The sequence below is a fragment of the Haliotis rubra genome, unplaced genomic scaffold (assembly GCF_003918875.1).
Source record: "Haliotis rubra isolate DU_JTF1 unplaced genomic scaffold, ASM391887v1 Scf53, whole genome shotgun sequence".
NCBI classification, from domain to species: Eukaryota; Metazoa; Mollusca; class Gastropoda; order Lepetellida; family Haliotidae; genus Haliotis; species Haliotis rubra.
This window is the reverse complement of record NW_025767224.1, coordinates 1,366,433-1,654,790: the sequence shown is the minus strand read 5'-3', so window position 1 is coordinate 1,654,790 and position 288,358 is coordinate 1,366,433. Positions and strand designations below refer to the sequence as shown.

At 41.9% G+C, this 288,358-nt stretch overlaps 11 protein-coding genes and 1 long non-coding RNA gene across 20 annotated transcripts; 6 read left to right on the top strand and 6 right to left on the bottom strand.

Moving 5' to 3' along the window:
* Positions 1-22,890: 22,890 nt before the first annotated feature.
* LOC124252982 (beta-1 adrenergic receptor-like) lies at positions 22,891-45,265 on the bottom strand. The gene is made up of 3 exons (XM_046686695.1): positions 44,765-45,265; positions 25,158-25,259; positions 22,891-24,170 (listed from the first exon to the last, which is right to left on the bottom strand). Exons 2-3 carry the CDS (start codon positions 25,239-25,241, stop codon positions 23,217-23,219), a joined length of 1,038 nt encoding a protein of 345 aa, XP_046542651.1. The 5' UTR covers positions 25,242-25,259; positions 44,765-45,265; the 3' UTR covers positions 22,891-23,216.
* Positions 45,266-69,041: 23,776 nt separating this feature from the next.
* On the top strand, positions 69,042-83,363 carry LOC124252932 (5-hydroxytryptamine receptor 1B-like). 2 transcript variants are annotated; one of them, XM_046686611.1, is made up of 2 exons: positions 69,042-69,326; positions 79,751-83,363. In XM_046686611.1, the coding sequence occupies exon 2, from the start codon at positions 79,761-79,763 to the stop codon at positions 80,772-80,774; it is 1,014 nt and encodes a 337-aa protein (XP_046542567.1). In that variant the 5' UTR covers positions 69,042-69,326; positions 79,751-79,760; the 3' UTR covers positions 80,775-83,363. The 2 variants fall into 2 exon arrangements, with proteins under 2 accessions (XP_046542567.1, XP_046542568.1); XM_046686612.1 differs by lacking the exon at positions 69,042-69,326 and adding an exon at positions 75,922-76,225.
* Positions 83,364-85,546: 2,183 nt separating this feature from the next.
* LOC124252980 (beta-1 adrenergic receptor-like) lies at positions 85,547-87,926 on the top strand. The gene is made up of 2 exons (XM_046686693.1): positions 85,547-85,863; positions 86,668-87,926. Exon 2 carries the CDS (start codon positions 86,675-86,677, stop codon positions 87,563-87,565), a length of 891 nt encoding a protein of 296 aa, XP_046542649.1. The 5' UTR covers positions 85,547-85,863; positions 86,668-86,674; the 3' UTR covers positions 87,566-87,926.
* Positions 87,927-89,868: 1,942 nt separating this feature from the next.
* On the bottom strand, positions 89,869-115,033 carry LOC124253021. Its single transcript, XM_046686737.1, has 19 exons — positions 114,649-115,033; positions 113,895-114,054; positions 110,898-111,103; positions 109,491-109,602; positions 107,570-107,730; positions 106,422-106,572; positions 106,029-106,255; positions 104,942-105,094; positions 104,220-104,330; positions 103,708-103,832; positions 102,212-102,611; positions 100,154-100,313; positions 98,009-98,217; positions 96,744-96,855; positions 95,824-95,984; positions 93,949-94,075; positions 93,457-93,689; positions 92,867-93,019; positions 89,869-92,244 (listed from the first exon to the last, which is right to left on the bottom strand). Exons 1-19 carry the CDS (start codon positions 115,025-115,027, stop codon positions 92,030-92,032), a joined length of 3,555 nt encoding a protein of 1,184 aa, XP_046542693.1. The 5' UTR covers positions 115,028-115,033; the 3' UTR covers positions 89,869-92,029.
* Positions 115,034-122,298: 7,265 nt separating this feature from the next.
* LOC124252935 (polypeptide N-acetylgalactosaminyltransferase 1-like) lies at positions 122,299-137,410 on the bottom strand. 8 transcript variants are annotated; one of them, XM_046686618.1, is made up of 15 exons: positions 136,834-137,410; positions 135,342-135,495; positions 134,566-134,732; positions 134,100-134,264; positions 133,506-133,713; positions 132,773-132,890; positions 128,351-128,548; positions 127,415-127,540; positions 126,935-127,036; positions 126,067-126,195; positions 123,277-123,628; positions 123,065-123,220; positions 122,975-123,001; positions 122,468-122,789; positions 122,299-122,421 (listed from the first exon to the last, which is right to left on the bottom strand). In XM_046686618.1, the coding sequence occupies exons 1-11, from the start codon at positions 137,228-137,230 to the stop codon at positions 123,506-123,508; spliced, it is 1,887 nt and encodes a 628-aa protein (XP_046542574.1). In that variant the 5' UTR covers positions 137,231-137,410; the 3' UTR covers positions 122,299-122,421; positions 122,468-122,789; positions 122,975-123,001; positions 123,065-123,220; positions 123,277-123,505. The 8 variants fall into 8 exon arrangements, with proteins under 8 accessions (XP_046542574.1, XP_046542571.1, XP_046542573.1 ...); XM_046686615.1 differs by having other exon boundaries at positions 122,299-122,789; XM_046686617.1 differs by having other exon boundaries at positions 122,299-122,789; positions 123,065-123,174.
* A 1,800-nt stretch (positions 137,411-139,210) lies between these two features.
* On the top strand, positions 139,211-165,493 carry LOC124252934 (sodium/glucose cotransporter 4-like). Its single transcript, XM_046686614.1, has 16 exons — positions 139,211-139,358; positions 143,317-143,417; positions 143,764-143,835; positions 145,436-145,540; positions 146,199-146,258; positions 146,883-146,987; positions 147,656-147,761; positions 149,075-149,155; positions 149,692-149,906; positions 150,022-150,157; positions 155,418-155,525; positions 155,885-156,035; positions 160,513-160,681; positions 161,548-161,781; positions 161,982-162,198; positions 163,970-165,493. The coding sequence occupies exons 2-16, from the start codon at positions 143,328-143,330 to the stop codon at positions 164,272-164,274; spliced, it is 2,154 nt and encodes a 717-aa protein (XP_046542570.1). The 5' UTR covers positions 139,211-139,358; positions 143,317-143,327; the 3' UTR covers positions 164,275-165,493.
* Positions 165,494-176,800: 11,307 nt separating this feature from the next.
* On the top strand, positions 176,801-198,600 carry LOC124252948 (protein-serine O-palmitoleoyltransferase porcupine-like). The gene is given in 13 exon segments (XM_046686637.1): positions 176,801-177,044; positions 185,010-185,295; positions 186,888-187,101; positions 189,191-189,231; positions 189,391-189,578; positions 190,402-190,508; positions 191,179-191,304; positions 192,139-192,239; positions 192,829-192,903; positions 194,779-194,853; positions 195,071-195,156; positions 195,663-195,767; positions 195,957-198,600. Coding segments are annotated over 12 exon segments (1,491 nt in total). The 5' UTR covers positions 176,801-177,044; positions 185,010-185,021; the 3' UTR covers positions 196,056-198,600.
* A 33-nt stretch (positions 198,601-198,633) lies between these two features.
* LOC124252949 lies at positions 198,634-198,957 on the bottom strand. The gene is made up of 2 exons (XR_006892069.1): positions 198,813-198,957; positions 198,634-198,777 (listed from the first exon to the last, which is right to left on the bottom strand). It is a non-coding gene; the product is annotated as an uncharacterized LOC124252949 (long non-coding RNA).
* Positions 198,958-202,208: 3,251 nt separating this feature from the next.
* LOC124252926 (clotting factor C-like) lies at positions 202,209-226,019 on the bottom strand. The gene is made up of 16 exons (XM_046686600.1): positions 225,429-226,019; positions 221,422-221,575; positions 220,207-220,367; positions 219,208-219,297; positions 218,528-218,686; positions 212,761-212,832; positions 210,875-210,991; positions 210,264-210,453; positions 209,550-209,666; positions 208,877-208,986; positions 208,291-208,351; positions 207,473-207,669; positions 206,057-206,343; positions 205,104-205,401; positions 204,719-204,829; positions 202,209-202,765 (listed from the first exon to the last, which is right to left on the bottom strand). The coding sequence occupies exons 1-16, from the start codon at positions 225,565-225,567 to the stop codon at positions 202,620-202,622; spliced, it is 2,409 nt and encodes an 802-aa protein (XP_046542556.1). The 5' UTR covers positions 225,568-226,019; the 3' UTR covers positions 202,209-202,619.
* A 9,589-nt stretch (positions 226,020-235,608) lies between these two features.
* Positions 235,609-242,782, top strand: LOC124252961. Its single transcript, XM_046686664.1, has 4 exons — positions 235,609-235,795; positions 238,340-238,415; positions 239,495-239,524; positions 241,654-242,782. The coding sequence occupies exons 1-4, from the start codon at positions 235,763-235,765 to the stop codon at positions 242,277-242,279; spliced, it is 765 nt and encodes a 254-aa protein (XP_046542620.1). The 5' UTR covers positions 235,609-235,762; the 3' UTR covers positions 242,280-242,782.
* Positions 242,783-261,144: 18,362 nt separating this feature from the next.
* On the top strand, positions 261,145-279,065 carry LOC124253020 (scavenger receptor class F member 1-like). Its single transcript, XM_046686736.1, has 11 exons — positions 261,145-261,268; positions 266,050-266,505; positions 266,981-267,118; positions 267,411-267,542; positions 271,263-271,397; positions 272,897-273,031; positions 273,190-273,327; positions 274,044-274,181; positions 276,030-276,116; positions 277,099-277,171; positions 278,784-279,065. The coding sequence occupies exons 1-11, from the start codon at positions 261,145-261,147 to the stop codon at positions 278,944-278,946; spliced, it is 1,719 nt and encodes a 572-aa protein (XP_046542692.1). The 3' UTR covers positions 278,947-279,065.
* Positions 279,066-281,292: 2,227 nt separating this feature from the next.
* On the bottom strand, positions 281,293-287,720 carry LOC124253047 (isatin hydrolase-like). The gene is made up of 4 exons (XM_046686768.1): positions 287,621-287,720; positions 286,766-287,360; positions 283,466-283,650; positions 281,293-282,233 (listed from the first exon to the last, which is right to left on the bottom strand). Exons 3-4 carry the CDS (start codon positions 283,630-283,632, stop codon positions 281,570-281,572), a joined length of 831 nt encoding a protein of 276 aa, XP_046542724.1. The 5' UTR covers positions 283,633-283,650; positions 286,766-287,360; positions 287,621-287,720; the 3' UTR covers positions 281,293-281,569.
* Between the last annotated feature and the right edge of the window lie 638 nt (positions 287,721-288,358).

Sequence of the window (288,358 nt, the reverse complement as noted above, 5' to 3'; positions counted from 1 at the left end):
TTTGAATACTTGAGGGAGTTAAGGTAATCAGTTGTCTGAATGACATAATATGTACATGGTCGAAGAATGATATAATACATGGTCACACAAACTGGGCGGGTTGACTTGCCTTTGCATGTGTTTGTGAAGGACATCATCGATGGGGCAGGACGCCCCTAATTCTTTCACCAACACCTGGTACCATCACTGTTTCACAGTGATTCATAAATACAGGCTCATAATCTAGACTGAATCACACCATGGTCTGTCTTAAGTTGACATTTGTATTTATTCATGCAAACAGAAATCAGTGTTTATAATTTCTATTTAAGATCCGTGATACGTCTTCTGACAAAAGTAAGGTTGATACTTTAACCTGTTGATGTTATACGGCCGGCTCTCAGGATTCAAGTAATATCACTGAGTGTACAAATCCTTGTGACAGCTGGACTGGTGTTCGCAACCGAAGAATATTGAGAAAAACAGTTGTATAAGAAATGCAAAAGCAAAACGCCTGTTATTCAGGTACCTTAATGTTACATTGAGGCAGGGTTTGAGAAGTTCGATAATGCTTGAACAATTCTTCAACATCAAAGACATTTACTTTGTGCCAGAATGCATGGAAGGGAAAAACACATCCAAGGGCCACTTTCTTCCATGTGTTATCTCAACAAGGCAGTCATCATGCGCTGGTATTGATATCCCGCCACACGGAGCTACTCCGTAGTCTGTCTGTAAACACAGGATCTTTAATTGAAACGGCGTTTTCTGGAAATTGTGCAACGGTTATAAACATTCCGAAAACGTCGGTTAGGGAATTACAGCTTAACCGACGCACAATGAAGGTTATACTTTATGTTGATTCTAGAGGCGAACGTTTATGGCAAGTCTCAATAAAGTGCAGAGATTTGCTTCTGTCTTGGATCTCTTGGATTGTAACGCATGTCAAGGTGACGCTGGTTGTAGTTGTTTAAGGGTTTGGTGTAATCGGCAAGACCTTACACAGCAGCTTTCGTAATTGCTCTTCAAACAGAATAAACGTACGACCATATGAAAAACATATATCACAGTTTCATCAAAATCAGACAGTTTAATTGGAATCAATACCGCTCTGAGGACAGCTTCATAGGATGTTGCGTTTAGTGAACCTTTGGCAAGATTTAGACGACCAATCTAAATAAATGATGCATGGGTTATTGAGCCAATCATATTTTCGCTTCCTCCACACATTCAGCTTCATTTGTTTACCCCCTAAAATGTCAGTTCTAACCAATCAAAATCCCAGTTGTACTATATTGCTCCATATTGGGTGTAGATGCGTAGAGAATATCTACAATCATATAATGATGTGAATTGTATCATTTCAATTCGTAACATTTTCGACTGATTTCGTTTTCATTCCGAAATCGTATATGGTTGTCCGAACCTTTCGTTCATTCGTTTCAGATTTACAAGCCTCGACGTTGATTAGTTGATTAGTCAGATCAACACACGTGACCTATATGGAGGTAACTTCAGATTTTCACACAGAGAGGTCTTGTGTCGCTGTAAAATATCTCATTATAATGACTTTATATCTCTATTGAGTTTCCTTATATTGTAACACCAACACTATGTAACGGTTGTGTTGTATGTGAATGCACACGTGACTTGGGACAACAAGGGCATAAAACCTATATACATGACGTATATATGCACGTTCTATAAGTGTAAGAAGATCAAGAACAACTGATACTCTTTTAGGGGAATGTGGCAGATTTCTCATATATTTATACAGTTAAATTTTCTATTTTTTCTTATTGGTTAAACGTTTTATCCATGCAATCATGTCATCGCTACCTATTGAAAACACATCAAATGATAATATAATTTTGACCAAAATGCTGAAAATGGAAACCAAAATAATTAGGCTACTCTGTTAAAACTCACACTTTATAAATTAGGACTTGGTTCTGCATGGATTGAACAAAGAGCAGGAAACAAAGCCTTATTCCTGACACTTGTACTCCAGAGATGTAAAGACTGTTTGCAACAGTACTGAAGCGCACGGACTTCTTTTGTATAAACGTTAGGTCAGTAAGAACATCATTAGACCCGTTCCGTTGTTGTTATTATGATTTTAGGTTTTACAAAGGAACATTTCATGCAGTTGAACATGTATGTAAATACTGCAGTCGTAATACTGCTGGAGATGAATATCCTGATTTTTCCTCAGGGTTGAGACTGTACTACATACCACCAAACTTTACTAACTGTACATCCAAGCAAACCTTTTGTATGCGAAACAGGAACAGTTATGTAGCCTTGCATTGTTCGTTCACCATCATTGTAACCCTTGTAAAGCCGACGGCCAACAATTCAGAGAAATAAATCACTTGAATATGATTTTTAGACCAGGTAATGTTGCGGGCATTCATCCCGAGTGCGTCAAGGAGCTGGTGTTTACAGTCGCCATGTTCCCCCCTGAGTGTCAGATAAGGCATAACCCATGTCACCAGCGTCTGGTTGGGTGTTAATATTGAGCTGCGATGGCTGACTTTGAACACTACGGTTGCCTTGGCGCTGGTAGGTTGACGCTAATCTGAAAAGTGAGATGTATTCTGGAGCACTGTGATCCCAGAGCTGCTTTGTCTGCTGACACAGTGGAAGTAAGTGGACCAGGACTGTAGTATCCGAGTAAATGTAATTGACAATGTATTTTTTATATTTACACATATCACGGGTTTGAAATTTACATCATAACACGGAAGAACTCTCCTGTGTGTAAATACGTCCCCGTCCAATTTGACAAAAAGGGGAATCGGACATACATGATGTACATTTGATGTTTTTTTGTTCTCTGTGTCTATGTTGCATGAGTTATAAAACCATGTACTACCAGTTGATCACTTCAACAACAGACGTTTAACAAGCCATGGGAAATCGTTTCAGTGAACATGGTGGTGAACTGTTGGCCCTACACACAAGTGACATTATGGATTCTGATGTAGAGGGGACATTGAGAATAGATCTGGATCAATATGATTTTTGTTCCACACTAAGTTTTGTTGACAGATCAAACTCCAAAAGGACTCCATAATGAAGATGTATTCGAGACAAATACGTACCTGTTACCGATGGCGAGAGAGTAGTAAGAATATCATGCACTGCAAGACAGTATTATGACTCTTATGATATTGTGTGTGTCTCATGTAATTGTACTGCTGACTCCTCGACCCTTTTTGATAGCGACATTTCACCTCTTGTGAACTAATGCGCTTATTCTTGTACACCGAGCGCCGGTAGGTCTGTTTGTCTAAAGGGGTTGCTAATGAGTTTTCCAGGCATTAGTTGTTGTGTGGTCTCTCTGGACTCACATGCGGGATAACATCTTCCAAATGTTAATTAATCAGAGCATGACTTTATTAGGATGATTTTAATTTGCATTACAATTAAAATGGATCTCCATTATCATGACTAAATAATTTCAGTAATGCATTTTAAGCCCTGTGGGTTGTGATACTCCCTGAAGTGGAGTGCGTTTTACTATTGACATTCAGTACAGTTCCGCCGACACTGTCTGCATGACGTGTATATTCATCTCATGAACTCAAACATTTCTTGCTGCATCGTGCAGCTGTATCTTTATTGAATAGTGATATTTCAGACGGCTGAGTAGTTCGGGGGTCGAACCCTGGTCTTCGCGTGACGAGTAAAGGTTTTAACCACTAGGCTACTCTAGAGTACACTTGGATGATCCCCCTTAGTCATTTTCATGATCTAACAGCAAACCGTTAACCTTTGATGTCAGTTCTGATACATAATTTGTTATTTTTAGATTTTAATGAGATTTGTGAGGACGATATTTTCCCTCTCAAGGAAGATTTTAATGGCAGTTGTTAACTTTTCCCCAACAGAGCCAGTATATACTGATGTTGAATATGTTTTTTTGCACAGTTAACCAAGATGATTCCCGTGTTGTTGGCTGATTGCGCGTGACGTCCCAACTACGTGGTTCGACGTTGATGATGTCAACCACTGCATAGTTTGGTCGAGGATCCATCATGTACAGACCGGCATCTTATTGTGGAATAAACAGCTTATTACGGGGTTAAACAACAAACAAAACAACTGAAGTTGGTTCCAAGAAGGAAACACATGTTAGGATATGACTATCTGTACTTGACTGAACTGTGTACCTCCAGCCTCAACCAGCAGGGGACGGGCCAGAATAGTTGATATGAATGGAAAAATTTAAAGCACTGTTTGTCACTAATTGAGTGACTTTTTTTCTGAAATCTTAAAATCAATATCACTTTGTAATAGTCTATAAATCAATGTATGAATCGTGTAGGTGGGGTCGATTTGTTTCAAAAACATTTTTTAAATATATGTTGATGGAGACAGATCACGGTGACCTGTTTTGTCTCGTTTTCACTGTGCAAGGCCATAAGAATAGTTTCTACCACATAAAGTCATAAATTTCCACAGCGGCATCGAAAACAGACAAGTAAAACACCTATATTATTTCGTGTCGAAATGAAAATTCAGGGACGTCGGGAGAGGGCAAAAACAGAAAAAAGGACAGCCTAAGTTTGATTCCATTTTATGAATAAAAACAATGATCGAAAATTCTCCGAAATCAGGGTAGAAAGATGTACCGTTTGAAGACAAACTTTGTGAAGAAGATAAACCTTCTTCAACATATATATGTTTTACCAATGTTAAATTCAATAACAGATGATGAACGGAGCATGCTATTTGAAACCAAACCACAGATAATGTTTCTTTCATCATGCCTGCATAGTGTCACAACATTCGCCATGCATCATTCAAATGACAACCAGTAAAACTTCATGGATGATGAAAAATAACTGCTGCTGTGAGTATAGTGTCAAGTGAGGCCACAATATCAAACACATGTATAACTGCGCCGACAAAGAGTCTGCTTTTGGCAGAGATCTCTTATGAATGTGGAAAGGGTTTTGTCGTTTCTAGTTCCAGCATGCAGCAAATCAAACTTTCATACATGGGAACAAATGTCGAGATTCCAGTGGAAGAATTGTTGTCTTTGTGCTCATCATGCCCTGACTTATGTCGTGTTACATACACCAGCTGCTGAAGGCCTCGGTTCCAAACAAAAATATCCCAGCTACAGTTTGTCTTCCTCAAATCTTATAGAGGATTTGGTTTATCTTCTAATTTGGTTTATTGTGTGTCCCTTAATTCCTTTTGGGGAGTTTAGTATGGAACCATGTGAAGCCCGTACATGGATTGGTGATGCTATTTCCCATCACACTTCGGGTAGTGGATAAATCATTCGTTCGTCAGTCTGTAGGCCTTGGTTCAATTGCCTTCATAATATATATGTGTGAGGCCAATTTATTGCTTGTATAATGCTACAAGCGGCATAAAAAACATTTTAACTCTCTTTGTTCCACCTAACATTAGTCTTACAATCGGTGTGTGTTCTGCTGACTGTCAGGCATTCCATTGCAACGTTTGTAATTAGCCTACAATTCGTAATGTATCCACAGGAAGTGATTATTCTTGGTGTCGAACACTGTTTATTTTTTGTTTTGAGCTTCATCGCGGAAGTGACTTGGGAGGTCTCTGTTTTGGGAATGTCTTTAAACCATCATTTATTGGATCGGAGTCATTACGTTGTAACTGCATCTTTCACAATGACGTCACATCTGATATATTAGGTGATGTTTATTTTCCTGACGAAATAATCGAAAGTTAGAAATGAACATTTTAATGATTGTTTATTGTCGGATTAATTCAAATTGACCAGAGACGGCGACTCAGAATAACATAAATCACAGTACAATGGCCGCAGCTGGCTGGTTCTCGCCTCTGTTGCTTCGGCAGTCGACAAATCTGGGGGATTAACGACCAAATAAGGTTATTAATATCTTATGTTTCCACAAACCTTGTATAGGAAGGTCTTCCTGTTGTCATCTGGCATGAATCCAGGTTTTAATCCGATTCTCTCACAGCGGATGAATGTTTCATGACGTATGATGTGGTCCGAATATTAGACTTCCTAAATCTGATTTCCAGCTGATGCAATACCAGCAGGATGATTCAACATAGTTACAATACGTGATAAATACAGCGATTTACTAACTTGAATATGCCAACTTAGAACATAACACGTAACACCGAGCCGTCTTCACGTACACGCCATTGATTAATGATACTTGACAGGTTCCCTAGCCTACATGTAGACACGATTTAATCCATACTTCATTTCTACATGAAATTATAGTAGGATTGCGTGAATCATTATCTTGTTCAGTGTGTTGAAAAAATCGCGTAATGAAGACAAGCAATAATAAAGTGAGTGGTAAGGGAGACAGTCTGCCATATTGGAACCGGAAATGGGTTTTGGGGTATTGGTTATATCCTCTGATACCATTGCACTTCTAGAAGTAACCAATGAAAGTTCCGTCTGAGCCGTGTTATAACCTAGTGTTTAAGCATTCATTCCCCACCTTTCTGTCATTTTCCTAAATTGACTAAACTACCTATAACCATAATTTTCCCACAGGAAGCGATTATTCTTGGTGTCAAATACTGTTAATTTTTATGTTTTGAGCCTCATCGCGGAAGTCACTTGGGAGGTCTCTGTTTTGGGAATGTCTTTAAACCATCTTTTATTGGATCGGAGTCATTACGTTGTAACTGCATCTTTCACAATGACGTCACATCTGATATATTAAGTGATGTTTATTTTCCTGACGAAATAATCGAAAGTTAGAAATGAACATTTTAATGATTGTTTATTGTCGGATTAATTCAAATTGACCAGAGACGGCGGCTCAGAATAACATAAATCACAGTAAGAATACGTTTCATCCTTGTACCAGGTTTCCCTTCCTTAACGCCCTTACCTCTGGAATCCTTGTTTCTCTCTAACTCAGCAAACCATCTATATTTCCAAACAAGAACAACATCTTTATTTGCCTTTGGCATTCCAGGGTTCCACCTCACGATATTTCCTGATTTAACATCAGATTAACAGTTACGACCTTTCAGACATGTTTGCTTACATTGATGTTTGTTCTACTGATTGTCAGACTACACTCAATTGCATTCTTTCGCCATCAGCCCTCCAGGCTTCCAGGCGACACCGCACATGCATCAAGTACCAGACTCGCCGTCCAAGATTCTTAGATCCATTTAAACCAGCGGCCGGTGATATTAGGTGGTGTCGGGACATATAACTACATGCATGCTTGATGGCGATCGAAATGTCTGTACCATGGCCGCAGCTGGCTGGTTCTCGTCTCTGTTGCTGCGACAGTCGACAAATCCGGGGATTAACGACCAAATAAGGTTATTGATATCTTATGTTTCCACAAATCTTGTATGAGATGAAGGTCTTGAAGTTGTCATCTGGCATGAATCCAAGTTTTCATCCGATTCTCTCACAGCGGATGAATGTTTCATGACGTATGATGTGGTCCGAATAATATACTTCCTAAATCTGATTTCCAGCTGATGCAATACCATGTGGATGATTCAACATAGTTACAATACGTGATAAATACAGCGATTTACTAACTTGAATATGCCAACTTAGAACATAACACGTAACACCGAGCCGTCTTCACGTACATGCCATTGATTAATGATACTTGACAGGTTCCCTAGCCTACATGTAGACACGATTTAACCCATACTCCATTTCTACATGAAATTATAGTAGGATTGCGTGAATCATTATCTTGTTCAGTGTGTTGAAAAAATTCGCGTAATGAATACAAGCAATAAAAAAAGTGAGTGGTAAGGGAGACAGTCTACCATATTGAAACCGGAAATGGGTTTTGGGGTATTGGTTATATCCTCTGATAACATTGCACTTCAAGAAGTAACCAATGAAAGTTTCGTCTGGTCCGTGTTATAACCTAGTGTTTAAGCCTTCAGTCGAAACATTGACGACGTGGTTTAATTCCCCGCCTTTCATGTAACATGCACCCTGCTGTAAACGTACTTCAACACAGATTTGTAAAAAATCATAACACGTTTCTTTTGTGAAGGCAAGATTAACATATTCAGAAAGTTGTTTGACATCGATATGACTTTGGATGTCACAAGCTCTTTCAAGTCCTTCATATTGGGAAGGATGTGTATACATTGAAGTATTTCTACATATTCTTTCTTAGATTTGCAGAATGATAAATGCTCACATTTAAGTTCTTTCATCTGTTTGTAACATTGCACGTAACAATTTGAACGCCAAAAGCAAAATAGTACAACATATGCACGTTAATGATCTCTTTAAAACACACAATGTTATAGAATATAGAATAATGCATATGTTGCAAACACTTTGAAGTATTGGCATTTTGATGTGAAAACCATAAAGGATCCTAAATGTCCTATCTGAAAAGTCATCAATTGTCTTTGCTCTCCATAATTCATTTCAAACAACAACTTCTTCACAAATGATATCACCATTGTTTGCAATTACATTAGACGCCAAGCTTGATACAACGAAACAGTGCTCTCAACTGGATGTACATTCAGAGAAGTAACAAGAATGATATCAAATTGATCTTCCCTAGTTCCATGAATTACCAATCTGTTCCAGTAAAGACAGTTGATGGAACAACTAGCTGCTCGCAAAGACATCCTTGTATGTTCACCATGCACCATCGGAAAGAAAATATACTAGTATACAGATGGATGAAATATCAATAACTGTTTTGTACACTCAGCATATGATCAAGTAGTTTTGAGGTGAGGTGAGGTGAAATAGGGTTTAACGTCGCACTTAAAAATATTTCGCTCATATGAAGACGTACATGTGTGTGTATGTGTGGCTGCTTGTAGCCTAGACTTAAGCTGGTTTTATAGTTCTAGCTCTGAAATACCATGCCGCAGTTAGGCATGAATACCCCACTCATTATACTGAGTCCTTGTTGTACCCAGTTATGCCGTGCGCCAGACAGGGACCATATTTTAACGTCTTTTGGTATGACGCTGCCGGGGACCGAACCAGCGACCTTCCACTCTTCGATCGAACGCTCTAACGACATCACAGAGACGGTCCAACTAGTTTTGAAAAATAGGCCGGAAATATCTCAGATTGAGGATATAGTTCAACAGTTACAAATCTAAACAATCGTTGATGGTGCCTTGCAAAAACATACATGTTTGTTTACCCTGCACTTTCTAGCAGATTCATTGGGTTTCTTTATATCAACTTGGTGTGTAATATTCAAAGCAGTTGGGCAAATGTTCATAATGAAAATGAAAAACTTCGTGCATAGCATACAGTATTTCAATATCAAAGTGTTGAAATGAATATTGTAAAAGTCCAAGAGAAGATGTTTGAGTTACGAGCGCAAAAGAGCTCTGAATTTTAGCACTGTGACATACAAATAACAATTCAGAAGCGAAAAACTGGAATACAAGAGGAAGAGAATATTTGAGATTTTTATCTTCGAAACAAGATTGACAAGATTTAAAATGAGAGGGATGAGTTTGGCGGTAGGACGTAGAAGAGGCACACAACACTGTGGTCGTGTTGACGGTAACCTTATAATTAGTCACTCCATCTTGAAGATTAGGGAAATCGGTTGTCATAAATGACATGATACATGGTCACAGAAACTAAGAGGATTGACTTGCCTTTGCATGTGTTTGTGAAGGGCACCATCGATGGCACAGGACGCACTAATCCTTTCACCAACACCTGTTTCACAGTGATTCATAAACGCGGGCCAATGATATAGACTGAATCGTACATTGTACTGCCTTTTAAGTAGACATTTGTAAACTTTATTTATTCATGTCATCAGAAATCAATGCTAATATTTTCTATTCAAGATCCGTGATACGTCTCCTGACAAAAGTAAGGTTGATACTTTAACCTGTTGATGTTATACGGCTGGCTCTCAGGATTCAGGTGATATCACTGAGTGCACAAATCCTTGTGACAGCTGGACTGGTGTATGAAACCGAAAAATATTGAGAAAACCAGTTGTATAAGAAATGCAAAAGCAAAACGCCTGTTATTCAGGTACCTTACTGTTACATTGAGGTAGGGTTTGAGAAGTTCGATAATGTTTGAACAATTCTTCAACATCAAAGACATTTACTTTGTGCGAGAATGCATGGAAGGGAAAAACACATCCAAGGGCCACTTTCTTCCATGTGTTATCTCAACAAGGCAGTCATCATGCGCTGGTATTGATATCCCGCCACACGGAGCTACTCCGTAGTCTGTCTGTAAACACAGGATCTTTAATTGAAACGGCGTTTTCTGGAAATTGTGCAACGGTTATAAACATTCCGAAAACGTCGGTTAGGGAATTACAGCTTAACCAGCGCACAATGAAGGTTATATTTTATGTTGATTCTAGAAGCGAACGTTTATAGCAAGTCTCAATAAAGTGCAGTGATTTGCTTCTGTCTTGGATCTGTAGGACTGAACGCATGTCAAGGTGACGCTGGTTGTAGTTGTTTAAGGGTTTGGTGTAATCGACAAGACCTTTCACAAGAGTGTTCGTAATTGCTCTTCAAACAGAATAAACTCACGATCATATGAAAAACATATATCACAGTTTCATCAAAATCAGACAGTTTAATTGGAATCAATACCGCTCTGAGGACAGCTTCATAGGTTGTTGCGTTGAGTGAACCATTGGCGAGATTTAGACGACCAATCTAAGTAAATGATGTATGGGTTATTGAGGCCAATCATATTTTAGCTTCCTCCACACATTCAGCTTCATTTGTTTATCCCCTAAAATGTCAGTTCTAATTAACCAATCAAAATCCCAGTTGTACTATATTGCTCCTTATTGGGTGTAGATGCGTAGAGAATATCTACAATCATATAATGATGTGAATTGTATCATTTCAATTCGGAACTTTTCCGACTGATTTCGTTTTCATTTCGAAATCGTATATGTTTGTCCGAACGTTACTTTCATTCGTTCGGGATTTTACAAGCCTCGACGCTGATTGGCTGATTAATCAGATCAACACACGTGACCATATATGGAGGTAACTCCAGATTTTCACACAGAGAGGTCTTGTGTCGCTGTAAAATATCTCAGTATAATGAGTTTGTTTATGTCTCTATTGACTTTCCTTATATTGTAACACCGACACTATGTATCGGTTGTGTTGTATGTGAATACACAATCATATCACTACCCACTGAAAACATATATCATGCTATTTAACCTTGACCAAAATGCTAGTGATATTAGAAACAAAAATAATTTGACTTCTCTGTTAAAAATCACACTTTATGAATTAGGACTTGGTTCTGCATGGATTGAACAAGGGGTAGGAAAGCCAACAGAACTGGAGCGGCGACTTGAAACAAAATACATGTTTGTACACAATGTATTTGCGAAATGGACTTCTATTTATAAACATTAAGTCAGTGAGGGCATCATTAGCCCACTTCCGTTGTTGAAATTATGATTTCATTGTTTATAAAGGAACATTTCATGCAGTTGAAAATATACTGAGAGAAACAGTGCTGCGTACCACCTAACTTCAGAGGAATAATACACTTGAATATCATTCATAGACCAGGTAGTGTTGCGGGTATATTTACAAAGGAACATTTCACTCAGAGTTGAGACAGTGCTACATACCACTTAACTTTAATCCAAGCAAACCTTTTGTATTCTTATATCAACGCCAAACCGGAACCTATTATGTAACCTTGCATTGTTCGTTCATCGTAACCTTTGTAAAGCCGACGGCCAACAATTCAGAAAAGTAAATCACCTGAATATGATTTATAGACCAGGTAATGGTGCGGGCATTCATCCCGAGTGCGTCAAGGAGCTGGTGTTTTTACAGTCACCATGTTCCCCCCTGAGTGTCAGATAAGTTATAACCCATGTCACCAGCGTCTGGTTGGGTGTTAATATTGAGCTGCGATGGTTGACTTTGAACACTACGGTTGCCTTGGCGCTGGTAGGTTGACGCTAATCTAAAAAGTGAGATGTAACCTGAGGCACCGTGATCCCAGAGATACTTCTCTTCTGCTGACACAGTGGAAGTAAGTGGACCATCTCTGTATTATCCAGGAAAGTGTAATTGACAATATATTTTTCATGTTTACACATATGTTGGGTTAAGAATTTACATCATCACACGGAAGTACTTTCCTGTGTGTAAATACGTCCCCGTCCAATTTGACAAAAAGGGGAATCGGACATACATGATGTACATGTGTTGCTTTTTCGTTCTCTGTGTCATGTTGCCTTAGTTATAAATCCATGTGGGGCGGTGAGTTTAGTGGTTAAAGCGTTCGCTCGTCACGCCGAAGACCCGGGTTCGATTCCCCGCATGGGTACAATGTGTGAAGCCCATTTCTGGTGTCCCCCGCCGTGATATAGCTGGAATATTGTTAAAAGCGGCGTAAAACTGAACTCACTATAAAACCATGTACTACCAGTTGATCACTTCAACAGACGTTTAACAAGCCATGGAAAATCGTTTCAGTGAACATGGTGGTGAACTGTTGGCCCTACACACAAGTGACATTATGAATTCTGATGTAGAGGGGACATTGAGAATAGATCTGGATCAATATGATTTTTGTTCCACACCAACTTTGGTCGACAGATCAAACTCCAAAAGGACTCCATAACGAAGATGTATTCGAGACAAATACGTACCTTTTACCTTTCAATGGGGAGAGAACAGTAAGAATATCATGCACTGCAAGAGTGCTTCAGAGTGAGTGAGTGAGTTTAGTTTTACGCCGCACTCAGCAATATTCCAGCTATATGGCGGCGGTCTGTAAATAATCGAGCTTGGTCCAGACAATCCAGTGATCAACACAATGAGCATCGATCTGCGCAATTGCGAACCGATGACATGTGTCAACCAAGTCAGCGAGCCTGACCACCCGATCCCGTCAGTCGCATCTTACGACAAGCATGGGTTACTGAAGGTTCATTCTAATCCGGACCTTCACGGGTAAGAGTGGCTTCAGAAAGACAATATTATGATTCTTATGATATTGTGTCTCATGTAATTGTACTGCTGACTCCTCGACCCTTTTTGATAGCGACATTTCACCTCTTGTGAACTAATGTGCTTATTCTTGTACACCGAGCGCCGGTAGGTCTGTTTGTCTAAAGGGGTTTCTAATGAGTTTTCCAGGCATTAGTTGTTGTGTGGTCTCTCTGGACTCACATGCGGGATAACATCTTCCAAATGTTAATTAATCAGAGCATGACTTTATTAGGATGATTTTAATTTGCATTACGATTTACATGTCACCCCTTATCATGGCTATATATTTTCAGTCATGCATTCTCAGCCCTACATTCCATTTCAAAGTTTTGCAATTAGCATTCCGTACTCCTAGGAAACACCGTGCATGTATAAACTATCAGACACTCAGTCAAGCAGGTCCATTTAAACCACTTGCCGGTTGATATTAGTTGGTGTCAGGACATATAACCACATGCATGCTTGATGGCGATCGAAATGTCTGTACGATGGCCGCAGCTGGCTGGTTCTCGTCTCTGTTGCTGCGACAGTCGACAAATCCGGGGTAGTAAGGACCAAACAAGGTTATTGATATCTTATGTTTCCACAGATCTTGTATGAGAAGGCCTTGAAGTTGTCATCTGGCATGAATCCAAGTTTTCATCCGATTCTCTCACAGCGGATGAATGTTTCATGACGTATGATGTGGTCCGAATATTAGACTTCCTAAATCTGATTTGCAGCTGATGCAATACCAGCAGGATGATTCAACATAGCTACAATACGTGATAACTACAGCGATTTACTAACTTGAATATGCCAACTTAGAACATAACACGTAGCACCGAGCCGTCTTCACGTACACGCCTTTGATTAATGATACTTGACAGGTTCCCTAGCCTACATGTAGACACGATTTAATCCATACTTCATTTCTACATGAATCTTTTTAGGATTGCGTGAATCATTATCTTATTCACTGTTTTGAAAGAATTCGCGTAATGAAGACAAGCAATAATAAAGTGAGTGGTAAGGGAGACAGTCTGCCATATTGGAACCGGAAATAGGTTTTGGGGTATTGGCTATATCCTCTGATACCATTGCACTTCTAGAAGTAACCAATGAAAGTTCCGTCTGAGCCGTGTTATAACCTAGTGTTTAAGCATTAATTCTCCACCTTTCTGTCAATTTCCTAAATTGACTAAACTATCCATTACCATAATTTTCCCACAGGAAGTGATTATTCTTGGTGTCAAACACTGTTAATTTTTATGTTTTGAGCTTCATCGCGGAAGTCACTTGGGAGGTCTCTGTTTTGGGAATGTTTTTAAACCATCTTTTATTGGATCGAAGACGTTGTAACTGCATCTTTCACAATGACGTCACATCTGATATATTAGGGGATATTTATTTTCCTGACGAAATAATCAAAAGTTAGAAATGAACATTTTAATGATTGTCTATTCTTGGATTAATTGACCAGAGACGGCGGTTTTTGCAGTCGCCATGTTCCCCACTGAGTGTCAGATAAGGCATAACCCATGTCACCAGCGTCTGGTTGGGTGTTAATATTGAGCCGAGATAGTTCACCTTTTGCACTTGGTCTGCCTTGACACTGGTAGGTTGACGCTAATCTGAAAAGTGAGATGTATTCTGGAACACTGCGATCCAAGAGCTTCTTCTTGTCTGTTGACACAGTGAAAGTAAATGGACCAGCACTGTGTTATCCAGGGAAATGTAATTGAAAAGATCGCTTGTTTCTCTTACACGCATTCAGGCTTCACAATTCACATGACTACACGTGCATGTCAGGAACACTGTCCGACAGCTGCAAAGAACTGCAGTGCTATTAATTATATTCTTCACATTAACCTGAACATATGTGGACTGGTTAGGGCTTTTTGAACACCTTCATTTGAACAACATCATATCTTTGTTTCAGTTTTCAATAGCTACGACTCAAGGCTGATTTTGGTGGTGGCCGTTGAGGCATCATATAACTTTGTGCGGTGCCTTCTATCGCAATAAAATGGTAGCTAATAACCAGATACAGATACACTGTCCTTCGGCATAGACACAACAGTTCTCACGGTACACATGGACGTGTTTCAGGTTCCGCTTCCTAAACGCCCTTACCTCTGGAATCCTTGTTTCTCTCTAACTCAGCAAACCATCTATATTGCCATACAAGAACAACATCTTTATTTGCCTTTGGCATTCCAGGGTTCCACCTCACGATATTTCCTGATTTAACATCAGACTAACAGTTACGACCTTTCAGACATGTTTGCTTACATTGATGTTTGTTCTACTGATTGTCAGACTACACTTAATCGCATTCTTTCACCATCAGCCCTCCAGGCTTCCAGGAGACACCGCGCATGCGTCAAGTACCAGACACACCGTCCAAGACACTTAGATCCATGTGTACCACTGGCCGGTTGATATTAGTTGGTGGTCAGGACATATAACCACATGCATGCTTGATGGCGATCGAAATGTCTGTACGATGGCCGCAGCTGGCTGGTTCTCGTCTCTGTTTGCTGCGACAGTCGACAAATCCGGCCATTAACGACCAAACAAGGTTATTGATATCTTATGTTTCCACAGATCTTGTATGAGAAGGTCTTGAAGTTTTCATCTGGCATGAACCTAGGTTTTCTTCTGAATCCCTCACAGCGGATGAATGTTTCATGATGTATGATGTGGTCCGAATAATTGACTTAAAAAATGACATTTGCCTGGTTTCCTGTTCTATACATACTATTTTTATAGATACATTTGATAGGTAGAAGGCATTGACAGTGACAACATACCGTGAGAACCTTGTGTCACACTACAATGAGAACCTACAGTGAGAACATACCGTGAGAACCTTGTGTCGCACTACAATGAGAACCTACAGTGAGAACATACCGTGAGAACCTTGTGTCGCACTACAATGAGAACCTACAGTGAGAACATACCGTGAGAACCTTGTGTCGCACTACAATGAGAACCTACAGTGAGAACATACCGTGAGAACCTTGTGTCACACTACAATGAGAACCTACAGTGAGAACATACCGTGAGAACCTTGTGTCGCACTACAATGAGAACCTACAGTGAGAACATACCGTGAGAACCTTGTGTCGCACTACAACAAACATACTGTGAGAACCTTGAGAACCTACAGTGAGAACATACCGTGAGAACCTTGTGTCGCACTACAATGAGAACCTACAGTGAGAACATACCGTGAGAACCTTGTGTCGCACTACAATGAGAACCTACAGTGAGAACATACCGTGAGAACCTTGTGTCGCACTACAATGAGAACCTACAGTGGAGAACATACCGTGAGAACCTTGTGTCACACTACAATGAGAACCTACAGTGAGAACATACCGTGAGAACCTTGTGTCGCACTACAATGAGAACCTACAGTGAGAACATACCGTGAGAACCTTGTGTCACACTACAATGAGAACCTACAGTGAGGAACATACCGTGAGAACCTTGTGTCACACTACAATGAGAACCTACAGTGAGAACATACCGTGAGAACCTTGTGTCACACTACAATGAGAACCTACAGTGAGAACATACCGTGAGAACCTTGTGTCACTACAATGAGAACCTGAGAACCTACAGTGAGAACATACCGTGAGAACCTTGTGTCACACTACAATGAGAACCTACAGTGGGAACATACCGTGAGAACCTTGTGTCACACTACAATGAGAACCTACAGTGAGAACATACTGTGAGAACCTTGCGTCACACTACAATGAGAACCTACAGTGAGAACATACTGTGAGAACCTTGTGTCGCACTACAATGAGAACCTACAGTGAGAAACATACCGTGAGAACCTTGTGTCGCACTACAATGAGAACCTACAGTGAACCTTGGAACATACCGTGAGAACCTTGCGAACACTACAATGAGAACCTACAGTGGGAACATACCGTACCGTGAGAACCTTGTGTCACACTACAATGAGAACCTACAGTGAGAACATACCGTGAGAACCTTGTGTCACACTACAATGAGAACCTACAGTGAGAACATACCGTGAGAACCTTGTGTCACACTACAATGAGAACCTACAGTGAGAACATACCGTGAGAACCTTGTGTCGCACTACAATGAGAACCTACAGTGAGAACATACCGTGAGAACCTTGCGTCACACTAGAATGAGAACCTACAGTGTGAATGTTACTGGGGGTCTAAACCTTACTAGAAATACCAAGGGGCGCACAATACCTACCCAGAGCTACAAATACCGGGTCAGAAAGAAAAGTCTGAACAGGTTTTGTAATCCGAGAAGGAAAGAAACGTTTAACATTATGAGAGGCCGTATTGTGCCGAGTAATCGATGACCACCGTACCTCCTACAACAGTTATCAATTAGGTGTTTCATTGTAAAGACCTCTGTCCAGTTTAGATGCATTCATTATATTCAAAGTGGTTGTGCAATAAGGAGAGGTTAATAACACAATTACGGTACAATAAGAATTACATGACGAAAAGTAAAGATAGGATATCTATTAGGTATTTAGCATATAGTGACAAGGTATATATCGATGTTAGATTTTGCAGCAAAGTACTGAGAGGGTATTCATTTCCTAATATTGATATGCATCGTGCATGGGATTCTCACGTCAATACATAATATAAGAGATGTATAATGAAGTTGGACGAACATGAATACATTACACGTTTTAATGGATAACAAGAATAAAAAGAAGTTGTTATTCATAAAAGCGTATCATGTATTCATAAGAGATGCAATTGGCAAATGCAAACAAATTACCAAGAAACTACAAATACCCTAAGGCTTTAAGATAACCGATTGCATTTATTATAAGGTTGTCTTTGTTTCTTTCTATCTCTCGCTCCTTTCCCCATCTCGTATCTTCCCTGAATTTGTATTCCGACGTGAAATAATGAAATGTCTTCTTATCTCAATTTCCTACCGCCGGGGGAAATGCCCGGATGCGATAGAAAATAGTCCTTGGACACTCATGAAAGGTCCAGATCAGTGTTATCTTTCTTCATCTGCATTTATTAAACATATGTTTCCGAAGCAAAGCAATTAGATCTAAACAGTTTTACCAAGTGACGTAAATTTTGAAATTTCATGAAATAAGTGATTTATTGTTTTGCACTCTTGCTGGTCGAGGTTGAAGATAACATTCGCATAAGATGATACTGATGGGCAAGGAAAGTAGATGTCTATTCTTTTAGACCGATGTTTAACCAAATACAACAAGGAAGGTTTTGACACAGTGGAACCAAGAAACTAAGGCATAGTGGAATGAAGTATATGGACCATGGTGGGTGTTACGTGGACACTGGTCAGCAAGTATCTCTGATGATAATGAGAACTGGTTCCACAAACACTTCGCCAATAGGTCTTCAGTTGGTTGCCGTGAGTGTTGACATGGGCACCTGGGACCTTGTGTAGCGAACTCATCTCCATCCATCATTAGCGGTAATCCTGTCAAGTCGATTGGGACGAAGATCATGCCATTGATTTTGTATCAGCACCCTGTCCACCAGAGACACACAGATGGATTTAGCCGAGAGGCTAGCAGAATAGGAACGGAAACAATTGTCAGTATTTCGCATGTCAGTTGAAATACATACACTTTATTTATATCCACCTCTTGAAACCTTACATCTGTCTGCGGAAATTGTAAGGGAGTAGATCGGAAGAAAGTACATTTCAGCGGAACATCTGACCCTGGTTTATTTTCCTGTTCCTGTCAATGGCTCATTATGTTTGTACACATCAAGAGCAGGTTCTGGTTTTAAAATAATCATTATGACCATAATATCATACTTCGGGAATGTTTCTGATATCTATGTTCTGAATAGGTTCAGGTTTGTAATGTACATCCGCCTAAAACAGAGACGGCAATTTAACAGCTATGGTTAAACTGATACGCATAAGAAATATCGCTCTGGAGACACACACATTGGTGTCTGAGGACTTAAATCCAACTTGCAAGTACTACCCACATCCCTCAAATGTCGCCACACGTCCGTGAGGGGTTAACGTATAGGCTAAACTATGGGACATTTGCAGCCATAGCTGGCTTGCTCCAGGTCATTCGAACAACCACTGTCCTTATTGTCCGCTAACTCGAGTTTCCTGATCGAGATCAATCTAGCATATAAACCATTTCTTTTCCATTTTCACAGTAGGAATCAATTACAGTGTTTGAAACTAAGCAGAAAATGGGCCTGTATATCCCGTAAAACCTTTGGCGGTTTAACAATTCAGTTACTTGAACATTCCGATTGAAAATGAAACAAGAGTCAATGCTGACACTCAGAAAGCAAAGCGCCTGTTTGTGTTATCGCAGATTGTACGATATTATTTTTTTAACTTTTGTCCCGTGTGTATTAGTAGTGCTGGTAGAGCTGCGATGTATCGGATACAGTGTTTACCGAGAACGCTTTAACATGCGTTATTTTAAATCATTCAATACATCGACCAAAACGTGTACGATCCCGCGGATAGAGCCAGAACCTGAATTCGTGCTCACAATACACAGTGTTAAATTAGCGCACTGTAACCAGAGTGAGGAGTTCGGAAGCCAGTCATAGAGGTCGTGTTTCTTCTTCCTGGGTGTAACGTTGCCATGGTGAGCACGTGATCAGTCATATGTGTCAGCTCACTGCGGGATTAATGCAACTTCTCGGAAGATGAGTTTAAATTATTGAGTTAGCAGAACACGTCGTGTTTCCTGTATGCTAATAGATCGATCTGGAGAGTGATGATTATCACAGCAGCCGCTAGGACGATGGGAGAATGTCGTGAGGGACGCCCATTCATCCATAGATCAAATCGAAATACTTAGTGATCCGCTCCTCGTTGTTCAGCAGTAGTGCTACGCGAGCTGAAAAGGAAATTAATTTCATGTCTTTCATGGTATACGTCAAATGACAGGTTGGGATATTTATAAGAAGTATGTATTCGTAAATAGATCTGGTAATAGTGATTTGCGCTAGTGGCGCCATATGTTAGGGTTTCTATCACACCCCCAGCCATACGTACAAACCTCCAGTTGAATCAGAGGTAGTAAACCAGTGATTTCATGTAGACACGCGAGAACTGAGCGAGACAAGCGCCGCCATCTTATTACAATAGCAGTAAAAAAAAACAACTGCCGTGTAAACAAGTAATAATGAGACAGTGAGTTGTGGTTAACGCTGTTTAATCCTGATTTGAACGGTTTATAACGCTGCGTATCAGTCTGACGTCGGGGAACGCTGCAAATGTTACAGACGGTGACGTTAACAACATGGTGCTGGTAGACAGACGATGGTAATGTGGACGGATCCTGGGCCTAGATTTTCGAAGCTCTTTTAGCGCTAAGATAGTCGTAAGTTAATTTTAATGTATGGCACTTACGACTATCTTAGCGCTAAAAGAGCTTCGAAAATCTGGGCCCAGGAGTCGAACCTACAAAAGACTCGCCCTGAACAAGGGACGCAACTCTGCAGATTTAGATTCGGCCTCTTTGTAGCTGCACTACCTCAGATATGAACTAAACGTAGCAACAAAATGCCAGCGTCAATCTCACTCAGTTCTGTGTAGATAATATATAACATGTGTTGCTAATTTGTAATTCCCATGTGTCAGACTTTCCCCAGTCGATGGCCCAGCTATATGTATAGTCCATGTATAATTTGTACTTTATAAAGTATGTTAGCCATTAGATGCATACATCAGATGCATGTTAGCGGAAATATGTAGTGCATAAATTGAATAAATGTGCATCTTGCCTGTGGTCTCCTGGGTCGCAGTTCGCTATGCAGAGTTACGTTCCCTAGACGTGCGTTGTCCCTGTTTTATCAACACCTGCAGAGTTACGCCCCCTAGATGTGTAGTGTCCCTGCTCTATCATCATCACCTGTCTCGCAGATACCCCCAAAGTCACGTCCTGCGTAAACTGAGTGAGTCAGCAGTGGTCCAACAATATCACTGCGGTGTATCCATGTGGGGATTCGAACCCTGGTCTTGACAGCGACTTTAATCGCTAAACTACCCCACCTGACCTGCGTAAACTGAACCTTTGAAAACTGCCACCGATGACACAACAAGTATAAAGTTCAGTGTGGCGATTAACCCAGCTCACTCACTCTGGACGTTTATATAATGTATCTTCTTCCCCGTCTCATCCAGAACCCATGAAATTGGTATATAATTTATATACATGTATATGATTGCGGAGAGATGGGCACAAGTAAGTATCTTATGCAATAATTATCAGTTGAAATAGTATGCTTAGGTAATATAAATCATAAGAACAGGCTGCACCTATAGAAAAACACTTGCCTATTACAAGGACAGAATTACTATCCTTGGACGTATCATTTAGTGGAATTTCTGAGCAAGGTTATGTAATGCTACAGCTCGAGGAGGTGCAAAATTCTTCTTACAGTTATTGACTTGATCTCCTCAGCAGCGAGATTGTGTCTCTCTCCCCATGTGAACTGAGTAAGTCCTTTACATCCACTCTGCTCCACTCGGCTAGGTCCGTCATCAAAACAACACTTCGGGCAGCAATGGGGTACTGCCATTGCACGGGACGGGATCTTCCTAATTGTAGGGTCGAGTTCGAACAATCTCAAGCGCGATTATGTTGAAAGGATAATGCATTTTGGACAGAAATTATGCAGACACTGATTTCTGAATAAACAACTGAAATATATTATCAGGTTCTAAGGTCCCATTGGGCGTGAGTGCCGGTTATTGCAACGAAAAGTATTGTACAGAGTTGCGATCCTTTGGCTAATCAGGATCTTATAACCTGGGGTACGAATCCTTTATGATGATCGTTCGTGTTTCCGGTTTCACGTGCATCATCCCCACATGTATACATAACCGAAACACCACCTTACTGGCAGGTCCAGTTGTGTCATGTGACAGTCACGTGACCTGGCACCAGCATGGTGTCCACCATAGACCACAAAACTACTGAATATAGTAATCCACCATTTTACTAAAAAGCTAAATAACAACTTTAATGTAGTAATCGTGCACTGTCGTCGATGAATAAATAATATAAACGGCAAATGTACATGTCGCACTCATCGAACCCAGTAATAAGAGTCTCACTCAAATGCTGATATGATGTCTGTGCAGTGATGCTCGCCACAGACATCTGCACATACTGAGGTATAGACGGGCAGGGAGGAGCTCATTACGTTCGCAGGAGCAAGGGTACCGGCAGATGGTGGCCTGAAATCTATGATTTTATCTCTTTTGTTTGTTTGCTGTAAGTAATTGCGACTCTACAATCCAGTGATTGATGTTATGAGCCACGATCAATGGAATCCGGATACGACGACAAAGTCAACTAGCTTGACCATCCAATCCACGAAGTGCCTCATGTAAAAATATCGGAACTATTCTAACCCGCTAACCTGATGTGGTTCTTTCTGAGGGAAAAGTTCAACGGATTTGTTCTTTCACTACAAAGTAAAGCCTCGTTGTCCGGATGCTACCGATTGAGGTGAAACTGTCCGGATTGACAAAAGTCTGTGTGTTGAGACTAGGTAGAGTTTTTGTGTTTACACATGGTCGGAGTAACTAGGTGGCTTGATATATGTACTGACGTATGATCCTCATACCTTATAACATCCATCAAACCCTTGTGATTTACGATAGTCCGAAACGGGCTTCCCGCCGAGGTGCACATTAAATGGGTCGGACCAACTGTACCAACTGTATCGGTTAATATGACATGAGTCCCAGGTCCACAACACCACGGAGTCGACAGACCGGTTGGTCTGCTGTTGTCCACACCACCACGGAGTCGACAGACCGGTTGGTCTGCTGTTGTCCACACCACCACGGAGTCGACAGACCGGTTGGTCTGCTGTTGTCCACAACACCACGGAGTCGACAGACCGGTTGGTCTGCTGTTGTCCACAACACCACGGAGTCGACAGACCGGTTGGTCTGCTGTTGCATGTCCGCTCGTCTGTGTGTCGTTGTAGTTTTAGAAGTTACATGCATAATTGATCTAACACTCACACAACTCACAACACATCTTATTGTAATGCACGACAACAGTGACACATTCGAGGATACAAAACGTGACGAGCGATCGTCGTAGGGGTGTGTAGTCACATACACAACATGCCAGCCAATATAGTGTAAGATCCATCATAGAAGCTTCTCACAACACAGATTCACAATAGTCGGTATAGGTGTACAGCCCTGTACACGGGGTTCATGACCTTGCTGGACATGACCTTGAGGGGTCACACAAATGTCTGACTCTCATGTTCCTGGATATTGCTCAGTCTGCCCGACACAAAGTACTTGTTCTCTATCACTCTCATGCTGGACCCGTCCAGTCGCGGCATTGACTCTGGGTCACTTGATCTGCAGCAACAGTAACAGCAGCAGCAGCACATGTCTCGGAACCCGCGTCTCACGTCAGGGAGGATGAGCCACAGAAGAGGCGTAATGGCGGAGTTTGCGTAGGCGACCCATAGCATGAGGCTGAAGGAAGGATGACTACCCAGGTTCAGACTTGACAAGAACTGTGTGACGCCATACGGCGCCCACATAAGAACAAACACTACGGAGATCACACACGACGCTGTTGTCTGCTGTCGCACCGTCTTACGCCGTTCCTGAGAATGTATGATTGCCGCCGGGGGTCGCTGTAGGAACAACATGATTATTATAACAAGCGCGAGACACAGCACCACGGCGGCTGGAACTATGAACGTGACAAGTGGAATGACAAACTCCAGATCGGAAAACTGTGCCCTGCAGTCAGGTATGTTGCTGAAGTCAGCCCGCAACAGGAAGAATGGTATGATGAACGCTGCTCCAATGATCCATGGTCCGGCGATGAGTACAGCCCACAGAGGCAGTGTGGACCCTGGACTGAGGTCTGGGATAGCTAAGTCAACAGATCCTTCTGCAACCAACACCAACACAATGAGAATGGACACCGTCGTCAGGAGCTTGTCGATCATGAGCCAGAACTGGCAGATCTCCGCGCCAAAGTTCCACTCATCATTTACAAACATGTCCACCTTCACCGGAAGTACAGTGCAGCCAAACAGGAAGTCGGTCATGGCAAGGTTGATGATGTGGAAGTTGTAGGTGTTGTTGCGACGGTCCTTCCGTTTGAGCAGCCCCAGGACCAGGAGTCCGTTCATCAGGATGATCCAGATGGTGAAGGCGATGAGGAGGTTCACCTGCAACACAACATACTTTACTCGAAATATTCAGTCACTTCTGCTATATCGTGGGTGAGTTGATGAGTGAGTGCATGGGTGAGTGGGTGAGTGAGTGAGTGGATGGGTGGGTGAGTCGGTGAGTGAGTGGGTGAGTGGGTGAGTGAGTGAGTGAGTGAGTAGGTGAGTGGGTGAGTGGGTGAGTGAGTGGGTGAGTGAGTGGATGAGTGGGTGAGTGAGTGAGTGAGTGAGTGAGTGAGTGAGTGAGTGAGTGAGTGGGTGGAGTGAGTGAGTGAGTGAGTGAGTGAGTGAGTGAGTGAGTGAGTGGGTGAGTGAGTGGGTGAGTGAGTGGGTGAGTGAGTGAGTGAGTGAGTGAGTGAGTGGGTGGAGTGAGTGAGTGAGTGGATGAGTGAGTGGATGAATGGGTGGGTGGGTGAGTGAGGAGGCTTTCACTTTGCCTTTTGTGGTAGGCAACAGTCGAGCTACAGGCGACGAGGGCAAGCATTTTCCTCGTTATATACAGTCTTTAGTTTAACGAGCACACAATTAACAACTGGGCTAACCCCTCCTCCCAACGGAACGTCTAGAATATAAGCAAACGAACAGTACTCCTTATCCTTACTGTGATCCCAAATGAGAAAGGTCCCCAGTACCTCCTACACATACAGTGCAGGTGAGAGTTCGCTAGTTCTAAACCCGATATTCCATTCTATATTCTCATAGGTACTGTGGGGCTACAGACCCATGGTACAAATCAGTATTTGGAAACGATACGACGTGTTATTGAGGCGGTGTATTGCCATTTGAGCAGACGATGAGCGATCAGCTCCTATGGGGATAATTCCAGATATTAAGGCCACACTGTGTGACTACAATTACTACATACAGGCAGCATTATGTGACAAGTAAGAGTTACTGGGGACCTATTCTGCACTTTAACATCCATGGGGAAGATCAACCTTTCATCAACAGCGTCATAGAAACACAATCTCGGTGGTGTTGCCTCACCTTCCACACCACAGCCGCCGGGAACATGTTTCCAGACTCCGAGAGCACCACCTCCTCATGCGGGGGACTGTCAAGTGAGGACATCCTTGCTTACTGCATGCTCTGAAATATATATCATGTTAACACAGTAAGAAACGGATACTAATTGATGCAACACACTATCCCTGTAGTTTAGAGGCTGGATTTACACCATCATCATGGTTTTAGGTTCACGCACTGTACACATCACGGGATTCGAACCCAGGCCATGTGTGATCTGAATGCACCGGTTGCCAGAGCCCTACCCAAGAATAGACGTAATGAGTAATGGGATGTAACTAAGCGCTGCTTAGGGGAATTATGTAATGGTTATCGATTGAAATTACTAACAGACTTAAAACATCTCAAAGTGTAAACTCAGCTTAATTCGCACATATAATTAATAACATCGCACTGTTTATATATGTCTTGCAATTATTATTTTTTAAAAACTGGTCTTACCTTTTGAGTGACGTGGGAGACGTAATTGAGAAACGTTCTAACAGTTTCTGTTGAATGCTAAATACACGAGAGATAATATAGGACACTGAAACAACCTATCCTCTAGCAATCTATTACGTGAGGCGGAACTTCCGCTTCATTAACCTGTAACACCGCCTGCTGGGAGTAATTATATGAAGTATATATTCGCTGTTGGTGCGAACCAAAGTCATTTCACAAAACCGTCTCCTGTAAGCAGTTCCCTTACCAAAACTCTGTGACCACGGTTTATTTGTCTGATCACTATTCTCCAGTCTGAAACGTTGGTTGGTGTCCTGACAGTCTGCTTGTTAAAATCCTTCCTCAGTTATTATCTGTCAACATAAGCTGTTTGCATACGCCCTGCATGTATAGCTGTCAATACGCCCTGCATGTACTGCTGCCCAAACACCCTACATGTACATGTATTGCTGCCAATACGCCCTGCATCTATAGCTGTCAATACGCCCTGCATCTGTAGCTGCCAATACACCCTGCATCTGTAGCTGCCAATACGCCCTGCATCTGTAGCTGCGTATACGCTCTGCATCTATAGCTGTCAATACGCCCTGCATCTGTAGCTGCCAATACACCCTGCATCTATAGCTGCCAATACGCCCTGCATCTGTAGCTGCCAATACGCTCTGCATGTATTGCTGCCAATACGCCCTGCATCTGAAGCTGCCACCTGTATTGCTGCCAATACGCCCAGCACCTGTAGCTGCCAATACGCCCTGCATGTATTGCTGCCAATATGCCCGCACTGTAGCTGCCAATACGCCCTGCAATTATAGCTGCCAATATGCCCTGCACCTATAGCTGCCAATACGCCCTGCATCTGTAGCTGCCAATACGCCCTGCATCTATGATTGCCAATATGCCCTGCATCTATAGCTGCCAATATGCCTTGCATCTATATCTGCCAATACGCCCTGCATCTATGACTGCCAATACGCCCTGCATCTATAACTGCCAATACGCCCTGCATCTATAGCTGCCAATACGTCCTGCATCTTTGACTGCCAATACGCCCTGCATCTATGATTGCCAATACGCCCTGCATGTACTGCTGCCAATATGCCTTGCATCTATAGCTGCCAATATGCCCTGCATGTATTGCTGCCAATATGCTCTGCATGTATTGCTGCCAATATGCCCTGCATCTATAGCTGCCAATACGCCCTGCATGTATTGCTGCCAATATGCCCTGCATCTTTGACTGCCAATACGCCCTGCATCTATGATTGCCAATACGCCATGCATGTATTGCTGCCAATACGCCCTGCATGTATTGCTGCCAATATGCCCTGCATGTATTGCTGCCAATATTCCCTGCATGTATTGCTGCCAATATGCCCTGCATCTATGACTGCCAATACGCCCTGCATCTATGACTGCAAATACGCCCTGCATCTATAACTGCAAATACGCCCTGCATCTATAACTGCAAATACGCCCTGCGTGTATAGCTGCCAATACACCCACACTTGTCCATGTTATGGTGACCATGACCTTACTCAATATTTGAAGTTTGTTTGAAGATGTTATGGTTATGAGGTGGTCCTAAATATAAGTTGTGTTACAACAAGAGTGATTGATTATATATTTCAGGCACTCTGATGCCTTGCGTCTCTCAGCCATGTTGCTCAAGCGTAATCAGCAGGCCGCTCAACACTGCAAAACTCTCGCCACAATCCTCGGAGTGCCTCCTCTTGCAATAACTGCCTCAAGAAATAATTACTGCGTAAAGAGACAATAAAAAAAATCTGCCTGCCCTTTCAAGTGCATTTTAGAGGACAAAACGTGCACAACAAAAGCCAGAAATACCATATCCCATCGTTTACACGCTGTGCCGTTGCACAAAGACACTTCCGTCAACGTCGAACGTCGTCCTCAAACAGCTGCTGATTACCACTCCATCACTCTGTCTGAAACATGTCACCTGTGCCCAGTTCCCAGAATAACGGTAACCCACTAGTGCTGTTGGTCAACGCTCACTGGCCTGAGTACTGGAGTGAGTGAGTGAGTGAGTACGGTTTTACGTCATTTTTAGCAATATTCCAGCAAAATCACGGCGGGGGACACCACAAATGGGCTTCATACATTGTGCCCATTTTGGGAATCGAACCCGGGTCTTCGGCGAACGCTTTAACCACTAGGCTACCCAACCGCCCCGTGAGTACTGGAACTTACGTTTGACCGATTCGTATATCCGTGCGTTGGTTGTTAATCATCACGTAGATGGGCTACATGTTGGGCTGACTGATTCCCCGGGGTCAACACATGGCACCGCGGCAACCTGGTAATAACTTGTAATTTATCCCCTAGATAATGTTGGATTATTAGCGAAGGGTACAGATTGGAAGTTGCCAGTCAGCTGATTGTTTGTCGTTTAGTTACCTTAATAACAGTGTTGAACAAACGCCTCAGAATAAGGATCTTCGTGTCCTGACATGGCTAAGGGAGGTAACTCAGCAAAGGGAATAGCGGTGTAATAGACAATTGGGCAGCCAGGGATAATGAAAGTTCGGTTAACGGTTAAAAGTTGAAAGGAAGATTTAAGCTAACTGGTATCCAAATCAATCAAAAGTTTGCGTTTCTTCAGAAACTTTGGGAATATAATGAAATTCTAAAGCATAGCCCTTTTTTACGTTTTCTCTAATCCGAGCCAGTGAGTCATTACTCATTTCAAAGGACTTTCAGTAGAACAAAGAAATATCCTGAACATATTCAACCTTACACTAATAACTATTAATGACCGTCGTGAAAAAACCTCCAACCGGGATTGTCTGTAATCTGGAGGCAGTGGAGGAGGGTCGAACTCATCTCGAACCCTAGCCAGTTTACTCCTCCTCTTAACTGCGTATAGCCGGGGGCGCGGCCGACGCACGGAAGGGGGTCGAACTCATCAGGATTTTCACTGAAGGACTTTGATCCCTGTAAGTTTGCCAGCGGCGGTCTTCTGTAATCACCTCAGCCTCGTTCACATCAGCCGGTGTGTGAGGCACTATTAAAAATCAGCTGTTTTTACACACAGTTGAGTGGGTCATAGTTGGAGATAAATGGAAATGACGGCATTACGTTGGCACAACTCCATGAGGTTTTCTTTCCAGGAAAGCAAGGATCACGCAACACAATGCTGCCTCTGTGTAAACGTTAGCGGAGCCTTCTTGCAAAATGATCGTGCTTTAGACATAGATACAACGAAGACAGTGTTGTCTCTTGCTAGTTCCACGGGCAACGGGACATACGGTGCAGGACGTCCTCGTCTCACTGTTAACTCACTACATTACACAGTAAGCATGTAATTGTATACAATGACACGGCCGTACCCATAGGTCTAAAGATACCATTTCCTTACAGCTGAAAATTTCTTACAAATATATTGTAAGCAGGAAAATCGGATTAATTGTGGATAAATCTTGTTAAAGCTACTTTAAAATAGATTAATTAATTGTAATGGAACATTTTTTCGGAAATAGATGGGCTTTTATCAATTACATGAAATTATATGAAAGCTCCATAATCCGTAATTACCAGTTTACAGAAAGTGAACTTTGGTTAAAATAATTGTAATTTTAATTTCAAACGAAATAAAATAAAACGTATCTGGAAGTAGATAATCTTATTTTGGAGCTAATTTGAGAGGTAGAAAATGCTATGTGAATCTTTCAGCACTTTCAGCAATTCCCTTCCGAACGCACGATCTGTAGAGCCAGCTGGACTGATACTGACTCGAAGTACAGATAAAGAGATCGGTACCTGCAGTATCCGGACAAAATAATACATCGCACTATCCTCGGTATATCTCAGTATCAAGCACTGGCACCCAGCCTTTCAGCATAAAGTGGCGATATTACTGCAGGACAAAAGAAGGTATACACCTGAAAAAAAGGATTTGACCCCCAAATTATATAAATGTTCAAAACTTAACTTGGCTGAAATGTTACCGAAACACTGCTTAAGACCCAAAATACAGCTGTGATATCCGTAACAAATGCACCCCGAATAGCCATTTCGTGTCTGTATCATTTTGAGCCACCAGGAAACACCGACGTGTACCTTTCTTTTGTCCGTCAGTTTAGTTTTAGCGTAACAGAGCTTCAGAGTCAGCCACGAACGTCAACGCCGGACCGTTATTACTTTTTGTTGTAATCACTCGAGTTATTCGTCATAAAGAATTCCAAACATAATCATTAAGCATTCGGGGTAATAACGCCGCGTTTGATTTGCTGCACATTGACAGAATTCAATGAAACAAGTAAATATGCACAGGTTTGAAATCAAATACACGTGTATTGAATCGCCCTAGCATCTATTGCTCCACCGATTCAGATGTTTAACCGCGAAACGGCTTCAAAGAAAGACAAGCAATTACAGCCAGCTTTTGATTAAACCCCGGCATATCCAGAACGTCAAATATCACCGACTGATCTTGTGGGAGTGGGATATCATTATTTATCCCCTGACTTCAAGGTAGGAGTGTAAGATCGTTGTTAATCAATGTAGTCCCCAACCCTGATAAACCAATCCCGACTTACAGGACCGAATGTATTGATTATATGACATGGTATATCTTGTGTACTTCATGTAATCTCAGACACTATTTACATGGGGATGATAGGACTGGATTTTACGTCTCTCACCACAAGTTGATTTAGTTGTGTTTGGCCATGAGTGAGTGAGTGAGTTTGATTTCAAACCACACATGGTAACAGTCAAGCCATAAGACAAGAAACATGCATCACTCACAGTAGGTATACGTGGAATCGAACCTGGGAATCTTTGGCATTTTCGTAAGTGTTTCCCATATGTGAAGATGTTCGTCTGTACCCTCCAAAGATTATGACCATAAAAGCTTTTTTAAACTCAATATACTCACCGCCGTCATATTGCTGGAATATTGCTGAGTATGGCGTTAAACACCAACCAATATGCTCATGTATTTGTCCATTTCTGGTGTCCCCCGCCGTGATATTGCTGGAATATTGCTAAAAGCGGCGTAAACCCACACTCACTCCATGTCTTCGACAGTCCCTGTTAAGGTTACAATGAGTATTTGCACTCTAACGTATATTTAAGCCTTTAGTTTTACTTATATTTACTTAATTTTGCATGAAGGCCAAGGTATTGCCATGGACTGTGATATAACATTTCGCTGTGTGCTTATATGAGGTAAGAACGTGTTAGGGGTTTACACCGCATATTCAGTGAAGGATTTGTCTAACAGTTGTTTTGTATAGTATTGCAAGTTTCCGCATTGAATCTTTGGACGAATAACACCCGTACTGATGAATACGGACATAGATTCGATGTTCAATAACCCCCGTGTTATTCGTTATAAATGTTATTGAAAGCTTGAATTAGAGTAACACCTACTGACTTTTAATTAGTGACAGATATCAGCTTGCTACTACACGAAGAGGAGACAGCATCTGACACTGGAGCATCTACATACTTATTAGAGCTAGGTACAGTCACTATACAGTGAGTGAGTTTGGTTTTACGCCGCTTTAGCAATGATCCGGCAATATCACGTCAGGGGACACCAGAAATGGGCTTCACACATTGTACCCACGCAGGGAATAGAACCCGGGCCTTCGGCGTGACGAACGACAACACTTTAACCACAAGGCTACCCCACCAGTCACTATGCAGCTGAGAGAACTACTTCAGTACTAAAGTAGTGGAAGTGAGAACAACAGAACACATCAACAGTGAAACAGTACATGCAGTTGTTATGTGTCTGGTGACGGCTGGAACACAGTTCTTGAAGACAACGTATTACTGGATGAGCGTGGAGGACTATTTGTCTGTCACCAGTTTATAATACCCGGTAATCAGGGTGTTGAGGTGAGCAGCTTCAGACCCATTAACCAAGTGCATTAGGTGAACTGCTTCCGATCCATGAGCCAGGCTGTTGAGATTAAATACTTCGGATTACAATGGTGTAGTTTCACTGATGAACGAATGTCAAGGGGTCAGGGAGAATGGATAGCGCTGCTCAGTGCTATTCCCGCAGTGTCATGGCAGAGGACAATGAGACAGGGGGAATGTGGGGAATCGAACCCGGGTCCTCGCCATGTCGAGCGAACACTTTCACCACGTGTGCCAAGCTACCTAAACACCCCGAATGTTGTCTAAACCTCACATCTGAGATCTGACCATTAAAGACATTGGTTCATTTGTTATTGTCAGTCAGACATTGTTCTGCAGTTTGTCAGCACTGACACAATATCGGGGAAGACAAAGTAGTGTTTGATATGCACAAAGATATAGATCCTTTATGTCTGGAACGTATGTGTCCCGATCAGTGTCATTTGTCAGAGACAGTTTGTCTTCAGGGGAAGATCCTAACTGTCAGAGAACGTCTGTGTTTGGGAGATCCTTGGCGTTAGTGAACATATGTCTTCAGGAGGAGGTCCTTGGCGCTAGAGAACGTTTGTTTCAGAGAGGGACTTGGCATCAGAGAACGTTTGTCTTAATGGCGCTGGAGAACGTTTCTCTTAGGGAGGTACTTTGTGTTAGAGAACGTTTGTCTCGGGAGGAGGTCCTTGGCGCTAGAAAACGTTTGTCTCAGGGATGATAGTGGCGCGTCAGAACGTTTGTCTTGCGGAGGTACTTGGCGTCAGAGAACGTTTGTCTTTGGGAGGATGGTCCTTGGCGCTGGAGAACGTTTGTCCTTGGGAGGAAGTTGGCATCGTCGGTTACTGATCACCGATGTAACAGACGGACTGTCTCTAGCGAGAGGTTCCAGATCCAGTTGACGTCTGTCTTCATATCCAGATACATATAGTCACAAAAAGGTTTATACAAATTAGAGAACATTTTGGTCAAAGCTGGAGCATTTTCATGATGTCCTGGGGATCCTTTGCTACAGACTTGAGGTCCTAGGTGTTGTTGCACTACAACCATCTGCGACAGATCCTAGGTATTAGACAACTGTTCACTCAGCCAGTTCAGGGAGAGTTTTAAGATCAGTTCTTGCAAAGAATAAGAATACTCTGTAAATGAGTCTACAAACCCACGTAAGATTTCTAAAAACATAATAATATAACGACTTATTTATGTTTTAAATTATCATCAGTTTTGTGCTGAACATCACCTCGGTGTTATTTTAGTCCTAACGGACAATTATAAAATATTGTAGTAGTAGCAGCAACAGCAGCAGCAGCAGTAGTAGTAGTAGTAGTATAGTAGTAGTAGTAGTAGTAGTAGTAGTAGTAGTAGTAGTAGTAGTAGTAGTAGTAGTAGTAGTAGTAGTAGTAGTAGTAGTAGTAGTAGTAGTAGTAGTAGTAGCAGCAGCAATAACAGTAGCTATTGTTTAAAGTGACATTCTTTGTCTTGTCTCTCACCCCAACAACCTTTACTGAGATTCAATGCAGTGCTTGGCGTCGATTTAGGTGTTTGTTGCACACGGATCAAACATGGACTTGGTGCTAAAATACTTGAGGTTCATATAGTATGTAAATATCTTCTATGTTATAGAGGTGTTTGTAAAACACGTTGAACAAGACAAGTGACAGGCGGCCGATGTGGAGGTAGATGTAGGGGCGGTCGCCAATAGCGCAGTATAATACATCTCCTTGGACGGCTTCAACAAATTACAGAACTCATTATCTGCAAAACAGGTGATCAATAGGTTGCAGTGTTTCTCTCGTTTCTATGGATGCAAATACCGATATTTCCTTTGAATTCAATACTCTACAAGAAAATTTAATGTATAAAATTTAATGAAACAATATCATAAAAGAGAATTGTTCTTTCAACATTAAAGACAACAGTGTAGCGACGAGGCAAGACTTTAAGAAATCCATTATCCTATCTTCGGTCACAAATGCGGGAAGAAAAAATTCCGATATTCGCACAAAAAACGTAACTGTACAATTTAGCAATATTGATTATATTGTTAAGATGGAAACCCCTTTTAAGACATTTTCTATTTCGGATCTCATCTGAGGTGCATTTAGTGCTTCCGTCCTCGAAGGAAGCATTCCTTCATTATTTATTTAATGCTGGTAATAAAGTCGAAACTCACGGTCTGTCAACTTTGTTCAAATAACGGCCTTGATGTGGACGTGTATGTATTTCAACCTGGCAAGGCTACCTCCCATCATCCGGTTGGAGGGAAACATATACAGACCACTGTAAGTGTTTTACGTCTTTGTCAGTGTACCAGGTGACGATTATCTCCCTTCGGTGCACATCCTTATTTCATTGATGAGTGAGGGAGGGAGTGGGTGAGTTTAGGTTTACGCCGCATTCAGCAATATTCCAGCTATATGGCGGCTATATATATCAAGTCTGGACCAGACAATCCAGTGATCAGCAGCATGAACATCGATCTACACAATTGCGATACGATGACATGTGTCAACCAAGTCAGCTAGCCTGACCACCCGATCCTGTTAATCGCCTCTAAGCATGGATTACTGAAGATCACGCGTCTTCACGGGTCCCATAATGAAGAGTGAACATAAAATGCGACATGAAATGTGCATGAACACCTGAAGTCGTGCTGGCAATATCACACTTCGCTAATGAGACGTCCACATCATAATCAGATCCATTCAAGAATATTCAGTGGCTGAAAGCATGAACAGGTCACTGGAACGGTGACACAAGAACAGCATAGTGACATTGTGTGACTAATCCCATCCCACTTACTGACAGACGGTTACAGTTGATACGATGCATTATCTCCCACTTACTGACAGACAGTTACATGCAGTGGATATGGTGTATAATCTCCCACGTACTGACAGAGAGTTACATGCAGTGGATATCATGCATTATCTCCCATTTACTGACAGACAGTTACATGCAGTGGATATGATGCATAATCCCCACGTACTGACAGACAGTTATATACAGTGGATACGATGCATTATCTCCCACTTACTGACAGACAGTTACAGTGGATATGATGCATAATCCCCCACGTACTGACAGACAGTTATATACAGTGGATACGATGCATTATCTCCCATTTACTGACAGACAGTTACAGTGGATATGATGCATAATCCCCCACGTACTGACAGACAGTTATATACAGTTGATACGATGTATTATCTCCCACTTACTGACAGACAGTTACAGTGGATATGATGCATAATCCCCCACGTACTGACAGACAGTTATATACAGTTGATACGATGCATTATCTCCCACTTACTGACAGACAGTTACAGTGGATATGATGCATAATCCCCCACGTACTGACAGACAGTTATATACAGTGGATACGATGCATTATCTCCCATTTACTGACAGACAGTTACAGTGGATATGATGCATAATCCCCCACGTACTGACAGACAGTTATATACAGTTGATACGATGCATTATCTCCCACTTACTGACAGACAGTTACAGTGGATATGATGCATAATCCCCACGTACTGACAGACAGTTATATACAGTTGATACGATGCATTATCTCCCACTTACTGACAGACAGTTACAGTGGATATGATGCATAATCCCCCACGTACTGACAGACAGTTATATACAGTGGATACGATGCATTATCTCCCATTTACTGACAGACAGTTATAGTGGATATGATGCATAATCCCCCACGTACTGACAGACAGTTATATACAGTTGATACGATGCATTATCTCCCACTTACTGACAGACAGTTACAGTGGATATGATGCATAATCCCCCACGTACTGACAGACAGTTATATACAGTTGATACGATGCATTATCTCCCACTTACTGACAGACAGTTACAGTGGATATGATGCATAATCCCCCACGTACTGACAGACAGTTATATACAGTGGATACGATGCATTATCTCCCACTTACTGACAGACAGTTACAGTGGATATGATGCATAATCCCCATGACAGACAGTTATATACAGTTGATACGATATTATCTCCCACTTACTGACAGACAGTTACAGTGGATATGATGCATAATCTCGACGTGACAGACAGTTATATACAGTGGATACGATGCATTATCTTCACTTACTGACAGACAGTTACAGTGGATATGATGCATAATCTTCCACGTACTGACAGACAGTTATATACAGTGGATACGATGTAACTGTCTGTCAGTACGTGGGAGATAATGCATCGTATCAACTGTAACTGTCTGTCAGTAAGTGGGAGATAATGCATCGTATCAACTGTATATAACTGTCTGTCAGTACGTGGGGATTATGCATCGTATCCACTGTAACTGTCTGTCAGTGAGTGGGAGATAATGCATCGTATCAACTGTATATAACTGTCTGTCAGTAAATGGGAGATAATGCATCGTATCCACTGTAACTGTCTGTCAGTGAGTGGGAGATAATGCATCGTATCAACTGTATATAACTGTATGTCAGTACGTAGGAGATTACACATCATATCCACTGTAACTGTCTGTCAGTGAGTGGGAGATAATGCATCGTATCAACTGTATATAACTGTATGTCAGTGAGTGGGAGATAATGCATCGTATCAACTGTATATGACTGTAGGTCAGTAAGTGGAAGATAATGCATCGTATCAACTATAACTGTCTGTCAGTAAGTGGAGATAACGCATAGTATCAACTGTAACTGTCTGTCAGTAAGTGGGAGATTATGCATCATATCCGCTGTAACTGTCTGTCAGTGAGTGGGAGATAATGCATCGTATCGACTGTATATAACTGTCTGTCAGTAAGTGGGGACAATGCATAGTATCAACTGTAACTGTCTGTCAGTAAGTGGAGACAACGCATCGTATCAACTGCATGTAACTGTCTGTCAGTACGTGTTGGTTATCTTCATATCAACTGTGTATACATGGCAGGGCTCGATTTAAGAGATGATAACCTACTTGCACCAGGTGCAACCTGAGATAAAAACCTAGTTGCACCAGTCAAATTCCAGTTGCACTGCTTTTATGGTAATATGTAATGAATGGAATATGCTATTGAATTATTTAGATGTTTTATTCAGAAGTTTACCCACTCACAAATTGACCTGCACCTGGTGCAAGTTAGACTAATAACTACGTTGCACTTTGTAATATTGGCTAGCATCAGTGCAAGTAACAAAGCACTAAATCGAGCCCTGCATGGTAATCAACAAATCTCAATAAAACTTGTCATGACTATATATATATGGATTTTGAAGAAAATGCTGTTGAAATATATATATTTTTCATATTGAACCATGTATTATAGTCTTGGTGATAAATAATAATTGAGAAAAACTAATATTTTAGGAAATTTAAACATTTGGTGAAAGAGGGAACTTTGAATAATTATACTTAGGCTTTTCGAAAATCTTTTTAGAAAATTCCAACTGAAAAAGATGCAAATGGAAGTTCAAAGGGAATAAGAAAGCAATAATAGAAAACTGAATTGAATTGAAAGAATTAGAAATACAAGAGGTGAGAGAAAGCTAAAATTCAGATCGGGGGAAATGGTATTTCGAAACTAAAATAATTCAGCACCAAATTATAAAAATTTCTTTGATCTGAATAAAAATCTCAGATTAGGCCTTTTTATTTTCAGGGAGGAAGTTGACAACAAATTTGAAATGGCCAAAAAAGCATTGGACATTGATGTTGTAGAGTGTATTTAAAGGAAGAGGAGTACATGTGTTTCATTTCGTTAGATCTTGTTCCGCTTAAAGATAATATTTACCCGAATATATATTGGGAGGGCATTGGGTCACTCCATTATTTAGTGTAATAAGTCGTCCACTGCCTTGGCTGCTTTAATGCTGCGTTTTGGTGGAGATACTAGATCGCCTCTCCGTTTTGTGATTTGCAGTCAGATTTGGTAAAGGGTTTGGTGAAGTTGGTTTCAAGGCGCTGCTTGTTGGTAATGACTGAGCAAGTCCAGGGTATTGCCTGATCCATACCTTATCATTGAACCAAATACTTCTGAGAGCACTGAATCACTTCAGAAACAGAAGTATTCTGACTTGATCTGAGACAACACGACCTCCCTGGAGAATTCCAACAACACATTTATGGATCATGCTATTCAGGATACCTTTTTCTCCCATTGAGATTACCCGTATTTTGTTCCGAGTTTGTTTAGCCAGATGCTTGTGGCTCCCCAGTGAATCCGTCAACAAGGGATGAGTTCGACCCATGAACTTCAGTGGCTGGTCATTTGGGTGTTGAGGAAGTAACTTGTGTTGAGATTAGAGTTATTTTTCTCCTGCCTAATTCGCATTAGGATGTGTCACGCGTTTGTAAGATTTGCAATGCATGTCTGGTGATAAACAAACCTAGCCAGGAAATTGCACCTGCCCCTATGAAGTACATACCAGCGTTTGAGGAGCATTCAGTTTGGTAACTATTTTTTATGATGATCCCTTGTCTGAAACTAAGTCTGGTAATCAGTATTTGTTGACAACCATGTACAAGATTACAAGTCATGTCATAGAGGAAAGGTATTGTAAAGGACTTGTTCCAGATTTTTTAGCGTGCTTGGCCGACCCAAGTTCTTCAGTCTGACCAAAGGTCGACTTTAGACAGATCAAAAACATATGCGTATCATCATCATACGTCACAAAGGGCATTGAAAGATTCCATTACACTTTAAAAATAGTATTAGGAAACCGAGAAGTGGAAGGAAGGCATGGGTTGTTTGTAGCTGGAAACAAAGTTCAGGAATTTGTAGGGGATTACTAGGTCCCACTCACTGAAAGTTCAAACAAGATTTCTACTTTTGATACTCCAGACGGATGCTATCGGTACAAAGTTATACAATTTGGTTGTAAAATGCGCCAGCCACCTTTCAGTATTTCACCAATGACATCACAGCAGGCCATCAAGGTATATACAAGACACTTCAAGTCATTCATTGCAGTTTGAAGACGTTCATTTGGATAACAATCCCTGGCAAACTTGACTGTAAATCGAGCAAAACGTGAACTTGCTCGGGCACAAGTTGGTCGGTCAGCGTCTGGTATAACCGATCAAATTATAAGCAGATGCTGTTGTAAATTTCCAACTTCCAGCAAACAAAACTAAATCTGATGCTGAGGTTCCTCTTACCAGAAACAAATTCTCTTTGGAAGAACTACTGACATGCAGCTTTAGAAAAACAAAAACTAAACCACACACATCCAGTCTTAAAATCAACAGATTTGAGAAAACATTTAAGCTCGCAGTTGATGCAAATGACATTGGTGATGCTGATGTTTGGTTACTGCAAGATGCAAGCGACATCGATCACCCGATGCGTTACTTTTCAAAGACATTTGCTAAGCACCGGAAAAAATACTCCACATTCGAGACAAAAACAGGTCTCCATATTGACAGTGCAACCTTTTGAGGTGTATTCGGGCACTACAAAGTATCCCATTGAAGTGTTCACTGATCACAATCCGCTGCCTGAACGAAATCAGTGACTGATGAGGGAGAGCTTGTCATTGCAAGAGATTAATCATGAGATCAAGCATATCAGGGGTAAAGACGGATGTTCTTTTCAGAGTCGGTTGATTGGATCAGTACACAAATGCTGTTTTGCTAATCATTCAGATAGCATGTTCTTTAATTGAGGGTGTTATGTACATTTTCGTCCTTGAAGTTATCCATTCAAAAGAAAGCTTTTTACTGCATTCACGATTACGTGGCCTGACTGTGTAAGTAACGTTAGTTATGGTTAAAACAGTTGATGGTATATTTGGTTATTGTACTGGCAGCTGATCATGAATTGGACTTATTACGGAAAGGTGCCAGGTGGTGTTGTGGCTGGATTTGAGCAGTTGTCAGAAGAAGCGAGTAGAATGTTCCAAAATTGTTTTGTATTGGTAGAATTGGAGTAGTCTGCCCTTGCTGTACACATGAGTATAACAGGTATGATCGTTCGAGAAGTTTCTGAATGGGCAGTTTCTAACTAGACGGCCAGCTGTGCCTATCTAAAAGTGACAATTTTTTCTACCTGACTTGGCGCAATGTTTTTAAAAGACGCACCAAATATGGTTTGGAACCCATTTGGAAACACCGAATTAGTGCCAGCTTCCGAGTCTATTCTGGATCCAAGGTTGAAGACAGGCTTCAAGACGTTCAACAGTGACCCTATTCAGAAGTCCATAGTATAATAACCTGCGACAGTTATTTGACCTATTGTCTTGCCTATTGTAAACAGAGATCGTGTATTTAAATATGACTTATTGATTAGATGTAGCTGTCAGTCAGTCAGTGGGGACACAACAGCGGCTTTATATACCTGACAGGCTTGGGATACTCGATAGAGAGCAGAGCATGAAATGAGCACACACTGATCCATCGATCGGGATAATAGGAGCAGAGCTTGGGAATGCCCGTGTGGTGTGGTGCGCAATGTAAAATGGCGTATTGTTAAATGTAAATTGGCGTATATAGAAGTTAGTAGCAGCAGTAGTAATAGCATTGAAGTAGTAGTATAGAAGTCGTAGTAGCAGTAGTAGTAATAGCAGTAGTAGTAGTAATAGCAGTAGTAGTAGTAGTAGTCGTAGTAGCTGTAGTAGTAATAACAGTAGAAGTAGTAGTCCTAGCACCAGCAAACACACACTTATACAATATTGTAGTAGTAGAAGTAGTAGCAGTAGTAGTGATACTACTACTACTACTACTAGTAGTAGTAGTAGTAGTACTAGTGGTACCAGTAGTAGCAGTAGCAGCAATAGTAGCAGCAGCAACAGCAGCAGCAGTAGTTGTAGATACTTAAATCTACATTGTCTCAGTTCACCCAGCTATAAAAAGGGTACCCGTGAGGATGTTCTGGCAATGTGAGTATTTAGTTCATTGCGCCTAACAGGCAGCATGGCTGTAGGCTTCCTGGGGAGTTGAAAAAGTATCGGAAAGTTCGATAGTGTCCTATGACACCGTGAGCAGGCAATGTGCCTGGATATGAGCGCCATATAAGCGGACTATTACTACTACTACTACTACTACTACTACTAGTAGGATTTATTATGTACAGGTCGTATATAATATACGTTGTAAGGCGCAACTTAATGGCATTTTTGAACAGGCAACTTAATGGTATTTTTGAACTGGCATCGAAATGACATTTTCGAACAGGCATTTCCTCGACCATTTCAGCGTTAAAGATACACGCCTTACTTGTGTAAAGGTATCAGGTGCCGTGCCATTATGTCCCGCACCCATGCCAGTACGTGTGGTGCCGATATGTGCTCGATTTGGAACCTGTCTTGGCGAGGAACGCTGGTGGCTGAGTAGATATCTATGACAATACACTAAACCACACACATCCAGTCTTAAAATCAACAGATTTGAGAAAACATTTAAGCTCGCAGTTGATGCAAATGACATTGGTGATGCTGGTGTTTGGTTACTGCAAGATGCAAGCGACATCGATCACCCAATGCGTTACTTTTCAAAGACATTTGCTAAGCACCGGAAAAAATACTCCACATTCGAGACAAAAACAGGTCTCCATATTGACAGTGCAACCTTTTTAGGTGTATTCGGGCACTACAAAGTATCCCATTGAAGTGTTCACTGATCACAATCCGCTGCCTGAACGAAATCAGTGACTGATGAGGGAGAGCTTGTCATTGCAAGAGATTAATCATGAGATCAAGCACATCAGGGGTAAAGACGGATGTTCTTTTCAGAGTCGGTTGATGGATCAGTACACAAATGCTGTTTTGCTAATCATTCAGATAGCATGTTCTTTAATTGAGGGTGTTATGTACATTTTCGTCCTTGAAGTTATCCATTCAAAAGAAAGCTTTTCACTGCATTCACGATTACGTGGCTTGACTGTGTAAGTAACGTTAGTTATGGTTAAAACAGTTGATGGTATATTTGGTTATTGTACTGGCAGCTGATCATGAATTGGACTTATTACAGAAAGGTGCCAGGTGCTGTAGTGGCTGGATTTGAGCAGTTGTCAGAAGAAGCGAGTAGAACGTTCCAAAATTGTTTTGTATTGGTAGAATTGGAGTAGTCTGCCCTTGCTGTACACATGAGTATAACAGGTATGATCGTTCGAGAAGTTTCTGAATGGGCAGTTTCTAACTAGACGGCCAGCTGTGCCTATCTAAAAGTGACAATTTTTTCTACCTGACTTGGCGCAATGTTTTTAAAAGACGCACCAAATATGGTTTGGAACCCATTTGGAAACACCGAATTAGTGCCAGCTTCCGAGTCTATTCTGGATCCAAGGTTGAAGACAGGCTTCAAGACGTTCAACAGTGACCCTATTCAGAGGTCCATAGTATAATAACCTGCGACAGTTATTTGACCTATTGTCTTGCCTATTGTAAACAGAGATCGTGTATTTAAATATGACTTATTGATTAGATGTAGCTGTCAGTCAGTCAGTGGGGACACAACAGCGGCTTTATATACCTGACAGGCTTGGGATACTCGATAGAGAGCAGAGCATGAAATGAGCACACACTGATCCATCGATCGGGATAATAGGAGCAGAGCTTGGGAATGCCCGTGTGGTAATAAAGCGCAATGTAAATGGCGTATTGTTAATAGCAGCTGTAATATTGGTAGTATATAGAAGTCGTAGTAGCAGTAGTAGTAATAGCAGTAGAAGTAGTAGTAGTAGTAGTCGTAGTAGCTGTAGTAGTAATAACAGTAGAAGTAGTAGTCCTAGCAGCAGCAAACACACACTTATACAATATTGTAGTAGTAGAAGTAGTAGCAGTAGTAGTAGTGATACTACTACTACTACTAGTAGTAGTAGTAGTAGTAGTAGTAGTAGTACTAGTGGTACCAGTAGTAGCAGTAGTAGCAGCAGCAACAGCAGCAGCAGTAGTTGTAGATACTTAAATCTACATTGTCTCAGTTCACCCAGCTATAAAAAGGGTACCCGTGAGGATGTTCTGGCAATGTGAGTATTTAGTTCATTGCGCCTAACAGGCAGCATGGCTGTAGGCTTCCTGGGGAGTTGAAAAAGTATCGGAAAGTTCGATAGTGTCCTATGACACCGTGAGCAGGCAATGTGCCTGGATATGAGCGCCAAATAAGCGGACTATTACTACTACTACTACTACTTAGTAGTAGTAGTAGTAGTAGTAGTAGATAACCATACACTTACACTCTGGTATCTTTACTTCAGAACATTAGTACTAGTCGTAGTAACAACAGACGTAGTAGTAGTAGTAGTAGTAGTAGTAGTAGTAGTAGTAGTAGCAGTAGCAGTAGCAGTAGTAGTAGTAGTAGTAGTAGTAGTAGTAGTAGTAGTAGTAGTAGTAGTAGTAGTAGTAGTAGTAGTAGTAGTAGTAGTAGTAGTAGTAGTAGTCGTAGCAGCAGAGTAGTAGTAGTCGTCGTAGCAGCAGCAACAGCAGCAGTAGTAGTCAGTCGGAAATTCAGCAGCATATAAACTGACAATACCTGTCGGTCCTTCAGCGTGTTTATGCTTCACATTAACTATAAACAGCTGCACTAATTCTTTGTTTATTAAAGAGTATGACATTATAAAGCTATTTTCATTTGGAAATAAAATCTATATTTTCCAACATTCATAGAACGTGACTTTGCAAAAGGCAACAATTTGAGCTAAAAAAAGTCCTGCACAAGTGCCTTGTTACAGCGCGCATTGGAGGCAGAGTATTTCGTGACGTGATTATTTTCTTCGAGACGTTTTATTGGTTGTGTGAGCGAGGTAAAGCGGTTGCCGCATGCTGCTTACGGGCACGTGTAAACTGCAGCGTCAGCAGCGGTAATTCCACCACCCTCCCTAGCTTACAGCGGCGGAGGCAGATCTCAACAATTGCACTCTCTGTCCCGTCTTACTATAACTGCTGCATACTGGAGGTCAAGGTCAGAATGTGCGCTCATGAATGTGCAGGATAGTTAAAGTCCGTTCCTTACAAGTGCATCTCTTTCACGTAATGATTATCAACGATTATTGATAATTTTCAGTTATCGGGAGACACCTATGAACTCTGATACCTTGAGTTGAGACAAGTGTAGAGCTGTCATGTATATATTCAAAGCGATGTTATTGTACGCCATATCTAATATATATCACAACCAAATATGTGTACACATGAAAACCTTTGAGAATTTCTCTCGTTGAAAAGTCAATTAATAGGCACGAGAAGTATTTGTACCGCCGACCATCTGTCAGGACAAAATACCTGAGCCCCCTTTCACACACCTGGAAGGATGGGGGAGCAGGGGGGTGGGGGGTCCACACACCTGGGAGGATGAGGCATTCCATGCTCAGGGTTTTGCAGCGAAGCCAAACTTCCCTCGTTAGACAGTATCTCGTCCATGTCGCTCTCCCGATGATAGGGAACACTTTACGAAACTATTAACTGGGCGAGGAGGATTTTAGATTTGAGCTTAACGAGCTTGCTATAATGGAGTATTTATGTTTACTTTAACGGCACATGTAGATCCATTTATTATGTACAGGTCGTATATAATATACGTTGTAAGGCGCAACTTAATGGCATTTTTGAACAGGCAACTTAATGGTATTTTTGAACTGGCATCGAAATGACATTTTCGAACAGGCATTTCCTCGACCATTTCAGCGTTAAAGATACACGCCTTACTTGTGTAAAGGTATCAGGTGCCGTGCCATTATGTCCTGCACCCATGCCAGTACGTGTGGTGCCGATATGTGCTCGATTTGGAACCTGTCTTGGCGAGGAACGCTGGTGGATGAGTTGATATCTATGACAATACACTAAATAAACCATGATAACGTTGACACCGCGGCGACGCTTTTTATAGGTAGTGACGGCGATCTGTAAAACACGTTGGAGCAGATGTTCGTGCGGCGGGGTTATTTCGCTCCGGTTATAATGATTTGCTACTTGATACACTATTTACATTACACGAAGGTCAAATCTTTGGTAGCTACGCAATAGCTGCCATACTTAAAAAACTACATCAAAAACGGGTTGGAATAAAATTTTGAAGTTTGATGACATTTTCGCAAACACAAACAATGTCTTCGTAATATTATTTCACAAAGTAGTTAGCATGCACTCAAACCGCTAACCTTGAACCATATATAGGTATCCACACATGGAAATCACTACACAAACGGTCTGAATGAAACATGTTTTTTTCATAGAAAACTCATGCCAAGAAACTGACACGTGATCATGCACGCCCATGCACCCCGAGATGTAGGGCGTGGTTGCCTCGTCACACTACTCACCTCCGAGACGTTGTAAAGTATCCACGTGTAGCCTGGAGCAGCACCGGACGCTGTTTACCTGTGCATGTGCATTGTTGGTCTAGGTATAAGTTGGCATCGCTGCAGGCACCGACCAAGGTAACTTATTCCGTTGCTGCCACTGACACAGCACACGCTAGGTTTGCAAGAAGTGTAATCTGTCTATTTTAAAACACCACAGGCATTCCAGTATAGCAGCGCGGAGAGGACCAGTGTAGATTTCCTGGCGTGTTTTCTTGCTGGCTCGAGCATCTCTTAGCTTCTTTTAACAGTAGTGTTGGTGAGATCGCGCGGCGGCTCATCTCTCCTACTTCCGTGTAACGTGCAAGCGGCGTCCATTGATCGACACTAGCAGGAGGTACCGCGAGATGCGGACACTATACCACTAACTTGTAATTACGTGCAAAGTGGCGACTCGAGGGACAACCAACTTCGTCCTTCCTCAATTTTCTGAAGCAATTTGAACATGAATTGGCGGGTTGAGTTAGCTTTGTGTTTAGACGACTGAGCCGCCGAGGCTCAATTACTGCTCATTAATAATCTACTACTGGAAGCGCATGGGCTGGATTCAGGCATGTGACTCAGTAGCAAGGTTGTACTGTGTACAGTGTCCGAGTGAGTGAGTGAGTGACTTTAGCTTCAGCAATATTCCAGCTATGTGGCGGCGGTCTGTAAATAATCGAGTCTGGACCAAGCAATCCAGTGATCAACACACAGTGTCCGAGAATAAATTCAGCCCAAGGGGTAAACGATTAAATTTCATCTACCTGTCTTCGGATATATTAAGACCTATTGAGGATATCGTAACAAAAAAGCACCGAACATAGGCCCCAGGAGGATCTGTTACACTTACTGGGATATCCCTGACTACGGCGGAAAGCATCATGCACTCAGTGCTCAGTCACTCACTTGAACGAGCTTGTAACGCGCAGCTGATTAACGAAATAGTATAATGTGTTTGAAGTGAGTGAGTGAGTTGGTTTGATTAACGTATAAGTAGGTCAGACGTTAGTTATATCAATAAGTTATATTGAGACATGGTGCGACATGGAAACTCGTAGTGATGCAGGTATATGTTGTGTAATACACTGGTAAAACCCTCGAGAACAGACTGGTACTGACAAACGTAGGCACATACTCAGGGCCAGTCTGAGATTGTCGTCGACCCCCCGGCCTCCCCTGGCCCAGACTAGTGTGCATGATGAGTATGGTAGTGATTGACTGGGCGAGTGAATGTGGGACAAAATACCTTTGCACGCTGAAAAAAACCAACAAAAATAAAAACAGCAACAAACAGATCAGCTTGATCCTTGTTCATCTACACGAAGTTAAAAATCATTTTCGAAGGAAATCAATTCAACCTTCGTCAGAAAGTGGCTATTACCAAGTGATCTGAATGTTAAAAATTTCTTAAATTAAGTTACACAATTTGTGAAAAAAACCAACACTTTTTCCATAAATATCTCTCTATTCTTTTCGCACTTTCTCTCTCTTGCTCGTTTTGGCTGGAGATGAAAAACAGATAAAAAGACAGGGGTGGCCTATACACCTCTCCAAAACTACAACAGAATAGCGGTCGTCTCGATAACTATCTTATCCATCTACCCTCGCTCTATCACCTGTCGACTATCCACTTCCATCAGCCACGAGTCACACAATCCCTACAAGACAAGATGAGAACTCGTCCCACGGGGACCTTTCAGCCTCTTTTGGTGAAATCCAATGGGGAAATAACTGTCAGTAAGCGATTCCTAATTGATTTTGTATATAAAAGGCTTTTTCGAAGTATCGAGGTCGATATGAGTCGGTTGCAGCGTTGACAACTACCGTCTATGCGAGTACACGAAAGACACACTACGTCAATCCCCAAAGTGACCAAATGACCAGATCTGAATTGACTAAAGAGGCATTGATTAGGGTATTAAAGGCCCCAGGCCTATAGTTCCCCAGCAAACGAAAATCTCCGATAATACTAGTGTTTACTCCCGTGTGAATACGCTAACATCATCAGGACGAACTGATCTCTGAAATGGGTGATGTTTAATTCTTTACCACAGAACGTTACTCTGGAAACGTCCGAGCTTATGAGAGAGTTATTTGTGTAAATATATGTTCAGACACTTCTCAGCACAACACTATTGTAATTGACCTTAACCCTGTCTGCCATTGCCATTGTACAGCAATCAATACAACATTGACAGTAAAGGAACAACAATTCCAATTTTGAACCGAATCATGAAATTATAACGTTTATGAATTATTGTTTGTTTGTTTCTGTAATACGGACTTGTTTGATCACCACAGATTATATGTTGTTCTCCCTTATCTAATATCTATGTTTTCTGTTTTAAATGACGTTATCAAGGCCCTAGTATGACGTGACATGCATGCAGCACCAAGGCTATAACGACAATCTGTAAGATGACGTCCTTGTTTTTGTCAGTTCTACTCGATGTCCTTGGGATATAAGGGCAGTGTTCTACCTGTACGTACCCCAAGGACCGTGTACTTATAACGTGATGCGCGAAGTTGCACCCCATGGCGATCCAGGTTACAATCGTTCCTCACCCGTTGCCTGCGTAAGAAGCCATAAACAGGATCTGGTGGTCTGTTCTCTGAATTGATTGATCATGTTATCATATTCCAGCTAGATTTATGCTCATGATGTCAATCACTCGATTGTCCAAACTCGTACATTTTCTGACCAATAATATAACTGGAATATTGCTGAGTTCGGCGTGAAACAACGACCACAGCAAAGTGGTTCATCATACTCGTTTGTCGGGCCAGATTATTTCAATACTGTTGCGTGAACAACATTCACTCAGTCTGTCACTCCCTCAGTCCGTCTGTCACTCCCTCAGTCCGTCTGTCACTCCCTCAGTCCGTCTGTCACTCCGTCATACAGTCTGTCACTGCCCCTTAGTCCGTCTGTCACTCCCCTCAGTCCGTCTGTCACTCCGTCATACAGTCTGTCACTCCCTCAGTCCGTCTGTCAGTCCGTCTGTCACTCCGTCTAGTCTGTCCTTAGTCTGTCACTCATACAGTCTGTCACTCCTTAGTGTCACTCCCTCAGTCCGTCTGTCAGTCCGTCTGTCACTCCCTCAGTCCGTCTGTCACTCCCTCATACAGTCTGTCACTCCCTCAGTCGCAGTGCTCCATCATTCCCAAGTACCAAGGAGACTGTACCATCTGTGCCATCTTACTCTATTTACGTACAATACAGCTGTTATAAAATGATCATGTTCTTTCCGTCTGGTTGACGGAGCATTCGTTGACGACCTTTTCTCAAACTGGATCAGTTTCAGTTTTATCAAAACATAAATATCAACACTGAAATATACATTATACGTGCCATTTAGGGTTTCAGCACAATTCTTTCTAAAATGTTCTGAAGCTCCAATATCTTTTCCCGCATAAACATGTGCTCGATTATTTCTATATCAAAAACAATAACAATGATGAACTGTAATACCTTGAAACATTTATGTGGTCAGCTAAACGATTTCAACAAGAAGACACAGTCATCAATATCCCCCACAATGGTTTAAAAATACTCTTCAAGAATATACCAACTAGAGTTCTGCTCTGGAAAAGAGCACTACCACCAATTTCAGTCGAAGTCAAACTTGTTGCTATGGAAACACAAATATTATTTTATTCAGAAATCCAAAACTACCAAAAGGCACCAGTTTACCACTGGACCTATCTATGTGTCAAGTCTGGTGAAGAAATATTTAACGGCTGTTATGTTCTGCTCCGGAAAAGACGCATTTGCACGGACGGACGGAGTCTAAAATAATATCCCGCAAAACGCGTTGCGGGGGATGATTAAAATGGGCTAATATTTTTGGAAAGAATGGGCCCCGAAAATCAGATGTTTGCAGATGTGTACTTCCCTTCCTGATTCACATCTGAATAAAGACAGCTGCAGATCGATGGCAACATAAAATAGCCTACGTTTTTTCTAAAAGCTGTAAATATTGCCTCCGTAATGTCATTGTACAAAACACACAAATCATGTAGTGATAAGAGTTTTCACAAGTGTCGTCAGTTAATGTGGATTAGCGTGCTGCGCGCGGCCTCTCCCCGGCGTCTGACGTCAACAGCCTCGACAGCGATGCCAGGTCGGCGGATCAGCGGGTTCACCGAGCAAGCTCAAACGGATATAGAAATCCAGGAAGGTTCCATCGTCTGTATGAATAATATAAGCATTGGGAAATAAGACATCAGACATGGATTCTGTGCATAGTACTGTTGACATTTTATCGGTAATCTATGTCACGTGATCTTCGATCGTTCTAAAACCGGCATGGCACCAGACACATTTAAAGAGCAATCCTCATTATGAAACATCTGCTGGTGTTGAAACATCATCGTAGTCGTCACCATCATTATTGTTAGTATTTACAGATAAAATAGATGCAGCAAAGAGGGTTTGGGCACAGTCAATCTAGTCAGGGTCATCATCATCTCAGGGCCCACGCCCCCCTCTACACGCAACCAAGACAGCAAATGGGACTTCTCCCAGGAACCAAGTTGAACCGGTTAAGAACGTTTCAGAGAATGCGTAGACTCCCCGACTCTGCAGCCGTCTGCATTACCTAGAGTGTCAGAAAGAGTGTGCAAACCCAGGCACTCTCCCAATGTCAGTCTGAAAATTGGGAGGTTTCAAGCCTTAGGCACCGAGAACAATGAGGAGGCAGACACCTTGTTAATTGGAATGCAAACGTTTCATTTCGTAATCGAGGTGCGCATTTTTGTCATGTTTTTCTTGTCAATTACATTTTTGTCAAAAGGGACAGGAAATACAATTATATAAATTCTTTATTGGTTTTATCCAAAACGAAAAGGTTATGTTTGATGGCTTGGATACGTCTCAAGCTGTTATGTGGGCCTATTCCAGAGAATTAATACAACTGTCATTTTCCATGACTACCCCTACATATTTTGGTTCCTACCATGGATGGAACTGAGTGAAAACCACAAACATGGCCAAGACGGTAATACATGAGTACGATCATGTCGCTACAGATATTGTGTCTGTGCCAACGCCAGGCATCCACTGACATGGTACTGGACAGTCTCGTTAAATTCAGCACATACTGTACATTTCGTCTATTTTCTTAACCAAAATCACACATCAATTGAGAGTTACAAGTGCGAAGTGACTGAGTAGCAAAGATAAAGGTTCCTGTTTCACATTTAAGACCAGCCGACTTCATCCACGTAACGAACTCGGCAGGGTGGCTCTTTTTCCCAACACTCTGCATATAGACTTGGTCGTTCAGTGAGTTTACCGTTCAAACACTGAGCCTGTGCTGATCTAATATGACACTTCACTTCTTTGACACTCGTTCCTGTAGTGTCTAGCAGGACTGAACCATCAACAAAATCAACATGGACATTGAGATTGTGTATCACATCCTTGGCTCGTTTATAAAAACTGTGGAATACCTCGTTTTGACATGGCACACAAGAGGATCATCCTGAAAATGGATTAACACTTTGTCATGAAAAGTCTCCACGTTTATCAAATCACGCTGAATTTCTTGTTTCGCACAATCCACAACACCAAAATAATGTGATAGGACGGGCACAACATACGTAACTATTCATGGCTTTGACCTAATTGATCTGAACTCCAAGTTCTACATTTGTAGTCTACCATTTGTTTCTGTATGTGGGCTTTCTGGATTTGTCTCTAACCTGAATCTCTAAGTATGTTTTGGCCTGACCTTCCACGAGATGGTCAATAGAAGTACCCCGAAGTAATTTGAGGATACCCCTTCTTTTAAGATCAAGATAGTTGCATGTTATGAGCCATGACATGGATAAGGAATCCACAAAAGAATATTTGTTTCAGTGTGGGATCTCCATGTGAAGGAGGCGAGTAAGAGGTGTCTGGTATCTGTGCTGAGGAGGTCCAGGAGGATAACCTTCCTCTTTGTTCGGCGCAAAACGTAAAGGATTGATTGACAAAGAGAAACCGAAATAACTAAGAGAATAGCACCTGAAATACTGTCGTTAACAGAAATGGGCTCTGAAGTTAGCACCTGCCCATGCAAATTCTTCTCAGGTCTACCAACAATTCATAAAAGACTTAAGTGAAACAATATTCACTCAGGCAGGTCAATACATTCCAGGGACCTCCATCATCCATTCTGAGGTACAGAATCATTAGCTTTTCTGTTGTCTATCCAACACTTTGAAAGCTGACTTTTTGCCTCGATAATTTTTGTAGCCAACCAGTGATCTTTGCAACCCCATCGTCCCTATCTGCTCCATAGAAATGATGTCACTGATGATACAAGATGCGTTAGTCAGCTTGTAATGTTCTCGTAATGTGTATTCAGACACGAGATAGGGCAGAAGCTTTCAGAATCACCTTTCTTTTGAAGAAGTGCACAACCAAGACGGAAACTGCCGTGTATCCACGAGAGAATCTAGACAGGGAAGAAATGGCATTTTTGGGTTGTCGGATTCGGAAGGAAACTCAAAATCGTGGCCATTGATGCTTCAGTGATTTGCCTTTAAGCTGTGGAATTTCTGTCTATCTTGCTGCTTTTTATCTATTACCTATAACAAAAACAATAATTTTCTTTAAATGACAGGTAATGCTATGTTTCTGAATATTCGGATAGCTTTATCTATGCTGATGGGCCCCATGTCTGAGGCGCAGTTGCGTCCCTTAGTTGTGCCGGAAACTTGTGATCGTTGGTCCGCATCCCGGTTATGGTTGGGTCTTTTTCTGCACCATACCAGTGATAGTGTATTTCACTAACGAACTGTGCACATACAATCTGTCAGTTGTCCACTCATGGTCTCTGGTCGGGATGGTCTGGTATCATCACTGACATGCAGTTACATCTTTCTGATTCTTTCATTGCTACGCGATGCTGAGATCCAAGCTGCTTCACCTCCTTACATTTACCCAAGATGGGAACTTATTCAGCTCTTATCACTTATTTCGCATCAATATTTCACATCCGGGTCAATATGCGGCTAAGGTCAGCTGGTCGGCTAAGTGGCTACATTAAACCATGATTTGACAACTGAATGCTGTAGATAGGGAGAATTAGTACGAGTATGTATACCTCGCTCGTCTTAGCGGCCTCGCCACGAAAGGTAGACCCAGTATAGGGGCAATAAAGGTCGTACAAGGAGCCATCGATCTGTGTGTCGCCGACCGACCAACACTGCGCTCCCGCAAGTTTAATGATTTTCATAAAACACCAATAAAGGGGATTTCTTTGAATGAATAGCTTCCATGATCACATTTTAAGGATCATTAAAGGAAGAGTGATTTTTAAAAAAATAAAATCTTTAATGAAAGCAACAAAGCTAACTGATACAAAATTTTATTTAATTGCCAAGCGCAGCCATGGTGACGTGACAGTTACCGCCCAGGAATAACTCACTTGCCAGTTGCAACCTTCAGTTCTGAGCATTTCTTCTTATTTATTGATTCGTTCACTAGCTAGCAGACATTGTTGTTTTTGTCTTCGACTTCTTCTAGTAAAACCAATTATTCTACAGGATATAGCAGCAAAATTGGACTAATATTCCCCCATAAAATATTCAAACCGATTGACTTTTTCTCGCGGGTTCAGCATGCGGTACAAACTAAATGTCGGAGAATAATTACACTCCGGACGAATGTCATGTTCTGCTTCGAATATCTCCGCTTCTCATGAGTCGTATTGACTTCGATAAGCTTTCTGCAAATGTGGTATTACTGTGGCGACAAGTGTTAACTTCAGTCTAAGTGCCTGTTGAAAACGTGTCTGTTACATTTAGCTCCTCTTAACCCCAACTCAAGACACTAAGGCAACGGGTGCCCGGTATATGTAGCTCCCATTATTTATTAAGACGTCGGTGCCCGTTACCTATAGCTCCCCTCAATACTAAGACGTCGGTGTCCGTTACCTATTGCACCCCTCAATACTACGACGTCGGTGTCCGTTACCTATTGCACCCCTCAATACTAAGACGTCGGTGTCCGTTACCTATTGTACCCCTCAATACTAAGACGTCGGTGTCCGTTACCTATTGCACCCCTCAATACTAAGACGTCGGTGTCCGTTACCTATTGCACCCCTCAATACTAAGACGTCGGTGTCCGTTACCTATTGCACCCCTCAATACTAAGACGTCGGTGTCCGTTACCTATTGCATCCCTCAATACTAAGACGTCGGTGTCCGTTACCTATTGCACCCCTCAATACTAAGACGTCGGTGTCCGTTACCTATTGCACCCCTCAATACTAGGACGTCGATGTCCGTTACCTATTGCATCCCTCAATACTAGGACGTCGATGTCCGTTACCTATTGCACCCCTCAATACTAAGACGTCGGTGTCCGTTACCTATTGCACCCCTCAATAACGTCGGTGTCCGTTACCTATTGCACCCCTCAATAACACTCCTCTTCTATGTCTCTCCCATTGACTGGATTCCATCTATCGTACTACTTACATGTACTAAAAACCAAAAGCGACACCTGATCAACTCTAGGCGGCATCAAGATGATAGGTCGGGCGGACTGTGCCATCCCCTTACGATTCCTATACTCTAACGTCTCAGCAACACACAGTATTCTGACTAGTCCCGGAACCCAGGAAAAGTAACAAAATGTACCGTCTATTAACGTCACTTTATGTGACGCGGTTGGGAATCGATCCACCGACCTAAAGACTCTCCTGGCCACCACTATATCCACTACACCACGGGGACGGTCTCTTACTTTGTTGCGTCAATGGCATCTTGTTTGATTTCTGTGTAGTTGGAGGGACTTTCAGCTCATACAGTTTGTAATATGCTCGTAAAACCATCCAGCTCCAAGCTCTGCGTTGCTGTTGCTAGGACCCGGCCATGGCGGCGAAGGTAGAAGGACGGTAGTAACAACAAATCTCCCCCAGCGACCACTGACCACAGCCCATCTCCGACACAGACATGTCTACAGACACCTAGGAGATTGTATTGACATGCAGTCACAGAGCATGCATTCTATAATTAAAGATGCGATATAGTGAAGATTCATTACAGGCGGATAACGATTCCATGTCTACTGGGGCTGATCGATACGTTCTGAGCTTTACATATGAGAAACAGCAGTAATATATGACATAGAGGCATATCACAAACATGAGACAGTTGTGCAACATGTGTCGCTGTGACAAGACAGTGAATTGAGAAGGTGTTTGTAAACTTTTGAAACCGTACACACAAAAGGAACGTACAGTGATCATGATGACATAATTCCTGAAAAAAGGACTATACATCAAAAACCACCCCCTGGGAAATGAGTATATCACTAAACGTGGTACAGAAGGCCTGAAGACGACCCTGTTCTTGAAGACTTGTGGCGTCATCAACACCAAGCAGGTCATGGCTGACCGGCGTATCGCTCAGTGCAATATATACTGAACCACAAAAGAAACGTCGCTTTGCAAAACCAATTTTGTTCTTGCAAGGTGGTGTTTTTATTATGTTTGTAAAGTTTTCTTAACATGTTTTTCAATCCAAATTGACAGTTATTACCAACATTAGTGTGTTTTCTGATGAAAACGCATATCGACCAAACGCACCGAAAAAGGCAGACATGGTAAAGGTTCCGTATGACATTCATGAAAATGAAAATGACAACCCTACCAATGAAATCGGGTTCCAAGCTCGCCTGAAATCATTTTTGTTTTGACACTACCACCATGCCACGTCTTACGACTGCACGGAGGGTAGCCAGTCATTTTAATGTTCACGTTAGGACAGCAGGAGTGGTATCAGGTCACTTAGAGCATTCAAGACCGTCAACGCAGTGGGCGACCTTCAGTAACATCACAACGTCAAGAATGACAGGCTGTGCGCAACCATCTGCAGGATCGCTTCCCCAGAGCGACGGAAACAGCACGCCAGACAATTTCTTACTCAAAACAGACCCATCAGTGCCGATACAGAGGTCGACGTTTGCGCGGAAGAAACCTCTGCTGTTACAGATCATATCGTAGTCCTGTCCTCACCGCTCATCACCGCCAAAACCAACCAAAATGGGCAACTCAGCATCGAAATTGGCGTTATCGACATTGGAGAACTGTGCTGTTATCTCATGAAAGCCGATATTGTGTTTCAACAGTCGATGGCAGAGTGAGAGTATGGCGAGGGCGTGGTGAAATGTTTTCCAGGATGAGGAAATGACATGACAGCTGCTCTCTATATTGATTAAATCATAAGACCCCACGTTGTACCACATTTTGGACGTTACAGAAATCACATCTTCCAGCAAGACAATGGTCGTGCCCACACTGCCACAGCAACATTGGACTTCCTAAGACAACATGGCATCCAAACCCTACAATACCCTGCACTCAGTCCGAATTTAAGTCGAGTAGAACACCTTTGGGACGAGATTCAAAGAAGACTGAATGACCTCCAACCAAGGCCGACAACTGCGGCTGGACTCGATCAGGCATTTCGCATAGTATGGACCTGCCTATGTCCTCCTTCGACCGGCTAATTTCATTCCATGTACAGACGATGCAACGATTTCATCGATGCCCATAGAGGCCACACACGATGCTCACTTTGGGGTATCTTAATGGTACCATTTTTGGTGATTTGTTCGTGTGAACTCTAAATGTGATTCCCGAAAATGTGTTAACCATAATTGTCAAGTTTGTTTGAACATTTAGAAGTCCCTATCAGTGCGACATTTCTTTCTGGTTCAGTCCCCCTCATTGATTGTTAATTAGAGTGAATTAAAGTGTGTGCTTTTAGAAATCCCTATCAGTGCGACATTTCTTTTCTGGTTCAGTATATGTAATTCAGTTGATATTTCTCAGTACATTCTATTACCACATAAACGTTGGTGGTGAGCAGGTCATCTCCTAGATGTTTGGTTGGTGGTGAGCAGGTCATCTCCTAGATGTTTGGTTGGTGGTGAGCAGGTCATCTCCTAGATGTTTGGTTGGTGGTGAGCAGGTCATCTCCTAGATGTTTGGTTGGTGGTGAGCAGGTCATCTCCTAGATGTTTGATGTTTGGTGGTGAGCAGGTCATCTCCTAGATGTTTGGTTGGTGGTGAGCAGGTCATCTCCTAGATGTTTGGTTGGTGGTGAGCAGGTCATCTCCTAGATGTTTGGTTGGTGGTGAGCAGGTCATCTCCTAGATGTTTGGCACTACCACTATAACTTCTACTACCAATGAGGCAAACACCGCAAACCTTCCCATTAGCTGGACTATTCGTGTTCTCCATGCAGAGGGTGGCATCAGAGTGGGCTTTCTTGGAAAAGACTAGACGACAGACTGAACATGTTTAATTTTATTTTTGGGTAATTATGGTGCGAAATTCAGGCTTAGAGACACGGGAAACTCAAGCACTGTGTCCTATAAAACAGGACAATACACAAATCAGTCGTTTCCATGGCTTCAGTCCACGAGGATGGCTTTACGCTCCTTCAGATTCCACCTTATTCCCCTGAACTAGCTGCGTCAGGCCCATCTCTTGCCAGCTCCGGCTGGAACCGTTTAGAACCAAACGATGACCTCATGGCAACTGTGGTCATATTTGGACAGCCTAATGAATGAACCAGAAATAAACTCCGGCTAACATCACGTCAACAAATAGGTTTTAATGAAGGGTCTGTGTAGAAATAAATATCTCTAGGTCAAGCTGTTCCAGGTGTGGCTCAGAATATATCGGTCACCCATGTAATTTTATACACCGTGTAATGACAGCTGAAATAATTGACATTTTTTGTGTCAGAGAATAAGTGACTAATTGATCTTTCATGTAAACATAGGTTAATACACAAAGGAATACCAACAATCGGTCTTCGCTAAATGTAACATTAACATTTCTACAGTCGCCATTAGGCTACAGGTCATGGATGTGAAAATCAGTTGCTCGTAATATCTAAAACCGGCTCTTGAAAGCAACCAGAGTTACCTACTTTTCTGCCTTTTCTAAATTAGCTAAAATCTGGAAAATATCTTCATGTAACATTTTAAACGAATTTAGTCTCATATATTTCTTCGGTTTGCGTTGTAGTGAATCTTTTTTCAAATCCTTGACTGTTGTAAGTTTTTTAAGTACCGCGTTTAAAAGCGGCTGCAATACATGGTGAATGGCATGTGGGTTTGCACACATCTGTCAAACCCATGCCAACAACGGAGTCCCTCTGAAACGATGGCAACGATGCTGTCTCCCAGGGGTAAAATGTGAGTGGTGCAACCCCCGGGGCTGTGTCCCCACCGTGGACATTTCTGTGTTAATCTGTACAGAGTGCGACTCAAGCGTTTACGAAAGGCAATGAGCTGGATATTTATTTAATTTCAATATTCTGTGGACGCAGAGAGAAAAGTTAAATAGATTAGGAAAGTCAAGTTTATAAGTAACTGTTGTACCATTTTGTCGGATAAAAACGCATATGTAACACTTAGGCAAGAGAGATTTAACCGACTGTTATTATTGAGTTTTACTGTATTTTTGTCGGAGTAATCCCACAGATGGGACATTTGCCAGAAGACTTCTCCAACAACGTGTCACTACTCCTTGAAAACCGCATGTGACGTTATGCGGCCAAGTTCTGCAGGGATATTCCTAGTGTGCTGATGAGAACTGAACCAGACTGTCTGGGCAAAGTTGTCGTGTAAAGACACGTCCGTGCTGACATCGAATCGATGCAATTTCTGCATAAATCTATTGTGAGTACAGGCTCCGGATTGCGACCAAATATCCTAACATTATGACGTGGTCCAGGTGCCGAAACCTTCGCAATATGCAATACAGATCTAGAGTTGCACCCCTTCCCTAACTCAGGATCCGCTGCTGGTGGAATACAGTACTGGATCTTATCATCCTCAGTCAGTCAGCGCCATACTCATGCTCGCTGGTTCCCCGAGTTAGTGTTCAACCTGCATTACTTTGGGCTCTCCTCCAATTTAAAGTTTAAACGCCATGATGTAACTGGCACACATTTGAAAGCGAAGTAAAACCAGCTTCTTTCATTTACTGTGCTACACTTGGGTCCGATAAATGAGGATTTAATCCAGCTTCACTGATTACTGGAGCATCGTTTGGCCTTTTCTTGGGGTAACGTCTTCATTCAGAGGGATAGTGAGTTTGTATTATCACCGTCCATTGATCAGATCTATTTCTTGAGAAACGTTAGCGAGTGAGTGAATGGTGCTCAACGCCGCACTCAGTTAGACTCCAGATTGCTGACACATGTCATCGTATCCCAATTGTGTAGATCGATGCTCATGATGTTGATCACTGGATTATCTGGTCTAGACTCGATTATATACAGACCGCCAACATATAGCTGGAATATTGCTGAGTGCGGCGTTAAACAACAACCAACTCCAAGCCCAAATCCATTCTGGTATATACATGTATTGCTATCACTGCCCTGGTATTATATTACCTTTGAATTTGTACACCCATTCTATTTCGTGGGGCGGTGGGGTAGCCTAGTGGTTAAAGCGTTGGCTCGTCACGCCGAAGACCCGGGTTCGAATCCCCACATGGGTAAAATGTGTGAAGCCCATTTCTGGTGTCCCCCGCCGTGGTGTTGCTGGAATATTGCTAAAAGCGGCGTAAAACCAAACTCAGTCAGTCGTTCTGCCATAATGATACCTGTGTACTGATTTGTGAGCATAATTGATGTTAGATAACTATTAACTGTTAACAGCATCACATAGCTTTGTGGTTTGCTTGTTTCACATCTGTATATATTACGGACTGATTCCTGGTTGACATTTCAGTATCAACTTTGGAATCAACATGCAACAACGCAGAATTTAGTTTTCAAAGCATACACAGCAACATGTAGTGTTTTCGTACTGATAATGTCAAGAAGAGTGTGTGGTGCTTGATTAATACCGTGGCTGTAACGTCAGTGTTGAAACAAGTAGGTCTAGAGCAAACAAATAAAAATCAACAACGGCCCATGTCAACGAACTCTGTTGACACTCAATCCGCCAAGTAGCAGAGCCTGGTCTAATGATCCCCATTGTAGTCAGGAATAACGCCAAACATGAGGCAATGCGGATTATGCCGTTCCTGACATCCTCCCTTCTCCCAACTCTCCACAAGAACATCATTCCTGGCTTTTATCGAATTTAACTTGCGGAAACACAAGCCCGTCCATTATCGCATTCAAACAACGTATCGTGGTCAGGTGGGAAGTTGCACTGTTTTTCACGTGGTTTAGAGATGCGTTGATATTAAACGCTAATACACGTTTTTACGCACTAACGGAACATGTTTGAACTCCAATTTCGGTAATAGAGTGAATAATCATTCAACCTAAATTGTAAATCCCACTTGGGTAACCATTATCGTGTTAAAAAATATAAATTGACGGAAAATAGATCCCTACAGTGATTGTCAGAGATTGTGTCACACGGGATGAAGTCGTGCAGCAATCAAGCTGTGATCTCTACTGAAATTGTCTTTTAAAGAGAGGATCTTCGACAACAGTGCCAAGCTGCTGTGTAAGTGGTGAGACATTTTCATATCTCACACCATCTAAAAACGATTGAAATACAGAAGTAACCGTTTGATGCTATAAAGAAAAGTGACACTATCAGTATAAATGATTAATCCACGTGGGAAAGAAGAGAGAAACTCGTGGCGGTGTTGTGGTTTGATGAGCGCTGTAGGGAGATCGACCCTTGTTTTACGTGTAGCGGGCAAGCGTACATTGTGGTAATGGATTGAGTGACAGTCCTATCATTTCGACCGCCGCACTAATACCCTGCAGCGATGTCATCAGGGAGTGTGGCCCTCATCTGGGTGTATTCATGATTGAGTTGGAATGGATAACAGATTCTGATCGTAGACAAATGGCCTGTCACTTTACCGGGACTTAGATGATGGCCGTTATTAGTCGTGTCTCAGCAGTGATGGCGGCTGGGTTGGAAGTGGTGTGTGTGTGCGTTCGTGTTTGCGTGCGTGTGTATGTGTGGGTGATAGGCTCTATGCTGTGAGTGAGTGGATAGAGTTGTATACGCCGCGCTTTAGCAATATTAGCAGTAATATCACTACGGGGACACCAGAAATCTGCTTCACACATTGTGCTCATATGGGGAATTGAACTCGGGTCATCGGCGTGATGAGCGAGCTCTTTAACCACTAGGCTATCCCACCGCCCCTTAAGTTGTTAAGGTAGCCTGTGTGTGTGGTAGCCTGGGCTGTTCCCTGAGCCCGAAGTAATGGTGTAGTGTACATGATATATAAGCTGTTCCTAAATAAAATGTTACTCGCTTGTAGAGCCAATCAGAAAACGACATTTATGTAAGATAAGTGTTTATGTTTTGGTTGTATACATGTTACGTTGGTGTAGTATCTGTATTTTCAGCATGTTTGAGTGGGTAAGTTGGTGACATGGCACTGGTTTGGTGCCTAAAAGAACATGATCGGGGTGCGCCGTGATTCGAACCTTCACTCATTGGTTTCTGGTCTGTCGGTTAATTTCATAGTGTCTGGACACGATAGGGACCGACGGTTAATTTCATATAGTGTCTGGACACGATAGGAACCGACGGTTAATGTCATAGTGTCTGAACACGATAGGGACCGACGGTTAATGTCATAGTGTCTGGACACGATAGGGACCGACGGTTAATGTCATAGTGTCTGGACAAGATAGGGACCGACGGTTAATTTCATATAGTGTCTGGACACGATAGGGACCGACGGTTAATTTCATATAGTGTCTGGACACGATAGGGACCGACGGTTAATTTCATATAGTGTCTGGACACGATAGGGACCGACGGTTAATGTCATAGTGTCTGGACACGATAGGGACCGACGGTTAATTTCATATAGTGTCTGGACACGATAGGGACCGACAGTTAATGTCATAGTGTCTGGACAAGATAGGGACCGACGGTTAATGTCATAGTGTCTGGACACGATATGGACCGACGGTTAATTTCATATAGTGTCTGGACACGATAGGGACCGACGGTTAATTTCATATAGTGTCTGGACACGATAGGGACCGACGGTTAATGTCATAGTGTCTGGACACGATAGGGACCGACGGTTAATTTCATATAGTGTCTGGACACGATAGGGACCGACGGTTAATTTCATATAGTGTCTGGACACGATAGGGACCGACGGTTAATGTCATAGTGTCGCTGGACACGATAGGGACCGACGGTTAATTTCATAGTGTCTGGACACGATAGGGACCGACGGTTAATTTCATATAGTGTCTGGACACGATAGGGACCGACGGTTAATTTCATAGTGTCTGGACACGATAGGGACCGACGGTTAATTTCATATAGTGTCTGGACACGATAGGGACCGACGGTTAATTTCATATAGTGTCTGGACACGATAGGGACCGACGGTTAATTTCATATAGTGTCTGGACACGATAGGGACCGACGGTTAATTTCATATAGTGTCTGGACACGATAGGGACCGACGGTTAAATTCATAGTGTCTGGACACGATAGGGACCGACGGTTAATTTCATAGTGTCTGGACACGATAGGGACCGACGGTTAATTTCTGCTGCATTTTCTAAATTATTTCCTACCATATCGTGCATATTTTTTATCCGTACATACGCCGATACGGCCCTTATCTGGAGCCCTGTTAGTTACGTTACAATAGGACGTAACACTCACACGTTACAATAGGACGTAACACTTACACGTTACAATAGGACGTAACACTTACACGTTACAATAGGACGTAACACTTACATGATTCAAAGACCGCACATTATTGCCGTGGTTACAGTTACCAGGGCTGTTACACGTTACAATAGGACGTAACACTTACACGTTACAATAGGACGTAACACTTACACGTTACAATAGGACGTAACACTCACACGTTACAATAGGACGTAACACTCACACGTTACAATAGGACGTAACACTTACACGTTACAATAGGACGTAACACTCACACGTTACAATAGGACGTAACACTTACACGTTACAATAGGACGTAACACTTACACGTTACAATAGGACGTAACACTTACGACCGCTTTTTGGATCGGGACCCGGGAGCTTGTAACTAAAACAACTCGACAAAACACTAACACCGGTCCCCCGTCAGGGACAATAGATACCTTAATGATCTTTTTTTCGTTACCAGTCCGGTGGATTTCGTTTTCGATCCGACGTATTTTCAGAAAATCTCATCTCCAACGTATGGATTATTGGACGTAGCATGACTCAGGCAAGCCATGAGCAGTGTCGTCACATATATAATTAGCAAACAAATACAAAAAAACAACCAAAAAGTGTGCTCTAATGTTTGTTGGTGGTTAAAACTGAAACAAACAGATGGTTATTGGGTGTTGATGTATTTCATAATGGTATCGTGGTTGTGTGTGGACTTGAAAACTGATGTGTTTCGGCAACTGATAAAAACAGAGAATCGTTTAACGCTTGTCAATTTGCTGGTCAAATCGAATTTTCAAGTGATCACTTTCTTTGGATACATATTTTTTCTGTCTAATGATGATTAGTTACCAGGTGAAACGAGACAGCAGCCAAAACACTCTTTCTGTACTAAAGCTGAATACACAAGAGATTTCAAATAAGCGACTCATTTCAGAAGTCAGATTCCTTGACAGCGGTTGACGTGTGACAAGGGAGGTAACTCCTTCAAAATATGTGGTTTAGAGTTGAAGATGCGTGCATAAAATCAAATCAGCGTGCACAAATTATTGAGTTGACACGTATTACGTTTATGACGAACATGCTTATGGCGAGCTGACGGATATAACGAACTGATATTAGTTCGTTATAAACGTAGTCTACTGTATTTCAAAGTAAATACACTGTACGTACGTCCACAGTTCACATGTACAGTCACGTCTTCTAGCAAATATTTGACAATCACACCGATGCCTTTTTCTGCATAGATTGGTGGTATACTTTATCACTGACCGCACTGGTTGGAGCACTTGAGTATTTTTTGATTGATCGAGTGAGTTAATTAATGAAAATTGCTTTACGCCGCTTTTAGCAATATTCCATCAATATCACAGTGGGGAACACCAGAAATGGGCTTTACACATTGTACCCATGTGTGGAATCGAACCCTGGTCATCGGCGTGACGAGCGAAAGGTTTCACCACTCTGCTGCCCCCACCGCCACGAGTATCATTGGAAGAGAGAACGACGTGTGATGAAAGTGATGCTGTTCTGTGACATTTACCACCCTCGTACAGAGACTGATGCTGACAAATACAAGAAACATAATCGGGGAGAGTATGTCACGTACGTCACCTGGTCACAGGTTTCTGTCACCCTGCAGAGATGCAACTCCGCACAGCAAACTGCGGTACCATGGAGAACTTCGGAAACACTGACGTTCTAGTCTGTCTCACAGTCCCTGAACCACATTATTTTCCCTACTGCCAAGCCCTCTCTGCAGTGCTAAAGCCCTAAATAAAGCAAGTCTAGATTTTCTCAGGTTCAGGATTCTGAATCTCTGGTCTCCCTAAGGCTCCTTTTCAATATAAATGGGCTTGTTTGTTACTATCAAAATTATATATATTCAGAGACTAAGCCTTAGTCTACTGACGTTCCTGTGATTCAGTTCACGTAGTTCCACGGCTGTAGTGTGTCACCTTCATGCATGACACTGATTACAATGTCTAGACACAGATTGTGGAGTTTGTCTTAAATCGTCACAGGTGTCCTTTTAGCTCTGGTCATATCTCACCACCAGTCTTACACAGAACGTACGTCAGCATAGAGACGTATTTGAAAGATTGATATATTCACTGTGTCAGTGATTATCATCATTCCAATTCCATCGCTTCGACTCCTTTGTTGCATTCATTTCAGGCCGTCTCATCTTACCCCATTGACTGACATTAATAATCTCCTCATTTATTACTTCTATTTCTGGTTCTATTGCTAAATAAATAATATATTGGTTAGTCAGTCTGATATTACTGTACGTAGAAATCTATATGTCCTCTGTGATGTCCATAGCGAATGTAAAAGATGACGAAGTTACTGGAATTTGTGGCAGATAACTAACAGCCCGCGAATATTGCGTCTGATATTAGAGAATGTCAAGTTATGAGCACGCCATTTCACGTGAAGGGTACAAAATACTGCTTGCTTGTTTGGTGTTTAAAGCCACACTCAGCAATATTCCAGCTATATGACGGTGGACTGTAAATAATCGAGTCTGGACTAGACAATCCAGTGATCAACAGCATGAGCATCGATCTACGTAATTGGGATACGATGGCCAGCTGATCCTGTCAGTCGATTCTTACGACAAACATGGGTTGCTGAAGACCAATTCTAACCCGGATCTTCACGGGTCACAGAATACTGCCTGATCAGATTTACAAAACAGTCTAAAAAATAATAAACAACAAATAATTGAAAAGAATACACAACACACAAACGCGCGGAAATTCCATGCGTACATTCGAAATAAATGAGAATCTGTCACTGCGTGGTTCGATGCCACTGCTGGATCTGAATTGCTGCATGTGCATTTTGTACAATCTGGTCGTTGTAGTCAGTACATGTCAGTCGAATGTCCCCACAGAGACAAATGAATCAAGGCCAAATGCTTCACCCAAACCGAGCTGTTAAAACTGGAAGAAGACAGCCCGTGAAGATCCCAGTTAGACTTGATCTTCATCAGCATATGGTTAAGGCGACGAAGAGGCGACTGACGGGTCAGGTCAGGCTCGCTGACACATGTTATCGTATCCCAATTACGCAGATCGATAATCATGATGTTGATCACTGGATTGTCTGGTCCAGTGCGGCGTTAGACCACACGCACAATGTGTCCTTGGTGACCTACACTTGTAAAATGCTTCAGTTAAGTCTCTGGCTATGATTTGGATAAATATAACAATCCACATTTAATATAATATAAACTCCAGTAACTATCAACGCGACTTCGGGCTGCAACTGTATATACTGGCATGTATGCATTGTATCCCCGTACCTATATATTGGTACATCTATCAGTACATCTAGGAGATCAAGCCACTGTGTTTTGAAGTTAGAGATAGTATAAAAGATTTACAATACCTCTAAGTTTAATGTAAAATTTTTATAGCTATAACGTGTGTTTATAGATGTCTTATGTGTATTTCATGTACATTTAAAATGTGCAAGTGCAAATGACAATTGTATAAACTATGCACAATATGCAATTTACTATTTCTACTACGTACCCTACTACTGCCACTGCTGCTACTATTACCACTACTACTACAGCTACTACTACTCCGCCATATAACTGCGGCGGTTCCTTAAAAATGTATTTCTATTGAGATGTAAATGGAAATAGAAATATTGCTGTATTGTTCACCACGTGACATGTGTTCTATCAAATACAATTGTATTCTAGGCTATGAGGCCGAAATACTGAATAAATATATATCATATCGTTAAACAACAGATAATACAAACTACTACTACTACTACTACTACTACCACCACTACTACTACTACTATTACTACCACTACTACTACTACTAACACTGACACTACTATTACTACTACTACTATTACTAGACTACTACCACCACTACTACTACTACTACTACTACTACTACTACTACTACTATTACTACTACTACTATTACTACTACCACCACCACTACTACTACTACTACCACTACTATTACTAACAGGAAGTTTAATATACTACTACTACTACCACTACTACTACTACTACTATTACTACTACCACCACCACTACTACTACTACTACTACTACTACTATTACTACTACCACTACAACTACTACTACCACCACCCACCACTACTCAATTACACTGTATTACTACGGACTACCAACTATATATCATTGTTATAATATACTACCACTACCACTACTTACTTCACTACTTACTTACACCACCACCACTACCACTCACTACTACTACTACCACCACTACCACCACCACTACTAACACCACCACCACTACTACTACTAATACTACTACTACTACCACCACAACTACTACCACTACTACCACTACTGCAACCCACTACTACTACCACTACTACTACTACCACTACCACCACTACTACTACCCACTATCACTACTATACCATTACACTCCACCACTGCTACTACTACTACCACCACCACCACCACTACTACTACTACCACTACTACCACTACCACTACTACTACTACTACTACCACTGCACTTACTACACTACCACTACTACCACCACCACCACTACTACCACTACTACTACTACCACACCACCACTACCACCACTACCACTACCTACTACTACCACCACTACTACTACTACTACTACTACTACTACTACTACACTACCTCAATACTACTACACCACTCACTACTACTACCTCACCTCAGTACCACTACACTACCACCACCAGAGACCACTCACTACTATTGACTACCACCCCACTACCACCCACCACTATTACTACACCACCACTACCACTACTGACTGACCACTACTACCACTACCACTGCTTACTACTACACTACCACCACCACTACCACCACTACTACTACCACTACTACTACCACCACCACTACTACACCACCACACCACCACCATATATGACCACTCACTAGATGCTACCACTACCACCACCACCACCACCACCACTACCACTACTTCCACCACTACCACCACTACCACCACACCACCACTACCACCACACCACTCACCACCAACCAGACTGAGACAACTACTACTGATAATTACTAATGACTACTACTACCACCACTACTCTACCACTACTTCCACTACTACTACTAGCACCAACTAACACCAATTACCACCTCCACTACTACTACTACTACTACTACTACTACTACTACTACTACTACTACAGCTTTTAACACCAATTAAGAGCTGTAACTAACATGTACCGTAACCATGTGCCTCAATCCGGTCTGTATTGACACTGGCAATATAGTTCCCATGGGAACCTGTTAAAGTCTGTAGATGGAGCGTGTGTCGATAAACGCTTAGATTACAATGTTGATCGATGTACTTAATGGTATAACCTGATAGCAATCAAGCATGTTTAAGGCAGATTTCGATCTCGATGTGTTGATCCAGTCATCATGATTACAGACAAAGCACTGAATATCAACACAAAAGTTAATCTGGTAGATTGTTAAACAACACTATAATGAGACATCGCCTCTAAGATCGGATACCGCACACACGTGTAAACGTGATAGGGTGTTGGGTGAGGGGGTATTAGGGTGGGGGTTGGTACTTGAGATACATAAAGTTGACAACGGTCAGGTCACAGAATCGTCGAAACAAAAAAAGAATAGCGTACCCCAGTATAGACTTGGGAAGGCAAAGGCTTGTATTAACCGACTAATAAATATCGGGTGGATATAACGTGTAACCATAGTTTCTGTGTCTCATCGTATCCTGGCGGTATAGGTAGATTAACGTGCTGAAATATCGCCGAATGAGAACTTCGCACAAATCGCCCACTCCTCACTCAATAGTGTGGAGATGGATCTTCCTTTATGGTATTTAAGGTGTTGCCATCTTTCTCGGGGAATTGGGTGCGGACCTCGATGGTGCACGCGGTGTAGAGATAGGCCGCTGACCTACTGCTTGACAAGTGCCCAGTAGAGGTACAACAAGGAGGAAGCCAGATCACATGTGAGATATCGATATGAGGAACTGAGGACCGACATTAAAACTTCCTGCTTTTAAAGAATACAGAATGCCGTTCCTGCTCCACTGCAGGCCCGGACTGTGACGCACGGCGTTGTCAGTGCAGGTGCATAACATATAAATCCTGACTGTACACTAATCAGATAACATGTACAAGGGAGAGGGACATATTTGCACTGCCTTTGTCAGTTTTATCACCACAGGAAAAAACCGGACCAATGTCTGCCGGTAAATCAGAAAACTATGTGTCGGTCTTAGTAAACAAACAATGGACCCCCGAGTGACCTTTGTCTGTCCTATGGCACAGGTAATATCAGGTGCGTGATGACCCCGAGCCAGCTACCTATCTATGCGTCTACAGTCCTCCCCTTACTCCCCCCTTCCAGTCCCCCGTCACTCTCCCTCCCACCTACTGTTTATGCTGAGGACACAGCAACTCCGGGTCAGACACGGCTGTGTTTGGGAGATACGTTATGCACTCTTGTTTTGTTATGGGAAACATGGTACTTTTCCGATGGTGTTGGTTATATATGCTCTGTTTCGTTGACAGATTTTGATTGTTTCACTTTAGTAATGACGTCAGTTGTAGTGATGCTGTCGACCGTCGGGGAATCATCCCTTTTGGCGTGAGTCACTCAATGCTTGATTCTCTCAGACGTCGACATGACCTCAGTTGATCAGCAACATAGCCCTGAGCGTCGGGTTCACCAAAGTGGAAAATGTCTGAGATGAAGCCACATACAGCATGAAATATTTAAGAAACAAATAGCCAACGTTGCAACTAATGTAACACGATATTGGAATAATAGTTTCAGATAAAATATATTTCGATCGTTGCATCAGAATACCCTCAAGTTATATATATGAAACTTTCTTGACCGAAACACCGGTAGACCCGGGTGAGAATTGCTTACGAGACAACGGAAGTGGTCAGAGGCGAGCATCTGCGCATGTGTCGTGCATCGTTACTGCTGCCACAGGGCGTCTCGATGTATCAGTCGCCCTTATACCAGGGAGGACAGAAGACGTAGATTATCCCTGCTTATACCGACAGTGATCGTCAGTGATAATCTACTGCTGAGGTCAGGCCGTCGATATATCTATGGTCTCTGGTCTGAGACCTCCTCCAACAATGAACTTTTTCATATATATATATATGAAACAGGGAATTTCGTCAGTCTGAAAGAAGACAATTTCTCAGGGGGTTCATTTTTAAAAAACAAAACCAAAACAGCCATTCTGGGGAGAGTTGATTTTGTTGAAGTTCGCATGTTCTATTGTCCTGAAAACAAACTAACATAACATCTGAGCGTCACAAGGTCACGGGTGACACTTTTGATGCATAGTAGCACAATTCATCTCAGGTCCCGATATTTAGTGCATTTTTAGATGAAAAAGAGCTGATAGCATCAAGATTACTTATACTAAATGGAGTATCGTTTGTGAATTGACCGTCTTTATTTCGGTATGAAGATTGTTATCTATATGTCCTTTTGGCAGGATCGCATGCTAGTTTTACACACAAGTTATTCTACGTGGTCCAGTTTGCATCACGTTTCTGGTTTCGGATGCATTCGACAAAACGCAACATTGCATTCAACAGGTTGCGAAGCTCGCTTCGTCGTGGGATGAACATGTATTCGCAGGAAGGTGCAACGTATTCACACGTCGATGTAACCTTAGACCAGCGTCGGTATTACTGACATCTATAACACCACTGTAACACGGTTCCGCTTCAGTGACCGGGTCAGTCAACCGGGAACACTTCAACACAACCCCTTCCTGGGCAACATCTGTCTGCCACTCGACGCGGCCTGGCTCGCTGTGACACACACTCTCGTACCTGTATCTTCACTACAGGTAACACAGGTGAGGAGATATTTGATACATTATTATCAGGTTTGGGTTATCTATATACAGGTGTGTATGTCTAAGGGAGACGACGTGAAGCTAGATCGATGTGATGTCCAACTCTGCTATGGACGTGCGGAGTGTCATGTATTGAGGCCGTCTACAGCTGGTACATATGTGTATATATAAGTCTTACAATGTATAGAGTTGTATTGTATAGGTACGTAGTTACATACACAAAAGCTCTGCGGCGCTTTATATATAATCGTTGAATCATTTAAGCGTAAGATGTGTTTAGTTGATACCTGGAATTTCTTTGGTGTACAAATCACTGCAGTGCGGGTATGGCCTGTTGCGTTACACTAGGTATATTATGTAAATACACACTCTCACGCGCTCATATATATGGATTATATTATTTACCTGTGCAGATAAGTTTTTAGTACTATTATTGAATGCGTACGTTCGTTTATTTTGTGGTACATATTTCTGTACATGGGTGTATCTCTTTGCCGTTGCATGTGTTTATGACGCGGTGTATATGTCAGGTAAATACTAACAGGTGGGTCGATTGCGTGTGTCAGTCTAGGTTCTTCAGTGTTTGTACATTGGGTTAAGGTCTAAATAAGTACGATCAATGTTTTATAACAATCATTTAAAATTTCGTATTAACAAGATCCAATTATCTGACATAATAATGATTCATGAAATCCGTTTCTTGATTGGAAAGAACGCTGGAACAGGTATTCCAGCCAACTGCCTGTATATCCAGGGACAACGTACAACCGCGAACTGACTGAATGGTTTTGAACGCTGCTTTGTACTCTGTCAAATGATGCGTGGCGTTTCCTAAAATCGTGATCCCTATGCTCACAAAGTTCCCGTTATTGTTTGTGCCTTTTAACAAAAGGTCTACAGAGGATTACCATTGTTGTCGTAACGTGTGGTGTCAGAACGTACTGTGAAACCTCTTTAATCAGGAGAGTACATTTCCAGTCCGGATTATCATTTCTTCGGATTAACAAAGGATACGGAGTAGTTTTCCCATAGAATATACAAAGATGTTAAGAATAGGATGGTCCATATAAACAGTAGACAAAGTTATACGTGTAATTGGAACCAAGTGTGGTTGCCCTGTACAGACCCAGGACTAACCCGACGGCCAGATAGAACTGATCAGACATTATAGGTTGATTGAAACATATTTTATTCAATTAAGAAACGGATTGGGCACAAGTTATCCAACTTAAATAAGCCCTCTCCACATAGTTACAAGTGTATATTACAACAAGAGGCGGACAAAGGGTATAGATATGTACAGACAGAGTTATTTAAATCGTTTAGTGTTATGGATGTAGATATGTACACTTTTAAAAACATTTTGATTTTCGCTTAGCGAGAGACCTGCATTGCCATTTAAGATGAGATTAATATCAATACATGCTCTATTATTCACTATATTTTCTAAAGAGGTTAACATTTGTTCTCTTTGAATTATATATAATGGACATTCAAGAAAATAATGAAAAGCATTTTCACAATTATGGCCACACTGACAAAGTGCATCATTTCTAACATTAATTCTGAATAAATCATAATTAAGTGTACTTGTCATATATCTTAATCTTGTATGCAAAACATTTAGTTTCCTTTTCCCATATGAGAAATATACGGGTGCACATTTTGTTTAACTTGAACTGCAGTTTTAAAAGACACAACAGATTTACAGTTTCTGATAGCTAAGGTGATGTTATTCCACAGTTTAATTGTTGATGGAAAAAGGATAGAGTCGAATATCGTAGTCTTGTACAGGGTTGAGTGTAATTACTGGAGTTTCTTAATTCATAATTTGTTCGACTACCTACTACAGGAGGGAGTAAATCATAAAGAAAACTTGAGCAAGGCCTGTATGTATCTTATAAAATAACGATAATTTTTCACCCTTCTTCTCTCAGATAGTAAATCCCATCCCGTTTCAAAGTATAATGATGTCCAAGTTATGGAATGTGTCACGGTGAGATATAGGCGCTGTGGGGCGTTAGAGAAGAAGCATATCTCTGCAGACCAGTAACTATACGAGCCGCTTCAAGTTGTAACTTTTCTAATCTATTAGATTCTTCAATAGAACACCTGTCCCATACTTCAGATGCGTAATACTCGATAAATGTGGTCTGTTTATGAATACAGTATATATCATACTTGACAATGTTGTTCAATATTCAGGAGAAACTTTAACTTTCGAAATGCTCCAATCATTTTCAGAAGTTCATTTTTATCCTTATTTCAGTCAGAGAACTTCATTCAATAGAGATGGTGCCTACCACAGTACTCTCCTCCGTAATTTTACAGGCGCATTTCGTGTAAGCCCGATTTTTTAAAAATACTTTCAATATGATGGTGCCAACCCCATTACATGAAAATGTTAGTCCTTATGATGGTAGCCATATGTTTATGTCAACCGACATTTACATGACACCATGTTACGACAGGTCGTAACGTTAACGCTTTGGTGGATCGGGACTCAGGTCTTTCAGATTAAAGTCAACCGGTTTTACATGACAATTGTCAAATTTCAGATTAATGTCTGTTTGGCCATCGTCGTAAATAGCATAGCTTCCGTTTTGTCCGGATTGTAAGAAATTAGCCAGTCCTTTGCCCAATTACATAATATTTGTAGATTTTCTTTCATTATTCTTTCCATCAAATGCTTTTCTTTTGACAAGGCTCCCAGTGACGTGTCGTCAGCGAAAAGCCGAGTTATACAATGTAGTTTATCTGCTATCTCATTTACATACACAATGAAAAGAAAGGGACCTAAAACTGATCCCTGTGGAACTCCTGCTTTTAAAACCAAAGGCTTAGATAACGAGCCATGAACAGAAACTGATTGATTGCGACCTCTTACATAACTATCAAACCAATCAAGTAACTTTCCACTTACTCCGTACCTCTCCAATTTAAGCATAAGCCCTCTGTGCCAAACTCTATCAAAGGCCTTAGATACATCGCAAAAGACCACACAACAGTGTATACATTATAGGTATAGCGTAGGGGTGAGATTGATTTAGCTAGAACGCTAATATATTTTGCCCCCCGCGCCCCCTCCCAACACACCCTGACCCCATTTTAAGAATTATCTAGTCCCTAATTATTGTTGAAGTTTATAATTAAAACAACTATAAACAGAAATTCCAGCCCGCCCCTTGGCTATATCAATCGAAAAGTCGGTGTATGACTTGTGATTGACTGAGACACATGTTTACTATTGCAGCGTTTGTTTGCGCATGCTCTGTTCCGACTGGGTTGTTTGATATACCGCTCACACCGTTATGCATTGCAGTCATACTGATGGTATTTCGAGCATCCCAGCCTAGCGCCAAATGTCCGAATTGATCGTCAAATATTTCAAGTGTTTGGAATAAGGCCAGGTGTGGGTGATGTAATGTCCCTGATTGATGTAATGTATCCCGGTGATGTCCAAGTTATGTAATGTGTCACGGTGAGATATAGGCGCTGTGGGGTTGCTGTTCGAGGATGGCTGATGTATGTAGAGTTAAGGAGCAGCTGATACAAGCTTCACTACACCGCCACAGACAGAATAGGTCAATCCTGGCGGTGTTGGAAGTTTGAATGGATGTTATTTCCATGACAACTGTTTTCCGGCAGGTGGTGCAGTCGAGTGTTTACCGTAGTCACAGCTGCAACAAAGGGGATAAATGGGCCACTTTAGTTCTGTTTATGAATTAATCCGGAAGAATAAGCCAATTCACTTCAACGGTGGAACAGTGGCAATCTGTCGTCGATCAGCAGTGATGAACAGTATTTATGAACAGCATAAATATATGGTATTTCCGCCAGATCAGGATTTCAAAGAACGCATGTGGGTGTATCTAATTTTCGGTGTACATGTTAAACCATGGCGAAATGTATCACGGGTGTTTTCTGTTCATTTGAATCCTTATTTGTGTCAGTATTGATTCATTCGTTAGGGAGATTCACTGTGTGAGTGTCAAAACTGTAGCCTACACAGTACTTCCGTAATTTTACAGGCGCGTAGCAAGCCAGTTTGTTCGTGTAAGCCCGATAGGTTGCAAAACTTTATATTTAGACAGTATTGAGGGCTTGCCCTACCTTTTTAGGAACAATCATGTGTTAGCCCGGGCTTTGTTTATGATGGTAGCTACGCCCCTGCGTAAAGATATTATGTTCGTGACGTAAATTGGGTCCCGATCCACAAAGCGTTCATAGCGCTACGACATTCGTAAGCCTATGTTAAACCATAGAGTTACGACAGGTCGTAACGTTACGAACGCTTTGTGGATCGGGACTCAGGTCTTTCGGATATATGTTAGAGAGTTACCACTTTTGGTGAAAGCCACGGACCGGGGTATGGTGCTGAAAATCAAGAAACATAAGTTTGGCGGATCGGGATTCGAACTCGAGATCATAGCTTTCTGGCATTCCTAGGAGAGCTAACTCGGCGATTTGCAGTGCCCTAGACGGCTGAGACGCTCGTCCTGATGAAAGATTTGTACATTTGATATGTGTGAATTTTTGATGTTGCAAAAACGATTGTGTCATTTCAGTGACATGAAGTGAGAAAGTGTAAATGCCACTTCAGCACTATTTTCGCTCCAAAGAGACGAGTCGCTGAGGCGTATAGCGGCGTAAAGGAATACCCACCCACTCATACCAACTGGAATATACTGGGGAGGGTCAAGTGGTGGAATCAAGGGTTGGGTTTGCCATAGTTACGAAAAGAGCTATTCCACACGTGTTTCCGTTCACATTTATCAGCGAGGGTTTCTTCAACGTGGTAAACGTCTGTCACCTGTGTTACTTCGGGTTTTCCTCCCCCATCCAGGTGACTCATTGTGATACAATTGGAATACTGTGTAAAGCAGTTCTCGCCCACAATAACTCTAATTTCAGTATTGCTGCACGTTAATTTATTTATTACGGCACATTTTCACGAAGTCGAAAAATATGACGACCATACCTGTAAACCCACCGTCTCTCTATTAGCATAAATAAGACAGGTATTGACTATGTGTAACACATCTGAAATAACGTGTACCTTTTATGATGGGAAATGGTATTGGTTTTCCGAATCCGGCGCCATATGTTATTACGAATGTATTATAATCGATTTTTCAGAATTATCTCAACGGAACCTTTATCATAATGGACAATGCACGAGAAACCAAAAATAGTGAACATAACGGTTTCCGAATACATCACCAAAATGTAGCCCTGATGTTGGACATAAAACTATTTTTAAAGCAGAAATTCTTTTCCGAAATCTCTTGAATGTTGTCTTGCTTCTATTTGGATTTTGTTAAAATCGTTCGTGAATCGATTCATTCTTTGTCATACGGGACTGTGTCGCTTTCATTTCAACTATGTAGTCCCCATTTCTTCGTTACCTCAGGTCCAAATGATGGGTTTGCGTGACCTGAATCACGTTGCCGTGCCGTAATATACCTTATGCGTTCTGGAAGTGGTGTGTTTGTAAACACCAACATGTTTACCAGGTCGCGCTGACCCGTCCTCTCCGCTGTAAACACGACCAACTCAAGGCCAGAGCAGCGCAGCGCGATCTTGTCTCGTTGCGCAGTACTGGGGGAGTTATTTTAGGATATTTACAGGAAATGCTAAATGTGTTTATGGATGACATGATTCAGATGTATGTTTCTAAATGGCAGTGTGCTGTTTATGTCTGTTGTGAAGACACCTGCCAGCTTGAAGTCAAGAAAAAGAAATGTTTATTTAAATATAACGTTAGTTTTAGACGGAGCGTGGCTGCACCCTACACACGCTCATTTCTCAGTCTTGTCATCTGTTTTAGACGGCGTTGGGTACGCCACTTCGCAAAAGAAAACCCCGTTCAAAACGTGCACACACCACTCAACAGGATTTTCCTATATCAGATGAACATCATCCGATAGGTGTTACGTATCACCATGAAACTGGCACATTGCCAGCATTTTTTTAATTTAGAACATGTACATGTTTCTATTGTTGACAAACAGTTTCAGTTTACAAACAGAATCTAATACATCGTTTCTTTGTCAAATGTTGAGAAATAACGGGGCCATGACACATATGTGCCAATGTGTCCCTGGCAGATCCGGCATTAATTATTATTGATTATAGGATATACAGAATAATAATGGATGTTTAATCAGAACATTAAAACATCTGCAAGGAAGAGGGTCAAGTTTTAAAACGTAATCATCGAGTCACGCTCGATGGCTGGCAGACCTGACACAACGCCTGACCTAGATGGGTTATCCCCTTTCTGTATAACTCATCACTAAACATCCAGAACACACATATCTTGTATACAAAGTGTAGTTACATAAACATTATATTGTATCCGGTGTTGTTATCACACAAAGTCGATACCCACACAGGTAGTGAAATATCCGCTGTAAGTGATTTGGAAAGAAGCTGTTTGTAATGGATTATAATGTACGTAGACACTGACCGTCAGGCTACTTAGTGTAGTCGCTGTTTATAGAGTTGGGAGAAATGGTAGTGACGTGGCCGGGAGATCTAGCTAGAGTGGAGATTGATGTGCGCAGATGTCGCAATACATACTGTGTCTGATAAATGGAACATCGCTGGAAGAGATGGTCATTGCTTGAGATAAATAACGGCGGTGTTTGTGTCAAGTTTCGGGGCTGTGATGTTATTGGTGTTGCCGTACATTGCGGTCATGAGGTGTTCTTAGTACGGATGTACAAAAAAGCAACCTCTTAAGACACTAAGGCATAGTATAACGGCAGGTGGTGGTGGGTTTTTACACTACGTTCTGAGCACTTGTGTGACCAGCTCCTCTCCATCATAAAAGCGACATTGTCGACCTCAGGGAGATGTCGTGCACGATGGAGGCTCTGCTGCCAAACCTCAAGGTAACCTTTTTACATCAAAATCCCTTTCCACGTATCTACGTAATGATGGATAAGATATCGGGCATGGCGCGGGGGCGATGACAACGCCTACATCTTGGTGACGGGTTCAAGGCCGGTTTCTGTTTGGCCACACACAGTGGTGTGGGTGGTAAGTGGGTGTAAGTGACCGCCTGTGTCGTATATGACCGCCTGTGTCGGTCATGTGGATAGGTGAAGGTAGGTTTTACATAGTGAAGTGGTTGGTACATAGGTAAAGGTATGTTTTATACTGTGTAATGTTTGGTAGATAGATGAAGGTAGGTTTTATACATATATAGTGAATTCAGTGGTTGGTATATAGGTGAAGGTACTAGGTTTTATATAGTGAAGTGGTTGGTAGATATCATAGGTGAAGGTAGGTGTTACATAGTGAAGTGGTTGGTAGATAGCTGAAGGTAGGTGTTATATAGTGAAGTGGTTGGTAGATAGATGAAGGTATGTTTTTACATAGTGTAGTGTTTGGTAGATATGTGAGGGAAGGTTATATATAATGAAGTGGTTGGTAGATTCGTGAAGTTAGTTTTATAGGGTACATTTACCGGTACCACTAAATGTATTTTCTGCGCATGATCGGAGGGAAGCTTAAGGTTAGGGTTAGCAGGGTTGGAGTTAGCAGGGTTGGAGTTAGCAAGGTTGGAGTTAGCAGGGTTAGAGTTAGCAGGGTTAGAGTGAGCAGGTAAGGGTTAGCAGGGTTAGAGTTAGCAGGGTAATGGTTAGCTGGGTAATGGTTAGCAGGGTTAGAGTTAGCAGGGTTAGAGTGAGCAGGGTAAGGGTTAGCAGGGTTAGAGTTAGCAGGGTAAGGGTTAGCAGGGGAGTAAGGGTTAGCAGGGTTAGAGTTAGCAGGGTTAGAGTTAGCAGGGTTAGAGGGTTAGAGTTAGCAGGGTAAGGTTAGTTAGCAGGGTTAGAGTTAGCAGGGAGTTAGCAGGGTTAGAGTTAGCAGGGTTAGAGTTAGCTGGGTAAGGGTTAGCAGGGTTAGCAGGGTTAGAGTTAGCAGGGTTAGAGTTAGCAGGGTAAGGAGTTAGCAGGGTTAGAGTTAGCAGGGTTAGAGTTAGCAGGGTTAGAGTTAGCAGGTTAGAGTTAGCTGGGTAAGGGTTAGCAGGGTTAGAGTTAGCAGGTTAGAGTTAGCTGGGTAAGGGTTAGCAGGGTTAGAGTTAGCTGGGTTAGAGTTAGCAGGGTTAGAGTTAGCAGGTTAGAGTTAGAGGGTTAAGGGTTAGCAGGGTTAGAGTTATCGGGTTAAGGGTTAGCAGGGTTAGAGTTAGGGTTAAATTAGGGTTAGACTTCTATATACAACAACCGGAAGAAGCTAAAACAATGGTACGGGTATAAGTGAAGTGCTCCGTTTTATATGACCACGTATGTGGGTGTTGTAGGTGGTAGATAGGTGAAGGTAGGTTGGTTTTATCGTCTCTCTATGAGTGGGCATGTAAAACTGGGCACGTGGTTGTGTAGGCTTGGTTTATGGGTCCTTGGAGTTTGTTATATCCATGATGTACATTAGTTGCAAGACACACCAGACCTTGGTCAGTCGATGTTCCGCTTGGCTCTGTGCTCTGTGGTGTGTGTTTCTAGCACCCGTTACACGAGCTTGAGTTGTGCCATGTCAGTGGATTATTTCACCACGGTTTCACCATGTTTACTGCAGGATGTCTCCCGTTGCTATTTACACGTATAGCCAAGGGAGCCTGGGACTCTTCCTGTTGCACTTTAGTTAAGGAAGCCATTGTCTAGTTCTGAAGCACTTTAGATAAGGGAGACTTGGACTAGTTCTGTAACACTTTGGTTAAGGGAGCCTTGGTCTTGGCCTTTAGCATTTTAGTTAAGGGAGCCTTAGACTAGTTTGGAGCAATCTAGTGTTTAGCAACTAGTGTAAAGGGAGTTAGACTAGTTCTGGAGCAATCTAGTGTAAAGGAGCCTTAGACTAGTTCTGGAGCAATCTAGTGTAAAGGAGCCTTAGACTAGTTCTGGAGCAATCTAGTGTAAAGGAGCCCTGGAGCCTAGTTCTACAGGACTTAGTGTATGGGAGACTCAGACTCGTGTTGTAGCAATGGTATACAACGGAAACGGCATGCTTCAGTCCAACAAGCCGATGCGTTTAGAAGGAAACACAACAATAACATTCCTGCAATGTTGACATATGCTGTTATCACAGTACTCCAGTGTACCGCAATGTAGGTTACACACCGCGGTATATAACTAGTATTGATGAGGTCACCCTGGTAGCTGCCAATGGTGTCACACTGCCCGTACTGCCCCCCTTTACCATCAGCGTTACAACCTGATAACATCTCCCTAGAAGGCTAGGTCATCCTGGTAGCTGCCAATGGTGTCACACTGCCCGTACTGCCTCCCTTTACCATCAGCGTTACAACCTGATAACATCTCCCTAGAAGGCTAGGTCATCCTGGTAGCTGCCAATGGTGTCACACTGCCCGTACTGCCCCTTTACCATCAGCGTTACAACCTGAGAACATCTCCCTAGAAGGCTAGGTCATCCTGGTAGCTGCCAATGGTGTCACACTGCCCGTACTGCCTCCCTTTACCATCAGCGTTACAACCTGAGAACATCTCCCTAGAAGGCTAGGTCATCCTGGTAGCTGCCAATGGTGTCACACTGCCCGTACTGCCTCCCTTTACCATCAGCGTTACAACCTGAGAACATCTCCCTAGAAGGCAGGTCATCCTGGTAGCTGCCAATGGTGTCACACTGCCCGTACTGCCCCCTTTACCATCAGCGTTACAACCTGAGAACATCTCCCTAGAAGGCTAGGTCATCCTGGTAGCTGCCAATGGTGTCACACTGCCCGTACTGCCTCCCTTTACCATCAGCGTTACAACCTGAGAACATCTCCCTAGAAGGCTAGGTCATCCTGGTAGCTGCCAATGGTGTCACACTGCCCGTACTGCCTCCCTTTACCATCAGCGTTACAACCTGATAACATCTCCCTAGAAGGCTAGGTCATCCTGGTAGCTGCCAATGGTGTCACACTGCCCGTACTGCCTCCCTTTACCATCAGCGTTACAACCTGAGAACATCTCCCTTGAAGGCCCTGACAGACCCGTTTCACGAAGAGCGCATGAACCAATCCGCTGTCTGCTTTCTAATCTGGTTCGGCTTCAGTTTTCGTAATTTTACTGTATATTCGGAAGTATTGTATTTGTACAGACAGGAACATTGCATTTTGAGTGAAAGTATTTGACTGCAAGAGAAATTAAATATCTGAAACAATTTCTGATGGCGCCGCTATACGATTGCCTTGCGTAATTTGTCGTTTTAGTTGGAGCCTCGACGCTGATTGGCTGATCGGTCGGTTTTCTATGATGAATGGGTTTTAACATGAATGGGAATATACCATATTATTAGTTATGATGTTAAACTGTTTACTGTGTGTTGATAATAGCCTATCGTTTTTGTTTTGATAGTAGAATAAGCTGGAAGTGTCTTAAGAGTCTTATATATATATATATATATATATCATATTGTTTCAGGTGAGGCAAGATGGTTGCAGTGGGCACGTTGCCTGACAACGGCACAATGGCGGACGACTCAAGCAGCTTGGGCGTGGGGGTGTTCGGCGTCCTTCTCACCATATGGATCATCGTCTGCAACTCCGCCCTCATCATCAGCATCCTCATGGACGACATCAGACGTCGCAGCATCTTCTGCCTCCACATCGTCAACCTGGCAGTTGCTGACCTTCTTGTGGGTGTAGTGGTGGTCCCCATCATGGCGGACTACCTACTGGGAGGCTCGTGGGACCTAGGTGAAGACGTGTGCCAGTTCTGGCTCATCTCCGACGTACTGCTCTGCACTGTGTCTATAATCGCTCTGGTTATGATCAGCTGTGACCGCTTCATGTATCTCACCTGTCCTCGGATGTTCCTGGAAAACAGTCGATACATCCTGTGTTGCCTCATGATCATGTTGCCATGGATTATCGGCATGGCGCTCGTCCTGCCGCTATGGATCATGGGTAAAAGGGAAATAATCAACCCAGAGAACGATTGCATGCTGCTTCTGAGACAAGATTATAAAATATCGTCGTTGTTTGTCAGTTTCTTTGTGCCGGCGTTTTTGGCAATTGGAGTCAACATTGCCATTCTCCTGATGCTGTTTGTGTTGAGGCACAGACTAGATGATCTCCCCCTCAAGAGGAAGAACGAGAACCCGAAAAGACAGATCTTCTGTGTGTGTATCGTCAGCGTGGTCTTCACAGTAATGTGGGCTCCATTCTTTGTGGTCTCTCTTCTAATGGCGGTAGCGGAGTATCACCCCCCTCGGGCCATCATCACATTCACTATCTGGATGGGGTACTGTAACTCGGGGATCAACCCCCTTCTGTGGCTGGTGTTTCCCCCAATACGGGAGGGGTACAAGGCGTTGCTGTGCTGTTGCAGACAGAAGGAAGAGGAGGAGGAGGACGATTCAGACGAGGCTGATGAGGATGAGGCGAGAAGGTCCATGATGGATGATAACGATGAGGTGTTTGAGCTGAAGGATACAGAGACATGATCATCTAGTCAGGGGCGATAGTAGCGCCCTCTACGCGTCCCAGAGTATATGGCCAGGGCTTCTTCGTCCGTATTGTGTTTCTAGGTTTGTCAGATGAATTTCTTGGTCGTGGATTTCACCAAAGATGAACGTGTTAGACGTGTGTCACTTCGGACTTCCATCGAGCTTCGAGCCTCAATGCCTGGATATAACAGTCGGAAGCGGCGTCAAGCCAAAGTCACTCGCTCTCTCGAACATTCTGTGGGTAAAGGATGACATGTTCCTGTTTCTTCGAAACTAGAGTCTCCGGAACTGTTGACTGATACTCATTTAGTTATGATGTGTGAACGAAGCAGGATGGCAACAGGATACAGCCAGGTCCGTTGCTGAAGTACAAGAGTGCCAAAGCACTCGCAAACGGTTCAAACACGTTGAAGTGCGGCAGTCGTTCGGAACTTAGAATATCATTTGGTGACAGGAAAGTGTTGATAATGCCCTGCTTGTACGTTACTAGGAACCTTGAACTCTCTTGGCTCCAATCAACCTTGAATCGGTGTGGGAAAGGGAGTGTAGTGGAGGAGACAGTGTGGAATACACAGTTTATTGTGTCCGGCAACCAGTCCTTGTATTTGACTAGGAACCTTGAATTCCCTTGGCTCCAAATCAACCTTGAATCTGTGTATAAAGACAGTGTAACTTTATTTGTTGGATGACGTGTCGTATATCACCCGACTAGAAACCACTGGTTTGGCAGTATTGCTCCTGAACGTGTGTGTGTGGATAGAGATTATGGAGAAGCCAAGATGGTTCTACCAGTATGGATATGCCCAGTACAATGGCGGATCCGGGAAAGTGTGAGTTCGGCTCCCTAGGAACCATATAAAGGTCCGAATGATATAAACACGAGTATTTTTATATGATTGAAATACACATGTGCGTTCCAAAATTGTGTTACTCCTTGCAGTTTAGAAATAGAGAATCTCACCTGAGTGGCTGTTTATGTCAACATTTGTTTGTTTAACACTGAACAGTTACTGTTCGGCAATCATCAGTGATATCTATCTTTGTCATTTATAAATTTGACTTGTTCTTCACACATTTATCGACGAGTGATATGTTGCAAAAGATACGAAGGGACGATTCTGTAAATATGTCCAATCCAATGCCTTGCGTGTAAAGAGAACAGTTGTTCAGCTTTAGTGGCAGAGAGATTTTGTCATTTGATTGTGCCAGCATAGTAACCAATGACGTCACAATGATAAGTAAAGCATTATCACGTCCATCAAGATCCCTGTTCTGTTCTGTTATTGTTTTGTGTCTTATTGTTATATATACTTGTGTTTTTCTATGTTCCAACTGTAACATACCCCAGCCGACCCCCTATCTCCCAGGACCCTCTTCCCCTACCCATAGTAAAATATATCAATAAACACACACACATAAAATACAATTACCACACTCCCCTTATCATACATATTGTTGATTCATCATGGCAATTCATGAGCAAATCAATAGAGTTACCTCCCCTCAACAGAACAGCAACGTTTCAATATTGGACTTCCGCGCCCGTCCCTCGGTTTCATAAACGAGATTAGAATGTTGGTATTGCAAGTCTGAATGTAATTAACGCCGAGATAGTAACGTACTCCGTTGTGTGGCACTAGTGCATAATTTGACAACATGAAACTACGTGATTTAATACTGGAAACAGGAGCTTATTTAGCCCAGACATACATAGTTGAGACGGAGGCGCGTGATGACACTCTTGGTGGACCAACAAACAGATTTAGAGTGTACACGAGTACACTTGCATTCAGTTCGGCTCAGAGCAGCCGTATCCACAACGACAGACATAAAGGAAACAGTTCCATATAAAAAACATTCGGGAATCTCGGCTCTGTAATAGTAATGCATATGCATAGAAACTTAAACTTTCAGGTATTTTTGTGATATTTTTATAATCAGTTCTTAGTTAAATTTGCCGTGTATGTATTCTCATGACTTAATTAAAACCGTTTGTGTTCTGCTTGGTGTTAAGACGCCCTTTTGTAGTAAGGAAACACTTTGAATACAATGTAAGTTATTTCTTAACGAAACTGGCATACGGTGACAGTTTTAGCTAATGCCCAATTAGATCGTGGGTAAAATCTGAGGGTACCACAGGTCTGGCGACCAATCCTCTACGTATGGTGGCAACCACACCTCGACAGACTGATACATCTGTGTCTTCACATAGTATGTACGTTTGTCTATCTCTACTCTCGCGCATAGTTACCCCTACACCCACTACCGCAGAACAACCCCTAGTAGCCCCTCCAACGCGCATACAGTCCTCTAGCAGCATCTCTCACGTGCATTCAATCCCCTGGTAGCCCGTCACTTGTCCCTCGCCTACCCTGGTAGCCTCCCTTCAGCCTCAGGCAAACCAACCTCGTGTACCCTATTCTCGTGCATTCAGCTCTCTCTCAGCCCCTTCATCGTACATCGCATGCCCAGGGAGCCCACCCTCCAGTTTGTTTCCTGTCACGAAAGACATCGGACAGCTGAACAAGTACTCTCTGTCTTTATCGCCAGTATTTACCTGATTTTGATAATAAAGTCTTGAATATCTATGTGTGTTGTGTTCATATAGGTATCACTCGTTCTGACCAAAATACAGTAAATGGTTAAATACCTTTACGTCGAACCCAGACGTATCTTGACAGATGATGTGTTCAAATGGCAACACTGAAAAAAGTGTGTAAGTTGGATTTCACGTATATTTGAAACCAGTGACATTTTGTTTGAGGGTGGGTAAATCGTGGGAGGAAAATTCAAGGCAGCTTATTGATTGGCGCCACAGTTTAAAATGTCAAACATAGTGATACGTCAAATGGCAACACTGAAAAAAGTGTGTAAGTTGGATTTCACGTATATTTGAAACCAGTGACATTTTGTTTGACGGTGGGTAAATCGTGGGAGGAAAATTCAAGGCAGCTTATTGATTGGCGCCACAGTTTAAAATGTCAAACACAGTGATACGTCAAAGACTGATATAAATTACAGTCATGTTCGTTTTTTGAAAATGGTACAGCTAATTGTAGAACTTTAATGTATTAAGACAAGAATGACTACAGTATTCTTGGATTTCTCGTTTACTCCAACTCAAATGATCCCTAAAAATATGTCAAGTCCGCCACGAGATCGGATGACATTAACCCCAGGGTAACTGGCAGGTGGAAAATGTATCAAGTCCGCCATGTCGAACACGGGATCAGATGACATTAACCCCATTTAAAGTATTCGTTTGTCATGGGTACATATGCATCATATCAACTTTGTACAGCTGACAAAAATGGTGGAGATCATATTTATAACATGGAAATGCGTCGTGCACCGAGCTCACGATCATTAACATAATACCTGATTTCACGACTTGCTGAACACAATGTTCAGCACGTTTCAATGTAACAGAATTCATGATTCGGTCTGTTGTGTACGGTGTTTTACCGTAATGAGCGATTCAACACATTCCTGTGATTACTCTGACGGTAACCGTGTAATGTCTCATATTAAAATTATGACTCACTATAATTGTAGCTACCGGAGGTTTTCACTTGTTAAAACTGCGCGTAGAGAACTGCCAGTAACCGCCCTACTCAACCGCAATAACAACAGCGTGACGTTGGTCATAATAGTTTAGATTGTGCAATAGGTCGACCAGCTGCAGCCAGTAGTTACATCCGGGCGTTTCGTCATACGTGAGAGTTGAGAGGCAGTGGTTAGGTCGGGGTGGTCGTTCATGATCTATCTTACTGAATATAATCAGTGACAGATAAATATTGTAAAATTCTAACCAATAAAAGATGCTGCAGCAGTTCACACAGGGGTTTTCTCTGTGTGGAGCTGGTGAATGGGATTTACTGCCACAGCTAACATGTCCGCGCGATCTAGTGGATTGAGTGTCTGCGCGGATGGCCTGAGGTCGATGACTCGATCCGGTGTTCGCTCCATCAACATGAAAAAGGATGGTACTTGGTGTTACCTTAGCTTTCGTTCGGGATTAAGGGGATGTTACAAGTTCTGGTGGGCACGGAGTCAGAAAAAAGGTGTGAGCCGTTTTATATTGTGTCATGCTATCAGTGGCTGGCAGAGTAAAATCGGAGTCAGACCTGAATAGTATAAGCCCACAAGCACACACGCACACATGCATGTACGTCACTCGTTATGAGCAATAATCTTTCGCATGACGTCAGAGCCCATTTGACCCCATTCTCTTTCAGCCTGTTTCTTACGAAGAATGGTCAATCCTCGTGGAACCGCTCATGTTGTTAGAGCCGACCATTGAAGGTACGCGGTTACATATGAATACACAAAATGGCGCTTAGAAAGTGGTCAACTGGAAACACGTTACGCTGGGGATAACACTATCTTAGTACAGTACGAATTCTGGAATTTCTTGGACTGAATTTCATTCGGGATTCGAACCCACACTTTCAGTATGGTCACTCTCTGAGTGTGTGTACGAATGACAAGTATAAACTATTTGCTATGGTGACGTATTACTGACTTCGGTGATAACAATTGTTGTTCGAAATGTTATTTGTTGGATGTGCTCAATACTCCGGGTCACACTAGAATTGATCTTTAGTTACCCATGCTTGTCGTAAAAGACGACTAGCGGGATCGGGTGGTCAGGCTCGCCGACTTAGTTGACACGTGTCATCGTATCACAATTGCATAGATCGATGCTCATGCTGTTGATCACTGGATTGTCTGGTCAAAACTCGTTTATTTACAGACCGCCGCCATAGCTGAAATATTGCTGAGCTCGGCGTAAAAATAAACTAAACTCACTCACTTTTGGAGGGGAGCTGGGTCTGGATAGTGCAGATCTGAATGTCAGCGAAGCATTTGACACCATTATTACACGAAGTAAAGATAAGTGCTCTCATTAAAGTAAACTGCCCTAATTAACCCACAATCAGCGTTGTCGGCCATAGCCCGCGCTGGTCGGAGAGAATTTGGACGACTATGTGGTCAGTTAGCATTGCCAGCAGCTGGGTGTATCAACTCTGTTCGGCGGAGAGGTAGTGTTTGGCCGCTTCTACAGCCACCAACTTCCCTACAGGTACGTTTAAACTCTCCATTTCTGATAACCCTAATGTAATCATTAATGAATCAGGATCAACGGAACGTATCCATCCAAATGGCAAAAGTTACTTTTGACTTGAAGATAATTGTACAATAACTGACTTTGTCTTTTCTGTGTGAATTAGCTGACAAGACTGATCCATTTTTCGTAGTACATTAAAGTTTCTCAGCTTCCACCCAAAGGTCCGAAGTAACTGAAACGACACTAGACTAAGTTAAAAACAGCATCTTTTGAAGAGAACACGGGAGTTTACAATACCAACGGCAGTACAATTACACTGCAACGACCCTAATTTGGCAACAATGCAACCTTTTCATACAAGTTAAAGCCACGTAATTAGCGTTCCTCTGTTTGCTATTTATATAGCCGTCCTACATCGTGTGGTGTAAATGAATGGAGTGTCAAGCATTCTGTTGTTGTTAGCTCTTTTCCGTCTTAGAAGGGAATACTTAAGTTTGTATTTAGCAGAAATTTGTTCCTTCATTCCTGAGGGAGTGACTGAGTTTTTACAACGCATTTAGCAATATTACATTTTCATGACGGCGGGAGACTACAGAAAATACATTATACCTAAAGCTCGGGTCTTCGGCTTGACGTTCGCAAGCTTTAACCACTAGGCTACCCCGGCCCTTCTTCCTGACAGTTCCTGTAACGAGTATATTGCCATCATGTGATGACAGGGGTTTATACTTATACACTCAACAAGATGTAACAGGGGGTAAACGGTAACAATCAACAGAATTGATATTTCAAGCTGTTTTAATGTTCTCTGTTTTGCAGCTTCGTCATGGAATCATTGGATTGGAACCAGACCGACAGTTACGTCTCAAATACGGTCGACTTCAGTGACAGAATTATTGGTATATTTGGCGTCATCCTCGCCATATGGATCACTGTCTCCAATGTCACCTTCATCATCAGCATACTCAGGGACGGCGTCAGACGCCGCAACCTCTTCTGGCTTCTCATCATCAACCTTGCGGTCGCTGACGTACTGGTAGGTGTGGGGGTTGTGCCATATGCCGCGCTCTACTACTACAAAGGATTCTGGATATTTGGAGAACGTTTTTGTCACGTTTGGGTCACGTCCGACTGGATGCTGGGTATTGTTTCTATCGTCACTCTGGTAGTCATCAGTTCTGAACGCTTGGTGAACATCAAACATGGCAGCCGGACGACGACTGGGACGACCAAGTGCGGCATCGTTTGTCTGCTGATGGCGCTGCCGTGGGCGATAGGTGCGGCTATCTCCATATTCTTAACTGTCGTTATAAATGAAGTTGAGAAGTACCAGGACCAATGCTATTTCATCGTGGAACCGCCTCAAAAAATATTATCTCCAGTGATAAGTTTCTTTATCCCGATATTTGTATGTATCGGCGTCGATATCGGTATCCTAATGAAATGGCGTGAGTTGAGACAAGAGCAGGGCGAATACCCAAGGAAACAGACTGTGGGAGTTCTCTTGGTGTGTACTGCCTATATATTGATGCGAGCACCTTTCTATGTAATATTCCCTCTAAGCGCGATGGGTGTATATGCCCCGCTCAAGGCAGTTTCGATATCGAACTGGCTGGCATATGCCAACTCGGGAGTGAACCCCCTTCTATGGCTGGTGTCCCCCAAAGTAAGGGAGGGGTACTGGGCGTTACTGTGCTGTCGAGGAAGAGGGCAGTAGAGGAGGGCAGAGAAAAGTGATGAGGTTATCAGGTCGCCTGTGAGTTGAAATGGTCTTCAGAGAGTCATAGAATCAATGCCTCAATGTTAACGAAAGTCTTGAAAATGTGTACTACGCACGGTCCGTTTGTAACCAGATGAGAATGATAAAATGCAAAATACCTCAAAGTAGGGAATCACCTATCAAGCGTCAGTGCGGTACATGACAATGAATACCCTGTACCCAACAATGTCTGCTGTTTGGTATTTGAAAACTCATCACTGGTAAAAGTTGTTAAGAAACTGCCATGTAGTCTGTCTCACTGTCCCTGAACCACATTATTTTCCCTACTGCCAAGCCCTCTCTGCAGTGCTTAAGCTCTCTGGTCTCCCTGGGGCTCCTTTTCAATTAAAATGGGGCTTGTTTGTTACCATCAAAAGTATATATATTCAGAGACTAAGCATTAGTCTAACTGCAATGCTGTCCAAGTTGACACCTTTAGCGGAGGGTGGAAACACGTTCTGTTCGTGCTGCATAGTATATATACATATGTGATCGTCATTTGGTAACAAACGGACAGTATGTCTTTGAGACACGTACTTCAACACAAAATCGATGAGAACTTTTCAGGTCCTTGCCCTTCATTCACTCACAGAGAAGCAAACTGTTTCCATGAGACAGTAAATAGAGTCAGTGACGTTTAGAAAAATAGTTGACGTATATGCATTGTTCAGAAATTTGCAGAAAAGGGACTTAACACCTAAAGCCACCCATGAGCATATGAATACAAAGGTGACGAAATGTGCTCCTTCGTATACCACTACAAAGAGATGGACAACAGAGCTTTCTAAATATGAGAGATAGCTTTGCAGGTGGCCCCGCTAGAGCAGGAACACCAGAAATTATGCAGAAGTCCACAGTATGACGACGGCGTATAGATAGTTCTGTTGTCATTCTCAGGTTAAAGTACTTCCATTTTCACATACCCTTTGCAGTTAAGAAAGTGTCATGTCCTTGGGGTCCAAAGATTCTAATATCAGACCAAAAACTCCCCAAGCACATCTTATGATAATCTAGCTCTGTTTGAAGCTGATCCAGAGGGGTTCTTGCGACGACATGTAACTGTGGATAAAACCTTGGTTCGTCACTATCAGGACGAGTACAAAACAACAATAAAATATGGAACATGTAACATCACTACGGAAGAAGGCAGCGGCTCTTCAATCAGCTGGAACGTTCATGACCTGCTGCGGTGTCGTCTTGGCAGACTATCTTCCAAACGTGCAAATTGGCTGCACCTTTGCTGCAAATGCGGTATGAAATTAGGAGACGTAAGAAGAAAAGATGTCATCTTCCATTAAGACAATGCGCACGTGTACAAATTAGATATTGCCATGGCTTCAGTCCACGAGTCTTGCTTCGAATGTCTGCTCTGGCTCCAAGTGTTCAGATACCTGAAGAAATCTCCAGCCGAAACTCATATCGATGTAAACGATTACTTCCCAGCATCTGTGGAGACCTCTTTGGACAGCCGGGAGAAAAGAATTTTTATCTTATAATTATAATGTCTTAGGGTCGTCTTTTTGACTGAAGTACAGATAATAAATGGTATACCTTATGCTCAGATAGAATCGTTCCTCGTATCTTGTGTCTATGTTTCTTACATAACCCTTTGCATTACAATTTATACCTTTTGCATTGTAATTAAATCTCGTGTACTTCTGTTAAATCCGAAGATCATTTTGACATTCATGTGACACCTGTAACCTGCTTGCCTTGAACTATCAATTACCCTAAATAAACACTTTCTGGCGCATAAGACTTTGGACTTTTTCAATCTTGAAAGATGTTCGCCTTTCTTATACCTGCATGCCAAGACTGCATGTTTTGCCTTACTGGATTATCGATTTTAAAACGTAATAACATGTCATATTGGTGGATAGACTGTATGAGGAAGACCAATGGTATTTTAGCCGATTTTGATATGTCATTATACTTTACTTATTGGAGGAAGAATCTACCTTTGAAAGACATTGAAGTGAAGTTTGCCGTAGATGCCATGAAGTGAAGTTCGCTAAATTCAATATGTGAAACATACCGAAAACAACAGCATTGACAATCCATCCATCATCCACGTGCTATCATTAACCCGAAATACTGGACTTTTCTGTATATTTTAAAAGCTAGTTTTCTTCTTTCTCATACCGAGTTAGCATCTTGTGGCGGTTTACCCCGAATGTTATAGGATGCCAGCGTTGGGCCTCGGGAGGAGGAAGGTGTGAGTGAAGGAATCATTTGTCAAACTGAATACAACACGGCACACGTTGATGTTTTCATACACTTTATTCAAGGTTTGACCAAGTGACAATGTCAATGATTCCGCTGGTTGTGAGTCTCTTAGAGTTAGTGAGTGTTCAACAGTATGCTGCAGTGTCAGTTTAAACTAAGCAAAGGTCAAGTTAGTACCACCATGAGTACGTCCGTAGTGTGACAATCCAATGGTACAGATCAAGCTGAACCCAGGACCAATGAAACCTTGCAGGTAACGAGAACATATAAGAGTTCCGCTTCCTTAAAGTTGGGGATCAGCAGTTGTCGTGTCCAAATGGATGATCAAGAATGCTGCTTTAGTGGATGATATGGGCTTGCTGGATAGGTTCAACCGTGTTGTATTTAACAAGGTTATTAAAGTTGTACTTGAAGGTTAAAGTGTAATGATGACAATTCACAGCAGCAGCAACCAGGACCACCTTTGACAGACATACACATTTATATGATACTTGATATTTGCTATTACCCCATGGCCAAACATGATATATGTCAAAACATGAGATGGACAACGTGAGCGTATCAGCATCGACAATATCTACCCGATTCTAGCGACGGGATGACGTGGTACCCTGATAAAAACAATATACATGAATACATAAGTGACCTGTTCAATGAGTGAGTGAGGTGCCCACCAAGACCTGTGTAGGGGAAGAGAACCAATGGGAGACGAGGTGAGTGACGTGACCACCGTGAACACTGTCGGGAATAGAGGCATGGTTGACGCGGTTTGTGAGTGTGGTGTGACTTCTACGGGAAACAGAATCGTGGTGGGTGAGGGGAGAGTGGTGTGTCCACCGTGAAGGCTGTGGGGATAGAACCGTGGTGGACGAGATGAGAGTGGAGAGTCTACCGTGAAGGCTGTGGGGATAGAACCGCGGTGGGAGAGATGAGAGTGGGGTGTCCACCGTGAAGGCTGTGGGGATAGAACCGTGGTGGACGAGGTGAGAGTGGGGTGTCTACAGTGAAGGCTGTGGGGATAGAACCGTGGTGGACGAGGTGAGAGTGGGGTGTCTACCGTGAAGGCTGTGGGGATAGAACCGTGGTGGGTGAGGTGAGAGTGGAGAGTCTACCGTGAAGGCGGTGGGGATAGAACCGTGGTGGACGAGGTGAGAGTGGGGTGTCTACCGTGAATGCTGTGGGGATAGAACCGTGGTGGGTGAGGTGAGAGTGGGGTGTCCACCGTGAAGGCTGTGGGGATAAAATGTCTCAATGACGAACGGCTGAGACGTTTGTATCAAAACGATTTTAGCCTAACATAATTTACATACAGTGAAATATTGTCACAAGCATTAACTATCGCAACATTCTCTAGCAATAATCATGATTTGACATCAGCTTTTGATATCAGCTCGAACATTCAACATCACTGTACATAAACATGGATTCTTTCAAACAGTAATTAGCCAAGTGATTGGCCAGAGCGTCGGCTTGCAGTGCCAACATGTGAATGGAATTTTCCATGACACCCAGCTATACTGTTTACCGTTAGGATTGTAAGCACTGATATACATAGCTGTATCAGTCTGCTCCAGCTGTTGTCGAAGTTATGGTAACTATGCGAGAGAGAGCTTTAACAAACACATACCACTTTCAATGTTGTCTACATTACTGAAAGTAATTTGTCAAATGGAGGCTGATTTAGAAAACGTGTGGACACGAGGATCACTAGGACTGGAATTAGTGATTACTCAAAGAAGTTAGTCATTATAATCATTATAATTATAATAAATGTTATGTTTAATTGTCAACATACGTTACCTATTAACATCCTATAAGAAATTACTTCAAAAAAATATCTGTTCAGACATGTGTTTTGTTTTCAACCAATTATTCGCTAAACTCTAATTGGAGTTGATTCGACTCCGGAACGCACTGGTTTCGTCACGATGATGGTCCCGGTATCAAATATTGCATTCGTTTCTGAGCCAGGGATGCTCAAGGTGTGACCCCTTCATAAAACAGGGATCACAGTGGGAGCACAGCCTTTCTCCATCGATACCCTGAAACAGTTCTCTTTGGCATTGTAAATGCAACAACAATGCTATATACATATATACACTGATATAGAAATAGACATCTGTAAAATATATGGTCACACCATTTCCTATCACAGACATATACGTAATGAGTTGGGCACTAAAGTTAACAGTTGTGTCAAGCATCTGACCCTAACGCTGTTTCCTTGTCTCCTGTCATGTATTGCTTGCTCAGTTGGTCTGCGTGCAAAAAGTGAATCCTCTCCTCACGGGACCCGGAAGTCATAAACAGCTGTTCCACTTCTTCAAGACTTTTGTCTTTAGTCTCTGGGAGGAATATGACCACGAAGATAAAGCCTACCACGCACATGCCTCCATACAGCCAGAACGTTCCTGTAAGACATGAAATCAAGTCTCATTGATAAGATAAACTAATCAATCCATGATTATATACTATCAATGAATCAACAGTTCGATCTTCAGTTACCCTCATGACGTGTTTACATTGATATACAGTTTACTGATATTGTTTTCAATGTCATGATCTGTTAACTGTATGGCAAGAATACCTAACCATTCATGACCGAGTTATTCTTAACGACCAGTATTTATGTTCTGAAAGCACTTAACCATAAGGTAATCATACTGCCCCTACTGGGACGAGAGTGAGAGCAGTTGCGAGTACCCTTACTAATTTAAACAATATTTCACTCCGTCATACAAAAGTAGGATACACCATTAGTAGTGACGCCACACATCCCTAGGGAGTAATCAGGCGATATTACATCCGTGTCCTACGATGCCATGATACCACAAAATGGCGATCACAATGGGGACAAACCTTAAACTCAAAACCTTTATGACCGCCATTTCGTGACGTCATCATCTGAACAAATGTCAGTCAGAACTTTCCGAGGTGTTGCATGGGCGGATCCTGGAATTTTGAAAGGGGTTGGGGGGTGGGGGTTTCGACAGACGGTGACACACTACATGGCAATGCAGGCCTTCAACTCACCATACTTTGTAATGGCCTCTGTGAGGGTCAAGAACGTGAGGGAGATGAGCAGATTGAATGACCAGTTTGTGGCTCCTGCAATGGCCGTGCACGTGCCACGTGCCCACAGGGGATATATCTCCGCGTTCACGGTCCATGGTATTGGTCCAAGACCTTGAAAACATGACCAGAACATGGTCAGTATCGTTGTCTGATATACGATGTATAGTCTAGGACAAAATATCAGATCATACTAGCGGTAAGATTTCCTGATTTTAACAAATAGAAATCAAAATGTTTATATAAATTGAAATAATATGATAATGTAAGAAGAATGCAAAACATCTGGCTCCTTGAATTTATGTAATATTGTGTATTCCACGTGGAGCTGAGACTACGACTGATATTCAGGCAGAATAGTAACGACATGCTTCGATCACACGCAACACAGAATCTGATTTGTTTGTTTAACGCCGCACTCGGCGATATTCCAGCCAAAGGGTGGCAGCAGCATGGAGTCTTTTTCTTTATCATATCAGTATATGGAATACTTAACATATGAAACATTACACCTGAAATTATTACGTTAGAAAATACACTTTGGTTCTTACCTGGTGCAAATGAGAACACAAAGAGCACCATCCCAAGGACAGGCATCCATGAATAGTTGTTAGGACAATATCCGTAGGCGAACGTGAAGCTGGACACTGATTGGTCACTTGCATTACACCGACCAACCAATGAGCGACCATTGTCGTTAGAATCAACAGGAAGACAGGAACCATCTGTAGAGACGTCATAGCAGAAGCCGCAGTCGGTGTTCGTGGTGCACTGATCGCAGTTGCTGACGACATGAAACAAACGCTGTTAACTGTGGCTGACTCATGTCTCGGTCACAGGGACATTCACTAAATATGTGCTGTCAGCCTGTTACACACTGAGGAGGATTTTAGCAATATTCCAGCAATATCACGACGGGGGACGCCAGAAATCGGATTCACACATTGTACCCATTTGGGAAATCGAACCCGGGCCTTCGGCGTGACGAGCGAACGCTTTAACCACTATGCTACCCCAACACCCCTAAACTATGTAGAGGTTACCTGTACAGTTTGTTACAAGCGCCGGTATAGGTCTCATTGTTGAATGTCTCCGTGACGTTGATTGATGGAGAATTAATGGCGGCGAGTTGAAAGCCGGTAGCCAGGACACCAAGAGAGATGAACACACCTGAAGCATGTTTTTTAAAATAAATTGGATCCTTATTAATTAGAAATTTTATATTTTATAATATGTTATGTGAAAGGATTATTTTTTTCGCCCAACTAAATTTATTACATCGCTGCTTGCTGATTACAGCAATTACTGTATAGTATGACCAGAATTTATTGAGAATTTTAGGAATATGTTTAATTGGATTTCTAGTATAAACAACCTTGACCAGCTATCAAGTGCCTGGTTTCATTCAAGAGAGACAACTCCGTTAATCCTTTTTCATTAGTTTGTGAAGAGTTATCCCCCTTTGTTTACTTGCTAGCAGACGACATTTTCAGTGATCCTCAGTATGATGATTAAGAGAAGAGGAAGTTGATTTTAGAGTATTATATCAAGGACATCAGATCAGCTAAAGTGATTTCAAGTAGGACAGGCATCCCTTTGTCCACTGTTTATCGTGTTTTGAAAAATATTGCAAATGGATATGGCACTGAGCACCAGGGAGGCGCAGGTAGGCCCTGAAAATTGACTGTCGGTGACAAGAGGCGGCTTGGTATTCTTGTTTCTAAAAGCAAACGAAGGAGTTTAAAAAACGTAAGGCTGGATATGATTGATAGAGGGACTGTGGCTGTCTGTAAGGAGACAATTAGAACTGAGCTGCATGCAATGGGTTGGCAGAAAAGTCGAGGAATTCCATCACCGATCATGAAACATGAACAAAAGGAGCGAAGGTTGAACTGGTGTTTACAGCAAAGAAATTTCAACTGGGACAATGTGATTTTCTTAGATGAAAGTTCTGTGTGGCTGTTTCCTAATCCACTGAAATTCTGAACCAAATAAACTGAAAAACCTTTGTATCAGCGCCCAAAGTACAGTCCGAAATTTAACGTGTGGTGTAGTCTGTCTCAGTCCCTGAACCACATTAATTTCCCTACTGCCAAGCCCTCTCTGCAGTGCTAAAGCCATAAATAAAGCAAGTCTAGATTTCCTCAGGTTCTGAATCTCTGGTCTCCCTAGGGCTCCTTTTCAATATAAATGGGCTTGTTTGTTACTATCAAAATTATATATATTCAGAGACTAAGCCTTAGTCTACGTGTGGTGTGGCATATCTGTGTTAGGGGCAACGCCCCTCTGTGTATTTGAAGGGAATATGAACAGTGAGCGGTACACAGATATTCTCGAGGGACATTTACTTCCATCTGCTCACGTGTTCTATGGAAAGTTTTGGATTTTCCAGCAGGACAACGACCCAAAACATCGTTCAAAGCATTCACAGGCCTGGTTTCGGACCCAAAATATGACATTATTAGATTGGCCAAGCTATAGCCCTGACCTAAATCCAATAGAAAATGTTTGGGGACATATGAAGGAAAGTGTCAATAAGAAAAATCTGACAAATATTGCTGACATGAAAGAAGAGGTGGTCCGATATTGGGACAGCATGGACCACGACTTTCTAACTTCTTTCATCAGTAGTATGCTCCGCCGCATTGAAGCCTGCATTGCTGCCCATGTTGACTTGACAAAATACTAACTGTTCACCTGTCTTTGAATCTGGAGTTATGTTCTGCTAATATTCACATTTAATACGTGAGTAATGAGTGAAATTTCTTTGAATAATTGCTCAACACCTTCTGTGCCCAAAGTCACCTGTGTTCAATCTCATCACTGTTTCACTGTTCAATGCAATGTTTTCTTCACCCCCTCTTTCCCCCAGTCACACATCCCCTCAATAACCACCTCCAAACTACTCCTCTACCTACCCACGAAGCTGCATAGAAGCAACACCTTCCTGCCCAGCTTGTCGATGAGGTACATGCCGATGAAGGTGGCGAGGAAGTTGACAGCGTTGGGTGCCACAACTAGCCAGATGGCATATCGCACAGGAAACCCCGCCATCACCATGATGGTCGCACTGTAGTATCTGGAATATTGGACAACCAGTGATGAGTATACACCTTGTATCAAATCTCCCTCTGTGTTGATATATGCGTTACATAACCGACATAAAACGAATTTCTCTCAATTTATCAATCATCAAATAATTTTGTGAGGTGAGGTGAAATTGGGTTTAACGTCGTGCTTGAGAATATTTCGCTCATATGACGACGTGCATGCGTGTGTATGTGTATGTGCGGCTGCTTGTACTAGCCCAGACTTAAGCTGGTTTTATAGTGCTAGCCCACTGAGATACCATGCGGCAGTGAAGCATGAATACCCCACACAGACACATTATACTGACTCCGAGCCGACCAGTCCTTGTTGTACCCATTAATGCCGAGCGCCAGGCAGGGACCAACAAGTGCGCCATAGTTTAACGTCTTTTGGTATGACGCGGTCGGGGATCGAACCCGCGACCTTCCGCTCTCCGGGCGGACGCTCTAACCACTACATCACGTAGGCGGTAAATAATTTTGTAAAAACAAAATTTTCAGATAAAAGTTTAAAACGTTTGCGACCGAAATTTTTTATTACACTTTGAAGCAATTGGAATACAAAATGTTCAAACATTTCAAATCTTTCTGAGCGACGTTCTGTTACAAAAGGCGTTCCTTTTAACAATTTTTGGGGACATCCGGCATGTCAAATGATCCCCATCCCCAATACACCCAGAAGCATTGTACATGTATTCTGAAGCAGACTGCCCCTGATGGAGGGTGAAGCTACTGACGTCTGAACTTACATAACGGTATTGATGCCGCAGACTTGCTGGAAGAACTGGAGCCCGGCACCGACAAACAGACTCCGCCTGACGTGGGGGGTGGTGAGCACCTGGCTCAGGGTACACCCGTTGTCTGAAACATGGGTATAAGGTCAATATCTCGTGTATGGTGGTACAGTCAGACCACTACAAAGCCTATACACAGTCACGGCCTATAACTTATCATAGGCCTGCGATTAGCGTAGCTACGAACGCTTACTGACCGAAGCTGCTACCTTGCTGTCTTTGCAGGTGTTTTGGGGACTGAATCCGTTCATAAAAGCTCCAATTTTCACATATATTCTTTCCTCAACCCGGCTGTTAACACAAAACCTTTGACGACTTTACATTTGCAAAAATTGAAGTTACGTGCTGTACATGAAACATCTACAGTTGTGTGTTCTAAGTTTTTTCAATAATAAGCGCAATAACTAACCAGCTCGGGCGCTGTGGTACACCCGTAAAAGGAACTTTGGTCTTTGTTTAGTTTCAGTGTGTATGACCACACCACTTTAAATGTTTCATTTCCGCCTTTGAATAACGAACCCGCTGCTAGCATGTTTTGCGTTATTTGTAAAACGAATAACGAAAAACGACCCGCTGCTAACATCAGCCTGCCAACAGCTAATGCTGTGTGTCAGACAGACATATTGGGTGACGTCGCCAAGAAAGAGAGAACTGTTTAACTACTACAGTAATGTTCGCAAGGACAGATGTGTCGCTGTTTTATCAAACTTTGATAAAACCAGAGGAATTATAGAGTATGCATGCGTGTCCCGATTGATTGCCTATTTGAAAGCATTTGGCAACACTGATACAAGAGCGTACAGTTAGCTGTTATCCAATATTCAGGGTTAGTCAACGTATTTATAATCCAGGTGAGTCATATGAAGTCACCTTTCGTAAAACAGATTTGGTTAAATGATATAACAGTGAGTGAGTGAGTGAGTTGGGTTTTACGCCGCTTTTAGCAATATTCCAGCAATATCACGGCGGGAAATGATATAACAAGAAGAACAATTGAATTAGCGCTGACAGCGTCTGACGCTCCATAACGAACCACAAACGTCATGAACATTCATAACATATATGTAATGTGATGCCAAATTTGTAGAAATTACTTTGCTTTTGAAATTTTGGTATTTCTTTGACATTGAACTTCTGTTTTGAGTCATTGCTTTCCATCTCTTTCATTAACATGGCGTGTTATGATTTGTCCTTTGAATGAACGATGTTTGAGATCTCACTGATTGAAGAGGCTTTCCTGGATTCCTCCAGTTTCTGTTTAATGGCCGTCATTTCCTCCTCGACATCCAACGTTCCGCGAATCTGCACGAGGATTTCACGAGCCTTTCCCTCGTTCCCTGAATCGAGCATCCATCGGGGACTCTCGGGGAGGAAGAGGAACCCCACAAACTGTACAATACCGGGGACAGCAGCCAGCCCCAGCATGTACCTAGTGAAACACAGAAACACACCTCGTTATAAAGCCTAGTTCCAGCACATGTTATACAACATCAGTATATCACCTTGTTATAACATCTGGTTATAGAGGATGAACGTGACTTACAGAAGGGTATCTACTGTGTACGAACAATATGAGAGTTAGAAAGTTTGCATGGGGTGTTTTGGCGACCAGCGCATGTTCTTATCGCTCAGAAAGGCAATGTCAACCTCGACCTCGATCAGAGGCTATAGCTAACACTGGATCACAGGGTCGCAAATGCATTATACTACATACTAGGACCTTTTCTTCATAATTCCACTCTGCATGTTGCATGAATTATGCATTATGATACATAACAATTTCACATTACAACACTCGAAACCTGAAGCCCTACAGAAACAGTGATATACATGGCACAAACTAGTGCACTCAGCTCCAAAAGAAACGCGATGTTTCCCTCTGATTATTTGAAGTGGTAACATTAATTTGCTATAAACAGTATAGAAACCTTTCTTCAGTGCTTGGTCTGCCAAAGTTACGACGACACTGTGATCTGACACTAGATCTGATGTTAATATAGATAGCCATGAAAGTAGCCATTGTAGTAATTTGGGGGTTGAATCATATTCGGGATTCGAACCCACAATCTCAAAGTGAGACACCTGATCTCTAGCACGTAAAACGACATCGCCAAAAAGGATTCGCGTTTCTTTCAGAGTTGAGTGTACTACTGCCTTTGATAAGAAATCTAATTCCAGCCTGCTTGCCTCACTTCACTTGTATCAGAGCTACAGTAGTTAATGCTACGCATTCCCTGGTTCATTCTGCATGCACGTTTAACGCGGAATTTAACTGTATAGCACATCGCTTTGACGCGTGAACTGCTACAGGGCATGACAACCTTTACAGCTATGCAGGGGCGCCCAAACGTGAACGATATGTTACAGGACGTTACTGGTTCAACACCATTGGTACAATGCGCCATTGTCAACACCATTGGTACAATGTACCATTGTCAACACCATTGTAAACACCATTGGTACAATGTACCATTGTCAACACCATTGGTACAATGTACCATTGTCAACACCATTGGTACAATGCACCATTGTAAACACCATTGGTACAATGTACCATTGTCAACACCATTGGTACAATGCACCATTGTCAACACCATTGGTACAATGCACCATTGTCAACACCATTGGTACAATGTACCATTGTCAACATCATTGCTACAGATTGTCAAATGCGTAAACACCATTGTCACGGTAAGCCACCATCAACATATTTGATGCAGGGCGTTAGGACAATATTGTTACATAGCGTCACAGATGAAAAAGACATTGACAGTGGCAACAGCAGTCCAACAGGGCGTTACAATATTCACGGCATTGATCGCCACAGCGTCCAAAGCAGCATTGCTGCTCCACGTCATAGGATAAACGTCCTAGCTACAGGGTGTCACAGCGTCAACAGCTGTGCTTCCACCATCATGATTCCAGCAACACCATTGCTACATGGCGTCACAGCGTCAACAGCAGTGCTTCCACCATCATGATTCCAGCAACACCATTGCTACATGGCGTCACGGTGTTAAGAGCTTGGCTGCAATACGATTCATCGTCAACAACATTGCTGCACGACGTCATAACGTCTGTCCGCATTGGCTCAGGGCGTCACAACGTCAACAGAATTGCTACAGGGCGTCAGGTGTTCCGTTAACAGTGCTACAGGACCTCAGAGCACCGGTAACGACATTGTTACTGCGACAACTGCATTGTACTTTGGTGCGACAACCGCATCACAATGATTAACTGATGACGGGGGAAATTGAGAGTCTGTGTCCAGCAAAGATATCAAAAGTTACAATGTTGAAAGTGACAACGGGATACTGAAAAGGTGATTCAACTTTTAATATTGAAATTTCTATAATTCTAATCACCTCCACCCCGTGTCAGGAAGGTGGCTGAAGGCGCCGGCGATGATGGAGGAGATGAGGATGCCGATGGTGATGAAGAGCTGGTTCAAGGTCACCAGCATCCCCCGGGTGTTCCTGGGGGCCACTTCCGCCACGTACACGGGGACTGTCACCGATGCAAACCCTGACAAGCAGACATGGTGTATATTCTGTCATATCTCAGCCGAACTGGAGAACATGGGGCGACCAGCTAATTGACCGCAACAAGCTGTCAAGAGTTGTGCCCCTTGCTAAATGGTTTGTGCAAATATCCGCAATTCATGGATCCTTTATTCACCCCGAATATAATCCTACCTAAATATATATTGTAAAAAGCAATACTGTTAAAAGATGTAGTGAATGTGGCAGCGGGTTTCTGAAACTCTTTTTTTAACAAAACGCTCATGGTCTTGTGGATGGAATGGCTGATCAGATAGCTGTAGAACAGCCAGGTAATCAACAAGTGTGTGCAGGGAAATTTCAATTTCACACATATAACTCGCACACCTGGCTGTTTTACCAGCAAGTGGTCCCCCCTCGTAAGAAATAGCGAAAAGTGACAACAAAATATTGATCGTTTGTAAAACAACTTTTTATTCGGGTGTCCAAAATTATGAGACAAATCATCAGAGTTGGTCTGACGATTTCATGTGACTGTGCAAAATTTGGTTTTGTTGTAATTATTAGATTTTGTGTTAGTGAGCAATTCAACGGTCTCAAATGAAATCAAACGGACTATAACATACAACCCAACATAAAGTGGTGTCTGGGAACCGTGCTCGTTGCAATACCTGCAGGATTCCCTCACTTAAACAGTGTTATATGTACGTTCATATTTTAAGGTGGGAAAATTTCAAGAAAAGAACACGTGAAATGTCAGCTACATTGGTCTTGTCGAGATATTTACAGTGAGAGAAAATGCATTTTGGAAGAATTAAGAAGCACGTGACAGTGACAGGTAAATAATGGTAAATATAGAATGTGAAGGAAACATAAATTAATCCCGAACATGTGATAGATCCCATTTTCTACAACTCATGTAAGAAATTTCATTCCATTTCATAAGCAAATGCCTCGGCAAACCTAGAATAAATCACACATTTCACTTTGGTCGAAGTTGCTAAGGTCAAATAGAGAACTGACTGAATGCAAAACAATGTCCCACTGCTAACATAATAAATACCATCTCATTTCAAATGTCATGTGAGACGAAAATGGCCGAGCCATCATGGCAATAGATTGAGTGTTCATTATGAGTAGATATTGTAGTTAGTTTTGGTAGTTATGGCGACGAACTGTATACAGAGTCCCTGATTAAATATTTAATCTATATAACAACATCATGCATTTTTAATTTGATAATCACACAAACTTTATGTCAACAGGCGAAAGTGACGTCAAATGGCACATGCCGGGGGGACGGGGGTGTTATTTGGTATTGAGGGTTGGGAAGTGACAAGGGGATGACAATGGGTATTCTGTCTCTCAGTCCCTGAACTGCATAATTATTTTCCTTTCCTTTCCTAACCCTTTCTGCAGTGTTCAAGCACTATTTGAAGCAAGTCTAGATTTCCTCATGTTCAGGATCTCGCTTCTCACTGGGGCTCCTTTTCAATTTAAACTGAATTGTTTGTTTCTACCTAAATTATATATATTCAGAGACATGGGGATAGATCTGAGAAAGGTCGGCGTAGGGTGTTTTGAGAATGAGTTAAATGTTAGATGATGTCGCTCAGAGAAACTTCTAAATGTAGAATGAATATTATTGAAAAGTATTTGCAGACACTTTCTTTGGACCAAGTAACTAACTGATAAACTTGTAGAACCCTAGTCGCGAGCAGAATTTCTGGAGATTTCATGTCATCTGCCTGTGATAATGTATAGCTTGCAATGTGTAATCTCTATACGTATTTTCATAAACGGTACTGTTGTATGTACATAAATATGCATTATACAAATAGTATTTAAAAAATACACACAAAATTAAAAACGCCCAGAATTTCTAATTATGTTATATATGTAAAGGTGAGCTACACAACATACCTATCCCGATTCCTATGATGATTCTCCCAACCAGAAGTAGCTCCTTATCAGGAGCAACACCCATGACCACAGCGCCGACAGTGAACACGACACTGGCCGCCATGATAGCTCGCCTTCTTCCAATATAATCTGCCAGGTATCCTCCACATAACGAAAAGACGGCCGCCGAGGCAACCGTCCCACTTACTATCACCTCCGTCCATATTGTATCCAACTTGAAATATGGCCTAATTAGGAGCATAGACCCGGAAACGATCCCTGTGTCATAGCCGAAAAGAAAGCCGCCGAGCGTAGCGAATAGCGATACCACGTAAACAAACTTGGAGTTAGCAACCCGCCCTGCCTCACTCCCCTCTCGTCCATGATCGTCTCCGACAGCGTTATCACTTTCTTCCCTCATCACGACATGTTACTGCTTGATTACTTGGTCCCGTGATCGACTGACAGGACAAGTCAGACCCTGGAGGTTAAAGGTTGTGTGTTCACGTTTCACCAGGAGAAGTATGTTATAACGCCGTGTATTGATTTCCGCGTAGAAATATTCCGCTCTTTAGGCGTGTAACAGATGTGCGAGTTCAACCATGCAGCTGTACGTTTTGATATTCTGTTCATAAATGCCCCGTGGTATATTGACGTGATTACATCAATTGTTTTTGCGCGTTTATTTGTTCGTTATAACTGCATTTCGTTAAACGCAAGGCAACTAAAGTATACGGTGGCCGGGACCATAACTCAGTTCGTTATAAGCGTGTTGGTATAAGAGTGTTATAAGCGTAGCTTACTGTGACTGTGTCTGGCGTCACTGAAATGTACGCAAAATATAAAAGGAAAGGCACAAAAACGTTATCTGTATTGAAACATGCACTGAAGGAAATATAACTAGGTTATCTGTATGTATCTGAGCTTATCAAGCTACAAGTGCATACATATTCATGGAATTACATTATTTCCGTATTATCTCATACATTGTCAGTAACGGCAATCATAATGCATGAACATTGCCTTCAAACGAGCTATTTATACTGGATGACACTGGCTCATAATAATGCCCGGCTTCAATATTCGAGCAATGTCACTGCAAGACAAGCAAAGAAAACTCTTCGAAAACGTTACCGGTGTTTACAACCGAAATCGGATCTTTGACGTGAACACAATGTCATTTCAGCTGTAGACTGGAAATGTCTTAGTTGTTGACTCAGATAATGTTCCATTATTACAAGTATTGTTCATGTTATCGTTATATGAAGTTGTTCTAAAGCTACGCAGGCCATGCACGGGGTATGGTATTAACAACCCAAGGATAATAATCCTAGTGTATCTAGGAATTCGAACTCACGATCAAACGAGGGAACCTCTGCACTGCAAATTTCGACCCCACTGACATTTGTATATAGATGCTTACGATTAGTACTGTAGTTATAACAATTTAGTCTGTTCTGAAATCACAAGGCAGCACATTAGTCATCCTCCTCTCCTTGTGACAGCCTTCTATGGACTTTCTTTTGCGGCGACATGAACAGCTCCTCCACCTCCTCCAGGGTCTTGTCCTTCGTCTCTGGGAGGAAGATGTAGATAAAGATGAGGCCAAGCACAGAGACACCGCTGAACATCCAGAATGTGCCTGAGGGCAACAGACAATATATCGGAAATATGATCCTCTACATAATGTGGGTTAAAATGGAGAGTGAATTAAACCACAGACGCTTGAAAACGTATTTGTAAGCTTTAAATTAATCATATAATTGTTGTTATCTGTTATAAAATGTCACCGATTGATTCAGTTGTATCTCTCATACTTTAAGACGATTCGTATGCATAGTGAATAATTTAAGATACTTTGTAGTGCAAGCATGAGCGCGCGCGTGTGTGTGTATGTGAGTGAGTGTGTGTGAGTGCCCATCTGACTGCCCAGGGTTACAGGGATGAAGCATTGAGACGTTTTGTGGTTCCCTCTATTCGACAACAGCCAAGAGGGGCCATTCTGCAGCATGACATCGCAATGACTCACACCGCCAGAATTGTTCGAGAATACCCCGAACAGCGTTAACGTGAACGTTCTGCCTTGGCCAGCGCTTCGCCAGAACCTCCTTGAACATGTCTGGGATCATCCGAGGCATCTCTAGAGAACCGACAGGAACTTGAACAGATGGAACAGGATTCCTGCAGACGTCATCCGTCGACTGACGACGTAAATGGGGAGATGTGTGTTGGATGCTCAGGGTGGTCAGACTCGCTATTGATGACGTGTCTCCTGCCTTCTATCTCATTATGCACTTTTTGAATGAACTCTGATTTGTGTTATTTATAATCCCCCCCCCCCCCCTTTAATTGCGGCAAATGCAAGACCAGCATCACAATGAATTTTCAGTCGTTTTACTGGAAAATGATTTATGTTTGTTAAATAATCATCATAAATTTCACATACATTTTTTAGTTTCTTCATTTTTGGGGGCCAAGTGTAGTCGGTAAACTTTCTTCTGTCCGATAGTTTATAAATATCAAATAATCGTCAACTTCTCACAATATAAGTTGAAAGAATTCACGTGGGCGAGCACTTTACACACATGCAAGACACCTGTTTATGAATATATAAAGCGTAATATTAAAAATATATTGGTTAATATGAAATATGAACGTAACACACTCCAACTGGCGCCAACTGTTCACTTATGCCAGTTGCGCAATGCTGTTTCTGCGTGTGCAGCTAATGGTGTGATGAGCGTAACTAACCATGCTTGGTGATGAGTTCTGTGAAGGTGAGGAATGTCATAGACACGATGAAATTACATATCCACACAGTGGCTGTGGTGACCGAGTTGCACGTGCTTCTCGCCCACAGTGGGTATATCTCCGAGTTGACAGTCCAAGGCATTGGTCCCAGGCCTGTACATGAACATATACATCATCTGGTTGATATATGCAAGACCAAACATGTGTTATATGACAGTTAATGCGGCATGAAGTTAATGGTCTGTGTGGAGAACTCAACGAAACGTGCGATAATATAGCGTGTCATCAAACCAAGAAAATTTTTGAGAATAGCTCATCTGTATTTTCTGTATATATTCCAAGTGCAATAAATAGAAGGATTAAATTTTGTCGCTATAGTTCCAGCAATATATCCCTTCTTGGGGTGGGGTGGGCGGACACCAGAGATGGCCCCCATGGGCTTCACACGATATACCCATGCGGGTAGCCTTCCCCGGGATACCCGGAACAGAAAATGATTATTGCTATTGCATTTTATATTATTATTATTATATTTTACAGATTAAAGATAGTATGCAGCAGAGAGGGTTCGGGTGATCCTGGCACAGTCAGGCTGGCAAGGCTCATCATCAGCTCAGGGCCCTTGCCCCCTCTACACGCAGCCCAGACAGCGAATGGGACTTCTCCCAGGAAACGCTGCCTAGTCGAACCCACCAAGAACTTTCCGGAGAATATGAAGGCTCCCCAACACTGCAGCCTTCTGCATTACCCAGAGTGTCAGAAGGGCTGTGCCTGTGATTCATGCCTCAATGCCTGTGCCTGCGTGTATGCTTGGGGTTTGTGACTACTCCACCGGGGCAGTTTTTAATGAATCATTGCGAAAAAGGTTTTGTACTACCAGAGATCGCGTTATATTTGCACACAAAAACGTAAACCTTGTTGGATTCTTTTCAGGTCAAATATATACTTTTTTGACCACACAACTCTACAAAAGGACTTGCTGCGTCTTTGACGACTGGCCCCCAATAGAGAGAAGAAGAAGAGGGATAGTATAATATTATCCCCTGAGTGTCTGGGGTGAATGAAAAATAAAAAGCAGAAAAATTACCCGGTGCAAATGCAAGGACAAACATGGTCATGCCGACAACCGATATCCACGTGTAGTCATTTGGACAGTAGCCATAAGCCCACGTGAATTCTGACACCCCTGCGCTGGTTGAATTACACGGACCAATCAGTGAGGCTGTTTCATCTCTGGCCGGGAGACAGGTCGCTTCCTTGGTGCCGCTCTGGCAGAAGCCACACTCCATGTGATGGATGCACTCTTCACATGTCCTGTGTGTCAGAAAACATTGTGCATGCCATATTTACGTCTGTCACGTGTGACACACACCGTTTAGGTGTGAAAAAACACTGTTTATGAAATTATGACATACTTCAGGTGACAGGTGACATCAATTAGTCTTATGCAGATGTCGTGGTACAGGATACGAACACTTACCTGAACGGTTGCAGGCAGAGGTGCTGTGTGGTAATGTTGGTGTCGCTGAATGTTGTCAATGTAGAGTTTGTAGCCCCATGGTTGAGTCGAGGCGAGTAAACGTACGCCAGTTGGAAGCCGATCGCAAGCGTCGCCAACGATACAATCACACCTGTTGAAGAGAGTGGTTCATATTTACAATACTGCGTGGGAGCTTGATGGGGAGGAAAACCCGAAGTAATGCATGTCTTACCTAGCCACTTCACTATAATAGACTGGTACAGTGATGACAAGCCTCGATCAGGGGGAATTTAGGATTGGAACCCACGAGAATAAGCTAACGTAAAAGGGAGACAACACATTGCGAATAGCGGCGCCTTAGACGACTGGAACCCTCGACCACACCAACCCCACCTACACCATCCCAACACACACAGGCACGCTCATATACGCACGCACGTACGAAAGTACATATATTGCTTGCCATATGTAAGGGATACACAGGAATGAACGAGGCGGCAGAGTGTGAGAACTTCAGTATGGCGTTCCATGTTAGATAGATTTACCCTACGTCAATAATATTCATGATCCATCGTATCATATCATTTCTGGTGTCCCCCGCTGTGATATTGCTGGAATATTGCTAAAACGGCGTAAAACCCAACACACTCACTCTCTCACTCTTATCATATATCATATCACTTGCAGTCTGTTTGAAGAAGTTTTTAATCCTTCAGACCCATATGGTTGTCGATCTGATGTTTTATACGAAGATGTCGAAGGGCATGATGCAACTGTTACCCAGGAGTGATAACAACATTCGTCAGTTAATCATTCAAACAGTGTTGTGGCAGACAAGTGAAGCCTATTTACAAATTAGACTTATTTGTTCTTTTTTGACTTCCTTGCTTTTAAAGGGGAATAATTGGCTTGCCTGTACATGTGTTTGTGACTGGTGACTTCGATACGCTTACCTTATTACGTAATTGGTGTTATCCTATTTGATAGTAATTCATGAATCGTACTGTGAACTTTTTGTAGTTTGGAAATGGTTTTGTCACAAATACAAACATCTGAACTTCACTTAACTATGACGTAAAGCAATAGAAACAATGGATGACGAACAATGATCAACTGTGATCAGCTAAGTTTGTGATCAATCCTCTTACCGAACACACTGATGAGTAGAAGTCGTCGCCTGCCCAGCCTCTCCACCAGCCACAAGCCAATGAACGTAGCCAGGAAGTTGACGACGTTGGGCACAACAACCAACCAGATAGCGTGCTTCACCGGAAACCCCGCCATCTTGAGAATCGTACCACTGTAGTATCTGCAGGGGAACATAAGTTTTCTTGTGCAAGGCTGTCGTGGAAACAGAAACCCTGGTATGTTTGGTTCATTGTACCTTTACGATAACAACTCCACAGAATTCTGGTCCCCATTTCTGTCCAGTTTTAAACAACTAAACACAGACTCGAAATTCCCCAGCCAAGGCCCAAGTTCAGCAATAACTGATCAATTATTTTGTGAATACCCGAACAACTTCAACATATACTGCCAAAGACACCTGATCAGCGACAAGAAATACTCCATCCTTTATTGATGTTGGCGGTGCATAAATCAGACAACAACGTGTATCTGATGGTGAGGTATCTGATACGGGTCCCACTATTGTTTTATTGACCTTTTAGTTTGCAGTGTTGTGGTGACTGTTTTCAAACAAGTAACGTTTTGATCATTCGTCTGTCCAATCACATTTCAAGTGAATACTTCTGTTGCCTGACTGTTTTCAAACAAGTAACGTTTTGATCATTCGTCTGTCCAATCACATTTCAAGTGAATACTTCTGTTGCCTGACTGTTTTCAAACAAGTAACGTTTTGATCATTCGTCTGTCCAATCACATTTCAAGTGAATACTTCTGTTTGCCTGACTGTTTTCTAACAAGTAACGTTTTGATCATTCGTCTGTCCAATCACATTTCAAGTGAATACTTCTGTTGCCTGACTGTTTTCAAACAAGTAACGTTTTGATCATTCGTCTGTCCAATCACATTTCAAGTGAATACTTCTGTTGCCTGACAATTTACATAATAAAGACATAACAGGCCAGAACATGTTATACGACTACATAGTATTTGTAGCTGGGGTAAATGCAGTCAAGCTGGAAACAAAATGTTAATGCATTTTAAGATGCAGAATTAACAAGTATATGGACATTAATGTGCGTTTGGTAACAATCTTGTTACATTGAGCCACTTGTCGACATTTTACGATTTCTCACCGATACCCTTCAAAAGCATTTTATGCCTCAAAAGACAACGGACATTTCAGGTGAAATTGCTTTCAAAGTATCTTGTTATTTTGTTACAATCTTTGTAAACTGCGATCTGAGATGTTCTTCGTGTACCTGACCTTTCCACCTGATATCTATGTATAATAAAACCACCATTACTATTACTGATTGTCGTAGACAATGTAAAATATATGTCCCTTAAAGGTCTCACAAATAGCCATTATACACTAAATGATCATCAATGAAAACAGTTAAACTTCCTTAAATGTTGAAACGCACCGAAATAGGATAATACTAGAGGCTGCTTCTGTCTAAAATGCCCTTTACTTGACGTGGGCTTGAGACAATTCTTCATGATAATTGTTGTAAGCTTGAAGTTATGAAGAATATATAACAGCCTAAAATAACCAACCAAACAGCCACAAAACTGTACTTTGAAACACTGCTTTCAAAATTTACAAATGTGACTATGACACTCCATTGACTAGAAGCCAAGATCGCGGCCCAAGGTCTCACCTTGGACAAATATTCTGTCAGTGCTGCCGGACATTCAATCATCTGGTGTTATCCTTGCGGACGTATTATTGGAAAGATTAAATGCAAAATGATCCTAGGTATGTGTTCACATATATCTGGCGATGTTTAGTGTCGTGACATTGTTTGTATTTCCTAAGTTCAAACGATCTTGTTCAGTTTTCGAAACAAACTTTTATCGAAATAAAAGGAAAGGTGATGGCACCAAATGATATTCAAGCATATTTCTAAGATGATAAATGTATGGATGAGCAGAACGCACATTACGGTGTTTATACCACACAGTTGCTGGAAGACTGACAGACCCCCGCCAATCATCAGAGCCTTCCGCACGTGAGGGGTTGACAGCACTCGGAGAATCACCGGTCGACCACCTGTAAGGTAGATAGTACAATGCATTGGAACACTGTTGATGCAGAAGCCCGAGTCGCCTTCTGGCACAGTGGTGTGTACATACGTAAAACAAAGGTGTATTACTCTAACCGGAACCCAAACAGTGTTAATTCTGATGACGTGGCTTTGAAAGCAGTTCCTCCTGGATTATCATATGGTCCCAGCCTCCAGAGTTAGATCCTTGTCGTGCACATTTAGGTGCCCGCATCCATATTGTGCTAACAGCATGCACTGCGGTATTAACATTTTTCTTCATTTAGAAAACTGAAATGTGAGAACATTTAGAAAACATATTATTCCTAGCTAGTGGTTTTAGTCAAGTAAACTGACTGAGGGATACCTGCATTAAATTCATCAATGGTGACATAGGCACGTTTTTCTATGCTTGTGCCCAGGAGCGTCCTTCGTTGGGGTTACTCTCGGATGGTAGTTCAGGATGGTGGACAAGAGACGGAAGACAAGTCAGGTGTGAAGTTGAAGACAGCAGCAGCCATGTTTATTATGGTTGGGGAATAATGGTAGAAATGGAACATAAGATGGAAATCACGTGACAGAACGCACATCAGGACCGAGTGGCCAATGTTCCCGATGAGGAGACCCGCTCTGTCACTTACACACATTCAGAAGTCGGACAGCGGTTCTTCATCGTCGACGTAGTCGTTGGTGAGCCGACGGCCTTGGCCGACGCCCCTCCTGCCGCACAATCCGTCCGCTCCTGTTGATGATCTGGGCCCGTCTCGTCGCCTCGTCTCGGACTGGTTTCCCTACTTGAATTGGTCTCCATGAGTCAGGTTTATACACAGGGACATTACGCCACGATATGCAAGGTCACTGACCTATGCACATGTACATACGTAAGATCCGCTGACGTAGTGAGGTGTTGATTGGCAATTACTGATAGCATTAAGAATCAAGGGACCTCCCCGGAGGGGGGGTTTATGATAAGAGGGCTACACCGCTCGGAATGATTGCTGAACACATTAAACAGACAAAGGGGATAGAATTTTGGTGCACTGTGGATATATATTGAAACACTTGCGTTGTTTGAATATATGAAATTTTACAGAAACTTATTGAAATGGTATCCTCTATGACACTTGTATTATTGGAAAAAAGCATAACAAAACTGGTCCCTGTTAACTGAACTGTAATGTGTAATAATTTATTCCACAGGTTATGGCTTATCTCCTCGTGGTCATCTAGGTTACATTAGCCCTTTGCTGCTAAAGAAACCTACACGGGATTATTTTGACATAATCAGGTAGAGTCACCTTACCTTTTGTGGTACTGCTTGCGTCAGTCACTGATGAACGGATGTCTGCTAGTTCTACCGATATGTCTTCCCCACCTCGGATACGTGTGAGAACTGCACGTGCTAAATCACCACGCCCTTTGTTCATCAGCCATCTTGGACTCTCCGGAAGAAAGAAGAATCCAGTAAACTGGAAGATGGCGAAGATCCCCGCCAGAGCAAGCATGTACCTGTTGATCAACAACAACAATACAGGTGATGGAGAAGGTGAACACCCTGCCAGTGCTAACATGTACCTGTTCATAAACAAAAATACAGGTGATGGAGAAGGTGAACACCCTGCCAGTGCTAACATGTATGTGTTGATAAACAACAACAAAACAAGTGATGGAGAAGGTGAACACCCCGCCAGTGCTAACATGCACCTGTTGATAAACAACAACAAAACAAGTGATGGAGAAGGTGAACACCCCGCCAGTGCTAACATGCACCTGTTGATAAACAACAACAAAACAAGTGATGGAGAAGATGAACACCCCGCCAGTGCTAACATGCACCTGTTGATAAACAACAACAAAACAAGTGATGGAGAAGGTGAACACCCCGCCAGTGCTAACATGTACCTGTTGATAAACAACAACAAAACGGGTGATGGAGAAGATGAACACCCCGCCAGTGCTAACATGTACCTGTTGATAAACAACAACAAACAAGTGATGGAGAAGGTGAACAGGCCCGCCAGTGCTAACATGCACCTGTTGATAAACAACAACAAAACAGGTGATGGAGAAGATGAACACCCCGCCAGTGCTAACATGCACCTGTTGATAAATAACAAGAAAACAAGTGATGGAGAAGGTGAACACCCCGCCAGTGCTAACATGCACCTGTTGATAAACAACAAGAAAACAAGTGATGGAGAGAAGATGAACACCCCGCCAGTGCTAACATGCACCTGTTGATAAACAACAACAAAACAAGTGATGGAGAAGGTGAACACCCCGCCAGTGCTAACATGCACCTGTTGATAAACAACAACAAAACAGGTGATGGAGAAGATGAACACCCCGCCAGTGCTAACATGCACCTGTTGATAAATAACAAGAAAACAAGTGATGGAGAAGGTGAACACCCCGCCAGTGCTAACATGTACCTGTTGATAAACAACAACAAAACAAGTGATGGAGAAGGTGAACACCCGCCAGTGCTAACATGTACCTGTTGATAAATAACAAGAAAACAGAAGTGATGGAGAAGGTGAACACCCCGCCAGTGCTAACATGCACCTGTTGATAAAACAACAACAAAACAAGTGATGGAGAAGGTGAACACCCCGCCAGTGCTAACATGCACCTGTTGATAAACAACAACAAAACAAGTGATGGAGAAGATGAACACCCCGCCAGTGCTAACATGCACCTGTTGATAAACAACAAGAAAACAAGTGATGGAGAAGGTGAACACCCCCGCCAGTGCTAACATGCACCTGTTGATAAACAACAACAAAACAAGTGATGGAGAAGGTGAACACCCCCGCCAGTGCTAACATGCACCTGTTGATAAATAAACAAAAAACAAGTGATGGAGAAGGTGAACACCCCGCCAGTGCTAACATGCACCTGTTGATAAACAACAACAAAACAAGTGATGGAGAAGGTGAACACCCCGCCAGTGCTAACATGCACCTGTTGATAAACAACAACAAAACAAGTGATGGAGAAGGTGAACACCCCGCCAGTGCTAACATGCACCTGTTGATAAACAACAACAAAACAGGTGATGGAGAAGATGAACACCCCGCCAGTGCTAACATGCACCTGTTGATAAACAACAACAAAACAAGTGATGGAGAAGGTGAACACCCCGCCAGTGCTAACATGTACCTGTTGATAAACAACAACAAAACAAGTGATGGAGAAGGTGAACACCCCGCCAGTGCTAACATGCACCTGTTGATAAACAACAACAAAACAAGTGATGGAGAAGGTGAACACCCCGCCAGTGCTAACATGCACCTGTTGATACAACAACAAAACAAGTGATGGAGAAGGTGAACACCCCGCCAGTGCTAACATGTACCTGTTGATAAATAACAACAAAACACAAGTGATGGAGAAGGTGAACACCCCCGCCAGTGCTAACATGCACCTGTTGATAAATAACAACAAAACAAGTGATGGAGAAGGTGAACACCCCCGCCAGTGCTAACATGTACCTGTTGATAAATAACAAGAAAACAAGTGATGGAGAAGGTGAACACCCCCGCCAGTGCTAACATGTACCTGTTGATAAATAACAACAAAACAAGTGATGGAGAAGGTGAACACCCCGCCAGTGCTAACATGCACCTGTTGATAAATAACAAGAAAACAAGTGATGGAGAAGGTGAACACCCCCGCCAGTGCTAACATGTACCTGTTGATAAACAACAACAAAACAAGTGATGGAGAAGGTGAACACCCCGCTAGTGAGTGAGTTTACGTCGCTTTTAGCAATTTTCCACCAAAATCACAGCGGGGGACACCAGAAATGGGCTTCACACATTGTACCCATGTAGGGAGTCGAACCCGGGTCGTCGGTGTGACGAGCGAATGCGTTAACAACTAGACTACCCAACCGCCCCCAGACAGTGATGAAAAAGGTGAACACCTCTCCAGTGCCAACACCCTCACTGACACAGACAATATAGGTTCAGGCATTGTGCACGTCTGTCCAGATTAATGAGCTTCAGGAACACTGTGGACTGTGTCTGCCAACCCTCTTGTTGCTTCAGTTCTGGTAAACAACTGAAATAGGTGATAAAGATGACAAAACTCTCCATTATATAAACTGACAATCATGGTGTGGGATGCCTAATTGACACTAAAGACAGCGTTTTTCAAGATCGTCTTCCTGTTCCCACCCATCCCACCTAAATTAGTTCATGTCGGCCCAAGATGGGTAGTACACCATCCACCCATCCCTCCACACAATCCCCAAGCATGGCTCCCAGCCAACCTAATGCTCTCCTTCAGTCCCCACCTCCACCCCGTCTCCTGGAGTTCGCTGAAGGCGCCGGCGATGATGGAGGAGATGAGGATCCCGATGGTGATGAAGAGCTGGTTCAAGGTCACCAGACGTCCCCGGATGTGTTTCGGGGCAGCTTCCGCCACGTACACCGGCACAGCCACAGAGGCCAGACCTGACACGGGGTAAATGTGGAGGATTCAAAATTGTGGACCCAAATACTGACACCACTTTCTCATCATTGTCCACCTGCAGTGCTACAGCCATTGCTTTACAGGGAACCGGAAACCCAACAGGCCCATATTACCTTCAATTTGTATGTGTATTGTTTAACGCCGCACTCATCAGTATTCCAGCTATATGGCAGCGGTCTGGACATCATTGAGTCTGGACCAGACAACGTAGTGATAGACAGCATGAGCATCGATCAACGCAACTGGGATACGATGACATGTGTCAACCTGACTTCAGCCCGTTAGTCGCCTGTTATGACAAACATGGGTTGCTGAAGATCGATTCTCGTGAGTGATTGAGTTTAGTTTTACGCCGCTTTAAGCAATATTCCAACAATATCACGCCGTGGACACCAGAAATGGGTTTCACAGAGGATAACCACTGATTAGATCGAATTTGATAAAGTGCAAAGCTAGTTGTCTAAATAGTAACCAAATTTAAATAATTTTCACACAAACCCTGTTTTCAAGTAACGAACACATATGCTTTCATTAACCTCGATGACATAAAAGCATTTTGAAATATACCGACATACCGACTCCAACCCCTACGACAATCCTTCCTGCCAGCAACATCTCCTTCGACGACGCCGCACCCATCACCACGGACCCCAACACGAAGACAACGCTAGCAGACATTATCGTCTTTTTACGCCCAACCCAGTCAGCCATGACGCCGGCCACCAGAGCAAACACCACCGCCGCAATGATTGTACCGCTGACAACCAGCTCCTGCCACAGTGTCGACAGTTGGAAATACGGTTGAATCAGCAACATCGACCCCGACACGATCCCGATGTCATATCCGAACAGAAGACCACCAAGTGTTGCAAATGACGTCAGAATGTAGACGAAACATGTATTTGGCTGTGGTCGACTCCCTTCAACGAACGGCGATACTGCGTCCCCATCCATTTTGGCTGGAGGCTCATGGGAGAATGCGTGTTGTGATGAAGGTTTTTTTTTGTTAGGAACCTGATATCTTAAAGGGAACAGGTTTACTAGAGTTACTCGTATGTTCAGTGTACTCGTCATTCATTCCGTGTGAAAACAGTGTGCTGGTTTCGTTAAGGCAGAAGATCTGGTGTAATCTGTGACAATCACTCACCCACCCTTTCACAAATCTAAATTGTGATGGATTAATCTTTAGGCTAGTGTGTCGGGTATTAGGAATATATGCGGAATGATGTGCTACAATAGGCGGAAATATTCTACACAACCATTTGCTTCATCTTCAGCCCCTTGCTGGTCATATGTAGCCAGTGACGGGGTCACTGATTGGATCACTGACGAGGTTGAGGTATGCCATGTTCACGATGTCAGTCACATGGCGGTAGGACAGCCTAATAGTTAAATACGAGGTCACTCATCACGCCGAAGATCCGAGTTCGATTCCAGATATGGATAAAAGTTTTGAAGCGTATAATGATGTCTCCCGGCGTGAAATAAATGCAACTTAGCTAAAAGCGTCGAAAAACCCTACAACTATACGCCTTGATTTCAATTACTGTTGTTGGCTGCTCAAAACTCGTCAAAATACGTCATTTAGATGTTACATATTGAGTGGCGACATAAACTCTGTCAAAAGAAACGCAACCCTGTATTTTAGAGATTTTGATCTGAAGTTTTAGGACGACACGGCATTTTATTATTTAAGACAGAAGTCTGAAATTTGGCAGAATAATAACCCAGATGGGCATGTTTAAAATTGTCATTTCAAAAGTCATCTCACAGACACCAGTTTGTCACCAGGGGCGTCTTTCTCAGTATCTCGTATGAGCACCACGCGCTGCAATCACTGCACGGCATCTCCTTGGACAAGAACGGATAAGACGCCGGATTCTTTCCTGGGGAATGGCTCTCCACTCCTCCTGCAGTGCAACGGCGAGCTGTTGCAGCGTCTGTGGCGGCGGCTGACGTTGACGTACGCGTCGATCCAGAGTATCCCACAGGTGTTCAATAGGGTTGAGGTCTGGTGATTTAGAGGGTCATGGCAAGACATTGACGTTGGAATTCTGCAGAAAGTTCATTGTTGCACGTGCAGTATGAGGCCGGGCGTTGTCCCATTGAAAATCTGTGTCTGTTGGTCAATAATCGGGAGAAGGTGAAGCTCTAACACGTGGTTGATGTAACGTTGGGCTGTCAGGTTCCCTGGAACGATCACCAAGTCTGATTTCTGGTTGTATGAGATGGTTCCCCAAACCATGACGCTTCTCCGCCAAATCTGTCCACCTGTCGGACGCAGATGGGCGCAAAACGTTTATGACGTCTCCTATACAGACGCTGTCTTCCGTCGTGACGTTGCAAAGAAAACGTGATTCATCAGAAAACCAGATTCGCCTCCAGTTTTGTAAAGTCCGTATCCTTACGTTGTTGCACCACCTGAGTCGTCGGCGTCGATGTAGGGGCGTAGTACAGGTCCAACAACTGGTCTACAGGCACGTAAACCCGCTTCTTTCAGACGGTTCCTAATCGTTTGAGCTGACACTCTCCTCAAACCTGGTATTTGTGTGGCAGTCACGGTTGGTAGGGCATGCCGATTACGCAGGTGATGGACCCGGATGTACCGATCTTGAAGGGGGGTCGTGATTCTTGGCCTTCCACTTCTCGGGCGATCGTTGGTCAAATTGCAGTTGTTGTAGCGGCTCCAAAGTCGGGATATCGTTGTTTTGTGAACATTTAGGTGCCGTGCAACAGTTCCAAAACTTTCTCCGGCTTGAACACGACCAATGGCGATATTTCGGTCGGCAGCACTCAATCGTGGCATTTTAACACAGCTTTTCGGCGACAAATGAATGAATATAATACGGAAGCACATGGGCTTTTATACACCCCTACATTAACTGCCATTTTCATGATTTGCATGTGTTTTTTGTGCAGAAGTCACCATGAGGGTCATTTCATGCGTTGTGACGGAATAAGCAATAAAATACACTTATGCGTACAAATGCAGTTGTTTGGATGGTAATCTTCATTAATTACGTGTATCATTTCAATACATTCGAATAAAATTTAGTTTGGAAGCAATAACTTCATTCAAAACGAATTTTTCATATCTGAGGACAGGGGTTGCGTTTCTTTTTTGACAGAGTTTACATGCAAAACTCTCCTCAGGTCAGCACGTGTGCTCAGTTTGGTTTCACTTCTCATTCTCTATACATACTGATGACGAAATGATATAATACCAGAACCCTTTAAAGTCAGGATATATAACATATTATATATATACTCTCCCAAAAAAGAAACGCATTATGAAAATAGCAATTTCATGTAGAAATGAATTAATACATGATTCATTTTACAAAAGGTTTTGCTCTGTTTATGAGTCCTATGGTGTTTATGTTTTGAAACATCACAACAAAACGCACCATCCGTAAAATACCCGTATTTAACAGCATGATTTTCAAGTTCGGCGTGTAGTGTCACAGAATACACAATTCACATGCAATGCACGTGAAAGTTGGGGATCAGATAGTCTCAATGATGGGTATAAAAGGTTGATCGCTGTCTGTCGATTATTCACTGTATTTGGAATATTGTTGACGAACGCAAAATTGGTTTGCTTGAAGCTGGCCAGTCTCAACGTGCAGTTGCCCGACGCATGAATGTTCACCAAAGAACCATTTCACGGCTCTGGGAGAGATATCGCCGGCAGAATGCGGTAGCAGATGCCCCTCGTAGTGGGCGACCTCGAGCGACCACTGCGGCGCAGGATTGCTACATCTGGGTACATCACCTGCGTCATCGAACAGCTACGGCGACCAGTACCACTCGACAAATACCCGGATTGAGGAGGCTTTCTGCACAGACCGTCAGGAACAGGTTGAGAGAGGCTGGTTTACGTGCCAGAAGACCTTATTTTGGCCCTGTGCTTCAACAACATCGTCGACATCGAGTTCAATGGTGCACCAACGTTCAGGCCTGGAACCTACCGAATTGGCGTAGAATCTGGTTCAGTGATGAATCACGATTTCTATTGGAACGACGCGATGGAAGAATGCGGGTGTACAGACGTCGACGTGAACGTTTCGCCGACGCTTGCGTTCCCCAGGTGGACAGATTCGGCCGGGACAGTGTTATGATGTGGGGGGAGATCACCTGCAGTAGGAGAAGTGATTTGGTGATGATCCAGGGCAACCTGACAGCTCAACGGTACTGTGACGAAATCCTACGCCCACACCTCCTTCCAATCATTGATCGCCAGAGGGAGTTGTTTCAACAGGACAATGCCAGGCCCCACACAGCACGTCACACTAGAGACTTCCTCCAGAACCACAACATCAATGTGCTCCCCTGGCCCTCAAGATCACCGGACTTAAACCCGATTGAACATCTGTGGGATGCCCTGGACAGACGGGTGCGACGCCGTAACCCTCAGCCCCAGACATTTCAGCAACTCGCACAGGCACTACAGGCACAGTGGGCTGCGATTGGGCAACACGAGATTCTGAGACTTATTCGTTCGATGCCGAGGCGATGCCGTGCAGTTCTGGATGCCCACGGTGGTCACACGAGGTATCGCCACCACACGTCTCCATGTGACACTCAAACTGACTTTCCTCGAGTTGGTGCCAAAGACGGATAAGTTTGCATTCCCAGTGTGCAATTTCGCTATATTCCATTGACTCATAAAGCCCACAAAATGATTCAAAATAAACATAAAAATACAGTTGAAATTCCTATATGCGTTTCTTTTTTGGGAGAGTATATATACCATGTTAGTTGATACATGACATTGACACGGCGATGTCTCATACTTTATCCTCTTTATATTAGTTTGAGTATTTACGTCAAGTGAGCTACAGTGCCTACCACTCTATATATTTCAAATGGAAAGAACAAAGCGATTTCAAACATCTGTTTATAATGCAGGAATCCATGTATGCATCAATGTAATATACCTATACTTGTTCAGCTGGAACGGCTGATACCAATCTGAATGAAACACATTGTTCCATCTGGAATTGGAAAGAAAATAAATACAACTAATTAAGCTGGATTGGAGTATTGGTTTAAATAACTTGAAATAACTATGTGTATGTATGTGTGTTTCTATGTATGAGAATATATTTCAGATGGAAGTACTTGTCTGTATAGACGGAGAGAGGGGGGTGAGGGAGAGAGAGAGAGAGAAATGTACTCCCATCTGAATTATATTCTCATTTCACTTACAAATATTGATAACACAGAAATATTAGTTTATCTTTTTCTGCAATAATCTATTTCCTAAACCTATTAGCTACCATCCTTTGTGACACTACAAGCCCCATCTCACCTTTCACTGGCCTGACGGGGTGGTGGGGTAGCCTAATGGTTAAAGCGTTGGCTCGTCACGCCGAAGACCCGGGTTCGAATCCCCACATGGGTACAATGTGTGAAGCCCATTTCTGGTGTCCCCCCGCCGTGATGTTGCTGGAATATTGCTAAAAGCGGCGTAAAACCAAACTCAGTCAGTCAGTTCACTGGCCTGACGCAGAATGTCTCGTTCATGTGTTTGGAATATACAACCAGCCCAAATGTCGCCAGTTCGGCACAGATCTACATCGAGCACCTGAGCAAACCTTCTATGTATTTAAATCACAGTGACTGTAAACTTGAAAATAATGCTGGTAAAGATGCCTTCATGAGTAATTACACGGGGAAAGGCAAGTCGTGTTAAAACAACTTCCGGTTGTATTTGCGACGTCACGCAAACGTTCAGTCGATGTCTGGTGATTACCGAGACTTATTGAAATCAAGAACAGTGTAATTTGACTGGATATGTGTTTCTAGTGTGCTGGCTATTGTACTGGCCCCGAACTGCCCGAAGCAAACTTCATGTGGTGAATAGGTCAAGGTAAGCATCATACCGGAGTTGAAGTGTGACACACTTGATAGTCGAAGATGTTCCCACTGTGACGTCATATCATAATGATGGTACTATATATTACTATATTTTGATTGGTCAATCAAAGGTTTCAAAAAGCTCATCTGACGGAAACAACTAAATTATCGGCAACATCACTGCGAACACATAGGTGATATATATCTATTAATTTGAAGATATTTACGAATTATCATTAAGTGAGTGAGTGAGTTTAGAGTTACGCCGCACTCAGCTATATTCCAGCTATATGGCGGAGGTCTGTAAATGATCGAGCCTGGACCAGACAATCCAGTGATCAACAGCAAGAGCACCGATCTGCGCATAGGGAACCGATGACATGTGTCAACCAAGCCAGCGAGCCTGTCCACCCGATCCCGTTAGTCGCCTCTTACGACAAGTATGGGTTACTGAAGGTTCATTCTAACCCGGATCTTCACGGATATCTTAAAATGAAAACCTGTGTAAATCTATGCATTAGGCTGCATAAACACACGTGAAGAATGAACTTGATGCTACAAAACTGATAATGACATTGGTGGAATCATCAAGGATCAAATGTATACTACCCATCAAAAGTTTAGACTCACTTAAAGCACTCACTATATGTTATGCATATATGTGTGGTTACATCGAAGATGAATTTCTCCACTAACTTTGGGGAACCAACTGCAAACTTTATACAGATGATTTGCACGAGGATCATGCATTAAATTGCTAAAAAGCATGTGCAAATATCGTGCATGTGAACAGCTGTGTTGTGGTGTAAAATTTTCACTCATCATTTTTTTAACTCATGACAATCATTTTTTCAACGTTACGAATTTGTTTTACAATACATCAGTTCAAGTGTAAACAGTACCTTTTAGAAGTTTAGAAGAGTTGACTTAAGTAAGTGGCTACATTTACACTAGTGAGTCTAAACTTTTGATGGGGAGTATATAACCACACGCAAGTCACCCTAACAATAGAGAGAAGGAATTGGCGGGGGGGTTGCCGAATACCGGAACGGTGACTGTCAGTCTTTGTCCAGCTGCCATCACAGCGCGATTACTTCTCCTGAAGACTGTTGAACCCAGGGTTTCTGATGTGTGACTGGGCACCAAGTCTAGGATTTCGTAGCAACACCATGATATGTCCCGCTACCTGACTATCCCAGGAGTACGCCATATAGGCTCCGACAACTGACAATTCAAATCTCCAGGCGACCATATCTCTTCATTTAAAACACACTATTTCAGCCAATCATATATCAGTTTGCTAAAATAATACGGCTTCATGTATTTGCCTCCTTAATGAGAAAATCTCGTACTGTGCCGTAGAAAATCGCCAGCGAATACTAACATACCCTGTACAGGAATCATTTAGAGGTGACTCTATAAAATACCTGAAACATTCGATATCTAAACTATTCGATTGTATTGAATTCTCACATAGGGAAATGAGATACGACTCTCTGAATTTAGAATCCTAGACGCTGATGTTGCTTTGACGCGACATGCAATGAACGCAGAGAGGTATGGTTTTGCACTAAACTGTCTGGTGTTTTAGCTATGCTTTATTCATGTACACTTACCATATTCATACCTTACCAATACATTGGTCATGCTGCACTATACAAGTTAACTGTGTCTATGGCGACAGTATACTCGACGAAAAGACCAGTGAAGACAGGCATAGTTTATAACAACTAGTCACCAGATGTGGGTCATGATGAGTTGGAATGTGCCAGCAGGCGTGACGCCATGAAACCACTTTTAACATATGACACCTGGAGCCAAATGTACGCCGTTAACGACATATAATCATTGTGATTATTGCTATAATAACTCCTCTTGTATTTTGTACTGCCATACAATGTTATACTACCAAAGTGATAACTTCATATTGGTTTGTATGGATTTGTGAACTTTTTTATATTAATGTACATTTGTTAGTTAAATCGCATTGCAGTATTTGTTAGCTGTTCCTAGTTCTCATACGGGCTGGTTCCTGGCTCACCTTTTAGTTTCAACAATGAAATCACCACCTGACAATTGCATAATACTATGAATTTATGCGTTTTACAAGCGAAGTGATATCATTTTGAACAGTATTTCATCATTTCATTGATGTGCACCAATAACCGCATCTCATTGATTTCCAAGCAGCTGTTGGATATACTCAAACAGAACCGTCGATAACATGTGCGCGCTTATACATTGACAACTGCAACTGCGGCTGATATCTCTATTCATGTTCCAGGGACGTTCTTGATTATGGACTCACAGTCGGGCCAAGCGGAACCATCCTAGCTCCATGTCAAATACAAGTTTGTCCTTAATAAAACAAAACGTATTTATTCAAACGTTCATTTACATGATTGACATCTCACGATACAGCGTTCCATGAAACACGCAGAAATATTTCACGTACTATTGACGCCGTTCAGACATCTATGAAACACCTTCATCACACAGGGTGGTAGACTGTTCTGGTGTCCTGTGAAACACCTTCATCACACAGGGTGGTAGACTGTTCTGGTGTCCTGTGAAACACCTTCATCACACAGGGTGGTAGACTGTTCTGGTGTCCTGTGAAACACCTTCATCACACAGGGTGGTAGACTGTTCTGGTGTCCTGTGAAACACCTTCATCACACAGGGTGGTAGACTGTTCTGGTGTCCTGTGAAACACCTTCATCACACAGGGTGGTAGACTGTTCTGGTGTCCTGTGAAACACCTTCATCACACAGGGTGGTAGACTGTTCTGGTGTCCTGTGAAACACCTTCATCACACAGGGTGGTAGACTGTTCTGGTGTCCTGTGAAACACCTTCATCACACAGGTGGTAGTAGACTGTTCTGGTGTCCTGTGAAACACCTTCATCACACAAGGTGATAGACTGTTCTGGTGTCCTCTGAAACACCTTCATCACACAGGGTGTTAGACTGATCTGTGTCCTGTGAAACACCTTCATCACACAGGGTGGTAGACTGTTCTGATTTCCTATGAAACACCTTCATCACACAGGGTGGTAGACTGTTCTGGTGTCCTGAAACACTTTCATCACACAAGGTAGACTGTTCTATGAAACACCTTCATCACACTGGTGTCCTGTGAAACACCTTCATCACACAGGGTGGTAGACTGTTCTGGTGTCCTGTGAAACACCTTCATCACACAGGGTGGTAGACTGTTCTGGTGTCCTGTGAAACACCTTCATCATACAAGGTGGTAGACTGTTCTGGTGTCCTGTGAAACACCTTCATCACACAGGGTGGTAGACTGTTCAGTGTCCAGTGAAACACCTGTGAAACACCTTCATCACACAGGACGATAGACTGTGCTAACGTCTTGTAAAACACCTTCAACACACAAGCATCTACCACCTGTTTCCTAATCAGCAATAACCGCCAAGTTACCCCATCGCCCTGCTATTGTACAGCTAAAGATGATCACTGTCATCGCACTCTGTAAATTATATACACACGTCAGGTTACATTCACCCTGAACATAAATAATATATTCCTATTTCTGTTCCACATTCATCACAAAAGACTGGTCCATGTCCATTTTTGGTTGACACTGTCCTGGCAGTCTTCAGAGTTGAGCGAGATCTTGTCCGCTCCAACAGCTAGACACTTGTTCCTATGCCAACGGAGATGCTGGTCCTGCCAACATGGAAACACGCAACATTCATTCATCTCAATATGCGGGCAAGAAGTGGAGGGGTGTACGTTAATTCAAATAATGAGGCCCAACAATTTCAATTTTCAGGTTGTCATTTTATGTGCGCTTCTCGATAAGAGGAAATGCCCCCTAAAATGTTACACATAACAAAATCTAGCTATATTGAAAAAAACCCAACCCATCATGGCCTATTCTGCTTTGTACGTCATAATTGTCCCTTTTTACAATTTGTGTTACCAGATCGAACCACTGAACGTTTAGCACATCTAATATTGTAACATATTTATCCCTCGTTATGTAAGACACGTGTTGGGTAGGTATATGGCCTTCCAGTTCATGAAGCCTTGGACGCCCCCTAGTGACTCACGTAGGCCACAATAATGTGCAGTCCTGGGAGAACAGGTCACCGTGCATTGCCCTACAACATACGCCCAGCGTGACGGCATACAAAACTGCTGCAGCACTCTGCAATCTGTTGTTTCACGATTTGAGATATATAGCAAGAGAGTTGATTGTTCGATGTTTACAGGCATATTCAGCAATATTCCATCTATCTGGCGGTGACCTGTTTATACAATAGGATGGAATATAGATACTGATATTATGAAAAACGCCTGCAAAGGCATTTACCAAGATGTGTACGATCTATGTCTCTGCCTGTACTGTTCTGTTTCAATGTATAGCCCATGTAACCACTGTTTAGTACTGTCTAGTACTGTGTTGTGTCCCAGTGTATAACATATGTATTCACTGCCTAAATCTATGTTTTGCCCCAGTGTTTTACATGTGTTCACTATCTAAATCTATGTTTTGCCCCGGAGTATAAGTGTATTTGTTCACTATCTAAATCTATGTTTGCCCTGGAGTATAAGTGTATGTATTCACTGTCTAAATCCATATGTTTTGTCCCGGAGTATAAGTATATGTGTTCACTATCTAATCTATGTTTGCCCCGGAGTATAAGTATATGTGTTCACTCTCTAAATCTATGTTTTGCCCCGGAGTATAAGTATATGTGTTCACTATCTAAATCTATGTTTTGCCCCAGAGTATAAGTATAGTTCACTATCTAGTATAAGTATATGTGTTCACTATCTAAATCTAATCTATGTGTTCACTATCTAAATCGCCTTGCCCCGGAGTATAAGTATATGTGTTCACTATCTAAATCTATGTTTCTATAAGTATATTGTTAACTATCTAAATCTATGTTTGGTAGTATAAGTATATGTGTTCACTATCTAAATCTATGTTTGCCCGGAGTATAAGTATATGTGTTCACTATCTAAATCTATGTTTTGCCCAGGAGTATAAGTATATGTGTGTTCACTATCTAAATCTATGTTTTAACTATCTAAATCTATAAATCTATGTTTGCCCAGGAGTATAAGTATATGTGTTCACTATCTAAATCTATGTTTTTCCCCGGAGTATAAGTATATGTGTTCACTATCTAAATCTATGTTTCCCCGGGTATAAGGAGTGTTCAAGTAAATATATGTTTGCCCCGGAGTATCATATGTGTTTACTATCTAACTCTAATATATGTTTGTTCCTATCTAAATCTATGTTTGCCCCGGAGTATAAGTATATGTGTTCACTATCTAAATCTATGTTTGCCCCGGAGTATAAGTATATGTGTTCACTATCTAAATCTATGTTTGCCATGGAGTATAAGTATATGTGTTCACTATCTTAATCTATGTTTTGCCCCGGAGTATAAGTATATGTGTTCACTATCTAAATCTATGTTTTCCCCGGAGTATAAGCATATGTGTACTCTAACTAAATCTATGTTTGCCCCGGAGTATAAGCATATGTGTTTACTATCTAACTCTATGTTTTCCCCAGAGTATAAGTATATGTGTTTACTATCTAAATCTATGTTTTCCCCGGAGTATAAGTATATGTGTTCACTATCTAAATCTATGTTTGCCCCGGAGTATAAGTATATGTGTTCACTATCTAAATCTATGTTTTGCCCCGGAGTATAAGTATATGTGTTCACTATCTTAATCTATGTTTTGCCCCGGAGTATAAGTATATGTGTTCACTATCTAAATCTATGTTTTGCCCGGAGTATAAGTATATGTGTTCACTATCTAAATCTCTATGTTTTCCCCAGAGTATAAGTATATGTGTTCACTATCTAAATCTATGTTTGCCCCGGAGTATAAGTATATGTGTTCATTATCTAAATCTATGTTTTGCCCCGACACATGTATGCACATATAGCGTGTTGTGTCCCTTCCTTGTAGTCTTTTGTATTTCCTGGCATATCGTATCTGTGTCCTTCCACAGTACCGTGCTGCTTCCCGGTGTAAACAGCATGGAAACACTTTTCAGTAGTGCGCAGTGCACCAGTGTTTGTCACAACCGTCACGCTAAGCCTGAGTTGGGGTTTTGATCAGTGACGTACCTTGTAGAGAAATTCCTGCCTGCCACGCCCTCCCCTGCCTGTACACTGCTGAAGGGTGATATGGTCATTGCCGTGGTCAATACAGTATACACCTGTCATCACCTCGTGCAGATCGGTGTAGTTCCACACCTGTTAAAACAGATCAAGCATGGATAAATGGATAGTCTCTATATCTAAGCATGGATAATGTTTCTATCTATGCATGGATGATATATTTCCTGCGGTCCCCGCGGTGATTTTCCTGGCTGAGCACGCAAGACAGCATAACAACATGAATGAATTATATACAAATGTATATGGAAATTGCATTTTATGACTTTCAGGTTTCATTCGTGCTTTGATTGGCAAACTGATTCGATAGCTCCACAATGATAGGCATCACTGTCAGCTCGTCAACAAATCATGATAACAAACTAGGTCAAGATTTCACGAATGAGTATGGTTTTACGCCGCCTTTAGCAATATTTCAGCGATATCACGGCTAGGGACACCAGAAATAGGCTTCACACATTGTACTCATGTCGGGAATTGAACCCGGGTTTTCGGCGAGACGTGAGAACGCTGTAACCAATATGCGACTCTAAAGAGGGTTGATGACACCGCAAAATCTAACAACATTTTCTCATACTCAACGACATTCCACGCTGCTGTACTCACTGGAACAATATAATGATATTCATTGTCTGTTCATATTTTTGCTATATTCCGTGAGAACACCTTAAACCGGAGGGTTTGAAGACTCGCTTCCTGGTCACTGATACGGATCATTGATCTGAGCAATGTATCTTTATACACGTCTCGCCAGAATTGTTCGCATAGCACAGTTTCCAGTATATCGAAGGCCGAGATATTGCTAATACAGACTGACCTGTTGGTACACCTTGTCGTCACATGGCTGTATGTATAGCCGGGGGGTGTCGTCTTTGGTAGATGAGGCCAGACAGGCATTAGGAGTACCAACACTTTGCAGCTGAAAATATTTGGATAAAATACAACACAGCGTACACCCTATCCCGAACAACTGATTGTAATCACCAGTACATAAAGATTCACAACCACGGAATATCTTGGGGGCATGGATACAATTGGGTCGATTTTATTTCATTTCGCCGTGACTCTTCTGAATGGTGTTAAAACATAAAGGGGATAACATGAGACAGACTGAAGTACGGCTACTACTTTCATAGACGCCCCTTAAATCGCCGTTACATATTCTTGATCAGTCAATGGAAGACGCCAGTGCGTTAAGTGGAGGAGAATGTAGGCTTATGTGTAGTATATGTTAATGCATCCTCTTGATAGAAACAAGCAGCAGCCAGAGCTCACATGCCGGTGGTGTTAGAGTTACCTGTCCAGTTAATAGAGGCTTGATGCTGATGTTGTACTCGGGGTAGATGTTTTCTATGTACCAGCTGAACGGATGACACTGGAGACTCTCCCTGAGCCGCCGCCGTTCCGAGACGTCGCCGGGATCCTTCGTTGTCAAAGAGGAGAGGCGAACAATTAAACAGTACTGATTAAATCAGTTGAAGTTAAACAATGTCATCCCGAAAATGCGTGAAAACATATTGGCAATGAATACACATGTCAATGTCACTTGGAAAGTGGTCAAATGCAACATATGTTATATTTGGGATTACACTTTCTTAGTAGAGTACAAATTCTAGTACTTTTGTTGGAATGGGTCCCATCCGGGATTCGAACCCACACCCTCAGAGCCAGGCACCTAATCGCCAGCACACAAGGTCAGCCGCCTAACCTGCTCAGCGGGTTACTACGTGGAAGCCGCGGTAAGATTATTATGTATAAATAAGTTGAGTATATAGATTATTACAGTGATAGTTATACAAATGAGTGTTTCTTCTATTCAGGCAGTAAACAACCCTCAGTATATTGAACGGGAAAACCTATACTGCTTACTAAGCCATACTGCTTGTGTAGTTCAAAGTATACATTGATGGTTATGATGTTACCCTGTGCTCTGCAATATTCCATCTCCGGATGGCCTTGATGTATCCGAGTGGGGACCATGTCAACAAAACTGTAAATACACCTATCATGAGAGGCATCTAACGATATCGGGTGGGTGGAATCGCTGACATGGTTGACACATGTCATCGTATCCCATTTGGGTAGATCATTCATTCATTCATTCACAAATCAATACAAGTCCAATAATTTTGACCGTGACGATTCACCTCACCTCACCTCACCTCACCTCACCTCACCTCACCTCACCTCACCTCACCTCACCTCACCTCACCTCACCTCACCTCATACTTACATATATTCTTGGGTTATGCTTTATTCTGAATTTTTCGTAATATCGCCGGAAGTCATCCATCCAGACCTCGGCCACACGAGCGTAGTTCCGGATGGAGGCTCTGACGCCGTTGCTGACGGGGTAGTTGCTGTGGGAGTGGAAGACGTGACCAATATGGGAACATGGAGCTACCTCAATCCTCCCCCCGCACATCCACACCTGGAACACAAATACAGGGTCATGACGGTCGGGAACGGTGGGTTAGAACTGATCTTCAGTAACCCATGATTGTCGTAAGAGACGACTGACAAGTCTGAACCAGACAATCCAGTGATCAACAGCATGAGCACCGATTTACGCAGTTGGGATACGATGACATGTGTCAACCAAGCCAGCGAGTCTGACCACCCGATCTTGTTAGATTATTTTTTTCAGGGTGCAAATATAGTTGTGTCTTTTAGCAGAAAGTATTGTATGACAAAGTAGTGGGTTAGTACTTACAGTACCAAACAAAACGTGAAATTTAACAACTGCAATTCCTGTATGTTTTGATTGATCCAAATTTGAAGTTCATTCCAAAAGTCTCTTGTTTCCTCACATTCCCAATATATATGACATATGTTATGTCATCTTGAAAACAACTGTGATGAATCTATATGGGTTCAAGTATTTATCCCACAAAAGCCGCTTGTGTTATGTGTCACCTACAGACCACAATACCAAGGTTTAGAATACTGGAGTGCTTGTGTTATGTGTCACCTACAGACCACAATACCAAGGTTTAGAATACTGGAGTGCTTGTGTTATGTGTCACCTACAGACCACAATACCAAGGTTTAGAATACTGGAGTGCTTGTGTTATGTGTCATCTCAGACCCTACAGACCTACAGACCACAATACCAAGGTTTAGAATACTGGAGTGCTTGTGTTATGTGTCACCTACAGACCACAATACCAAGGTTTAGAATACTGGAGTGCTTGTGTTATGTGTCACCTACAGACCACAATACCAAGGTTTAGAATACTGGAGTGCTTGTGTTATGTGTCACCTACAGACCACAATACCAAGGTTTAGAATACTGGAGTGCTTGTGTTATGTGTCACCTACAGACCACAATACCAGGGGTTAGAATACTGGAGTGCTTGTGTTATGTGTCACCTACAGACCACAATACCAGGGTTTAGAATACTGGAGTGCTTGTGTTATGTGTCACCTACAGACCACAATACCAAGGTTTAGAATACTGGAGGAGTGTTATGTGTCACCTACAGACCACAATTGTGGAGTGCTTATGTGTCACCTACAGACCACAATACCAAGGTTGTAGACCAATACTGGAGGCTTGTGTTATGTGTCACCTACAGACCACAATACCAAGGTTTAGAATACTGGAGTGCTTGTGTTATGTGTCACCTACAGACCACAATACCAAGGTTTAGAATACTGGAGTGCTTGTGTTATGTGTCACCTACAGACCACAATACCAAGGTTTAGAATACTGGAGTGCTTGTGTTATGTGTCACCTACAGACCACAATACCAGGGTTTAGAATACTGGAGTGCTTGTGTTATGTGTCACCTACAGACCACAATACCTGGAGTGCTTGTGTTATGTGTCACCTACAGACCACAATACCAAGGTTTAGAATACTGGAGTGCTTGTGTTATGTGTCACCTACAGACCACAATACCAAGGTTTACAATACTGGACCCGGCTTGATAGTAGCATTGAGACTGCATTAGATATCTCGGGTAAAGTTACCGTTGTTGGCGATCTTAATGCAAACCTTTTGTCGAATAATAACACGTATCTACATGATTTAATAGCCAGGAAACATCTGAAAAATGTTATTAAAGAACCAACGAGAGTAACAAAAACAACGAACACACTGCTTGATCCCATCATTATATCTGAAGATGTTGATGTTTTAGACAGTGGTGTTGTAGATTTATGTAAAAGTATAAGTGATCACAACGATACACATATCACCGTTAATGCTCATGTAAATACCAGGTTAGCCTACAAAAGAAGCGCATTATGTTATGAAAGAGGTGACTATGAGAAACTCAATGCTATGATGAATGAGCCATATGGATTGGGATAAGATTTCATTTATATTATCATATTCAATAGTGTTTTAGTATAATATAATTTCCATGCCTTCAAGACATCCCTCCAAAAAGGATTAATTTTCAATTTCAACAATATTCTGAAAATTTGCGCCATACTTTACTATATATTTGGATGGAAAATAGCATGGATTACTTACATTTGCTTTTCTGACATACAGTCTGAGTATGGATAGTTTCATGGCATTAACAAAGGTTTTGATATCAATCATGCGTCTGATTATGTCAATTTTATTATCCCAAATAAATCTGAAAAATATTATCTCTAGGGAAGTAATAAATTCATCTGGTGGTTTACGGAAAGTATTAAAGATATGCACCAGTATTGAAAGAGCCAGTGTTTTAATAACAGTAATTTTGCCAAGCAATGTTAATTTTCTCTTTTTCTCTACGTCGCTAGTAATCTATTAATGTCTTCTAGTCTTTTTCTTGTGTTGAGACAGAGACAGAGACAGAGTTTATTTGCAGTAAAAGGCCACTTGTGTTGATGACCCACAGACCATTTAAGTCAGGAGTAAATTTAATTCCTAAGACTTCGAATTCATTTCTTTGCCATTCTATATTCAAGTCTTGACAAAGTATGTCTCTGCCTCCAGCTTTAGAGCCAATCCAGATTGCCTTAGTCTTATCTATATTTATTTTTAGACATTTTGTAGAAAGTATTAATTGTATCAATCGCAGCATATAAACTATCCTCTGAGCCATTCAAAAATAATTCTGTATCATCAGCATATTGGCCTAACTTATATTCTTGCTCATCGATTACAATACAATGCCTTATCATACATCCAAGGATTTCAGCCACAAATAGAAACAAATATGGTGATAATGGATCACCTTGCCTGCAACCCCGCTTGTAAGGGAAGAACTCAGAGAGATGTTCATGCTGAATAACACATGAGGTTGTATCATAAGTTAACAAATTAATCCAGCGTATACTTTCTGGACCGAAAACAAATTTTAATAAGACAGAATTAATAAAATCTTTAGAAACTGTGTCGAAAGCTTTTTCAAAATCAGTCAAAACCAATAAACCCGGTATATCTCGTTTCTTAGTTTCAAACATAATATCATACAGTAATCTTGTATTTTCACTTAGTATTCTGCCTGGTATAAATCCAGCCTGGTTATCATGTATTAGAGAATTTAAGGTTATTTTTAATCGGTTAGAGATACAGGCATTTATTATTTTATACAGAGCATTTAATAAAGTAACTGGTCTCCAGTTCTTTAATTGGTTTCTGTTTTTATTACCTTTTGGTATACAGGTGATAACGCCTCTATTCATGGTAAGAGACATCTTATTTCTTACAGAAACATCTTTAATAAATCTGAAAATCCAAACTTTAAGATCTTCCCAAGACATTTCATATTTAATTTAAAATAATAACAGACCAAACGATTACATAATAATGAACCCGAGAGTGACTGAGTGATCCAACGCACAACAACAGGGGAACATGAGCCAGAGTCATCGACAATTTCCTCATGCAATTCGGTACAACAGAGACGGTAATGCTATTTAATCAATAAAGTCGTTCAGGTCCATATATCATGTATACAATTTCATCACAATAGCAATAGCTGGCTGAAACGAAACATTTACAGCTGTTGGACATTGGCTTTGTGTCGCTGTTTAGATTTCAGTTTTGTGACCTTCGTGTCTAGAAACAGCTATCATAGTGTTTCTCTCACTAAAAGTAACATTTGGTATCATTCTCGTGACGTATGCTATGTTATAGTATTGATGAAACTGCTAAAAACCCGAACTACCCGTTAATGGGTTTTCTATTATATTGAAACTATGTCTGCCAAGTTTGTTTGCTTTGCAGAAACTCCTTGGCGTTTAGAAGTTCTACACATAGAGAGGAACATTGATGGACGTCAAGTATTGCATAATCGGTATGAAGGCCATCATGTTGAAGGAGGAACAGTATACTCCTCATAACACAGACATGATTACGTCTTCCACCCTGCAGCAAAGAAGAAGCTGAAATTGTGTGGACATTCTGTTGGTCATTGAAATCCCATCACAGTATATCCTGGGAACCAGGCTGTATGTCTGGACAAAGGCATGTGTGTGTGCGTGTGTGTGTGTGTGCGTGCGTGCGTGCGTGCGTGCGTGTGTGCGTGTGTGTGTATGTGCGTGTGTGCGTGCACAGTTCAGAAAGAGGGGTGGGTAGTACACAGTTTATTTTCACCCACCATTTTCACCGGTTTCATGATCATTTAATAAACTAACAGAACAAAAGGGGGTGGGGTTGCGCACCCCTGCATGGATCCGCTGACAGATATTGGCATGTGATGCTTACCTTGAAGGACATCTCAATGTTTTCTCCTCCCCAGTGCGACATTCCAGGATCGAAGGCTCCCAGTCGGATGAAGAAGTCTTTGGAGATGGAGAAGAGACCGCCTGCCATGCCGGGGCTCCTGAGAGAGATATATAGAACACTGATACAGGTTACACACAGGGACACACAACCAGGACGGGCAACCATTGAGGAGATAAACCAACTACGTTTGAAAACCGAATTGATAGTTTCTAAAATTAAAAGCGTGGCGTAGTTTGACAGACATGGTATGCTTATCTCCATCTCCGATATATTATGGGCGAGTGGACAGTCACTGTGAGTAATCTTGAAATTAAAATGCCAAGAAAGGCGCTCCTAGTATTCTCCCTGTAATGTGTGGTCATTGCGTTCTTCTTGATAACATATGGTGTTTTGTGTTTTGTGACGTTTAGAGTGACGTCATATAACTGTTTCAACAGGAACGTAATAAACATATTGGAGTGACGCTTTAAAAGTATTATTAATGGCCATTTGTTATGCGCTATTAATCTAAACACCAGTGCATGCTCAAAGCGAAGGGGGAATGGGAGAGACGTATGAAAGTAAATAAGTGACGAAATAAACGTATTTTAGCTTCGTAATAAAAATATTGGAGTGACGTAATAAAAATAGTAGAGTGACGTACTAAAGGTATTTTAGAGACGTATATAAATTTTAGAATGACGTAAAGTAACTGTTGGTTCAGTGTTACAACCTGATGGTGTCGGTCGCCCGCTTCCTTCTCCTCCGTTCCCTGTCCGGAATGTAAGAAGCCCCGGCCGTTAGGCTGCCGAGATGGAAGAAATACAGCTGGATCTCACCTACAGACAAGCTGAAATCCTCCTTGTTGATGTAGTCGATGGCCGGTGCTATCACGACGTTGCCGTCAGCTACAATCGGAGCCAGAAGGGGCTCCAACCATCCTGTAGAAGACAACGTCAAGCAAGTGACCATTTCTCCAGGGATCGATGGCTCGTCCTTCAGTCATCATCAGTGTATGACCCTTGGACAGTTATCTAGACAACCAGTATATATGGCGGCGGTCTGTAAATAATCGAGTCTGGACCAGACAATCCAGTGATAAGCAGCATAATCATCGATCTGCGCAACTGGGATAGGATGACATGTGTCAACCAAGTCAGCGAGCCTGATCACCCGATCCCGTTAGTCGCCTCTTACGACAAGCATGGGTTGCTGAAGACCAATTCTAACCCGGATCTTCACGGGTAAGATAATGTTTACCTCAACAGAGTAACCGGCACTCTGGTTTCATTAAAGAGCTGGCATGCAAAGTATGATGGCGAGATACCTGGCGTACACTCGGTGTGGGAGTCGAGGAAGGTGACGATGGGTGCAGTGGCATTGTAGAAGCCTGTCATCCGGGCGTGCATCAGACCCTTCCTGACGTCGGAACGTAAGATGCGTATTTTGGAGTTTGTCTTGAAATAATCCTCGAGAGGCTTTCCTAAAAATTCTGTAAAAAGAGACACAAAATAATGCTCCTGCTGTAGTTATATCGCATCCTTCATAAGAACACAAACTGGTTGGCAGATAATGGTTTTAACCCACATCAACCAGGACTGAGGTATTATAATGTTATTATAATCTTCTCAACATATTCTGATATAATACCAGTATCAAATATTATTAAGGGAGCCGAGGATCGTATTTTTTTTTTTCCTTGATACAACTCAAATATGACTCATGAGTTACGACAAAGTTGCAAAGCCAACAACTTTTTTCTTTCCACTTTATCTAAACTCATTCATACTCACCCCATTCTGAGTGGTCGTCAACCAGGATGACCTCTTTCACCAGATGGGGCGGGGCGTTGTCAAGCGCACTATGGATTGTCCTTAGCAACGTAGACCACGCCTCATTCAGGAAGCAAATAACGATGCTGGTCTGAGGTAGATTTTGGTCCGTATAACGCTCGCTGCAGCTGAAGGAGATATACCTCGCCTGCTCAAAGTCTGGATTGTATGGATGGGTATGTTAAGGCATGTCATCCCAACGATATGCATCGATGCTCATGATGTCAATCACTTCATTGTCTGGTATGATATTGTTAGCGTCCATACTGTCACACTCACATCACGAGGTTGATATATTGAACGTATGTAATTATATTGATTCATATTTGTGTATTGGACAAACACAGAATCAACAAAATGTTTTACACGTCATGGACGAATACCACCATCACATCAGATTTAGGTGAATATTATTCGTTATTACACATTGAGGAGAATTAATGTTGAATAATATCTGCTGTGAACATTTTTATCATCATCTTTAAACATTACAGTCAAATGCTTTGCAAAAGATTGTGACTTCATCGTTATCATAATAGCCACATTTGAACATATAAACCCTCTATTTCGCATACCACCCTGTTAAAAATAACATACACAATCACTATTTCTTGGATGGTATTAATTGAACCCATATCATAAAATTTCTGAAATTACCTCCTGGTGATATATATTTACTTGCAGTGGTCCATGGAGGGTACATATTTATAATTACCTTTTGATGTATATATAATTACCCGTTGGGCCTGACGTCAGGCAGCTGTCTGTGTACCGGAATCAGGTTACTGACGTACTCGTTCATGGAATGTCTCTTGTGGGCATTGTGGAATTTAGCCTTCTCCTCCTTTGGCAACAGGCTGGCATTGATAGTCAGGGGTCGACCCATCCGTCCTGATCCAGAAAAAGCTTATATTTGCTGCTGCTGTGTGTGTGTATGTGTCTGTGTGTATGTGTGTGTCTGTGTTTCTGTGTCTGTGTGTATGTGTGTGTCTGTTGGTTTTGCCATGAATGCGTGTATATAATTGTGTGGTGTGTGTATGTTGGTGTGACTGCGTATATACGATAGTGTGGTGTGGTGTGGTGTGTATGTTGGTGTGACTGCGTGTATATGATAGCATGGTGTGGTGTGTGTGTTGGTGTGACTGCGTGTATATGCTTGTGTGTGGTGTGTGTGTGCGTGTATTGGTGTTGTGTGTGTTGGCGTGATATGTATATGATTGTGTGGTGTGTATGTTGGTGTTGGTGTGACTGCGTGTATATGATTGTGTGGTGTGTGTATGTTGGTGTTGGTGTGACTGCGTGTATATGATTGTGTGGTGTGTGTGTTGGTGTTGGTGTGACTGCGTGTATATGATGTGTGTGTGTTGGTGTTGTGTGTCTATTGGCGTTGGTGTGACTGCGTGTATATGATTGTGTTGTGTGTGTCTATTGGTGTTGGTGTGACTGCGTGTATATGATTGTGTGGTGTGTGTCTATTGGTGTTGGTGTGACTGCGTGATTATATGATTGTGGTGTGTGTGTTGGTGTTGGTGTGCATTTGGTGTTGGTGTTGGTGTGACTGCGTGTATATGATTGTGTGTGTGTGTGTATTGGTGTTGGTGTGACTGCGTGTATATGATTGTGTGGTGTGTGTCTATTGGTGTTGGTGTGACTGCGTGTATATGATTGTGTGTGTGTGTGTGCGTGTGACTGCGTGTATATATGATTGTGATTGTATTGGTGTTGGTGTGACTGCGTGTATATGATTGTGTGGTGTGTGTATGTTGGTGTTGGTGTGACTGCGTGTATATAATTGTGTGTGTGTGTGTTGGTGTTGGTGTGACTGCGTGTATATGATTGTGTGGTGTGTATGTTGGTGTTGGTGTGACTGCGTGTATATGCTTGTGTGGTGTGTATGTTGGTGTTGGTGTGACTGCGTGTATATGGTTGTGTGGTGTGTGTCTGGCCACAGAACTATTGGAACCTCTGTCTTTGTCAGGTAGATATATACATGCAGCTAAAACTACGCATATATTGCTCTATGTGTACAGCTGAAACATTTATCCTAGATTTAAACTGTTTATGGACAATAGTTTAAATGAATACGTAAGTGACTGGTATCTATCAGCATATTTGCAAGAAGTCCGCTGTTTTGTGAAGATCGACAGCTCAGGCACACACCACTGGGCTACCTCACTACCAACAGCTTATTGAAATTATCTCGGAGTAGAGTAAATCGAAAGAACAAACCTGCGTCACTGATGTCAAACAATCGGGACACAATGGACATATTGGGCAGAAATAGGCTTGATGGATGAGGCCATGTCGTCAGGAGCCGTTTAACGGCAGCCTCGTTCCTGTGCGGGAGATCTTTACCTTGACCTTGTTTCTCAGTCTGACTGTGGTGGGGATGTGGAAATGTAGGGATGACTCCGTGACTCAGGGAATCTGAGGGTTTAGAGGTGGTGTCTTTGTGAGGTAGGCGGTGCGGTGCTGAATGGTTGTCGTCCCTGAGAGGAAGAGAATGGGTGGGTCTGGGGTTGGCCTTTCTGGGATGGAAGGGGTCAAGGATAGAGGAAGCATCTCTCACAGGCAGATGCGCGTAGTGCATTAAAGGATCGTGAAATGAGTAGACGAAAAAGTCCATGAAACGATAGCCCACACGAAAAGAAATCCAATGCACACGTTTGAACTAAACCACAGTTGTACTCTTCTCGAAGTACACATCACGTATATTTCCAAGTTCCAATCTACGGGAAATCCAGATACCCACTCACCCCGTGTTTACTATCCTGTGAAGTAGACGTGCCACATGCACCGTGCCATATATTTCAGTGACTTGTACCACGCTGCTGGCGACGCTAGCAGTCTAAATACGTCTACCGCCAGCTGTTGGTGGAGCCCATCGATTTACATGTTGTAGTTTCATTGTTCACGACATGATCGAATATTTCCTTGATATGTACCAGTCTTTACTGGCATTTGCTTGAGTATATAATCTGTTTTAAACCCACACTTGCTTTTGTCAGTCACTGGTAACGTCATTCCACCAGTCCTTAGGGCAGATTCTGCCTTTCAAGAAAGAAACATTTATGTGTTATGTGAATAAGATCAGTGACTTGGTATGCAAAGGAATAGGAACATTCCTTAGTTATCTCCCTTTACCACTTCGCGTCATTAGCTATGAGGATAGAAAACGAAAGAACGAAAACTGAAGCACTTCATGTTGTCCGCGTAATCAGGTCAAGGCTAACGGTATTTGTTGAACGCTGATTGCAGTGTAAACTAAACCTATGTTCTATCAACTATTACGACACAAATACTGCGACTGTGTCATGTGACATAAAGGGGAGTACTCAGTTGGACGAATTTACAAAGCAACTGCTCAGTAAGACATTCCGAGAAACGGCAATATTACAAATACCGTTCTATTAGCATTATTTTTCGTCCAAACACGCTAGTTCTTCGAGCTTTCAGCACAGTCTTCAGGTCTACAGTCAGGGCAACTTCCAGTTTCTGTACATGTAATTCGTAATATAAGAATTACAGAGAAAAAAAGAAGGTTTTATGTCGATTGAAGTTTAGGCTTGGTCGATAGGCCAATATTCCAGTATCATAGTGACGGCGACTGTTGTTGGACCGTAACTACCGGCGGGCACGCGGGCAAGGGGGCGCAACTCCAGAAATTATATACAGTCAGACCTCGTTAATACGAACACTTTGGTTCCGGTACCGAGCATATATTTCTGGATTGAAGTCTTTCCCAAAACAGCGTGGTCGTCGAAATTTCCCTATCACTTATGATAAAGGGACCAAAGGGATGAGTCGCTAAACAAACAACGTGTCAGCAGCGCGGTCAACTTCAATCGTTCGGATTAACGCAGCTATTTACAACTTAATTAGTCCAATCCGTTCCGACTGACCAGCGTTCGGAGGCGGAAACTGAATCATCGGACTAACGAGGTGTCAATTATATACAATATACAATATATAGGGAGATGATTTGGTGCCCAGTGAGTAGCGTTCGGAAGTCGGTGGATTCGGATTAACGAGGACCGGATTACCGCGGCCTGACTGTATATATATATATATATGGATTAGGCAAGGCTGCATTTTAAGTCCTTATCTGTTTACCTTCTTCATAATGAATTATCCCCGCAAATCCATATTCGGTTACAAACTGATTAATCTATTACTATTTGCAGATGGTATGCTTCTATTTTTTGTCCTCTGTAAATGATTTACATAAACAAATACATGAGCTTGAAACTTAACATATTTATATATACATGTATTTGGAATTACACTTTCTTAGTAAAGTACAGATTCTAGTACTTTTGTAGGGTTGAGTCCCATCCGGTATTCGAACCCACACCCTCAGAGTCATGCACCTAATCGCCAGCACACAAAGTCAGAAGCCTACCCCACAGGCCCTCGTGTCTTTGCGAGGATTAAAGATTAAAAAAAGATTGTTTTTGAGATGACTCCCGACTCGAAATGCATCACAGTACAATACATCATGATGTTTTTCCTGTCGGGGGGTCATCTCAAATTTTAATATATTTTAAAAAAATCTTTAATCCTCGCAAAGACACGAGGGCCTTAGGCCTACCCCGCTCAGCCACCGCGGGTCGAACTGACGTACGCAGATCTACTTGCCGCTCCCTTTGACAGGGGCTGCTGGTCGTCCTGCACCGCCCCTCTCGTTCATACCTGTGTGACAAGACACCGGGGGGAGATCCCGACAACAGATCAGCGAACAGGTCACGGAGCAGGTATGTAGTTAACGCAAACTTTATCATGCAGTCTTAGGTGATTGTCATCCTGTAAATATAACAAGTTTCTACACATTGTCGTCAACGAGTCCTGATCGGTCTGCACTGATGGCGATGGGCGGGGCTTAAAAGCAGATATAATAGCTCAACTTGTTCTAGGTTGATTAGTTTGAGCATTGAGGTATCAGGATTAATATTCCATTATGCACAGATAATCACGTTGTTTATACTACAGTTTCAGAAGCGCGTTTTTACCGTTTGTTTACATATAGTTTGATGCCTTGTATTAGTGTTGCCTACACATTTGTATGGCTGAAATACATTGTTTCGCTAAGTCGTACTCACATTTCTCTATCTCCCAAAACTGCCTTAGTATCCCTTAGGTTTCTTTGCCTAAGTCTCTATTGCTACAGCTCTTTATGAACAAGTTGCACTTTGCAAATATTCCATTGCCATATTTCTGTCAGGTCAAATTCAGTCATTTCATTGTGCAACACCCGTAAACATTCACAAACTGGGTCAAGTTCGACACAGCGACATGCAGCCGTATGCCGTGCCTGTAGCAGTGTAGACACGCTACATACACTACTTTAACGGCATGTCTGCATGGAGAGTATTCAAGGGGAACGAGAGTTGGGGTGTTGAGCCTGTCACTGTACCAGCCACACTATTACTGGGTGATTTACATGCTGGGAGTTTCACGGTCGTGGACGGGGGTATGCCAATATAAAGGAGGGAGGGAGTATTGACGTGATTTTTAAAATATATATATTTTTTTTATCTGTAATAGACACTATGCATATTTCATATTTATGCGCTAATGAACTCACGATGGACCGACATATTTCGTGCACAAATTCAGGCAGATCAGTCACTTTCATAATTTCCTATATATCACGGTAGCACTAAGCTATCATGGACAGTAGCATATGTACAGTCGCACATAGTGAAGACAATCCAGCAATTATTACTCTCCATGTTTTATGTTCAAAGATCTTTATTATGCATGAAGGCCACCGGCCCATATACATATAACATATGTACAATCAAAATATATTGGAAACATGATGTAAACCAATTAAGAGTTTAACAAAGTCTGTCTCTTTTTATAAGCAGTATATATGAATTTGCATAGATTTAATAATGCTTCATTTGAAGAAGAAGTTAGCAGGTTTTTGAATATAAATATATTTCGAATCCGGTTGTAAATATGTGGAAAATAATAGAATCTTTCTTCAGAATAATATTTGCATACTAAATGAAAATGGAATTCATCCTCTATGCCGAGTTTACAGACAGGACATGTGCGTAGAGATACATCAATATTTAACCATCTTCCTTCATTTATTTTTAATCGTAATATGCCTGCTCGGAATTTTATAAGAATATTATGTTCATTGTGTGTAAATACTGTATGTAATGATATACTGAAGTAGACTTGGTGTACCAGTGTTCTGGATGCATCTTTACTGTTGCCTGGCACATCTGTTGTGGTACCTTGGTTCTGAAAGTGTTATACACTCGCCACCCTTGTACTATACCCGTGGGGAGTTTCCATTGTAACGCATATGCTTGCTTGTATGGGGAATGTATTCCTCTCTGTGCGGAAACTGGGTAATGTAAACAATTGGAAATATGTAGATTTGGTCAATATTTATAAAGCCGATATAGACCAAACATTATAGCTTTTATACTACCCTAAGACCTACAACGCCGAAATATAACATATCAAATATCACATTAGCTTGAAAACATACCAAGGGGTATTTCAAAACTGACACAATTTTTTCTAATATTTATGTATTACCCGTCCACCTCCGGTACATTAAATTCATACACCTGTTCTTACATTAGACGGAGACATATTACCGTGACCTTTCACTGTCAACATTGCCTCAACGACAAGCACAGTCAAGGGGTCACAGTGAGGATAGTGTCTCCTTCAGAGGTGTTATAGTTGTAGTATCGAACAGGTAGGAGATTTGTTTGGATAGGTGTTTGATATTAACCCATTTCAGTGGGTTCAGCATATTTTGCATTTGACCCCAATACATTAATTATCGCTGGCAGCAAAATATACCTCCTAGAAATACAATATCTACTGTAGAGGTGGCCGGATTAAACAGCAGCAAGTGGAGTTTTCAGAATACATTAATTGTACTATATAGAGAGTACAGTAGAGGTATTTCGCCGTGGTTGTTTACTTGAGCCACAGGTTTGATCGTTCGAGAAACTTCTGAACGCGTTTACAAACAAACAAAACTCGTTCAAGGGAAACCTTTGAGTATCCCTTGGAATTAGCTTATACCAACATGCATTCCTAAAGCTTGTTTAATGGTCCCGTTTGTGAATTGTACATCACTACAATAATTCACCACTCATGGTATTCAGTGATATATGACATTAATATGAAACCTGTACAAAGCTGCATTGTATGTATTCGTAATGTCTCATCACACATACAGCTGCATTGTTTCGCTTTCATCACCCATACAGTGATACATAGATAATCTCACCCAAGTGTCTACTGATATCAATTATATCAACACAAGTTGATAAAGTTACAAATATCCGAGGCTTGCCGAGGATATTTTATTTTTATAAACAAGTGTTGATATAATTGATATCGGAAGACACGAGGGTGAATTCTATTTATCATCCAAAATCACTCTTCATTAGTTTTCAATGAAACATGTACATTTCTTAACACTGTACTGCCATTAGACTTGCAGAGCAGCGATGTCATAGCATTGTGACGTCATCAAGTTCATGACGTCATAGCATTGTCAGGGCATTGTACAAAATCTACTGTCAAAACGATATCTCCTAGGAGATATCGTTTGACCTCACACAAGCGATATCTCCTGTGGAACACAGTTTTGGATGATAAACTGAATATCGCATCAATAATGCATCACCTGTATATATGTAGTAAAATATCGTATATCTAAACATCTATCGTGTAAACATCTCATCACAAACACAGTTAACCACTGTAATGCATACATACTAACATTTGTATAGCGCCGATATCCAGCTCAGCTGCTCAAAGGTCTAATGTCTAACGTCCTAACGTCAAAGGCCTAACGTCTCATCATCAAAGAGTAACGTATAGTCTTGGTATACATCATGGTATATCTTCTTAACATCCCATCATCTGTATAGTGCCTCATTGTATATATAATATCTCGCACTAGGCTGTTGTGTTTGGGCGTTTGCATCAAACATGCTGCTGGTGTGTTTCAGCGCCCTTGTTTTTCGCTGTTATTATAATGTTTCATTTCACTCAAACACAACGAATATTGAATCAGTTGCTTCACTGCATGTTCCAACATGTCGTTTAAAGTGTCCATTAAGCACACACAAAGTTGCATTTACCTTAGAGTATGCATGACCTCACCACGTGTAAGTCTATATATGACTATCAAATTTTAGAGTGTTCCTATACTTTTTGTTTGTAGTATATATTCATCAGTAACCCCAATATCCCCTGTACGCTAATATATTGTATATCGTCTTAATGTCTCATAACCTAGGTAGTTTTGCCGCAATGTCATCCCCTCTACAGCCAAACTATTTATTTGGTGTAGCATTCCATCACCTATGTACTTGTCAATTGTATGTCAATACAAAATGTCATCATTTGTACGTTTCAACATGTAGATGGTATACCACTGTAATATCTCACCATCTATACACGTAAGACAACATACATCACTGACTAATCATGCTTTATTGCATAATATATCGTTCTAATATCTCACCATTCATACAACTAATACAATATACAATATGTACTAATAATGCAATCATACATTATATATTGCTGTATTATCTTAATAGTCACACAGTGCGATAACAAACTATATATCACAGGACACATCTGTCATACTATATAGCATATCTCATCATGAGTGTTATTACATATATCTTGACGTTTTCTGTTTGTTATTTGCAGATACATCAACAATGGCATACAACAGTGAGTCGAGACTGACGTCGGCCGACGTCGGCGTCGTCATTGGTTACTTCGTCCTTGTTATCGGTGTGGGCATCTTTGTAAGTTCCAATTATCATAAATGATCATTCCATGTCTGAACTGACCGTTCCTGCATGTGCCTGTGAAAAGACACGCGTCTCAGTAACACGTCAAATAATCAAGCAATTATAAAGCATAGTTAGTAAATGGAAGATAGTATAGTGCAGTACAGATGCAACATAGTACACTACCGTGCATTACGACCCAGTACAGTACAGTATGTTATAGTAGGATACACTATATTGAAGTACATAATTGTATAGTAAAGTATAAGTTAAGTACAGTATAATATAGTGCAATCTAACATAGCATATGATCATTCCTCGTAACATCAGCCATATGGCTTTAGATTCTGATTCCTTCCAGGCGATGTACCGTGCCAAGAGGAACACAGTCAGTGGCTACTTTCTGGCAGGGAGGTCAATGTCTTTTCTACCGGTAAGCTGGTATAGCGTTGTTGGTCCATATTGTTTGTACCTTTTAAGTTGTGTATAGCGTTGTTGGTCCATATTGTTTGTACCTTTTAAGTTGTGTATAGCGTTGTTGGTCCATATTGTTTTTACCTTTTAAGTTGTGTATAGCATGGTTGGTCCATATTGTTTGTACCTTGTAAGTTGTGTATAGCATGGTTGGTCAATATTGTTTTTACTTTTTACTTTTTAAGTTGTGTATAGCATGGTTGGTCAATATTGTTTGTACCTTTTAAGTTGTGTATAGCATGGTTGGTCCATATTGTTTGTACCTTTTAAGTTGTGTATAGCGTTGTTGGTCCATATTGTTTGTACCTTTTAAGTTGTGTATAGCGTTGTTGGTCCGATATTGTTTGTACCTTTTAAGTTGTGTATAGCATGGTTGGTCAATATTGTTTTTACTTTTTAAGTTGTGCATAGCATGGTTGGTCCATATTGTTTCTGCCGGTAAGCTGGTATAGCGTTGTTGGTCCATATTGTTTGTACCTTTTAAGTTGTGTATAGCGTTGTTGGTCCATATTGTTTCTGCCGGTAAGCTGGTATAGCGTTCTTGGTCCATATTGTTTGTACCTTTTAAGTTGTGTATAGCATGGTTGTGTATAGCGTTGTTGGTCCATATTGTTTGTACCTTTTAAGTTGTGTATAGCGTTGTTGGTATTGTTTCTGCCGGTAAGCTGGTATAGCGTTGTTGGTCCATATTGTTTGTACCTTTTAAGTTGTGTATAGCATGGTTTCTCCATATTGTTTCTGCCGGTAAGCTGGTATAGCGTTGTTGGTCCATATTGTTTTTACCTTTTAAGTTGTGTATAGCGTTGTTGGTCCATATTGTTTGTACCTTTTAAGTTGTGTATAGCATGGTTGGTCAATATTGTTTTTACTTTTTAAGTTGTGTATAGCATGGTTGGTCCATATTGTTTCTGCCGGTAAGCTGGTATAGTTGGTCCCATATTGTATACCTGGTTTAAGTTTTGCCGGTAAGCTGGTATGCGTTTTTGGTCCATATTGTTTGTACCTTTTAAGTTGTGTATAGCGTTGTTGGTCCATATTGTTTTGCCGGTAGCTGGTATAGCGTTTTTTTAAGTTGTGTATAGCATGGTTGGTCCATTGTTTGTAAGCGTTGTTAAGTTGTGTATAGCGTTGTTGGTCCATATTGTTTGTACCTTTTAAGTTGTGTATAGCGTTGTTGGTCCATATTGTTTTGTATAGCGCTGTTGTCCATATTGTTTGTACCTTGTAATTTGTGTATAGCATGGTTGGTCAATATTGTTTTTACTTTTTAAGTTGTGTATAGCATGGTTGGTCCATGTGGATTGTACATTTTAAGTTGTGTATAGCGTTTTTGATCCATATTGTTTGTACCTTCTATGTTGTGTATAGCGTTGTTGGTCCTTATTCGGCTGTGGTTGTTGTCACGACTTGTGATTCGTCAATGGAACATCAGTCCATCTATTCATATAATTGTTTGCACTATTTGGTCCTTTATGTCAAATTGAATCTTTATCAGCAGATAATGGAGACTGGTTACTGCCTGACGTTGACGACTTCTATACATAGTGCTATGGTTTCAGATCGGAGCCTCCCTGTTTGTCAGCAACATTGGCACCGAGCACTTCATCGGCCTCGCAGGCTCTGGAGCCGGAAATGGTATCAGTGTTGGGGCGTGGGAGCTTAACGTGAGTACCCAGAGACACAGAGGCTGCATCTTCTGGACTGTGTGGTACATACACCATTGAACAGCAAGTCATTGACATATTAATATGCTTTTCTGTAATAATTATTGTAGATTACACTATATTTATAATGAAAAGCTAATCGTATAAAACAATTGCAGTGCTACAATTGTTGTAAATCCCTGAAATTAAGCTTCGGCTCCAATCGCCATTCTCTTGCACAATGTGATTGTGGGCTAAGATAGTTTGTAACTAGAAATGCGCTATGCTAGTGGGCCCTGCTGTCCACGGTATTTTGTCTGCTCTGGTACTGACTTCATATCAGAGTTAGTGAGTGAGTGAGTGAGTATGTTCCATCTGTGAGTGAATGAGAGACCAATATTACGGCGGGGGAGACCAGAAATGAGCACGATTTTGCACAAGGTACAATTTTTGTGAAGCTCATTTCTGGTCTCCACAAAAAAATTTACCTTTGTGCAAAATCGAACCCAAGTCCTCATCGTGACGACCGAATGCTTTAACCGGTGGCTACACCGAAGCCTCCATTTCACCTTGAGATACACACGGGATAGGAATCACGATGCTTTTTCAGTAAGTTACTGCCTTTATGTACAGTAGACCACACTCACTCACTCATTCCCTCACTCACTCTTCCACACAGGCCCTGATGCTTCTACAGCTCCTTGGGTGGATCTTCGTACCCGTGTATATTGCATGTGGGGTAAGTGGAGGTGCTAGTCACAGACCAAGAACGAAGGTTCTATTAGTTGTAAGGAGATCATTATAACCTATTGATTTATAGAATTACCAGAGAATGTATCTGCATCACGTGCAACGTATGTAAGGCTTTCTGTATTTGTTCTTTTCCAACATCCTGCTTTCCCTGAATTTTCCAGTGTGAAATGATATAAAGTTGTGTAAGCTCAATTATCCAGCTGATGTGGATATACTCTGACTTGATAACAAATACTGTTATCACACAAATACTGTTATCACACTAATACTGTTATCATTGCAAACTCGCAAAAAACAGGCCAAGGTGGCCCTTCTCCATGTCCATTAAATCATAAAAAGTGACCGAAGCAAAATTAATCATAATCTAATTTACACACAATTAGTCAAAACACTCGTACTCAAAAATTTTTTTAATTTTAAGAGTTATTTATTTCGCCCGCCAGCTAGCGGGTGTTGGAGATGAGAAACACATAAAACTTACTGATGGTCTTACCACCTTTTCTATTTCCAGTTTGCAATGAAACTTAATTAATATACCCTGTCCAATCTAGATTTTTGGCTTGCAAAATGTCTACAACGTCCACTAAACCCCTCTGTCTCTTCTGTACAGACCTACACCATGCCCGAGTATCTCTCCAAGAGATTTGGGGGAACCAGGATGAGAGTGTACTTCGCCTTTCTCTCCCTCATCCTCTACATCTTCACGAAATGCTCTGTAAGTACCGTGTTCAAGGTTATTAACATACAGACTACTGTGCAGCATTGGCTTAATAAGCTTGCCTCTATCATTAGGCTGCTGGTACATCTTCACAAGGTTCCATGCTGAGCGAAAAGCGGTTAGAGAAAATGCATTGAGTTAAGAGAGTGAGTGAAGAAAATATAGAATGAATCAAGAGAATATGTTTAATGCTGCAATATTCCACAATGTATATAATGAGGTCTGGATCAGACAATCCAGTGATTGACATCATGAGCATCCATCCACGCAACTGGGATACGATAACATGCATCGACCAAGTCAGTGCGGTTTGACCTCCCAATGCCGTTAGTTGCCTCTTATCAGAAGCATGGGTTTCTGAAGACCAGGGCCTCCTTTCACAAAGCACCAAGGTGATCGTAAGTCACTAAGGTAACCTTAGTGCAATGTTAAAGAATGGGAGTTAAGGTTAACCTTAGTAAAGGTTGCTTCCTGAAAAGAGCCCCAGATCCTCACGGGTCAAAAGATGAAATAAAGTGAAGAGAAAGTGGAGTAAGTTTATGGAGTGAGTACAGAGGCCATCTATTTACTACAGAATACATAAGTCGAAGGTTTGAACCAAGGCAGTAATGTACATACAGGCACACACAGCTTTAGCGTCTCAATCCGTTACGTGTGTGTTGCAGGGGGACCTGTTCACCGGTGCCCTCTTCATACAGCAGTCTCTCAAGTGGGACCTGTACCTGAGTATCGTGCTTCTGGTTCTCATCACAGCTGTCCTCACAATTACAGGTAACTACACCGTGTGTTGTCAGCATACACAGAAGACCTACGTGCATGGGTCTCTGGGTCATGACGTCTTTGAGCGGCATTTTTAGAAGTTTGAGAGTTGAACAACTTCTCTATTCAGGTGATGCGACGTTTCGATACAAGAATCTGTTTCGAAACTACACCTGTTTGACAACGATACAAGAATCTGTATCGAAACTATATCTGTTTGACAACGATACAAGAATCTGTATCGAAACTATATCTGCTTGACAACGATACAAGAATCTGTATCGAAACTATATCTGCTTGACAATGATACAAGAACGTAACATATGTTATATTTGGGATTGCACTTTCTTAGTAAAGTACAGATTGTAGTACTTTTGTTGGGTTGAGTCCCATCTGGGATTCGAACCCACACCCTCAGAGTGGATGGCGATGGGACTCAACCCCACAAAAGTACTAGAATCTGTACTTTACTAAGAATGTGCAATCCCAAATATAACATATGTTACATTTGTCCACTTTCTAAATGGCATTGTGTATTTCAACGATACAAGAATCTGTATCGAAACGTCTCATCACCTGAATAAAGAAGTTGTTCATCCATAAAGTGGATCGTGTTTACCACTGTGGGTATGGTGACACATGGTCAAGTATTGACCAGGACATCCCCAGTGTGTACTGTTATATAACAGTCAGTACCTGCAGTGGACAGTCTTGACCACCTTAGTGTTTTTATAGTTATTACCATCGGCAAACTGAAGGTAAACTGTACTTAACATGCTTCTCTTCCCATCTTCTCGAAGTGGCACTTCAGAACCTGGTATGACGAAGACGAACACGTATTATGATAAGACAACTTCTTTATTGCAATGGATGCAAAATTTCGGTGTAGCTATAGATGCTAACACCGTTATCAAGATAAAACATGTTCATCTTCTTTCCGTCATGTGTGAACACGTGAACATGTACATGTATTGACTCAGTGATTTGACTCAGCATTCTCCTGCTAAAAGGGTACATTTTGTAGCCTTAACGTTACTACAAACAATAAGGAAATTGAAGTCTTGAAATAGAAGTGATACAAATATTGGGGAATTTATAGATGTCAGTTGGTAAAAAGGGAAACACGACTTACGGAGTATGTCCTTACAATTTTGATCAGGCGATATGGGGTGAGAATGTATTCTGAAACGTCGTGTTCCTCGCATTGCATGATTTGACATCCCTACATTGACACTTTAATTAGGACGTTGTCAGTAACAGCTTCATGTCTACATGATACATGATGTTGCGACAATATGCGATGATAATCATGTACTTGTCAACAGGTGGTCTGACGGCTGTAATCTACACAGACACGCTGCAGGCGATTCTCATGCTGACGGGAGCAGTGTATCTCACTGGAGTAGGTAAGACTCGGGTGCCAGTGAATGTTGGATATTGTACGAGCGCTTCACCTATATCTGAGCAACAGCAAGACGTCTTGACGAGAGAGTGTGTTTGTGTATTGACTTTCATGCATCTTCAAATAATATTTCAGCTATATCACAACGTATCACCAGATTGGTATATTGGTGGAAAGGCCTTATGGAAGGAGGTGTTACACATCTCCGAGTATATGATATGAATGTTAGACAACAACGCCAGTCGAACATTGGGCGTAAAGGACAACAAAGAGACGAAAAATACTCGAATCGAGCACATGAGCAATGACAAAGATATCGCAAAACACAAGATAAACCGTAAGCGAACTTACTAATGATGTTAATCGAATGATTCTAGGATTCCAATCTAGGACTTGGGCACAGCTTCTGGTCACCTGTTATACAGTTGGTGTACGTTAACTTCTTTTGAAGTCCAGTGTCATCTATCATCAAGTAGTCGTATCTGTCTCTCAGTCTGTTTTAAACGTGAAACATACAAAAGTAATTGTTATATATTGCAGGGTTTAATGAGATCGGTGGCTTTAGTGGACTATTGGAAAAGTACCCCCAGGCCGTGCCAAGGAACGCCAGCTCCATCGTCCCCGGGACGACGTGTCACCACCCCGACAAGCAGGCGTTCAGGATGCTGCGGGAGGTGGACGACGACTACATGCCGTGGCTCGGATTCCTGCTCGGACAGACCCCGGGTTCCATCTGGTACTGGTGCACTGACCAGGTGGGTCACAGGACACTGAAATGATCATCCATTGATTATGTTGGTATAGTGACAACGTTAAGTTTCCAACCATACACGGTGTGTTCAATTCTTTCTTCATGTCGTGTTTTCTCAGGTCATCGTGCAACGTGCACTGGCCGCGAAGAGTGTCTCCCATGCCCAAGGGGCTACCCTGATGGCCGGCTTCATCAAAATCCTCCCCATGTTCATCATGGTCATGCCAGGCATGGTTAGCAGGATCCTGTATCCAGGTACGTGAAATACAGGTGTACCAAGTATACAACTATGTGGAATACAGGTGTAAAATGCTATGTAGATTACAGGTGTACCAAGTGCGCACACCTATGTGGCATACAGGTGTACCAGGTGTAAACTTCTATGTAGATTACAGGGCCTTTATTCTCGAAACGTTCGTAGCTCTAAGAATTCTTAACTTTGATCGTAGCCAATATGTTAAGAATGGGCTTAAGAAGTTCGTAGGGCTATGAACGTTTTGAGAATAGCTAGCCAGGTGTACGAAGTGCGCACACCTATGTGGACCAGGTTACCAGGCAGGTGTACACAGCTATATGGAATACAAGTGTCCAAACAGACACAGCTGTGCTGAATACATGTTTACCAAGTGTAGTCAGCTATGTAGAATAAGGTGTACACTGCAAAGTGGAATATAGGTGTGAGGGGTGTACCTAGGAACGCTGGATAGATGTTTCTGTTTCTTTGTTGTTTGAGGCGTCACCCAGCAATATTCTGGTTTGATATAAAACAAGTCATAATATGTTACCTCCATGTGTTACTCGCGTCTGAACGGCTTAAATACTGTGAAGCCATTCGATACTGTGATGCTTGAAAAGGGCAAGTTTACACGAAAATTAACCTTTTTGTCTTGCACATTTTCATCATAAAACGTGTTTGTCAAGTAGTTTTATAGACAAAACAGTACAAATATCAGAAGTAACTAATTTATTTTTTGCGTTATATCGATTCAAATTTTCCACATTTACCGAGTGTTCTATGTCCACAGTAAACACACCATGGCTTATGTCCCTTGGAAATGACGTCATTGGTGCCAAACCGATAAACGAATGACGTTGTTAGACACATTTCACGTGATGCAGGTATAGGTGTGGTTCTAGTGTCTCGATGCGCAGGCTACTGTTTTAATCCAGCTGTTGCCTGGCCGTCAGCTGGCTATGTGGTCAGTTCCACACTGTGATGACGTTGCAGTTGTATACAAAAACGTATACATTGTACAAACAGTGTTACCACGTAACCAAATACTACAACATTCAACCTGAGTCGGTCGTCATTCAACAGTATCGTTTTTCACAAAAACTAAAACGTTTATGCACTACACCTAGCTTGCCATCAGTGAATGTTTGTTACTTAATTCCTACATAAATCCACTCTTCCTACCTATCGATACCATAATTATCCAAATACATCACGAAGATAAATGAAGTGGCAGTTTTTAATTCTGTTTGAAATTCGTTTTTCTATGACACCATTTCTATGACGCCCATTGTAAGGCAAATATACTGAAAATTACATGCATCGTAAATCTGGCCAGTTTGGACAGATTACGAAATCCCCATTCACTGTGTTTTGCGTAATTTATAGTATTGACCAGATGTCTTAATTCAAATGTCAAATTTTGCTGGGAGAATTGAATTTAAGAGACAAAAAACAACAACACCAAAAACCCGTATCATTGTGATCATCGGTATTTGTTGTTGTTTGATCGAATCACCAATGCTCGTTCTGAAACATTGTCGATTCAACAGAGAATCGCTGAGAATGTTTTTAAAATACGCACAGTTAACGTCAAAGTGAATTTTCAGCCATATTGCAGAGTGTTTATAAAATCACGTCATACGTACACTTACACGAATCCCGGAATTCCTCATACAGTTCAAAATAATATGACAAATGGCCTTCCACTACCAAGTGTTTCAGTAAAAACTAACGAAATATATCAGATGCCGCGCTGGGAAAGGACCACTTGTTTGTAATGTAAACAAAGTCAATCTCAGATTTCACTCTGTGTATCTGTTCGCCTACTTTTGTTGCATACACTTGCTCATTAGTTTTATACCATGCACGGGAATGGTATAGTAGCAAGCGGTAGTTAAATAAAATAGGTGTATTCCAATGATTTCCGAGATTCATCACAACATATTATAGTTTCTGAAAGCGTGACGCCATGATTGACGCAAACTCACGAACACCCAAGATGGAAATTCTCCTCCCTTGGTCACAATGAAAACAAAAGGAAAATAACAACCAGCAGATTGTCAGAATGTTTCGGACTACTTACATGTCACATTTATGTATATACGTTGCTTGAAACAACGAAATTTTCCCTCGAAAAATCCGGTGTACTCGTGTCAGTGAACACGCCATTTTTTGCTTAAGAAATGAGCTCTGTCCTCGTGCTTTAACTATAATAGTTCAGGGCAAAAAGTGTGTTTTATTACACTATACATGGTGGTAGGGCGAAGTGTATTTCTTTTCTAAGATGCCAAATTTAATACTTTCTAAAGATAATTAAGAGATTAACCTACTGTGTGGGAAAATCAGAGGTATATAACGAAATTATAATAGCTCTAAATTTCATTTAAAACCGAACGCGTAGCGTGAGGTTTTAAATGAGTAATTAGAGCTATTATAATTTCGTTATATACTCTCTGATTTTCCCACACAGGGTTTTATCTCCATTCTACCATGACTATTTTATGAACAATTTCAGGTGGAATTCTTTCTTTGGTTATGAGTCAATACTCGCATTCCAATCTCAAGTGGCATCGCCCGAAACGGGTGATTGGTGGCAGACCGTCAATAACTAACAAACTCCAGATTCAGTAATAACAAATCACGGTTTGTTTTTTCAATGCATTAATCATCGATCATTAACTGATAAGTTGGAAAACATATATCAAATAAGTTTAAAAAGCTTGGTTCACATTTGAAAATTCGACCGTAGACCCTTTCCCCACCAGAATAATGGCAGCAAATGTTTACATTTACGTGCAAATTTGAAAAGATGCGACAGGAGAGCCTCTGACAGTTTGCGCAGGGTTAACCTGATTGTATGACTGAGATAGTCTTTGATATCTAATTACTGGTACTGGTACAAAATTTAAGAGTAGAGGCGCTTTTGCTGTAACGAGAAGTCCGTGTTGTACCGAATTTAGATACTGTTGAATTTTGCGCCCTGTCAACTTGACGATTTCACGCACCTCTACGTCTGCGTGCGACAGCTGTGGTGACCCTTACACACTCATGTGTGTACTTTGTGCTCAAATTCGATTCTACGGATATTATTTTTTACATTTTGGAAAGTGTTTTGTGACCTAGTGGCTTCAAAGTGTAGTGAATTCAAATTGAATCGGATTCGCTGGCATGTTCGCGAGGCTGTTGACAAAGAGCCAGATTTGTGGTGATATTTCCGAAAGGATGGAACAGGACATGAGGGTGTACCTCTGGCATAAACACGGTAAGGTAATTAATTATACTTTAATAGACTACTTTAGATCAAGCAGTGTAATGGATAAGAGGGATCAAGCTAAATAACCTTTTCAACGATATTATACTTTTAGAAAAATATGTTGGGCTAAGCAGAACGGTTTGCAGATTCTGTAATTACTACCGCTAAATTTGAAACAAGTACAAATTTCAAAATATCATTTTGTTTGAACTGATAACCCAACTGTTTATTTATGTGGACGGAAGGGATTCAAATTTCTTCGGCGTTCGATGTTAATGCATCCTCCGTTACCGGATCAAGATCAGTAGCGATATCGTTGACGAAAGCTGATAATAAATTTAACACGGAAATTATGTAGCAGTCTATTGCTGGATCTATTCTGACATAACATAGAATCAACGTAAACATATTTGTTCTTGCTGATTTTTATTCGGAAAGCAGACGATGTTTTGATCTTGTTCGACTGAGTATTTGTTTCCATGCTTTCGAAGTACTTTTGTATGTATAAACACCTATTGCTGTGATTTACGCAAGTATTGAGTCGAGCCCGTCATCGCTAAATCCATCTTTAAAGACATATGTGTAATTTCAGGACAGCAAGATCGCCGTAATTTATCGATGCATCGGTAGGTTGTTTGGTGTCCGCCATGTTGGGTGGGCAGACAAAAATAGTGCATTACCGTAAACCATGTATAATTGCGCACGGAAAATCAGAGACCAAGTATAACGTGATTATAAACCTCTGAATGACTTTAATTAACCAATCACAATCCAGTGTTTACTGAAGTCATGGTAGAATTACGATTAATTTAAGGCAGAAAACAAACGACGGTGTCGGTGACCTAAAGTAAGAATTCTCGCACAGGGCTAACTGGCGCGCTGTTCTATTGATGTGTCTGCCACCTACGTTAAGAGGTGAAAGAACGTTACCAGAAAAAACAAATGATAACAGTTTGATGACGGTTTACGTTCGGATTAAATATCTTCTCTGAATTATTTTAATTACATCTGTCATTAACGTAAACCATATGGGGCAATATGAACGTTGCATTTCTACTACCAGCGTAAGTTTAGATCAGTACATCCAGAGGAAGTTGAGTGGTAAAGCTTACATTCCACAATTGCATTGTGGAATGTAAACATTACGAACGTTACCGTGTCGCTTCTGAAAACTTGTGAGTCGAAATGACACATTTTAACCGTCGTAAAACATAAACGTATTGTTTCCACCAGTGATGTTAGCTGCGTGAAGCAACAGCAAACCAAGAAACTGGATGCAATGGTGTAGCTTACTGTAGGAGGCCGTACGAGGCGATGACAACTGACATGCATCGTGACGTCGCTTACATTGTGACGTAATGTAAAATGGTTCGATTACGAGGGGGCACACTAGAGAATGGCGCAGTGACGGGAAAACGTCATTCAATTGTTACGTCATCAAAAACTATACCTTAATTGTCTGATAATGTATTTTTTTTCGATTGTTCTAACCGCTAGGGATCTTAGAATTCTCAATAGTGATGCCATACGTAGTTACACATTGTTACACATATTTGGTATTTTCATCGAGGTGAGGTTATGAATGAAAATACACACGATCAATCTGTCCTGCTGATTACATTTTCAGTTCTTATGCTTCTTTCGTATTTTCACAAACTTTTCTCACGTGATAAATTTCAGTATTATTATCTTTTGATTTGGGACTAGACAGGAGACCAGTCTAAAATCAAGTGGCACCAAAATTACGTCATAATCAAAGGGCGGTAACTCTGACCTGTTTAGCTCGGCATTTAGGGCCGCATAAACATAATGGCATAACATTTCAGCACTTATTTTGAGGGTTATACTGTCATTGTAAGAAAAATGAGTGTATAATTTCAAACAGTGATATTAAATAATTAAAATATTTCAGTTTGGTTCACATAAGAATAAATGTGATTTTATCGTGTACACTTCCCCTTTAATGTACTAAATTGATCGTTCATAGATACTAGTGCACTGACATGAATTTACCCATGTGTCCACAGACGAGGTAGCCTGCACCAATCCCGACTTCTGTATGGAGGTGTGTCAGAGCAAGGCTGGGTGTACAAACATCGCCTTCCCTCGACTCGTCCTGGGTCTCATGCCAGACGGTAAGTTGGAGTGCTGTAAAGTAATATTTGTTAAACTCTCAGGTGTCAAAATCCTGTTGAGTTATTTCCTCGTGTTACACCCGGAGTTCAAGAGTAACTGAAAGAAAAAATGATGTCATAACCGGTTATGTTGTGCATCATTCAGGATATAACATAAATGTGTGACAATGTGTCTATGATTGCCCTGATTCCTCCTGAGTTTGATTCGTGCTTGTTAATGTCCAAAGCTGTTAATGCCCAAGAACTTCATGACTTCAAACACACATCCCACCCCCAACCCCATAAATCTGACACAGCTTGATAAAAGGAAATACTGTCCGAAGAGCGGGTAAACCTCCTACATGTTGTCCTACATGCAGGTGCCCGCGGCCTCATGATGGCGGTGATGGTGGCAGCTTTAATGAGTGACCTTGACTCCATCTTCAACAGCGCTAGTACTCTCTTCACCATCGACATATGGAAGAGGTTCCGACAGAGGGCGTCAGTTACGGAACTCATGATAGTCGGGCGGTATGTTGGTTCTTATACTCGTCAAGCTTAGAACTATTGGGATAAAGTATCCAATAACTACACATACCGTCCTGTCTTATGGCTCATTGGTGTGGACTGTGCAACGTGGAGCAAGGAGTAATAGTAGTGTATGGTGAGACATGTAGGTGTATAGTGATGTAGGGGGTTGATAGTGATGCATGGGGTTGATAGTGATGTATGGGTGTTGATAGTGATGCATGGGGTTGATAGTGATGTATGGGGTTGATCGTGATGCATGGGGTTGATAGTGATGTATGGGGTTGATAGTGATGCCTGGGTGTTGATCGTCATGTATGGGTGTTGATCGCGATGCATGTGGTTGATAGTGATGCATGGGGTTGATCGTGATGTATGGGTGTTGATAGTGATGTATGAGTGTTGATAGTGATGCATGGGGTTGATAGTGATGTATGGGGTTGATAGTGATGCATGGGGTTGATAGTGATGTATGGGGTTGATAGTGATGCATGGGGTTGATAGTGATGCATGGGGTTGATAGTGATGAATGGGGTTGATAGTGATGCATGGGGTTGATAGTGATGTATGGGGTTGATAGTGATGCATGGGCTTTGACCGTGATGTATGGGTGTTGATAGTGATGCCTGGGCGTTGACCGTGATGTATGGGTGTTGATAGTGATGCATGTGGTTGATAGTGATGCATGGGGTTGATAGTGATGTATGGGGTTGATAGTGATGCATGGGTGTTGATAGTGATGAATGGGATTGATGGTGATGCATGGGGTTGATAGTGATGCATGGGCTTGACCGTGATGTATGGGTGTTAATAGTGATGCATGGGGTTGATAGTGATACATGAGGTTGATAGTGATGTATGGGGTTGATAGTGATGCATGGGGTTGATAGTGATGTTTGGTGTCGATAGTGATGCGTAAGAGGGAGTTGATGGTGACATATATGGGGTTGATAGTGATGCATGGGGTTCATAGTGATGTATATAGGGTTCATAGTGATGAATGGGGTTGATAATAGTGATGCATGGGGTTGATAGTGATGTATAGGGTTGATAGTGATGCATGGGGTTGATAGTGATGTATGGTGTCGATAGTGATGCGTGGGAGTTGATAGTGATGTATGGGGTTGATAGTGATGCATGGGGTTGATAGTGATGCATAGGGTTGATAGTGATGCATGTGGTTGAAAGTGATGCATGGGGTTGTTAGTGATGCATTAGGGTTGATAGTGATGCATGTGGTTGATCGTGATGCATGGGGTTGATTGTGATGTATGGTGTTGATAGTGATGCGTAGGAGTTGATAGTGGTGCATGGGGTTGATAGTGATGCATGGGGTTGATCCTGATGTATTAAAAATTGTTGATGGTGATGCATGGGTGTTGATAGTGATGCATGGGGTTGATAGTGATATATAGGGTTGATAGTGATGCATGGGGTTGATAGTGATGCATGGGGTTGATAGTGGTGCATAGGGTTGATAATGATGCATGGGGTTGATCCTGATGTATAGGTGTTCATGGTGATGCATGGGTGTTGATAGGGACATATGGAAGAGGTTCCGACAGAAGGGCGTCACTTACGGAACTCATGATAGTCGGGCGGTATGTTGGTTCTTATACTCGTCAAGCTTAGAACTATTGGGATAAAGTATCAAATAACTACACATACCGTCCTGTCTTATGGCTCATTGGTGAGGACTGTGGAGCAAGGAGTAATAGTAGTGTATGGTGAGACATGTAGGTGTATAGTGATGTATGGGGTTGATAGTGATGTATGGGGTTGATAGTGATGCATGGGGTTGATAGTGATGCCTGGGTGTTGATCGTGATGCATGTGGTTGATAGTGATGCATGGGGTTGATCGTGATGTATGGGTGTTGATAGTGATGCCTGGGTGTTGATCGTGATGTATGGGTGTTGATCGTGATGCATGTGGTTGATAGTGATGCATGGGGTTGATCGTGATGTATGGGTGTTGATAGTGATGTTTGGGGTTGATAGTGATGCCTGGGCGTTGACCGTGATGTATGGAGTGTTGATAGTGATGCATGTGGTTGATAGTGATGCATAGGGGTTGATAGTGATGCATGGGGTTGACCGTGATGTATGGGTGTTAATAGTGATGCATTGGTTTGATAGTGATACATGAGGTTGATAGTGATGTATGGGGTTGATAGTGATGCATAGGGTTGATAGTGATGTATGGTGTTGATAGTGATGCATGGGATTAATAGTGATGTATGGTGTTGATAGTGATGCATTAGGAGTTGATAGTGATGTATTGGGTTCATAGTGATGCATGGGGTTGATAGTGATGTATAGGGTTGATAGTGATATATGGGGTTGATAGTGCTGCATGGGGTTGATAGTGATGCATGGGGTTTATCGTGATGTATGGGTGTTGATAGTGATGCCTGGGTGTTGATCGTGATGTATGGGTGTTGATCGTGATGCATGTGGTTGATAGTGATGCATGTGGTTGATAGTGATGTATGGGTGTTGATAGTGATGTATGGGGTTGATAGTGATGCCTGGGCGTTGACCATGATGTATGGGTGTTGATAGTGATGCATGTGGTTGATAGTGATGCATGGGGTTGATAGTGATACATGGGGTTGATAGTGATGTATGGGGTTGATAGTGATGCATGGGGTTGATAGTGATGTATGGGTGTTGATGGTGATGCATGGGGTTGATAGTGATGCATGGGGTTGATAGTGATGCATGAGGTTGATAGTGATGTATGGGGTTGATAGTGATGCATGGGGTTGATAGTGATGTATGGGGTTGATAGTGATGAATGGGGTTGATAGTGATGTATGGGGTTGATAGTGATGCGTGGGAGTTGATAGTGATGTATGGGGTTGATAGTGATGCATGGGGTTGATAGTGATGTATGGGGTTGATAGTGATGAATGGGGTTGATAGTGATGCATGGGGTTGATAGTGATGCATGGGGTTGTTAGTGATGCATGGGGTTGATAGTGATGCATGGGGTTGATAGTGATGCCTGGGTGTTGATCGTGATGTATGGGTGTTGATAGTGATGCATGTGGTTGATAGTGATGCATGGGGTTGATAGTGATGTATGGTGTTGATAGTGATGTATGGGGTTGATAGTGATGTATGGGGTTGATAGTGATGCATGGGGTTGATAGTGATGCATGGGGTTGATCGTGATGTATGGGTGTTGATGGTGATGCATGGGTGTTGATAGTGATGTATGGTGTTGATAGTGATGCGTGGGAGTTGATAGTGATGTATGGGGTTGATAGTGATGTATGGTGTTGATAGTGATGCGTAAGGAGTTGATAGTGGTGCATGGGGTTGATAGTAATGCATGGGGTTGATCCTGATGTATGGGTGTTGATAGTGATGCATGGGTGTTGATAGTGATGCATGGGGTTGATAGTGATATATGGGGTTGATAGTGATGCATGGGGTTGATAGTGATGCAAGGGGTTGATAGTGGTGCATGGGGTTGATAGTGATGCATGGGGTTGATCCTGATGTATGGGTGTTCATGGTGATGCATGGGTGTTGATAGGGACATATGGAAGAGGTTCCGACAGAGGGCGTCACTTACGGAACTCATGATAGTCGGGCGGTATGTTGGTTCTTATACTCGTCAAGCTTAGAATTATTGGGATAAAGTATCCGATAACACATACCGTCCTGTCTTATGGCTCATTGGTGAGGACTGTCGAGCAAGGAGTAATAGTAGTGTATGGTGAGACATGTAGGTGTATAGTGATGTATGGGGTTGATAGTGATGTATGGGGTTGATAGTGATGCATGGGGTTGATAGTGATGCCTGGGTGTTGATCGTGATGCATGTGGTTGATAGTGATGCATGGGTTGATCGTGATGTATGGGTGTTGATAGTGATGTATGGGTGTTGATAGTGATGCATGTGGTTGATCGTGATGTATGGGTGTTGATAGTGATGTATGGGGTTGATAGTGATGCATGGGGTTGATAGTGATGCATGGGGTTGATAGTGATGCATGGGGTTGATCGTGATGTATGGGTGTTGATAGTGATGTATGGGTGTTGATAGTGATGCATGGGGTTGATAGTGATGCATGGGTGTTGATAGTGATGCATGGGGTTGATAGTGATGCATGGGGTTGATGGTGATGCATGGGGTTGATAGTGATGCATGGGGTTGATAGTGATGCATGGGGTTTAATGTAACGCATGGGGTTTATTGTGACGCATGGTGAGCCGTTGTGGTTTATGGTGGTACCTAGTTGTGCATGGGATCGGATAGTGCCGCAAGAGCACATGGAGTGCATGTTGGGTTATAGGTTCTAAGAGTGCCCATAAATACGATTTTGAGTATTGGCTATTTTCGTGGTCTTCATACAGTTGTTTCCTTAAGTCTTGATTTGAAAAAGAAACATAATATCTCTCTGTAGTGTATGTTGTATTACATGGATGTGAATAATGTCCCAATTATTGGCCTATGGTGACGCTAGGGTGTTTATCGTGGTGATGGTGGGCGTGTCTATCGCGTGGGTCCCTGTCATCAAAGAGAGCCAGGGTGGCCAGGTGTTCATCTACATCCAGGAGATCACCAACTACATCGCCCCACCGTTTACAGCAGTCTTCCTGCTTGCCATCCTCGTACCCAGGGTCAACGAGAAGGTTTGTCCGAGCTCATAAAGTCATACAAGCGAATCTTAATACAAGCTTTTATGATTAACACATTGTGACCGCGCTTCTTTCAAACAAAACCCCATGCTGTTTGTCCTCCCAATGCTTTGTCCTACATGCTGCTATAATGTCATACCCACCTGGAGAACCTGCTATAATGTCATACCCACCTGGAGAACCTGCTATAATGTCATACCCACCTGGAGAACCTGCTAATGTTGTATTGCCCATCGTATAATCATGCCGTGTGCTTCCACCCTGTAACACTGACGAGCTTCTGATATGCCTGTGTGGAACGAGGTCCGGACATCCTCAGTGTTAGGTCTTGAGATTGTGTGACCTGATCTTAGGGGTGGTACTTGTCCCAGTCGTATAACCCGAAGTTGTATTTACAGTAATCTACGTTTGTTACCAACACGCTTAATACGAACTGACGGATATAACGAACTGCATTTTGCGTCACTCGCTATTATGTTTAGCCAGAATGCGTATATTAGTGGTCCCTTCGAGTTCGAGATAACCGTAGTTTACTGCATTGACCTCAGATCCATGTGTGTCTTCCTGGTTGTTATTTCCGTGGTGTTTATAGCTCTGTTTTCACATCTCCACTGGTCACACTTTACTGTTTCGTGTTGCATTTCCTGAACGATGAACGTGGGCTGCCGGTTTCAACAATAGGGTCCATTACAGAATGTCATTTGGTACCCGCCTTTTCTAATTTAATTATATTAGGTGTTTCGGGAGCTGTAACACTCATTGTATTTGTCAAATCTTATATACTTTTAGACACCTGTTTTTCAGTTTGAATATATACTGTATATATTTGAAGAAGCTCTGATGTTACTGTTTTATTTTAGGGCGCCTTCTGGTCTCTAATGGTGGCTTTTGTAATTGGCATGGTGCGTCTGTTCGTGGTGATGGTGTACCAGTTTGAAGGGGAGACCTACTGCGGGGCCAAGAACACTGGCTATCAGCTGCCTGGCATCGTGAAGAACTTCCACTACATGTACTTCTCACTCTTCATCACACTCGTCACCGCAGCCCTCGCCATCGTCATCAGCCTCTGCACCGAAAAACCAGACGATAAATATGTACGTTTGTTTTCAAATTCATGCTCGAGTGGGTATATTTGCAGAAGAAGATTGTCAGAAGATTTAAATCTTCATTTTCTGAAAACTGTAGTGCAATTTGTTAGTTTTGCATTTTCAAAGTAATAAGACAAAGAGTACCACGTTATCTTTTGACCGATATTTATAAATGCACATCACATATCATATTTTTTTGCCTGCAGTTAATTCGAACCACATACTGGACACGTCATGATCCACGGAAACCGGATGTCCTTGACATTGAGCTGAGCAGAGGTCAAGGTAAAAAGGCAGAGCAAGTTGAAAAGGCAGGGGTAGACAATCCGGCTGTAGAGATGAACGATGTAGAGGTCAAGGTCGCCGATGGAGACGAGAAAAAAGTGTTCAGATCACCGGATTTGACCGAAACACCGACAGAACGTGAGTGACTTTAGCCTCTCCACCACACCCATATCGCGACAGGCCATAACAACATTGGGTTGACTCTGATGGCATATCAAACCCGGGTTGTTTATGTGATGAGCGAATGCTTTCATCATTATCTCTGCACATCTCGTCTTCGTATAGGTTCGTCCGATCAGGTGACAACATCCAGGCCATCCTCAGTGTGAGATGATTTAACCTCTTTGTAGAATGACCAAAGTTGAATCACAGAACAAAATGCGTTCATAACGTAAACTTATTATCAAAATGTGTATTTATATGAACTTAGGTTTAAAAATGAGGCAAGTAACTCTAAACAACGCATTTTCACAGAGGATCTGCATGACCATTCTACACCATTTGTCTAAGTATTGTCTGATCACGTGATGTCTGATCTTCTTGTCGATGTGTAAAATGAAACATTTTTATCAACACTGATGCTACTACACCGAGAAATTTAATTACTTTAGTATCTACCTATGTGATCCACGTAATTTAATCTAATCACGAATAATAAAGATCAAAGGTAAAAATGTAGATTAGGATCGATTCCGTGGAATATGGATTGTTACAGTGAAGTATTTGAAATATCCATTTCGTAGCATTTTTAATATTTTCGTTGACTGAAGTATTATCAGATATCGGTGTGAAACGATTCACAGCGGTTTCCAAACTAGGCAGGTCTTCAGCGGCTCTCGGACACGGGTCAATTAATGACCCGACTACATGTATAAAGCGACACGAAGCCATTGAGATCAAGTCCTTGCTACAGTGTCCTTGACATATTACAAAGTTCTTAATTTGTCCATCAGGTGACTGCTGTAACTGTTTCAGGTTTTGGTGTACCTGACAAGGGTTTGGTGTATTACAGACCAACAAAAATGATCTTTACATCTTAGATTCAACGTTGTTCTGTCACACATTTCCTCCATCTTGAATCGAAATAGGCATTCTTGTTGTTGTGTATACAAATAAACTGAAGTGTGGTTTTGGCATATTGAAGTCGAAGACGAAATGACTATTTCGTGTCCTGTCATATTAATTATATATACACAGTGGTCGGTAAGGTAGCCCTATTGGTCAAAGCGTTCACCATTCACGTGGAAGGTCCAGGTTCGATTCTCATCAAGTGTTCAGACGAGTTCTGGCGTACCCTGTCGCATAAGTTGCTGGAATTAAACCATACACCTGGAGTAAAACCATGCATACACATTGACTATCGATAGACACCTTCAATAGTCCGTTAGTCCGAGACAAGTGACAATCCAAACGGACTAAATATTCCTCCAAAATCTAGTTTGACGTAACCACTAACCTCCAGATTAGGACCGCCTCCGTGGTGTAGTGGTTAGAGCGTCCGCCCGGAGTGCGGAAGGTCACGGGTTCGATCCCCGACCGCGTCATACCAAAAGACGTTAAAATATGGGACTTGTTGGTCCCTGCCTGGCGCTCGGCATTAACGGGTACAACAAGGACTGGTCGGCTCGGAGTCAGTATAATGTGTCTGAGTGGGGTATTCATGCTTCACTGCGGCATGGTATCTCAGTGGGCTAGCACTATAAAACCAGCTTCAGTCTGGGCTAGTACAAGCAGCCTCACACACACATACACACGCATGCACGTCGTCATATGAGCGAAATATTCTCAAGCACGACGTTAAACCCAATTCCACCACCTCCAGATTTGACCGTTGGTGTGTATCCTGTTACCCATCAAGCCAACTTATGACGTTTACTGTGTTCATTGTTTCCTATTTTACGATATCTAGAATCTCCTGGCGTCGGGCGTCGCATTTTCAACTACCTGTGCGGGGTCGGCAGCATCGACGAAGATGAATCAAAAACCCAAGCAATGATGGACCATCTGGAGGACATGGCCAGTTTGAAGCAGAACAAGTGGGTTAAAATCGGGCTGACCGTTGGCCTCTGTACTATCATGGGGATAGGGATTGCCTTGTACATATTCTGGTCACTGTACCAGTTTGACACGCCCCCGTTTTATCCAGAGGGCGCTGCTTCTCTTCTTCCTGGAGACTATAATTCGTCTATGACAACAATGAATGTTACAGTGTAATATACACTCGGTTTGACGACAGATTTCATATGTATATCTTCGAGTATCCAGAGATTTGGGGCACCTGAGGTATAGATGCTTCGGCGCCGTCATTCGCTGTGCACAGTTGCCTCCCCTGGGCCCACCAGAATACTGTGATCGTTGGTTTCTTGGTTTGTTGTAATCGTCTAAGGCCTGCATCACTTTGGGATTTCTCCGAATTCAGCTGACACAGGAATATATAACAGGAAAACTGTTTAAAAAGCGGCGTTTAACGTAACCCTTGTACTCACTCATTCACTCTCTCGAAACTGACGTCGCCATTTTTATTTCTCTCATTACTCTCGTTCGCTTCCCTTATGATTGCAATTTGATTCGACTTCTTTTTTTACTTTAATTAGAATGTCAATCCGACTCAGAAACGAAGCTATTATAGTCTCAAATAGGATCCTTTATCAAAATAGAATGGAAATAAAATATACTGGAGGATCGAGGGTGTCGTATTCATGTTTCAAATAGTTATGTGGAAGACCGTTCATACGGAGAGTTTATATTGATTTTATTACTGTCGTATGTGGTGATGATTTGGTTGTCGTGGCATGTATTTCATCATGTACATTTGTTAACATCTGGACATTTGATGATTAGTTCTCTTATCTCAACACGTGGGTACAATGTTGCCATGACAACAGCAAAGGTGGCAATAACCTTCATGACATGTAATATCACAAAAGATGTGACACTTGATGAACTCCCGCACCTGCCATTGAGCCCTTTATGAGGTAACATTTGAGACAAGCAACCATAGCATTTCAAAACATAATAAGCAGTAAACTTACAATCATTAAGCCTATTACCTTTTCTACATGGTATTATGAATCCAATATAGAATATTAATCCTGAAAACATTTCTTCTACCCTCTATCGTTTAACTGTGTTTTGGGGTATGAATGAACTACAAGCGATCGCTTCCTGGCGTCCAGTTTGTTTATCAACAAGGCGATTCAATTCATCATCGGAATATATATAAAACAGCACTACCAATTAGTCAAAAGAGAACTGAAGAATGTAAATAGAAAACTGAAAAGTAATTTGTTGTTTCAGTGGTTTAACAAATTTAGGATTTCGTATCAATGTAGTATAATAAACTTTTTTAGGTTGAGGATATTCTTTCTTGTGCAACTTTTGTATCAATACCAAATGCCCTCCTGAAGAAGGTCACTGAAATAAAGAGGAAACTGTTTCAAATTACATCGTTTCGTTTTTCTTACGGCTGGACGTGTTTACACCTACATGTACACACCTCACCGTAGACACCTACACGTACACACCTCGCCGTAGACACCTACACGTACACACCTCACCGTAGACAACTACACGTACACACCTCACCGTAGACACCTACACGTACACACCTCACCGTAGACACCTACATGTACACACCTCACCGTAGACACCTACATGTACACACCTCACCGTAGACACCTACACGTACACACCTCACCGTAGACACCTACACGTACACACCTCACCGTAGACACCTACACGTACACACCTCACCGTAGACACCTGCATGTAAACCTCACTCACACTCACCGTAGACACCTGTGCGCGCGCGCACGCGCACTCACACACACACACACACACACACTTCACCTGAAACACCTACACAGACATTCGACGACAGTCTTTTGCTACGTCTTCCAACACACTGAGCAACCGCTTCAGATCAGTAGGAATGGCGTCGAGTAAAGTTATCAAAAAGCCCCTACTGACAGATCACCTCAAGAGGTTCTTGTCCCCATGTCGACAGGTACCCAGAACTAGGTCATGGGTCATAGCGCCAGACGACATCGTCCCCAGGCAGTGGCAGCCTACCTACAGCCCGGTTGAAGCACTTTTGGGCCCTTCTTGGCCGTCACAAACAGTCACTGGATCCTCCTGTAAAGAATCTGTCTGAACTCGACAAAGGTCTGCATCGATCAGACTAGCTGCAGTTGCTCCTTCATGACATCCAGGGCAGGATGGTGGTTGTCATACGGGCACTATAGGGTAGACTCGCTACTGATCTTTGGGTGCCATGTGCGGACGTTTGTGTTGAGAATTAGCCACCTCCGCTAGTTTGAAATCTGCAGCTCCATATGCCAAAGGGATATTGTTATAGTGTGTTATAAACTTTTTTTATGAGTGAGCGTCACTGTTGAAAGTCGAACCTACAAACCCATGGTACAACCATCAGCAGTGGTCCACGTCATGTTGACAAATAATTACTCCGAGCCTGAACACGAAAAGCTTCGTTTCGGTTGTTCAAGGTCCACATACAGGATCGTATACTTGGAGTACCATATAACAATATATCTTAACAATTTTTTCAGCTCTTTCAAGCCTTTGAGAAAAACACTTTTTGCTAACATTTTCATACATATTCGTGTATTTGGCCCAACTTTAAAATCATGTTCACTCTGGGGGTGTGAACTCTACAGATGCTATTTCTATTTCAAAGACCGTCCCACCGGCTTGTCGCGATTCACTGGTAGCTAGTTCGAATCCCAGATTTGCTTCTATTATGATCGTCGGTTTCATCAAGAAAGTGATCTGCTACCTTTGTCCCAGCAACAAACAACAGCTGTCGCGTTGTAATATAGCAAACATTTCAGCGTTCAAAATTAACCTTTTAATTTCAAGCAACGGATTCTTTCAAGCAAATTCGATATAAATTACAATAATTCTGAATCTACTGTAAGTGAACGGAAAACTGGAAGAATGACTTTGAAAGTTTAAAACTCAATTTTTACGTTGTGTCTTTCCAATGTAACAACAGCGTCCACGAAAGTTTAAATGTCTTCGACAGTTTCATCGATTCATGGTAACAGTTTTTATGTAAAACATAGTTCCGATGAAATCCTCCATTTGTTCCTTTCAGTTCTGTTAAATATGAGACGAGTATGATCAGTGTCTGAATATATCCTAGATATCTGAGTAGGTATATGGTTACAACATACCGCGATACTTTATCAAATGGAAATATATACAATGGTGTCATTTCATCGCGAATGATTGATTTCATTTGTGTAATGGCACACAAGTATGGCATCTATCCGATCCACGTGTCATATGTCGCATCGTTATCTGTACGGCAGATCCCTGCTTCATGACAGAACATGCGTGTGTTTTGCAGAGTTCTACCGTTCCCTGGAGCAACAACTGAAAGGGTAGTTCTGAAACGAACCCATGCATCTAGCTATTTTCACCATCCCACGTAAAGATTCCTGATCACTGGCTGGACTCTCATATCATCTGTCGCTGTAGATAACATATTTGTGATGGCTCGATGCATGAAATGAGATACTGGACATGCCATTAAGCAGCATATGAAAGAGACAACGCTGTTAAGTAGCTTACAACGAAGTCAGCAGCTTAGCACTATGATAGGAACTGCTCATGACGATCTATTTTTGATATATTTCTCAGTTCGAATCAAAGAAATGTCTAGAACGTTTCATCTTGCACACATGTCACTACTCGCCCATACCGCCCTGTGGTAGAATAATGTGACGCTGATGTCCAGTAGTCGCTTACTCTTGCAAGAAGCTATCCATGGTGTGATAGGTAACCGGAGTTAACTGTACTGATCATGAACATAATATCTGAAGTAGCGCGCGCGTCATGGTTCTGTTGACAAGACATCCTACTCCGTCAGCCAGCCTAATTGTCTTTAGAACATTCAAGCAGTAAACAGATCGAGCCAGAGTGCGGGCTTCACACGGTGCCTTTGGGGTTTCGTCTCGGTAGAGATAAGCGTCAGTCTTGTCCCCTTGATCGTCTGTGTGTCCCTTTTAGTCTTCCTTCATATCGGTGTAATAGAACATGTGTTTTCATCCCCTAGAGATTGTGCCTTCATCACCAAGAGTGTCTTCACCCGCGTGTTCTTTCTTTGAGCGCCAGCATTCATCTCAGTGCGTAACAGCAATCTTCAATGTAGTTATTCACATCCTTCTTCATCACATATACTTGCAGAATGGCATGATCATTTAACGTCCGTTTTCATAGAGTAGAAGCGTTGTGTTAAAAAGAAAAACCTGCTATCTCATGACCAGCGGGGAGGACGCAGAGCGTGTCTTCACCTCAATGATGTAGAACGCAGTGCACGTCTTCATCCCAATCGGTTGGAAGCAATTCGCGTCTTCATCTCAGAAGGTAGAGCGCAGTGTCCGCATCATTTCAGTGTCCTACCGTACATGTCATAGTAGTTAGATGCAGGGGCGTTGTCAGACGAGTGAGTAGAACGCATTGCGCGTCTTTATCACTGTGCGGGCCCAGTGCGCTGTGGTGGGTAGAGCGTCTTCATCCCACAGACACGGAGTGTTTGTGCATCTGTCTCCACGAGAGCTTGTCCTCGTCCCAGAGCGGTGGATTTAGTTTTGTCCGGTCTAAGATTCAATATGTCACTAGCTGAGGTGATGAAGTCAACCTGGATCAATGGACTCGAATACATGAAGGTGAGAACGTGTGGTTTACTTGCTTCATATTTTCTTTATGTTTCACCTGCAAGCACATTTAATTCCATTTTTGTTCTATTCGCAAACTCTTGGTGTCATCACTGATTGCCAGTTATCCATTCATATAATTCTCACAACCGTTTTGCCGCCGTTTACGTCAAATAGAAGCCGGTAGTATGCGGATTTGACGTGTTATGCTTGCCGTTGTTGTAATTTCAGCGGATGGATGTACTTGTATAGTAAGGATTTTACTGTCCCTACTCATTTAAGTTAGCTATCAGTTGGTTCTTATGACTCACAAGAAGTGTATCTTTTCAATTTCTCACAAAAAGTGTAACTCTCTGAAAGAAGAACACTGACCCTTCATAACCCGACACCCAAGATCATACACTCTGGGAATCACGCGGGGGACATTGTTTTACGCAGCTTTTAGCAATATTCCCGCAACATCAGGGCGGAGAACACCAGAAATGGGCTTCTTACAATTTACCCATTGTGGGGAATGGAACCCGGCGTGGCCAACGAAAGCTTAAACCAAGATGTTGCTGCCCCACAAGAGGAGAGAACACGTTAAACACGTGCAACACGTGTATTACACACAGTCGATGTTCACTGACATGGAACTGTAGTGCTATAAGCCATGCACACTCTTCAAACAAAGTAGGGCAAATTCGCAAAATCTTAGAACTCCAAACTTGTAAAAGATATTGGTTGTATGATGAAAGTGAAAGAATTGGCAACGCATTACCTGGGGTAGTCAACTAGGACGGTACAAGTCATGACCGCCAATGATCTTGAAAGACGATACAGGGAAAGACGTGAAGTTTCAAATTTCTAAATACCAGTTGTCAACATTACATTTCATGATCTTCGACTTCTCCTGACGAGTATAGAATAACAAAGGTAGTATGTGTCATAGAAAGCTATTTAATACTCTGGGTGTGCTAAAGAATAACTGATTTATGAAAAAGAATAATTTTATATATGTTTGCCTTGAAACGCTGAACACTAGGGTGTGTGCTAAAATACTGTTGGCATCACAGTTACTCATTCTTTCACAATTTTCTTTTCTGGTCCGAATCTTGAAATCGGTTCCAGTGTCTCCAGAACACAACCTCTTGACTATGATGTACGTACCAACAGTTGTCAGGCAGACCACGGTCGCGTCATTTGGCTACGGCAAAGATTAACAACAGCATTATCTTCAACGGCACAAGTCCAGAGTGCTAAGGATATCTGACCAGGCATGGTGAGGGCAAGTGCCCAAGGTGACGGCAAGTGCCCAAGGTGAGGCAAGTGCCCAAGGTGAGGGCAAGTGCCCAAGGTGAGGCAAGTGTCCAAGGTGAGACAAGTGCCCAAGGTGAGACAAGTGCCCAAGGTGAGGCAGGTGTCCAAGTTGAGGCAAGTGCCCAAGGTGAGGCAAGTGCCCAAGGTGAGGGCAAGTGCCCAAGGTGATGCAAGATCCTAGCCACCCACCACGCCAGTAGGGTTGGGGGGCCTGGGTAGCATGCTGGTTGAACCGTTCACTGGTCACGTCGAAGGCTACAGTCCGATTCTCCACATGGGTGCAATGTCTGATGCCCATTTCAGCCGTGATAATGGCGCAATAGTTCTAAATGAAGAGTACAAACGTTCTCACTCAGTTGTGTCAAGCGCATGGCCCAACCTGTAATGGAGAACTGTTAGGTTCGGCGATAAGTCAAGGTGTATAGTGCACTGAGCTGATGAGTGAACCAGGGAGTTCACGTCACAATAAACGTTTTACGTCGAATGTAGAAACGGGAAGTCGACATATGTGATGATGAATGTGTAATGATGTGAGCGACACTCAAACACTCAATAAAACAATCTTATCGCAAATGTGTTGAAGTCTCACAGCTGCACGTTGCACCGATAATGAACCATCGCAAAATTGCTTATACCACCTTTTAACTCAAGGTATGACGTCATCATCTGTACGGAGCCAAAGGCGTCTTGGATGTGACGTCTTGTCCATACACGACCTTAGCTAGTTTACCCTTGACCACAAAGTTTAGAATCAAGATTAAATTTTATCTGAGAAACCGTTTTAGAACGGTGACGTCAAGGGCAGCGAAAACACTAGGAAACCGTATCAGTCGACATACGGTATACCGGCGACTAAGAGAATATGGTATTTTAAACCAAAAGTCACTGCGTTCTTTAATCTGATTGGTTGAAAAACATGATCGAACAGTATTCGATTCCCTGAAATAGCGAGACTATTTGCTGCGTATTAATGAATTCAGCAGTAAAAAAAAGTCAATACGAATGTAACATTAGTTAGGTACTGGAATCAAATCATTACAGAAATGGACATAATAAGCAGACCAAAAACGTTTTTTGTGTACAATATCCTGACACATCAATGAATAACTCAGCACAATTGCAAGACATTACATTAACGTTTGCAGTCCATTCAGACCCTTGACTTCAGTATCTAGTGTGACCACCACGAGCGGCAATAACTGCAGCACGGCATCTATGCATGGAGTGCACCAATCGATTGATGAAGGCCATTAGCACCTGGAACCACACTCTGAGAAAGGCCTGGCGCAATAAAACGGCTGTGTTCGGCCTTGGTATGACATTATTCAGTCTCTCTGAATTTCATCCCAAAGATGTTCAATTGGGTTTAAATCAGGACTAAGGGCTGGCCACAGCATAATGTTGACACCGTTCTGCTGTAGGAAGTCCCGTGTAGCTCTGGCAGTATGGGCCCGGGCGTTATCATGCTGGAAAATGTTGTTTCGGTGACGTGTGAAATGTGGTATGACGTGGGGTCTGAGAGCTTGGTCGATGTAGCGCACCGCTGTGATGCCGCCTCCTCTCCCTGGACCAAAGTTCTGGAACACCACAGGACCCACTCTCTGGTTCAGGCCTATTCCACCCCATACCATGATGCTTGCACCTCCCCATGAGCCTCTTTCCATAACACATTAGTCTGAGTAACGATGGCCACGTCGTCGCCTTATTCTTGTTCTGCCATCTGCAGTTGATACGCAGTACCGATCTGTGAACAGAACAGTTCTCCATTGCTTGCATCGCCAGTTTTGTTGTTGTAGAGCAAACTGTAGACGTTCACGCCGATGACGAGGGGTGAGGATAGGTCCACGGTAAGGTCTACGGCAATGGAGGTTCGCGCTGTTAAGACGTCGGCGTACTGTATCAGTACTGATTGGTCTTCCGTGTGTTCCCACTGTCTGGCGTGCTGTTTCGGATGCCTGCATGAAGGGATTCTGTACATGCTGTCGCACAACATGGCGGTCTTGTCGTCTTGTGGTCACCCTTGGTCTGCCAGTACGGGGCTGATCATTCGTGGTGTCGGTGGCCCGGAAACGTTGCTGCAGCCTGTAGATGGTCCGAACGTTGACCTGGAAGTGATTGGCAACGGCTTGTGCAGTGTGGCCAGCTTCAAGTCTTCCTAGCGCCTGGTTCCTCCTGCTGACGTTGTAATGTGAATGTTGCAGTCAGGTTTGGGGATGCATTTTATAGGGCTGGTCCTTGTGAACAGCACGTGCAGCATGAGTAGCATGAAAAACATGGAGAACACCGTACCATCTCCGAGATCAGGTGGCGTTTTTGACACCATTTCCTGGGTTCAATTCTGAGTTTGGGAAAGAATGACTTTGCTCGGGTAAAGTTGGAGATGTTGTCAAATATATATATCAAAACATGAAAGGAGTTTAAAGTTATCCGTTTCTGCGAAGGAAAATTCCAAACTGACGTTTCTTTTGCTGCCTAGTATACGTACAGTTATCTTATCTTCATGTAAGACACTTTAATTTCATTGTTCAATGATGCTTTAACGAGTTTCCGTGTCAACCCTCCCAGGAGGGTGACAAGTGGAAATAATATTACCCGCTACTACGGCAAATGCCAAACTATCCGCCGAGAAGCTGCATCGCTAACAACCGCATGACGTCATAATATTACGCATGCAGTGCACGGAGTTCGAAAACCGTTCGATTAACTGTTTTTGAGTTCACTATGTACACATTTATATTACCGACTTTCACTGCTTTATTTATACATTGAATCGTTTGCACACTCATCTTAAACATAATTAAGCATTTTTAAAGCAGTTTTAAGCCTGTCAGAATATGTTTCACTGATTTTAAAACTCAAGTCGAGAGGCAGACGCCATTTTCTTTACATGTCATGTAGTCGTTAGCGAGCTTAGATCTATCGATCTTTAAAATAAAATAAAATGATATTTTGTATAGTTAACATGGCGGTAAGATAAATACGTTGTATGCTTCTCGGGTAATGCGGTACAATCATACAATTTATAATATCGCACACGCAGTGGTGACGTCATTCAAATCATATTGTGACGTAAAGTCAGAATGACGTTACAAATGAGCAGTTCCAGATGCTATCATAGGATACAGCCGAAGCGGCCGGCAGATGACACTTCACTGCTGTACCCGTACTCGATGTCAATGAGTGCAGACAGGAAAAACACGTATAGCCTTTTGGTTTACTTTTGTGTTTACAATGTTGATAAACATCATGTGTTGGCCAATTTCTAGTTTTTTTCTGACTCTTCAAAACCGTCGTCGACCATTGACATGGACCAGGCGAGCTCGACGTTGGCAGATCTATGCGTGACTGGTGACGTGTAATGTTCACCGAAGAGGGTATGTTTTTTCAGTACAGTAATGACGGTCGGGCTCGTGATTACAGACGAGTAGGTGAATTCAGCAACTCCGACCGTTTGGAGCCGGTAGTGTGATGCTGTAAGGGGGATCTGCGGCGATCTGCGGCGATCTCAAAACGAGACTTGTGATTATTCAGGGCAACCTGAATGCTCGAAGATACAGGGATGAAGTCTTGCGACCAGTTGTTTTGCCATTTATCCAGCAACAACCACGTGGCATTGTATACCAATACGATCACGCAAGGTCTCACACAGCAAGACTGACAAACGTTTTGCCGCCGCCAGCATGTTCTCCCGTCATGAATCCGATAGAAGCACACTTATGGGACTCCCTGGATCGACAAACCGGAAGACTACCAGCGCCACCTGTCACCGCTCAACATCTGGAACAATGTCTCCTACAGCAATGGCAGCAGATCACGCACTCTCCTACCCAGAGTTCCATGATAAGTCATCACTGCGCCGGAGTGTGCAGATCACGCCAAACGCCATTCGTCGTCGTACGTCACCAATGCGCCGACATGTTTTGGCGTGTATTGAAGCAAATGGTGTCACACTCACTATTAATTCAACATTTTATAACATTTTGCAGAGAAAACCGCCTTGTTGATTTGTGTAAAAGTTCAGACTATGATACTACGTGTCTTTCAGTGTCAGCCACCGTGGTGTAGTGGTTAGAGCGTCCGCCCGGACTGCGGAAGGTCGCGGGTTCGATCCCCGACCGCGTCATACCAAAAGACGTTAAAATATGGTACTTGTTGGTCCCTGCCTGGCGCTCGGCATTAATGGGTACAACAAGGACTGGTCGGCTCGGAGTCAGTATAATGTGTCTGAGTGGGGTATTCATGCTTCACTGCGGCATGGTATCTCAGTGGGCTAGCACTATAAAACCAGCTTCAGTCTGGGCTAGTACAAGCAGCCGCACATACACATACACACGCATGCACGTCGTCATATGAGCGAAATATTCTCAAGCACGACGTTAATTCAATTTCACCTCACGTCAGCCAAACGGTGATTTTAACTTTGTATGAAATGAATACTTTTTTTGAGTACTAGTATATGTTCGACATTGATTTCGTACGTTTAATTGCGAGTTGGTTTTCATTCAGGTAACGTGAGACAAATTGGAAAAAAGGATACGAGCAGTTATTATCTGACTTCCATTTCTTCAATAATTCATTTTGCCACGGCTTCCTGTTACACGTTGTTTTTATCCATTTAAGAATAGGAAGGTAGCTCTAAGCTGCTTTAACATTTTATCTGCGGTATGACATTTACAGTTTACACACCGGCGTTTCCAGTGATGTCCTAATTTCTTGCTCGCTATCTTAGACTTGAAAGGATCTGGTATACGTTGGCGCATCGTGTTACTTACAGAACTCAGTGAGGATTTCTATTTGACTGGAAATAATTAGAAATATATCGCCAGGAATATATGTAGATGATTTTATAACAATATAGACTGAAGATATAAAGATGTTAATATTGAAATATAATACCGAAATGATGTAGAGATTTACGATAAATGTCCATAGTAATAACTGACGCAGCCGAGGTTATTTTTCTCATCAACATCTATACACCTTAAGAAGTAAAAGTAATAATTTCAGAAAAGAAATCTCAGTACGTTATCCCCGGTTATTTATAATTTGTTACGGTTGTAAACACAATTATCCTTAATCAGTGCAGCAAGGTGATTGTTGGAAAAGTAGGAAAGGCTAAAAATACATCTTTGGCGTTCACCAATGTTACATGTGAAAATACATTTAAATATATTCCACTGCTTCTGGCTTATGGTTTACATATTGCATTATTTACCCAGTTTATTATATATCCTTTATTCGCCGAACTATATATTTGGTAATAAAGCTTCCAAACAATTAATTGTTAGGTGTTGAATGTGTGGTACCTGCATCACTTCACTGGATTTCCACTCACATTAAACTCACAGGCGGTGATGCAACTGGAATATTAAGAAGTGAAACACTCAACTCACTCACTCATTAACCTCTCAACATATCAACATTCGTATTTACTGAACGTGACGTAGAACAATATTGTAGCGAGAAATATCATTATCTTACCTTCATGTAAAATACTTTAATTTCATTGGTCAATGACGCTTTAACAAATTTCCGTGTCACCCCTCCCACACTTACATTTTAATGCAGATTGCTTGTTATATTTTTTTTAGAAAATTCTGTTTGTGTATACCCATGAAGGTCCGGGTTAGAATTGATCTTCAGTAACCCATGTTTGTCGTAAGAGGCGACTAACGGGGTCGGGTGGTCACTCGCTCACTGACTTGGCTGACACATGTCATCGGTTCCCAATTGCGCAGATCGATGCTCATGCTGTTGATCACTAGATTATCGGGTCCAGACTCGATTATTTACAGACCGCCGCCATATAGCTGGAATATTGCTGAGTGCGGCGTAAAACTGAACTCACAAACTCACTCTGTTTATGTATTGCTTCACGCCGTACTCAATGTACCAACTTCAAGAAGGCGGTTTGTAAATTTGTCGAGTCTAACCAGACAACGATGTGATTGATCTACGCACTGCCTGGATACGATGGCAGGAAATTGCGTTAGTGGTGGGTGCAACTGGCAAGGCAGGACACGCTGTCCTTTCGCGAACACCTGGTGTCATCACTGATTTTCAGTGGTATTGGGATTGTGTTAATGTGCGCGCAACAGAATCTGCGTCGCCAGATAATCAAGACTAGTAGTTCCCTGGCGTAGACTTTGTATTTTCACAAAATCCCAACTATTCTTACCAATGTACCGTTACGGAAACGGTTTTAGCAGTTCATCAAACCAGGGATAATCTAGTCTTCTATTCTCCCTGATCAAACATGTATAACAATCTTGAAACAAAAGCCAATATAAGTATCTCTGAAAACTGTAACCAAATAACATCTGACATTTGATGGCAATAAAAGTGTGAAGCTGTATGATATTATTATTCATAACTTGATTGTAAATTGTAAAACCGGCGTGTTAAAACGAAAAAAGACATTTCTTCTCAAATTTGTCCTTATTTCAGATTTATAACACAATGGCCTCCCTTGAGAACGTTTTCCGTGTTCATGGCGTCACAGAAATACAGCTTCGACAATAGATATTCCGCCAAGCTTGGCAACATCCCGTTATCAAGATCTAAACCATTGATCAGACACATGGACCGTTTCATTTATAACCAATGTTGCTGTTTCCTCTGGTGGTTTATTACCCACGCCGAAAGTTAATGTACTGATAATTAGTTTCTCATGGTTGGAATGACTTTTCCTCTGCATAGTAACGCATATATTCGGAATGAAACCGGAGGAGTTAAAATCCGGCAACCATCACCCCTATCAGCTGAAAATAGACTCGCCCTCTACGACATGGCGGCTTACTTGAAGTAATCGGGCCGGGCTGAAAATATGTCCGAATATGAACTCCGTAAACTCGAGCAGATGCAAAGCACGACCGAGTGCAAGTGTAATGGCACGCCAACCTATGAACACATTTAATCAACAAACAGCTTCTAGAAGAGTCGTCCCACTCCTCAACTGGTAACTGCCAGTAGACTTATCTTGGAACGGGGATCTTGCGGTGAACAGTAAGTGATTGAAGTGTTGAATTTCAACACGTCATCGATACAAGTTTTGTTTTATTCGTTTTGTTGGCAGTACATGTAAATACGTTGTTACAAATGTGGGGAGATTAGTACAACACGTATTAACTGTTGTACACCAACGAGACTTTTCAATGAGTCCCCATGCTTCTGAATATTTTTATTTAGAGGGTAAGGGTGAATTACCTCCCTTACTTCCTAAATCACTCAGCTGCTCATTTGATATCATTTGAGGCACAAGTTTTACTCGCAGAGTTTTAGCTTAAAAAGGGTCAAATATGTGTGAGATTAACTTTTAATTTAGATGTCAATTAACAGATCTTGAAAACAGAAACAATGCTTTTGTGGATCTAGCTTGTTTTTTAACAACTTTTAAAGAAAAGTTTTGTAAACAATCACTAGTCAGTCAGGTACATACAAGCATTTGCAACTTTGAAGAAAGAGGTGAAGTGAGGTGAAATGGGGAGTAATGTCGTAAGAATATTTTCCTCACATGACGAAGTGCATACGTGTGTATGTGTGGCTGCTTGTACTAGATTTGAGCTGGTCTTAAAGTGCTAGCTCACTGAGATACCATGCCTCAGTTAAGCTAATGCTTAGTCTCTGAATAAATAATTTTCATAGTAACAGACAAGCCCATTTATATTGAAAAGGAGCCCAAGAGAGACCAGAGATTCAGAACCTGAGGAAATCTAGACTTGCTTTATTTAGTGCTTTAGCACTGCAGAGAGGGCTTGGCAGTAGGGAAAATAATGTGGTTCAGGGACTGTGAGACAGACTACAATTCAGCATTAATAGCCCACTCGGTAAGAGTTCCTTACGTACCCCCCACCTAATTTTTAACTATAAACTATTAAACTATAGACTAAACCATAGTGTTTGCTCATCACAAAAATAGGCGGGGATTACGTAAGGAACTCTTTCCGCCCACTCAGACACATTATACTGACTCCGAGCCGACTAGTCCTTGTTGTACCCATAAATGCTGTGTGCCAGGCAGGCACCAACAAGTACCATATTTTAATGTCGTGGCTGGGGATCAAACCAGTGGCCTAGCTTCTACTCTAACCACTACACCACAAAGGCGGTCCCATTGAAGAAAGAGTAATTAATCATGATATTTACTAGTTAGAATGAAATATTGTTTTCTCAGTTTCTAGTCAATAATGTGTTCGTCAATGTCATGTCAGTATTTAACAGCTGTTGTTGTATTGTTTGCAGCATCGGTGTTGTCATTCAGAAACAGTGAAATATGAAATTGCACTTGCTTTCAGATTAGATTTGGGTTGGTTGTACTCCGTAAAGGTCTGCAAGGTTTCCATCAAACAAAGTTTTTCATTCAATATTTTTCAAGTCAAGTTAATATGTAAGAGGTCTAATGATGTTTGTACAGAATCACCACAGCAGGTAAAACAAGGTGAAATATTTAAAACCTACCCCCACCCCAAATTGATCATGACGTCACCATTTTACATAGCCACTACTATTGTAACAGGGTGTGGAGTCATCCCATAGATGAAATCCTTACCTTGTCAGCTTACTGACAGGGTTAACCTCTTTTATCATGTGGACAAGGTGCCCGACCTCAGATCAGAAGACCCGTGGTTCGAATCCCAGCATGGGACTCAGAAATGTTATTTCCATTACTGTAAAGATATGTTGGATATACCTCTACCTTTATGCAATGTGCAGGAACTGATTGTTCTGTCTTGTCAGCTATTTACAATAATCTGAAGATTAAATTTAAAAGGAACAACACTCATATTTATAGTGTTGTCGTCTATGTCAGGAATATTTCGTGCAGATATCTTGAGCATGAGTTGAACAATGTACTACACTGAACTAGAGGGTCATCTCATGTTTCTGCATCAAAACAGAAGATATGTTTACACATAATAAAGTCATTCAGCCATACATGTTCTGTGTAAGCGATGCTGATTTTGCATCTGTGATCAACCACTCTGATAATAAATTCATTTCCATCATCAAAAAGGTTATTTTTAGCTATTGATGATAGTAAATTGTCCTTAAAAAATGATTCATAATATTTGTGGTCTATACTTGGTTCCAGTGTGTTCAAGATGTTGTTACAACTGTTTCTGTAGTTTCGACAATCATCATGACACAAAACTCAACACAGAGCAAGCCTGAACAGATAAAGGGCACTCTCTTAACACACATCAATAATATATTTATCATTTTAATTTTAGTACTTTTAGTCAGAAAATACATTTTCAAGCCACTCTCATTTTGTATCCATGATATGTTTTTTCCCATATCTGTTTATCTCCAAGATCACAGAGACATTATTACCTTGAAAAATCAATTGAACTGAAGCAGGTTCTGGTAAATGAAAACATTGTGATATTAGTCTATTAGAAACACCAGTTAAGACAGAGTACAATTTGATTAACAATGTGTCACGTGTCAGTAACTTTGTTCATTTCAACTAGACATGAACATATTTCACTATACAGTGTCCTCAATACCTAACGAGCAGTATTCATCATCAATGGATCAAATATTCATCAGGTTTTTTTACCTGCAGCATATGGATCTAGTGAAGAGAAAACATTGCATTAATGATTAAGGGGTAACTCGACACCCAGATCTATGTCCTGCCTGCCAGTGGCTATATTATTTATTGTGAGACGAGGGAGTATTTGACGCCACCCTCACTTGGAACAGATGTGGGAACAGCACAGGTAGAACGGTAACGGCATCTTGAATACCTGGTTTGTTTGATTTGAATATTGGATAGAATGTTGTGTTTTGTGATATGACATGTGGAATATATCCAACCTTTCAAGATATTGTTTACATAAAGCTTTAACTATATACATGTTTACACCTAGCCTGTGATTATGTTCAGTGATGTGTATTGCTGTTTTTGACGTTTGCCTGCCATATTGTAGGATTTGTTTTATCAGGGATACTCTACAACAGGGATAGGTGACTCGCTTGCTTTCTTTACCATTTGTACTAATTAGCGTGTGCCTCGTCATGCTCCAACGCACACAGTGACTTGGTTCGGTCCCAGCGCAACTTCGGCTGCGTTTAACAGTACTTCAGCCAGTGTATTGTATAGGTCGGAATTTTACAATGAATGAATGAATGAATTAAGAGCAAGAATTTTATGTGAATGAATGAAAGAAATTAAGAAAAAGAACAAAAGAAAAAGAACATATGTGAATGAATGAAAGAATAAATGATACACCACGGCCATCCCTCCCCAAACATGTTAAAGAACATAAAACTATCGGTAGAACACATGTTAACATCAGCTGTCCTTTTTATAAAAATCTACTTTGAGACATTTTTTTACATTAGTAACTAATTCAGATATCTTATTGCATGTGTGGAATGACATGGGCATTGACAGAATGTTAACTGACACTGTCACAGACCCCTCAAGAACAGAAAGTTTAGAACTATCACAAAGCCTTGCAAACACCTTTCCAGTTTTGTCAAATACTAAGATCAACAAGAAAGAAAGAAGTTTTAGAACTATAACACTCAAGCATCACAAGCACCAATGCATGATCAGAACAGATCGGTGATATGTCATATTTTTCACACACCTCAAATACACACTAACAAAAAAAATAAATAAAACTATCACTATTACTTGCAAAAAACTTTCACCTGATGGTATATTCCCCTCATAAAAATTAAAGGTGTATGTGAAAGATGTTTTAGAACAATAACTAGAAACACTCAAACAACGCCCTGTAGTATTTCAATGGCAGATCGTGATATGTCATATTTTTCACACACCTCAAATACACACTAACATTTTTTTTTTTTAAATTATAAAACTATTACTATTACTTGCAAACACCTTTCACCTGATGGTATATTCCCCTCATAAAAATTAAAGGTGTATGTGAAAGATGTTTTTGAACACTAACTAGAAACACTCAAACAACGCCCTGTAGTATTTCAATGGCAGATCGTGATATGTCATATTTTGTACACACCTCAAATACACACTAACAATTTTTTTTTAAATTATAAAACTATTACTATTACTTGCAAACACCTTTCACCTGATGGTATATTCCCTCATAAAAATTGAAGGTGTATGTGAAGATGTTTTGAACACTAACTAGAAACACTCAAACAACGCCCTGTAGTATTTCAATGGCAGATTCGGTGATATGTCATATTTTTCACACACCTCAAATACACCCTAACAAATTTTTTTAGTTATAAAAATATCACTATTACTTGCAAACACCTTTTAACAAAAGGTATATTTCCCTTCTAAAAATTAAACGAATATGTGAAAGAAGTTTTTAGCGATATAAGTTAGTCTTTCTTCGCTGTGTACTGAGAATTGAAGCCAGTGAGCTACAACATGCCCACTTGAAACTTTACTACAAAGCTACTGTACTTATACTGACACTAATAACAAGTATTTGACTTAAAATGAAGTGACAGAATAGGTAACTTATCTTCTACATGTAGGTTTTCAGTTGTCACAACACTCAGCGTATGTAATCAGCTGTTGAAAATAAACCGGGCTCAATCTTAAAAACTACGCTGCCGCCATATTGGCTGCACTGGTCACGTGACGAGCCGAGGCATAGCTTAGGAGCTTTCCGAGGAGTGACCACTCCCCCTTATAGAGTCTCCCTGGTTTTATTAATGAGTTTACTGATGGGAATGTTCCCCACTTATATGTCTCTCCACGAAAGATTAACTGATATTTGTTAGTTTTTGATGGCGTCAATCTTCTCTTAGTGATAAACAAGATGGGCGGCACAGGTGTCTAAGGTGCAGTAGTTTGTTGTGTGGAGTTGTGTTCTTTGAACAAAAGACCTTTGTTTTTGATTTCCCCCGATTATGTTTGTTAGAGTGTGACCACACACTAGAGCTCATGGGTTTCACTAAAGTAGTAAACATCACTGAAGGCTTCCCCACAGTAACACACCATGGTATAACTGGAAGCACTCACCCACCCAGGTGGATACACCTAGCCTGTGATTATATTCAGTGATATGTATTGCACTCACTCACTCACCCACCCAACCACCCACTCACTCACTCACTTATCCACCCACTCACTCACTCATTCATCCACCTACCCACTCACTCATTCACCCACTAACCTACTCACTCACCCACTCACCAACTCACTTACTCCATGATCCAAGTTTTCTGTGTGAGTCACTTCACAACATCTGTTTGATTGACATTTTACTTTATGACAGTTTGTTTCTCTCAATCCAGTTTGTGTGACTGGTTTCAGACTTGTTCAACTGGTATTTTCTTTTCTGGCAAGTCATATAGAGGGTATCCATCTGTCCAGGCTTTTGCTGGTGAGAAATGTTAGATTATTGTTATGTTATGTTTCCAACATAAGTCTGACTTTTCCCAAATGATGTTGGGATTCATTTCTGTAAGAAACCCATGTATGGTGTTTTAGGCAAGGGACTTTGTTGGAAATATGTCCCTGTTCACCAAGCTGATAAGATGTTTATAACGCGCATACAATGGAATATCAAACTGTTTCAATTGTTTTGATAGCAAGATATTGATAAATATTGATGACAACATCATCCCAGGAAATAGCTGCAATAGTGATTGCTGACAGCTATGTGACTGTTAACCCTCCAGCACCTCACAGGCAACTGGAGCTGTACACTGCCAGGGTGCTCAGACAGAACGTCTGCCCAGGTTATTAATCATAATGCATGACCACCTTTCTCTTGGTGTATGGAATGTAGCACATGATTAATGGACTGAAGCCATTCAGTTGTTCGTTGAATGCATTGTGAGCTGTGTGTGGATCGGTCAAGTGTTCCACTGTTATAATGACAGGGAATCTTAGCAATTTTAAGTACTCTTGATTTGAGGAAATAAGGACTTAAAAATCCACATATTTAACAATATTTTGTGTATCAATCCCAAGTTCTCTGCTAAGGGCACTCCTTGATAAATCCTTGTTAACTCATAAACAACATTATTCTTCTATCTTTCTACTTTATATGCAGAGCCAGGATACCGTTATATATTTTTCACTACCTGCACCAGGTGCAAGAGAATAAATTACTGAGTCTGCACCATGTTCTCAACAATCCGTTTGTAGACGCTGACAGCAGATGATTGGTGAGCAGACTGAGATTGATATTCATGGCTGACTTCAATATCATCAGAACTAAGGGACCGTTCATAATTTATGGCTAGGGGCGTTTTTGTGTGAGTCACTCGGAACTGTAATATGTCTTGAAAAAGAATGTTTTTAACATTCTCTTAAATGTACAGATTTCCTCTGCACATTTAATGCCCAATGGGATGATGTTGCAAAGATAGGACCTGCTTTTGCAAAACATCTGTCTCCAAATGTCTTCGTCCTCGTACGCGGCACAACTAGTAACTGGGCACTACTAGAACGTAGGGAACGGGACGGTTGATGGCACTGGATCAGTTCGTTGATGTACGATTGGCAAATACCGTGAACAGCTTTGTATACAAGCACAATAATCTTAAATTCTTAAATTCTATCCGGTTGACTATTTATCTCTGCTTGACCATAGTTTACAAAATTTACTTTACATTACAAGTAACAGATTTTACAGTGACCTCAGAACTTCCATGAAATGTCATAAGATTGCGTACACAGTGGGTGTTCCATTTAGTAACGCTGGTCAATACAAGAAACTTATATATCAGTAAAACTGCTGCAATAAACTTGTCAAAAATGTTGTCTGATCTGGGTGCAACCTGTCAATACAAGTTCCCTGCACCAGCAATATTTTACCTGCACTGGTGATGATTGGATACGTTGAAATCAATCGCTGAGATCATACCTTATTTTTGCCTTGATGGTCAAACATTTGTTTTTCTAATGACCTCTACATTAACACTTATGCTTGAATGAACTTTGTCCAGATGACTTGTTTTGGCACATTTATTGTGATGTGTAGTATTTCAACTTGATGCCTCTCTGTGTTAGATCACCTTTGTAGATGCGCACTGCAGGAGAACCCTTCCTGAACCTTGAACACACAATCTTACTTCCATCCTCGATGCAGATTCAAATTTATCCCAAATAAATGCATACAGTTCCCTCATATAATAAAGTACAAAAAATTGTTGAGTAGTAGAAATGTAAAAGAAATCAAGAACATTGCACAATTCATCTGTATAATAGATAAGTGCCTTCGACATGAGTACAGAATTTCTGATGCGGATTTTATATTTATCTGTCTAGATTTATACATTCATCATTGTTTTCAGTCACAATATCTTAATGTCGCCAATTATCTGTACAACATAACCGCCATCATGTAAAGTACAAATTATTGTTATTTTTGGAAAACTTTTCTCCTGTACCACCGTGGGTGGTTCTTTTTGAGAATAAAATGAATTGAATTGATAACCTCCAGGGTATTCATTCCGATAAACATCCACTTTCAGGATATGTGGGTTCTTTAGCCAATAAGTTGTCAGCTTTCTGTGGTGATGTGTCTTCGTATCGTTATCACCTGGATACAGATATTTCCCTTCCAACAAAAGCGAACTCGACTCAGAACACAAATATTGCCTTGCTGGTCATTAGGTGTCGATACCAGTGTGATCAGAAACAACAGGGTGTGTAAGATATGGCATGGTGATATTTATCTACATTTGTAAGCTGTCATTTCAGTGCTACAGAAATAGTACTTCAATTGAGTACTTCACTCTATTGTACCAAGGATTCAGAAGCCTTGGCACTCAGCATTGATTAGAAATGTTGACTTTGTATGACCTCTTGTTGAGATGGCTTCAGATCCTCGTGCGAAGAATAAGTTATGTCAGTTGTCAAGGTCACCTCATAGGTAATTGTCGAAAGTAGTTGCCTATATTTTCCTTTCAATAATGAAGAAATATTATCAGTTTTAAAGGGTCTCCAACAAAGAACTATTGGAATAGAAAGTGATTTTCAAACTGTTCTGTTTTCAGCCAGACCTCAGGATGGAGATGGACTTTGATCCCGAGTTTTACGAGGATTATGACGAGGCAGACTTGATGCGGTACTTAGAAGATGAGGAATATGGCCCTGAGTTGGCGGAACTGTTGGCTTCATATAAACAAGAGATGGGATCTGATCCAGAATACACCCGTGTGCCTTTCATGGACCTGTACGAGAACTGCCTCCACCCAACCATAACCCAGGCCGTCCAGAACTTGCTGACTCTCCTCATCATGTGCTTGTCTTTCAGAATTGTGTGCCTTCTGGGTGCCAGGGGTAAGTAGCAGAGGGTCACGTGATTTTATAGAGAGTTCTGTGGACTCAAGGTCACTTGTCTGGGATTGCTTGTCAATTCTATGTCTGTTTTCATTTTAAAAGCCACACAGGGATACATCTTGGCAGCAGGATTGTGGGATACACGCAGTTGTGTCATTACTTTTAAAAGTGGAGTTTTTGTTTGTTGAGAAGACATGTCTTCAGATTTTAGTTTCAATTTGCTGGTGCTAATATCTTGCTAAGTACCTCCTTAAAAATATTTCTGAAGTGTAACCGAAGATGCTAGATTACAAAGTTAGCCTTTATCTGTGTCCCTTCTGTCTGTTTACCAGTATGTGGTGGCTCCTCCAAAGTAATCTGTCAAACAGGTCTAGCTGTCGATACAGATCTTAGAGATCAATAAATATACAAATATCAGTGGTAAATGATAAATATCAGAGACGTATCAGGGTGTGGAGTCATCCTTACCATGTCAGCTTGCTTTGGTCATGTGGACAAGGTGTCCGACTTAGGATCAGGGGGTATGTGGTTCCAATCCCAGCGCATGACTCAACAATTTTATGGGAGCTATAAATGCAAAGTAGTGCATTCAAACAGGAAACACGGGACTGGCAGATTCTGTTCTGTCTAAGGCACAAGTCTGTTATGGTAAATTAATACTTTCATCACAATAGTTTATGTAAGATATTGATATACGATTGATGACACATTTTTCTTATTGATATTCTTTTACAATGCTTCCCATCAAGGAGAGTAATACCCATCACTGTAAGGCTAAACCTTACATTTGACATTAACAGTGATTGTACCCAGGGGTTGAAAAATACCATTGCCCGACGCCTGGAGCGAGTGGAATTCTCTGGTCGGTCAAGTAAACATCCACATTCAACTTTACTGTGGTACAGTATGGCCAAACTACTGAAATATTTTGATATATGTATTTTGATGATGAAACAAAAATGCAATTGCTACCAATTGAAAAGGATTATTTGCAAAAGAAACCAATAATTAATTGTGGTCAAGTGTCCAGTGGAGTTTTGAAAAAAATTTCACAGGGTACCAGGGTACATTGAGACATTCTATGCTGTGTACTGCCCACCTCTTTACAGTGACACTGGAAGGGGCGCCCAATCCTTGTGTTGTACCATTTCTTCGTAGATGAAATGGGGCGGTTGGGTAGCCTAGTGGTTGAAGCGTTTGCTCGTCATGCCGAAGACCCGGGTTCGATTCCCCACATGGATAAACTGTGTGAAGCCCATTTCTGGTGTCCCCCCACCATGATATTGCTGGAATACTGCTAAAAGTGGCGTAAACCCATACTCACTCACTCGTAGATGAAATTGGCATCTGGTGTTAACCCCTTTTTTGTACTATAGCATACATACATATCTCCTCAGGACATGTTGTGTGGTGTCCAGTGAGTTAATAGAAAAGTATTGGTAGTTTCATTGACCAATGTTTTGTTGGTCTTTTCAATAAAATATGTGTTGAATTGCAAGCAATATGACCTGACCATGTTAGGACCAGGTATATATGTTATTTAGTATATCGCTATACACATGTTATTTCCCAGTTGGTGTGTATATCTCCAGGCTCTGGTGAACTTGGTGCTCCCCCTTGGTTCCTGCATCTGTCCAGTGCCATGTTTGGTATCATCGTCCTGCACAACTTCTTCAACATCTCCCTCTTGTACCTCCTTGCTGGCTGCGCTGTTGCCTACATCGCTCTGGTAGTCACCAGTGTCTATTGGCGCCATCTCTGTGGCGCCACTGTCTCCATAGTGATTGTTGTATATATCATAGTATGGTACGTGGATTAATCTATGAATGAAAACAATATCAATGTATGGAGTTCAACTTTATTATTCTTTCATTGTGATATTTCAGTGTATTTGCTGGTACATTTTTCATTTGTTTGATACAGGCATCAACATCTTTACTGAAATTTCACCTTCAAAGGTTAATAAAGTTGAATCCCACACACTGATCCTGATTTCACATCTATATTAAAGATACAGCTCTGTGATCGCTGCCTACGGAGAAGATTATTAATAAGATATGAAGTTACTTTACTGATTAATGTCATGTTGCATGTTGATTCCCAAGTTGAAACTATAGTTAACCAAGAATCAGTCCATACGAGAACTATGTGTGAAACCAACAGACAAGGAAATTTGTAATTTCCAATTGTATTCTAAACTTCACCAAATCAATACAAAGGTATCCCTATGGGAGTACAAATCAATACAAAGGTGTCCCTATGGAAGTACAAATCAATACAAAGGTGTCCCTATGGGAGTAAAAATCAATACAAAGGTGTCCTATGGGAGTACAAATCAATACAAAGGTGTCCCTATGGGAGTACAAATCAATACAAAGGTGTCCCTATGGGAGTACAAATCAATACAAAGGTGTCCCTATGGGAGTACAAATCAATACAAAGGTGTCCCTATGGGAGTACAAATCAATACAAAGGTGTCCCTATGGGAGTACAAATCAATACAAAGGTGTCCCTATGGGAGTACAAATCAATACAAAGGTGTCCCTATGGGAGTACAAATCAATACAAAGGTGTCCCTATGGGAGTACAAATCAATACAAAGGTCTATGGGAGTACAAATCAATACAAAGGTCCCTATGGGATACAAATCAATACAAATCAATCCCAAAGGTGTACAAATCAATACAAAGGTGTCCCTATGGGGAGGTACAAATCAATACAAAGGGGGAGTACAAATCAATACAAAGGTGTCCCTATGGGAGTACAAATCAATACAAAGGTGTCCCTATGGGAGTACAAATCAATACAAAGGTGTCCCTATGGGAGTACAAATCAATACAAAGGTGTCCCTATGGAAGGTATCCCATGGGAGTACAATACAATACAAAGGTGTCCCTATGGGAGTACAAATCAATACAAAGGTGTCCCTATACAAAGGTGTCCCTATTGCAAATCAATACAAAGGTGTCCCTATGGGAGTACAAATCAATACAAAGGTGTCCCTATGGAGTACAAATCAATACAAAGGTGTCCCTATGGGAGTACAAATCAATACAAAGGTGTCCCTATGGGAGTACTAATCAATACAAAGGTGTGTCCTATGGAATCAATACAAATCCCTAATACAAAGGTAGGTGTCCTATGGGAGTACAAATCAAAATACAAAGGTGTCCTATGGGAGTACAAATCAATACAAAGGTGTCCCTATGGGAGTACAAATCAATACAAAGGTGTCCCTATGGGTACAAATCAATAATCAAATGGAATACACAAATGGGAATACAAATCCAATCCCTATGGAGTACAAATCCTATGGGAATACAAAGGTGTCCCTAAAGTACAAATCAATACAAAGGTGTCCTATGGGAGTACAAATCAATACAAAGGTGTCCCTATGGGAGTACAAATCAATACAAAGGTGTCCCTATGGGAGTACAAATCAATACAAAGGTATCCCTATGGGAGTACAAATCAATACAAAGGTATCCCTATGGGAGTATTGTGTAGCAGTACACATTCAGAGGTAATCTGATACAAGAGCAGTGATTCTACCAGAAAAGACAATGATGGTGATACTCATCTCTCAGCAACAATAATCCAACTTCGCAGATAGGGTTCGGCAGGGAATATAAATGGGTATGATGCTCACTCACATACAATACTAGTCTTCTTGTGGCTTGAGATGTAATGTGGCAGGGTACAGGGGCAGTGAGGTAGCCTAGTTGTTGAAGTGTTTGCTCGTCACGCTGAAGACCCGGGTTTGATCCCCACCTGGGTACAATGTGTAAAGCCCATTTTTGGTGATCCCTGCTGTGATATTGCTGGAATATTTCCAAAAGCATTTGAAACTCTCACTCACTCACTCACTCATATGCTACATATATTTTCTTTGCAGTGAATTCTTGATAGATAATACCACCTGGCATATGATACGAGGTTAGTATGTTTACTTCATCAGAACTTGGAGCTTAAACAAATATTGAATAACTCTTTTGTATGCTGAATAGAATAAATACATGTAATACAATTTTGTGACAAATTGACACTTTGTCTAAGTTCTTGAATGCTGATTGTATTTGCACTTCAACATTCCAGGTGCTCAGATGATTCTGTCCATGAAGATTATATCGGTGTCGTTTGACCTTGGTAACGGTGCTGTTATGTCTCTTCCAACTATATTTGAATTCCTTGGCTACTGTCTGAATGTTGGAACTGTGGTGTTTGGACCGTGGGTCAGCTACCAGGATTATGTGACAACATTAGAACAGAGCACACAAACAATAGTGAGTACAGATCTTCAGCATCGGTTATTAGAGGTGCACTTTTCAAAAACAGAATTGATCTTCACATGCATCAAGTCCCTCATCAGGATATTTCTCAACAATGCAGCATACTTAAACTAAAGTTTTGAAGCATGTTATAATTGTATTAATATCTGTTCTAAAGCATTACCCTCGGTGAGAAGAAATTGAAATAGTGGCTTCGATTTCATAATGACTCATGATGACGTGTCCAATTTTCAGCCTCAATCTAGATGTATTGTAAATGACACGCATGAAACAGAGATGTTCTATTTATGTAATTATTGCAATTATTATCTGCTACACAGAAGCATCACGTGTTTAGAGTTTACTTTACTGGGTTTGCTTGTCCACTACGCCTCGTCTGACTTTCATGTTGAGTCAGTGCTGATGAATCTTTGGAAATGTCTTTTGATTTAAAATATTTGAACTTTTATCAACTAGTGTTGATATGTCTGATATCAAAACAGACTTTGTTGAGATTCTTTCAACTCTTTCAGTTTGTACATAACCAAGACCTTGACAGTAAATGCTACAGGTGGCCATCTTCAGTTTTAGAGAGATTAGTGATGGCATTTCATTGTGATGTCATAAGAAGTGATGACATCACAGCTAGTTGAAAAAGCATTGTGATGCAAATTCATCAATTCTCCTTGGAGATTGCTCTGAGATAATGTACCAAGGATTGTAATCACGAAGTGTTTCTTGATTTTAGGAATATGGCAGTATACTGACATGTCTAGTAGTTTCTAGGTCTGTGTCAATGGAGAGCCATGTTGTGTGACCTGCCTGTATCTTCCTGCAGTCTCTCTCATGGATGTGGAAGGTGGTGTCCAGCGCAGTGCTCTCCCTTGTCTGTCTCATCTACTCAACCTGTTTCACCCAGTGGTTCATCCTCGACAGTGCTAACAAGTCAGTAGCCATGTAGCTGCGTTACAATGTAGCCATGTAGCTGTGTTACAATGTAGCCATGTAGCTGCGTTACAATGTAGCCATGTAGCTGTGTTACAATGTAGCCATGTAGCTGCGTTACAGTGTAGCCATGTAGCTGTGTTACAATGTAGCCATGTAGCTGCGTTACAATGTAGCCATGTAGCTGTGTTACAGTGTAGCCATGTAGCTGTTACAATGTAGCCATGTAGCTGCGTTACAATGTAGCCATGTAGCTGTGTTACAATGTAGCCATGTAGCTGCGTTACAATGTAGCCATGTAGCTGTGTTACAATGTAGCCATGTAGCTGCGTTACAATGTAGCCATGTAGTGATATATCCAGTCAGAAATATAGCAGTACAATAATAGGGCCATGTAGTAAGTTAGTAAAATGGCAATGTAATGATATATTCATGTTGTAATACTGGCTTGTAGTAGTATCGCTCTGTTGCACCATGCAGCAGTAAACCCAGTGTGATTTGTTAGCATTATATTGCACTGTAGAGATATTGGAATATGGTCCTGAATATGCATGAATCAGTGAGATATGAGCTATCTAAGGTTTCTTGTTTGTAGATCAGAAGGAAAACAATTACATTATTTAAAGAAACTAATGTGTTCAGTTGTCATTAGAGGGTGTGTGTGTTTCAGGTGGATGATAGCCTATCGGGATGCACAGTCCTTCCGCTTCAGCCACTACTTCGTCAGCTACATCTCCGAGACAACGTCGACGCTGTCTGGTCTGGGTTCGACTGTTGTGGAGGACCAGGTTCTATGGTGAGAGCTAGGTCCCAGTATATACAATCTACCACTACATGAATAGATGCAATGATCTGTAAAGTTGGTTGATGTAATGGTAGCCTTGTGTACCTCCCTTAGTTGTGTCAGGATGTGCTGATTGTTGGTTTGAATCCCACATTTTTCCTGATCATCGTTCTTGGTTTGCCAGCACCAATGCCATACTTGGTGGTTTCACTGAAGCGGTAAACATCGGCATCACTTCAGCCTTCCATCACACATTAATCTGACATCTGTACCCTAAAACCTGTAGAGATGTTACTTCTTGTTATCATGTTAACTGGCACTCTGTATTAAGGGAATGAAACATGAACTGGTCGACTTCAGAGTCGTCAACTGTGTCTGAGTGGGGTACTAGTACTGTTCCAGTATTACATGTTCCAGAGGATTCTGAAATAACTGTCTGTAAAAGTCCCCCTCCTCCCTACCTGAACTAAGCTGGTCTTTGTTGGTTGATTGTAGCGCCAGAACAAATCGTCGGCACACAGTCAAGATTTTCTCAACAATACTCCAGGTGTTCCTCACAAAGTGCATCAAATCACTTCAACACCATGGTTAATGGCATGAAAAGATTTATTAAAGTATCTGCGTATGAGCGGTTGTAACCATCCAATATCTACACTGCAATCACCATTCTGTTTATGAACAAACTTGCTGTTAATATTGATTTCGTGATTTTGATAAGACTATGTGTAGAATCTGGCCAAGATACTGAATAACTAAAGCCAAATTTGTCCGGGTCTGAAACTGGACCCTTCATTCTGAGTAAACTTCTTTCCTTGGTTATATGTACATCCCCACATCTTTTCCTAGGGAGAAGTCTGTGGCTCGGCCGTTGAGCATGGAGCTGCCCAGATCGCTGGTAGACGTAGTGCGGAACTGGAACCTCCCAATGCATTACTGGCTGAAAACATGTGAGTAGCCTTCGAGGGGGTCTTTTACATGATCATGTTGACAAGTGCGATGATATATTTCTTGGTCTAACAAGCTGTTCTCCTTTTTTTTCTGAGTTGAAAGTAAGTAGTGATAAATGTCTATAAGGTCTCTGTTAATATGGTCTGTTATAAATATCTAGGAAACTACCTTGAGATCAACATAATATACAGTCAACCATGGAAGCTGATGTTTAAATCTGAAATTGTTCAGAAACTTGTATATGTGCAGTAGAACAGTGTGTACAACAATAATGTGTGTACTTACATTGTGCTGACATAAACACAATAGGTATATGTTTAAAGCGCTAACAATATTACCTCGCTCAATGTGCTCTGCAACCCAAGCTGCCTGTGAGGCGCTAGAAGGTTCGATGGTCTTATGACCATGTATCCCATTGTACCATTGGGAGAACAGAGGTAAGTTTTTACAAGTTCACCTTCCCAAGGTAAGACTACATGTGTCACCACCCTCCAACACCCGCTGTAAACATGTAATTTTGTTGTTCTCCTATGTTTCAGATGTAAAACATGCCCCTGGGTAATTTTTTGTTGTTCTCCTATGTTTCAGATGTATTTAAATCAGCGAGGTTATACTATGTGGGGTAAGGTTTTATTGCTGTCCTGTTATACTATGTGATAAGCAGAGGTTATACCATGCCAGTAGGGAGGTTATATGTGGATAAGTAGGGCTCCATCTTACATGTAAGTAGGGAGGTTATACTATGTGGATAAGTGGATAAGTAGGGAGGTTATACTATGTGGATAAGTAGGGAGGTTATACTATGTGGATAAGTAGGGAGGTTATACTATGTGGATAAGTAGGGAGGTTATACTATGTGGATAAGTAGGGAGGTTATACTATGTGGATAAGTAGGGAGGTTATACTATGTGGATAAGTAGGGAGGTAGGAGGTTAGACAGTAGGAAAGATACACCATGTGGATAAGTAGGAAGGAATTATTACATTTCTTAGCTTGTAGAACTGACATGACATGAAATTTGCCCTGGATGTCTGACCCCAAATGCGTTATACCCAATAGTTGTCAGGAAGACAAGACATCTATTTGTTGTGTACGGCTCTGGGTGTGCCATGGCTCACTAAGGAAAAGTGTCTGACTGACTCATTTCATGCTATGATTAATTTGTATGATGTTGGTTGAATCAGACTGGCTCAAGATTGCAGGCTTACAGAAAAAAAACCTTTCCCCTCATATCATTTCGTTACCAATGATACATAAAAATAAAATAAATATTCCAGCTGACAAAGAATATAATATAACTTCATTCAGTTGTTTGCGATATAATTCAACTCCAAGCACAGTTGTGGTCCTGGGCCTAGATTTTCGAAGCTCTCTTAGAGCTAAGATAGTCGTAAGTGCCATACATTAACATTAACTTACGACTGTCTTAGCGTTAAGAGAGCTTCGGAAATCTAGGCCCTGGCATCAAGTCAAAGATGTCATGTTGCAGACAGAGCTATTGACACACACACCGTGACCCACATCTGGTCTCTAATCTGCTGAACCGCATTTATCAGTTGGAGCATCTCAGCTGAAGTAGTGAAAATAGGTTGTAAAGTCAGCCTATATTGGAATGAAGTTTCTTCATAATAACGGCTATTCTAGCAATATGTCCATGTTCTCTATATATATGCACTTGACAGCACTGTCACTTTGAACTACAACAAAGTAGAAGGATAACAAAAAAACATGATTGTTGTATTTGCTACTTGTATACTGGCGTCAGTGATGATCCAGGGAGGTAAATGAAGGTGTCAGCTGCAGGGAAAGGAGCTTGAGCTACCACAGAACAAGGGAAATAACTCTGCATTGTTCCACTGAGTCTAGTCTGTTCTTGAAGTGTGGTGGCGTAGCTCAGTGGTTACAAATGTTTTCTTGTCACCCTACTCACCCTGAAGTATCAATCCTGCATGCTGTGGAACAGTTATCAACACAAATATGTTTAACCTTTAAACCAGCAATATATTTTTTTTCAAGTTTGTAAAAGCTGTTATTTCTTTCATATCTGGATGTAGACTCAAAGTGACTTTGTTGTACCTTACCAAAATACTGATCCACAGGATCTCCCCTTCATATCCTCAAACTATTAAAGCAGTGTATCAACCTTCCAAAAATGTTTGTTCAGCTGATAAATTCCTGCTTTTTGTACCTCCCTACTAATAGAAGACATTTGGTGCCAGGTCCACCACTTCAATTCCGATTCAAACACTCTCCTACCGTGCTATGGAACTCTCTTCACCTTAGATGTGCTCCTTCCTTAACTACCTCAAAATCTGGCCTAAAGAACCATCTGTTCCTTACTGACCATTGTTCATGTTTTTCATTTTGTGTGCTTGGAACATGCCCGTGTGGCGTGGACTTCAGTGCCATATAAGTGGTCAGATTATTATTGGAGCATTGTAAGACATTGTTTTTACTTGATACATCAGTCAACTATGTTTAAATGGTTTGATCATTCATCATGAAGAGTGTTGCTGTAAAGTCAGTTACACATGTGTTGTTTGTTGCAGGGCCTGAACTTCCAGTTAGCAGCAGTTTTACTTTCATTAGGATTTTATACCTACACAGAATATGGTGAGCTATGGATATATTCATTACTCTCACTTTGCTTTGACGATTTGAATAATGATGCTTGCACTTCTTGATTGGAAGAGGTAGAACATTAACGAAGCTGCAATATTCACTCATTCACTTTCTTCCTGTTTCACTATTTTAACATAGATTAGAGACATCATTACAGTATGTCAAATGTTTATCGCAAATTGAAATAATGTGTTTTTCTCTGTTTCAGTTCTTAGAAATAAATTGTCCCGAATATTTAGTGCTTGCGTTCAGGCAAGACACTGCAAAGAAAACTGTGAGCATACATACAAACAAGTAAGTTGATGAATGTTGAGGACAGAAACAATATGTCCTGGAGCAGACAATGCTCTATGATATAAACATAGTTATGTATAAATGAAGGTCCATGTAAAGTGCACTGTATTTTGGTCCGTGTATTAGGACTTCAGTTTTGAACTTTTGTTTTTGCCTTTGGCTTTTTTTGCCAGCAGTAAATTCAAATGAAGGTTTTTAGGTTAACTGTCCTAGTCTTGTCAGTTTCAGATCTGTGCTGAAACTGTTAGCGAATCAGCCTTACCACCAGGCTTGTCACCAACGTGGGTCTGTGTGTGTCTGTTACAGGACCACCCTCTAGTGCTACTCACCAGTGTGTGTCTGTTACAGAGCCACCCTCTAGTGCTACTCATCAACGTGTGTCTATGTGTGTCTGTTACAGGACCACCCTCTAGTGCTACTGACCAATGTGTGTCTATGTGTGTCTGTTACAGGACCACTCTCTAGTGCTACTCACCAACGTGTGTGTCTATGTTTGTCTGTTTCAGGACCACCCTCTAGTGCTACTCACCAACGTGTGTCTGGGTCTCGTCTCTGTCTTTCACCTTGCATACCTGGGACTTATGTTTGATAGTAGTCCAGAAGAGGAAAAGGTAAGTCTTTGATACGATTCCTCCAGGTGAGAATTTGTTGAAAGCCTTATGGAAGCTTTGACCTTCATTGAGTTTGCTATGTTGCCAATTGCATGCTTTGTCTAACATTAGCATCTAAAGACTAGAAATTGCTTAGGTCTTTATGCTGATGACTCAGGCACCCTGTAGACACTGCTTGTTTGTTGGCAGGGAGACACAATGACTCACACCCTACGGAAGTGGTCAGCCTTGGACTATGCCAGCCACTGGACAGCGCTGGGGACCTTCGTCTTCTTCTGGATGATCTAACTCAGCATCACAAATCCTCCACAAGTCTGCTGGTTCTCTCAAGGACAGTCTGCCTCTGATAGGTCAGGGCTGTGGCATACTGGCTGTGCAGGTGTATAAATGTGTTATTGCAGAGAATGTTTCATGTGTTACAAGCTATAGCTGACCCTGAGGTACAATTCAGTCTGGGACAGTGTACCAATCAAAACACTCCCCTGATAGGGGTAGTCAGGCTGTGCAGGTGTATAAATGTGTTATTGCAGAGAATGTTTCATGTGTTACAAGCTATAGCAGAGATACAGTTCAGTCTGGGACAGTGTACCAATCAATACACTTCCCTGACAGGGGTAGTCAGGCTGTACAAGGTGTATAAATAACAAACTGCTGAGAATGTTCAGTGAGTAATTGGCTTGTGTAATTGTGTAAATTGTATTTCTGTTCCAGCCAACTTATCCTGGTAGAACTAAATGTTGCTGAGAGAATATGATCAGAACACCATTATTAGGTCTATGCATTGATAATGATAGATCACTGATAACTGATACTTGGCTGATAACTGATACTAGTTCAATAACTGATACTTGGCTGGTAACTGATACTTGGCTGATAACTGATATATGGATAGGTACTTCATGGAAAGCATTGTGGATGTCTAGTATGAAATTCAGAGATGCCAACCCATACAATTTTATCGTATTCGTAATGAAAAAATAACACAAAACACGTGACTATGATAGCACAAAAAATATACATTGAATCAAATTATCAAATAGCATACGTAACATACACAATAAATTTCAACCACATTTTATTCAGTATCAAGCCGTGCGTGGATACTTAGTACTGATTTAGGTGAGTACACTGTTATTAACAATCTCTTAGACTATCAGTGTATTTTTCATTTAAAAGTTAATACTAATTTTTTATCAGGCCTGTGGCCTCTTCAGTACTGAATAAACGGACTGATCAGTTTTTCGCCAAAAATACTAATTGGGCTAAATTAGGGTTGGCATATCTGGGAATCTGGCCATGGAGTGTTGTGTGATTTAGCAGTCCCGAGTTCCTAATCAACTTGTATAACAACATGTACTGGGATGTGATAAAAGCATCGATGTATTCTTACATGTCTTTAGGTTTTGTCAGAAGTACAGAAATGAATTTCTGCCAAAAACAGTTTCCATGTAGGACAATATTTTCAAAGTAGGAAAATGCCACTGTGGATAAAAAGCCCAAAGAATGCAGAATTGGTGCTGTTGTTTTCTCATATTGTCATAATACAGTGATACTTGTTGTAAAAACTGGTTGACTTGTCCACCAAACAACAAAAACCCTCTCTCATGAGGACAACAATGCTGATCTTTAACGACCAGGTTTGACAAATAGCACAGGTAACAGATAGGGTAAATCATAACGTATATTATAAATTCTGATTATACTCATTTAGTAAGTACAGATTCTGGTACATTTTGGGTATATTGGGGGTTCTCTTTGTGTTATCAGTGGTGAATCTGTAAAGAAATTATGTGCTCAATTTGAAGCTATACATTGATGTCACAGATCCTGAAAAGGTGCTATCTTTTACACATATCGGACACCATTGAATCAAATTATTTTGACAAGAGTTCATGTATCTCACTGACCAACAAGGCGAGCGATTTGGGACACAACAAATACTTTGTACCAGTTGTCCAACATGACACATTTAGTCATGCAGAGTTATCTCCCATGTGGCTTTTCCTCCCTGATCAAACTGCTGTCGTTTCATGTGTGTGCTTGTTTGTGTGGGGTCACTGTGATGGTGCGTCTTCAGGAGTTGATGTGTCTGATCAGATATATGTGTGGGGTTGATGTGAAGTGTGTCTGAGTTGATTTAGACAATCAGATGTTTATTTATGTCTGGCGTGGAGGATGCTGTCAAGGGGCTGATGTAACTTATGTCCTATACAGACACACTTTCATGCCCTATCGAATCAAAGTATCTGTGAAGTTGTTAGGGAATCAGATTCAATTATTGAAAAAGATAACCTATATTTGAAGAGTTGTGTGAGGGACATTTGCTAATGATTAGTGTTGGTGAAATCAAACTGAAGAAATATGTGGTTGATCAAAAGATACAACTAGAACGTTTTTGAGAAACATATTTCCTGCTTTTGCAGTCTTTACATTCAGAATATCCTGTTTACATGTGTTGATGGAAACATGCTCTGAATGCTTCAGTTGGTCGTACGAGGAATTGAGAAGCTTCACCTGAGTGGTTGGATCAGATTTAATAAACAAGGAACCTTAAAAAACTCTATCATTTATACTGTGAACACATTTTCTTAATTGTCTCCCTGTTTGGTATTATAGTAGCAGCTGCAACAGCTGCATGTGATATATTGGTCTTCAGCCTTTTGGGAGCAATTTTGTATTGTGTAGTTTCAGAAGTGATTTGTGTGTTATAACCGCTGATCAGTGGCCTCAAGATACTCATTTCTGTTGTGTATTACTTGTGATCTTCAAGAACAATATGGATGACTTCTGTAAGTAGATGTGTAATATCTTGAATAAATATATGTGAATGATAGCTCCTCTTTTTCGGAATGTGTAGGGATTTAAACTTACTGGGTAACCCTTCTGATAGTACTAGTATCTAGCTACCTGATGAAGATAATGATAGTGTGAAAATTGTCAAGCAATGTTTTACATGTTCAAAGCATTATTAAAATTGGACCTGTGTGATACAGCTGTAAATATCACTAACCTGGACCTGTGTCATATATATGTAATATCACTAACTTGGACCCGTGTGATACAGCTGTAAATCTCACTAACTTGGACCCGTGTGATACAGCTGTAAATATCACTAACGTGGACCCATGTGATACAGCTGTAAATATCACTAAACGTGGACCCGTGTGATAAGCTGTAAACATCACTAACGTGGACCCGTGTGATACAGCTGTAAATATCACTAACGTGGACGTGGACCCGTGTGATCAGCTGTAAACATCACTAACGTGGACCCGTGTGATACAGCTGTAAATATCACTAACGTGGACCCGTGTGATAAGCTGTAAACATCACTAACGTGGACCCGTGTGATACAGCTGTAAATATCACTAACGTGGACCTGTGTGATACAGCTGTAAATATCACTAACGTGGACCTGTGTGATACAGCTGTAAATATCACTAACGTGGACCTGTGTGATACAGCTGTAAATCTCACTAACTGGGACCTGTGTGATACAGCTGTAATGTCACTAAATCACTCCAGTTTGATGTAATTGTCATATTACTAATATAGACCATTGTTAAATAATCATCTCTTGGACCATTGTACCCGTGAGGGTCCGGGTTAGAATATTGATCTTCAGTAACCCATGCTTGTCGTATGAGGCGACTAACGGGATCGGATGGTCAGGCTCACTGACTGGGTTGACACATGTCATCGGTTCCCAATTGCGCAGATCGATGCTCATGCTGTTGATCACTGGATTGTCTGATCCAGACTCGATTATTTACAGATCGCCACCATATGGCTGGAATATTGCTGAGTGCGACGTAAAACTAAACTCACTCACTCACTTGGATCAGTGTTATGCTGCTGTAATATCACCAGCTCAGATCATTGTGGTTTATAAACCAATTGCTATATCAGCTTTATACAGATGTATGATAGTAGTATGCCTTATTAGAACATGTTGCATCATGTGCCAAAGTTGACCAATGTAATGGATGTGGTGAATGGATATATACACATACTGAAGGCTACATAATATTTATATATTCATGTACTTGTGCTACGCTGAGGTTTTTGTTGAACAACCAAACAACCAAGTAAATAAGCTTAAATATTGACAATCGCTCTTTATACTTCCTCCTGGAGAGTCAGACCATTTCATTGTTGATAGGTATGTATATTGCTCTCAGACAAACTTTTAGCAGGATTATATTTCGATTTCTAGAATTCTCCCTGCAGCTTACTGTGCGCTTCCTGTTATCTAACTTTTCCTTGTTAGGAAGAAAAATATATTTGTTATTTTTATTATATTTTATTGTGATTTAATGAATATAATAATATCTGTTTAAGAGTGGTTTTTTATTTCAGGTATGTCAATGTATGATCAAATATACCAATCATATATTGTGAAACGTTCAGATGAGTTCATGTCAGAACCTGATTGCCCTGAATGTGTCATGCCTGCTTGTACCTATACTTAGTCCTTTGATGAGTGAGTGAGTATTGTTCGATCACTTTTACCAATATTCCAGCAATATCACTGCGAGGGACACCACAAATCAGCTTCACTCACTGTACTCATGTGGGGAATCGAACCTGGGCCTTCAGCGTGACAAAGGAATGCTTTAACACACACACGGACGCACGCCACGCATGGGCCTTGCCTTGCGACGACGACGCACACACACGCACACACACACACCTTGTGGTCTGACCTGATGCCAAACCAAAGGACCTTTGATGACCCTAATGAAAACAATGTGAGAAGTCCAGACCTGGGCCTTCAGCGTGACAAAGGAATGCTTTAACACACACACACGCACACACACACCTTGTGGTCTGACCTGATGCCAAACCAAAGGACCTTTGATGGCCCTAATGAAAACAATGTGAGAAGTCCATTTCTGGTGCGGCCTGATATAGCTGGAATATTGCAAAGAGCTGTGTAAGACTATGCTCACTCAGATCTATTTACATAACTAAGATATGGCTGTAGAACTTCTGATTGGGACACAAAACATTCACTCTCCCACAGTTGTAAGCGCCAAACCAAAGCGTCACACCAAGTGTAGTTTCTCCATTACAAAATGGGTCAGATTGAATAATCCATACTGGTATTTTAAGAAACTCCTTTAAATATTGTAATTAGAATGGACTTGTGTATGTGTACAGGCTTTGTCTGGTGGCTGTATGGCTGAAATAATGCTGATGCCATGTAAAACTTTAAGTGACTCGCTCACCCCCCATACTGGCCATTAGGGACCTCTCATGAATATTTCTGTATCGAATAACACATTATATCACGAAGAGTCATAGATCTGATTTTAGTCACAGAGGTGTCAAATCAGCACAATTGCTCATATTCTTGCAATTAATGCGAGGATGTAATTAGTGCCAAAAGACCTTATTTGTCTCTGCCCTAATCAAACTACGATTCTAGACAGTATGTAATAGTGATGGCAGGAGAAAGGTTGATGTTAACTTCTAGAAATAAACCAATCTGATTTATATCAACAAAAGTAAATAAGTAGCTATATGTATATAGAATCCCAAAAGAGCCCAGACCAGTCCAGATTTCAGCCTAGAGTAGATGCAATCTAGATCTTACCAATCATACTAAGCTGGAGTTGGGACTCTGGGAGTCTGACGATAGAAAGCTCTTCTTGTAGCAGCATGCCTCTTCATGTGCAGTCGGGGCGGTGGGGTAGCCTAGTGGTTAAAGCGTTGGCTCGTCACGCCGAAGACCCGGGTTCGATTCCCCACATGGGTACAATGTGTGAAGCCCATTTCTGGTGTCCCCCGCTGTGATGTTGCTGGAATATTGCTAAAAGCGGCGTAAAACCAAACTCAGTCAGTCAGTCAGTCATGTGCAGTCTTTGAACATGAGAGATAGGCTGTCATGTTGCAGGGATCATGTGGTTTACAAGTCTGTTGTGCTGTCAGGTAGAAGGGTGCTGACAAGGTTGATCTATTCAGGTGAGGAGGATGTGGTGGTGTAATTAGCTCCCTGAGTTACCTGTGTTGGGTGCAGGAGGTACTAGGTTAAGAACATACATGGGTACATTCTCTGAGGTCCCTGGTGTCCGGTATTGTGAGGGATATTGCAAACAGTGGGGTAAGCTATATTTAACCACGCCTAGTGTGGAAAGGGGTAACATTCATCTGGTGTTGAGTATGTGGTTATCAGGATCATCAACGGTAATCGATATCTTTCGGTGGGTATGTGAGGTTATTAACACTGTTTATTATATATGTGATGCTATTCATATTGTTGAGGGTATGAGATTGAATGGATGTTAGAGCCACCTGTATAGACAATAAAGAGGAATCTCATTTTGTAATACCCAGTGTTTTGTTTGTAATTAATTCACAATTGAGAAACGAAGGTCTGAGAAACACAGAGGCGTATATGATGTATCACTGATAGACAGAAACATATCAAATACACAATGTAAATACGTGCATTTTATTATATAAATTAGAACTGAAGAATTGCAAGGTCGATATAAAAAATGAATTGTATACTTTTAGACACTTCACTTTCACCTGAAGGTGGTTTCCAGTCTCAAGGACACTACAACTTAGAACAGCTAAATATGAGAGTGGTTAATGAAGACATAATATTTCCACGTGTATTCAACATTCACATCACATACGTTTCATTAATTCCTTAAAACAAACAGGCTCGAGTAATATACATGTATTCTGTGTAAGGTCATCTATTATAGTGGCATATGTAGATCGATCCTACAAGAAACATGTTAAGATAGACAAAGTAACCATAATGTAGGCTAAGTCCTTGAACCCCGAGGATGGTAGTGGACAGGGCATATGCTGGTGTGATTGTACTTGCTCGTTGGTTCAGTAGTAGGACAGGTCAGGCGATGTCTTCTCCTCGATCCAGTCCAGGAACATGTCCACTCTGGTGAAGACGCTGTAGGTTACAGGTCCCTGGCAGGGGCGTTCAGAGGTCCAGCTGACGATACCCTCCAGGTACCAACGTCGTTCTGAAACATCAGACAGATGGGTTTAATGCTGTTTCAACACTATGCCAGTTGGACCAGGGCTTGTCATCTTTCTGTGAATGAAAAGCCAATAGTGATGCAGGTGACAGACGGCTACACTTTGATGAAAACAGATATAGAACGCCTGTGCAAAAGAACACCCATCAGGATCAAACTCCGTTTGGTGTACTGGGAAAACCTAGAAACATAAATCAGGGCAGGGACTGGAAGACACGACCATTGGTAGCAGAAACAAGGGGCGCAACTCTCAACAGCGTATTGTGGTGCCTCAGACGACAGGGCCACCCATGTCTGCGAAGATGCCATCAGACCCTGCCGGAGACAGTTATAGCGGAGTGAGATGTAAAGAGATTGCTGCCGCTATGTAACTGAAATACTGTTCAAAGCGGCACAAAGTAATTTATCTGGGAGGTCGTGATGTTTGTGTGTTGTTTAACGCCGCACTCGGCAAGATTCCAGCTATATGCCGGCAATCTGTACATAATGGACCAGACAACCGCATGGGCGGATCAAGAGGGGTGGGGGTGGGTTGTGTTGTCAGTGGGTTCGAACCCCCCTTTTGAAAATGACATGGGACCACATTGAAGATTTTCTTTTTGCGTTGGCGGAGCGAGGGGGGAGGGTGGGCAAAACTCCCTGACCCCCCCCTCAAAATTCCTGGACCCGCCCATGCAACCCAGTGAACAACAGCATGAGCATCGATCTATACAATTACGATACGATGACTTGTGTCAACCAAGTCAGATCGCCTGACCTTATTAATAACAATACTGAAAATGTATATAGCACTAAATCCACTTTGGGTGCTCAAAGTGGGTTACAAAATAATAATGTATGGGTAGATTTAATAGTGCAGTGAAAAGGGATGCGTGTAAGATGGGATTTGAACGTAGCAAAAGATGGAGACACTTTTAAGGCAAGGGGCAGTTCAATCCACAGCGATGTAGCACAAACACTGACAGAACGTTTTCCATGAGAGGCCAGCCTATAAGAAGGAGTTTTCAGTAAGAATTTGCTTTCAGATCGCAGTTGTTTGGGTGGTTTGTAGGGGGTTAGCAGTTCACTTATGATATCAGATATTCTGGTGTCATGTCATTTAGACTCGTATATGATACAGAGTACATTAAAACGCGTCAACTGGACACCAGTGTAATGACTACAGTATCGGCGTAATGTGAGAGTACCTTGGGGCACATGTAACGATTCTTGCCGCTGCATTTTGGACTTTTTGAAGTCTCCTCAGTGATTCTCTGCTGAAGCCTAGAAGCAAACTGTTCAACCCCGAGAGTTCCAAACACTGTACTAATGTCTTGGCTGTATCAAGCGGTATCAGATGACGAATTTGACTAATGCATCTGAGATGATAAAGACAGGTCTTACACAAATTGTCACCTTGAGAATCTATGGACAACTCGGAGTCAAAATAGACACCAAGGTTTTTTACCCGGGGTGGGAAATTTATAACAGAGTTACCTAACACAACTTTTAAGCTCTGTCAGTTGACATCTGAAGCTTTTGCCTAGAGCCTACCAACCTCAGATTTTTCCATGTTAAGTTTCAATTTGCTAAATGTCATCCGTGACTTTATATCTTATCCACTTACACTTGTTTTCTGAAAAGATTCAGCAACTTGTGAAAGTTCAAATCTATCCAGGACTTGTGCATCATCAGCTTATGATTGGTGACCGAGATCATGTCGTTTTAAGATTCCACCAAGCTGATTGGTATATATCACAAAGGGTCCGAACCAAGAACCGATCCCTGTGGTACTCCACATGTAAGATTGGCACATCAAGATTGTTTGTCTCCTATGATAACATTCTGCCTTCGGCTGTCGAGATAGGATTGGATCCAGGTTAGTCGGGTCTTAAGAGATGACCAATTTTAACCCTGAGCTTCACGACTGGGTCTTAATGATGTGTAGACATGACTTACGTCCATATCTGGTCTGTCTGACGAGCGGCCCTCCGGAATCTCCTGCACAGGGGTGTTTATTCTCAACCACATTATCGGCACAGAGCATATTCCTAGTGACGCTGTTGTTCACTGAAACATATAAAAATACGTTGGCATGGATGATGACGCCAAGTAGGATGCGACAGCCCCACGATAGTTTTCAGCAGTAGTCTCTGCTGCGTAGCATAATACTGTGTATTAAACGTTCTTGTAATATGTTGTAGATGATTGATAACGGGCTGTTCCATCGCCGTCACCCTTATCATAAATGACCTACCCCTTATTTTTATAGTATATGTTTTCATGTAATGAAATGCAAAGTAGGATCACCATGTTAATGAAATGTTTCTATTTTTAGTGTTACCTCCGTCTTTACTCAGAACCTTCTCACAGTGTTTGTTGTCTGGCTCCACCTGGAGATCAGCTGAGCGCAGCGTCTGCGAATACTCGGCGTTGGCCACCTTGCCGAATCCGGTCACGACGTAGCGGGGCAGAATCTGATCAGATCGATTGGTCTGGTTGCCTCGAGAACTCCGCTCTTTGGAAAGACAGGCAGGCTGAACTCGTGCGTTCACAGTCACAGATTTCTTCAGTTTCAAAAGGGCAATGTCGGAGTCGTATGTCCTTGAATTGTAATTGTCATTTACGTAGATTTTGGTAATCTGAAGAGGAAACACAATGTTGTGTATGAGGCAACTAAAACATTACAGCTGCGTTGACACAAGTGCAATGCATGAGTACAACTTTCTGTCACCCGGTATCCAGCCAAGTGAGTTAAATTATCCAATTCAGAAGAACTTTGATCGCGTGGTAGTTAGTCAACAACATCTTTAATACAATTTAAGCCATACCTAACCGAGGGGAGAATCGAACCCGGGTCTTCAGAGGGACGAGCCAACAGTTTCACCACTAGGCTACCCCGCCGCAGCAGATTGAAACTGGCCTGAAGGTCATTGACCTGAGCAGTATTGCTGTCAGCTGCCCGAACAAAGATTTACGACTGGAAGACTGTCAGTCATTCGACAATAAGAAGCCAAATCGTCGTCTTCGTGTGTTGTGCGCTTTCCCTCCTCGCGGAATTCTAGATAACCAGTTTCTGTAATTCTGACTGGGAATCTGTGTTCGAATTCCAGACTCGCCCTGATTCTGCTTTAGTTTCTTGAACACCAGACCCATTCTCGTGGGTCTCGCTTCTGTGGTAAATCTAACGTCTGCTTCACTACCACGTCAAGCAGACGCATGGATATATCACTGGAACATTATTGAAAGCAACGTAAAACCAAATTTGTTGACTCTCACTCACTCACTCACTCTTACCCCTCTGCTTTGAATGGGCTGATCTCTTATTGATTCGTTCACATGTGACACTCCGAACTCCACCACGATGTCCGAGTGGTCAAGCGGGACTGTGGTCTTGTCCACCGTGACGCAGTGAGCGGCTGTGACGACCCAGGAGTCCCCCAGGAGACACCCTCCACACACGTGTTGCCACTCCTTCTTCGACATCTTCTTCTTGACCACAACATGCCAGGGCCAGTCTTGGATCTTGGACTCATTGCCCCCGGAGATGAGGGCAGTGATTCCTTTTGTTGGTTTTCCGCACTCTGACAGAGAATCGATTCTTATGCTTAATATACTCTACCAAAAAAGAAATGCATAGGTAATATTGATATGTGAAACTTCAAATATTTTTCAAACATCAGTTTTCGAGTGTAATAATTGCGCCATTACAATGCTGGTTTGTGTATATGGCACGAATGCACAGCGCTAAAACTAATCTTCGGAATGTTTAATGCACGTTTACGTTCGAAACTTGCATGAAAATGTATTGGAGAAACTGGTTCGCAATATGCACGTGCAGTTCTGAGGAATCGTGAGCAAGGACATTGTGTATATCAGGCCGTTTTGCTTTTAGACGGTCATTGGCGTTTTTTAGCTAAATGAAAGAACATCGTTATGACGCGACTCATTGCCATTGGACGCCTGGATCCTGGGAAGTAAATCTGCCAAGACACCTCAATGTTCACCAGAGTGCTGTCAGTCATGTATGGACCAATAGCAACAAACTAATTCTACTCATGATCGGTCTCGAAGCGGTAGACCTCGGATTACCATTGCAGGTACATCCGGGTACTTCATTTGCGGAATCGAACTGTCACAGCAACTGCAACTGCAAGTGATTTGAGGAGAGAGTCTGGAATCTACAAAACTGGACACGAGTATGGTTCAGTGACGAATCACGCTTTCTGCTTCAGTGCCGTGACGGAAGAGCACGTGTCTATCGACGCCGAAATGGACATTTTCTTCCAGAATTGTGTTGCCCAGGTTGACCGATATGGTGGTGAGTGTGTCGCTATATCCTACACGCAGACATCTAACATAGTCAGCCTTCAGGGCAATTTAACCGCTATTCGTTATAGAGAGGAAATCTGAATGATTCATATGGTTCCGATGATTGGCCTTCCGAATCTCCCGACCACAACCCCATCGAGCATTTGTGGGATAACCTCGGCCGACACGTACATGCATGTCAACCAGACGTTATAGATCAACTGTCGCAGGCCAGAATTCCACAAAGTCGAATTCAAAGGCGAATACATATACCTTATAATCGCCAAATGCAATAGAGCGGTTGTTGGTGAAGTTATTTTCAGTTCTCGGAACCATGCAATAGGTGTTGTTAGAAGCGTGTCAGTTGCCAACAATAGCCCTTACAGTTGACCCAACTCCTACCTGGAACACAGTGGGGCAGGTTGGCCGTCCAGGTACCGTCCTCCTGGCAACGTCTAAACTTGGGACCATTCATGTTGTAAGCTTGGTTACACTTGTAGTTGACGCGGACGCCCTCCCCATAGATGTCCTCCGGCAGGAACACGGTCTCGTTCCCAACAGTCACGTTAGATGTTGACGGGCACGTGGAGTTGCGAAAGCTAGTAACGAATGACACAACTTAACACTGTTTGGAAGTTAAACTGTTGGAATTTTAAACCCATGTCGACCTTGGTGAAGCTGGGATCACCAAGGTACTAATAATGGTAAATTTGTTTCAATCATGTTTGCATGTGTTAAACATCCTGCATCGGATGCGTTCCCTCTTCCTTTTGAAATGTCCTACTTTAACATAGACTTACGACATTCGTCGCGCTACAAGTGGTGACAGTATGTTTCTGTACATCTAGGAACTATCGTGACATATAAGAAATGATCGCAAACAGAGGACGGTTTGCAACAGAACAATACTAGCTAGGTATACATTGTTGATGAAACATGCTTTCTTTGTTTGTTTGTTTGTTAAAAGCCGAACTCATCAACACCCCGCTATATGGCGGCGATCTGTAAATATCCCAGTGAGTCTTTCAAATTGCAGTACCTGCGTAATTATCGCCCATTTATTAACATATCACGTCACCAAATAAACAGATATAACATATTTAATATTATCCCAACTGTGAAATAGTATGACCTGGTAGCACCATTGACAGTAACGTTAACAATGTTAACCTGTTCTAATATACCTAAAAGGCGATCATATTTGCATAACAATGACTTACCATCCGTTGCCAAAACAACGAGTCCCTTTCCTTGGCTTGCCCGGATCAGGACAGGTCACCACTGAATTCAGATAACACCATTGTACACATTATTGGATGGCATTTAGAAGTGATACGCGTAAAGGAAAGGGGAGGAGATTTATAGTTGTCAACTCGTGTAATGAAGATGTTTCAGAGTATATTTTTACTCCCTCGTTTCTTAAACGTCATGTTTCTCATATTTCAGAAGTTGACATCCATAAATTCACATCACACACACAAGCACGCACAATCACACGCGCACACGCACGCACCCACACACGCACGCACACACGCAGAAAAAGTAGTTAACGCTATGCTGGTTTTTAAAAACCGCGTTCAGCGGAATTTCTGTTTTATTTCGACCTGATCAGAGATCCACGCCGATCTAGTACATCAACAACCAAGTGACCGAGCCTGACAACCCGATCCATATCGTCACCTCTCATCACCATCATACATTGTTGGGGACATTCTAGCTTGTGAGTTTGTGAAGCTGACTCCGATGTTTATTATATATAACACTTTTAATCATGCTTAATTCAAGATGCAATTTTGCATGATTTACCTGAGACGCATTTGGGCTGCACCGGAGGATACCACGTCCCGTCGATGTGGCAATAACGCTCAGGTATGTTGGGATGCAGAACAAACCCCTCATCACACTCGTACACGACCCTGGAGGTCAGGTGACAATGCAACAGACACATATATAATATAGGGACACATACATCTGACTGTCCGATGCTACCCTAACGTAAAGAGAGTCTTTACGGTAGCAGTCGCCGTTTACCACTGCCCGGATGAATGAATATGGCGATGGGCAAGGCTATATTCTCGGGTAGTTCTCCCAAAACACAAGATGTAAGTTTTATCTTGATAACTGCGAACATTTTGTTTACAGCTATAGAGTAACTATAGTGTGCTGTCATTTTAATCATTTCACCGAGGAACAGTTAAAATATCAGGAAAAAGTGAGTGCAATTGAAATTGTCTCGTTACAATTTATTAGAATAATCATTCACAACTTATAATGTCAAATGTTCTATTTGTATGTTACACATTGCAATAGAACCCGCCCTGGTGCCTCGTGACGCTGCAAGGGCATGTATGTCAAATAGTTGCCAAATATCTGAACGTTTGTCTAATTGGAAAAAAGAAAGCAAAAATGTCTAAAGAATTGTTGTGAATATATAAGTAGACCATGTGCCTCTTGCGGGACTGCGGATTTTGTAGCTCACCTGATTCCGGGCACGTTCTTGTCAATCGGGGATTCAGGGCCCCGAGTCAGGGTTCCGTTACCCAGCGCTTTCAGAGGAGGACACATGACTTTGGGTAATTGTTCCACCTCCTCGCACCTGCGGAGAGCAACATGGGTTACCATGGAGATATGTAAATAATGAAGAGTTAATGCCGAGTGTATTCCATCACTACAGATCAACGCGTGTATGTCCGACTGTGGTCATGTGTTACGCCAACTATACGGTATGTAGATGGCCACACAAAGAAAATATTGTTTTACGCCATGTTTTATATAATCCAACAATCTCACAGTAGGAGAAACCCCTCATGAGTCCCACAGCGTCTAAGAGTGTGTGTATGGGTTTATGCCACTTTTAGCAGTATTCCAGCTACATATGTCATGACTGTGGCCCCAGTAAATGGTCTCGCACATTGTATCAATATTGACAGCTGAAGCTGGGTGTTTGGTGGGTTCTCATAGCCAATCACTGCCATTTATATTAAGCGATTTTCTCAAAGGCGAAAGGAAGTTAAACGGACTAGAATAGAATGTAAGTGTGCTTTTATGTTGTTTTTAGCAACATTACAGCAATATCATTCAAGCAATGGACGTCATGATAAGATGGTAATTGAACCCAGTTCTTCGTCTTAACTTAAACGACATCAACGTTTATCAGTCACACATGATATCTGCGATATCTGGAATGTGTTACCTGGGTGTCTGGTGATTCCAGGTCCCATCCTCCTGGCAGACCATCGAGTAGCGTCCCTTCAACACATAGCCAGAGTTACACTCGTAGATCACCTCCGTCCCTTCGTAGTACCTGTCATCGCGGACTTCTTCAAACGTCTGATGGATGCCATTGGCTACAAGACTGGGAGGTGTGCAGGTTACGCGCGCTTCTGAAACACGAAATGCCAACACCCATCCATATTTGCTGAATGCAGGATGTATTTTAAGTCCAGCGACATTGTGATTGCCTTCTTGTACTGAATGGAGTCGGCTTCATGGGGAGGAGTCTGGGGGACTTACACAGCGGCCAGAGGGTTAACTTCATCAGCTGACATTCATTAACTTGAAGAAATCTTAGTTAATGATTGGATAAAACGTCTTCGGACTTATTTTATAAACTTTGAAAGTAAAATGCTATTTTAGGAAAAATCGTACTTTTTGTGGCCGCTTATATCCGATTCATACGCTTGGAAGAATTAAACCTGATAAATGACGTCTTAAACGGATAAGCTGATTTATTTCAATTGAGGTTGCTACGTTTTTTGTATCATCTCAACTAGTTGTCTTGTGTAAACCGTAGAAAATACATACCACATCTGGGCATAGAGGACCATTTGCCGTCAAGGTTGCAGTAGATGGATCGTGCACCCACCACCCTGTAGCCGTCGTCACATTTGACCTTCACCTTGGCTAGAGCAGTGAAGGGCGCTGAAAACAAAATGTATTTTTTATTTCGTTTTAAAGACATTGTTTCGCTTCGGTGTCAAGGCACCATTTACCTGGTATCGGCGTGTTATACACTGAGGGGTTTTCACGTGAGTTTCACGCTGATTTCATTCATGTTCACAAACTGTAACGTTGTTTCGCTTCACGCGACCATCTTGGTTTTCCATAATCATACAAAATACGAACATAGACGACTGCACGGGTTCGTCCTTCCAGAGTGAATCACCAACAAACATTAATCACGCGGTAGGCTCAAGCACAATCGAGCCTATAACTTGATAATGACATCATTTATAGACATTATAGCCTGCTAATTGCATTACACTATCAGCAGAGTTTTATAGTGATGACCCATCCCTATATATGCAAGGCAGTTACTTAAGAACAAAGGAAAACAAGTAGTTACTGATTCGAAGCCTCAATACCCATCAGTCACCACTATCACTCTCTCGCCACGACGTGCCACTTGAATACTTAGCTATAAGTCAGCATAGGGGTTTGATGTCATGTTAAGTATGCCCCGTTATATTCCCGATATATCTGCAACTCAACGAATATGTTGTATGGCTGACAAGCATTTCTAATGTCATTTCATCACGTTCGGAATATGTTTGAATGATCCTGTCACTTTGAAACCCTGTTGTTATGTTAAGGCATGTTCTTTGTTATTCGAATTAATTTCAAACTTATGTGAAACTGTTCAGATAAACTTCTTTCTTTCCATTATGGTCAGGCACCGTTATGAATTCATGGAAATACTTCAATTCATGAGCCCTCATTCCAAACATGTGGCACATGAAGACACACTTGCAGATGCCGGGATCAATTCCCATGGGTGTCTGTAGTCATAGAAACCAACAATTCCAAACCTTTTTCTAAGGGATCACACGTAAATGCACTATTTCATGCAGTGTCCAGTCACGACAGAGTTACGACTCTTAACTGTGCCAGGATAAAGGCAATGCACTATTCCATGCAGTGGTCAGGGTCCCGTTTCACAAAGCGTTCGTAGCGCTAAGGTGATCGTAGTTCCCATACTTTAACATAGACTTACGACAGTCGTAGCGCTAAGGTGATCGTAACTCCGATACTTTAACATAGACTTACGACAGTCGTAGCGCTAAGATGATCGTAACTCCCATACTTTAACATAGACTTACGACAGTCGTAGCGCTAAGATGATCGTAACTCCCATACTTTAACCTAGACTTACGACAGTCGTAGCGCTTTGTGGCACGGAGCCCAGGTGATATTCTAAACAAAACATAACACAAATTTAAAGTAGACTCTTTCGGGACGGGGGTTTAACTGATCCAATGTTGCGATTGAACACTTAAATTTCATAGTCTTCGAACGCACGGCTCAAAACCAAGGGGCCTGTGCCCCGTTCCACGAAGTTATCGAAGCGCTAAGGTGATCGTAGCTCCCATACTTTAACCTAAAGTACGACAGTCGTAGAGCTACGATCGCTTTGTGAAACGGGGCCAATTTGCAAGATACGACAGTTACCACTCTTAACAGAGCCAGGATACACCGGTCATGAGTTCTAATCCATGGTTCGTCTGCAGTGGCAACTACACAGACCGGTGCACCAACACGATAGCACTCCGAGACAGTTCAAAGCAACTGAAGTCTTCTGTGTGGTGAATGCTCTGGGTAAGGTCATTCGAGAATATTAGTTTCCATGGAAATTTGTTCATAATAACCGTTAACGCCCTACAACATGTCTCTAGGTAGTGAAAACATCTCACCTTCATCTTGGTCCAGTCTTTCCCTGGCAAAGTACATGTGGTCACTGACATTGGGATGGCTGCAGATTGGCTCTGCAATGAAATCATGCAATATACTTGGACACAGGACTGTGGAGCACATAGACAGTTACTAAGGCCGTTTCAACCAATATGGCCATTATCTCAACATCCACAAGTTCTGACGACCCTACTTGACAGACTGCAATGATCAACATCAGCGTGTCCTGACTTTCTGTTGTAACGTAATCATTATTATGGCCACGCAACTGTTGAATATCCGACATTGTGTGACGTAGGTACATATTACAGATTATACCATTACGTGTGTGACGTATGTCACCTATCACCTAGTTTGTCATAACGTGTGTGACGTAAGTACTTTAACCTAGTTTGTCATAACGAGTGTGTGACGTAAGTACTTATCACCTAGTTTGTCATAACGAGTGTGACGTAAGTACTTATCACCTAGTTTGTCATTAGGTGTGTGACGTTAGTACTTATCACCTAGTTTGTCATAACGAGTGTGACGTAAGTACTTATCACCTTGTTTGTCATAACGTGTGTGACGTAAGTACTTATCACCTAGTTTGTCATCAAACGAGTGTGACGTATAAGTACTTATCACCTAGTTTGTCATAACGTGGTGTGACGTAAGTACTTATCACCTAGTTTGTCATAACGGTGTGACGTGTGACGTAAGTACTATCACCCTAGTTTGTCATAATCACTTATCACCTAGTTTGTCATAACGTGTGTGACGTAAGTACTTATCACCTAGTTTGTCATAACGTGTGTGACGTAAGTACTTATCACCTAGTTTGTCATAACGTGTGTGACGTAAGTACTTATCACCTAGTTTGTCATAACGAGTGTGACGTAAGTACTTATCACCTAGTTTGTCATAACGTGTGTGACGTAAGTACTTATCACCTAGTTTGTCATAACGTGTGTGACGTAAGTACTTATCACCTAGTTTGTCATAACGTGTGTGACGTAAGTACTTATCACCTAGTTTGTCATAACGTGTGTGACGTAAAGTACTTATCACCTAGTTTGTCATAACGAGTGTGACGTAAGTACTTATCACCCTAGTTTGTCATAACGAGTGTGACGTAAGTACTTATCACCTAGTTTGTCATAACGAGTGTGACGTAAGTACTTATCACCTAGTTTGTCATAACGTGTGTGTGACGTAAGTACTTATCACCTAGTTTGTCATAACGAGTGTGACGTAAGTACTTATCACCTAGTTTGTCATTAGGTGTGACGTGACGTAAGTACTTATCACCTAGTTTGTCATAACGAGTGTGACGTAAGTACTTATCACCTAGTTTGTCATAACGTGTGTGACGTAAGTACTTATCACCTAGTTTGTCATAACGTGTGTGACGTAAGTACTTATCACCTAGTTTGTCATAACGTGAGTGTGTGTGACGTAAGTGACGTAATACTTTATAGTTTGTCATAACGAGTGTGACGTAAGTAGTTTTATCACCTAGTTTGTCATAACGTGTGTGACGTAAGTACTTATCACCTAGTTTGTCATAACGTGTGTGACGTAAGTACTTATCACCTAGTTTGTCATAACGAGTGTGACGTAAGTACTTATCACCTAGTTTGTCATAACGTGTGTGACGTAAGTACTTATCACCTAGTTTGTCATAACGTGTGTGACGTAAGTACTTATCACCTAGTTTGTCATAAGGGTGTGACGTAAGTACTTATCACCTAGTTTGTCATAACGTGTGTGACGTAAGTACTTATCACCTAGTTTGTCATAACGTGTGTGACGTAAGTACTTATCACCTAGTTTGTCATAACGTGTGTGACGTAAGTACTTATCACCTAGTTTGTCATAACGAGTGTGTGACGTAAGTACTTATCACCTAGTTTGTCATAACTTAGTGTGTGACGTAAGTACTTATCACCTAGTTTGTCATAACGAGTGTGACGTAAGTACTTATCATCACCTAGTTTGTCATAACGTGTGTGACGTAAGTACTTATCACCTAGTTTGTCATAACGAGTGTGACGTAAGTACTTATCACCTAGTTTGTCATAACGTGTGTGACGTAAGTACTTATCACCTAGTTTGTCATAACGAGTGTGACGTAAGTACTTATCACCTAGTTTGTCATAACGTGTGTGACGTAAGTACTTATCACCTAGTTTGTCATAACGAGTGTGACGTAAGTACTTATCACCTAGTTTGTCATAACGAGTGTGACGTAAGTACTTATCACCTAGTTTGTCATAACGTGTGTGACGTAAGTACTTATCACCTAGTTTGTCATAACGGAGTGTGACGTAAGTACTTATCACCTAGTTTGTCATAACGTGTGTGACGTAAGTACTTATCACCTAGTTTGTCATAACGTGTGTGACGTAAGTACTTATCACCTAGTTTGTCATAACGTGTGTGACGTAAGTACTTATCACCTAGTTTGTCATAACGAGTGTGACGTAAGTACTTATCACCTAGTTTGTCATAACGTGTGTGACGTAAGTACTTATCACCTAGTTTGTCATAACGAGTGTGACGTAAGTACTTATCACCTAGTTTGTCATAACGTGTGTGACGTAAGTACTTATCACCTAGTTTGTCATAACGAGTGTGACGTAAACTTATCACCTTATCACCTAGTTTGTCATAACGTTTGTCATAACGTGACGTAAGTACTTATCACCTAGTTTGTCATAACGAGTGTGACGTAAGTACTTATCACCTAGTTTGTCATAACGTGTGTGACGTAAGTACTTATCACCTAGTTTGTCATAACGAGTGTGACGTAAGAGTTTGTCGTGTGACGTAAGTACTTATCATCACCTAGTTTGTCATAACGTGTGTGACGTAAGTACTTATCACCTAGTTTGTCATAACGAGTGTGACGTAAGTACTTATCACCTAGTTTGTCATAACGTGTGTGACGTAAGTACTTATCACCTAGTTTGTCATAACGTGTGTGACGTAAGTACTTATCACCTAGTTTGTCATAACGTGTGTGACGTAAGTACTTATCACCTAGTTTGTCATAACGTGTGACGTGACGTAAGTACTTATCACCTAGTTTGTCATAACGTGTGTGACGTAAGTACTTATCACCTAGTTTGTCATAACGTACTTATCACCTAGTTTGTGTGTGACGTAAGTACTTATCACCTAGTTTGTCATAACGTGTGTGACGTAAGTACTTATCACCTAGTTTGTCATAACGTGTGTGACGTAAGTACTTATCACCTAGTTTGTCATAACGAGTGTGACGTAAGTACTTATCACCTAGTTTGTCATAACGTGTGTGACGTAAGTACTTATCACCTAGTTTGTCATAACGTGTGTGACGTAAGTACTTATCACCTAGTTTGTCATAACGTGTGTGACGTAAGTACTTATCACCTAGTTTGTCATAACGAGTGTGTTTGACGTAAGTACTTATCACCTAGTTTGTCATAACGTGTGTGACGTAAGTACTTATCACCTAGTTTGTCATAACGAGTGTGACGTAAGTACTTATCACCTAGTTTGTCATAACGAGTGTGACGTAAGTACTTATCACCTAGTTTGTCATAACGTGTGTGACGTAAGTACTTATCACCTAGTTTGTCATAACGTGTGTGACGTAAGTACTTATCACCTAGTTTGTCATAACGTGTGTGACGTAAGTACTTATCACCTAGTTTGTCATAACGTGTGTGACGTAAGTACTTATCACCTAGTTTGTCATAACGAAGTGTGACGTAAGTGTGACGTGACGTAAGTACTTAACCTAGTTTACGTTATCACCTAGTTTGTCATAACGTGTGTGACGTAAGTACTTATCACCTAGTTTGTCATAACGTGTGTGACGTAAGTACTTATCACCTAGTTTGTCATAACGTGTGTGACGTAAGTACTTATCACCTAGTTTGTCATAACGTGTGTGACGTAAGTACTTATCACCTAGTTTGTCATAGTTTGTCATAACGTGTGACGTAAGTACTTATCACCTAGTTTGTCATAACGTGTGTGACGTAAGTACTTATCACCTAGTTTGTCATAACGTGTGTGACGTAAGTACTTATCACCTAGTTTGTCATAACGTGTGTGACGTAACTACTTATCACCTAGTTTGTCATAATATGTGTGACATAAGTACTCATCACACAGTCCGCCAGGGCATGTGTAATGCATGTAGCCTAGCACAGAATCCGTCATAACTTGTGTGACATATGTAACCTACCATTCATGACGTGTGTAACGTAACCTACCAAAGAGTGCGTCATAACGTGTGTGGCATATTGTGACGTATATTACCTTCCACAATCCGTCATAACGTGTGTGGCATATTGCGACGTATATTACCTTCCACAATCCGTCATAACGTGTGTGGCATATTGTGACGTATATTACCTTCCACAATCCGTCATAACGTGTGTGGCATATTGCGACGTATATTACCTTCCACAATCCGTCATAAGGTGTGAGGCATATTGCGACGTATATTACCTTCCACAATCCGTCATAACGTGTGTAATGTATTGTGACGTATATTGCCTTGCACAATCCGTCATGACGTGTGTAATGTATTGTGACGTATATTGCCTTCCACAATCCGTCATGAGGTGTGTAATGTATTGTGACGTGTATTGCCTTCCACAATCCGTCATGACGTGTGTAATGTATTGTGACGTATATTGCCTTGCACAATCCGTCATGACGTGTGTAATGTATTGTGACGTATATTGCCTTCCACAATCCGTCATGAGGTGTGTAATGTATTGTGACGTATATTGCCTTCCACAATCCGTCATGACGTGTGTAATGTATTGTGACGTATATTGCCTTGTAATGTATTGTGACGTATATTGCCTTCCACAATCCGTCATGAGGTGTGTAATGTATTGTGACGTATATTGCCTTCCACAATCCGTCATGACGTGTGTAATGTATTGTAATGTACATTGTCTTCCACAATCCGTCATAACGTGTGTGGCATATTGCGACGTGTATTACCTTCCACAACCCTTCATGACGTGTTTAATGTATTGTGACGTATGTTAGCTTCAACAATCCGTCGTGATGTGTGTAATGTGTTGTGCCGTATATTGCCTTCCACAATCCGTCATGACGTGTGTAATGTATTGTAACGTATATTGCTTTCCACAATTCGTCATGACGTATGTAATGTTTTGTGACGTATATTGCCTTCCACAATCCGTCATGACGTGTGTAATGTATTGTGACGTATATTACCTTCCACAATCCTTCATGACGTGTGTAATGTATTGTGACGTATATTGCCCTCCACAATCCGTCATGAGGTGTGTAATGTATTGTGACGTATGTTACCTTCACAAAATCCGTCATGACGTGTGTAATGTATTGTGACGTATGTTACCTTCCAAAATCCGTCATGACGTGTGTAATGTGACGTATATTGCCTTCCACAATCCGTCATGACGTGTGTAATGTATTGTGACGTATATTACCTTCCACAATCCTTCATGACGTCTGTAATGTATTGTGACGTATGTTACCTTCCACAATCCGTCATGACGTGTGTAATGTATTGTGACGTATGTTACCTTCCACAATCCGTCATGACGTGTGTAATGTATTGTGACGTATGTTACCTTCCACAATCCGTCATGACGTGTGTAATGTATTGTGACGTATGTTACCTTCCACAATCCGTCATGACGTGTGTGACGTATGTTACCTACCACTGAGTCTATCGTCACGACTGTGGCGTATGTAGCTTACATAAGGCCGTTATGATATGGTACCTACCACAATATGGCGACTCCGATGACCACGTGCCGTTCGGCCTACACTGCAGAATATGCTGACCCACTAGTGCGTAACCATGGGAACAGGTGTACGTCGCTGTCTTTCCCGACACTTCAACATCACCGTGAGCGGGCTTCGTGACAATACGACATTCCGTACCTGGAGTGAGATGGACAGGTACAGCCATAACAACAGATATGTATAAAGATGTACATATGTCATGTCAGAGATCTTGGCAGGAAAAATGGACAAAGAATTGTTGAGGCAAACTGAAGATCTTTAGAAAGGGATATGGACGATGGGCTGCACGATACCCTTTTAATAAAAATACCTTTGGCCGTAGGGTATTTAGACATATGCACATCATGCTGTGTGGATAGTTCACGACTCAGTCTATGTGAAAGCTGGATAGGCACAGCAGAGAGTGTTTGAATACCACGCGCACTGATAGTGAAGGTTGTCAAGGCACATCATGAGGGAGTTCGTACAACACGGCACACTTAAGTCGCATCATAGCTCTGACAATTAACTGAAACATATGCCTTCATTTGACAGTAAATAACAGTACATCACAGCGTCATATATAGTTAACAGAAGTGACAAAACCATGTCCCTATCTACAAGGAATCTCAAACAAAGCGGCTTCCATTGTACGACTCTGACTTGGTGACGGGCAGTACCTGTTTGACACCGATCCCCTGTGAAACCATCTGGACATCGACACTGGTTGTTGATACACGTTCCTCCGTTGAAACACAATGAACTGCAGTCTGAAGACACAAAGAAGGAAGGATAGCACACAAAAAATAAATATTGAACATGCGTGCAAGTGATCAATAATGAACTTACAGTATACTTATTACAACAAATGTCTTTAACAGTGTACAGTTGTTTTTGTATTTATAAGGGGCGCAGGGGTAGCCTAGAGGTTAAAGCGTTCGCTCCTTACGCCGAAGAACCGGGTTCGATTCCATGTACAATGTGTGAAGCATTTCTGGTGTTCCCCGCCGTGCTGGAATATTGCTAAAAGCGGCGTAAAAACCATACTCACTCACTCGTTTTATAGCCACGCCATTTTGGGGTAATCTAGTGAGCGAACATACTAGTTTCATCACACCGGCTTGCAAATAGAGACAGACAAATGAGTGGTTGACGGTATGAACTCGCTGTTACACGACATACAATCAGGTCTCAACACAAGAAGCGGTTATAGCGTATTTTCAGTGTTTCCCATCTCCCGCCCGCCCTCATTGCCGATAGAGAAAGTCTGTTATCCTAATTCTCCTCTCAGCCCAGATGTGACAAAAAGCTCGCCTATCTTTGCACACTCTTGCTTAATCTGTCTTTATTTATATACACAGCGATTCGCTCTTTGTCATAATTTTAAATTATTTTAATGTCTTCCAACAAGTGATCTAAATTCAAAACATTACATAAAATGTAGTTACACAATCAATAAAAAACTCTTTTTTCATTTCCTTTTTTCGTCCGCCCGCCCGCTCTTGCAGATTGAAGTGGAGGTGTGAAACACAAACAATACATAGATGGTCCAATGAACAACCTTTGATATGTCAGATTCAAGACCGATGCTCTCCGAAACATATAAATGCAATAAGGGTAATTTCAGTAGAAGACCTGTCTTTCATTATAGACAATTACATTTGGACAGCCACACCCACCTTTAGTGCATCGCGGACCATATTTGTTTGGAGGACAGGTGCCACACCCCTCACTGTTACACGTGGAGCAATGGCGATACCGAGGGCACAGTACACGCTTCAGCTTCCGGCGGGGCGTACAGTAGTCACAGTAGGATTCGTGTCCATCAAAGAGGCTACACCTGAGACGACATTATCATCATCATCATCATCATCATCATCATCAACAGCATCATCATCATCAACATAATCATCGTCATCATCATCATCATCACCAACAACATCATCACCAACATCATCACCATCAGCAGCAACATACGTACCATCATTGCGTCATACAGAAGTTGCTGTGCCAGTGAACAAGGTTTAACTTTAGGACTTCAACTTCGATATATCAATACAGGCGCTGGATAAACATATGTCATGTAAGTGATTAACAACAGTGTATGGTTGTACAGTTGGAATCAGTGTCGATTCAATGTCTTCACTGAAGCTTGCTGACGTAGGTGAAGCATTTACAGATTTGGTTTGTTTGTTTGTTGTTTAAGGCCACACTCAGCAATATTCCAGCTATATGACATTTACAAGTTACTATTCACCTAGGTTGTTTGAGAGGCATTTTAGAAGTTGTGAAGATGAAGGAAAACCAAGTGCTCTGGATAGTCAACTTCTTTTTTTGCAATGAGTGCGACGTTTCGGAGTAGGTTCTAAGTACTAACACTGTTATCAAGCACGTGATCTTAGCCGAAACGTCGCACTCATTGCAAAAACAGAAGTTGACAATCCAGAGCACTTGGTTTTCCTTCATCTTCACCTAATGTGTTATTTTCAAGACATTCATAAAAGCTTCAGACGTTTCTGCAATTGTTCGATATCAATAACAGTAAGAAAAACAATTGCTTAAACGTGGACGTCGAAAAATGTGATATTCATATCCAATTGCAGTAGTATATTTTCTTTGTGCATTGATCTAGTAGTTCCTTTAGGAAGCCGATGATCCGAACATCCAGTTTGATATATACGCAAGTCCAGTTGTCGACCAAGAAGAAAAGCAGACAAAATACTAACTACGGGTTTGCCTAGCCCAGACCCGATGATGTCCGCTGTGTTGGAGCTGAACGTTTTGTCTGCGGCGTAAAACAAAAGCCAACATACGATTGGGAATGCCGTTGTTGCCATAGTGATATCTGATGGTCACGTATTAAGAGATATGATCAAAGTAGCCTATAGCATTACCTTCTGACTGATATCCGAATTCTCTCCCTTTGCTGACCACACTTGCAGGTAACGTGCCCACGTGAGCATTTCTCCGCCCCAGAGTGAAATGCCAAGGCGGAAGTGCTGACTAGACAAGATAGTCCCAACAAGCAGATGCATCCGGACACCGGGACTGTGGAGGACAGATAGATCAGTAGATGTACACACATCATGGTAAACAACATCAAGTATTTCAGTTGTATCACGGTGTGCCTGTTGGCGTGGTAGCAAGCCCAAAGTAGTGCATGTGATAGACGTTTGTCTCTTCGGTCAAATCCATGGATATGGTACTGACCAACCTATACACGTAAGCAGGGCGAATGTGGGATTCGAACCCACGATTTTAGGACACGAGTGATGCAATTCTGCAAAACGAATTGCGGCGAATCAGACGACTGGGTCTCTCTTAGGAAAGTAGGGACTAGCAATCAAATATAAAAAGCATATCTCAAATATGCACTGTCAATCTGGTTAAAATATACATTTGTATAAATGATTTCCGCCGTTTTATTCACACGTAATGCGACCATGCATGTTAATACCAGTTTCTAAAACATTTGGCTATGAACACCTTAGGCTAAGAACACTTTCATACGGAATGAGAAAATAATATTGTATTAAATGCGCATGTCATTTAATAAATACATCCGTGCGTGTTATCTCAAGTACTTCGATGAACATTCAACACGAGATACAATCTCTATTAAACCGTTATCGTGTATATGGAGCCTCTATCGCTGTGTGACCCGTCGCTCACATATGTAGTAGGCCTCTGATACGCATCTATGCTATGATACTATGTGAGCTCTTTCCTTATTTAGGTACACTCAAACACTTTTCAGGTAAATTTCTCTAAGGGTTGAACCCACCCGATGTTCTCTGCGCATGCGTGTCCATGAATGAACACACGAGAACGTATCCACGCGTACCGAATACACCCGAATACACCCGAATACACCCGAATACCTCCGAATACACCGCTGCTTAAACCTTTTGAATCCATTAAATCGGATGTATACATACATTAAGTGTTAATCCATATTAAAGATTATGCATATTTAAACCCATTTCCTTAAACCAGTCTATACGTGAAACCACTTATACTGATATATATGTATGTTTCAATCGATGTGAAAACGCTTGTGTGCAAACCCTCAGTGTGTAGATACCCTTTCTTTGCCTGAATACACCTACCTGCAGGGACACGGAACAGACATGACATAAGTTGAAGTATGCCCACAGTGGTAAGCACCATACAGTTCCCCACCCCTCATCGCCAGCTGTAATGCAGACTCTGGTCCCCATGTTGGGACATACCCCTCAACAACACATGAATCACAAAACGTTGGCAACATTTTAAATACATGAATCACATTAGCAAAACACCTTTGGATACACATCACCTTCATACAGACGAAGCTACACGGTAAATGTGTAAGCTATTGCATAAGGAATGTTATCGACCAACTAAACAACGTATGTATGTGTCGATGTGTATTTACGTGTTAGACGTTGCGTACTTACAGAGCATGTCATGTGTTGTGTACTTGCAGAGCATGCCATGTGTTGTGTACTTACAGAGCATGCCAGGTGTGTACTTACAGAGCATGTTACGTGTGTACTTACAGAGCATGTCATGTGTTGTGTACTTACAGAGCATGTCAGGTGTGTACTTACAGAGCATGTCAGGTGTTGTGTACTTACAGAGCATGTCAGGTGGTGTGTACTTACAGAGCATGTCAGGTGTTGTGTACTTACAGAGCATGTCATGTGTTGTGTACTTACAGAGCATGTCAGGTGTTGTGTACTTACAGAGCATGTCAGGTGTTGTGTACTTACAGAGCATGTCAGGTGCTGTGTACTTACAGAGCATGTCAGGTGCTGTGTACTTACAGAGCATGTCAGGTGGTGTGTACTTACAGAGCATGTCAGGTGGTGTGTACTTACAGAGCATGTCAGGTGTTGTGTACTTACAGAGCATGTCAGGTGTTGTGTACTTACAGAGCATGTCAGGTGCTGTGTACTTACAGAGCATGTTACGTGTGTACTTACAGAGCATGTCATGTGTTGTGTACTTACAGAGCATGTCAGGTGGTGTGTACTTACAGAGCATGTCAGGTGTTGTGTACTTACAGAGCATGTCATGTGTTGTGTACTTACAGAGCATGTCAGGTGCTCTGTACTTACAGAGCATGTCAGGTGTTGTGTACTTACAGAGCATGTCAGGTGTTGTGTACTTACAGAGCATGTCAGGCGTGTACTTACAGAGCATGTCAGGTGCTGTGTACTTACAGAGCATGTCAGGTGTTGTGTACTTACAGAGCATGTCAGGTGGTGTGTACTTACAGAGCATGTCAGGTGTTGTGTACTTACAGAGCATGTCAGGTGTTGTGTACTTACAGAGCATGTCAGGTGGTGTGTACTTACAGAGCATGTCAGGTGGTGTGTACTTACAGAGCATGTCAGGTGTTGTGTACTTACAGAGCATGTCATGTGTTGTGTACTTACAGAGCATGTCAGGTGCTGTGTACTTACAGAGCATGTCAGGTGTTGTGTACTTACAGAGCATGTCATGTGGTGTGTACTTACAGAGCATGTCAGGTGTTGTGTACTTACAGAGCATGTCAGGTGCTGTGTACTTACAGAGCATGTTACGTGTGTACTTACAGAGCATGTCAGGTGTTGTGTACTTACAGAGCATGTCAGGTGGTGTGTACTTACAGAGCATGTCAGGTGTTGTGTACTTACAGAGCATGTCAGGTGTTGTGTACTTACAGAGCATGTCAGGTGCTCTGTACTTACAGAGCATGTCAGGTGTTGTGTACTTACAGAGCATGTCAGGTGTTGTGTACTTACAGAGCATGTCAGGCGTGTACTTACAGAGCATGTCAGGTGTTGTGTACTTACATAGCATGTCAGGTGTTGTGTACTTACAGAGCATGTCAGGTGGTGTGTACTTACAGAGCATGTCAGGTGTTGTGTGTGCCACAGAGAATGTCAGGTGTTGTGTACTTACAGAGCATGTCAGGTGTTGTGTACTTACAGAGCATGTCAGGTGGTGTGTACTTACAGAGCATGTCAGGTGTTGTGTACTTACAGAGCATGTCAGGTGTTGTGTACTTACAGAGCATGTCAGGTGTTGTGTACTTACAGAGCATGTCAGGTGTTGTGTACTTACAGAGCATGTCATGTGTTGTGTACTTACAGAGCATGTCAGGTGCTGTGTGCCTTACAGAGCATGTCAGGTGTTGTGTACTTACAGAGCATGTCATGTGGTGTGTACTTACAGAGCATGTCAGGTGTTGTGTACTTACAGAGCATGTCAGGTGTTGTGTACTTACAGAGCATGTCAGGCGTGTACTTACAGAGCATGTCATGTGTTGTGTACTTACAGAACATGTCAGGTGTTATGTACTTACAGAGCATGTCATGTGTTGTGTACTTACAGAGCATGTCATGTGTTGTGTACTTGCAGAGCATGTCATGTGTTGTGTACTTACAGAGCATGTCAGGTGTTGTGTACTTACAGAGCATGTCATGTGTTGTGTACTTACAGAGCATGTCAGGTGTTGTGTACTTACAGAGCATGTCAGGTGGTGTGTACTTACAGAGCATGTCATGTGTTGTGTACTTACAGAGCATGTCAGATGTTGTGTACTTACAGAGCATGTCAGGCGTGTACTTACAGAGCATGTCAGGTGTGTACTTACAGAGCATGTCATGTGTTGTGTACTTACAGAGCATGTCAGGTGTGTACTTACAGAGCATGTCAGGTGTGTACTTGCAGAGCATGTCAGGTGTGTACTTACAGAGCATGTCAGGTGTTGTGTACTTACAGAGCATGTCAGGTGTGTACTTACAGAGCATGCCAGGTGTGTACTTACAGAGCATGTCAGGTGTGTACTTACAGAGCATGTCAGGTGTTGTGTACTTACAGAGCATGCCAGGTGTGTACTTACAGAGCATGTCAGATGTTGTATACTTACAGAGCATGTTTAGGACATCCAGGTAGCCAAATGGACACAGCGAGCGCCGGAGATCCCACGACTTGTGTACAGCTCTGACGCCAGGGACGTAGCGGTAGCGGTATGAAACAGAAAGGAGGAAGTAGACGGGGCTCCCCATATTGTGGCGAGATCAATAGCTCCTAACCTGAACGATCCTCTACACAATGCTTTGTGTGACTGCTCCATCACGTGAACCAGGTTTTGTCATTGGTAAGGCAGAGTATTTTCCGGTCTTTACAAATCTGTTTGTGATTTTATATTATTTTAAAAAAAAATGTTTTTGGGAGTGGTGGGTTTTAGGGATTTTTAAAGAAAGGGTTATCTAAATTTAACAAAACACTATGTACTCCAAGCCCTGTTAGTGCATAGGTATATTGCAGGTAGGAAGTCTCTTACCCTGTTGGCAAAATGTCATCAACGAATCACGTGTGCTGTTTCGTGATCAAGGAAATACGGTTCGTTGTTCTGTTGGATGGGTTTTTTCTGTCTATTTCCTTCTTATTTTCAAGGAAGAGGGTTTGTGGGTGGGGTTTCGGAGGTATTTTGACCAATATAGCCAAATTAACTTGAGCTTAGAGCATATAAATATTCAATACACGTGACATTAAAGGCGGATGTTGGTCAAAGGATACAGCTGGCTATTCGCATCTCCGTGAGACTCTGACATCATCTGTTGTCGTACATCGGCGACATCGCCTCTTCCCCTACTCTGCTCCTGCTCACGCATCCAGTGTTCATCATTATGATGACATTTATGCATAGGCAACATCAAAATGGTAATGAAAGTCCCCACAAAACCGACTCTGGATGTGACTCGTCATGTGACTTACTACATGCAGTACGTCCCTTACGTCAGTAATGTTTTACGGTTTTGCTGAAAATTTGATAGTAAAGAGAACCCTGTAGTTTATTGTTTGTGACATACGGCATTCAAGCCCTTTCACCGTTTCCTTTCTAATGCAATTATGCGCTCAATATCATTGGGTGCCATGTAAACATTGCCTTAGTTACGTAAAGATCTCCGTACGAGATGGGATGGGGAATGTATATCAGCCTTAGACACAGTGACATACATTCCATGATAATTCTCAGATATAAGGCTGGCCATTTTTCCCCGTGTTTCCATCTCGCGCCCGCGCTGAATTTTCATTCTGCCGTGAAATAATAAAAATAATGTCTCGTTTCAGTTTTCTACGCCGCTGTGTAAATTAATGCCAGGTATGATAACACATGCAACATGCACTAACACTTGCTCATTCATAAATAACCAGGTCATCTTGATCTTTCTACATTAGTGAAAAGGTTTCCGAAGCAAAGCGACTAGATCTGCGTTATACATGTATATCATTGTAGGACCATCAACAAATTATATTAATCAACTGATCATATTTTTCGCCCGCCCGATCTCTTATTGGTTATTGTTGCAGAAACACATAACCAAATACTGATGGTTTTATAAGAATCAATAAGATGGTCTTACCAGAATCAATACACTCGCAAGCAAGAATAGCATGAGTTCACGAGAACTGGAATTCCCGAGGAACTGACCTGGGTTACCTAACCTCGATCAATGTATTACACTGTCAGGAATTGGTGCCACCGTGCTCTGGAGACAATCAATATAACCTGGTTCGCCGTGACATAAAGGCTGACCCACTGCATGACATGTAGGTCTCGTGTTTTGTGTCACGTGATTCGTCTGACAGTAACGTCACGTTGACCCACCTGACGCCACGTGGTGTCTATGAGGGGTGTTTGACCCACCTGACGCCACGTGGTGTCTATGAGGGGTGTTTGACCCACCTGACGCCACGTGGTGTCTATGAGGGGTGTTTGAGGGGTGTTTGAGGGGTGTTTGATTCATCTGGATGCCCAACTAAAGGAAACTGCGCATTATTAGAAAGCAAGACCATTGTGACATTCCTTGTGCTTGAATCCATGTTTGGAACTGGTTCAAAAAGAGCACTATGGGAGTTGACTTCTATTTCAAGGTTTTTCCCTTCTCAGTGTTACTCCGGAAAAGGTCATCGTAGAAACCAGGTCACAGAAACCATGTTATGTTATAAAATTATATTTATATATCCTGGAATACACAAATAATTTGACTGAGGTAAATTTGTTATTTTATAATTAGGAATGCATTTTGTTTTACGCTCACGTGGATAGAACCCATGTTGGTTGGCGTGTTGGTGAGTGCTGGCGTGGGTTGGTGTGTGGTGGAGTGGGTTGGTGTGTGGAGGAGTGGATTGGTGTGGTGGAGGAGTGGGTTTGTGTGTGGTGGAGTGGGTTGGTGTGTGGTGGAGTGGATTGGTGTGTGGAGGAGTGGGTTTGTGTGTGGTGGAGTGGGTTTGTGTGTGGTTGAACGGGTTTGTGTGTGGTGGAGTGGGTTTGTATTTGGGGGAGTGGGTTGGTGGTGTGGTGGAGGGGGTTGGTGTGTGGTGGAGCGGGTTTGGTGTGGTGGTGGCGTGGGTTGGTGTGTGGTGGAGTAGGTTGGTGTGTGGTGGAGCAGGGTTGGTGTGTGGTGGAGTGGTGTGTTGGTGTGTGGTGGAGTGGGTTGGGTGTGTAGTGGAGCGGGTTGGTGTGTAGTGGAGTTGGGTTGGTGTGTGGAAGATGGAGCAGGGTTGGGTTGGTGTGTGGTGGTGTGGGTTGGTGTGGTGGAGTGGGTTGTGTGTGTGGTGGAGTGGGGGTTGGTGTGTGATGGAGCAGGATTGTGTGTGGTGGAGCAGGGGTGTGTGTGTGAGCGGGCAGGATTGTGTGGTGGAGTGGGTTGGGTGTGGTGGTGGTGTGTGATGGGCAGGTGTGTGTGGTGGAGCGGGTTGGTGTGTGGTGGTGGCGGGTTGATTGTGTGTGGTGGAAGAGGGTTGGTGTGTGTGTGTGGAGCAGGTTGGGTTAGTGTGTAGTGGGGTTCAGGTGTGTGGTGGTGTGTGGTGGAGTTGGATTAGTGTGTGTGGTGGAGTGGAGTGGAGTGTGCTGTTGGGCAGGGTGGTGTGTGGAAAAGCGGGTTGGTGTGTAGTGGAGCGGGTTGGTGTGTGTGGTGGAGGGTCGTGGTGTGTGGTGGAAGCGGGTTGATGTGTGGAAGTGGAGCAGGGTTGGTGTGTGAGTGGAGCAGGTTGGTGTGTGGTGGCAGGTTGGTGTGTGGTGGAAGCGAGTGTGGTGGTGTGTGTGTGTGGAGTGGGTTGTGTGTAGTGGAGAAGGGTTGGTGTGTAGTGAGCGGGTTGGTGTGTAGTGGAGCAGGTTGGTGTGTGTGGTGGGCAGGTTGGTGTGGAGTGTGTGTGGAAGCGGGGTTTGTGTGTGGTGGAGCGGGTTTGTGTGTGTGAAGAAGCAGGTTGGTGTGTGGTGGATCAGGGTTGGTGTGTGGTGGAGGGTTGGTGTGCGTGGTGCAGCGGGTTGATGTGTAGTGGGCAGGTTGGTGTGTAGTGGAGCGGAGGTGTGTGTGGTGGAGTGGGTTGGTGTGTGGTGGGGCAGTTGGGTGTGTGGTCGAGTAGGGATTGTGTGTGTGGTGGAGTGGGTTGGTGTGTAGTGGAGCAGGTTGGTGTGTAGAGTAGAGCGAGAGTTGGTGTGTAGTGGAGCAGGTTGGTGTGTGGTGGAGCAGGTTGGTGTGTGGTGGAGCAGGTTGGTGTGTGGTGGAGCAGGTTGGTGTGTGGAAGAAGCAGGTTGGTGTGTGGTGGAGGGGTTGGTGTGTGGTGGAGGGTTGGTGTGTGTGGTGGAGCAGGTTGATGTGTTGTGAAGTGGGTTCGTGTGGTGGAGTGGGTTGGTGTGTGTGGTGGGGCAGTTGGTGTGGTCGAGAGTGGGATGGTGTGTGTGAGTGGGTTGGTGTGTTGGGCAGGTTGTGTGTGTAGTGGCAGGTTGGTGGTGTGTAGTGGAGCAGGTTGGTGTGTAGTGGAGCAGGTTGGTGTGTGGTGGAGCAGGTTGGTGTGTGGTGGAGCAGGTTGGTGTGTGTGGTGGAAGCAGGGTTGGTGTGTGTGGTTGGAAGCAGGTGGGTTGTGTGTGTGAGTGGATCAGGTTTGTGTGGTGAGGAGGGTTGGTGCGTGAGTGCATGGGTTGATGTGTAGTGAGCAGGTTGGTGTGTAGTGGAGCAGATTCGTGTAGTGGAAGTAGGTTGGTGTGTGGTGGGGCGGTTGGTGTGGTCGAGTGGGATTGTGTGTGGTGGACTGGGTTGGTGTGTAGTGGAGCGGGTTGGTGTGTAGTGAGCGGGTTGGTGTGTAGTGGAGCGGGTTGGTGTGTGGTGGAGCGGGTTGGTGTGTGGTGGAGCGGGTTGGTGTGTGGTGGAGCGGGTTGGTGTGTGGTGGAGCGGGTTGGTGTGTGGTGGAGGGGTTGGTGTGTGGGATATGTTTGTTGTTACACTACCTGATATATATGTATACCCCCTACCGGGCATGCAGGGCAGCGCGTGAATGTGAGCATTCTCTGCCTGACCTGACACAAGTGCCGCTTAGCCTACTGGCCTACTTTTAATACTGCCAGCCATCTTGTAACATATCGTTCTCATCATCTCATCAATACGTATTGTATCCAAGTACAATCTCGGAATTCCCTGGATGACACGCCCGTGCACGCTGTGCCCAAGTATTTACTATGATTCCAAGCGGTAACGCCCATGTACATTACAGTTTAACCTTTGAAACCTTTTGAAAATGTAAAACGTGTAGGCATAATCATTATTAATGATAATAATTAAACCTCTAGAGACACTCACGATGACGACCAGATATATATTGTCTCCGCGGTTGGAATGCTCGTGCTTGGTCCAGCTTGAGACTAACCTTTGATCAAAGCGGGTTTCTCTTCATAGAACATACATGTTATTGTTACTGCTCTGATGGATTTTTCGTTCACCTGAACCATATCCATATTTGGTTGTATTTGTTATTTTGGGGGGTTCTTTTTGCGTTTTGCATATATACCTTGCAAAACAAAAAATAATAATGATAATAATCCTAGTTTTCGAAAAAGATGGTCTTGTACAGTTGGACAATACAGGGATGAGTACCAACCAAGCGAAGGGTCGTATCACACCAGCACCGGTTAAGTTATTACAAGAGAAGACTCTCTCAAACGACCACTGCACCGGTACCGAGTTTATGTGTTGAGGAGAAGAGAACCCCTGATGTGTCCTTCGCCTGGATGAAGTCGACTGGCCAGAAAAGTGAAACAGAAGGCTTTCTGTTTTGCGATAACATAGCAATCATTTCCCACTAGCAACCGTCAATGTAAATGTGGTTTGTGTAATGAATTCAACGAGACTGTCCAACACCTTGTCAGTAGATGCCCTGAGATGGCTCAGCCACATCATCTTAAGCGACATGATGGCGAGGGTCGTTCCTTTTAGACGGACAGACAATTTATTTCGAGTATTCAAGGCCATGGCCCATATTACAAAAGGGTTTTAACAGGCGTATTCATGCTGGTCATATTACAGGTATCTTGTCACCGGACGAGACAAAAAAAAAAGCTCTCGTAAAACAACAACAGAGATGCTACACTAAACTATCACACAATATTTCAGCATATAGACTGAAAATCTAATTATAATTTGTTGTATTTCTTATCCTAAAGGCTTTATATAAAAACCTTGCCAAACTTAATATTACAATCTTTTCAGTGCTTGACATAATTCTAACAAAATTGTCCATAGGAGGGCTATTTCTTATACTATTATGAAGACATTCCCTTCTTTCGGCTTCATAACGCTGACAGATCATCAAGACATCCTTTTATTACTACATGCATATGCTTGGGCTTTTGACTCAGAATGTGTAGAGGGCGTCATGGAAAAAGATAAATGTACATGGAATGAGCCCATATACAGCCTGGGACGTCCAAGCCAACACATCGAACACATTATTCATATCATTGGATTTGCTGCCCTTCTTGGCATTCATGTGATTGAAAAGATTCAGGAAACCTCACTCAAGAAATACCAGACTTGCTCCGCAAGTGCCAAGTTGTCAGACTCACCATTGTCCTTGGTGTTTTCGGTTTGGTACCTGCCAATCGAGATCTCTTGGATAACACAGGGAGAGTACCTGGGTTTGCTTCCATGATAACTGGACTTACGACACTCTCAGTAATGATTACAACAGTGTTTGGGGAGTCTCCATATCTCTCGAAACGTTCCCTTTGGGTTCGACTAGGCAGCAATTAATAGAAGATGTCTGGGCTGCCTGTAAAGGGGACCAGGCCAAGCCAACCTTGACTCCCAAGATCAACCCTCTTTTGGTGCACTAATCTATTTTAACGTGTCAATGATAAACACACATTCCCATTTAAGCATGTGTAATGTCTTATAACTGCAGGGTGTTTTGGATGACAACTTGTTCCGTTGATCAGGACATATTTTGCCTTTTCATGAACTTTGATTTTCAGGGATCAATTCGCACATTTACACCGACGTTTTGGCTTTTACACCCAATGGAATCTATTTCATGGGAGATTATGTATAATGATATGATAGGTTGATATATTAGTGGTGTATACTGTTACGTGTCGAGTTCGTAGTTGCAACAATAAGTTCACCCAGAAATCTATGCGTGAAAAAATCCATGTTAGGACAAAGAACGTTACTCAATTAACAGCTACATTCCTACATAACATGGTTTAAAGATCAATACAAATAATTACAGTGGCAGTAGACAAAAGACTGGCAGCGCAATTACTGGCAGAATGAAACAACTGCAGCAGTAATGGCAACAAAGGCAGTTGGAGCAGAGCAGACCAACCTGCACACAGCTGCCCGGTCCTGGAGAACACAAAAACAATGCCATACAGTTACAGCATTGCTTAACAATGGTTTACATTTCACCTTCCTTTATAGCATCGATGTTTCATAACTGAATATTTCATATATGATGTACTACAGTTATATCACATCAAAGTCGGACAGCGTTCTTCCTGGTTCTGTGGTTTGCCGGAACATCAACAAACGCCTAACATTTGAAGAATTTCAACATATGGACACTATTGACGATAAAGGGAAACGTGCACTTTGAGTTGTTGTATTGGAGAAATGATGCACTCTTAGCGGGAAGTTCACACAGCGTGTTCAGGAACAACAATTACGCATTTAGTGCTTCTCCTACAAGGAGGGAACAGCCCGAGTGTGTCCGTAGTGTCGATTTCAAATATCTACATCTCAAAAGTTATCCAGCTCTGAAATCTGTGTCTTAAATCTGAAGGGCATTAAAATTTGTAAAGTGCTATGACATGTTAGTACTGATGTGGTTGCTCTGTGATAGAGTGAGTGAGTTTAGTTTTACGCCGCACTCAGCAATATTCCAGCTATATGGCGGCGGTCTGTAAGTAATCGAGTCTGGTCCAGACAATCCAGTGATCATGAACATCGATCTGCGCAATTGGGAACCGATGACATGTGTCAAACAAGTCAGCGAGCCTGACCACCCGATCCCGTTAGCCGCCTCTTACGACAAGCAAAGTCGCCTTTTGTGGCAAGCATGGGTTGCCGAAGACCTATTCTACCCCGGATCTTCACAAACCGAAACATGAGTCTCATTAACCTATTCAGACAATGACCTACTTTTCAGCCGATCCCAATTTTCTCGTGTGAAAGTGAAAAGAGACACCACAAACAACTATGGTTACACTGAATTCCAATTCCTTGCTGGAAAATGGTATTTACAAGTTAATTTTAATTTCAAACTTTAATAACATCGTATTTCTGTATTTTATGGCGAGGTGTAGGTGTAAGACGTCACGGACTGCCCTTGTTTGATGAGGTCGTAATGATTCACAATTCATCTGGCTCACTGGTTACACCTGTTATGTGTTCTTTGCGCTTATCCAATGTAGTTTTGTAATGGACAATGTGAGTGATATAATATCAAGTCCGTACCAGACCGCCAAACGTTTCTAGGGGCAGAGCCTCGTTTTGAAATGTCCACGATTTCCAGATTTTCGTTTGTCAGCGCACGCTGAACGACAGAGCACGCTGCACGACGTGTTTGCAAGGATTAGAAGGAGCGTGGTGTTGCAATATACAAGTGGTTAGATGTATCAAATAATACTGAATATTTATGTATCCAGCTGAATGCATTTGTATCAAAATTATGGACTGGTTATTGTACTAAGTTGCCCAATAGGACGGAACCCAGTCAGCAGGAAACGAGACTGATGTGTAATCAATGTTTTGACTTGGGGACCCATACCCGTAGTAGTAGTAGTAGTAGTAGTAGTAGTAGTAGTAGTAGTAGTAGTAGTAGTAGTAGTAGTAGTAGTAGTAGTATGTTATGGGTGAATAATTATGTTTTTTAGTTATATTCCAGCAATATCACAACGTGGGACACAAACGGGTTTCACACATTGAACCCATATGGGGAATCGAACCCGGGTCTTCTGCGTGACGAGCTAACACTTTAACCACTAGGCTACACCTACCTCAGTAGTATATTGTTGTCGTGTTTGTGATTGTTGTTGCTAGTGTTGTGGCTCGGTGACTTGGTGTGCCAGTGGTCTAAGACGATACAGTTCTCTGCGTTGAGTTGTGTCCCTTGCGCACGACAGGAACCTTTGAGTCTTGCTTCGAATTTCATGTTTCTTGTTTTGTCAGCGCTATAGCCGCGGTCGTTGGTTTCACCAGAGTGATGGAGACCTACCTTACCTCGGGCTTTAGGAGACCTACCTTACCTCGGGCCTTACCTCGGGCTTTAGGAGACCTACCTTACCTCGGGCTTTAAGAGACCTACCTTACCTCGGGCTTTCCTCTCACATTAAGGTGACTGATGCGTTGTGATACAAGCGGCGTCGAACGTAACACACTCACTCATTGACTATTGGCGTGTCAACATGGCTTGGTCTTTGCTCATTACATTATAGTTACTGATGTCTTGTCTCCTTTGGTGGTGTAGATATAAACAGTTTTTAATTATTTTCTTTTTAAACCGACCGCCCCAACTTTAGATCCCAGTGGCAACGCGAAACGCATGCACCAAATGCTGTCCCTATTGTTGTCCATTTGAGGAATCATATATTCGTGGAAGGTGCAATAAAATGTGTGTCAAAACAAACAGAATGAAACCAGGATAGCTAAATATAAATATATGCTGAAACATTGTTGATTAAAACAGTTGATGTGCACAAGGCGGAACAGCCATCAACGTGGATCGTTCTCAGGTGCACGCGCCCTAAAGAGGCGTGTCCACTCTAACGTTGTTCCTCCCCGTAAACTCGAACCAGACAAGAATGCAGAACTCTGATCTATGACGTCATTCTGGGCTCTCATTCAATGCATTGTTTGACTTTCCTGGTGAAAGGATACAATTACAGCGAGCACCATAGAATGAAGTTATGTTATGTCACGTCCAAGTCAGTATTGTGAAATACATTCATCTTCCCCAAGAATCTGCTTCCTGATGTTGCTATTCCAGCCCCCGTAGACGTTGTCCTGACGTTCCGGGCGGCGCCCCGTACCGTGTGAATTTCCATCTTCATCCGTGTACATCCTATTTTGGTGTCGATGACTATCCGGAGTTCACGAACACGCGATAAGCTGCTGAAGGTGTAAGGGAAAAGCACAATAATAGATGAAAATGAAGATTATCTGATTTGTTATGTGGTTTGACGGGTAATACATAGTAAACAAAGAACCAAGATGAACCAAGATGAATATTATGCAAATTTCTTACGGGAACTAATTGAAATAATCCCCTTTCTGTTTTTCCTTATATGTACAACATACACTTGCCTCAAGTACTTGTTGTAGCTTTAGTAAAGTCGTTAATTATGTTTAAGACAAAATATTATAGATGTCAACTTCTTCTTTATTGTAAACACAACGTTTCCTTGTCCCTTCGTCAGGTTAATTATGTTGTTCCGATTATAGTATTTATGTTTATTCCTGTTTTGATATTAGAAAGCAGCTTTTTAAATGTTTCATAGAAACGTTTTAATTAATAGTATAATATACCGATGTTATTGCTGCAAAACTGACTTTATTGTACAGGTGAAAACTTATCATACCCATCACCACAATAGCCAGATCAGTTTCATGGGTCCACCTTTAAACCTAAACCATACTTTTCTCGTCTTTCTTCAAAGTCAAAAGGTGTGATGTAATCAACGGATCATTTCAACTTTGGCATTTCATTCATGGCGCTAAATATTTGACATACTAGCGCATGCGTGTTTCATGTAACCGGAACGCAGTCATTTCCGACAAGTGGGCAGTGGGGATTTATAAATGGCCAGTTGGCGCTAAAGCCTGGTGTATATTCTCCTTAAATTTCCAGGCACACTCTTCTTGTATTCCCAGTGATAGAGCGCCGAGTTTAAAGGCATCGCTCTTCCGTCAGGGTGTTGGGATGACACCCTTAATCAATGTTGCATTTGCAGTTGTGAGTATACTTTGATATATTGTTTTACATCCCTTGTTCATTATAATAATGATGCGTTTTCTCTGACATAAGTCCTAGGGGGCGTGAATACACTGGTTTGTTTTGCCACTTTGTTGGTGTACGGTACAGCAAGTTACACTTCAGGTTTGAAGTGCGTGATATCCTTTGTTTAAGTGTTTCTACTACACGATCTAATGTAACCAAAGCTGGCTGTTTGTTCATGTGAGCAGTGTGTGTTCTCTTGTATGATGTGTGTATAGTGATATATCAGGATACAGCTGTACTAAGTTGTGTGACAAGTCTTACTTTATGTACTGTGAATTACCTCTAATGCGTCTGTCAAATTGTCTCCACAGAGAGCATGCAACAGAGTCATTGTAACACGCGTTAAGGAGAAATGACTCACTGAAGTTAAATATATTTGTGGACAAAACCGCTCCTCTGTTGTATGTTTATCGCGTGTTTATAGGCATTAATAGTGGATACAAACACACTCTGCGGATGTAATATGTGACCTTGCATATGGAAAATGTGACCCAGATGAGCAAGTGCGTGAAGTTTGTGACACTTTATGTTCCGTTTCGCAGACATTATGTTTCCTTTCCTTCTGTCATGCAATATTTATCAAAAACTGAAATTACGTGAATTGCAGCTTATTATAAACTAATTATATTTAGGTTTGGGTTTGATATAACTGAAACTATGTCATAATTTCTAACTTTGTTGATAACATTAATTTTCAAAATGTTGGGACCCTGGTTTGCCTGGGGTCTATACTCTTCGGTTAACTTGCAGACTTGCCTCCCTTAGGTGAGCCAGGATCCATTGATCATTGTTTCGATTTCTATTTGCCTTTTATCTTTGATTTGTTAGCACCTTACCCCTTACTTCTTGGGATTCGCCAAACAGACAGATGTTTTTATGCCAGTCACTTTGGGCCTTTTGCTCTAGTAATAAGGGGAGGCAGGGTGGTGTAGTGGGTAAACGTTCCGGCTGGTCACGCCGAAGGCTTGTGTTCGATTCCCCACATAAATACACTGTATGAACCTCAAGTTTGGTGTCTCCGCCGTGCTATTCCCGTAAGATTACCAAAAAGGGTCTATAACCACACCCCTTCACTCCAATAATGAACTGACATGTCGTGAAACATTCACATCAGCGCCACTGTCTCATTTTAAGAGGCTGCAATGTCAGCGACATGCTGGCCGACACGACGCATGCTTCAGTTACCCGAGTTATTACACTTTTAACCGCTTCCTACCTTACCATCCCCCGAATTGTGATATTTCCTCTAATGCAATCCCCCACATAGTTACAATGTTTAAAACCCATTTCTGGTGTCCCCCGTCGTGATAATGCTGGAATATTGCTAAAAGCGGCGTAAAGCCTCACTCACTCATAAGAAAGTTATCATTCATCTAGAAGCACGTCTCACGTTGAATGAAACTGTATGTAGAATGTTTACGACCCACGGGCAGGAAGTGCTGCCACGGAGAAAGCGTGTTCCAGTTGTTTTTGAGTCCCTCCCTTATTGCGGGGGCAGCGTTCCGTAGACGGGGTGCACCTGGACGCCATGTGCCATCTTCTTTGTGTTTTCAGACTGTGTGGCATATTTTCTCTGCAAATAGTTCCGACATCTATATTTAGTTTTAACTTACTGAAATGTTTTCATGGTTAATTTTACAATATTATGTAAAGGTCAGCTGTGACAAGCACATATACATATAAGACTTTGCACGTCGAATTATTCCGCCTGGCACATGCATGTGGACATTGATTTCCGTGTGGCTATAAAACAGATATTTCCCCATTGTTCAGTTTATTTGTGGAGATAACGGAAATGTATAACGCACCGACCTTCGTTACTCATCAGCGAGATTACAGTGTGTTGCATCCTGCAGTGAAGGCAGCGCCATGTAATAACACGTACCAGGTCTTGACCTAAAGGTTTGTTAAAGGTCTGTTAAAGGTTTGTTAAAGGTCTGTAGGGTTTAAGAGCCAAGTTTCGCAGCCCAGAGGTTTAAACTCTGACGCCGGTCAGCGCAGTGTGTGACTAATTGTCTGACCATTCATCTCGACTAATTTTGTGCCTCATCTCTCGGCTCACTCAATGGCTGAAACAGCAAAAAGATGATTATTCTCTCACATAGTCACGCCTAACTCACTCACTCACTCACCCAAACTCACTCACACGCACGTCTCACTCACTCATTCACACCTCACTCACTCACTCATTCAAACACACTAACTAACCAAAACTCACTCGCACGCACCGTACTCATGCAAATCTCACTCACTCACTCACTCACCACCCATCCACCCAAACTCACTCACTCACTCACTCAGTCAGTCAGTCAGTCAAACAAACCCATTCACTTACTCACTCACTCATCCACGCTCACTCACTTACTCATTCCCCCGCCGTGATGTCACTGGAATATTGCTAAAAGCGGCGTAAAACTAAACTCACTGATTCATTCACTTATATGCTGACACACGCCTCACTAACACAAACAAGTCACTCACTCACTTCGTCCACTTCAGGTGTACTGTGTGGTGTATGGTGAAGCGGGCCCTCCAGCGCTGAGACTGCAGGCTCCGGGGAGAGAACGGTCCAGAGGTAGGAGTTCTGAACATTCCAGATACGGTACAGATAACTGACTCTCAAAAGTTGTGTGAACAGAGTTACAACTTTGAAAGTATCAGTGAAACAGTCTTGTTTAATGGCGGACATGTGGTGGACGACATTTCTAAGTGTGACGCATCCCATGCAGTTTCCTGTTTCCCAGTGTCCCGCGTACTCTTGTCATGAGTGAGGGGTGCCACCGTAGGTGCAGGAAACACACGTCCTTTCACAAACACCATATAAATTACTCATGAATATATAGCACACACCACAGATTCCAATGTGTTTTGTCTGCCGAAATTCATTGCACTTTGCGTAAACGTCTAAACGGTTTTGCAAATTCTGTAAAGGAATCACAGAAGTTGTTTGCATGTCTTGATATGACGGTACCTCCACATATGCCTACAATCGGAATCGCATAGTGGACGTTTCTTCTGACAGAGGTATGTTATAATCATGAAAATGTTTGGTTTGGTTTTGTTTGCTGGATTTTGTTTTGACATATTACTAGGGTAAGGGGCTATGATTTGCATTTTATGACTAATAACGATGTCTTGCTATGTTAGAATTGCAATCGTGATGTTCACATTTAACATTAAACCTACCATATTCAAGATGTTCAAATATGACGTCTAAATACGGAATTCATGATATAGGGCCCGTAAGTAGGTCACATCGCAAGACCTTACGTTGTTTAGTACTTCCGGTGACAAACAACGTTACATTCCATTTTAAGTGGTCTCATAGTTGTCAGTAAGTAACCGATAACCCTTGCAGGAATATCAAATTTTCGATCTAACCGCCCCCAAATTAACCAACTATTACGACTGTGTCGACAGCCATGCATGGTTGTACACTTGGTCCGGTCTAGTAAAGGTCATATTTGGCGGTCGCGCAATTTGGAACCAGAACTGGTTTTTGAATATACGTTTGTCACCGGAAATTAGGGACCGGAAGTAAGCTGGGCACCGTAACGCATTTCGCAGGTTGTCCGGGAACCAGCGTAGTTCCGGAAGTAGCGCAACGCGTGACTTACCTATTTAAATATTTAATACGATATTGTATCTTTTCAGGCTGCGTCCAAGGAGCAGAGGTCATGGGAGGTCAGTATAACTTACCCTTTACCACTCTGGTGTATCCTCATCATTACTGTAGCACTGGACTGGGAGAGATAATGTCGTCGGTCATCAAACTATTTCTTTAACGATCATAAATTTCATGATGATCTCTATTCATGTAAGTTATATATGTTTTCTTACAATTTATGTGCTTATGGTGAATTGGTTTTAGCTAATTTGGATATGTCGATCATACCGATCTTGTGCTCTCTACAGAGTACGAGAGGGTTTTATTACTATGGAGCGTGTGATCCTTCAAAGCGCCATATTGAAACCTGCACAATATAAACATAACTGTACGGCTACTCAACAAACCTAAACCAGAGTTTAGTCTCTGGACATATGCACTTTTGATAAAAACCAGCAACTGCGTTTAAACTGAAAAGGAGAAGAAATCACGTTTGTTTTAAACATATTGTATTGTCCAAAAGACAAAGGGATTAAAAATCAAGTCTTTCAGAAAGGGCTGGACGAAAGGAAAATAGAATGGTTTAGGGACACTGGGCCAGACAATGAGCAAACCTTGCGGTATCCCTATGATAACACAAGCGTAGTAGAGGATCGGTTGACTCAATTACTGTACGAGCCACCCATGAGGATTCGTGTTCAACTTCTTCGGCCTGTTATTGTTTGTCAGAAACTACAGGTGCCCGTTGGGGTCGCCAGTGACGCATAAGACTTTATAGACACACGTACTGGAATTTTGTTTGTCAGAAGCTACAGGTGCCCGTTGGGGTCACCAGTGACGTATAAGACTTTATAGACACACGTACTGGAATATTGTTTGTCAGAAACTACAGGTGCCCGTTGGGGTCACCAGTGACGTATAATACTGTATAGACACTCGTACTGGAATATTGTTTGTCAGAAGCTACAGGTGCCCGTTGGGGTCACCAGTGACGTATAAGACTTTATAGACACACGTATTGGAATATTGTTTGTCAGAACCTACAGGTGCTCGTTGGGGTCACCAGTGACGTATAAGACTGTATAGACACTCGTATTGGAATATTGTTTGTCAGAAGCTACAGGTGCTCGTTGGGGTCACCAGTGACGTATAAGACTTTATAGACACACGTACTGGAATATTGTTTGTCAGAAGCTACAGGTGCCCGTTGGGGTCACCAGTGACGTATAAGACTTTATAGACACACGTACTGGAATATTGTTTGTCAGAAGCTACAGGTGCCCGTTGGGGTCACCAGTGACGTATAAGACTTTATAGACACACGTACTGGAATATTGTTTGTCAGAAGCTACAGGTGCCCGTTAGGGTCACCAGTGACGTATATAAGACTTTATAGAACACACGTACTGGAATATTGTTTGTCAGAAGCTACAGGTGCCCGTTGGGGTCACCAGTGACGTATAATACTGTATAGACACTCGTACTGGAATATTGTTTGTCAGAACCTACAGGTGCTCGTTGGGGTCACCAGTGACATATATAAGACTTTATAGACACTCGTACTGGAATATTGTTTGTCAGAAGCTACAGGTGCTCGTTGGGGTCACCAGTGACGTATAAGACTTTATAGACACACGTACTGGAATATTGTTTGTCAGAAAGCTACAGACTTTATAGACACGCACGTACTCGTTCAGAAGCTACAGGGGTCACCAGTGACGTATAAGACTTTATAGACACACGTACTGGAATATTGTTTGTCAGAAGCTACAGGTGCCCGTTAGGGTCACCAGTGACGTATAAGACTGTATAGACACACGTATTGGAATATTGTTTGTCAGAAGCTACAGGTGCCCGTTGGGGTCACCAGTGACGTATAAGACTTTATAGACACGCGTACTGGAATATTGTTTGTCAGAAGCTACAGGTGCCCATTGGGGTCACCAGTGACGCATAAGACTTTATAGACACACGTATTGGAATATTGTTTGTCAGAAGCTACAGGTGCCCGTTGGGGTCACCAGTGACGTATAAGACTTTATAGACACACGTATTGGAATATTGTTTGTCAGAAGCTACAGGTGCCCGTTGGGGTCACCAATGACGCATAAGAGTTTATAGACACACGTACTGGAATATAAGTACACTATCAGTATCAAGAATCATGGATACATTAAACTAACCAGTTGGTGTTTTCTGATTTCAGGAGCATTCGCAGACCTTCCTCCATGTCCTCCCTGGGTAGACGACAAAGAAAGGTGCCGCATCGGGGATACCATCCTCAGTCGCAGTCAATGCCTGGACATCATGACGGAGAAAGAATACCTTGCACTGTCCCGAAGTCGACCGGAGACCATGTCCCTCCCTCCTTCCCCGCCCCGTCCCGTAAACATCATGGTCAGCCCTCCTGGATGGCCCAGCGGAGGAAGTCCACCAGGGGGATGGGCCCAGAGCCACCCTCCTAGCCCTCCAGGGTCTCATTTTGGCCCCCCAGGGAGCAGTTCTGACTCTATGATGAAGGACAGCGACATCCTTGCCCCAGGACACAAGAACAGCCGCTGGTACAGCCGAGGACGCAGCTCATCCTTAGGCTCCATGCCCGGGTCAGCCCCGTCGTCCCCGGGGAGGAACGGCCCGAACCAGATGGTGAGAGCTGTCCAAAGGAGGAACTGGAGAAGGAGGGCTCCAAAGACCTGGACGAGGAGGAGGTCCGGTAACAGGAGAAGTCGCAAACAAAATCGAGAACAGAGAGGCAGGTCTTCGAGGAGGCGGAGCAGGAAGGCAAGAAAGTACGGAGGGCTATCGGCACCACCAAGAGCGCATCAACTCTAATGTCAAGACAATGGCAACACATATATAACTTTCATCCCTTTCATAGTGTGACTGGTTTAATGTCATACCTCTTAGGTTCATGGTCACGGGTGTGGCAAAATATATGATATGGATATATATTCCGATTGTTTGAATTTCTTACGGTGTATATTTACGAAAGAACGGTAATTCCTCTTGTGTCTGTCACTACAGAATTCACTGCCTGTTGCTGGTAATTGACAACAGAGCTAGTGCGCCTGATGATGGTGTGTGGGAATGTATGTAAGATATGTAGTATCACTACACGAAACATGTGACTGTATTTATAGCAAGTCGCGAACTATGGCCACACGGATGGTTTTGTTATAACAAACACAGCGTGAAGCACCGACAGTGGCATGTCACACCGGGACTCGTTGTTCTACACTATATTCTGTTATATACCTCTCTTGGAACACATAGTGTTGGCAAATCCTATAACTGTATACTGTTATTTTAATAAAAATACTTTTGTACATAGAAAAGCTCAGTCTATTATTGATCGATGCTACTGAATGAATCACTGAAGACTCGCCAGGATTAGGCTGTAAGAAAGGCAATGTAAAAACACTATTTGGGAGAGAGAAGAGATGAGATTATATGAATCTTCAGTTCCCTCTCTGAATGACGTTTGTATTTGTGAGAGAACTACAGTAACACACTTTGGGGGGAGGGGTAGTAGTGATAACGAAGGGGAGGAACGTATCACGACTAAAGATGGGTTCGGGAGCGGAGCACAAAATAATGAAAATTGTCCTTTATTGAAATCGGCGTCCTATTGGGGTCTGATCATGTTAAATAGAAAAAGCAGGCTTGGCAGAAGGAGTTGTCATAACAAAATATTACATTTGTTCAGAGGGTGTGAGCAGTTAACGGGAAAGGGCAGGGGATCACCCACTGTCATACATTATTAGTCCCCCGGAATATCCATTATATACTGTTATATTGTTCCAGTGTCGGTAGATACTGTTCCACCATGTAGTAGCAAAGGGTGTGAGTGAGGCGTGACACCGGGTGTTCAGTCGATGTTGATACAAAGCCCAAACACAGTGCAATGTGGCGTTTACCAACGTTAACAATATTTCAGTCACTAGTGTTTGCCTGTGTCAGGTAAAGTGGACTGAAAGCCAAACGCATACCCCAGGCGGACAAACAGGCGTGTGGTGCCGACAGACTAAGGGTCATAATCAGGGCTAAGCTACCAAGGGATGCAACTCTGAACGGCAAATTACGACCCTTAGATCACTTAACTTGTCCCGAATATGTAAAGAAATGCGTTTACTGCTTCCTTGTTGTACGGAACCCACTGGCAGTTGTTTCTTTGGTGGACTGCTATATTTATGAAAAACAGCCTGATTCCCGGGTTCTGCTGTCGAAGCGTTAGCGCAGCAAATTGATTCCCCGCTTCCTTGTGTTGGTGAGACGGAGCCCAGTCATAACTAAGCTGGACCGCTATACCAACAAGCTTTGAAACATATGCGGAAATTTAGACCTTGCCTCTTTATATGCAACCAGACACTTCGCCCGGCAGTTGTTATCGTCGCAGACGAAAGAGTAACTCTCACAGGTAACCAGTCCTGTTTGTATGCAAAGACATCGAAGCAGCAGTAAAATCGTCAGTAGGCCTCGGGACGGCCTGTTATGAAAATATCCAGTAACTAACACAAACATAATAATGTTCAAGCAAAACCGAAAACCAAATACAGAAGTGATTTAAATAGAGAATAATTTGTTATCAAGCAAGAAGCGAACACAATGCTATATTACATGAATATTATAGCTCATCGCCACCGCCGACGCTATTCTGGGTTAAGTTTCAATGCGTGATTAAACTAAACATGTCCCAAAGATCCTCAGGATTAACAACGTCACACGTAAAAGAATTCATTTTCTACGGCGAAATAAACATACACTGTGAAATTTAGTTTGTAGTGAAGATGGTGGTAAATTACAATGGACTCAAGCCTCCAATTTGAATTGGTGATACACAAGGATGTCAATAGGTTCCCCGACTATAAAGGAGTAGGTAATATTTTTAATATTCTTCTATCCTTCTAGAGAAATAAAAGTAATGAAAAGAGTAATGGCAATTGGTTACTTGTGTACATGTCACAGCACATCCAGTTTACATTTTCCTGTGTCATAACCCTGAAGATCCGGGTTAGAATATTGATCTTCAGTAACCCATGTTTGTCGTAAGAGGCAACTAACAGGATCGTGTGGTCAGGCTCGTTGGCTTGGTTGACACATGTAATCGTATCAAATTTGCATAGATCGATGCTCATGATGTTGATCACTGGATTGTCTGGTCCAGACTCGATTATTTGTAGATCGCCGTCATATAGCTGGAATATTGCTGAGTGCGGCGTAAAACAGAAACAACGCCCGTGTCAGTACGAAATTGACCCTGTGCTTGTCGTAGGTTACAACGTGTCACATGACTCCTGTGTGATGTCCCCAATGCCGTTGGTCGTCGTTCATGGTATCCAGACTGCCTCAGTTACTCCAAGTAGTCCGAGATACAGCTAGCCATCACCACACACTACACACTGCAGGCATCACCACACACTACACACTGCAGGCATCACCACACACTACACACTGCAGGCATCACCACACACTACACACTGCAGGCATCACCACACACTACACACTGCAGGCATACTTGGCTGCATGCCAGTTCACTTGCGCACCTGTATCGTGGTATAAATCTTCCATACAGGCCAGCGGTCTATGTCAAGTTCATATTTATTTGGCCGAGTGTCATGCCGGTGAGCTCTTGAGCGGAATGTAGCTCCAATTAGGCTCTGGATGACTCCCACATTGCGGTAAGCGGGGGTTTAAAACATGGACTGACACAATCGGGTCAGTGTATCTCTGATAAAGCACGCTACAGATAACGAGCCTCCTCTCTATTGCTGCTGAGATTTCTCAGCAATATTCCAGCTATATGATGGTAGTCTTTAAATAATCAACTCTGGACCAGACAATCCAGTGATTGATAGCCCGAGCATCGACCTATGGAATTGGGATATTCTACCATCACCATGACAACTGGAATCTTGTCTCGGCAAGAATTGGTTAGTGGATACTTTCAACCCGAATCTTCACTAAGGGAGACAAGTATGCGTTGCTGAAGTCCAATTACCGTTATGCGTTGATTTATTCAGTTAAACTGGAAGAGAGATGCCAGACAAGGGACGTTCACTGGCTTGTTCAGCAACACAGATGTTAGCCAGGATAGATTGATACAGGTTGTTTGGTATACTGTATGTTTGTTTTCTTGTTAGACCGTTATTTTAATTGCTCCAACATTAGCCTCACTCCTGTTGAAACATAGTTGTCATCATCAAGGGGGATCTTTGTAGATGTTCTGTTGATAAATAGACTCACATGGATTTCTAAATGAGGGTACGAGTGTGGCATATTTTCGCTTTTAGGAATATTAATGCATGGCCACAACAGGAATTGGCTTCATGCATGGAAGCCATGTGAGAATCGAACACTGGCCTTCCGTGTGAGGAGCGAGTGCATTGACCACTAGACCATCCCATCACTCTTGGTATAATTACATTTTTACAACCCCCCAAAAGATAGTTAATTCTTTAAAACTGGAAACCCATCTTTGTTTCAAGATTGTCTAAACTAAGGAGTATCAGTGTTGCTGCCGGTTACAAAGGAATTGGAAAGTCTAATACCTGCATTCAACAGGGTTTATTCCATATAGACGAATTCTCGATCATACAAGACTAGAATACCTTATCACGTTTGGGACAGTAAATATGAAGTGTTTCTTCTGAGTTATTTCGAAAAGGCGTTTGTCTTCTGATATTAAGATTTCGTTATTAAAGGTCTATGAAATAGACTGTCACTCCCATCTACCCTTCTAGTTTATATAGGCTGTGGGAAAGATTATGTGGAATAAGAAGCGGGGCGTCATCACACAGATGAAATCCTTAACTTGTCAGCTGGCTGATGGGTTTGACTTCCTTGGTCATGTGGATTAGGCGTTCGTCTTCGGACCAGAACGGTCGTGGTTCGAATCCCATCAGCGACTGGAAACATTATGGTTGCTCCATTGACGTGGTTAATCGATTGTCTGTGCTGGTTGAGTCTGTGCTGTATTTCCACATCACCTGAGTACCCCTTGATGTGTTTGCATCAACGGAAAGGTTTCAGTGATGCCTAATGACGTCATGTTCTCCTGTTCCACAAGGTCATACCATTTGTAAAATGCTAATACTTTTCATAGCAGGATTAAGGAGCGCTTCTGAACATATCATGAATATGCATAAACGTTTTTAAATGTAATCATATAACATTTTGCAAGCATAACATATTCTAAAAACTATGTGTGTACATGTGCATTGACAGTTAACTGTTAAATTGATGTTCGAAAATATAGGTCCCATTATGACCCCATAAACTTCAACTACCTTATGTTACATGGTGATGACCAAACGACAAAACTGTTAAAATCAAGACTCGACATTTCAAATCTTCCAAACATCACTGAACTGAAGTGAGCCTAATTCACTTTACCTCGTACCCCCACCCCCTCCCCACCCACCCCCATATGGTACCAGTGATACTGCATGCATGCATGTCTGTTGCTGACGTACCCAGGTGATTGCATGCATGTCTGTTACTGACGTACCCAGGTGAATGCATGCATGCCTGTTGCTGACGTACCCAGGTGAATGCATGCATGCCTGTTGCTGACGTACCCAGGTGAATGCATGCATGCCTGCAGCTGTTGCTGACGTACCCAGGTGAATGCATGCATGCCTGTTGCTGACGTACCCACGGTAATGCATGCATGCATGTCTGTTGCTGACGTACCCACGGTAATGCATGCATGCATGCCTGTTGCTGACGTACCCACGGTAATGCATGCATGCATGTCTGTTGCTGACGTACCCACGGTAATGCATGCATGCATGTCTGTTGCTGACGTACCCACGGTAATGCATGCATGGATGTCTGTTGCTGACGTACCCAGGTGAATGCATGCATGTCTGTTGCTGACGTACCCAGGTGAATGCATGCATGCATGTCTGTTGCTGACGTACCAAGGTGAATGCATGCATGTCTGTTGCTGACGTACCCACGTTAATGCATGGATGGATGTTTGTTGCTGACGTATTTAGGGTGTTCGTTTCAGATGTCATTACTCGTCATATAGAACGAGACATCTGACGATGGATATCAATGTCAATGACCCATCACACAACGGCAGGTCGAGGAGATCCATTTTCATCCAGCTGGATGTACAAGGCTATATTCTGAGCCCGGGAGACATAATGCCTCAAAGATTATGTACATATTGTAACTAAAACAAAATCGAAGAACAGTATCAATTCACTCTTATATGCTTAACAGGCATTTGAAAGCAAAACATTCCGAATGAATATTTAATTCGACCGTCAGTCTAATACTATATTCGCCTTAAAAGCAGGAATTATTAATCATATAGTATATTTAAAAATAGCCCTTCAAGAACATAAACGCACGTACATAACACACTATACTGTTTGTAGATGATCTTGTACAGTATCGTATTCAACTCACATATACTCTCCCAAAAAAGAAACGCATATAGGAATTTCAACTGTATTTTTATGTTTATTTTGACTGACTCAGTTTGGTTTTACGCCGCTTTTAGCAATATTCCAGCAACGTGACGGCGGGGGACACCAGAAATGGACTTCACAAATTGTACCCATGTGGGGATCCGAACCCGGTGTAGCAGCCCAGAATAACCCCCCACCAGATTATACCCCGGGGTAAACTATAGGCTAGCCCAGTTTATACCCCGGGGGTATATTCTGGACCAGGCCAAAGTATACCCCTCCAGCCCAGACTATACCCCTAAAAATTATGTTGACAATTCACTCAATATGAGTGTGTGACTCGGGCAATGGTCTTGGTGTCATTTAAAGGAATTTGTAGGTGCATTTCATTTACATTACTGCATAATACAAAATTTATTAAGTATTTGTTGAGTGCCTCTCTGCAATATGATATTTTCGACTTTGCGTAACCCAGCCATGCTGATATATCAAGGTTAGTAGTTAGTTATTTGCTTTATTTAGCGTCGCACACACAACTAAGGTATTTCGGCAACGGGGTAGTACAACATGAACAGATTAACTACGGGCACACTCTACTCATCAATCTAATTAGAGCTGTACCATTATGGAGGTGGGTGTTGTCTTAATTAATACCCTACTCCACTGTCTAGTACCATTATGGAGGTGGGTGTTGTCTTTAATTAATACCCTACTCCACTGTCTAGTACCATTATGGAGGTGGGTGTTGTCTTAATTAATACCCTACTCCACTGTCTAGTACCATTATGGAGGTGGGTATTGTCTTAATTAATACCCTACTCCACTGTCTAGTACCATTATGGAGGTTAGTATTGTCTTAATTAATACCCTACTCCACTGTCTAGTACCATTATGGAGGTGGGTATTGTCTTAATTAATACCCTACTCTTCTGTCTAGTACCATTATGGAGGTGGGTGTTGTCTTAATTAATACCCTACTCCACTGTCTAGTACCATTATGGAGGTGGGTGTTGTCTTAATTAATACCCTACTCCACTGTCTAGTACCATTATGGAGGTGGGTGTTGTCTTAATTAATACCCTACTCCACTGTCTAGTACCATTATGGAGGTGGGTGTTGTCTTAATTAATACCCTGCTCCACTGTCTAGTACCATTATGGAGGTGGGTATTGTCTTAATTAATACCCTACTCCACTGTCTAGTACCATTATGGAGGTGGGTATTGTCTTAATTAATACCCTACTCCACTGTCTAGTACCATTATGGAGGTAGGTGTTGTCTTAATTAATACCCTACTCCACTGTCTAGTACCATTATGGAGGTGGGTGTTGTCTTAATTAATACCCTACTCCACTGTCTAGTACCATTATGGAGGTTGGTGTTCTCTTAATTAATACCCTACTCCACTGTCTAGTACCATTATGGAGGTGGGTATTGTCTTAATTAATACCCTACTCCACTGTCTAGTACCATTATGGAGGTAGGTGTTGTCTTAATTAATACCCTACTCCACTGTCTAGTACCATTATGGAGGTGGGTCTTGTCTTAATTAATACCCTACTCCACTGTCTAGTGCCATTATGGAGGTGGGTGTTGTCTTAATTAATACCCTACTCCACTGTCTAGTACCATTATGGAGGTGGGTGTTGTCTTAATTAATACCCTACTCCAGTGTCTAGTACCCTTACCATTATCCGGAAAATGTATCGGACCATTTCAATGTTGTAACCAGTGTTTAATTGTGTGAGAAGTACAATAAAATTATAGTAGTATCCTTAATCACTTGTTTTCTGTAGGGGTATAATCTGGGCTAGGGGGTATACTATGGCCGGGTCTTCGGCCTGACGAGCTAACTTTTTAACCACTAGGCTACCCCACCGCCCCTGTTTATTTTGAAACATCTTGTAGGCTTTATGAGTCAATGAAATATAGCGAAATTGCACACTGGGAATGCAGACTTATCCGTCTTTGGCACCAACTCGAGGAAAGTCAGTTTGAGTGTCACATGGAGACGTGTGGCGGCGCTGTTGTGGTTCTGGAGGAAGTCTCTAGTGTGACGTGCTGTGTGGGGCCTGGCATTGTCCTGTTGAAACAACTCCCTCTGGCGATCAATGCTTGGAAGGAGGTGTGGGCGTAGGATTTCGTCACAGTACCGTTGAGCTGTCAGGTTGCCCTGGATCATCACCAAATCACTTCTCCTACGGCAGGTGATCGCTCCCCACATCATAACACCTCCCCGGCCGAATCTGTCCACCTGGGGAACAAAAGCGTCGGCGAAACGTTCACGTCGACGTCTGTACACCCGCATTCTTCCATCGCGTCGTTCCAATAGAAATCGTGATTCATCACTGAACCAGATTCTACGCCAATTCGGTAGGTTCCAGGCCTGAACGTTGGTGCACCATTGAACTCGATATCGACGATGTTGTTGTCGAAGCACAGGGCCAAAATAAGGTCTTCTGGCACGTAAACCAGCCTCTCTCAACCTGTTCCTGATGGTCTGTGCAGAAAGCCTCCTCAATCCGGGTATTTGTCGAGCGGTACTGGTCGCCGTAGCTGTTCGATGACGCAGGTGATGAACCGGGATGTAGCGATCCTGCGCCGCAGTGGTCGCTCGAGGTCGCCCACTACGAGGGGCATCTGCTACCGCATTCTGCCGGCGATATCTCTCCCAGAGCCGTGAAATGGTGCTTTCGTGAACATTCATGCGTCAGGCAACTGCACGTTGAGACTGGCCAGCTTCAAGCAAACCAATGGCGATGTGACGGTTGGTCTTCACTTGGACGTGGCATTTTGCGTTCGTCAACAATATTCCAAATACATTGAATAATCGACAGACAGCGATCAACCTTTTATACCCATCATTGAGACTATTTGATCCCCAACTTTCGTGCATTGCGTGCATTCTGTATTCTGTGACACTACACGCCGAAATTGAAAATCATGCTGTTAAATACGGGTATTTTACTTATGGTGCGTTTTGTTGTGATGTTTCAAAACATAAACACCATAGGACTCATAAACAGAGCAAAACCTTTTGTAAAATGAATCACGTTTTAGTTCATTGCTACATGAAATCGCTATTTTCATGATGGGTTTCTTTTGGGAGAGTACATTTCTGCATATAGACTTTATACAATAAACGTTTGAGTTTGAATATCTCTTTGAATAACTGTGTGTCCTGTCACCTTGAACGTTGAACACGTGAATTATGCACTGACAATTATCACAAGCGGAGCGGTTGTAATGATTAAACAAATGTTTCTACCCATACATACTAACTGTAGAAGATGAAATGTTATGATGCTGATGCGGTACACTCACTCACTCACCCGCTCACCTACCCACCCACCCACTCACTCATTCCACATCAGTCGAGTTACTGTGGGACCTTAGCTGGCTGTTGGAGTGTATAGCATTATGCGAAACAATCGTAATTCGTAATTATGTGAATATACAATTCTTCATGTTGGTATGGCTCGGTAACATTTGACTGTTTGCAATAATTTTAGTTTTAGGGATTTAGCTCCTATTGCTAAATTCTTGCAGTAACATTGACAGTGTACAGGAGGGGGTATAAACGTTTCTGATTACAGGACAATTAATCATTTAATATTGATGATTTACATGTCGGTTGAAACACATGTCAAGTCGAGTCATCATACACTTTGTGTGAGAGATACCTGGCTATGTATCCCTTAGGTGTTGTTTACGGACACCCTGGTTTTGAATAACGGACACCCTAGCTAGTGGTAATAATGGACACCATGGTTTTAATAACGGAGACCCTGGTGGGAATAACGGACACCCTGGTGGGAATAACGGACACCTGGTGGTAATAACGGACACCCTGGTGGTAATAACGGACACCCTGGTGGTTATAACGGACACCATTGATTAAATAACGGACACTTCGGGTGGTAATAACGGACACCCTGGTGGTAATAACGGACATCCTGATGTTGAGAATGGATATCCTGGTGGTAATAACGGACATCCTGATGTTGAGAACGGATATCCTGGTGGTAATAACGGACACCCTGATGTTGAGAACGGGTATCCTGGTGGTAATAACGGACATCCTGATGTTGAGAACGGGTATCCTGGTGGTAATAACGGACATCCTGATGTTGAGAACGGGTATCCTGGTGGTAATAACGGACATCCTGATGTTGAGAACGGGTATCCTGGTGGTAATAACGGACATCCTGATGTTGAGAACGGATATCCTGGTGGTAATAACGGACACCCTGATGTGGAGAACGGGTATCCTGGTGGTAATAACGGACATCCTGATGTTGAGAACGGATATCCTGGTGGTAATAACGGACACCCTGATGTTAATAACGGATATCCTGGTGGTAATAACGGACACCCTGATGTTGAGAACGGGTATCCTGGTGGTAATAACGGACATCCTGATGTTGAGAACGGGTATCCTGGTGGTAATAACGGACATCCTGATGTTGAGAACGGATATCCTGGTGGTAATAACGGACATCCTGATGTTAATAACGGATATCCTGGTGGTAATCGCTGACAACCTTTTGGCATCATTAAACATCATGACGGGTGTCGACATGAGACGTCAGAGTATGGAGTAATGGACAGGCTATAGGTTATAGCCACGTCATAACTTCCCATTCAGACCTAGATGATATTATATTTTCTAAAGGGGCACACGACCAACTCGTCTCTGTAGTCACTCTTATACATGTGACCTTGACCTCACGCTGACAAACAAATGCACGTGTAGTGTGCCAGTATCTTAGGGACATTAACTTAGAATGTTAACACCACATTTTGTACAATTTATCTAGACGAGCGGGTATAAGGTACCATCATTCTTCAGACGGTCTTTCTGTAACCATGGTAACACATCTTTGTTTCTTGTCGGTGCTTGAAAGTAATGCGTTTCTTTGTATCCAGTTTATCTTGAATTGCTTATTTATTCAATTAATCTTACCCTTTCTTACAGATGGATATATTTAGAGTTGTGTTTGGCTGAGGAATGAATGACTCACTCATGTTTTCAGTTTCAGCAGCAGGGCTTGCTTGTGGGCAGGGTGACTGGTGCTGTACGGGCCTAGAGTGCAAAAGGTCTGCACGGACCTCGGGGCATAAGTGAGTGAGTGAGTGAGTTTTGTTTACGCCGCACTCAGCAATATTCCAGCTATATGGCGGTGGTCTGTAAATAATCGGATCTGGACCAGACAATCCAACAGCATGAACATCAATCTACGCAACACGGATACGATGACATGTGTCAACCAAGTCAGTGACCTTGACCACCAGATTCCGTTAGTTGCCTCTTACAACAAGCAATGGCTACTGAAGATCAATTCTAACCTGGATCTTCACCGGCCTCGACTTATAAGGGTTACGGGGTGACTGGGCTACACGGACCTCGGGGTATAAGGGTAATCGGATGACTAGGCTGCACGGACCTCGGGGTATAAGGGTTACGGGGTGACTACGGCTGCACGGACCTCAGCGTATAAGGGTTATGGGGTGACTGGGCTGCACGGACCTTGGTGTATAAGAGTTATGGGGTGACTGGGCTGCACGGACCTCGGGGTATAAGGGTGACGGGGTGACTGGGCTACACGGACCTCAGGGTATAAGGGTTACACTGGGGTGACTGGGCTGCACGGATCTCGGGGTAATGGGGTGACTGGGCTGCATGGACCTCGGGGTATAATGGTTACAGGGTGACTGGGCTGCACGGACCTCGGGGTATAAGGGTTACGTGGTGACTGGGCTGCACGGACCTAGGGGTATAAGGGTTAAGGAGTGACTGGGCTACACGGACCTCGGCTTATTAGGGTTATGGGGTGACTGGGCTGCACGGACCTCGGGGTATAATGGTCACGGTTACTTGGCTGCACGGACCTCGGGGTATAAGGTTTACAGGGTGACTTAGGCTGCACGGACCTCGGCTTAAGGGTTAAGGGTTACGGGATGACATGGGCTGCACGGACCTCGGCGTATTTAAGGGTTATGGGGTGACTGGGCTGCACGGACCTCGGCTTATAAGGGTTACGGGGTGACTGGGCTGCACGGACCTCGGCTTATAAGGGTTACAGGGGTGACTGGGGCTGCACGGACCTCGGCTTATAAGGGTTATGGGATGACATGGGCTGCACGGACCTTGGCGTATAAGGGTTATGGGGTGACTGGGCTGCACGGACCTCGGGGTATAAGGGTTACAGGGTGACTGGGCTGCACGGACCTAGGGCTTATAAGGGTTACAGGGTGACTGGGGCTGCACGGACCTCCTCGGCGTATAAGGGTTATGGGGTGACTGGGCTGCACGGATCTCGGGGTATAAAGGTTACGGGGTGACTTGGCTGCACGGACCTTGGGGTATAAGGGTTACGGGGCGACTGGGCTGCACGGACCTAGGGGTTGTGATCAGTGGTGTTACAAAGGCCTAGAGTGCTAGGGTTACAATAGACTAACGCTAAGTTTGTGAAAGTATATATTTTATAAAGATACAAATGAAACGTTTATAATGAAAAGGAACCCCAGTGAGATGTGACATTCAGACCTGCATCATGTAGGGTGTTGCATAATGGGCTAGGAAGAAGGAAAACTAATATGGTTCAGGGATTGTGAGACAGACCAGGAAGATGTGTCAGACCTTTAAGCAAGCGTTTGGGGAAAGGCGCAAGAAAGTATTTTGGTCACCACTAGAATCAAACGTAGATATTAAAGTGTCAGCTCTCAATATATTGTAAACAGTGCCAGTTTGAATATCTGGACACCATGTTTTTGAAAGATTAAAATGGGGGTGTCCTTTAAAACAGCTCTGTCTAATATAAATCAAGCAATCCAAATGTTAGAATGTTGATTATGACGGGAAGTCATCCAATACTATAATGGACATATGTTATATGATAATATCTGAGGGCATACCATTATCCAAGAGGTACCTAATGACAGATCATATTTCACTTTCTGCAATTTTGAAAGAAATATTGTGATGACTAATATCTCGTTAACCACATTACCCACATATGTGAAATTTTGGATATGGCTTTGCTAATGATACCTTCAAAATCAAATGGAAGTTCTCTAACATTGGGGGGGCGGTGGGGTAGCCTAATGGTTAAAGCGTTGGCTCGTCACGCTGAAGACCCGGGTTCGAATGCCCACATGGGTACAATGTGTGAAGCTCATTTCTGGTGTCCCCCGCCATGATGTAGCTGGAATATTGCTAAAAGCGGCGTAAAACCAAACTCAGTCAGTCAGTCTCTAACATTGGACATCGAGAATATAGTTATAGTCCGTTTGGAGCAAAAGCGGACCGATGAAATGCAATGTAACTCGAAAACTTATAAACATATAATACTCAATGAAACGCTGATCATAATCAAAACATCAGACCAACTCTGTGGTTTGTTTGCAGAATTTATGTCCTTAAATTTAAAAAGTTGTTTTACAAACTATCATTAAAATTTTGACACAGTTCGCTATTTGTTACGAGGGAGGAGTGCGGAGAAAGGGACAGCCAGGTGTTAGAGAAGTACGTGCAAAAGTGCCCACCAAGTTATTGATTCATTAACCTGTGCTGTGCCGTCTCCATCCTTTCTCGCACACCTGGCTGTCCCTTTCTCTGCACTCCTCCCTCGTAACAAATAGTGAACTGTGTCAAAACTTTAATGATAGTTTGTTAAACAACTTTTTATTTTTAGGATATAAATTCTTCAAAAACCTCACAGAGTTGGTCTGACGTTTTAATTATCGTTTCATTGAGTATTATATGTTTATTAGTTTTCGAGTTAGATTGCAATTCATCGGTCCGATTTTGAGCCAAACGGACTATAGGCCGACTACTTTTGGAACAACCCTCGTATTTCCACACAATTTTAAAGGGTCGCGTTTGTTTATGTCATTAAGGTAAGGGCCATAAATGTAGTATGTATATGTTTCTGTAACTCACTCACTCGCAAAGCAATGCCTGTGAACAGAATAGTACCGGGACACCCGTGTGCGCTAACGTGTTTGTGAGGGTGTTGGGCATGATATCAACATCCGCCACAGGGGTTGTAATGTATAGGTCTGTCAGTAAAAACATATGACATGTGTCAGAACGTATTTAATGTCAAGTTGCGCTGTGCTCGCGTGCAGCCGACGATACAGTAAATTATTGTCACTCAATATATAGATACACAGATATATTACAACTATAATGAAATATGATCATATTTAATTATGTTATTGTTAGATTATTGTCTTAATCACCATGGAAGGTGTGTGATTATATCTGACAATATTGCCCGTTTTGGCAGCTTAATAAGTCGAAGGACCAGGTTTAGTGACTTGGTATATTAAATGTCATCATACCTGGGGATTGAGGACTTTTGTACAGAAGCATATTAGGGGTCTATCGTCTGAGATAATGTGCTTTGAGTCTTCACAGATTTCAATGCGAACATGCTGACGATAACTGGTATATATTTAAAGTAAAGCCCAACGCACCACTCACAAAATCTAGCCTCGATACTGGAAATATGTCGTCAAAATTCTACAATTTTGAAACTGTATATAGTATAAAGTTAAATACATTTTACCACGAAGCGGTTTCCTTTACCCCAAGTTATTGCCACCTCAAGTTATCTAAAACAACAAATCAAGCAGTAACGTTCCACAAAAGCCTACGCCTGTGTTCAGGTATTAACTACCTTGTACAACAGTTAAACCTGTCAAAGGAAACACCACTTGACATAAGGCATTAGTAAGCATCACAAAGGAAACAATACTAGGTCCTGGGAAATATATCAGTACTTACGATTCAAGTAGACCAGCCAGGCACTATGTCGTACGTACAGTACTGGACATCGCCTGGTGCCGCTGCTTCTGAACGCGGCCCTCTGTACCCGTGTCCAGATCGGCGACACAAGTACTGAGGACGTGCTGAAACACTCCACTATACGTGCAACATTTCACTCACGTGTGTAGACGATGCTATCACGTGGAAGTCAAGCTTTCATTTGACCTTCTGGCATACGGAACAGTCGATGGTTCATGCATTATTGAAAAGTAGTCTCAAGTATCAGCAAAACTGTTGGCAAACGCCGTGGGAACATGTCGTCGATGTGTGTGTCGTTGGTGGCTGCGTATGTCGTCGTAACTGACCTTGTTTGGCTGCACGTACATGCAGGTGAGTTAGCTACCGTCACGTGTCTACAACGACGTGCACGTCTTGGCACAAACCACAGGATAGCCCTCAGAAGACTCACAGTGAGTATCTGAAATCAAAATGTCAGATTGAAGACAAGAGCATCATGACAACTGTCTTTATGTAACGGAAGATGATGTTTTACTCTTTTCAAACAATCTACATTTGTATATACTTGGTTGTTTTCACTGAGCAATATCCCGGGTATGACCGAGTCAGAAACTCTACTGACATCATGAGCTAAGATTGGGGATTGCAAGTGAAGGATCGAGCCTGACTACCCGATACCGTTAGTCGCCTCTTATGGCAGACATTAGAGGCAGCAGATCAGTCCTAACCCGTGTCTTGACTGCGATTTACGTGCACGTACTGCTTTTTAGTAATGTAATGGAGACTGGTTATTGTCAGGCAGTGACGTTTTTGTAAGCTATACGTCATCTGTCTGCCCAATGAATGCATCATATGGTTGGTAACATACTAGATACTTGACAGAGAATGAATATTAGTCGAGTGTGGTATCGTATCACGTATCTGAAAATAGAAATGAATATTTAATTCTTAGTTTATATGTGATATTTCCGATACGAAACAAATGGGTATGTTTGTAAGCATTGAGTACCATTCTTATGATAATAGAAAATAGTTCCCATTCCCTCAAGTATACTATTCACACTTTGCTAAGGATCAAATCATTGATGCAACAGAAAACTATGATGTGGGGTCTAATTTGGTTTAAGTATCATAGCTTATTGTAAGCATGGATCCTAGGTTTCGGTATGTGACTCCATCTTGTGGATCTCATACCTACTATTGACAGGTGTTGTGTACTTGTCAATAACTCGTTCTATGATTTGCAAAATGGTTGATTGGTGCCATGAAAACCATTTTTATTGTTACTCATGTATCAGTTGCATAAGGTTAGAGTAAAGTGGCTGTTTGCCTAAGAGGTGTTACCATATCATTATCTATCCTGTTTTAAATGAATACAATTTAAAATTATAAATCTATGTTTAAGTAAAGTTGGGAATTTTGTGATCCTTAGCAAAGTGTGAGTAGTATATTTTCAGAAAGCCCGCAGTATTGCAGTGATTGTGGAAACCATTCCCTTCATTACCATATTGGCATATGATTTGCAGCCATATGTATGTGCATTATCTGTCACTTACAACTCGGGGAACCTCTTTCTGTCAAGGGGCGGTGGGGTAGCCTAGTGGTTAAAGCGTTCGATCGTCACGTCGAAAACCCGGGTTCGATTCCCAACGTTGGTAATGTGTGTGAAGCCCATTCCTGGTGTCCCCCGTTGTGATATTGCTGGAATATTGCTAAATTGGCTGTAAAACCATACTCACTCACTCACTCTTCCTGTCAAACTCAAATTCTACGTGTGTATAGTTTCTTTTGCCTAGCTGTATATTCGATTTTACTGAGGGTCGCCCATTATACTGAAATTCACATCAAGGACCTACTATAGTTCATTGTGTCCTAAAGTTCTTTATGTCCTAGTAATTCTTAGCAAAGTGCTCAGACACAAATAGATTTATCATATAATTATGCGTGTTATTATTCATTTATTATAATATTACGTGGAGGTCTGAATGGTCGCTGGGCTCATCTATCTTACGGTGGCTTGAACATTGCATTGTGTATCATTATATTATCAACTTCAGACGTAGGAACGTTTTCCAATTTTTTTAAATATAGCCTCAACAGGGAAATACACAAACGTGAGATTTTACCATTACGGTTGACCTTGTCTGGTGTGGTAAATACTTTGCCTTGTGACAATACAAATTTAAAGCAACGCGCATTCCAAGGTCAGGCAAAACTATAACGTTAGTAGTCGTATATATGTCACTATCCTACAAGTTTTGAATGGGGAATCCTATGTTAAAATTTTCGCAAAAAAGAGGTCCCCAATTAGCGAGCTCTGCCGCGGCGAGCAACCGCCGCCCGCTAATTAAACACATCGCGCCGCGTAGGGTAAACACCAGCCCCGGGAAGCTAGCGAGAAAAGTACACAGACGTCCGATATCGAGACGTAGCTAAAAGTATTTTAATGAGACCGCTGTTAATTAATTAGACATGCACGCGGTCTTATAGTATGAACAGAACAACCAAACTGTAGAACTTGAAAACGACAATTAAATGTGAATGATATCGGTAGTTAATTAGTTATGGGCGCAGAGTCTTAAGAGTCATATGAGTTTGAATATCTCGCCGAGAAGTGTTACGCGCGCACCAACGCCATTCGAGAGTGCCTAGGCTTTAGTGTAAAATGTCCTACCTGTGTGACTCGTGTTCTGGTCTGCTTCCAGTGGACGCAAACGGTGAAGATTACCAAGGTCTATTTACTTGTGTGTATTGCAAGACCAAACTGAAATACACAAACCATCGTTTCTTAACGCATAGCAACAAGTGTGTTGCGAAGAAAAAGGTGTCTTCAAAGATTCACTCCTGCTCGTGTAAGAGAGTGTACTACACAGACTAATCCTGGTATACAAGAAATTTTGGTGTCAGTACAGAGACTATAGACTGATGTCATTCCGCTAGCGCCATCGGACACTGTACATATCAACCAAAGCTCCTAGTATTCTCGTGTGAATACATGTACACAACTGTTCAACATCAACAACAACCAACGAAAGGTACTCGCACACTCACACACACATTCATGCGAAACATAGGAAAATAGTGACATTTCATATACCGTTAAATAAAGCTACAATATATATAATACATCTTAAGTTTTCCCCCTACGCATGCCCACACGTGCACACACACACACACACGCACGCACATTAAATGGAGAGAATAGTTAATATATAATTGTTACATCTTAAGTTGTATCTACCTTTCTCGCGACTTTTTCTTGGAACCGCAGGTTTCTCGATGATGCAAATGTATATTTTTGGATGTAAATCATACCAGCATCGATCTTGATTGAAATCTTTCTGGAGATAGTGTCCTTTAAAGTGAAGTGTACCGCGTTGGGGTTGCCGAAGTCGTAGTCGTTGTCGTCACTGTCATCGCTTAACAGGATAACATCGCTGGTAGCGTCATCGTCGTAGTAAGCGCTCTGTTTTTGAGTTAGGTTACTCAGCGCGTAGACATCGTCATCGTCACAGATCACTATATCAGTATCTTGTGAGGAGCATTCCTCTGCTGTCTTTGGGTCCTCGGGCTCGTCGTCCTTCCAGTTCACCGCTCTCTTTTTCGTTTTCTTCGAAGAAGAATTCGATTCAGCTACTTGTGGTGCCTTACGTTTCACATCTCTCTTCTCGGCTTTGGCGTTGCTGCTTGTGTTGAATTTCTTCTTCAAGATGTCCATCACGTCGTCGTGCTGAGGTGGCGAGTTGTATGGTCTGAAGAGAGAATCGGGTAGCTTTTATATCCTTACACATAATACAAACACATGAAAAGAATAACAATTAGCGGTAGGATGCGAGGGGGAGAATAACAATTAGCGACGGGATGCGCGGTGCAGGAAAACATAATCGAAGCAAAATGACCAATTGTTACTAGGGTGGACGGTTTGGGGTCAAAAAGGAGCTTATGGGACGTAGATGTTTGCACGTGTCTACAGAAAGGAACATAACGAATACACTTACTCGCGCACGATGTAGATATAGTCGGGAAAGACCAATATCCTTTCTCATTACACGTCTCGGTATATCTTCTCCATAAACAACTGAGGTTTAACGATGTGTATCGTCAAAAAACAGGACTTCTCGAGGGTTTGAGTTAATTAATGCACGTGCTCACTTCAACGCCTCTAGATGTATCGTCAAAAAACACGAATCTACGGGTGTTTATGTGATAACTAATCCACGAAATTACTTCCATGGTTTACCCTAGCTCGAGCAAGGTGGGTGAGCGTTATTAGACGCTATATCAGAGTAACGAGCAATTTGCGAGTAATTAACAGTGGTATCTTTGACTGACCGTGTCCGCTGTGAGCGTGTTTTGATTGCTAATTTGTTGATTGATCCGCGTCCGAGGGATGACAATCAAAAGAGGGTGAGTCTCAGTAGCTGTATTTACACACCCTCAGTTATAATACTCGTTAACGACGTATTTTCAAAATTCGTAAATGACCCCCGACAATTTGTTGATAAAATACTACGAGATCCACCTCTCGTCACTGAGCATAGACGACGTCGCACTGGTGCAGCACGTCGCCATCCCCGAAGACTACTCGACAAAGTGTACCGCCAGTGCGTCTTACGTACTATTAACATCAACCACCATTACCTAGCTCTGTATACCTAACTTCGTGTTTATAATACGTGCGTGTGTGTGTGTGTGTGTGTGTGTGAGAGAGAGAGAGGGGGGGAGAGAGTAGCGCGCGTGAAAACTAGATTCGTCTACATTCATGAATAATTATCTTATGAGTGTTTATTCATGTATCATTATGTGCGTGTGTATACTAGATTCATGTTTATTCATGTATAATTATGTGATGAGTGTTTATTCATATATCATTTTGTGTGTGTGTGTGCGTGCGCGCGCGTGAGTATGTGGATGTGATTTATAAGTAATAAAAAAAATGAAACACAGTATTACAAGTAAATAATAATAATAATAATAATAAATGTGAATTCTTACCTTCAGACGTTGTTGTTGTTGTTGATATTGTAGAACATATGGTTACACATCCTGTATTAGTATCGCCTACATTAGATGAATACACACCCTCACCGTCTATTATAATCTACGACTGCTACTTGATTCCATGTATATCTACAGTTCATCGCGAGCGATGCGATGTTGTATTGTATCAGAGACCATATAATATGGTCTCTGATTGTATGTACCCATTCTGATAGCTGCTCCTTTAATTTGTTCAGATTTGTTTCCACTGATATTGTTAAAGGATTCGTCTCCTTTTTCTCTTCTAAAGTGCTTTATGAATGTCAAGTATTCATCGCGTAAGCGATATTGATATACATTGTAGTTCGAATTGCTCAACGCTTCGTTCTTCAACTGGATCTCTGAGAGTTTTCCTGTGGGTACATACTGACAGCGGAGTATCCAAAGAGAATACGTAGTCACAGTTCCATTGTGGAAAGTTTAGTTTAGTTTCCTCCGCTTCACTCAAGACACAACTCTCTCTGAATGATGTTATGTTGTGCATTTTGCACAGGGTTTGGTGAATACCTTAGCCGAATGGATACCTCTCTCCATCAAAACGACATCATAAGTTGAACACAATATTCGCTGCTGAGTGACCAGTATTTGTATTATCCATCTGGCCACGTGTTTGTCCCTTCGTTATACAGTTGACACACTAGGTTTTGACGTTCACCGAGACTAGAGCTATTTGTATTTACTACATACTACCCTCTTCAACTCGTGAATATTCATTGAAATCACACTAATGATGTTTCGGGATGAAATGGGGAATATTAACTCGTGCGTGAGGGTGTGACAATAGAGACATCATGTGTTTGTAATTAACCACGTGTAGAAAATAAGTGGTTGAGGTTTTGGTGGGAGTAATGTTATTCATTCCATTAGTACTCTGGGGTTTATAAGTCGTGACTATTTCGAAACTTTTCCTTCTCAATAGACTTGTGGTGAGTGATACAACTGATGATGATGATGATGGCTAATAACGGTAGTGACTCGGCAAGGTCTGAAGGCCTTGATGTTAGGGCCGACCGACTCGGAAAATACTCTACCACCACTTGGACGTGACAAATTGAAACAGGTGGAGGTTACTCATGTCGATTCCATGTCCAAAACATGGCTCTGTAGTGGTATCGCCTGTTGGACGCTGGATAGTGAAAGAACTAGCTCGTGGTCCCATATTACCGCCGCCTGTTGGACGCGCTAAATGGAGAGAAAACGTGAAAGACTCTTTGATGATTACTCCTATAGACTACCTCGAAGTCTCTCGGCAGCGTATATTGCTGGCCCTGTGTTGGCGTGTCGTCCACCTTCGCCCCCGATTAATCAACGATCCCGCAACGAAAATAACAGAGTTGTGGGACGAGTGGCAGCGGAGCAGAGCCAATTGCAAGAGCCTAGTATAGGGCACGGAAAACGATTATGCAAAAGTACGTATTATCTTCCATTATTAATTATTCATCTTATAACATAATGCTGCTCAATTCATCTAACATAACGTCATATTGAATATATCACCTCTCATCACAGTACGTATTATCTTCCATTATTAATTATTCATCACACACACACACACACACACACACACACACACACACACACACACACACACACACACCTCTATTACCTCTTCTACTACAGGTGTTGATGTTATTAATATTATGGAGAAAAAACATTTTCATGAAGTGTTTATCAAACCGCGCAATTATTCGCATATTGAATATATCACCTTCTCTTGCATCGAACATTTCTTCTACTATACAGACTAATGATATTAATATGACAAACGAAACTTCTCACATTGCGTATTGATAAAATATGTCTTACCTCATCTATTTTTTTTCCGGTGTGCCATTTTCAAAGCTTTCGTGATTTTGATGATCGCTCAATCCCGTGCCCCTAATAATCGTCGTAGGGTTCTGTTTTTCTGTGTCTGCTTAGGATCCGTGTGTATATGGCATTGCTTTAGATGATGGTTTTGTGGGAACCCATGCATGATAAGACCTTTGAACATGTTTCTTTTTCCTTACAGCGTCCCTGCTGAAGACCTCGTTTGATGTTTATGACGTTTTAAAGCGATACATCGATGATGCGGGCACAAAACAAACTTCCTATAAGTTCAAGATAAAAATGAAGATGACAAAATAAATAAATAATGCACTTCCTAACAGTACCTTTCATTGGTTGTTGTTGATGTTGAACAGTTGTGTACATGTATTCACACGAGAATACTAGGAGCTTTGGTTGATATGTACAGTGTCCGATGGCGCTAGCGGAATGACATCAGTCTATAGTCTCTGTACTGACACCAAAATTTCTTGTATATCAGGATTAGTCTGTGTAGTACACTCTCTTACACGAGCAGGAGTGAATCTTTGAAGACACCTTTTTCTTCGCAACACACTTGTTGCTATGCGTTAAGAAACGATGGTTTGTGTATTTCAGTTTGGTCTTGCAATACACACAAGTAAATAGACCTTGGTAATCTTCACCGTTTGCGTCCACTGGAAGCAGACCAGAACACGAGTCACACAGGTAGGACATTTTACACTAAAGCCTAGGCACTCTCGAATGGCGTTGGTGCGCGCGTAACACTTCTCGGCGAGATATTCAAACTCATATGACTCTTAAGACTCTGCGCCCATAACTAATTAACTACCGATATCATTCACATTTAATTGTCGTTTTCAAGTTCTACAGTTTGGTTGTTCTGTTCATACTATAAGACCGCGTGCATGTCTAATTAATTAACAGCGGTCTCATTAAAATACTTTTAGCTACGTCTCGATATCGGACGTCTGTGTACTTTTCTCGCTAGCTTCCCGGGGCTGGTGTTTACCCTACGCGGCGCGATGTGTTTAATTAGTGGGCGGCGGTTGCTCGCCGCGGCAGAGCTCGCTAATTGGGGACCTCTTTTTTGCGAAAATTTTAACATAGGATTCCCCATTCAAAACTTGTAGGATAGTGACATATATACGACTACTAACGTTATTGCCATTAAAGCAGGAGCAGCACTTGAAGCTGAGACGTCATTGATTGGGTTAACATAACCTGACGAAAGTTCACAGTTACGGTTTTAGATGGCATGAAAACTTGTATTATTATTATTTTAAATCTATTTAATTATAACTAAATAACTAAATAAAACTTTAAATCAAAATGTCATTACCGCAATGGCGGCAAAAATACTGATTTTGGAAAATCTACTAGTAGTCATAAATTTTGCTTAAAAACAGCTACGAAATGGAAAGAGTTAGGCGTTACATATGTGGCTGTTTTTAGTAGATTTGGGCAATAAATGGTCATTCTTCTAAAAACAATCTTTAGGGTTTTTTTTACTTTTTATCATGAAAGTAAACATAATAACTGAGGCAACAATAGCTCCTATGTCAAACAGTCACGGAAAAAACAGAAACGGATACAACATTGAATTGACCCTCCCATAAGTTAAAATGCTTCAAAGAAAAAACGGGTTGTATAATCATAAATAATTCGTAAAAGGTGTTTGAGTACATACGTGAGGCAGTTAGTTTGCGCGATCTGGACTTTTCTCCACGAACAATTCAACTGGATTTCTATATTTTACATAATGAATATTTCACATTATTTACGGTAACATGGATTAGCTAATAGCACATTGCCGGGAGAGCCACATTCACACGATCACTCAAACACGCCCATTGTCAGTTGAGCCACACCATTTTCATCTCTGTTTTTCTTAAATGTTGCTTTCCCGGCACCGGGGTTTGTGCTTGAAATGTGGCTTTAGCGGCAATTTGTATTTTCCAAATGTGGCTTTCCCATTTTAACACATTATAGAGTAATAAATGTTTAGCTAACAACATATAATTGTTGAAGGTGTACTGTTCTTCATTCAGATTGGTGTTCTGAAAAACGTTGATGCAGGTAAATATCCTCAAAGCCAGAATGTTAAATATGTATGTATGTATATATATATATATATATATATATATATATATATATATGTCTATATATCTCTATATATCTGTGTCTCTGTCTGTGTCTCTCTGTCTCTGTCTCTCTCTCTCTCTGTCTCTCTCTCTGTCTCTCTCTCTCTCTCTCTCTCTCTCTCTCTCTGTCTCTCTCTCTCTCTCTCTCTCTCTCTCTCTCTCTCTCTCTCTCTCAGGCCACCATTATACACACCTAGATACGTATGATAGTAATGGTCATTTAAGAAACATTAGTAGTATTATGATAATCTTCAAAACCATTTCAAGCTATTGCCATGGCGATGGTACAAACGGTGAGCCCTACAGCGTGATCATAGGTCACGAGTTATAACTCAGAGGTATACCTAGACACATTTCAACTTGTTTCTTAACTACACTGTACGTCTGAGTTTCAGCTCGTGTAGTTACCACCAAGACGGACGGGAAGGCCAAGTTTGTTCTCGGCAATGATTTCGGCGTCCCCGTCGGTGGTCACACGTCCTTGACCTTTCAAGTGAAGTCCTGCGGCAACGTGTATGTCCTGTTGACGGAGAAGATCAAGGTGGCGCCCACAAAAGGAAACTATTATTTCATTTCCCTGGGTGTCACCAAGTCCCACCGAATCTCTGGCATCATCGAGGGCTGCTACTCCTGCAATACGTTCCCGAACTACAAGCTCAAAACGGTGCTGAACTGTACAGAATACAACACGTTCTGGGTAGCCTGGGATGGACAGGGGTCAGTCAGCATTGGGAGGGAAGGGGACTTGAGGACAAAACCTCTCCTGCAGTTTAAAGGAAAGAAAAAGTATCCAATCAACTTTTTCCAGGTCACATCGTATAACTTTACCGCAGAGTTCAGGTTCCACCTTCGTAAGTATCACCAGTTCATAAGCATGGTCATCAGCGCCGAGTCAAACCACCTTGGTACAAATTCAACTTCTCATTAGCCATTAGTATATCTTAAGCACAGTGTCATTTCCGCTCTTTGTGATAACGTGACCAACGCATGCCAACAAGGCTTTGTTTCACAAGTGAGGCCAATCCATCTCTTAACGCATAGTTTATTAATTTGAGTTGCTATTTAAGCGTGGTGGTTGCGATTTGGTCCTTGTGGATTTATTATAATAGAGTGGACATATCATAGCATTTATTAAAGAGTACAGAGGACATTTGAAATTGTTTTCCTGTGGAATCAGTTTCGTTTCGATCTGATCCCATATTCCCGTATATGGAGTAAGGAAGGGAAACTATTCGAGGGAGCCATGTATACTGACGGGATTGAAAAGGACAACATTCTCGGGACATTTACATGGATACAATTTCGTTACCTAGTTTTCTTTCGCAGCCTGCGATGGCGGCACTTACGGCGACAACTGCACCGATGTGTGTGGCCACTGCAGATTCGGCCTTGCGTGCGACTCGGATAGCGGAGAGTGCCCACATGGATGTCAAACTGGCTGGACCGGTTCTCTCTGTGCTGAGGGTAAGATAGTAGGGAATCAACCCCAGGACGATCGAGGGCCTTTAATCAAACGGCTATTTCTGTCGCCCCAGTTAATATATACATATACAACCCGCCAATATACATATGTGCACGTGACAGATCGGGGTGCTTTGTACGTTCACCTGTGTGATAAAGTTGGGAAGTTCTAAAAGCTGTTAGAACCAGCATTAAACCAGCTCACTCACTCACTCACTCCCACAAACAAACAAAAAGTACCTTCGGATAGTGCCTTTATTAGATATCATCGGAGAGTTATCTACCTCCATTACAGAGTGCGGTAACAACACATACGGGCCTGAATGTACTCCCTGTGGACGATGTCGTGAAAGATGTGAAGTGGACACAGGACGTTGCCCCAATAGTATATGCCAGCCTGGCTGGGTCGGCGACAGGTGTGACAGAGGTAAGGGGTATGGCAGGATAGAATATACTGTTACACCATTCCACTGATCTACCATATATACTACCCATCAAAAGTTTAGACTCACCTAAAGCACTCACTATATGTATATATGTTACAGGGAATGTGTGAAACCATGGATTTCATGTATTCCCTAAAATTTGCAGGGATTTCATAAAATTACTGATTTTATTGGTGTTCCACTACACACATTCCCTGTTAGGATATCAGTGAATGTGTGAAAATAATGTTTGTAGCTTAAAACTTTACTGCTGAGTCTCATTTCATCCCTTAGTTCTTTGGAGTTAAAAACTTTGACAATTTATTTTTCAAACCATATATTTCATGTTTGTCCTCAGCGTCTTCTTTCTACGAATGATGTGACAATGGACAAAGAACCGTTTCTCCACACAGCTGTGATTTTCAAGTCGAATTGTGGTGGTCAGGGTTTCCAGAAATGTAACTGTTGTCCTAACCAGTGTAAATCAATACGTTGTAAATGTTTTAAAGTGCTACTGAAGTGTAATAGCTTGTATGATAACACTCTATCTTGTCCCAACAAATGAATTTTATCAGGAAATACTCTGTACTCGCATTATAAATTTGGTGTTCTCTATTTCAATAAGGGCTTACAGGGATTTCATGAAATCACTGAGCTAATATTTCAGTAATTTCATGGAACCCTGGAAATTTTAGGGAATACATGAAGTCCCTGGGGGTCACAGGGATTTCATGAAATCACTGACTCTTTCTAACTTAAAGGTACATAAACCCTAGGGGTACAAATACATAAATCACTAACTGGCATCGTTATGGGTAAATTATCGTGTTTACAGGCTTGTATAAACCTGAAATCGTGACAATTGTTGTGGAAAATGAAAGCTATATGTTCTCACAATCTACTGTCATTTAATTTTGTCTCCTGCTTTGCCTAGTTTCCGAGTTACAACTTGTTTTCATAGACGATTCTGTCAAAATCGATTGGTGTCGTTAGGCCCTATTTGTATAATGACTGATCCAAATTGATCCCATTTCTGTGTTGTTTTACCTCGATATTTAATCATGTCATGTAAAAATCTGTTTGTATTCTCAAAACAGTGTCGGCCCATAAGTTTTTCACATGCAATACAGAAATTAATACTCCCTCGTTGTAACCCGTGTTAGGTGGTATAAACCTACACATGTTATTTGTCATCATTCACTTGATGGTCAGTTAATGAATTTATAACAGGTATAATTAGTGGTAACACACTTAGATTACCCGACAAAGGTTCCCATTTGGCATTTCTTGTGTCTGGAGTAAATATTCAACATTATAAACATCGATCAAAGGGATTAACCGATAACACGCTGATTGATTAATTACTTTTATCTTACACAGCGGAATTGTCAAAAGGTAGTGTTTATGTATGTAGATTTACTAATCTATACTGAATACACTCTGTCGTGTCGGTGTCTGCGTAAAACAACGTCCTTCTTTCAAAGGATTAACCGGCAATACATTGATTGATTGCCCATTATTGGCTAACTAAATTACTGTTTTAAAGAAAGGCGGACATTATGCAATTAGTTGCCAGGTGTGCTATCTTGGGTGACCAATGAGACTATACACCAATACCTGAAAAGATTTATCACTTTTTCGTATATTAAACTGTTAAAAGGCACATCATTTGGAACAGTTTTGTGGATATTGATGGATACATTCCTCGAACAAGGTAATGGCCTGATATTGTTCCTATAACTTTAATCTGTTTTAATTTTAATATTTGCATTTTGTTTTTATTCATTTGTCGTAGCATTCAACAGAATCATTGTTTTCGCCGTGAAGTGTAATGAGACAGACAACATGCACTAGGGTGTGTGTGCGAATTATGATTCACATTGGCAAACTATAAAATGTCTAGATATTACAGTTCTGTTATAAATTCACTATAAGTATCAGCAGATCGTCTGCTTTTTATTTAGTTTCAAAATGCATACAAGTGTGATAATAAACTAATTAGGATTATAAGACCAAATATAAAGACGCACATTGACTAGTATCTACATACTGGTGAGTGGACATTAACCATGGAATGTAGCAAGAAATTTATCGCGCAGTATTGTGACTTCGACCCCCACCTCGCTTCCGTGGAAGAAATCGTTATGTTATAAGTTGTGTCATGCAAAATCCGTTTGGTTATGATTCCAATACATATTTAACAACGAGTAGAAAGTAGTCTTGATTTTCTAACTTGATGAAAACAAACTATAATCTCATTAATTCTAACAGATTTTTTTATTTTAAAATGGCGGCGCCCTGTCGGGAACATCCGCCAGTCTGAGGATAAATGGTATTTAGGTTTGTTTTCACCGAGTTACAAAATCAAAACTACTTTCTACTGGTAGTAAAATATGTATTTTATTGATGGCCAATAGGATTTTGCATGACATAGCGTATATCATAACAATTTCTCTCGTGGCAGCGAGGTGGGTGTCAATATAATACTACTTACAATATTATTGTTACTTCGACCACAACCTCAGTTCCGAGGAAGAAATCGTTATGTTACAAGTTGTGTCATAGAAAATCTTTATGGTCATCAATCGTATGCATATTTTACTACAACTAGTAAGTAGTTTTGATTCTTTAACTTCCGTGAAGCGATCTGAACACAAGTAAGATATCGTTTCAGGCTTCCACAACGCTCGCTTCGCACTCACAAACATAACCCATTTAGCACGAACTGCGGGTCCTGTGGAAATCTGTGCATGGGGACACCATCGCCCGACCACTAGGAGCAATTGACGACAAAGCAACGATTCGGCATGTCGTCGTTGATGTCGAGAAATCATCAAAATGATGAGCGTGCTACACATTTTCTATACAACTAACTGAAAATCGTTCCTCATATGACGTCACTGCAGTGCTCTGGCGACAGAGTTACGTAACCTGTCTGTGGTTTCGTTGGCGGGCGAGAGGGAAGCAGGCGACTTTTTGGCCACTTTTAATCGCTCGGTATTAATTAACCACAAGTTTTTAAAGAATAAATTTGGTGTTCCGCATAAGACTAACCACAAATCTTTCATATGTAATGGTTAAAGAGTAACAAAAACAAAGTTTACCACTATCTTTAAGGGAACCAACTGCAAACCTTATGCAGATGAATTGCATGAGGATAATGCATCAAATTGTTGAAAAGCATGTGCAAATACCGTGCATGTGAACAGCTGTGTTTTGGTGTAAAGTTTTGTTAAGAATTCGCCAATTTTCACTGAGTTTCATCATATATTGAACTCATGACAATAATCTTTTCAACATTACGAATTTGTTTTACAATACATCAGTTCATGTGTTAACAGTACCTTTAAACAGTATGGAATATTTTGCAAAATCTAGTTTAGAACAGTTGACTGAAGTAAGTGGCTACATTTACACTAATGAGTCTAAACTTTTGATGTGTAGTATATGATGCAGGTCTAACGGCAATCACTCAATGTGTTACTGACAGAGCACTGGTAGCGGCAACAGATATAGCGTTTTGATGATTTAGGAACGGGTTACTTACCGATACTGTCATGGTGTTGAGAGATGTAGGTCTTTCTGCCCGATTCCTAAATCAGCATTATCTATTTATTGTTCGAATCGAAATTTGTAAGTGTTCTTGAAAGCTCCATTAAGTGAAGGCAGCCTGGATACGTTTTTGTGTTTCTTCCTTGGATGACAACAGCGTGTTTTTCCAGAGTGCTTCCAAGGGACGTACGGTCCGTACTGTACGCCTTGCGGTCAATGCCAGGAGGGGGACAACTGCGATGTCGGGACTGGACACTGTCCAAACAGGTGCCAGGACAGATGGACGGGGGTCAGGTGTGACATACGTAAGTGTGAACGAAGACAAACGGAAATATGAAAAATGGCCCTTTATTACTCAGAATGAAAATCTTCTGGTGCGGCGATAGCTGACAGTCACTCCCTCTCCGACATCACTGACGTTACCTGTATATATTGTACTTACCTGTGTATATTGTACGTACCTGTGTTTATTGTACTTACCTGTGTATATTGTATGTACCTGTGTATATTGCACTTCCCTGTCTGTGTTGTATTTACCTGTTTACATTGTACTTACCTGTCTGTGACACCTTGGACAATCCCCCCTGTTGGTAAATGGCCACAGGAGAATCATAAATAAGGAGTAAGTAATATTTAAACATGAGGCTTACAATAAAAAAGGCAATACAACAGCAGAATGTTTCAGGACCTGAGAATAATGTCCAGAGTAATGTCTAGAATAATGTCTAGAATAATGTCCAGAGTAATGTCTAGAATAATGTCCAGAGTAATGTCTAGAATAATGTCTAGAATAATGTCTAGAATAATGTCCAGAGTAATGTCTAGAGTAATGTCTAGAATAATGTCTAGAGTAATGTCTAGAATAATGTCCAGAGTAATGTCTAGAATAATGTCCAGAGTAATGTCTAGAATAATGTCCAGAGTAATGTCTAGAATAATGTCCAGTAATGTCTAGAATAATGTCCAGAGTAATGTCTAGAATAATGTCCAGAGAATAATGTCCAGAGTAATGTCTAGAATAATGTCTAGAATAATGTCCAGATAATGTCCAGAGTAATGTCTAGAATAAGAATAATGTCCAGAGTAATGTCGTCTAGAATAATGTCTAGAGTAATGTTGTAATGTCATGTCCAGAGTAATGTCTAGAATAATGTCTAGAATAATGTCTAGAATAATGTCTAGAATACTGTCCATAGTAATGTCTAGAATAACGTCACTGTTGAATGTCATGAAACAAGACTGACTCCGTTCTAGACTTCAGAACTGTGTCGGGAGCTGGGATTTGGGTTTCATGAAAGTATCTCCCCCATTCAATTTAAATGGGGTTGTTTGTTACTATCAAAATTATATATTTTAGTTTAAACATATTTTATTCACAATGTGAAAAGGATCGGGGACAAGTTCTTTCAACTTATTAAACCCTTCTCCGAAGATATTTACAATAACTAATTACATCACAAGCAATGATTAGAAACATAGACAGAGAAAGACTGAAGGATAACAGGGGGAAATGCTATAATACAAAAGGTGTATAGAGAGAAGACTACTGGAATCGTTGAGATTTGCATATATATTGATGTACATTTTTGAATATAATTTAATTTTTATGATTTGTTAGATCTGCAATGCCGTTTAAAAAAACACATAATGTAATCACAGAATTACTACCCCATACATCTTGAATAGCTTTAAGCATGATCTTTCTATGTTGATTGTGTAAAGAACATTCTAAGAAATAGTGATGAGCATTTTCGCATGGGTTATATATATTCAGAGACTAAGCGTTAGTCTATCTCTCCCACAGAATGCCCCGGAAACACTCACGGGTACAACTGCACGAGGTGCGGCCACTGCCGGGGTGAGGAAGATTGTGACCGAGACACCGGACAGTGCCCATCGGGATGTGACCGTGGATGGTCTGGTCCTATGTGTAACACAAGTCAGTACTTTTAACTTGAAATGTAAATTTAAATGGTAAACGCATAAGTCGAGACATGTCTATTAAAGCCGCCAGGGAGTTAAACACAAACCGTTGTTTGTCAAAATACTGACTGTATATATGATATATCGATGTTGCTGCATTAACTTCCGTTCCAGAATGCAAGTTACAGACGTATGGTCTCAACTGTGGCCTAAAATGTGGTCATTGTCTTGGGAAAGGCCCATGCGACCACGTGACCGGTGATTGTTCGTCAGGGTGTGATGAAGGGTGGTTTGGATCAAGATGCAAATTGAGTAAGAAACCTTTCTATTGTTTGTTTGTTGTGTAACGCCACACTTTCCATCTATCTTGACGGCGGTCTGTAGACAATCGCCTCTGTACCGGACAACCCAGTGGTTGATATCAAGAGCATCGATGTACGCCACAGTGATACGACGACACGCATACTCACCTGTCCTACTTGCTGGTTGCTTCTTACAACAATCATAATCGCCTCTCATGTTTGTATGTTGTTTGGGAATATTGCATACAGCAATATTCCAGCTATATGACGGCTGCCTGTAAATTATAGAGTCTGGACCAGACAATCCTGTGATCAAAATCATGAGCACATGAGTTGCTGAAGACCAATTCTAATGGTCTAATGGTCACAGCTTCCACACGTCAGGGCAAAACACGAATTCGATTCCCAGCGTCGTTACATTGTCTTCGTACTTTCCATACAGGGTGCACCCTGTGTACTTTATTGTTGTAACACCCGACGTAAGCGGAGGTCGTTGCTCATCGTTTAGTCACTGGGTGGCAAAGTCTAGGTTGTACTGCATGACGCTTTATACTTGTAATCTTACTTGCAGCAATGGTGACTGGGCGGTTACAATATACACACTCACACACTCACTCGCTCGCTCGCACGCTCACACGCATGCACGCCCTCTCCCTCCCTCCCACCCTCTCCCTCTTACTTGCCACATAACAGTTATCTACATAACGGTGTCTTCCTGTGCCCCAGGCTGCCCCGGCCTCACCTACGGACAGGACTGCCAATACAGATGCGGGCACTGTGCCAAAGGATCCAAGTGTCACCCATCTACTGGCGCATGCGCAGATGGCTGTGAAGACGGATGGCAAGGTCATGACTGTATTCGACGTAAGTATGTCCGTCTGATGGATCTGAAACATCTCTCCGGACTTGTTCAACACAGAAGTTTTGAAGAAAGGTACCTTCTTTCACACAATTGCTCACTGACAATTTTTCCTGTCATTGCTTGAAGCTTGTTTCTGTCAGTGCCATATTTACATGTATATTTCATGTGTGTATGATGGGATTGAGCTGTTTTACTGATGTCCTTAAGACCACTCATGAAGATTGTCTGGCGAGCGAGAACTGAAGTACTAAATTACTGTCGGAAATGCTAGAAAAATGTTTTTAGTCTTAATACTTTGATACAGGTGATAAATGTACTATGTTGTCAATATATCAACTCGCCTATAGTGTACCTAATTTTTATTTCAATCGATTTAACATTCCCATGCATTTAAAGGGCAGTTTACAGGAGAGAATATGGTACCAAAACAACAACTTAGGATTTTTTCAGAGTTCAACCACAGAAATCTGAAATAGTCTTTACATTTATGCTAATAATACAGGTGGTGTAAAAATATGAATCAACGTTTTTCTTTAACAAATAAATGTTGAATGTTTGTGTTACTTTACTTAATTATCGTTTCTTTATTCAAGAAATATTAATATAAATGTTAAGTCTTGATAAATAAGTTTCCCGTCATGCATGCACATCTTTATCACAGCGTCCACTAAGGCCAACTATTTGCAGTCAATTGTTGCAAAGGTTTATAAGTTTTTTGTGCTTGAAAAAGACAGAGGTAAACCTTTCATTAGTTTAGAAAGGGTTTATTACAGAACTTGTAGAGCTGTTGGTATGTCTTACCAACAACTTTAAAATATTGTAAACAAATCAGACAAGACAGGGACCGTCTCAAAAGCAAAACCGGGACGTAAAAGCATCCTTGACAACTTTGACAAGGGAGTACTTAGACGGGCGGTCTACAAAGTATATATATATATTCTAAAGAAGCTACACCAGTGACTTCGTTAAATCTTTGGCCAGTGTTCACAACTAGGTTAAACTGACCGAATTACATTTATATTTTTTGCAATGAAATATACTGTTGACATGCAAAACATTTATTAAAACGTTGCACATTTCTACAATCAAGATAACACAAATGATAGGATTCTTTCCAATGTACAGTAATTCTGTTTATTTCAAAACAAACACACATACACAAATGATCCCTTACATAACCAATACGTATACTTAAGTACACATATTCAACATTTTGAAGAAAACATCTATTGAGATGACCCCTCCCCCGAGCGTGTGCTGGGGTGTCAATTTCACCTGTCGATACCGTGCATGCTGATGACGTAACACAGGCAGTTAATGTTTGTATCAAATAACGTCCCACTACCCGTTATTTTTCTAAGTTTTTGGTATTTTCATCAGTAAAAACACATTTTAGGGCATGTCTCAAAATTTATTCCCTCGGTCTACATTAGGTAGATGTTTCTTCAAGTGATATTTGTTATTTAAGTAACTGTAATACCTCTGAATTTTTAATATAAGTCAAAAAGCATTTTTCTAGCATTTCCGACAGTACTTTAGTTATTGTGTGGTGTGCCAGTTCAAGTTGAGTCGGTTATCGTTGATGTCAGTGTGTTGTGCCGGTTCAAGTTGAGTCGGTTATCGTTGATGTCAGTGTGTTGTGCCGGTTCAAGTTGAGTCGGTTATCGTTGATGTCAGTGTGTTGTAAAGGATAACGCAGATAACTGGTTGCTTGGATCAAAATAATTATCGGGACATGAGATGTTCTTTTGGTTATCTTTGGGTATGCCATGGAAACCAACTTTCGACAAACGTAAAAGACACTGGACGCATGTTCATTGCTGACCATCTCGGTTCAATTTCTGTTTCAGCCGATCAACCCAACCCAATAAGGATTTCGACAGAGAGTACTCCCATCGCCGTGGATCACCAGTATGTCACTGGATCAGTCCGAGCCGGTACGTGCCAGAAACGTTCCACTGACCACATGGGCAAAAACGCATATATTTCAGATACATGATAAGTGTACTAAACAACCAGTATGCACGATGTTTTATTTATGTGTATTGCGGGCAAAATAATGTTTTACATTTTGATTGGATTAGAAAATCAAATATTAAGCAGGCCCGGCGAAAACCAGTCGGCAAAACACCACAAACAAGGTTTAAAATACAGCATTTATAGCAGTACCCAATACAATACGTCGAATTAGCTTGATTTGTTTGTTAAACTTTTTAATTTTATCCATCATCACACGCGGGTCTCTACTTTTCTTGCATTGACGGTCAGGTGAAGGTGACCGTGAAGATAATAATAATAATAATAATAGGCCATTTATATAGCGCCTTTCCACGTCACAGGGATATGCTCAAAGCGCTTCCTGAGCTCAAGTTAAAACTATATACAGTTGGCAGGTACGGATGATTGGAAGTCACTTGTAGCGAAGAAATAGATGAGTCTTTAGTCGTGTTTTGAATGTACTTAGGGAAGGAGATGATTTTAACTCGATAGGGAGAGAGTTCCACAGAGAAGCTGCTGCAAGATCCGGGTTAGACTTGGTCTTCAGTGACCCATGCTTGTCGTAAGAGGCGACTCACGGGATCGGGATGATGCATGTCATCCTGTTTAATTTAGGTCGATCGATGCTCCTTGATTGTCTGGTCCAGATTGGATGATATACTGCTGTAATGTTGCTGTGTGCGGCTCTAAACAACAGCATAGGTTTTGATCATTTGGCAGACATGTTTCTTTATGTAGGTGAGCATATTTCGGTCACATTTAATTCAAACAAAAAATAAGTTGAAACATACGATAATCTTGGCAAAAACCTGTAAGTTAGGTATTATTATATTATGTATGGTCTGTTGGGGTGGAATATATTTTTTTCAGAATGCACACAAATAATTGATGTTAATAATATTAATACTCTCTATTTTTCAGACACAATTGCTGCAATAATCCTGGGAATATGCATCGCGTTATTGATGGGGGTGATTTTCACCCTCTTGTGGAGGTAGGTATACCACGCTTGTACTGTGTACCTTTATGCTTCATCTGTGTCGTGTCGAGGAGGAAAGACAATTTTGCAAATAAAAGGAAATGTATCTGTTATAAGGAGAAGGTGTCCGACTGATAGATCTTGCAGTTTATAGATAACGTTTGCAACCAGCTATGTTATGTGCTTTGTCTGTTTATTCACAGTGTGGGCAGTAATGAGGTTAATCAATTGTGGGATCGCGCCTGAAACCTTCCATAGTAGGTTCGAATCCATTATGTTTGTAGGTTTTCCGCGACATATCCGTGCGATGAGTTGTATCAATGGGATTTACATTGCCAAGCTGAGACTAGTGTGCGAAATAGCCAGCTAGCACGTGGCTAGTAAATATCCAGTCAGGCCATTAAATCTCCACAGTCACTGGCCCGACTGGCTAGTTAATTTTCATGGGTTCATTTTGTAAATAAATCACTCTCTCCGACTTGTAAGGTTTTAATACACTTTTAAACCATGCAAGATTATGGTCTGATAAAAAAGTGTTCATACTAACAGCTTAATGATGAAACCAGTGTCATGCCGACAATATGTTATCCTCATCTATGTTTTTTTATCATTTGTTTGGTTTCTACATTCATATTTCGGGCTAGTGAATTATTCTGTGGGCTAGTAACTTTCAGGCATAGCTTGCCAGTTGGAAACTATTTCGCACACTGGCTGAGGCCTGCATCAATTCGGGCTTTCCTTTCCCATGGAAAACTGATCAAATGACGTTGAACCTCTCGGCGTTACAATTGATGTGTGTACATTATAGACATAGCAACGTGTGTCAGTTAAAGCTGTCTGTCGTTTCCACGGGATGCCACCAGTAACACACTGCATTGACGTTAAAGGGAAATAATGTAGTCGTTGATTTTCACTATGCGGATTTATACTATAAGGTTTTATACTATAAGGTTTTATACTATAAGGTTTTAACTATACGGTTTTATACTATAAGGTTTTATACTATAAGGTTTTATACTATAAGGTTTTATACTATAAGGTTTTATACTATACGGTTTTATACTATAAGGTTTTATACTATAAGGTTTTAACTATACGGTTTTATACTATAAGGTTTTATACTATAAGGTTTTATACTATAAGGTTTTAACTATACGGTTTTATACTATAAGGTTTTATACTATAAGGTTTTATACTATAAGGTTTTACACTATAAGGTTTTATACTATAAGGTTTTTGAAATTGTTCAATTGCTCTTGTGAGTCAGTGACATAGGGCATTATATGTATCCATACCCAAACTAAGTGCAAGCATGAGGGGCGGTGTTGTGGCCCCAAAGGCCTAACGTTTCTTAGTGGGAAAAGCAAGATTTATGGATGTCAACGTCTCTATTGTGAATCATGAATGTGAAGTTGACATCCATGAATCTTGCTTTTCTTATGCATTCCACTTCTAAATGCCCTTCAAAGATTTGTTCCTTAGTCAGATAAAGTCCGATTCGCCAGATGAGTACCCCATGTAAAGCCTGTGGAGTTTAAGGTTTGAGAAGGCGTAAAACACATTCATCTAATAACCGTATGAACTATGTGTTAATGTCCCATAATGAATATGGTACGATTTTGTTTAGGCGTGCTGTGACCCGTCATGAAAGCAAATACCGAGCCAACTACAACCACAACGACGGGAAACCTGTCCACCTCGACATCCCCGCCAGCCACGGAGACACGACTTCTAATGCTTTCACTAACGCTGGATTCCTAAATATTTCAGACACCACTGCACAGATGTAGTAGCGACGATAGTCTGGATAGTATACATCTGTTGTCTATTTCACACCATATAAAAGCTACAGAACATGTCATAATCATAGGAGTGAGAGAGTTTAGTTTTACGCCGCACTCAGCAATATTCCAGCTATATGGCGACGGTCTGCAAATAATCGAGTCTGGACCAGATAATCCAGTGATCAAAAGCATGAGCATCGATCTGCGCATTTGGGAACCGATGACATGTGTCAACCAAGTCAGCGATCCTGACCACCCAAGTTAGTCGCCTCTCACGACAAGCATGGGTTAGTGAAGGCACATTCTAACCCGGACCTTCACGGGTAGACAAGCTTGTTTAAGTGAAGGCACATTCTAACCCGGACCTTCACGGGTCCATAATCATAGGAAATCTCTACTATACGGCACTGTACCACTCCGGCGTTATCGATCACTATCAAACAGGCATAATACCAGTTGGTTGCTCTGTTCTTTAGGTGATGCTATTAACTATGCCGTGATATTGCTGGAATTTTTGCTTGCCCCTTCATCGGGGCGGTGGGGTAGCCTAGTGGTTCGCTCGGCGCGACGTTTACCCAATCCCCCACCCACCCACCCCTCTCCCCGGGTACAATGCGCGAAGACACAGGAACATTGCTGAAAGCGGCGTACAACTAAATTCACTCACTCACTCGGCATGATCATTGGTCTTCCAACACTTTATCCACCTACCGTTCACGCCGGCGTTAATCCATCTCACTTCTCATTTATAAGCTTAGCTTTTCAAATACGCAGCTCTATATGTGTACGAGTATACTCAAAGGTAGGAACACGACACTTTATATTTTCTCTTTCTTTCAAAATGCTGTCATTTGTATCAGAGTACGTCCACTTCGTCGACGGAATTTTAATTAATTATTTTACCATTGTTTCAGTGTTCCTCTTAAATATTGATAGTAAGAAAACCAAAAACCACGCCACAAACCAGTCATTTTAAATCTTAGACGATAAACAGATGCAGTTCAAAGAAAACCGATTTTGTCCTGTAACATCACATTGTCATGGTTACTGTTACTGTTGGGTATTGAATTTAATATTGCACAAAAGCGGCGTAAAATCATACACACTCTCTTGCATTTTATTTCATGATGGACTATGCTCTCTTTGTATGAATATATATCGTGTAATGATTTGTAATACACTTGATCTGAGCAGTAATGTGTCTATGTAGTATTGTATTGCACATCTGGAAAGAGGAACCTGGTTCAACTCAGCAATGGTGAAGACACATGAGACGTGTGAGTTAGCCTTGACTGTCCTTGACTTAACACTAACTCGCTCATCTGATGCAATGGTTTCGGGATATTATATATTGACAAACTCTCCGTGTAACTGAAGTATCTTCAGGTTAACGGTTAATAAAGCTTTATGGTATTCCAAAACTTGCGTTCAGTCGTTCAGTGTTAATATGGCTTTAACGGAATCTAGAAGGGATTCTTCCATGACTTCAGTAAATACTGGATTGTGATTGGTCAGTCAAAGTCATTCAGAGGTATATAATCACGTTTGTACATACCTCTGATTTTCCAACACAGTATGTATTTTATTTAAAATCTTAATAACGGGGTTATGGTAGAATGGAGATAAACATACTGTGTTGGAAAATCAGAGGTATATAACGAAAATATAATAGCTCTAAATTTACATTAAAAACTTCTGATTTTCCAACACAGTATGTTAACTCCTAATTATGTATCACGATGAAAACAAAACGTTTGTCAATGTTAGCATGTCGAACATGGGGCCATGCATGTAATGGCCAATGTAACCATTGTTAATGTTGGATGTTAATCATCCCCCGTGAACTGTTACCTTGATCGTCTACCTGACATGTCTTGCAGCCTATGTTAATCGTGCCACGTGACATATCACCTTTAATCGTCTCCCTGAACTTTCCTGAAGCCTATGGTATCACCTTTAATCATCTACCTGACATATCTTAAAGCCCATGTTAATCATACCACGTGACATATCGCCTTTAATTGTCTACCTGACATGTCTTAAAGCCCTATGTTAATCATACCACGTGACATATCGCCTTTAATCGTCTACCTGACATATCTTAAAGCCCATGTTAATTGTCCCCCGTGACATATCACCTTTAATTGTCTACCTGACATATCTTGAAGCCTATGTTAATCATGCCCCGTGACATATCACCTTTAATCGTCTACCTGACATGTCTTGAAGCATATGGTAGTCATCTCCTGTAATGATATATTTTGTACATCAAAGTTGAGTAATGATACCGAAAGAGCCACATTCTGCGCCATGAGTGTTTCTTTTTGTTTCAATGTTCTGAACAAAGTCATGTCAATTTTCGGATGGTTTATTTGTATACATGTTAACCGTAATGGCGTTTTAAGGAACGTTGTTCATTCTACGCTTTACAAAAGTTAACTGTTGCCATGAATCCAAAGACGATTGAGCTATATGTTAACGCTAGATACTAGACAAAGCAAACACTTTGAGTATAGAGTTTCTACAGTCAGTAATCAAATGCAAATGGCCACTGATTGTAACTACTAAACCTAGCTTCCATGGAAGGGTGAACGATGTCAGGTATATGTATGGCGAATTGCTGTTCTGACTAAAACAATGCTTTCAAGATGAGAGTCAATGCCAACAGCAACATAGAACACCTGGTCACAGAGGCACTTGACATAGGAACAGCGAATAGTCTGACTGGTGTTCCACTGCCATTCTCCAGCTTCAGGGCGCCAATGTATACCTTTGTTCCAGTAGCTGCCATACTGTTTAGATTTGCTACATTCTCCAGGATAACGATCTCATTATCACACAACAAGATCACGTGTGTCTCGAATAAACTGGATTGACCATAGTCGGTAGATGGAGTATCACCCCCAACCGCGTGTACTTTGCGGTTGCTCGTCAGCCATTTTGCCCCCTCAGGACTCAGCCCAGGATAGTGGAACGTGGATGGATTCATGACATCATCGGTATTGAAGACCTGCTTTCTATTGGGCCAAAACTTGTCCCAGCCAAAGTTGAAAAGTACGATAGCTCCGTCTGGAATGGTGCCATGTTCTTCCTCCCAATCTCTGAAAGTCTGCTCGGTGACTTGGAAATCAGAATTGGCTTCTGACTGTTTCCTGACGTCGATGACGACCCCAGGCCCCGACAACCGATCCATGACCAGCTCATGCATACGTTTTCCTTCTGGACAAAAGTGTCTTGGAGCATCCATGTGAGTCCCACTGTGCTCGGCTGTCTCGAAGGCATTGGCTTCCGCTCTGTATAACACCAAAATCATCATTAGAGCCACAAATGTGTTTCTTTTCCTTTCCGCTATTCTAATCTATATCATGCCGTTTGTTCAGTTTCTATGCCGCACTATTTGTATGCGGTAGCTTCCAGATGGTCGCATCTTGACTAGGCAAACCTGAGGTTGAATACCAAATATAGAGTACTGTTTGAAGTATCGCTGCAGTAAATGTGAGAAACGTTTTTTTCTTTGCTTTTTGTTTGTTTGTTAAGACCGCACTGAAGACTGTCAAATAATGTGATGACCAGACGTTCCAGTGACTGACATCATGAGCATCTGTCTACGCAACTGGCATACGATGACATGCATCAACCTATTCAGCGACCCTGACAACAAGGTCCCACAAATCGGCATAGTTTGCTGAAAATCACAGCCCGGATCATCACGGGAAAAAACTTTTAAAGTTTAGAAAAAGTTGGTTGTGAAATAATACTATTTTAATTATAGCTAACGCAACTTCGTAATAGTGCCATTTGATGTATAGCTGTAGAATGATATCGTTTGAAGTATAGCTATAATAAAGGCAACTGACACGGCTTGAAGTAAAACTATAGTAACTGTAAAACAGGAGATAAGATATGTATTGCATAGCATTCCATGAAGAAACAGTGGCAATATTCTATAAACTACAAATATAAACACAGCAGGTACAAGGAATATAGATACATATCACACATAAATGATGTACATTATAACATTTGTTTTAGAAATCATGTGGTATAATGACATGGAAATAATATATGAGGAGACTATGGTAAGATACAGACACATATGATAATACAAATGTGTATAATAATGGCCTAGGACAATCAGGATATCTATATTTGTTTAAAGTTTACATGTGGTAGCAAATAATTTCTATACTATTTGGATCATTATTTCTAAAAAGGAGGTTAAATTTTTCTGTGGTAGTATGGCTGAGGAAGTTATTAATCTTAGAGGAAAGGGAGTTAAATAAGGAGTTTCTTGCATCTGAATATGAGTACAGGTCCGTGTGAGCATATTATATCAATGAAGGCACTATTTACACACAAAATTGATTCATACAAGTACAGTTACTGGCTGAACAATAAATTCCACAAAACCCTTTCTTTAGAAACCCCCTCAATTGTACTTTTCAACGAGGCAGCAAGACACATTTTGAAACGACATGTCCTGATCTAACGATTGTGGTGTTAAACTCACTCACTCACTACTTACATATATCCGGGGGTTCCTGGTAGTCGGAAGACGTTGGAAAAGTTAAACGGTGGATTTCCCGGCCAGTAGATCGTCTTCTTCCCGAATGTATGAGTGAGGTCCACGATTTCATCCTGTCCCAAACTGAGGGATAGACACGTGCTGACGAGTATACAGAGGGCGTTCATGTTTATAACAAGGAGTGCCTGCAACGACAGAAGGATATACAGTTATATATACACCCTTTGATAAACAGCATGAACGGGTAAACATTGAGTTGGGTGTTTAGAAGTGTACCCAGTGACTGCTCCGGAACATTAATTCTGATAGTCTGTGAATTCTACAATGACAGTTGGCTAACGTCTGACAAACGTCAGATCCGCCGATATCAAATGATAGGGGAGGGTGTTATCAGAGATGGTACGCGGAATGTTCGCTGAAGAGATTTAAAGAGACAAGCTGGACATTGGTATGGGGGATAAATCAGGATATGGCTTCACCTGTGTTGTTTCGTGTGATGAGGAACACGAGAGTTTTGGATGTTTTCACGTATTTCTGCACTGACGGCAGCTAAACAGACGGCCATAGAATCTTTGGCACATATACAACTCAATTTGCTGAAACTACGAATACAAGTTGAATCTAAACCTATGCAAAACACATCGTCCAAACACAACAATGCTGTATGCAGAGGGTGATACATGGCCAAAGGCGGTTTTGTATTTTTGGGTGGTGGTGACTTTTCCTTCAGAAAATGTGATTCAATCTGGTGTTGTTTGTGAAACCCAAATCAGGGAATTTAAATGATATCAGTGGAGACTCTCAAGCTGATAATAATAATGAAATAATGAAACCACATTGCAACGTTACAGGGAAACCGAACGGACGACAGACAGGCCAAGAACACACAGGCCGACGGTAATTACAGCCAATGAAAACCGGTACTTGTGTACCTTACATCTCAGGAATCGATTCAAATCTTCTCCAGCTGGACCATGTACCACTCCAGACCAGTCGGCTATAAGCCCTCCCTCATCTCTAGCTGGACCATCACTCCAGACCAAGCGGCCATTTGTCTTCCCTCGTTTCTGGCTTGAGCATGTATCCCTCAAGACCAGTCGGCCATATGCCCTCTCTGATAAACAACCTGTCAAATTCCTTGAAGATGAAGCATCAACTTTGAAGTAAACTACTTCCGGTTAACTGACCAGTAATCTCTGTAAATTACTTTAGCTGTGGGAATGACAACCAGTTCCACTGTGCGACCAACGGTTAATACAAGTGCCCGTTTACTGTTGAGCACCCAGGCAAAGCCTTCAAAAGGCTTCAGAAGATACAATCTGAAGTTGCCTTACTTCCAATATATTTATTGTGTGCAAAAGGTAAACGGTCTAACTTTTCTCAACAGATAACAATTAAGGAGTATTGTGTTGAATCGTTTAGTTATCATATGTTATAACATTTCCAAACACAATATGCAATCAAATCCAAACTGAAGTCAACAGCATTAAGCTGTAACATCTTTCAAGCAGCATGGCTGGGATTCTCTTAACACTGTCTCTCATGTACAGCATATAAACATAGGCACAATAATTTATACATTATGACTTCGTTATACATCGCCAAATTACATCCAGAAGTTGTTGAGTTGACCTCACAGCAAACAGTATACATAGACCCTGACATCCGTTCAACAGAACCAACTTTACTACACATACACCCTGGCATCCGTTCAACAGAACCCACTTTACTGCACAAGTTATAGTGACTGCCATTCGTTCAACAGAACCAACTTTACTACACAAGATATAGATATTGACATCCGTTCAACAGAACCCACTTTACTGCACAAGATATAGACACTGCCATTCGTTCAACAGAACCCACTTTACTGCACAAGATATAGACACTGACATCCGTTCAACAGAACCCACTTTACTACACAAGATATAGATATTGACATCCGTTCAACAGAACCCACTTTACTGCACAAGATATAGACACTGCCATTCGTTCAACAGAACCCACTTTACTACACAAGATATAGATATTACCATCCGTTCAACAGAACCCACTTTACTGCACAAGATATAGACACTGACATCCGTTCAACAGAACCCACTTTACTGCACAAGATATAGACACTGACATCCGTTCAACAGAACCCACTTTACTGCACAAGATATAGACATTGCCATTCGTTCAACAGAACCCACTTTACTACACAAGATATAGACACTGCCATCCGTTCAACAGAACCCACTTTACTGCACGAGATATAGACACTGACATCCGTTCAACAGAACCCACTTTACTACACAAGATATAGACACTGACATCCGTTCAGTTGGTCATACAGGGCTACAGACATTGCATACTCCTTACACCTTTGTATATGTCTCTAGTATATACCCATGTAAACTTAGGATAGTATACAGGGGTGCAATACCCATGACGTCATCAAATTCCGTATTGTACCCCAGATTCCGTATTGAACTCCTGCCGGGTCTACATTGCTACGCTATGATTTGTTTTATTAAGTAACAGATTAATGCAAGATAAGAGGGTATATAATAAATATAGAACGTCATACTAGTGCATTTGGATGTTTTGTATTGAACGAGAAGATGTCATGGGAGCAGAGAAACAAGTCGTTCTTCGAACTAACGGAACGGTGCCAGAGTCTACAGCGAGACGTCGCTCCTAATTGTAGTAAAGACGTTGCTTATTTCTGTATGTCTTATCCCTTCTTCCAGACTGAAAGTTAATGCATACACAGAATGCTGCTTATATGTACACACGGTACTGCGGAGAGTCGCGATGGGTGTACATAGAGACTGAATGTTGTTTAGCTATGTCGAGACACTATATACAGATTGCACATAATTACAGATATGGAATAATGCCGTCATGTTCAAAGTTTTCCATCTTAAGACGTAAATAATCATTTAACATGTTTACATCTTATACAACTCAATAACGAAACATATGAATCTCCTTTCAGCAACAGTATCAGCTGTGACTGTTTGAAATGTTCAGTCATCGTCATCTAAAAAATCAGATAAGATGGGTCTCGGGGCGAAAGTCCATTTCTAAGCACGTGCACATTCAATGAGATTCGCACACACACAGCATCTCATGCCTAATACCCAGAATGTCACAAAACCTCGGATTTGTCTTTTCAAAGTGTTTAAGCACCCATACTCTCCAGTATCCATGACTATAAGCCCCATCTATTTCCTTGTTATTGAGTAAAACACATCAATGCACATGATAAATGTCTGGAAAAGAAAGACACACGTATATTTTCAACATATTTACCTTGACGTGCTTCTCCTGGGTTTTGCCAACGTTAAAACCCGTCAGATATTAGAGCAGCTGAATGGGAATGGTCCGTATGTGGTCCTCGTAGCTGGTGCTGGCAAGATCTCCTTCCCTGACCCAACAACTGTATCTGTTCTCAGGTCTGCTAGCTCGCCGGGGAACCCTTTGTTAAAATTAGCCGTGCCTTTCTGGGCAGCCTGACGTTAGCAGCGGGTTCGTTATTCCAAATCTGTTTCTAAAACGTTTATCTTTACTTGTAAGCTGCAGAATCCCTGACCTACACAACTTAATCACAGGATTGTCTGATGTACCGATCACTTGATTGTCTGCTATGTTTACAGGTCGCTGTCGCATGAGAGGAGTACTGTTGAGCGGCGTCGGGCTGTAAATGATACTTATTTGGGCAAATTTTGTGACTGGCCGATGCTACCGGTAGTGCAGAACATACTTACCCTTTTCACGAACACCTGTTTCTATATCGTTCAGAATATCTTGTGCGATGGCTGAGTGGGTTAGACTGCTGACTTTGTGTGCTGGTGATTAGGGGCCTGACTTAGAGGATGCTGGTTGGCAATCCCGGATTGGTCTCAACCTAATAAAAGTACTAGAATCTGCACTTCACTGAGAAAGTGTAAACCCAAATATAACATGTGTTACATTTGTGATATATATTGTATTCCAGGAACAATGTATATTCGGAGAACCATATTGAAATAGTAGGGAATAACTTCCATTAATGCACGCATGCGTTGCAAAACACATTATATACAACCTACAAAATATACTAAACACCTATTCATCACATAGTTGTATAAGACAAAATGTATCAAATAAAGTGTAAATGTTTCTTACCACTGACCTGTGGTGTAGTGTAATGACCAGTGAAGATGCCTGACTTTAACAGTAATCGCCCTCCTGTGATTGGACTGTCTTTAACTCCTTCCAGTATATCGCTGCAAGTAGGGATATGTTGTGTTGTTACATAACAGTGTGTATGACCTTGTAACTGCTCCCGCTGAACAATAAGAGCAACCGAGTGCGACGCTTTTGATGGATGCGTCCGTGTTACGTCACGATAGCCTGCAATGCTGCTGTCTGTATTCAGTCTGACACGCATTCGGCTGACAGAAACTGTAATATTGGAGATCTATGGAACAATACTGAGTATTTTGTATATTTGGTGTAACTTTCCACATTCTCACCTACGTTGATGGCACTTAATTCTACGTAGATGAATATTTATCGATGTAAAAAGAGGATTTGCACATATGATATTACAATCCACTTTGGGGAACACATCGTCTACTGTCCAATTATTGATTTTGGTGATTCGATTTTCTCAAGTAGGTGGTAATAATTTCGGATCTGTTTAATGTATCCTCTGGTTTACCTCACGATGACCGACTTTGTTGTCCCAACCTTTACAGATGACCTGTACGTGGCGTAATTTCATTTAAATGTTCCGATGTTTGTTAAATGTATTTGTTGAGTTTCTTTCTCATTTTAACGCTGATTGTGTGACAATTTGAAATGATTTCAGAAAGTTGTGACAAGGCAGAAAAGATATCATTTAATGATATAAGCATTTAA

Coding starts and splice junctions, on each gene's coding strand:
- LOC124252926 (XM_046686600.1), bottom strand. CDS start 225,567: ATGGGGAGCCCCGTCTACTTCCTCCTTTCTGTTTCATACCGCTACCGC. Junction 208,987..209,549: donor AAGAACGTGCCCGGAATCAG/GTGAGCTACAAA, acceptor CCTGACCTCCAG/GGTCGTGTACGAGTGTGATG. Junction 206,344..207,472: donor CCTGCCCCACTGTGTTCCAG/GTAGGAGTTGGG, acceptor ATTCTCTGTCAG/AGTGCGGAAAACCAACAAAA.
- LOC124253021 (XM_046686737.1), bottom strand. CDS start 115,027: ATGGATGGGGACGCAGTATCGCCGTTCGTTGAAGGGAGTCGACCACAG. Junction 105,095..106,028: donor TGTCCTTGCATTTGCACCGG/GTAATTTTTCTG, acceptor GTTCATGTACAG/GCCTGGGACCAATGCCTTGG. Junction 93,020..93,456: donor TGTGTTCTCATTTGCACCAG/GTAAGAACCAAA, acceptor CATGTTTTCAAG/GTCTTGGACCAATACCATGG.
- LOC124253020 (XM_046686736.1), top strand. CDS start 261,145: ATGACCCCCGACAATTTGTTGATAAAATACTACGAGATCCACCTCTCG. Junction 261,269..266,049: donor CTCGACAAAGTGTACCGCCA/GTGCGTCTTACG, acceptor TCTGAGTTTCAG/CTCGTGTAGTTACCACCAAG. Junction 271,398..272,896: donor GGGGGTCAGGTGTGACATAC/GTAAGTGTGAAC, acceptor TCTCTCCCACAG/AATGCCCCGGAAACACTCAC.
- LOC124252980 (XM_046686693.1), top strand. CDS start 86,675: ATGGAATCATTGGATTGGAACCAGACCGACAGTTACGTCTCAAATACG.
- LOC124252932 (XM_046686611.1), top strand. CDS start 79,761: ATGGTTGCAGTGGGCACGTTGCCTGACAACGGCACAATGGCGGACGAC.
- LOC124252961 (XM_046686664.1), top strand. CDS start 235,763: ATGACACCCTTAATCAATGTTGCATTTGCAGTT. Junction 235,796..238,339: donor TCAATGTTGCATTTGCAGTT/GTGAGTATACTT, acceptor CGTCCACTTCAG/GTGTACTGTGTGGTGTATGG. Junction 239,525..241,653: donor AGGAGCAGAGGTCATGGGAG/GTCAGTATAACT, acceptor TTCTGATTTCAG/GAGCATTCGCAGACCTTCCT.
- LOC124252934 (XM_046686614.1), top strand. CDS start 143,328: ATGGCATACAACAGTGAGTCGAGACTGACGTCGGCCGACGTCGGCGTC. Junction 146,259..146,882: donor CCGTGTATATTGCATGTGGG/GTAAGTGGAGGT, acceptor TCTTCTGTACAG/ACCTACACCATGCCCGAGTA. Junction 156,036..160,512: donor GAACTCATGATAGTCGGGCG/GTATGTTGGTTC, acceptor TGGTGACGCTAG/GGTGTTTATCGTGGTGATGG.
- LOC124253047 (XM_046686768.1), bottom strand. CDS start 283,632: ATGAACGCCCTCTGTATACTCGTCAGCACGTGTCTATCCCTCAGTTTG. Junction 282,234..283,465: donor CCAGGAACCCCCGGATATAT/GTAAGTAGTGAG, acceptor GGTGTTATACAG/AGCGGAAGCCAATGCCTTCG.
- LOC124252982 (XM_046686695.1), bottom strand. CDS start 25,241: ATGTCCTCACTTGACAGTCCCCCGCATGAGGAGGTGGTGCTCTCGGAG. Junction 24,171..25,157: donor CGGCGGCTGTGGTGTGGAAG/GTGAGGCAACAC, acceptor GTTGTGTTGCAG/GTGAACCTCCTCATCGCCTT.
- LOC124252935 (XM_046686615.1), bottom strand. CDS start 137,230: ATGGACTTTTTCGTCTACTCATTTCACGATCCTTTAATGCACTACGCG. Junction 134,733..135,341: donor CCTGACGTCAGGCCCAACGG/GTAATTATATAT, acceptor TATCTCCTTCAG/CTGCAGCGAGCGTTATACGG. Junction 123,629..126,066: donor GGCAGGAATTTCTCTACAAG/GTACGTCACTGA, acceptor CCATGTTGGCAG/GACCAGCATCTCCGTTGGCA.